General features: G+C 47.0%; 5 protein-coding genes, 4 non-coding genes and 1 pseudogene across 45 annotated transcripts; 5 read left to right on the top strand and 5 right to left on the bottom strand.

Moving 5' to 3' along the window:
* Positions 1 to 14,329: 14,329 nt before the first annotated feature.
* NDRG4 (NDRG family member 4) lies at positions 14,330 to 63,344 on the top strand. 26 transcript variants are annotated; one of them, XM_055364433.2, is made up of 18 exons: positions 14,369 to 14,475; positions 38,423 to 38,517; positions 44,775 to 44,819; positions 50,763 to 50,852; positions 53,519 to 53,678; positions 53,929 to 54,049; positions 54,134 to 54,196; positions 54,364 to 54,424; positions 56,135 to 56,221; positions 56,306 to 56,362; positions 56,660 to 56,763; positions 57,552 to 57,608; positions 57,692 to 57,743; positions 58,706 to 58,753; positions 58,898 to 58,933; positions 59,045 to 59,096; positions 60,366 to 60,404; positions 61,143 to 63,344. In XM_055364433.2, exons 2-18 carry the CDS (start codon positions 38,446 to 38,448, stop codon positions 61,295 to 61,297), a joined length of 1,299 nt encoding a protein of 432 aa, XP_055220408.2. In that variant the 5' UTR covers positions 14,369 to 14,475; positions 38,423 to 38,445; the 3' UTR covers positions 61,298 to 63,344. The 26 variants fall into 26 exon arrangements, with proteins under 26 accessions (XP_004057785.3, XP_055220411.2, XP_055220413.2 ...); XM_055364431.2 differs by lacking the exon at positions 14,369 to 14,475 and adding an exon at positions 14,848 to 15,147; XM_019011843.3 differs by lacking the exon at positions 14,369 to 14,475 and adding an exon at positions 14,848 to 15,147 and having other exon boundaries at positions 53,573 to 53,678.
* Positions 46,719 to 46,825, top strand: LOC115931189 (U6 spliceosomal RNA). Its single transcript, XR_004067730.1, has one exon. It is a non-coding gene; the product is annotated as a U6 spliceosomal RNA (small nuclear RNA).
* Positions 63,345 to 65,142: 1,798 nt separating the features above from the next.
* Positions 65,143 to 70,239, top strand: SETD6 (SET domain containing 6, protein lysine methyltransferase). 4 transcript variants are annotated; one of them, XM_031002673.3, is made up of 9 exons: positions 65,148 to 65,291; positions 65,515 to 65,604; positions 65,684 to 65,828; positions 65,938 to 66,079; positions 66,216 to 66,410; positions 66,546 to 66,666; positions 67,785 to 67,965; positions 68,135 to 68,277; positions 68,458 to 70,239. In XM_031002673.3, exons 1-9 carry the CDS (start codon positions 65,265 to 65,267, stop codon positions 68,761 to 68,763), a joined length of 1,350 nt encoding a protein of 449 aa, XP_030858533.2. In that variant the 5' UTR covers positions 65,148 to 65,264; the 3' UTR covers positions 68,764 to 70,239. The 4 variants fall into 4 exon arrangements, with proteins under 4 accessions (XP_055220418.2, XP_055220417.2, XP_030858534.2 ...); XM_031002674.3 differs by lacking the exon at positions 66,216 to 66,410 and having other exon boundaries at positions 65,147 to 65,291; XM_055364442.2 differs by lacking the exon at positions 65,684 to 65,828 and having other exon boundaries at positions 65,145 to 65,604.
* A 161-nt stretch (positions 70,240 to 70,400) lies between these two features.
* On the bottom strand, positions 70,401 to 181,444 carry CNOT1 (CCR4-NOT transcription complex subunit 1). Of its 8 annotated transcripts, none has more exons than XM_004057735.5 (49): positions 181,107 to 181,444; positions 150,679 to 150,954; positions 140,371 to 140,478; positions 139,358 to 139,456; positions 138,923 to 138,991; positions 138,779 to 138,833; positions 138,124 to 138,327; positions 135,096 to 135,264; positions 132,822 to 132,948; positions 132,561 to 132,671; positions 131,114 to 131,284; positions 130,488 to 130,615; positions 128,551 to 128,791; positions 126,308 to 126,427; positions 124,847 to 124,969; positions 124,449 to 124,600; positions 109,984 to 110,134; positions 108,246 to 108,447; positions 106,624 to 106,770; positions 105,561 to 105,685; positions 105,028 to 105,314; positions 103,558 to 103,636; positions 101,294 to 101,524; positions 100,835 to 100,975; positions 99,423 to 99,602; positions 97,276 to 97,392; positions 96,896 to 97,006; positions 96,382 to 96,459; positions 96,031 to 96,208; positions 95,072 to 95,202; positions 93,307 to 93,603; positions 92,116 to 92,256; positions 91,919 to 92,023; positions 91,188 to 91,307; positions 89,457 to 89,648; positions 88,482 to 88,624; positions 87,869 to 87,977; positions 87,602 to 87,771; positions 86,705 to 86,936; positions 83,869 to 84,117; positions 81,952 to 82,115; positions 81,678 to 81,795; positions 79,969 to 80,070; positions 78,205 to 78,378; positions 75,723 to 75,872; positions 74,913 to 75,093; positions 73,091 to 73,223; positions 70,887 to 71,021; positions 70,401 to 70,742 (listed from the first exon to the last, which is right to left on the bottom strand). In XM_004057735.5, the coding sequence occupies exons 2-49, from the start codon at positions 150,778 to 150,780 to the stop codon at positions 70,664 to 70,666; spliced, it is 7,131 nt and encodes a 2,376-aa protein (XP_004057783.1). In that variant the 5' UTR covers positions 150,781 to 150,954; positions 181,107 to 181,444; the 3' UTR covers positions 70,401 to 70,663. The 8 variants fall into 8 exon arrangements, with proteins under 8 accessions (XP_004057783.1, XP_018867405.2, XP_018867400.2 ...); XM_019011860.4 differs by having other exon boundaries at positions 106,639 to 106,770; positions 181,107 to 181,263; XM_019011855.4 differs by having other exon boundaries at positions 86,684 to 86,936; positions 181,107 to 181,263.
* On the bottom strand, positions 98,202 to 98,336 carry LOC115931132 (small nucleolar RNA SNORA46). Its single transcript, XR_004067684.1, has one exon. It is a non-coding gene; the product is annotated as a small nucleolar RNA SNORA46 (small nucleolar RNA).
* Positions 109,569 to 109,704, bottom strand: LOC115931134 (small nucleolar RNA SNORA50). The gene has a single exon (XR_004067686.1). It is a non-coding gene; the product is annotated as a small nucleolar RNA SNORA50 (small nucleolar RNA).
* On the bottom strand, positions 147,069 to 150,670 carry LOC129527386 (transmembrane protein 254-like; annotated as a pseudogene).
* LOC115931152 (small nucleolar RNA U13) lies at positions 170,065 to 170,165 on the top strand. Its single transcript, XR_004067701.1, has one exon. It is a non-coding gene; the product is annotated as a small nucleolar RNA U13 (small nucleolar RNA).
* Positions 181,445 to 228,094: 46,650 nt separating the features above from the next.
* On the bottom strand, positions 228,095 to 252,012 carry SLC38A7 (solute carrier family 38 member 7). Of its 2 annotated transcripts, XM_055366781.2 has the most exons (12): positions 251,909 to 252,012; positions 251,147 to 251,370; positions 247,050 to 247,434; positions 245,889 to 246,087; positions 245,526 to 245,667; positions 244,520 to 244,618; positions 243,479 to 243,536; positions 243,130 to 243,244; positions 239,288 to 239,435; positions 238,236 to 238,435; positions 237,298 to 237,352; positions 228,095 to 230,453 (listed from the first exon to the last, which is right to left on the bottom strand). In XM_055366781.2, the coding sequence occupies exons 3-12, from the start codon at positions 247,317 to 247,319 to the stop codon at positions 230,351 to 230,353; spliced, it is 1,389 nt and encodes a 462-aa protein (XP_055222756.1). In that variant the 5' UTR covers positions 247,320 to 247,434; positions 251,147 to 251,370; positions 251,909 to 252,012; the 3' UTR covers positions 228,095 to 230,350. The 2 variants fall into 2 exon arrangements, with proteins under 2 accessions (XP_055222756.1, XP_063556331.1); XM_063700261.1 differs by lacking the exon at positions 251,909 to 252,012 and having other exon boundaries at positions 251,147 to 251,897.
* Positions 234,168 to 234,707, top strand: LOC129527811 (large ribosomal subunit protein eL21-like). Its single transcript, XM_055366783.2, has one exon. It carries the CDS (start codon positions 234,204 to 234,206, stop codon positions 234,684 to 234,686), a length of 483 nt encoding a protein of 160 aa, XP_055222758.2. The 5' UTR covers positions 234,168 to 234,203; the 3' UTR covers positions 234,687 to 234,707.
* Positions 252,013 to 255,594: the final 3,582 nt, after the last annotated feature.

A 255,594-nucleotide genomic window follows, 5' to 3' on the forward strand; every position in this document is an offset into this window, starting at 1 on the left:
GGCATTTCTACCAATATGAAAAGGCTCTCGGCAGAGTGGTTAAAGGTGTGGGCTTAGAGATCCAGGCTCGAGTCTTTGCTCCACCACTGACCAGCTGTAAGACTGTCAGCAAGTTAAGTCTTAACTTCCTCAAGCCTTGGTTTTCTCATCTGTAAAATGGTAATAATCTAAATTCCTACTTGATGGGATTGTAGTGACAGCTATATAGAACTTTTCAGATGGATTCGCAGTCCATGGTGAGCCCTCGAGGCTTGCTGATGGTGATTGTGCTTGTTCCTATGAAGAATGAGATGGAAGAAGGGCAGGTGTGTGTTCACAAGGGGCACAGTTGATTCTGGATTAAGAGGGCATTGAATGTGGTGAAGGTCACTGAAATCATTTGAGACCTTAGACTCTTGCTGATTCACTATAGGAAAGAATTCACACAATGAGATTTAAAGCAGATGAAGCCGGCCTCCAGAATCTCTTAAGAAAAAATAAAAGGCAGCGGTGTGTGGGTAGGGGGGTGCTCCTGGTAAACCAGTTAGCTATTGCTGCAAGACTATTCTCCTCCTCTGCCTCCTATTTACCAGGCACCCACTAGCCCAACAAGGCACAGGATGCAATGACGAAATGCTGGCACTTGGGGCTTGTGGCTTCCTGGACACCGATCACACTGTTATCTAAGTTGTCTCATCGCCCTAACAGCAGACTTTTCAAGTTGTGCTCCCGAGACTGGGGAAGACTTTGATGTAGATCCAGCATCACTTACCTGTGCCTCCAGGATAAGGCATCTGCAGAACCAACGTCAATTGACCTGGATCCAAGAACAGTTATGGTGATTGGAAATTGATCAAAATACAGAGATCAACGATGCTCAATAGGAGGAAGAGAGAGACGGTGAGGTCTGGGAAAGCTCCTTCCTTTAATTCTCAGGGTCTTAGGATGGAGGAGAAGGAGCCTGGAGACAGGACTCTGGAAGTCTAGAACTCTTCCCAGGGGTATCTGGACAATCCCCAACAGAGCACTTGGTCTCTAATTTCTCACAGTGGCCACCTGCTTTGGACTCACTCAGGAAACTTATTAAGGATACAGACGCTTTGGTGCCCTTGTCCCCAACCAACCAGGGTCCCAGGGTCAGGACTCAGGGGTTTTGTGAGTCACAAGGTCTCCAGATGATTCTGAGACTTTCAACCAGGGGCTTTAAAGTAGGGAGGAGAAACCAAGATGCCTGTCCTTCGGCTTTATGTGCTAACACTTGCCAAATGCCTTCAAATCTGAGGAAATGGGAGGGAAGAGTTCAATTCAAGAAGGGAAAACTTCGGCGATGACCTGGGGTTTTCACTTTTATTTTCTAGAATTCCATAATGTTAGCCATGGCTTTAAGCAACTGCTCAATTCAGCTATTGCCCATTTTATAGACATGGAAACTGAGGTGAAGATGACCAAACTCCTGCCTAAAGCCCAACGAATTCTGCCTGTGGAACCCTGGGCTTCTCCTCTCCTCCTAGTGTTCTTTCTTCCACAAGTTTGTGATGCAAACGCATGCATCGTCAAAAGCTCATTTTCAGTGTTTGCTGTCCCTCAGGCTCTGTGCTGAATGCATTCTATGCACTCTCATTTAATCTTCATCATGATTCAATGATATAAAGAGAAGGAAAATAATGCTCAGAGAGATTCAGCAATTTGCTCAACGTCACACAGCTCCAAAGCTGTGGGATCCCAGGGTTCCCAGGGGCCCTGCTCCCAACCTTAACTCTAGATCTAAGCACCTCTTCCCACCCCCCTGGGTGACAGGGAAGAAGAAAATGACCCTTGCTGGTTACACTTTCAGTTACGAGACCCAGAAGAGGCAATGCAAATGGGTTCAACCATGAGTGCTTAAACACCCCCTCCCACGTACAACACACACACACACACCCTCCTCTCAAGACACACACGCACATGTGCACACACCATCCACACCCTCTATCACCCCTGCACATGCCAGGGTGAGGGCATGGCAAGCTTGGAATTCACCACTACCCTTGCTTTGCTCAGCAAGTCGGGAGCCTGCTGAATATGTCAGCTGGCTTGGCAAAGAGGAATCTGTGCTCACAAGGTGGTTCTGGTGGGTGGGACAGGGGACAGGCTGTGCCACACACCAGGAGTTTGCAGAGACCCAAAGAGGGAGCAGCTGGAGAGGAGAGCAGAGAGTGGGGCTGGCAGGGGGTTGGGGGCGGCACCATTGATCTTCTCCAGGGGACACTGAGGTCACAGCTCTGGCAGGCAGCATCTGGACGCCTGCAGGAGGTGAGTAATGGCCCATAAATAATGCACCAGGACAAGACGGGGGCAGCCGGTGGGAGTGGGCGACTCTGGACTTGGAGGCAGGAGACCCCAGAAGGAATCCCACCCTCATCTTGGATGGTGGATGGGTGGGTGTCTCCCTCTCTGGGCTCTGTTTCCCAAAATGTGAGCCAAGGGCACTCATCATCATAACCAGCCACTGTGAGGATGACAAGAGAAAACAGGAGAATGTGTCATAAACAGAAAGGCCTGATCCAAATGGGAGATGGTATTGTAGGGGAGGAAAAAAAGATTCCTTTTCCTTCCATCCTCCTAGATTTTCTGGCTGGGGTCCTGTAAACAAGGCTGACAAAAGACAGATTAACAAGAAAAAAAACAAGGAGAAGTTTATTAATATGTGCATCATGCATACACATGGAAATACTCAGGGATGAGTAACTCAAGGGAGTGGCTAGAACTTGGGCTTATACAGCATCTTGACAAAAGAACAATAAATTATTAGAGAAGTGACAAGACGAAGTGAAAGGATTTAGAGCTTCTAGGGAGGCAAGCTGTGGGAGGGTAAATATATGGAGAAACTAAGGGAAGATAGGGTGGGTGAGTCAGGTTTGTTTTGTAGATTCCTCTGGTGCCCTCTCCGGGCTAAAGGTCCAAAGTTGTCTATGTTGATTAACTTCTGTTCTTCCTGGCAGAGAATGAAGAAGAGCTACTTCTACAAATTTATATCCTGCTTTTAGGCAAATAGGGGGAGGCCAGAGAGTTTTTCTTGTATCTGCTTCTTCTCAGTTGACTTCAGTTCAAAATAACCAATGTGCTAAAATGGCATATTTTGGTACTATAATTATTAAATGTTTGTACTATTATACTATTACATTAACAGATATATAATTATGATATAATTATTATTCCATCTAGAGAGGCAGTAAAGCATAGTAGTTAAGAGACTCACAGCTGAGCGTGGTGGCTCAGGCCTGTAATCTCAGTACTCTTGGAGGCTGAGGTGGGAGGATCGCTTGAGCCCAGGAGGTTGAGGCTGCAATGAACCATGATTGCACCACTGCACTCCAGCATGGGTGACAGTAGGAGATCCTGTCTCAAAAAAAGAAAAAGAAAAAGAACAGAGACCCTGGGCCCACAGTGCCTTTGTTCAGACCCAATTACTGGCTATGCGAGTGGGCAAGTGACTTCCTTTCTAGGCCTCAGTTTCCTAATCTGTAAACTGGGGACAATGATGGGAGCCATCACATGGGGCTGTTATGAGGACTGAATGGGTTAAGGATGTGCCACTCTTGGAACAGTGTCTGGCATGGTGGAGGAGTACACGAGGACTGGCTGTTCTTTCCTCTGGCAGGCAGGCAACATCGTGTTGCCTACATAATGGGCTGTTGGGCTGATGTAGGGGGCTTAGGATCCTGTCTGGCAGAGGGTCTAGACTCAATGCATGGTGGCCCTAATGATTATGCAGGGACCCCAGGCCTGAGGCCACAGGTGGTCCCAGGATGCTGACATCTACCTGTCCAGCATCACTACTCACTCATTAGCCTGTGACTCCCTTCCCTAGAAGGCCCCTGGTGTCACTCTCTGTGATCCATCCAGCCCAACCTGCTGAGCCAATGGTTCTGTCTCAGAACCATATTCTGACCCACATTGAGACCTCCCAGTTAGACCCCAAAATATAAATGTTTTAAAAGCACTTTTTTGTTATGCATCTTTCCTGATAGTAAGTGGGTGCTTATAGCAATACTCCAATGCAATTCAACCATCATATGATAAGTGACCACTAAGGGTCAGATGTGATTCTTGACATCAGGGATAGGGCATTATATTCACTTTTTTGTGGAAGCTGTCAAAAATCACATTTGTGGGCCGGGTGTGGTGGCTCATGCCTGTAGTCCCAGCACATTGGGAGGCAGAGGCGGGTGGATCACCTGAGGTCAGGAGTTCAAGACCAGCCTGACTAACATGGTGAAACCCTGTCTCTACTAAATACAAAAAAAAATTAGCAGGGCATGGTGGTGCATGCCTGCAATCCCAGCCACTTGGGAGGCTGAGGCAGGAGAATCGCTTGATCCCAGGAGGCGGAGGTTGCAGTGAGCCAAGATTGCCCCATTGCACTCCAGCCTGGGCAATGGAGCAAAACTCCATCAAAAAAAAAAAAAAATCACATTTGTGGCTTAAAACAACACAAATATATTTGCTTACAGTTCTGGAGGTCCTCAGTCTGAAATGGGTCTCTCTGAGCTGAAATAAGATGTCGACAGGGCTGCCCTTCTTTTGGCAGCTGTAGGGGAGAATCCCCTTCCTTCCCTTTTCCAGCTTCTAGAGGCTGCATGCTTTCCTTGGCTTTGTGGCCCTTTCTCTATCTTCATATCCAGCAACACTGTCAAGCCACATCATTCTCACACTGCCATTTCTTTGGTTCCCCCTGCCTCCCTCTTCCACTTTTGATGACCCCCGTGATTACTTTGGACCCACCTAGATAATCCAGGATCATGTCCCTATTTTAAAGTCAGCTGATTAGCAACTTTCATTCCATCTGCAACCTTCCTTTCCCTCTGCCAAGTCACATAACATATCCAGAGGTTCCAGGGATTAGGATTTGGGGGGGTGGGGGTTATTCTGCCCACCACAGGTACTAATATTTGTTTGTTGTCCGTGGTCCATGGTATTCCCAGCTTGCATTGCCACTTTACAAACATTCATCTACTCATTCATTCATTCATTCATTCATTCAGCAAGGACTGGTGGAGGGCTCCCATCTACTAAGTATCTGGGGCTAAACAGTGATCAAGCTTCCTTGCCCTCAGGAAGCTCATCGTTCAGGGCACAGATGAAATTGCACACCGACAACCACTGTATGGAGTGAGGGAGGGTTGTTGAGCCACTTGCTTCACTTCTGTGTATCTGTTTCTTCATCTGTAAAATCAGAAAAATAAAGCTACAGCTAGCTCTCTAAATATTGAGTGAGTCAAAGGAGATAACATATGTAGGTAATGCCCTCTGCATTATCCCTGGCACAATAAATGGCAGATTATTATTACAACAAAGCATGGGGCTCAAAGGGGGCCCAGAGGAGGCGAGTCATGGAATTTAGGGGTTAGTTGAGGTCTAAATGGACACTCCAGAGATAAATGGGATTAGCCAGGGGAGGTGTAGAAAATGGAAGGAAGAGGTCTCCAGACAGAGAGAATGCACATGCAAAGACCCCACGGTGAACAAGCCCCTCAGTCCTCACAACCCCAAAGCCCCACCAGCTCTCTTCTTGTCATGTGCATGAGTTGTGCTCCCTCCCCAGAAGTCTTGAAGCCCCAGGACCCCCCTGACTTCTCAGCACCCAGTTCCAAGGCAGCTGGATGTGTCACAGCACCTACTGCACTCATCACAAGGATTCTCTTTGCCCCCACGCTTTGCACCTGAAACTACGTGATTCATCGTCCTCACAGCTACTAATCAATGGATTCAAACTGGGCACCAGGCCCTGGGCTGTTACCCACTCACTAATTCCTCAAAGCTTTATCATTAGACCCACTTGAGAAACAAAGAGATCTGCAAGGTTAGGTTACTTGCTCAAGGTCACCCAGGTGGTGGATGGTGGAGCCCAGGGCTGTCTGTCTCCAAGCCATGAAGCCTGCACAGGCCAGCAGCCTAGGCCTTTAATGCTCAGCTCTATGCATGGAGGATATATGGTGAGGAAAGTGGGGTGAGTTGGGACCTTAGAAAAATAGCTGTTCTGGCCAGGCACAGAGGCTCATGCCTGTAATCCCAGTACTTTGGGAGGCTGAGACAGGAGAATTGCTTGAGTCCAAGAGTTTGAGACCAGCCTGAGCAACATGCGGAAACCCTATCTCCACAAAAAATACAAGAACTAGCCAGGTATGGTGACATGCACCTGTAGTCCCAGCAACTCAGGAGGCTGAGGTGGGAAGATCGATTGAGCCTAGGAGGTTGAGGCTACCGTGAGCTATGATCACACCACTGCACTCCAGCCTGAGCAACGGAATGAGACCCTGTCTCAAAAAGAAAAAAAAAAAAAAAGAATAGCTGTTCTATCCTAGAGTCATAGAGTCAGCCTAGTAGGGACCAGAGCCTGGGGCAAGGGGCAGGGCAGAGGCCAGAGCACTTGCTAAAAAAGAACAGACTCCCTCCTTTGCCAGAATAAGTTGTAATAGTAACGAGTTCCAAGAAAAGAAAGGACAAACAGGCTTAGATGCTTAAGGGAGGAGGGTTCCACACCGTGCCCTCCCATCCTCAGCAGGGCCTGGTCCTGCCCAAGAGTAGGGACATCTGACTCAGAACCAACACAGGAGCAGAGGGAGGGCTGAGCCTCTCTGGTCATCCCTTCCTTGACTGGAGACAAAGCTGTGCAGACAAACAAGAAAAAAAGCCCATGTTGGGTTCATGGTGTACACTTGTGGCTTCTGATCCCTTCATTTTCATAGTCAGCGACATCAAGCCAACTGTTTTCTCTTGGAGAGTACAGACCTCCACCCACACTGTCATAATGTCCAAACTACATTCTTGGCATTAAATCTTTCTTTTATGAAATCATGGTGATAACAGATGATTTCTGCGTGTATTAGGTAAAATAAATGATTGGCATCTGAACAGTAAAGAGTTAGCTCAGCAGGCTGGTATTGCTCAAACCCTGCACATTCCGAAGAAGGAGCTGGCCCTTGACTCCTTCTGGGAGATAACCTCAGCCCTTGTAGCATCCTGTTTGATAACAATGTTTTTGTACGTCTGGGGCCTCCTGGCACACTGTATCAGTTTGACCAGAGTTTATGCTAACAATGTAACTTGTGATGAATGCCTGTTTTTATTTGTCTGACACCACTGTGTCAGTTTGACCTCTGGGGGCCTGGAGACTGGTGGCTAAGGTTGGTCACATGGGTGATACATACTTACATGACTGACCTCAATAAAAACCCTGGATGCTAAGGCTTGGGTGAGCTTCCCTTGTTGTTAACACCTTGCATATGTCGTCATACATTGTTGCTGGAAGAATTAGTGTGTTCCCAGGTGAATCCACTAGGAAGGGACACCTGTAAGCATGCACCTGATATCCCCGGGACTTTGTTTTTGTACCTTTTCTTTTTACTGATTTTGATCTGTATCCTTACACCACAATAAGTGATAAATACGAGTACAGTGGCTTTTCTGAGTTCTGTGAGTCCTAGCAAATCATGAAGCCTGAGGGTGATCTTGGGGACTCTCAAGCCAGCATTCTAAGTTGGCTCCCCAGTTTCTGTTATTTGGAAACTTGATTGAAACCTCTGATTCAACCCAACCCTGTTGTCATGGTGCTCAGGACACTGGGGAAACTGCAGCCCCTGAGAACGGAGAGTGCCCCTGGGTGGTGAGCCATACAGCTGAGTCTGCGCCAGGTCTGGGGAGTGGCCCATGCCCAGCTCTGTGGGTGGCTTTAGCTCAGGCCCAAGATGAGGCTGGGCCAATGACAACCCAAGAAGGATGAGCCTGCCAAAAGGGGGCCACTCTTCAGCTCTTCAGGACAGAGGTTTCTCTGGACATACGGGTTTTCCTAGGGAAAGAGAAGGCTTTGCCCAGCTCCAAAGAGCAAATCTCATCTTTTCGTCTGCTTTCTGCCAGATTCCTACCTGTCCTAGAAACTCCCTGGAGCCCACAAGGGAAACCGTGCCTCCCCCTTTTCCCCTTCGGGTTCTCCCCTCCTGCAGAGAGCAGGGTAGGTCAGCCCCTCAAGCACACATTCGGGCTGCAGGAGCACTATGATGGAGGAGAGCCTGGATGGTCACCCGCCACTCTCCATGAGGGGTGCTTTTCCCTAGACCAAGTCCCACCTTTCAAGGGAAACTGAGACACGGAAACCTTAGCTCTGGCCCACGTGACAAAGTGTAGAGTTTAAAACAGAAGCTTCTGAAACTGAGGTCAAATAGTTCATTCCCCGGCCTGCCTCAATTTTGTTGTTGTTGTTGTTTTATTTTGAAATGATTGTAGATGTACAGGAAGTTGCAAAAAAAATAGTACAGAGAGGTCCAGTGTATCCTTCACTCAATTTCCCCCAATGATAACATCTTACATAACCATAACAAAGATCAGGCTGGGCACGGTGGCTCACGCCTGTAATCCCAGCACTTTGGGAGGCCGAGGTGGGTGGACTGCTTGAGGTCAGGAGTTCATGACCAGCCTGGCCAACATGGTGAAACCTTGTATCTACTAAAAATACAAAAATTAGCTGGAGGTGGTGGTGCACATCTATAGTCCTGGCTACTCCAGAGGCTGAGGCAGGAGAATCACTTGAACCTGGGAGGCGGAGGTTGTAGTGAGCCAGAATCAAGCCGCTGCACTCCAGCGTGGGCGACAGAGGGAGACTCCATCTCAAAAACAAACAAACAAGCAATAAAAACACACACACACCATAATACAAGATCAAAACAAAACCTCAGGCTTTGAAATGAGGTGGAGGTTGTAGTGAACCAAGATTGTGTCATTGCACTCCATCCTGAGCAACAAGAGCAAAACTCCATCTAAAACAAAACAAAACAAAAAAAAACTAATACAATGTAAATGCTGTGTAAATAGTTGTTATGCTGTATTGTTTTTTATTTGCATTACTTTATAGTTACATTATTTTATTTTTTAATATTTTTGATTTGTGGTTGGTTGAATCCATGGATGTGGAACCCATGGACACAGAGGGCCACTGTATATATGTGTGTGTTTGTGTGTGTGTGTGTGTGTATATGTGTGTGTGGTGTGTGTGTGTGTGTACGTGTGTATGTATATATATATAAAGCACTGAAGATCATACCCCCAAAATGTTAACACTGCCTATTGTTAGACAGTGGAATTATTAGTGATTTTTATTTTCCCCCTGCATAAGATTTATGCATTGAATATACATAACTATTATAATTTGTAAACAATATTATCAGTTCCACCTCTTGCCTTGACTCAGCACCAACTGGGTTTCCATGAGCCTGCTAAAGTTTCCAGGGGAAGTGGAGGGACATTTGCAAATGGCACTGGAGGGGGCTCTACTGTCCTCAGGAACCGAGGAGATAGTGGGGTGTCCAGAGTTACCAGGATAGCAAGGGGCTGGCCCTGCAGGGCGAAGGGCCCTTACATATCATGGGAGAAAGGGGATTGCAATAAAACCAGTGAGTCGTCCACGGTGGCCCAGGAGCAGGGAGCAGATAATCTGGTAACTGGTGAAATTCCAGAGCCAGGCTGAGGCCGGGCACTCTTCCCCACCCGCTTCCTCGTTCCAGCTTCCTCACCATCTGCTCATGCATACCCAGGCCTCTCCACCTCAATTCAGGAGCTCCCGTTGAGGGCCAGGGCTGCAATGTGCTTAGCTCTGTGCCTCCCTGAGCTCAGCACAGGGCCTGGCTGATCCAGTGTAGGATGGATGGATGGATGGATGGATGGATGGATGGATGGATGGATGGATGGACAGATGGATGGATGGATGTTCTCTCCCTTTCGCCCGCCTCCCATCTCCATCTGCTGATCTTCCACCTCTTGGGGGCTCAGATGCCTCTTCCTCCAGGAAGCCCTTGCTGAGTCCCCTAGGCCTCCACTGCACTCTATGGTAACATCAATTACTCATCTTAGTAGAGTCGGCCTGGTACTGAGATTATGGGACTCTGAGCTGGTTTCCATCAGTGCATGAGCCTTAAAGTCAAGGTCAATGTCCTGATCAGCTCTGTTCTCCATTGAACCCCACAGCACCAAAAAGACGCTCAATCAATACTATGAAAGGAAAGAAAGGAGCCTCTCTTCTCTCCCTGAGTGTGGCTCAAGATTCTGAAGTAGGGAGTGTTACTGGGGAGGCGGAGACAGTTCCTATCTCCCCCACCCCTGCTAAGGGAAGAAGATTCATTGGCCCCAGGTTCATCATCTGCACCTCTGACTCCATCAGCTGGTTCTTTCTACTTGCTCCCAGTCATGGTCACGAGGGGATGGTGACTCAGCCCAATTCATCACCACAATGGAAAAACCCAGTCACCTGTCCTCCTGGCAGCAGGACTGGAGCTGCCTCTGTCTGTGGAAGGGCAGCAAGCCATACTGTTTTCAAGGTCCTTTTGTCTTTCACCTGCTGAAAAATCAAAAATTTAAAGAATGGAGGAGTACCACTGGTTTACATTTACAGTGTGGTATGAATCTCAACGACGAGGGATCGTTGAGATCCCTGTGTTCCCTCCACGCCAGGCTCCAAGTCAAATGTCCATGTGCATCATCTCACAACAGTTTCACAAGACCATTGTTATCTGAAGTGGTCACTGGTCACTCTTGGCCCCCAGCAGCTGACACACCCTTTCTACAATGCAGAGCCCACCTCCCACTAGAGAAACTGAAAACATCTTTCCCCAGCTTTGCTTACAGCTTTGCCAAAGTATATGACCTATGCTCCTCCAATCAGACATCCCATTCTATTTATTTATTTATTTATTTATTTATTTATTTATTTATTTACCGAGACAGAGTCTTGTTCTGTCACCCAGGTTGAAGTGCAGTGGTGCAATCTCATCTCACTGTAACCTCCGTCTCCCAGGTTCATGCAAGTCTCCTGCCTCAACCTCCTGAGTAGCTAGGACCACAGGCGTGTATCACCATGACTGGTTACTTTTTGTATTTTTTGTAGAGACGGGGTTTTGCCATGTTGCCCAGGCTGGTCTTGAACTCCTGGGCTCAAGCAATCTTCCTGCCTCAGCCTCCCAAAGGGCTGGGATTACAGGTGTGAGCCACTGCACCTGGGCATGTTCTCTTGGTTGTTAATTAGAAACTAGTGGCACGAGGAAGCCAAGACCACACAGAATCCACTGTGGTGAGGACTGGGGAAGCAGCAGCTGAGGTCCTGATGGCAGTGCCCAGTGACCACGTCCAGGGGTGGCACTGGCTGCAGCTTCTGTGGCGGGGGATGGCAGTAGTGGTTTTAACATCAGGCCAACATAGCAGTGTCAGGCCTGGCACCTGATATTCCAGGAGATGCCCACCCTCCTTTTTTTTTCTTTTTCTTTTTCTTTTTTGAGATGGAGTCTCACTCTTTTGCCCAGGCTGGAGTGCAGTGGCAGGATCTTGGCTCACTGCAACCTCTGCCTCCTGGGTTCAATCAATTCTCCTGCCTCAGCCTCCCAAGCAGCTGGGATTATAGGCGTGTGCCACCACACCTGGCTAATTTTTGTATTTTCGGTGAGGTTTCACCATGTTGGCCAGGCTGGTCTTGAACTCCTGACCTCAAGTGATCTGCCCGCCTCAGCCCCCCAAAGTGTTGGGATTACAGGGTGAGCCACCATGCCCGGCCTATCCTCCTTTTGACAAAGCCTTTTTCTGCTTCAATTAGCCAGAGTAGGTCTCTATTTCTTGCAATTAAACACCCTGACTAGATGTATCAGCCTGAGTTTACAGATGAGAAGTGAAGGCTCATTTGAGATCTTCAGAAAGGTTATCTCATCTCCAACCTGGGTGCAGGCCAGTGATCTTCTGCCCATTTTACAAGGCAGTGACTTAGGAAGCATGTTTCAAGTAATTAGGAGCAAGGCTGGGGGGACACTTTCTTAGAGGCCTCCTGTCCCAGGCAACAGCTTGGCTCTCTGCACTGTTCTGCTTTCCACTGTTAATCCAACCTGCTCCCAAACATCACGCCTCCTCCCCAGAGTGCTGAAGATGAAGAGAGCCCAGCGGCACAGGGGACCCAGAGCTTGCCCTTCTGCTGACTCAGCAGTGACTCCTCTGCCTGTCATGACTGATGTTTCCAGAAGGGTCAGAGCCTCCTCAACCTACCTCTTCCCTATGCACCTTTGTTTGATGCAATAGCCCTGGTGACTCTCACGATTACGTTTCTTCTTCATCTATTGTCTCCACTTTTATTTATTTATTTACGTATTTTTTAGACTCTATCACCCAGGCTGGAGTGCAGCAGCGTGATCTCGGCTCACTGCAACGTCCGCCTCCTGGGTTCAAGTGATTCTCCTGCCTCAGCCTCCTGAGTAGCTAGGATTACAGGTATGTGCGCCACGCCCAGTTAATTTTTGTATTTTTAGTAGAGATGGGGTTTCACCATGTTGGCCAGGCTGGTCTTGAACTCCTGACCTCAGGTGATCCACCCACCTCGGCCCCCAAAAGTGCTGGGATTACAGGCATGAACCACCGCGCCCGGCCCTATTGTCTCCACTTTTAGGAGTTCAAATCCACAACCTGACTCACTGGAATGCTCACAGGAGTTCATGAACTATCTGAGCTACATGGATAGTCTGCATGAGTTCAAGGCCATTGCAGACACCATGTCTCAGACAGGCGTGTCATAGTGTCAAAGCTCCTGTTAGGCAGCCTGCAGAACAGCCTAGGCCCCGTGAATTATGTCACTAGAACATCAACAATTAATTTTGTCCAATGACAAAGTCTGAAATGACTGAAAAGGGTAGGACTCAGGTAAGCCTGAAAGAATCTCTCATGAGATAATAACAATTTCATCATGAATAATAATAATGACCATTTATTGAACACTTAAACTTAAGTCATGCCTCTGGCACTATATTAGGCATTTTCTTTATATTCTGTTATTTAATCTTTACAGGAATCCTGAGGTCAGCATCATCCCAATTTCACAGAGTATGACATGAAGTCTCAGAGAGGGTAAGCAGCTTGCCAAACATTCCACAGCCAGGAAGCTGTAGGACCAGCCTGTGCTCCTAAGGACTGGCTCCTGGCTGCTATATATAGAACTAAGCCTGGTGGGGGTGTCAGAAATAGAGGTTCACTTCTGTCATCACCGACCTTCCTCCACACCTTTGCAAAGGAGGAAACTGAGAGGCAGGGATTTCCGCAAAGCAAGGAACCCAAATTGCTGCCTCCTGTGATTTATACACTGCACCCCAAGCTGTAGGGGTAACCCAGGGACAAAGCTGTAACCCAAGCGGGAACATACGCCCCATCTGGGGCCACCAAAATCTTACCAGCTTCCTCAGCTGGTGGATGGGTTAATTCACGGCCACAGCCCCCTGGAGCTGGGGGAAAGGAAAGCCCAGAGAGAGGTCTGCGGAAGGGCCCGGAAGCCTGCAGGCCCCTCTGCACCCCCAACCCCACCGCCATCCTGGACCTCCAAGATGACCTGGTCCAACAGAGTCCTGCATGGAAAAGACTGGAACCCAGGGAGGAGCAGAGCCCCGCCCAAGGTCACCGGCCGAGCCTGAATAGAACCCGGTTCTCCAGGAGCCCTGTCTTGAGCTGTCTTGTCCAAATAAAATTTTTCAGGCCATCAGATTTCCGTACTCCCTGGAGTGGGACTTCATCTGGGACCAAAGGAGGGCTGGTGAGGGGTGTGGCAGGAGGGAGGAGTGCCTCGGGGCCCCGAGCAGGATGAGCCTGAGGAAGACACGGGTCCCCATGTTCCCTTTCCCGCTCAGATAATGGAGGTGAATTGAGGGGAGCAGAGACCTCCCCACCTTCAGGGTGGGACCCTGAGGGCCCAGGACACCTTTGCTAGGGGATGTCCCTCCTCACTCCTGCACAAGTTCCTCAAGGACACCCTCGGGCTCCGAAAACGGGGGGAGGGGGACGACGCCCCCAAAGGCCCCTGAGCCCCTGGTTCTTCCCGACCCGAGGGCTTTTCTCCCTCGGTTCCCAGGCGGCGACGGCGGGTAGCGCGAAGCAGCAGGCGCGGGGGCGGTGGGATGGGGATGTCTCTGCAGGTCTAAGGTTCCCCTTGGGAGTCTAAACAAAGACTAGGGCAGCGCCGTCCCCTCCCTCGGGAACCCGACGCCGCGCAGCCACAGGGGGCCTGGAGGGGCGGGCAGGGCCTCCCAGCGCACCCAGCACAGTCCGCGCGGCGGAGCGGGTGAGAAGTGGGCGGGGGCACGGATCGACCGGGGTGTCCCCCAGGCTCCACGTCGCGGTCCCCGCTCGCCCTCCCGCCCGCCCACCGGGCACCCGAGCCGCGCAGGAGGCGGAAGCCACGCGCGAGGCGGAAGCCACGCGCGAGGGACCGCGGTCCGTCCGGGACTAGCCCCAGGCCCGGCACCGCCCCGCGGGCCGAGCGCCCACACCCGCCAAACCCACGCGGGCACGCCCCCGCGGCGCACCGCCCCCAGCCCGGCCTCCGCCCCTGCAGCCGCGGGCACGCGGAGGGGCACGCGGAGGGGCTCCCGGCTGCCCGCACCTGCACCCGCGCGTCGGCGGCGCCGAAGCCCCGCTCCCCGCCTGCGCGTCTGTCTCGTCCGCATCTCCGCGGTGAGTCGGCGGCGCCCTCGCCCCTGAGCCCAGGGCCAGCTTTTCTCGCCGCCGCGGCTACTGCGCGCGTCCCCGCCCAACCCAGCCCAGCCCCGAGCACGACCCCAGCCCCACGCACGACCCTAGCCCCGCGAGTCTCGCACCGACTCGCTCCAGCCACATTTCGCCTCCGCGGGGGCGGCGCCCCCTCCTCCCCGCGGCTCCCGCTCTCCTTCCTCGCCTTCCCGGCCGCGCTGGGGACCCCCAGCCGCCGTCCGCGCCCCCCCCCACCGCGACGCCCGGAGGCGGCGGGGTCTCTTTGTTCGGGCGGCGGGCACGGGGGACCGCCTCCCACGGTGTCACCGCACCCACCCCTCGCCCTTCCTCCGCCTCCTGGAGTTCACCCGGACCAGGTGGCGGCGGGTGCCTTTTTGGGGGTGCGCGGCCATGCAATTGGTGGATTTTTTTAAACCGTTTTGGAGGGGGGAGCGCGGCGTTGGGGGCGGGAGAGCGCTCCTGGCTGTGAGCTGCTCCTCCCGCTTCGCTCCGCGCTCTCCTGCCGCTCCGCTCCGGGTCTCCCGCGCTCCTCTCCCCGGCTCGGCCGAGCGGGCTGCCCCGACGCCGCCACCCAGAGCCGGGCCGCGCCGGGCGCCGAGATGAAGGTGCTGGGACACCGGCTGGAGCTGCTCACAGGTACCGCCCGCCTGCCCCGCAGCCGGCCGCCACTTTCCGAGTTGGAGCGGACTCCGGGCGCGGCGGCCGGGGACTGGGGCGGCTCGGGTCTGAGCAGGAAGGGGTGCAGACCCCAACTAAGTCCTAGTTTTGTGCTACCTGTTTGTGTGCGGAGCCCAGCCCCGGGAGAGGACTTGAGGTTGTGGCGAGTCCCTGGCGCCGGCGTCCGGGCTGCGGGAGCACTGGTCAGGGGGCGGCCCCATGGGGTCTCTGACCAGCGGAGCTCGGGTTAGGACCCTGAAAGCTAGCTCAGGGCTCCTGCCCTCCAATCAGTGTCGCTTGTCCCCTAAGAAAGGACCCGTGGGCTTCTGGCAGGACCCGCGCCATGGACCTCTTATTTCTGCCCCCTGTGACAATCTGAGCCGTCTTTCTCTGGGGGAGAAGTTTCTTGCTGGGAGTGGAGGCGAGGCCAAGTGGCCTGGCAAGTGGGTAGCCAGATTGGACCCTACTGACTGGGGACCCTCCGCCTTGGGGCCCCTCTGGAGAAGTGATCAGTTGCCCTGCTGGAAACTCACATCCAGGAGGCAGTGGCTGGAGAGCAAGAGCGAACGGTCAGGAAGAGGAGGTGGGAAAGGGAGCAGGGACGTGGGGGGAGGATTCGAGGAGTGACTTTTGTGTTCTCCCCGGTGTGGAGAGACCCAGACAGGAGGAAAGGAAAGCAGCCCGGTTTCCTCCAGCTCTGGGACTTACAGGTGCTCCATCCGTGTATGTCAGATGAGCACAGATTCCAGTAAGTGTCCTCCGACACCTGGGGGAGGGGGCTGATCACTGCCTTCGAGGACCTTAATGTCCGATGAGGGAGCAGAGCCCCGGAGCCCTGTTACAAGGCTGGAAGGGGCAGCCGTCTGTGGGTGCGGCTCAGGAAACAGGGTGGAATCCGAGTCGGGGGCAGCTTTTGAAGACCTCGAAAAACAATTTCTGTTAAGAAGGAGGTGGCATTATGGGTTCAGGATCAAGGGAATGGCCCATGCCCTGGGGTGTGAGAGAGGCTTGATCGGGGAGAGGTATGGAGGCTGAATGGCCTGGAATGTGCGTGTGTGTTGCGGGGGAGGGGGCTAGAAGGTGGGGGTGGGGTACGTTGGGTGAGGTTTTATTAAACCGGCAGTAGCAGGCCAGGCGCAGTGGCTCATGCCTGTAATCCCAGCACTTTGTGAGGCCGAGGCCAGAGGATCGCTTAAGGCCAGGAGTTCAAGACCAGCCTGGGTAACATAGCGAGACCCCATCTTTACAAATCAATCAATCAATCAATCAGCAATAGCTCGTGACAGACTTGTAGAGAAGGAAAGGTGGAAGCTGTTCCTGGGACACTGGAAACTGGCTGGGTGCTCAGAAGTTCCAGCGCTGAGCCCAGTTAGCCACGGGGCTGGCACCCCCTCCAATCCCTTGCCAACTTTTTCTTTGTGGAGCTCACTTGAGGCAAGCCCAGCTCACCCAACTTGGAAGGGAACCGCGCAGGCCACTGAACTTGTTAACCCCCTGGAGGGAAGGCTTGCTGTTCCATGGGTGTTTTGTTTGTTTGTTTTGTTTTGAGATGGATTCCCACTCTGTCGCCCAGGCTGGAGTGCAGTGGCACAGTCTCGGCTCCCTGCAGCCTCCGTCTCCCAGGATCAAGGGATTCTCGTGCCTCAGCTTCTCGAGTAGCTGGGATTACAGGCACGCGCCACCATGCATGCCTAATTTTTGTATTCTTAGTAGAGATGGGTTTCGCCATGTTGGCCAGGCTGGTCTCGAACTTCTGACCTCAAGTGATCCACCTGCCCCTGCCTCCTAAAGTGCTGGGATTACAGGCGTGAGCCACCGCACCCAGCCCCCACCGTGGGTTTTTAGAGCTCTGCATGGTGAACAGATCTCCTGGTTCCTCTCTTCCCCCACTCTTCCTGCCCCCAAAGGGCCTGGATGAGAAATGCTCACAGGAGACATGTGTGGGGGGCTCAAGCAGGGGTCTAGGCTTTGGAGACCTCATGCACTGTTCTCTCATCTCCTGGATAGAGGAGTAAGGACCCCTCTTCCCCCACCAGATGGGTTCACCAGATTCTGGCGGACTTTCTAAGTCCCTGGCCAGGGTGGATGAGGCCCCTCTCAGTTACTGTCATCAGTCACAGGCTCCGCTCCCATTGTACCTGCAACCTGGCCCTGGGAGACAACCCATCCCCTCTGTTGCTATTTTGTGGTCTTCACAGCCTTCCCTCTCTGTCCTCTTCCTTTTCTCACAGATCAGGATTCTAACTCCAACCCCATCAGTAGCCAGCTGTGTGACTTCAGACAGGTTGCTTAACCTCTCAGACTTCAGCCCTCTCATCTTAAAGATGGAACTGTTGGCCCCTGTCTCTAAGAGATGGTGTAAGGCTTGCTGAGATAGTGTAGGCGACACACGTGGTTGGGACCTAGACCCTGGTGGGCACCTCTTGGGCCCCACCTGTCCTGGCTGGTTGGCACCTAGAGCATTTGGATCTGCCCCCACCCTCCTTTATCCCTGCTCTCCTGCATCTGTGAGATTTGACCCATCTCCCCCATTGGATAACAAGCAGGTCACAGTCCGGGAGGTGGCCACTTTATTGTGGTGGCACACAGCAAATGTTCAAGGGTTGCTGACTGAGGCTAGGCTCACACAGCCTGCTCAGCATCTATGTCTCTAGGATAATTCTGTAGAGGCGTCTAACTCCCTGCCCCAACATCAGCCTTAGGAAATTTTTACTGAATTTTAAAAACTCATATTGAAGGCTGGGCACAGTGGCTCACACCTGTAATTCTAGCACTTTGGGAGGCCAAGGCGGGCAGATCACCGAGGTCAGGAGTTCAAGACCAGCCTGGCCAACATGGTGAAACCCCCATCTCTACTAAAAATACAAAATCAGCTGGGTGTGGTGGTGCACGCCTGTAGTCCCAGCTACTTGGGAGGCTGAGGCAGGAGAATCACTTGGACCTGGGAGAGGGAGGTTGCAGTGGGCCAAGATCGCACCACTGCAGTCCAGCCTACGCAACAGAGCAAGACTCTGTCTCAAAAAAAAAAAAAATATATATTGATTTAGTTCTGTATACTTTTCACATTCTCCTATTTTATTATCTTGCCTGTCTTGCCAGTGAAGTCAGTGACTTCCTCACGTTCCTATTTCTCAGAAGAGGCAGCACTGGATTCAGAACCCAGCCCTGAGCTGGAAGTTGTCCCATATGGCATTCTAAACTGCCTGGCTTTGGGACAGTCTAATAGCCGTTCCACACTTCATTTTCCTCATCTGTAAAATGGGATCGTCGTGGTGCCTACCTGGCTGGGATCTTTGGAGATTAGGTGTGTGAGTGTGTGCAAGACGTCGAGTGCAGCTTCTGGCGGGCGGACAGTTGATGACAGTCGTGGAGCTGGCGTCCTCAGGCCGCCTCCCGAGTGCACTCCATCACTGTGCTGGGGGCTCCTTCTCCTCCCACTGTGCTCCAGTTTCCAGATTCCCTCCCCACAGGGTGTTCCAGTTCCTTCGTTGGGTTCTCACAACAGTCCGGGCCTCTCTGAGCTGTGTCTCTGGGGGACCCTACTTAGGTCTCAGGTTCCTGTGAGTCAGGCATGGCCTCAGGGGGTGGGGCCCTTCCAGCCAGACACCCACAGCTCTGACATCATGGGGAAGGCCAGGTGCCCCCTCACATATGGGACTAGAAGGAGACCCATGGGTTGTCATGCCCAAATCCAGCATGTCTTTTTGTTCTGGAGAGAAGAGGAGGCTGTTGGGGTCCTTCTGGAGGCTTTGTAAATCATGAATGCTTGTCGAGGCCATTTCCAGGCCCCTCAGCGGGGTCTTGCTGCAACAGGGACAAGGAAGGCAGGGGTTTTGGAATCAGAGGATGTGAATTTCGGGGTCTCCTCTGTGTTTCTCAGCTCCTGGGCAAATTGTTACCTTCTTTCGGCCTCAGTCTTATCAGTAAAATGGGAATAATAGCCCGCATTAACAGTGTTAGGCCAGAGCAGTTGTCTCATGCCTGTAATCCCAGTACTTTGGGAGGCCCAGGTGGGTGGATCACCTGAGGTCAGGAGTTCTAGACCAGCCTGGTCAACATGGCGAAACCCCATCTCTACCAAAAATACAAAAATGAACCAGGCTTGGTGGTGCGTGCCTGTAGTCCCAGCTACTGGGGGGGCTGAGGCAGGAGAATTGCTTGAACCTGAGATTTGGAGGTTACAGTGAGCTGAGATTGCACCACTGCCCTCCAGCCTGGGCAACAGAGCGAGTCTCAAAAATATATATATTGTGGGGAGCCAAGATGATACTTGTGAGGGAGCCCAGGACACCGTCACACCTGCACACGAGCTCATTACAATTCTCAGAGGGCAGATTCCTGGTGCCTTCGGTAGCCGGATGATTTTTTTATTTTTTAGTGTGATATGTGAAAGTGGGACACTGGTCTTTTTGCAAGTAGGAAGGCAATTGTTTCTGCGCATTGGCACTCGAGCAATATGTTTCCAAAACGGTTCAGAGTCAGAGCTCTAAAATGGCAGATTTGGGCTCTGAAATGGTCCCTGGGGAGCCTCAGTAGTGGATCTTGGAAATTTTTAAAAATATACTTGATGTGTGATTACGAAACAAAAGTTTTACCAGTTGTTTAGAATTTTGGTTTCATTTGAATACATGGAATATCTAGCCCCAGTCAATTTTATAGATGATTTTAGTGTTTGTTGGCAGATGTGTTACATATGGAGGAAACTGAGGCATAGGTTTGCCCTAGGAGGCTGAAAGCAGGACCCTGAATCCTCATTTCCAGTTCATCTGCTTCTCTGCTTCACTGGGGTGCTGTGATGTTGATGTGGGGGCACCTACATGGTTTAGTAAGGAAGCGTGGTCCCTTGGAGGAGAGGAGAGACATGAGGGTCATTGGGTGTGCTCAGGGAGGGTGGGTGTGGGGAGAGGGGCGTGCTGTTCCACTGGGTAGAGAATTATAAAGGGCAAGTTGGCAATGATGTATCAATAGCTTAAAAATATGTGTGATCTCTGACTCAGCAGTTGAATTTTTAGGAACAAATAAAGATGTGTGCAAAGGTGTTTGTTCAAGGATAGTTATCCCTTCATTGTTTATAGAAGCAAAAAAGCAAAAAAAACCCAAAAAACTGGAAACAACCTAAATGCATAACAGTAGAGCAGCAGTGCATTCATACCAGAGAATCCCAGGTAGCTACGAATTATACTGCCAAAGGTTATTTATCCATCTGAACAGATATCCCCTTAAATAGTGTAATACTAATGGTGATGACAGCTCACACGTATATGGCATTTGCTGTGCGCCAGACACAGTCTTAACCACATGCTATATGTTAACTCATCATCATAACAGCCCTAGGAGGTATGTGCTATCATTTCTTCTTTTTTACAGATAGGTAAACTGAGGCACAGATAGGTTAAGTAACTTGCCAAAGAGCACACAGATGGTGAGTGGCTGGCTGGAATTTAAACCAGAATGTCTTGACTCCAGAGTCCAACAGATGTTTCAAAACATATTTTTTGTTGGTTTGTGTTAGAAACATTCTTTTTCAGTGTCTAGATGAGCATTGGAAAATGAATAAAAGGGTATACACAACACATTAACAGTGGCTTCTTCTGTTAACAGGATTGCCTGTGGTTTTTACTTTCTTCTTTTTGGTCTCCTGTTTTTCTCATTTTTCTCAGTGAATGTGTGTTACAAGAAATTCAAATTCTGTTTTTAAAAACAAAAAAATTCTCCTCTGAAGGCTAATTTTTTAAAAAAACAAAAAATTAATGCAAAGCACTAGATGCAGACAAAAACCAATCCTGTGGGAATTCTGAAGATGAGCTGGAGTCCAGTGGACAGAGAGGAAAAGGCCAGGAGGAGGAGTGGTTCAAGGTGGATGTGAAGTTGGCTTTCCTTGAAGTCTAAGGAGGAGGAACCAGCAAAGTGAAAAATAGAGGCAAAGGTGGAGCCATGGGAACCTTGGAAGGAGGCTGTGTTGGGCTGAATAATAGCCCCCAAAGATATCCTAATCACTAGAACCTGTAAATGTTACCTGATGTGGCAAAAGAGATTTTGCAGTCATGATTGAGGATCTTGAGTTGGAGCTGTTTTGCAGAATTATCCAGGTGGGCTGTAAGTGCAACCACATGTGTCTTTATAAGAGGGAAGCAGGACTGGGTGCGGTGGCTCACACCTGTAATCCCAGCACTTTGGGAGGCTGAGGCAGGTGGATCACCTGAGGTCAGGAGTTCAAGACTGGCCTGGCCAACATGGCAAAACCCCATCTCTGCTAAAAATACAAAAATTAGCCAGGCATGGTGGTGCGTGCCTGTAATCCCAGCTACTAAGGGGGCTGAGGCAGGAGGATCGCTTGAACCTGGGAGGCAGAGGTTGCAGCGAGCCGAGATTGTGCCACTGCACTCCAGCCTGAGCAACAGAGCAAGACACCATCTCAAAAAAAAAAAAAAAAAAAAAAAGAGGGAAGCAGGGGATATTCAAAAACAGAAGAACAGGCGATATGATTGCTTCAGCAAGAAGCTCTGCTGTTGGACTTGGAAGGTGGAGGAAGGGGCTACCAGCCAAGGAATGCAGCTCTGGAAGCTGGAAAAGGCAGGGGAACAGATTCTCCCCAGAACCTCCGGAGGGAGACAGCTTACCAACATGTTAATTTCAGCCCAGAGAAATTGATTTTGGACTTCTGACCTCCAGAACTATAAGAGAATGAATGTGTGTTGCTTTTTTTTTTTTTTTTTGGAGACAGGGTCTTACTCTGTTGTCCAGGCTGGAGGGCAGTGTGGCATGACCTCGGCGTGAATGTGTGCTGCTTTAAGCCACCAATTTTGTGGTGATTTATTATAGCAGCCACAGGAAACCAGCAGGGGTGTGTGCAGATGAGACTCAGGCCTCGGCCTGCACTGAGAACAGCACGGTGGGTTGGAGTCTGCAAGCCTCGTTCTGATCACTCTGGCTGTGTGACCTTGACCTGAGCCTGGCTTTGCCCCCAGGGTAGTCGCGGGATCAGCTGGGAGAACACCATGACACTGTTATATAAACTGAAGAGCATCACACAAACCTAAGTGGGATGAGCACTTCCACCCAGCCTAGCATAAACCTGGTCTCCTCACAGAGCCAGGAAAGCTCTCATCATACACCACCCCCTCCCCGCCTCTTAATCCTCAGTGCTTTAGCTTCCAAACCACAGGTGGAATGGATCCGCCAGCCAGAGTGATCAGGTGTCTTAAGCCCCATAACAAATACCCCTGGGGACCTAGATGCTGCTTCAGTTCACCTGTTGGCGGGGGTGGTCGGGCAGGTGCTGTGTGCCTGCTGATAGTTCCCACCCTAGGCAGTGAGCTGGGGAAGGTGGGACCCCAGCCTCTTTGGAGGGGACAGAGGGAATATTTCTGGGATGTCTTCTCCCAGAGTGTGTGAGTGTCTGTGTGTGAGAGAGAGCAGGGAGTGGAAGAGTCCCATAACCAAGTCCAGGGTTTGCAGTCCCTAGGATCATACTCTGTGCACCCCAAATTGTTTCCTCACAGCTCTAGGGGTGCCAGAAATGGCTTTTAACAATATTGGCCACTTGGTGTTCTGGAGGATAAATGTGCTGTTGGGGCCTGGGCTCTGGGATAGGGAGAGGGAAGCCAGCGGGCTCCCCTTTAAGTTTTTGGAAGAGCTATCGCACCAGCCTTTGCCTCATCCATAAAGGAAGTGCACTCAGCCTACTGCTCCCAAAGCCCTTACCAGCTGCAGAGTATTCACTCTGTGCTTGGCCTATGCGGACGGAGCAGAGGAGCAGTTGTCAGAGATGACCCAGAGGTCCCCTGCAACCCACAACCCAAGGTGAGCACCCAGGAGGATGACCAGGGTGGCCTGGGGGTGCTTTTCCCCATCACAGCTTAGGGTCCATCTCTGAAAGTGCCTGGGTGGGGAAAGGCTGAATTACCCTGGAGTGGAGCATGCATGGTGTTGCCATTCGAGTGTGGTGGGAAAGGCCTGCTGTCAAGCACGTAGGGCCCTCTGACCCCGCACTGGGGCCCGGCTGCCTGTGTGTGATTGCCAAAGGGAGAGGCGGGATGCTGGCTTCACCCGACCCCCTGGGACCATGCAGGAGAGAATAACTTAGAAGTTACGTTAGGTCTCTTGGGTGCAAGTGACAGAAACCGAACTCAGACTGATACAAAGAGAGGAAGATGGGGTGTCCCCGGCCAGCACAGTGGACACAGGGCCATCGGCCTCTGTTTCTCTCTTCCTCATTCCTACTAGTTTGGTTCTCTGGATTGGTTGAGCTCTAAGTCAGGCCCTTCCTCGCAAGGGCAGTGTGGTTGCTGGCTCACAGACCGTCCTCCTGAAAACCCCATTGCTGGGGAAGAGCTTCCCCTCTCCAAGGATTCCAGTAAAGGCCTTCGAGACCGGGCCCAGGGCTCAGTCCACTTGGTTTCCAGGCCACCCAACCCCTCTGTCTCCTGCCTCAGTGGCTTCTCATTGGCTTTGCTGCTTTATCCTCATTGTCTTCTTTGGGGCTCAGTGCTGGGACATCTTCTTCCCTGTCCTCATTCACTCCCTAGATGACCTCATCTAGTCTCTCTATGATGTTATCTTTGAAGTGACTCCTCCCAAGGTTCTGAAGTACAAATTGTTTTCTAAAAACTGTATTATGTATTATCCTTCCCTCCCCTCCCCTCCGTTCCTTCTCCTCCTTCCTCCCTTTCTCTTCCCTTCATTTCTTTCTTTAGAAAGACAGGGTCTTACTTTGTTGCCCAGGCTGGAGTACAGTTGCCTGATGACAGCTCACTGCAGCCTCGACCTCCTGGGCTCAAGCGATCCTCATGCCTCAGCCCCCACCCCTAAGTAGCTGAGAACACAGGCATACATCACCACACCCAGCTGACTTTTAAATTTTTGTGGAGACAGGGTCTCACTATGTTGCCCAGGCTGGTCATAAACTCCTGGGCTCAAGTAATCCTCCCACCTTGGCCTCCCAAAGTGCTGGGATTACAGGCCTGAGCCACCGTGCTAACCTGAAGCACAAACTCTTACATCCACCTGCCCATGGGGAGCTCCACCTGGCTCAGGTCTAAAACCACACCCCTCATCTTTCCCCCAAACCTTTTCTTCCCAAGGTCTTCCCTAAATCATAAATGATAACCCTATCCTTCCATAGCTCCACCAAGTCACCCTAACTTCTCTCTTCCTCTCCTGCCCATGTCTGATGGATCCGTGAGTCCCCCTAGCTTTACCTTCAGAACATACCCAGAAGCTGAGGACTTCAGCCACCTCCTGCACTCCCGCTGTGTGGCAAGCCAGCAGCACCTCAATAACTGGTCTCCCCATTTCCACCCTAACCCCCAGCTCTGTTCTGCACATTGCAGAAGGAGGGATCCTTCATGATGAAAATTGTATCACATCAGCCCCCTGCTCAAAACCCTCCAGTGCATGTTTATACTCAGAGTAAAAGCCAGTTTCCCTAACAACCTTCAGGGCTGAACGGGACCAGCACCCCAACGCTTACCACCCCTGTCCTCATGTCCTCCCCTCCTGGCTCACTCTGCTCCAGCCACCCTGGCTTTTTTACTTTTCTTTTCTTTCCCTTTTTTTTTTTTTTTTTTTTTGAGAGAGAGTCTCTCTCTGTTACCCAGGGTGGAGTCCAGTGGCGTAATCTCAGCCCACTGCAACCTCTGCCTCCCAGGTTCAAGTGATTCTCCTGCCTCAGCCTCCCAAGTAGCTGGGATTACAGGTGTGCACCACACACCACACACCCGGCTAACTTTTGTATTTTTAGTAGAGACGGGGTTTCACCATGTTGGCCAGGCTGGTCTCAAACTCCTGGCCTCAAGCCGTGCGCCTGCCTTAGCCTCCCAAAGTGCTGGGATTACAGGTGTGAGCTGGCTTCCTTTCATTTGCTTGCCTGACTGGCTTCCTTTCATTTGCTCAAACATGCAGGCACCCGCCTCCTGGCCTTTGCGCTTGCTGTTCCCCCTGCCCTGAGTGCCCTTCCCGGACGTCCCAAGGCTCGCTCCTGGATCTCCTTCAAGTCTTGCTCGCATCCCCTTCTCAGCAGGTGGCTTCTCACTCTTACCACCCTGTTTCACATCCCTCTCTCTCCCCTCCTGTGAAGCTGCTTCCTGCATTGCTTAGGTCGTCTGACACTCTGTGAATTTACTTAGGTTTGTTGATTTTTCGCCTCCCCCCCAGCACCCAGAAAGCTCCCGAAGGTAGATACGTTTGTCTGTAATGGTCAGTATTTTATCTCCAGTCCTAGAACACAGTAGGTGCCAAATCAGTATCTGGTGAATGAATAAATGACTTAGGCCTGGGCCACTCCTGGGGTATGGACATTCGGGCCCAAACCACAGGTACTGAGAATGGGGAAGGGAGGTTTCCCAAAAGGAAACCCAGTGCTGTTAGGAGAAAGGACCTTGGTGTCAGGTGGGGACCAATGCAGGTAGCCCCTTCTGCAGACATTGCATTTGAGGCAGGAAAGCTCTGGGAGTTGCTTGGAACAGAGTCCCTCTCTGCCAGATGAATGTCATTCCTCAAATGCTAATAAATTAGGCATTTCAGAGAAGTAAGGGGCTTTCCGTGACAAAAATGCCCAGTAAGAAAGATGCCCCTCGGGCTCTCTCTTTACTGGAGACTGTATTGCAGACTCCTGTGCCAGAGAAGTTTCATTGACTCAGTTTACCTGTTTGAATCTTGCACAAAGATCCAGGATATGTGTATCTGGGAAATTTGCCAGCTTGGGCAAAAATACACAGCTGAATTGAGTGAGGCACCCGTGTAAAAGGAATGCGAGAATTCGTGACAAAAAGTGCCAGTTGCTTTTAACCTTTTAATGTAGGTCATGGTTACCCGTGTCAGTACAATTATTGTGAGCTTGTGAGGTGTGGGTTAGGAGGGGCTGGCTCACTGGTTTAAACTGCCAAAGAGAATGGCATCATGGATTGTGCTGCCTGCTGGAGAGAGGAAGTTGCAGGTTTGCTCTAGCATTTCCCTGTTTTTCTCTGGGAAAGCCCCACCCTTTCCTTTTTCCTTGACTTCCTTTAGCACGATAGGGTGGGTCTCCAAGAAAAATATCCCAAGTTCAGATTAGCTTCAGCTGTGTGTAACAGAAAACCCATGGTAATAATAAGCAAGATAAAAGTAATTTTTTCTCTCTCATAACCAGGATCTCAAAATAGAGGATTCCCAAATCATGGCTTCATGATTCTCAGGTATCTTGACTCTTTATTTCTATATCACTACTTTGCCACCTTTAGAATCCTGCCTTTGAGCCTAAAATGGCTGTTCAAGCTCCTGCCATCACATCTGTATTCCAGCCAGGAGGCAGGAGGAAGAGTCAAAGAATGGCATGTCTCCCCCCTTTTTTTTTCAGACAGAGTCTCACTCTGTTGCCCAGGCTGGAGTGCAGTGGCACAATCTTGGCACACTGCAACTTCTGCCTCCCAGGTTCAAGTGATTCTCCTGCCTCAGCCTCCCAAATAGCTGGGGTTACAGGTGCTGGCCACCACACCTGGCTAATTTTTGTATTTTTAACAGAGATGGGGTTTTGCCGTGTTGGCCAGGCTGGTCTTGAACTCCTGACCTCAAGTGATCCACCTGCCTCGGCCTCCCCAAGTGCTGGGATTACAGGCATGAGCCACTGCGCCCAGCCATGTCTCCCCTTTTAAGAACACTGCCTGAAAGTTACATGCTTCCATTTACCTCTCACTGGCAGAACATCACGTCATCATAAACAAACTTTATTCCCATCATCCACCTACTCATCTAAAATATGGGGATTATTATTAAGGAAGAAGGGGAGAACAGATATGGGGGGATAATTAGCAGTCTCTGCTGCAGTAGGACTCTTTCACTGGTTCCTTATAGAAGCTGCCTAAATGGAATGTGTTATTGGAATTCTAGTTCCATCTGGCCTTGCCCTTGGTCTTAGAATGAGAGGCCTGTTGTGTCTATTGTAATGTCTGTGCTTAACACCTGGAGCCATGTTGTGTAGAGAAACAGAGTTTACAAGTTGGTGCTGTACATCACCTTCTTACTTCATGAAAGAGCTGTGTTATGTCCTTTCTAAGATGCACCTTTTTTTTCGTACTTTAACATCTCTAAGATTGGGATGCATCATACAGTCTCTGTTGGCAAGGGGGGCCTCATGCTGTTACTGCCATCACATGAACATCAGAATTTGCGAGTGGATGTCAGCAGCTCAGAAGGAAATCCCAGAGATAGTAGTAGAGCATCCTTGATGCTGGAGAAGCCCAGGCTGTGTGGAATAGCACAGCATCAAAAACTCCATGATAGAGAGATTAAGAGACATTGGACTCGAAATGTGAAAAGGAATACCTTAAACAATCTATTTCAATTATATTTTCCTTTTTAAAAATTTACAAAAGTGATAGATGCTTTTTTAAAATCTGGATCTAATATATTCTAAAAGAGTTCTTTCAGTAAGTACAAAAAAACCCCTGAATGACAGGAACTCATCATAGGGGTAGCAGTTCTGACACTACTTTGTATGTATCCCAGGAATGAACAAATAAGCAAAAATATTATGGATGAGAGCCAGGTTTCTCACCACTGGAGAAAAACAATTGCAATCAAACGGGGGAAGCTAGAATGCACTCTGTGGTGTTGAATTAGAGTTAAAGGGATCAGTATAAATTCCAGATTCCATATATATGATATATATGTGATATATATATGTGTGTGATATATATATATGTGATATATATATATGTATGTATGTGTGTGTGTTAGTATCTTGCATACATTTCATAGCTCTGCCTGCTAAGAGGGCCTAGACCGATGACACCCCAGTAGCAATGAGCACACCTGGTGTCCAGATCTTGATTTCTAAACATCATTCTCCAATAAAGGGAACTAGGGCTCCTTGGAGAAATGGTTGATTTCATGGTTGAGGCAGAGAAAGTACAAGATGAGTTTAGAACATGTAATGAGGCTAGAATATTTGAAACTCAAAAAATAATGGGTACATGTTGAAAGCACAAAAGAGCCACCTTAAGGGAACTCCCAATGGCCAAGCCTGGCCCAGTTTGAACAAGGAAACAAATAATGATAGCAATGGCTTTTAACCCACAGGGTAAAATAAATATCCATGAGTCCATATTGATATAAATAAGTAATTGAATAAAGGAGGAGAAAGGACAACTCTTTCTTACAGGATAATTCCAATAAGTGTAGAAGAGATTATGGAAATAGAAAATTATCTTCTTCCTTTTCCTCAGCAGGAAAAAAAAAAGAAAATTATCATTAGGCAACCACCAAAGTAATAATTGCTCTAGGCAAGAATCAATAGTTGTTAAAATTAGCAGGGGTAAGGGGGGTGGAGGGGGTGGGGAAGTATGATGAGACATAGGATGTTTACATAGTGTCAAAGTATCTTCCCACACTGCTTACAAAGGGAAAAATAGTAACATTTCAGTGGAGAAACCTGGCAGAGAGCTCCTTATCGAGGGATCAAGGTTAACGTCCTCTGTAATAAGACAGATTGACATCATGTGCCTGCTGATACAAACTGAGAAGGGCACCTCATTCTGTCCTATTCTTGCCAAAAATGTATAACCTCAGTCTAATCATGAGAAAACAACAGACAAACCCAAAGCGAGGACATTCTACTGACTAACTGGCCAGTACTCTTCAAAAGTGTCAAGGTTGGCCGGGTGCAGTGGCTCATGCCTGTAATCCCAGCACTTTGAGAGGCCAAGGTGGATGGATCACGAGGTCAGGGGTTTGAGACCAGCCTGGCCAACACGGTGAAACCCTGTTTCTACTAAAAATTCAAAACTTAGCCAGGCATGGTGGTGGGCACCTGTAATCCCAGCTACTTGGGAGGCTGAGGCAGGAGAATCACTTGAACGTGGGAGGCAGAGGTTGCAGTGAGCTGAGATCGCGCCATTGCACTCCAGCCTGGGTGACAATACGAGACTCCATCTAAAAAAAAAAAAAAGTGTCAAGGTTATAAAAGATGGGCTGATAAACTGTCCCATTTGGAGGAGGCAAAGGAGGACATACCAACTAAATACGATGTGGCATCCTGGGTTGGGTCCTAGACCCAAAAAAGGCATTATTGGGAAAGCTGGTAAAATATATGTACGTTCTGTATATTACTTAACAGTGTGTATCAGTGTTTAATTTCCTGGTTTCTCTAATTGTATTATGGTTCTGTAGCATGATAACATTGGGGGAAGCTGAGTGAAGGGTATGTGGGAAATGTCTGTGTTTCTGTGCTTTTTTTGTTTTGTTTTGTTTTTGTAATTTTTTGTAAGTCTAAATATTTTTCAAAATAAGTTAAAAGGGGGGAAGTATTATGTCTTAATTTCACTGGCAGTGGTTTTTTTTTTCTTATTGATACATAAAAATTAGTGTCACTCGTAATCAGTGATATCTTAGATTTGATAAAATCTGGTGTATAGGATTAAAAAAAGAATCTCCCTTTTATACCCTTCTAAACCCATATCCTTCCTCAGAGAGAAGCATTGTTACAGTTTACCCTGAATCATTTGAGGATTTTTTTTTGGAAGTTGCCAATATATGTACCTGTTCAATGCATATAATTTTTACATAAATGAGATTATTATTATTATTTTGAGACAGAATCTCACTGTGTTGCCCAGGCTGGAGTGCAATGGCGCGATCTCGGCTCACTGCAATCTTCACCTCCCAAGTTCAAGCAACTCTCCTGCCTCGGCCTTCCAAAGTGCTGGGATTACAGGTGTAAGCCACTGTGCCCGGCCATAAATGGAATTATTTTTACACATTATTTGGTGACATGCCTTTTTTTCTTAATTGCATATTTTAGAATGCTTTCCCACTCTGTTTGAGTGGAGCTGCCTTGTTTATTTAATGGCTGCATGGTACTCCAGGGTGCAGATGTTCCATAATTTATTTCACCATCCTCCTGGTGCTCACTGAGGTGGTTTCCATATTGTACTCCTCCACTCGGCTCTGCAGTGAGCACCCTTGTGTACTGCCTCTTAGTGCACACGCGGATGTTTTTCTTTAGAATAAATACCTAGACACAGAATTGCAGAATTGACAGATATTTGCATTTAACAGACTACCAAGTTGTTCTCCAAATAAAGTTGAACCCACTGCCATCCAGCCAGCAGCATGAGTGTGTGCCCACTTGCCCAGAACCTCACCAGCCTTGCACATGATCAATCTTTTAGTAAGTTGTGGTCTGTGTGAAGAACGATTCATTCATTCATTTACTTACATGATTGAACAGAAATGTTGAGTGTCTGCCCTGTGCCCAGCACTGTCATAGACACAGGGAACATCCGAGCGAACAAAACAGATGTAGTTCTTGTCCCCTAGGAGTGTCTGAGAAGCAGTGGTCTGAGCAGGTCATGTTGCTCATTGTTTCACGTGCATTTCTCTGACAGCCAGTGAGGCAGAGCAGATGCTTTTCCTGTGTTGTTTCTTCTCTGAATTCCTATTCCAGACCTTCGCCCACTTTTCCATTGAGTGCATAGTATTTTCTTTCTCCTTACTGAGCCCTAGAATGGGAGTGCTACTAAGTCTATCCCCTTTAGGGCATTTCGGCAAAGCCGGTGGGGAGACTGGAGACACAGGTAGGATTTGAGAGGAAGGAGAGAGCCCAGACCAACCTGCAGGAGGTGGGGAATGTGCAGAGGCTGCATCTGCCCCTCCGATTTTTTGTTTGTTTGTTTTTGAGACGGAGTCTTGCTCTGTCACCCAGGCTGGAGTACAGTGGCACGATCTAGGCTCCCTGCAACCTCCGCCTTCCAGGTTCAAGCAATTCTCCTACCTCAGCCTTCTGAGTAGCTGGGATTACAGGTGCCTGCCACCACGCCCAGCTAATTTTTGAATTTTTAGTAGAAACAGGGTTTCACCATGTTGGCCAGGCTGGTCTCAAACTCCTGACCTCAAGTGATCTGCCTGCCTTGGCCTCCCAAAGTGCTGGGATTACAGGCGTGAGCCACCGCACCCGGCCCTGCCCCGTCCAAGTTTTGTGGCCAAACTCACTGCCCTGGAAGCCTCTTGACAGCCAGCCCTGTCAAACAGCCTTGTACCAGAGTGGCCTCACCACCTTGGTGGTGTGCATTTGAATACTGCTTTATGCCTATAACTGACATTGGAACAGTGGCATTTGAGCAACAAAAATGTTTATCCTGTGCTTTCCTATGGCTTCTGTGGGCAGGTCAGCCATGGAGATTTCTGGCCTGTCCTCCATCCATTTTACCAGTTATTAAGCCTTTGTGTGTTTGGACTCTGATAGGGTTGGACAAATGAACAAGATCAGGTCGCTGTCCTCTGGGAGATGACAGTAGGGAGATTAAACCACTCATCCATGCATCAGTGGGTTAGCAAGATGATAGAGTCCCAGCCTGGCCAACATGGTGAAACCCCATCACTGCTAAAAGTACAAAAATTAGCTGGGCGTGGTGGCAGAAGCCTGTAATCCCAGCTATGTTGGGAGGCTGAGGCACAAGAATTACTTGAACTCAGAAGGCGGAGGTTGCAATGAGCTGAGATTGTGCCACTGCATTCCAGCCTGGGCAACAGAGTGAGACTCTGTCTTAAAAAAAAAAAAAAAAAAAAAAAAGATGATAGAGTCCACACATGAGCATATGAGCTCCAGACCCGGACATTATGGGTTCAAATCCAGGTTCCATCACTTACCAGTCGTAATACCTTGGGCTGGTTATGTCACCTGTGTATGCCTCACTTCCTCAGCTACAAAATGAGGACAATAATAGTACCTACCTCCATGAGGAGTTAGGAGGACTAAATGAGCTTATACATGTAAAATGCCTGGAACATAGCATTCATTAATATTAAGGATTGTTTTTCATATTGCTCCCATTGTAGGGATATGATGGGGAAAGGCACTCCAGGCAGAGGGAACAGCATGAAGAAAGGCATGTGCTTCCCATGGGGAGGATGCGCCTACTGAGTCAGCCCGGGTCTTTAGCCAGGAGTGCCAGAATCCAAATATGGCTGCCTAAGACAGTGGGAATGTGCTGGGGGTGCGTTCGTGCGTGCGTGCGTGCGTGCGTGTGTGCGTGTGTGCGCGCCATGCAGGGTGGTGGTGTGGTTGGTGGAGGCATAGGGATTCACAGGCTCAACCCAAGGAAAAAGCAGAACTGGTCAAATTCAAGTTTGGCATAAATCAAGGAGCCCTACCTAGAGAGGGAAATGGAGCCTGGGCTGGAGAAATAATGTCCCCTGCATCCTCCTGTCCTGCCACCCACCCGGGGAGGCGGAATGCATGTAGGCAGGTGGGAACATGCACTCTGGGTCCCCTCCTGGGTTGGCCACGGGAGGACTTGCACCAGTCAGTTGCTCCTTCCTGTGCCTCTTATTTCTCATCCGTGAACTGGGAATCCTGAGGGAAGATTGAGCCCCCATCCCTGCCCCACCCTCAGTGCTGTCCCAGGCCTAGGAGATCAGGATAAGGACAGGGAGAGAAATAAGAGGGTCCAGCTCCCTGGACAGTTCCAGACCCCCTATATAGTGCAGTTGGAAGGTGATTCCCCAATTTCCGGGGTCCCAGATTTCTGGGGCTTCTTTTCCTACCAGGCACTGGTGTAGCGTCAGGTAGGGTGGTGGCCCGTGTACCACTGAGCACCAACTCTGATCCAAGCAGTAGGGATACACCAGGCCCACGGCGCCTGGGTGCAGAGGCCTGGACATGAGTCACATGCTCCCACTCGGCCACATCATTCCTTTTCCATGGTACGGACCCCTCCCCCAGGGTAGAGCTGGCCAGACCTGGGTATGGCTCATTTCATTTGCCTGTGGCATTTCTCATAATAATGGGACCTTATAACTCAGGAGTGTGGCATACTCAAGGCAGTGTGGACCGGACCTTGACCCTGACCTGTGGGTCCCCTTCACCCCTGTGGTTGAAGGAACACCAGCCATTCCACAGTTCTACCTCTTTTCTTGTTTGGTCTCTTCCTGTCCCACAGGCCTGTTTCCTCTGTCTGGCTTCTCCTGAGTCCTCTAACTTCACTCCATTTAAGTCTTGCTCTCTTCTCTTTCAGTTCTAGCGTTTCTCACTGTGCAGCTGTGGGGGGTGGAGTGGGGAGTGATCCTTCATGTGTAGCACTGTCCCCACATCGCATGACCCTTCTCACCCGTGGTCCCTGGGCACTGAATGTAGGACCCCCAGTCACTGAGACCACCCAAATTCTCCAATGGATTTTCATTTTTTTTCTCCTCTTCTCTTTTTCCTTCCCTCCTTCCTCTGTCTCTTTTCTCTTTCCCTCCCTCCCTTCCTCCCTCCCTCCCTCCCTCCCTCCCTCCCTTCCTTCCTTCCTTCTTTCCTTCCTTTTTTCCTTCCTTCTCTCTCTCTCTCTCTCTTTCTCTCTTTCTTTCTTTTGACAGAGTCTTGCTATGTCACCCAGTGGAGTGCAGCTCACTGCAACCTCCGCCTCCCGGGCTCAAGTAATTCTCCTGCCTCAGCCTCCCAAGTAGTTGGATTACAGGCACCCGCCATCACGTGAGCCCAGCTAATTTTTGAATTTTTAGTAGAGGCAGGGTTTCGCCATGTTGGCCAGGCTGGTCTCGAACTCCTGGCTTCAAGTGATCCACCTGCCTTGGCCTCCCAAAGTGCTGGGATTACAGGTGTGAGCCAGCGCGCCCAGCCCCCCAGTGTATTTTCAAACACTCCCACCATCTCCTACCACTGCTGAACTTGTTCTCCCAATTCAGCAATTGCTTTTTTCTGTAGGATGTATAACTACTGCTGATCAATTTAAGCATTTATGGGATAGTTCCAGGAATGACCACAGTCATGGCTTCTATTTTTAACCCTAGTAAATCAGGGGGTTCACCTGGCTGGGGTCTCAGCATGGAATCACAGTTACAGAAGCATAGCGGGAGAGGCCTGCCGGCTGCATGGTGGGAGCTTAGTGCTCCTGTTTGCCTTATTAAAAAAAAAAAAAAAAAGGAGAAAAAACACAAATCAGCAACCAGAAGTAATTAAACTGAAATGCAATTCCTCTTAAGGAATCCACGCCACTAACACAGCGCAGGAGCCCATTTCCACACTCCCCGGTGCTCTTTTGCCCTTGAGGGGCCTCTTACATGTCTCTGTCCCCCAGCCAAAGAGGCCATTTCCTCTCCCTCATCCCCTGTACCATCCCTCCCCTATGTACATCAGCTTAGCCCCTCATGCAGCTATGAATCTGTCCTCTAACAGAAACAAGAGGAAAAAAACAAAAAACAAAACTCCAAAGTTATCTTAAATCGGCAGGGAAAGGCAAGGAACACACTGATCACCTATGTGATTTTTGTTCCATTCAAATATGTACAAAAATCTTTCAATTAAAAGGCATTTTAGGTTGGGCATGGTGGCTCACACCAGTAATCCCAGTGCTTTGGGAGGCTGAGGTGGGAGGATTGCTTGAGCCCAGGAGTTTGAGACCAGCCTGGCCAACATAGTGAGACCCCATCTCTACAAAAAATGAAAAAAAAAATAGTGGGCATCTGGTGGCACACACCTGTGGTCCCAGCTACTTGGGAGGCTGGGGTGGGAGGATCACTTGAACCCAGGAGTTCGAGGCTGCTGTGAGCCATGATTGTGCCACTGCACTCCAGCCTGGAGTTTGCTTAGAGCAGAGCCAGGGTTTGTTTTGACCAAGACCCTGTCTTTGAACAAACAAAAAAGGTCATTTTTACACTTTGGGAGGCTAAGGCAGGTGGATCACCTGAGGTCAAGAGTTCAAGACCAACCTGACCAACATGGTAAAACCTCATTTCTACTAAAAATACAAAAAAAATTAGCCAGGCGTGGTGGCAGGTGCCTGTAATTCCAACTACTTGGGAGGATGAAGCAGGAGAATCACTTGAACCCAGGAGGCAGAGGCTGCAGTGAGCTGAGATCACGCCACCGCTCTCCAGCCTGGGCGACAGAGTAAGAATACGTCTTAAAAAAAAAAATTTATATATTTATTGTTTCTATTGTACCTCAGATTTCTCTGAGGTGGGCAACATGCTCTCATATTGCAAATAAGTGAGGCTTTGAGTGATTTGCTCAAAATAAAGCAAGCCATTGAATGATAGAGGAGAAATGCCAGCCTGGTTTCAGTGGCTCCAGGCCTTACCCCTGAGAAGTAGAAGCGTTAGGATTTATCCCAGGCCCATTTGGTGTGTACAGCTTCTGTCTGCCCAGGCCCAGGTCCCTGCATACGCGTCTCCTGGGAGAGCTCTTGTCTTTGCACCGGGAGCTGGGCAGGGCGGCTCCTGTCCCTTTAGGGAATAAGAGATCAAGAAGGGGAAAAGCATGATGGAGTGGAAAGAGCCATTGCTGGCCACTTCATAGACCCTGGCGTTTGCCCACCTCTGTGCTACTTAACTCCTTGGAGACCTTAGCCAGGCTTCATTAGTAGGACTCTCATTTTCTTATAACTTATCACACAGCTTCTTAAAAAAAATCATAACTTTCTTTTTTTTTTTTTTTTTTTTTTTGACGGAGTCTCGCTTTGTCCCCAGGCTGGAGTACAGTGGCGCAATCTTGGCTCACTGCAAGCTCTGCCTCCCAGGTTCACGCCATTCTCCTGCCTCAGCCTCCCGAGTAGCTGGGACTACAGGCGCCCACCACCATGCCCAGCTAATTTTTTTGTATTTTTAGTAGAGACGGGGTTTCACCAGGTTAGCCAGGCTGGTCTCTTAACTCCTGACCTCGTGATCCACCTGCCTTGGCCTCCCAAAGTGCTGGGATTACAGGCATGAGTCACCGCGCCCGGCCCATAACTTTCTTTAGAAGAAACTTCTCTGCCACCGTGCTGTGGAAATGTCTGCTCTGGCGTCTTTCTCGTGGAGCCCCACAACTCCAGCCAAGCCCTGGACTGTCTGTTTTTCATGGGCTGAGACATTCCCGGTTCTCTGGATGATGAGGTCTCTCTCTGCCCCCTTCCCCGCCACCACCTCCGTCACAGGCCATCTGTCCCTGCACTGCCCACTCTCAGCCCTTTTAATAGCATGGCCCTTGGGGAGGATGGTGTCCAGGGTGGTTTCATAACAGGCCGGGGAAGGGGGGCTACAGGGATACCCAGGGCTACTAAGGGGTTTAATTGAGATGGGTGTTCAGGAAGGCAGGTGGCTAAAATGTCCTGATGCGGAAGAGTTTTCCAAGGAGGGGACCCTTCTTTCAGCTCTCCCAGCCCCCACACCCTGGATGGATGGGTGAGTGTGCACACATCAGAAAGGATGGAAATGGGAGCGGGAGAGCCTCGAGGATGCCTTTCTAAAAATACAGCCCATCTGCATTGTGTTAGCTGGTTTCCTCGGAAACCACTGGGAGCCGGGACTCCAGCATGGCACGTGCGCAGGGACCCAGGCCTGCTTTTTCATTTATTGTAACAGGAATTTCCCCATTATATTAAATAATCTTTTATTATTGACACACAGTTCATCTTGTACCCTATTGATGGACATTTTTTTCCAATTTTTTTCTGTGTTATAAATGGCACTGTGGTAAGAATTCTTATAGATAAATTATTTGTTGCCATCTCTGGTTTCCTTAGGCAATTTCTCCACGGGAGAGGATTGCTGAGTCTGAGAGTATGAACCTTTTAAATAGTTTTAATTCATTTGTAAAACTGCCCTCCAGAAAGATATGTCCATTTATATACTTACAAGCCATATAAGAAGGTGCCTGTTTCAGTGCACCTTTGCTAGCGATGTAAACTTTGCCAATGCCATTGGCAAAAAAAGAAAGAGCTATCCATTCATTCATTCATTCGAGACATGGTCTTGCTCTGTCACTCAGGCTGGGGTGCAGTGGTGCAATCATAGCTCCCTGTAGCCTTGAATTCCTGGTCTCAAGTGATCCTCCCACCTCAGCCTCCTGAGTAGCTGGGACCACAGGCTCTCACCACCACACCCAGCTACTTTATTTTTTTCGTAGAGATGGGGTCTTGCTATGTTGTCCAGGTTGGTCCTGAACCTCTGGGCTCAAGCACTCCTCCAGCCTCAGCCTCCCAAAATGCTGGGATTATAGGCATGAGCCACTGTTCCTGGCCAAAAAAAAAAAAGTATCTTAATTTAAATTTCTTTGACTTCTAGTGAGCTTGAATATTTTTCCATGTATGTACTGGCCAATTTAAATTCTTTTATGAATTTCTAGATTATGTCCTTGGCTAGTTTTTCTCTTGGTGCATTCTGACCTCTGCCATCCTGAAGTTGAGGGATGGTGGTGCCATTCCTAGAGGAATTGTGGGGTCCTGGGACCCTCTGTCTTCCTTCCCCCACCACTGGCTCCTACACACACACACACACACACACACACACACACACACGCACGCCTGCATGTATGACCCATTCTTCCTCTGAGGTTCAGAAACCCCTGGGGTTTCCCAGCAATTAGGGCCCGGGCCCACCCTCTGGCAGCTGAGCAGCCCCTGTGTATCACCCCTCCCTGTTGGTGGCCTGGACTGAGACCTGCACCGCCTCTTTCAACATGACTCGGCCTGCCACACCACCAGGGCCTCTACTCCCACCCACCCCTCCCTGGCCCATCTTCACAGAGGCTTGTCCTGGGAGTCCTCTGGGGAGCTCTCAGCTCTGTTCCTCTCCAGTCTCTCTATCCTCCAGAACCCCACTGTCCCCTTCAGACACCAGAGGCCCTCGGCAGGGGACTTCTGTCTGCATCTGACCCTGTGTTTGGCCTCCCTGCACATGCCCTTCTGCTTCTCAATAAAGGCAGAATTTTACTTGTAATTGTTTTAGGAATCATGATGTTGCTTTTCTGTTTTATTTGGAAACGTTTTAATTTTTAAGAGCAAATAATAGGCCGGGCATGGTGGCTCACACCTGAAATCTCAACACTTTGGGAGACCAAGACGGGTGGATCACTTGAGGTCAGGAGTTTGAGACCAGGATGACCAACATGGTGAAACCCCGTCTTTACTAAAAAACACAAAAATTAGCAAGGTGGTGGTGCGCACCTGTAATCCCAGCTACTTGGGAGGCTGAGGAAGGAGAATCACTTGAACTCAGGAGGCGAAGATTGCAGCGAGCCAAGATTGCGCCACTGCACTCCAGCCTGGGTGACAGAGCGAGACTCCGTGTAAAAAAAAAGAAAAACGGAAAAACAAATACTATAATGGTATCCCTCAAGCCAGACAGGCGGGTCTTGCAGATGGAGGCCTGAGGGCCCTAAGTGCCTGAGTGGGCTGCGCTTGGGGGCGAGGGGGACAGTGCATCTGGTCTCCGCGCTCCCGCCCCAGCCCCGACTTGCGCTGTCCTTCTCCGCCCGGGCGTCCCCGCCGCAGCAGGCCTCAACCTCGCCCTCCCTCCCTAGGCCTCCTGCTCCACGACGTGACCATGGCCGGGCTGCAGGAGCTGCGATTCCCTGAGGAGAAGCCGCTGCTCCGGGGCCAGGACGCCACCGAGCTGGTGAGTTGGAGTCGCGCCTTTGAGGTCTTAGGGCCGAGCGCGCCACCTCGTGGCCAAGAGGGAGACCGCGTGCCTTTCCTGCAGCCGACCCTCCCCAGGGCCAGCCACCCCGAGAAGCCCTGTCCCTGCCTGTGGGGGGAGTTCCGGGAGGCCTGAGTGTCACCCAGACCCAGCCAGCCTCACGGTGGCTTCAGCCGTCTTTGAGGCTAAAGGCGCCACAGGAGAGTTATCCCGGCTTTAATGACGAGAAAACCGAGGCACAGAGAGGTGAACCCAGTTGGCCAAGCTCACACAGCTAGTGGGGAATGAGGCCATATCAACCCCTGTTTCTGGACAGCCCAGGAGCCCCAAGTGCTGGCTCCAGCAGGGCATGCTGCTCCCCCGTCTGTGCGCTCTTTTCCTTATCTGCCTCCCAAGCCTCTGCGGCACCTGGGCAAGTCTAACCAACAGTGCCACCCGGGGCAGTGGGACAGAGGCATCACAGGTTATGATTTTGTCCCAAAGACCCCTCCGTCAAGGGACAAGGCATTAGAGGCCAGAGTGACTTTCATGCCACCCTTTTTTGTTGTGACAACACCCTGTCCACCTTCCCTTTCCCTCCCTCCCAGTGCTGTCATACTGGTGACTGTGACACAAACCACTTTCAAAAAGTGTGGGTTCCCTGCTTGTTGGATTCTGAGGCATCAGGGCTGGGGTCCCTGCAAGTTATGCTGCCCAGACCCCCTTCTTTTACAGATGGGGAGGCCAGGAGCCCAGCCCCTCAAATCTGCAGGGCACTGTAGTCTGCCCTGCCCTGCCTCCCCAGCCTCCCATCACCAGGAGGGGAGCCCAGGAGCTACTGAGCAGCCAGGATTGGAACTGTGCAGCCAGCCAGGGATCCAGGGATCCAACCACATGAGGTTGCAGTCCTGCCCCCAAGAAGAGTACAGTGTTATCTTCCAGACAGAACCTTGAGTTAACTGATAAGACCTGGCTTATCCGAGGGCAGCCACGGATAAGCTGCCCTGGTGGGGTGGTGACTGCACATTTTTCAAGCCCTTTATTCTAAGTTTACTTGCTCCCTGGTCTGAGCCTCCATCAGCTGCTACCCCAGGATGCTTGCAGAAGCCTCCTTGCTGGTCTTTTTGCTTCTGCCTTTGCTCTGTACCCTTTTAAAATAAGCCATGAGCTGGGCATGGTGGCTCACACCTATAATCCCGGCACTTTGGGAGGCCGAGGTGGGCAGATCACCTGAGGTCAGCAGTTCGAGACCAGCCTGGCCAACCTGGTGAAACCCTGTCTCTACTAAAAATACAAAAATTAGCCCGGGCGTGGTGGTGGGCGCCTGTAATCCCAGCTACTCAGGAGGCAGAATCGCTTGAACCCGGGAGGTTCAACCCCAAGACTGCACTGCTGCACTCCAGCCTGGGCAACAGAGCAAGACTGTCTCAAAACATAAATAAATAAAAAATAAGCCATGTCACTTCTCTGCTTAACGAGCCATCTCAGTCAGACATGGGACCCAGGATGCAGTCTGCACCAGCTCCCCCGCCTGTCTCCCAAGCCTGTTCCCAGCTTACTTCTCTCTAGCCTCCTTGAACATGCCCATCATATTCCTAGTATATCTGCTTGGGATTTACTAGCCCAGAAATATGCGGGGCTGGCTCCACTCCTTGTTTTATTCAGGCCTCTGCTCAAATGCTCCCTCCTCAGAGAGTCCCTCTCTAACCCCTGGGTCTAATATTGAAACCCCAACACGCTCTGGCCCTGGCCGTGTCACTTAGCCTGGTGTCTGCCCCGCCCCGCAGGTTCCCAGGACAGAGATCTGCTCTGTTTTGCACCCCCAGGTCTCCCCAGTGCCTCACACAGCACACACAGCTCTCAGTAAAAACATGGGCTGGGTGGAAGCCACAGATGGTGATACAGCTCAGAAGGAAGAAGTTTCTCAGAACTTTCTAAAAAGTGCCCCCCTACTCCCCACTCCTGCCTGTGTCTTTCTTTCTGTCTTTTCCTTCTTTCTTTTTTTTTTCTTTTCTTCTGAAACAGGGTCTCACTCTGTCACCCAGGCTGGAGTGCAGTAGTGCCATCATAGCCCACTGCAGCCTCAACTTCCCGGGCTCAAGTGATCCTCCTGCCTCAGCCTCCCGAGTAGTGAGGATCTTAGGCATGTGCCACCACAACTGGCTAATTTTTCCATTTTGTAGAGATCAGTCTTGCTCTGTTGCCCAGACTGGTCTTGAACTTCTGGGTGCAAGTGATCCTCCTACCTCAGCCTTCCTAAGTGCTGGGATTACAGGCCTGAGCCTCTGTGCCTGCCTACCAGCCTGTGTTTTGAGGCATGAAAGCAGAGTTCTCCTGTGAGGTTTTGACAGGGCAGATGGTGGCCCTTGGGGACCCCTGCATCCCATCGCAAGTGCTGAAGTGTGCAGGTTGCGGGACAGCCGCACGGAGGTGCTGCCTGCTGGTATGGAGTGTGCCTCTGTGGTCCAGCAGGGCCCCCCAGTACAATGGGGAGGATTAGGGCATCTTGGCCTGGTAACTTCCATGCCTGTCTCTTCCACTGTCCCCCTCGGCTGGGCACCCTTCTCTGCCTACCCTGGCCCAGCCCTCACTGCCCCTCCCTCCCTGACTCAGTGGGCACACTCCTGCCTGCTCATGCCCTCTGGGCACCCTGGCCCTACTGCAGGTGGTGTCTCTCTGTATCTACCCATCACGACCAGAGTTTGCCACTATAACATCCTCACCCCTGCATGAGGGTCTCCGTTTCAGATCCTGTGGAGGCTTCTTCCCTCCTTCATGAGTCAGCACAGGCCCCATGCCGTGGGCCTGGGCACATCTGCTTTTTCCAAAGGCACCTCAAAAGCCCCATTCCCACCAGACATGTTGGCTCACGCCTGTAATCCCAGCACTTTGGGAGCCCAAGGTGGGCGGGTCACCTGAGATCCGGAGTTCAAGACCAGCCTGGCCAACATGGCGAAACCCCATCTCTACTAAAATTACAAAAATTAGCTGGGCATGGTGGCGCATGCCTGTAATCCCAGCTATTCGGGAGGCTGAAGCAGGAGAATCACTTGAACCTGGGAGGTGGAGGTTGCAGTGAGCCAAGATTACACCACTACACTCCAGCCTGGGCGACAGAGCAAGGCTCTGTCTCAAAAACAAAATAAAAGCCGGCCGGGCATGGTGGCTCACACCTATAATCCCAGCATTTTGGGAGGCCGAGGCGAGCGGATCACTTGAGGTCAGGAGTTCGAGACCAGCCTGACCAACATGGTGAAACCCTGTCTCTACTAAAAATACAAAATTAGCCAGATGTGGTGGTGAGCTCCTATAATCCCAGCTACTTGGGAGGCTGAGGCAGGAGAATCGCTTCAACCCGGGAGGTGGAGGTGGCAGTGAGCCCAGATCTCGCCAGTGCACTCCAGCCTGGGAGACAGAGTAAGACTCTGTCTCTAAATAAATAAATAAATAAAGCCCCACCCCACACCCGACACAGCCTCCTGGATGCTGCAGCATGGCACCCCATGCAGTCCTACCCCCTCTCTCTGTCTTCAAGAGCTAGTCTGGCTCTCTCAGGCTGTGGCTGTCACAGATGATTCTCCTTTTCCAGCTTCAGTGCTGAAAGCATCCATCCTTTTCACTTTTTTTTAAATTTTATTTAAGACAGAGTTTTGCTTTTGTTGCCCAGGCTGGAATGCAATGGCGCGATCTCAGCTCACCACAACCTCCGCCTCCCCAGTTCAAGTGATTCTCCTGCCTCAGCCTCCCGAGTAGCTGGGATTACAGGCATGAGCCACCACACCCGGCTAATTTTGTATTTTTAGTAGAGATGGAGTTTCTCCATGTTGGTCAGGCTGGCCTCAAACTCCCAACCTCAGGTGATTCGCTCGCCTCGGCCTCCCAAAGTGCTGGGATTACAGGTGTGATCCACTGTGCCCAGCCCCATCCTTTTCACTTTTTATGTATTTTTTGTTTAGAGATAAGTCTGGCTCTGGCACCCAGGCTAGAGTGCAGGGGTGTGACCATAACAGCCTCCTCCTTCTTCAGGGAGGTTAGAGAGGGCTCAAGCGATCCTCCTACTTCAGCCTCCTGAGTAGCTGGGACTACAGGCATGCACCACCATGCCTGTCTCATTTTTCTATTTTGTAGAGACAGGGGATCTTGCTATGTTGCCCAGGCTGGTCTCGAACTCCTGGCCTCAGGCATTTCTCCCACCTCAGCCTCCCAAGTAGCTGGGATTACAATCGTGAGCCACTTCACCTGGCACCCTGTTCACTTTTTAAATGTTCTGCCGTTTGCCAGATGCAAATTCTTTCAGTCCAGTGGGAAGTGAGGATTTCCACACATCTACTCACAGCCTGCCCGCCCGCTGCTGGAGCCTGGCTTTTGCCTTTGGAGACTCCAGTGCCTGGCCTGTCTGGGTTCCTCTGCGCCTGTGTCCCTCTGCGCCTGTGTCCCTATCCTGCCTCCCACACACCACTCCTCTGCCTCCCTCAGCTGGGCCCGCGCTGCCACCTGTTCTCCTCCTCGTGCTCACCCTGTTCCCACGGGACTTTAGGGGCCTCTGCATGGGCTTCTGTTCTTCCTGCATTTTCTTGGCTTTTGAGTCCTTCCCCTCCCACACCCTTCATCTCCTGGGGCCCCCAGACCCAGAGAGCATACAGCACACCCTGCCATTATCTGCTCCACCGTGTGTGTGTGTGTGTGTGTGTGTGTGTTTGTGTGTGTGTATGAGAGAGACAGACAGACAGACAGTCTCGCCCTGTCACCCAGTCTGGAGTGTAGTGCCACAATCTTAGCTCACTGCAGCCTGGACCTCCTGGGCTCAAGTGATCCTCTTGCCTCGGCCTTCCAAAGTGCTGGGATTATAGGCATGAGCCACCATGCCTGGCCAATCCATGTATTTATTCCTTAGGAGGATCTGTAGCAGGCACAGTCCAGTGCTGGGATACAAAGGGCAGAACGATGGGCAACACTGAGCTTCTCCTCTAATCCTCACAACACTGAGGCTCGGAGGCTGAGTGAGCTGCCAGGGAGTTCACAGCCTCGCAGAGCGAGGCAGAGAGGTTTCTAGGCAGACGCAGGGGAAGGCAAGGCAGAACCTGTGAGTTCTCCTTTACCTGGACGTGTGCTGGTCCCTGATTAGTTTCCCTCACCAGGCCTGAAAGTGGCCCGAGTCTGAGCTGGCCAGCTGTCTTGCTGTACAGATGGGGAGACCGGGACCCAGAGTGGGTGAGTCACACAGCCAGAGCCAGGCCCCCACAGAGTGTCTGTGGGCCCCTCGGCCTCAGGGAGAACCTGGCAACTCAGACGCGGGGTTCCAGCCCCCGCTCCTCCCCAGCCATCTGTGCAGCCTCGTAACCTGTGGGTGCATTTTGAGCCTCTCTACCCTCATTGGTGAAGCCTGATTGTTCATCCAGATCTGTTTGTGTCTGGGGAGCCCCTTCCATGCCAGCATCATACTGAGAGCACAGCTAGATGTGGTCCCGCCCTCGTGGCGCCTGCGGTCCGGTGGGTAGAACGGGCACTAGCCAGACTCAAACGGTTCACTGTGAAGTAAGCGCCAGTGATCTGAGGCACAAAGAGACCAGGTCTGGAGAGGTGGGAGCAGCTGCCACTGTAACTTTGTGTGGATTGGAAAAGGTCCCTCTTTCACCCTCACTGTGTGGGCCTCAGCTTCCCCATCCCTACAAGTGGGCATGTTAGTCACGCCCACCTCTCCCCTTCCCTCCCTTTCTTCCACCCTTGTGGCCTGATGGTCAGACCATGAAAAACATCTATGGGAGCAGAAAGGCAAAGTGACCAACAGCAAGGATTTGCAGTGGGAGATTCCAGCACTTTCTAGCCCTGTGACAGCCTCTCTGAGCCTCACCCTTGTGGCCTGTAAGATGGAATCCACACCTCCTTAATGAGGACGCTCACAGGCTCCTCCACCAAGTACTTGGTAGCCAATGCCTGGCACTTCGGTGAGCCCTCGGTCACTTTTGTTAACATTGAGACAGACTGGTGGGCTGGGTGCGGTGTTTCATGCCTGTAATCCCAGCGCTTTAGGAGGCCAAGACAGGAGGATCATTTGAACCCAGGAGTTGGAGGATACAGTGAGCTGTGATTGCACCACTGCACTCCAGCCTGGGTGATAGAGTGAGACCCTGTCTCTAAAAAAAAAAGAAAACAGAAAAGACAGACTAGGGGACAGAAATTGAGTCTGCTAAGGCCCCACGGGCTCCCCAGACCAGCCAGGGCCTAACTTGCCACCCCCTCTGTTTGCCTTCCCCTAGGAGAGCTCCGATGCCTTCCTCTTGGCTGCAGACACAGACTGGAAGGTAGGTCAAGGCTCAGACCCCCAAGATGTGGGACTGACAGCTGGCAGCCCCTCACCCCACCTGGCCAGGTCCCAGAGGAGGGTCACAGCCCTTCTGTGTGCCCCCTGCCTAACAGAGAGATGCTGGGGTGGGAGATGAACTGGCCCTGCTTCTGCGAGCAGCAGGGAAGAGATGGGGTCTCTAGGGGGACTGAGGATGGAAAAGAGAGTGAGGGATGTTGTCATCTGAATCAGCATTTTCCTCCAATGAAAGGCAGGTTGACTCTAAAATAGCTCCTGTTTCCATGACAGCTGTTGCCAGGACAACCCTGTCCTCCTTAGTTCATGCCAGGTTCTCTGTGAAAACTGAAAGCGCCCTTTGTTTTTATTCCTCCGGGTGATGATGTTGCTCACTCGGCCAGTCATTTCTCCCCTCTGAGTCCCACAGTGACCATTGATTTCCGGGTCTGGGAAAATGCCTGACAGCAGACACAAGGGAACCCTGCTGGGTTCTGGGGCCCCACTGGCCATCCCGACATGCTGAACCAATTCAGATCCTTCCTCCTAGTAAGGTGGAACCAGCTCCCGAGTCTCTGTCCTTGCCTGGGCCTGACCTGGTTTTGGGTCAGCCTCCAAGCCCCGTGACAGCACCAGCCAAGTGGTCTGGATGCAGGGGTGACACGGAGGCGGGGCTGCCCTTTGCTTGTCCCCCAGTGGGAGCAACCCGAGGATCAGTGTGAGAATCTGGGCCTGTGTGCTGGTCCCTCGGTCACGCGCCACTTCAAGGACGAGAGGGGAGACTTCAGGGCAGCCAATGTACATGTGCTCAGATCCCCCGGGGAATGCCATCTCCAAGCACAAAGGGCTCTGGAGCTGGAAGGAGAGGCTAGGGTTCCGGCAGTGGGGAGTGAATGGGAGCCCAGGAGATGGGATGGGAGGGAAGTGGTCGGGAGCCGGCCCAGGCTGGTGGGAAGGGACAGCCGGAGATCAGGGCAGGCTCACCAGGGGATTTTCTTTGTCCTCTATGCTGCAAATGAGGATGAGCTATGCAGGCAAACGGGCCCTGGAGGAGGGGGTTGGCCAAGTAAAATCCCAGAGCAGCCAGCCGGTGCCTCAACACACTGGTCCCACAGTGTGGGAGGCCGACGCCAACAGTGCTGATGCCAGCCCCAGCACACAGGCCCACGGTGTGGGGGACAGGCAGAGGGGAATCCTGGAGTCGTGGAGGAGACCCTGCCATACCTCTGGGTTCCCAACTGCTGCTGCGAAGCTGCCTCTGCCCCCTGAGCCCTCTGAGCTGCAGCCCCGGAGTTGCGGGGCCCAGGGTGTGTGGGACCCCGGTTCTCAGGATCCTCTGCTTGGTAAAAGGCAGGTTGCGTTAAAAGGCACCTTCCTGTCCACTCCTGTCACACCACACGGAGGCAGCATTTTTTTCGTTTTTTGTTTTAGAAAAGCAGCCACAAGAATGGATGGTTGTTATCTGGGCCAAGGCCTGGCAGGGATTTTATCTCCTGCTCACTATGGCAGGCGTTGTCACTGTCCCCTGCCTCCGTGTGGGCAGCCAGTGGGGGAGGTAGTGTAGCAGAGGGACTAACATGAGCCAGACAGACCTAGGTTCTGGCCCCGCCACTTCCAAGCATGTGACCTCCAGCCCAAGTCACTCCATTTGTCTACCGCATTTTCAGGGAGACGGGCAGCACGGACCTCCTGAGTGTTTCTAAGGCGATGGTGCCCATGGGCCCCTCATATGGACACTCAGCTGACCGTGACGAGTGGCCACCAGAGTGTGGAGTTGGCACCAAACTGCCTGGGTGCAGTTCCTGGCTCTGTGCCCACTAGCTGTGTGACGTTAGGCAGGTTACCAAACCTCCCTGTGCTTTATTTGCCTCATTTGTAAAGAGGGTATTAAGAGATAAAATGAGTGCTCGCCCCAGCAGCACATATACCAAAATTGGAATGATACAGAGAAGATGAGCACGACCCCTGTACAAGAATGACCCACATATTCGTGAAGCCTTCCATACTTAAAAATATTTTCCAAAAAGAGGATAAAGGCTGGGTGTGGTGACTCATACCTGTAATCGCAGCACTTTCGGAGGCTGAGGCAGGTGGATCACTTGAGGTCAGGAGTTTGAGGCCAGCCTTGCCAATATAGTGAAACCCCATCTCTACTAAAAATACAATAATTAGCCAGGTGTGGTGGCAGGCGCTGGTAGTCCCAGCTACTTGGGAGGCTGAGGCAGGAGAATGGCTTGAACCCGGGAGGCGGAGGTTGCAGTGAGCAGAGATTGCACCATTGCACTCCAGCCTGGGCAACAGAGCAAGACCATGTCTCCAAAAAAAGAAGAAGAAGAAAAAAAAAAAGAGGAATAGAGAGAATGGGTACAGCACTCAAAGAAAGCCTGGCACATGGAGGACACTTGAACATAGTGTTTGCCACTCTTGATTCTGAGACCTCAGGCCCACCCAGAGTGCTGGGGTACTAGTAGCTGCCGCTGCTTACTAGCCAAGTGAGGAAATTACCTAACCTCTCCAACTCTCAGTTTCCTCATCCCTTCTCATAGGTCCATGAGGATTATATGTATTATCCTTGCAGCTGTCTGTGCAGTAGGCACTGCTGTTTCTCCCATTTACATACGGAGGCTCAGAGAGGTTGACTGACTTCCCCAAGGTCACACAGCAAAGAAGTGGCAGAGCTATGAGTGGCACCAGGGTTTGGCTGGCAAGACCTGAGCCTGCCTTGTCTGGCCACTGTAACTGCACAACCACCAGAAAAAGGGCCAACAATTTGGAGAGGCACACAGACTGCCTCACTTCTCCCCTGCCAGGACCTGGGCAGGGGTGGGGTCAGATCTGAGTGATTTGTGCAGTTTTTTCTGATTCTCACAGCAGCTTGGTGAGAAAGGCACACAGTCCCTGCTTTACAATTAGAAGCCTGAGACACAGAGAGGTTAAAAAAAAAAAATCTTGCCCAAGGTCACCCGGCTGGTAGGGGGCCAGGAAGGACTTAAACCCACGTCTGTGGGTTTGCAGACAGTGAGCTGAGCAGTCATGGAGGCTGTGGCTTGGAGTGGGCAGTGTCGCAGGTCAGCTTGTCACCTGGGTCCAAAGGTGGGGAGAGGCCACTCAGGCGTCAGAGGTTGGAGTGGGCATAGGATTGGGTGGGGCCTTGGGGGACATGGGAGGGCTTTGTGGGCAGAGGGCAGGGCTGTGCCTCAGTTTTCCAAGCCTCTTCCCGTGCCACAGTGCCTGCAGGAATGGGGAGCATGGCCAGGAGGTGACGGGCCAGGGGGACTCCCCATTCTACTTCCTGCTGCCCTGGGGAGCACAGGGCCTGTCAGTCTTCCCTAGGCCTCCAGAGTAAGAGGTGAGAGATGGAATAGGTGCCCCCAGGCAGAGGACATGGCCAGCAGTAGTGTATATAGCAGGTGTCGACCACGTCAGCAGGTACCCAGAGATGAAGAGATGACCACTTTCTCCAAGGGCAGCCAGTCAGCATGCAGGGCCATCAGCATGGGCTGGGGTGAGTGGCGTGTTCCTTCTTCAGCAAGACAGGGAGAGGAAGCCGGATAGGAGGCAGCTACCGACGTTGACATGCCCACCTCCTGTAGACCCACCCGGCCCTTGTTCCTGGAGGCAACCAGTTTGGGGCTTGACTCTCGGGTATCTGGGGAGTAGGACACTAGGGCTGTCTCAGGCTCTGTGCCCTGACCCCACCCCTGCCCAGGCCCTGGCAGGAGAGAAATGGGGCAGTCTGTGTGCCTCTCCAAACTGTTGGCCCCTTTTCTGGCGGTTGTGCAGTTATCGTGGCCAGACAAGGCAGGGTCAGGTCTTGCCAGCCAAACCCTGATGCCACTCATAGGTCTGCCACTTCTTTGCTGTGTGACCTTGGGCAAGTCAGTCAACCTCTCTGAGCCTCCATATATAAATGGGAGAAACAGCAGTGCCTACTGCACAGGCAGTTGCAACGATAATACATATAATCTTCATAGATTTGGGAGCACAGGCACACAGCAGCCCCCTTCTCTCTGTGGCTCCTGCTCTCCCAGCCTTGGGCCCCCTCCTCTGCTTCCCTCTCTGGCCTATTTCCTCTCCTCCTGTGCACTTCTTGGCCTTTCTTCTCCTCTGCTCACTCCACCTGCAGGCCTCGAGCAAGCTCGCCACCCAGATCCTTGCTGCCCAGGAGAACAGGGCACGGAGCCTGAGATAGAACTAGTGTTCTGCTCCCCAGAGACCCGAGAGCCAAGCCCCAAACTGATTGCCTCTGGGAACGAGGGCTGGGTGGGTCTATAGGAGGTGGGCATGTCAATGTCAGCAAGCTGCCTCCTAGCCCTGCTTCCTCTCCCTGGTGGCCTGGAGCCCCTGGCAGCAGGGTGAGGGTGGGGAGGGCAGAGCTGGTGTGTGCATGACCATACCCCTGGCCCTGCTATCTGCCCAGGGCCCCTGGCCCCCAAACTCCATTTTCAGCATGTGGGGAAACCCCCTGCATCTGCGTGGGCAAGGTGGGATTTTCATCCCTGGTGGGTGGAGAAGGAGCAGCCCCTTGAAGCAGGGTGATAACCCAAGTTGCCCCAGAAAGCAGCAGCTCCCCAAGCCTCCACAAGGTTAAGCGATGGAACCTTCCTAATGGGAAGGCTGGGCGTGGGGGTCTGGTCCCCAAGATGCTGGGCTTGGGGCACTCTCGGGCCCTCCATACTCCCCAAGGTGTGGGTCAAGGGCTCTAGCTGTCTGGGCAGTGCCCATGCACTCTGCCCTGCCCCGCATTGGTAAGCTGCGCATGTCTGTGACGACCCTGTGTGTACCTGACATGGGTGAGTGTGTACGTGTGGTCTCGGCTCTTGTATTCGGAGGATCCCGTGTGAGCTGCAGCTGTTGGCGTGTGCCTGTGCGCTGGGGGCGGATGCAGGGGCTGGGGACCATCAAGGATGATGTGTGGCTGGGGTGGGAGGAGCAGTGACAGGGCTGGGGCAAGGAGGACTTCAGAAGCCAATTGGAGCCAGGCTTGTCTCCCAGCAGCCAATGTGGGAGCCGGGGCTCCTGGTAAGCGAGTGGCTGCTCAGAAACCCTGCGGGGAGGAGGGGCTAGCTAGGCTGGGCCAGGATCCCTGTATAAATGGCCCAGGAGCTGTGCCCCATCACAGAGCCGACCATCTCCCACTCGAGCTGCCCCCGCCCTCTGGACCCGAGTGACTCAGGCCTTTGTTTGTCCTTCCTGGTAGAGGCGGGTTCCCTCCCTCGGCAAGATGCCGGAGTGCTGGGATGGGGTGAGTGAGGGCGCTGCGGGCATCAAGGTGGGCCGGGAGGATGGTGCATCCTTATGACCCACCGCAGGGAGGAAATGCCCCCCTCAGCCCACATCTGGTGGCAGCCTGGCCTTCAATAGCCTCACCCTGGGGTCACTGAGACACGGCCAGAGGGCTCCAGGTTCCCTGGTGATCCTGTTTGCAGGAGTGGCTGGGGGCAGCTGCTAGTCAGAGCCCATAGCAGGGGCTGGGGGGAGCGTGTGGTTGGGGGGTGGGTGACATATCTGCAGGAAAGGGAACGTGGAAGGCACTGTCTGACTTGGCTGCATTGCCCATGTGGACCCGGGCGCTAGTGCCTGCACGTCCCTCTGACCGTGTGCCCTCTGGTGTGCGCTTGGATGGTGTCTGCCTTGGTGATGCCTGGGGCCATTAGGCCAGGGGGCGGGGGTGTCCTTGGTGAGGCCCCGAGGCTGTGTGCCCAGTGTGCGTGCAGGGGCTGCCGTCCCAGTGGGCGGCCGTCTAGCTTGTTTGGATGGCTGCGCCAGTGTGATGGGAAGGACAGGCAGCCTCTTCCTTAGGAGCCACCTCCCAGTTCCCAGGGCTCTGCTGCGCCAGCCGGGCAGAGGCGAGGAGGTCTGGGCCACACAGGAATGACAGCCTTTCAGGCAGGGGTCCCTGCTGGGGAGGAACGAGGAGGGGTTGCCTGCCTGCCTTATTTTGTAGGTGGGGGAAGGCAACGCTGGAGCCGTGAAGCTGGCAGGGCTAGGGGACCCCAGGTGGAGCCCAGGGCACCTCCTCTCGCCGGGGCATCAGGTACCCCGGCCCCATTCTTCCTCAGGAGGGAGAGGTAGGGGCAGACTCACCCCCACCCCCGGGCCCCACACGCCTGCCCTGCCGGTTCCGCAGACCATAGGTCACCCCGCACGCACGGAGGCGACGACGTCAGCACCTGCCCGCCCATGCAGACCCTGTCCCCTGAATTATTGATGAGGCTGACAGGCCGAACCACAGCACCACCAGCACCAACTCCCACACCGGCGCAAAGCCCAGCTCAAAGCCCCACTCCCCTCCAGTGCTCAAGGTCACAGGCGAGGGGAGACGGACAAACCGAGGAGCCGCCACAGCCCCCTCCCCTGCTGCCGCAGTGCTTCCCGCCTGCGCCTACCTGGAGGCGGGGCCGGCTCTGACGTCACCCAGAGCCAATGGGAGTGCTCGGCCCTGAGGGTTGGGGGCCTCAGAGTGCACCGCGCTGTGGCCCTTGTGGGGCTGCCCTTGCGCAGCCCTCCAAGGGACGGGGATGTTTGGCTTCGATCAGGCTGAACTGAGTCCTGAGCTCTCCGCAGAGGGTCAGAGAAGGCGTTAGGGAGGTTCGCAGCAGGGTTCAGCGAAGGTCACTGGACTTCGTAGGACAGGTAGCCCGGTGACGCCCAGGCCCAGCCCCAGCCCTTCCCATCCTGGGAGATGAGCCCTAGTAGAGCCTGATCACGTCACCTCAGGGGGATGGGGACAGGGGCGGCCACACCAGGGCTGGGAGAAGACAGTCGGGGCCTCCTCAGCAGCAGAGAGCAGACACCCCTCACACCCCTCAGGCTGACCCGCACGCTGCGGGTCTGGGTTTGGAAGGCACCGCCCTGGGCTCTTGACGTCTGACCCCAGGAGGATAACTGTCCTTTATGCAGCAGGAGGCGCATTGCAGTTCTTTTGCAGCCCCACCCTCCAGAGCTGAGAGAACTCACAGGTGGCTGTGAAAGGGCTGCCTGGTCAGGAGCTCCCTCGGGTGGAACCTGATCTCCTGTGAACATGCAGCCTTCAGTGCACCGCCCTGGCCCCTGAGACTGGCACCTGGCAGGGCCTGCCCTCCCTACTCTGGGATTGACCTTGGGCAAGTCATTCCCCTTTCCCAGCCTCAATTTCCTCCTCTATGGCTTGGGTCTATGTGGGAAGTAAATGAGAAAAGTGTGGGTCAGTGGTCAGTGACGGGGAAGTGTTCCTGGATTTGATGGGCCCCGAGAAAGCATAGGCCTGGGATGGGAGGGGCTGTGTGGTCTGTCCCCTCTCAGCCCTGGTGTGGCCTCCTCATCCCCTGGGTGGTGCAATCAGCCGCATGGCTCACCCTAAGGCTCATTACCTGGGCTCTCCTGGAGGACAACAGGGAAATAAAAAGGGCCTGCAAGTCAAAGAGTGTTCTCCAGGGTAGAGCCTTTGGCCACCAGATTGGTGCCAGCTTGTCACTCCACACTGGAGACACAGGCCTGGACAGTGGTCCTCTTGAGACCAGACCCACTAATGCTGGCCCCTGAGCAGCTGTCTTCTGCTGTCTAAATCTCCTTTCCCATTTGGAGGCAGGAACTCAGGTTCTTTCTAAACCAAAGTGTCCTCACCTGCAAAACACGGACTAGGGTTCCTGTCTCTTGGGTAACATACAGGAAGCCTGGCACACAGTAGGTGCTCAGTCACTTGATGTTTCTTTCATGTCCTTGACCCCAGCCCCACCTCCAACTCACTGGGCCACTCACGTGGTTCCCAGGGCTCACAATGATGCAGAGAGGATCGGTTTATTTAGCTCAGATGGCCCCTCTTGAAGTTTGCCCATCTGAGTGGCTAAGAATGCCCAGTTTGCAAAGGAACAGTGAGGAGGGCATTCTCCCAAGGCTCAGGGATGCCCTAGCATAATAGCCCCCTTTCTGGGGCTTTCTCCAAGTGCTAAATGCTCCACAAACATTGGCTTGTCTAGTTCCTGCAAAGTCCCTGTGAGGTGGTTCTGGATGGAGAGGCTGAGGCACAGCAGAGAAGTAACATGACATGCTCAGTCACAAGTAAGGGGTAGAACCAGGTCTTCCTGAGGAAGTAATGACCTTGAGCAGCAAAACCAAAGGTGTGAACTCAAGAGGATCCCAGAGCAGGCTCTGCAGAAGGCCTCTAGAGGGGATGGGGATGGGGGTCTGATCCGGGCCTGCCTGAAGGGAGCCCTTGGGGATGCTGGGCTCACACAGAAGGGCATTCAAGGTGGAAGGAACCACATGCGCAAGAGCCTTAGAGTGGGAGCCAGGGGCAGTGCGGGGGTCGGGGCTAGGCTTGGCTGGCACGGGGTGTTTTCTGAGGATTCCAGGCAGGACCACTGAGGCCGTTCCCCTGCAGCAGCAGGAAGTGCCTGAGAGTTCTGAGTGTGAGAGGGACTTGGGCTGGGGAGGCAGAGCTGTCCAGGAGGGGCTGCTGCAAGATGGAGAAAAACAGCCTCCCTGGACCCTCAAGGGCGGAGGACAGTGACAGCACAAACCAGTGGCTGGTTTGCAGAGAGGACCAGACCTTCCCCATGTAGATCAGTTCACGTTGTCTCTGTACTGAACAGCCCTGAGAAGGGGTGTTCCATCCATTCAGTCCTCTCTGGGGGCCTCTTGGGGTGATGAGAACAGGATGCCCCAAGTAGGGGCTCTACCACAGGCCTAACAGGTACCAGGCTGCGTCACCTCATTCCCCAGAGGAGCCAAGAGCGGAGGCTGCCCAGAGTGTCCAGCACGGTCTCTCCCCTTCAGGAACATGACATCGAGACACCCTACGGCCTTCTGCATGTAGTGATCCGGGGCTCCCCCAAGGGGAACCGCCCAGCCATCCTCACCTACCATGATGTGGGCCTCAACCGTAAGTGCAGCCCAGCCTCAGTCAGCCCTCCTCTCCCTCCAATCAGCCAGAGCGGTGAGGCCCCTCACCCTCCCCACAGGGCCCTGTCAACCCCACTCACACTTACCTCTGTTGCCTTCGCCCTCCGGGCCTCCATTTCCCTGATAGACCCGAGGCTGACACTTCTGCCTTGCCTGCCCTCTGGGGGCCCGGCCTTCCTTCCAGTCCCCCGGCCCCTCTGCTCAGCCATAGTGGAAGTGTGTCTTTGCAGACAAACTATGCTTCAACACCTTCTTCAACTTCGAGGACATGCAGGAGATCACCAAGCACTTTGTGGTGTGTCACGTGGATGCCCCTGGACAACAGGTGGGGGCGTCGCAGTTTCCTCAGGGGTAGGTACCCTGAGCCCCCTCTGCCTGTCTCCAGCTTTGCACCCGAGGCCACACCTGGGCCCTGACCTCCTGCTCTGCCTGCAGGTACCAGTTCCCCTCCATGGAGCAGCTGGCTGCCATGCTCCCCAGCGTGGTGCAGCATTTCGGGTGAGTCCCTGCACAGCCCCTGCGCTAGGGCCCAGGGGTGCCTACCCCAACTGCAGAGCCACCTGGCTCCAGCTGAGGGCTTCAGGCTATGGGCAGGGCCTGCTCTGGATGACATGTATGGGAAATGGCACCCCTAGCCCTAGAGTGACCAGCCTGCTCTGCACCAGGTTCAAGTATGTGATTGGCATCGGAGTGGGCGCCGGAGCCTATGTGCTGGCCAAGTTTGCAGTGAGTCTCCCCATGCCCCCATTACCCCAAACACCAGGGCAAGCCAGGGATGTCCCAGTGGTGGGGACTGGGGGGAACCCTTCAGCCTTGAGGAACTGTCCCTGCTCTTGCTTCTCCTCCTCCCACCTCCTCTTTATGTAGAAAACCTCTTTTTTCTTTTTTCCTCCAGGGAAATTAACTTTTTTAAAAAAGAGGTTCCTTTCTCCATATAGTTTTCTCAAGAGACTAGAAACTATAACTTGCTTAAACTATTATCCAAAGCCAGAACTTCTAGTAGCAACAAACTATACAACTGCTCTAGCCACTAAATAAGGATCGTCCTTCACTAATTGCCATGGTATTTCAACATGAATAATTTTTTTAGCAAAAAATTTTATTATGGTTGGGAGGTTTAAAGAAGGCACATTTCAAAAACATCATTGTCGGTGGCTCACACCTGTAATCCCAGCACTTTGGGAGGCCAAGGTGGGCAGATCACGAGGTCAGGAGATCAAGACCATCCTGGCTAACACGGTGAAACCCAGTCTCTACTAAAAATACAAAAAATTAGCCAGGCGTAGTGGCGGGCGCCTGTAGTCCCAGCTACTCGGGAGGCTGAGGCAGGAGAATGGCGTGAACCCGGGAAGCAGAGCTTGCAGTGAGCTGAGATCACGCCACTGCACTCCAGCCTGGGCAACAGAGCGAGACTCTGTCTCAAAAAAATAAAAAAATAAAAAAAATCATTGTTGGGTAGGAATTCACAAGCTTTTCATCTCTAAAAACAAGCAAAAAAAAAAAAAAAAAACCCGAAAAACTAATTTTTCACGATCGAAGACATTTACTACTTCAAAAGAAATGACCAAGAATTTTCAACTCCAGTTGCAATGTCAGCACTTAATCATTTTGTTAACTGGAGGCCATTCCCTGCCACCCTAGACAAGCTTGATGTGGTTATGCTGTTTTTCTTTAAGCACAGTCAAACAGTTGAAAAGAAAATACCTCTTTTGCAATGCCTATGGCAAAACAGACTTTGAAAAGGTTGATTTTTTTCTTAATTTATATCATGAGGGCTTCATTTTTTCTTTCTTTTTTTTTTTGAGATGGAGTCTTGCTCTGTCGTCCAGGCTGGAGTGCAGTGGCATGATCTCGGCTCACTGCAACCTCCACCTCCCTGGTTCAAGCAGTTCTCCTGCCTCAGCCTCCTAAGTAGCTGAGACTACAGGTGCATGCCACCACGCCTGGCTAATTTCTGTATTTTTATTAGAGACAGGGTTTCACCATGTTGGCTAGGCTGGTCTCGTATGCCTGACCTCAGGTGATCAGCCCGCCTTGGCCTCCCAAAGTGCTGGGATTACAGGCGTGAGCCACGGCGCCTGGCCAGGGCTTCATTCTCTATAAAAGCAAAAAAACAACATGCTTAAGATTTTAAGATGTTTAATACTCAATTTTGCACTTCAAAAATATATTAAGAGCTGATTCTGTTGAAAGAGCGTGCGTGTGTGTGTGTGTGTGTGTAGGGGTGGAAACAATGATAGAGATTCTAAACAAATCCAAGAACTGTGAAGGGTTCAGTGAGAGGAGGACAGGCGGGGCATCTGGACATGGGTGTGCATGCACAGACCCGGCTGTAGCCGGGTGGCTGATCAGCAGCACCTTGAAGACTTTACAGAGCGTTTCTGCCATCTGCACCCATCCTGGCCCCGCCCAGCCCTGTTTCCCCTCTTACTGCAGCTCATCTTCCCCGACCTGGTGGAGGGGCTGGTGCTGGTGAACATCGACCCCAATGGCAAAGGCTGGATAGACTGGGCTGCCACCAAGGTGTGTGTGGTGACCGGGGGTGGGGTGGGTGTACCTAGGGTGGGGTGAGGGGCGGCACTCACGCTGGCGCCCTGCTCCCTGCAGCTCTCCGGCCTAACTAGCACTTTACCTGACACGGTGCTCTCCCACCTCTTCAGCCAGGTAAGGGGGGGAGCTTCTGCAGATCTGGGGTGATCTGGGATTTGCCCGTCCCAGCTGGCTCGGTAGGAGGCAGGCGGGTGTATTTGGCATCTGACCTGGCTCACTCCAGATGCTAAGCCATGTGAAAGACAGACATCCCCTCCCAAGGCCCCACCTCCTACCTGCCCCCACCCTGTCTCCCCTGCCTGCTGAGTGGGGCAAGGGCCTCTGGCAGTGACATTTGCCGGCCCCCTCTAAGCCTGCGTCCCTCTGTCTGTCTGCCCCTCTGCATGCCTCCATCCATCCGCCTGGGCCTAGGAGGAGCTGGTGAACAACACAGAGTTGGTGCAGAGCTACCGGCAGCAGATTGGGAACGTGGTGAACCAGGCCAACCTGCAGCTCTTCTGGAACATGTACAACAGGTGCGGGTGGGATCAGCAGCCCTGGGACCCAGGACACCCCAGTGGGGGCGCTTGCACACTGCCCCCTGAGGGAGGCAGGCAGACAACACCCTTGCCCTGGTTTGTAGATGGGCACGATATTGGGCCTCAAAGGAGGTCATTTCCTGCACAAGGTCACACCCTGTGAGGGGCAGAGGGGAACAGGGTTTCAGACTCCGGGCCTTGGGCTCTTCCACTTTTCCTCCTCCCCTGGGGGCTTCCTGCGTGGGAATGTTGGGGGTGTTAGTGACATCCCTGACTCCAGTAACCCAGCCTTGATGTTGACGTCTGCAAAATGAGGAAGAGGTCGGATGAGCCTGTGGTTTTCAAGCTATGCTCCTTGGAGCCCCCTTTAGGGGCTGCCCTGCCCTGCAGGAAGGTGGCCAGGCCCCCTCACTCACCTGCCCTCCTTCTCATTCTTCTACAAATATTAAGCACCCGCTGTGTGCATGGTGCTAAGAAAACAATAGAGAATAGAGAGACCCAGGGCCTGCCATCCCATATGGTCTAGGAGACAGGCCAGTAGCAGAAACTCCCACAGCACAGGTGGCGGTGCGCATGGCTCTGAGGGGGATAGAGAGCAAAATTTGAGAGCCCACCTGGTATGTGCTAGGGAGTCCAAAAAGCCGTGCATAGGGAGCCTCCAGTTCATTTATGCAGAGCAGGTCCACGCCTCCCTGCTTTACCAATTGGCAGTGTTGGGCTTGGGATGCCCCTCATCCTGTCCTGGGGTGCCCACCTCTGCCTCTGCCCCTCCCCCTGCCCCACAGCCGCAGAGACCTGGACATTAACCGGCCTGGAACGGTGCCCAATGCCAAGACGCTCCGGTGAGTGGCCCCTGGCCCTCTGGCCTGCCCTGGCCTTTGCCCCCATGACCCAGCCAGACAGCCCTTTTCCTCTGTATCTGCAGCTGCCCCGTGATGCTGGTGGTTGGGGATAATGCACCCGCTGAGGACGGGGTGGTGAGTGAGGGGCTGTGGGCTCACTGGGGGTGGGAGGTAGGGGTGAGGGGCTCACTGGCCCCTGCCCAGCAGGGACAATTCTTGATCCAGCCCAGGGGAGCCTCCAGGGCCAGCAGTGGACAGTGGGCTTCTTGTCCACTTTCCCATAGTCTTGCCAAGCCTCACATCTGGCATAGCCCCCATCCTTCTGGCTGGGGAGGCCTGGAAATGGGGAGAGCTGGGGCCAGGGCTGGGCCATCAGAAGGTCCCCTCTTCCCTCCCCAGCAGCACAGCCCCAACTTGGTCCCTACCCACCTCAGGCCCAGGGCGTACGATCTTTTTTCTAAAATGTGATCAAGCCATTATAAATCATTAATGCATACAGCGGCACAGTCTCCCTTTTCCTGTCACCTGCAGCGGTTATGTTTGGGGGCCGTGTGTCACCTCTCCTGCTGGAACTCTGGGAGCAGGTGGCCTGAGGCTGGGATGCCCCATCAGCACAGAGCTGCTGGGAAGCTGTAGGGTCCAGAAGTGCCCAGAGCAGCCCCATGCGCCCTGAAAATACCAGGCTTTCCTATGCCCACTGGGAGGTCCTGGAAGAGCAGGGTGGTGGGCTGTGCCAGCCCCCTCCACCCAGTCTCTCTCAGACCCTCGGCACCCCTCGCCTCACTGCCGAGGGCACTGGGGCTTTCCCAGGCCAGTCCCACCACGGCAGCCCAGCCCTTGCCTGACTCCCACTCCTAGCAGTTGTGAGTGGGCTCCAAGGGTCCCAGGCCCTTCAGTGGGGCTGTTAAACTGGTCTCCAAGAACATGGAGAGCCCTGGGAGAAGAAAGCCTGGGAGGAGCAGCCTCTCACAGGTGCTGGGCCTCCCTCTGCCTCCCTGCACCCCCTCTCCTCCCCAAGCTTGGGGCATCAAACCTGCCTTAGCAATAGGGGTGGGGAGGGGCAGGGGCTGTTGCTGAAGCTGGCTCCTTGTCCCCAGGTGGAGTGCAACTCCAAACTGGACCCCACCACTACGACCTTCCTGAAGGTGAGGCTTTCTTCCCCAGCCCTGGGCCAGCTTCCCTAGCATGGGCCCAACCTCAGGGAGGTGTTTTCCTGGAGTCCCAGCCAGGGTGGGAGCTTGTCCTGGAGTGAGGGCCCTGCTCAGGTCACCCCACTCTCTCCCTTGCAGATGGCAGACTCTGGAGGGCTGCCCCAGGTCACACAGGTGAGACTTTTGGCCCTCCTGCCCTTACATCTATGGGGAGGGGGAAGCCTCTACCCTACCTGCTAATCCTAGGCAGCCAATAAAAGCATGTGCTTGTCCTGCCCTCCGCAGCCAGGGAAGCTGACTGAAGCCTTCAAATACTTCCTGCAAGGCATGGGCTACAGTGAGTACATTTCCACCCCACCCCACACCACCTAGAGACCGGTGGGCAGCCAGTGCTGGGGTTGGGGGTCCTGTTTGCAGGGCTGGTACGTGGTGTCAGGTGGTAGTAGGGAGCCCATAAGCATATGAGTTTTGTGTGACCTGGGCCCCGGATGCTGGGCCCCACAGATGCCACCTGAGTTGCAAGTTGGGCATCCCAGGCTGTGCCCAACTCCCCTTCGCCCTTAGGGAGGACTTGGCGCACTGTTCTGATGGCAGTGCTGGGGGTCCAGGGCCAGGGGCCGCGTCCTGCCAGGGAAGCCTGTCTGGGGGTGAGGCACACTCCCCTCACCCGCCCCAGGGCTTGGGGTCAGAGCTCGGTCTATGGCACCTGAGAAGGCCTTTTGAAACAACTCATGGCTGCACCCAGGGGTATCATAGGAGTGGGCTTGGAGTCTGGGGCCAGGGAAGGCAATTGGGGCCACCCGGCATTCAGAGAGCTGAAAGCAGCTGAACCTGGCTTGGCAGATCTGAAAATCTGGGTCTGGGGTGGAACCAGGTACACACACACAGACACACACACACACACACACACAACACACCCCTTGTGTGTCTCCTTGACTTCCCCCTTCCCTCCAAGACATACCTGTTCCTCCAGGTCCCCACTGCCAGGAGGGAAACTTCCTCTTCTCAGTTTGTTTTCAGTTTGTTTTTTGTTCCCCTCCAGACTTCAGCCTCTGGAGCTATCTCCAGGGCAAACAGGAGGGCTGCCTGTGGGAAGGCTGGGGAGGACACCCAGGAATAGAATGCTCTCTGGAGCAGGGCAGAGCCCTAGGGCCCACAGGGAGGCTCCGCAGGAGCACAGAGTCTGGAATCAGGGCACAGCAAGCATTTGCGAGGTGAACGGAAGAACATTGTCAGGCGCTGAGACGCGTTCTCAGGGTCCTGGAGAGAAACTCCACCAGGCAGCCCCAAGCTGGGAAGGGCACAGAGGGGGCAGGCCTCCCCCATTCTGTATGCAGGAGACTGAGGCCTAGCAGAATGGTGAGGGGATAAGCACCCCACCTGTCAGGGCTTCCTTGGGCCAGAGATCCTCCTGGAGGCCACTGCTGGGTGGGCAGGCAGGAGTGGGCTTCCAGAAGCCTCTGGCCCTGCCCCCAGCCTCTCTGTGCCTGTCCTTTGTCCCATCTCTCTGGCTCATCCCAATGCCCTTGCCTCAGCGGACCACGCTTTTCACTGTCTTGTGTCTCCCCTACCCCCGCCCCCTCTCCGGCTCTGTCTTCTCTCTTAGTTGCGTACTTGAAGGACCGAAGGCTGAGTGGAGGAGCAGGTAGCCCCACAGCCCTTCCCCTGATGCATGGACGCCCAGCCTCCTCCTCCCCTACTCCTTCCTCTGCGCAGTGCTGCAGCCAGGCCGCATCTTGCTGTGGTTTGGAACCTTCTTGTGTCCTGTTCAACTCAGAAACCCCACAGATTCTTGCTTTTCTGCAGACTTGGCCTCTAGGTTGGCTGGGTTGCAGAGCAGTCTTGCTTCTAGGTTGTCATGAGCTGCGTGGCTTCCAGAGCTCTGGGGATAGGAAACAGACCCTCCTTAGAGGTAGAGCCCAGGCCTGGCCCTGCCTGAGCCACAGAGGTGGCCAGGAGCGTTCAGGAGGGTAGAGTTTGCTGCTCGCAAGTCTTGCTTGTGAAACTCTGAATTAGGGAATTAGGGCACAGTCTGAATTGAGGGCAGTATGCGACCACCGCTCCGCGTCCTCCTTTACAGAAACAGTCCTACTTCTCCACTGGCATCCTCTTGAGAGAGGCACAGCTGGAAACCCAGCACCTCCCTGCACCAGCTCAGGGCTGCCTGGTCAGCTGCTGGCCGCAGCCCCCTAGGCCCACTCACTGTCGCCGGCCCTGCATGCCCCCGGCCCGACAGCTGTCGCCAGCCTCCTGACTCAGGAGGAGCCCTTTGTGCCTTCGAGGAACGGTTCGCTAGCCGCTTTGCCTGCAGCCTACTTTTCCCACCAGAGGCGCCTGGCCCTGCCCGCCAGTCCTCAGGCCCATCCTGTCTCTCTGTCCACAGTGCCCTCGGCCAGCATGACCCGCCTGGCGCGCTCCCGTACGGCATCCCTCACCAGTGCCAGCTCGGTGGATGGCAGCCGCCCACAGGCCTGCACCCACTCGGAGAGCAGCGAGGGGCTGGGCCAGGTCAACCACACCATGGAGGTGTCCTGTTGAAGCCCTTGATCCCGCTGACGACGCCCACGTTGAGGCCCCACCGCCATCCTTGCGCCGGCTCATGTTCCCTTTAGTTTATTTTTGTGAGGGCGAAGGGGAGGAAATGGGGTTCTGTTTGAAAAAAATGAGGGGATCTTAGATGCTGCAGCAGAACAGTCTCCAGGTGTTTTAAGGGGCTCAGTCCTCCTCATCCCATCTCACTCTCCGTGGTAACTTAGCCAACTTGATCCCTCTCATCCCACTTCCTGCGGCCCAGGCACAGGAGGGCAGGGCCATAGGGAGGGAGATTCGCTACGGATCCAGGCCATTCCTGGGTGAGCCCTTGGGCAGGCATGTTTGGAGATGAGAGAGGCTTCGAGAGGGTGGGTGCTGGGCCCACAGGGGTGCGGGGCCAGCTCAGGCACTGGCATGGGAGCCCTGGGAGACCCCTTCCCCCACCCTCCACCAAGCACACCTGTTTCTGTCTCATAGCACATGTGACAATCATCTGGACAACAGCCACAAGGGGGCGCTCGGACCAGGCAGCCACTTTCCTGGTGCTCTCTGGGCCCAGCTGGTGCTGTAGGGCCACGCAGGCAGGGGCGTCAAGGGGTTTCTCTGCCCAAGGAAGACAGAACATGGAGAACCATCAGGGCAGGAACCCCACAGACTGTCCCTTCCAGCCCACACTCTGCCACCTCCTGGCCCTGTCCCATTTCTGAGCCAAGGCCTCCCCGAGGCAGAAGTTGCCTGGTCCTCTGTCCCCACAGTGACCTGACTGGGGGTGAGGGAGAAGGAGGAGAGAGCCCATGTGTGGTGTGTGTGCCCCTGAGAACTTCGTGGTGACTGCCTTTGGGAGCCCGCAGGTGGCCAGAGGCAGGGGTAGCTGAGTTCCTGGAGACCCCTTTTTTGCCCCCAGGTTCCCCAGAGGGCAACGCCATCAGTAGCAGTGTGGTGTTTCAGGCAGAGCTCTGGCCAGGCTGTGCCAGTGTGTCCCGGAAGCATCACTAAGGAAGAGAGAGTTTATTTAGTCAACTGGCCCAAGGCAGCGAGGCTTCTACAAGTCCTACACCCCATAGCCGCCTGGGCTGGGGCTTACTGGGGGCTGAAGGTTCTGGACATGAACAAGGGTCAGGTAGAGGAGAAAGGCTTCCCCTACACCCCAGCCTCCTGCTGTCCCCTGAAGCCCAGGACTGCGTTGTATGCTTTCCATCCACTCACCTTACCCCATAGCCTCTTGCGGCCCAGAAGCCAGAGCCATTTGTCTCGGACCCTAAATCAATGATCACAAACCCCAAAACGGGAGAGAGCAGTGAAAACATGCAGGGCTGTGGACGGGGGAAGGGTTGTGGCGGGTGTTCTGAGGCTGAGAGGACACCTATATGCGTATTTCCTCTACACACATCACCCCCCTTCTAGAATCTTAAGCCATGACTAGCCTGGTGGCGTGTTAGTTTCTGCCCAGTTCTACCCCCTCATGTGCTTCTTCTGAATACTGAATGTGACTGTTTGAAAGCTGGTAGAATTCATCCCTCTTACTGTAGATAGCACTGCAAATCTTGGAATTTTGTTTTTTGCTGTTTCCAGATGTATCTATAAATATCTATACATTATATATGTGTGTGTGTGTGTGTGTGTGTGTGTACATCGGGTCCTCCCATGTGTGGTGTTCTTCTGGAGGTTGTCTCTTTGGTCAAGGTGAACTTTTAACGTTTATTATTTTCTTCTCCGCACAAAGTAAAGAGCCTAATTTTGTGTATTCTGGTGGCTGCTGTCATGAGATGATAAAATGTAAAACAAAACTCTAGTCAACGTAGAAAGAGTTAACTGTGCTGAAAAACTAATAAAGAACCTAAGAAGAATTCCAGTGTGGTGATGCCATGCCCATCATGGGAGGCTTTTGGAGAAACAGAATGTTTGGGCAGGGGCTGCTGGTGCTGCTTGGGTTTTGGGTTGAGGGTGCTAGGAGAGGATGGTCTCCACCCATCTTTCTATTTCCAGTACACGTCACATTATTTTACCAGTGAGATGAGAATGTGACAAACATTAAAAGCCTTATATGTGCTCATTTCTGCTTATGTGCTCATTTCTCCCCTGACTCTGTGACAAAATACAGCTCTCCTCAGCCAGGCACGGTGGCTCAAGCCTGTAATCTCAGCACTTTGGGAGGCTGAGGCGGGCAGATCACTTGAGGCCAGCAGTTCGAGACCAGCCTGGGCAACATGGTGAAACCCCATCTCTACTAAAAATACAAAAATTAGCTGAGCGTGGTGGCGCGTGCCTGTAATACCAGCTACTCGGGAGGCTGAGGCAGGAGAATCGCTTGAACCTAGGAGGCAGAGGTGGTAGTGAGCGGAGATCGTGCCACTGCACTCCAGGCCTGGGTGACAGAGCAAGACTCTGTCTCAAAATAAAACAAAAAAACAAAATACAGCTCTCCAGAAAAAAATGCCTTAAAGACAAAACAAAACACCCCTGGCCCTCCAAATCTCTTGCCTGAGTCACTACATTCCTTCAAAGATAAATGACCTACTCTTTGTCTTCTCCTAAACATACGATCATGTCTGACAGGGTTAATGATTATACTCTGCAATCTATAACCAGATATACTTATCCCTAAACTTTGATATGATTTTACACATACTAAATCTTCACCTATGTATAACCTAAACTAAAATACCGTGTTAGAGGAGCCTCACAAGATTACTCCTGGGCTACAGGCCTCAGTCTATAGTCCTCAATAAGGCTTCTAAATAAAACTAATTTTAATTATTTAAAAGCTTAATATTTTTTCTTTAGTCAACATACCAATCCTTACATTAATTCTACAGAGTAGCTATTATCTTAGTTTCGCAGGTGAGGAGACTAAGGTTCAGGAAAAAGGATTTGCCTGAGTAACAGATCAGGCCGCGCGCGGTGGCTCACGCCTGTAATCCTAGCACTCTGGGAGGCCGAGGCCGAGGCGGGGGGATTGCCTGAGCTCAGGAGTTCGAGACCAGCCTGGGCAACGCGGTGAAACCCCGACTCTACTAAAAATAAACACACAAAATTAGCTGGGCATGGCAGCGTACGCCTGTAGTCCCAGCTACTTGGGAGGCTGAGGCAGGGGAATTGCTTGAACCCGGGAGGTGGAGGTTGCAGTGAGCCGAGATCGCACCACTGCACTCCAGCCTGGGCGAGAGTCCGTCTCCCCCACGCGCCAAAAAAAAAAAAAAAAAAAAGAAAAAAAAAACAAACTGTTGAGCTGCGGCGTTGCTTGGCTTCAAAACCCATTCCTGTAACCTCTATATTCACAGCCTCGTTTTCTTAAATTTAACAGCATGCTACTTCCCCAGGTTTAACCTCCATTTGTTTTATTCATTTATTTACCCAATAGGTAGATATTGAGTCCCTACTATGTCAGCTAATAAAACCCACCACGTGCTATGCAGTAGATTAAAAACGAGGATGTACTGGCAAATAAGGGCAGAGAGGATCTATTCTAGATCCAGGAGCCCTCTAGGCCACGCCACTCCGAAACACACACGAAAACTGCTCTGAACGAATACCACCAGTAAAACGGTTCCATGGCCATCGGCAACAAGGGGTCGAGATCAGGGGGTCGCTCGCCGCCCAGTTGCGTCGCTCACCACCCGCCGGCCACCAGACCCGCGGCTTCCGATCCAGAAACCGTATTTTGTTCTTGCACCCAGACCGCAAGAAGCCTCAGCCCTCGGGGACAGACCGAAGGCCAGGGCTGTACCTGGCTCAGAACCAGGCGCCAAGCGGCACGGGACTCTCCTTCTGCACTCGCAACGCGTGAGTGCAACTGGAGATCCTGGACTCAAGATGTTTTCAGGAGGAACGATTCCAGCCCGCTATAACTCCGGCCAGTCTGCAGCGTGGACGCCAAAACAAGCACCACGTGGTTCCGGCGCCAGGGCGGGGCCAGAGACGCCGGAAGTGACCGAGCGGTGCGCCGGCCCGCGGGGAAACGCGCTCTCAGACCATGGCGACCCAGGCGAAGCGTCCACGGGTGAGTGGCGGGCGCGGGGTCCAGCCTTTTCCTCCGCGCCTCACCCCTTCGTTCGCAGAACCGTCCGCCTGCGCCCCCTCCGCTCCCTCCCGCGGGTCCCGCGCCCCTCTCCGCTCGTCCCCTCCTCCACCCAAAGCCCGTTCTGCGCTCGCGCCGCGGTCTCCTGCAGTTCCCAGCGGCCTCTCTGGGGGTCGGACCTGGTCACTGCGCGCACTTATCTCAGGTGGCGGGGCCCGTGGACGGCGGCGACCCGGATCCTGTGGCCTGCTTCCTGAGCTGGTGCCGGCGGGTGGGGCTGGAGCTGAGTCCCAAGGTGAGCGAGCGAGCGAGCCGGCGGGCGGAGGACCCGCGGCGGGGCGCGGGCTGCCCTGACCAGTCCTCCTCCTGCTCAGGTGGCGGTCAGCCGGCAGGGCACGGTGGCCGGCTACGGCATGGTGGCCCGGGAGAGCGTGCAGGCCGGAGAGCTGCTGTTCGTGGTGCCGCGGGCCGCGCTCCTGTCGCAGCACACCTGCTCCATCGGCGGCCTACTGGAGCGTGGTGGGCACGGCGGCGGGCTAGGGCCCTGGGGCGGGGCGGGGCGGGGCGGGGCGGGGCGGGCCCAGCCCGCGAGGCCGCGCCGGGGCGCTCACACCTGTGTCTTCCTCAGAGCGGGTTGCGCTGCAGAGCCAGTCGGGCTGGGTGCCACTGCTGCTGGCGCTGCTCCACGAGCTGCAGGCCCCGGCCTCACGCTGGAGGCCCTACTTTGCGCTCTGGCCCGAGCTGGGTCGCTTGGAGCACCCGATGTTCTGGTGAGAGCCTTGGGAGGGGTTGGGGAGCGCCTGCACCGTAGCCTGCTGCAAGAACAGTTTCCCCGCCCCTGCATCAGCCCTACCCAGTAAAGTGTGTGAAGGAATGAAGGGAACCTGGGTGTGGGTGTCCCTGCAGGCCAGAGGAGGAGCGCCGGTGCCTGCTCCAGGGCACAGGCGTACCTGAGGCCGTGGAGAAGGATTTGGCCAACATCCGCAGCGAGTACCAGTCCATCGTGCTGCCCTTCATGGAAGCCCACCCCGATCTCTTCAGCCTCAGGGTTCGCTCCCTAGAACTCTACCACCAGCTGGTGGCCCTTGTGATGGCCTATAGGTCAGTGGGTGGGGCCTCTGAGGACGGAACCCTTTTCTTTACAACTCTATAGAGGGACAAAAATGGAAAAACAGTGAAATCCACCCCCAGTCCCTCACCCAAGACAGGGCCTTAGCCAGGTTCTGTCAATGGCAGCTTTCAGGAACCACTGGAGGAAGAAGAGGATGAAAAGGAGCCCAACTCCCCCATGATGGTGCCTGCTGCAGACATACTAAACCACTTAGCCAATCACAACGCCAATCTAGAATACTCTGCGGTGAGTGGAGTTCCTATTGGTGCACTGATTGAGCATGATTCAAGCCATTGTGTCTTAGGCTCCATTCTCTTACTAGTGCTACAAAATGAGTAGGTGAAATCAGCTCCTCCTGTATGTCCTTTTAGTATGCATATTACTGTAGAATCATTTGAATGCGAAACATTTTAAAGTCCTCAAAGTAAGTTGTGGTTAATCCTCTGATAAACTATACTACCATCATTTATTTAGTGCTAGACATTGAGTGGTCTGCATAGCCATGTTTCATTCCTTTCTGGCTGATCACATCAGTGAGCCCAGACTGTGTGTGGCTCTGTGGATAGCAGCCTGGAACAGTGATAGTCTCTGTGTTTTGGAGGGATGCGGACATTCACAGGCCAAAGGTCTAAGGCGATCCTAGAATTGATATAAAGCTGTGTTTATACCAGCTCTATTCTATATAAAAAGTAGCCTGAAAAGATGGCACATTTATAGGATCAGAAATCAGTAAGTATGGTTATTTCTTAATCCTTGCCTCCATTTTCCTTTCCCACTTTGATCTGCGAAAGTTCCATTTCCCCCCCGCGGCGGAGTCTCGCTGTGTCGCCCAGGCTGGAGTGCAGTGGCGTGATCTCTGCTCACTGCAACTTCCGCCTCCTGGGTTCAAGCAATTCTCCCTGCCTCAGCCTCCTGAGTAGCTGGAATTACAGGCTCCTGCCACCATGCCCGGCTAATTTTTGTATTTTTTAGTAGGGACGGGGTTTCTCCGTGTTGGCCAGGCTGGTCTTGAACTCCTGATCTCAGGTGATCCACCCACTTTGGCCTCCCAAAGTGCTGGGATTACAGGTGTGAGCCACTGCGCCCGGCCGAAAATTTCGTTTTTAAAGCTAGCAACTTTTTAAGTGCTGAAGAGGACTGTGCAGAAATCCACCCAGTGAAACATGAAGCTGGCTTTTAAAGTTAGCCCAATCCTTTTTTGTTTCACAGTTTAGGGTCTAACAGGAACTAAAGGTAGAACTTTGGTAGTTAACAGCATCAGTCATGGCTGAACTACACCTGCTGAAGGCTCTTCTTAAGTGGAAATAATCTTCATGGGGCTGGCCCGTGAAAGGCATGGCCCCAGCTTCTCCCTTTCACCTCAGAATTGTCTTCGGATGGTAGCCACTCAGCCCATTCCTAAAGGCCATGAGATTTTCAACACTTACGGGCAAATGGCTAACTGGCAACTGATTCATATGTACGGTTTTGTTGAACCATATCCTGACAACACAGATGACACAGCTGACATTCAGATGGTGACAGTTCGTGAGGCAGCATTACAGGGTGAGTGTATCATTAACTCAATATTTGACACTGATGGTGTGTCTATACCCATGCCTCAGGTTAAATAGCTTTGCTAAATAGCAGTTGACTTTGTAGACTGGGTGGCAGACTAAAGAAGAAATGAACCCTTGGGTGTACTGAGACTTTCACATTGCTGTTTCATCTACAGGAACAAAAACTGAAGCTGAAAGGCTCCTAGTGTACGAGCGCTGGGATTTCCTATGCAAACTGGAGATGGTAGGGGAAGAGGGAGCCTTTGTGATAGGGAGGGAGGAGGTGCTGACTGAAGAGGAGCTGACCACCACACTAAAGGTAAACGGCTGAAAATGGCCATTTAATGCTGATAATCTAAGTATTTAAAGCAAAATAGCTAGAAGATGAGAGAGGAAATGTGGGATTTTTAATAAATGCTAAGATGGGTTTAGTCTCCTGAATCATTTCAGAAGTACAAAAGCAGTACATCTAATTAAAGAGCTCTGTGGTTGCTTCTAGGTACTGTGCATGCCTGCTGAGGAGTTCAGAGAGCTTAAAGACCAGGATGGAGAGGGAGATGATAAAAGGGAAGAGGGCAGCCTGACAATCACAAATATTCCCAAGCTCAAAGCATCGTGGAGACAGCTGCTTCAAAACAGTGTTCTACTGACTTTGCAGACCTATGCCACAGACTTAAAAACTGACCAAGGTTTACTCAGTAATAAGGAAGTCTATGCCAAACTTAGCTGGAGGGAACAGCAAGCCTTACAGGTTCGCTATGGTCAGAAGATGATCTTACATCAGTTGTTGGAACTGACAAGTTAGCAGTTTCCCTGTTCCCTGAAGGAACAGCAATAAGAACTTTATTCTAAGCTAATACTCACTGATGTTTGAAAAAGAGGAAAATTTGGATCTTTCTTTTTCTTACTAAACACCAAGAGGAAAAGTAGCAAAGGTGGTGTGCTAGGATTAACTCAGGTAAGGGTGATGTGTTTCAGGATTGAGAACAGCAGACTTGGGAATCACTGCTAATTGTTACTGAAAGCATGTTACAGCTGTTTTGTTCTCAGTTTTAACCAAATCCAGTGGAAATATGGTAGTAATAGGTCTTGTGTTTCAGCATTTAGTAATAGACTTTGGAGGTAGACCCCTGGTTTAAATCTAAGTCTAGTTTGAGGAAGTCACTTAACCTTTATTGAAAAGACTCTGGATTTAATAAGCTGTGTAACTGGCACTCGACAGTTACCCGAAGTTCAGTCTAGATGGCACAAACCACCCCTCAGGGAATAAAGCCTAAGACAACACTCAAGGAGGACTTCAATTATTTAATTTTGAACTGTTTTGTCCTCTCTGGGCGTAAAACTTGACAGTCATGAAAGGTAAGGCAAATTTTAAGTGGGTTAAGTTTTTAAATACGTATCTACTCATTTTCTTTAAAAAAAAAAAAAAAAAATACCTGGGGGTAAAGGATATTAAAACTGGGTATTTTAAACTCAGCTTAACCAGATAAACCTGCTCCAGCATTTGTCCAGTGTTGAAATAGGAAGAAAAATACAATTTCCTTAAACATGCCAGCTTAGTAGTAGGAATGACCTATCAATCATTCAGCAAGAGGTTAGTTGGTGGTTCCCCATGGCCCCAAGGTCTGCAGGGCTGGACTGTCCACTTTTCCTCCTCACCACCAGCACTGGCTGCTGCTACTGAGAAAGGCACAGTGGACTCATGTGTGTGTCATGACTTTAATGGTTAGCTACAGTATGCATACACATACAAGAAGTAGGGGAGCTGAAGCCCAGGAAAAGGCTACAAAATACAACACAGGGACCAATACATTTGCAAAACATTCAAAATCCTTATAAAAGGGGCTGTATTGGTCCTTTCAACTTTGTCATTATTCAGCTTAGCCTGTATGGCCATTCAGTGGGGTGATGGGGGAGAACAATTAATGAGATTTGGTTCCCTTTCCTATATTCCCACTGTTTTTAAGTTTCAGGAGAGGATTGTGGGGGTGAGGGTAGGGGGTGGGCTTTAGGCCTGGTCTGGTTTCCCTTTATATAAAGAGCTGACCCCCATCTCAGGCGGCTGAGGTGTATAATCCCCAAAAGAAATAAGATGGTACAAATGCAGTCAGCTTTGGAATACGTTTGGGTAGAGACAAAACAGAAACTCATGGGATTCCAATAGTGAGCCCTTCCCATGTTCCTGGACATATCCAATTCTAGCACATCCACATTTTTAATAACTTAGTGATTTTCAAGGTCCCCTGTCCACATTAAAAAAATAAGTTACATAATATTCAAACTGGCTTTTTGCTATTCTTTGGGACACCAGGAATGTCAGAAGACATGGAGCTATGCCCTCAGACAAGTGCATGGCATCAGCTGCCTCTTTATTACAAGGTACCAGTTTATGTACTTGCCTTGGACACAGCTTGCACAAAGCCAAGAAGTTCCAGACAAAGGTTTTCTCTTTCATGTATTTACACAAGTTCAAAATGATATTCACAGCATCTTCTAAATTTTGGCCAAGAGTCAAAAAAATGCATTTAAACTTTGGAACGTGCCCACATAAGACAGGAGGCTGATCCCAACAGTAGTTGGGGCAGATACCCGCAAACCAAAGGGCTGGGAAAGTCAGGAAGAGCTGAAAGGATTCTTCAGTCAGTTTATGAACTCGGTGCAGTGAGACCTCTAGACTGACACGTACAACAGAGATGCAGCTTTGTCTAACTGGCACCTGTCCCTTCCATTACTTGCTGGGCCTGCTTCTGTCCCATGCAGCACTGTGCGACCGACTGGAATAACCTGAAGGATGAAGACAGTTACAAATCTGTGATTAAAGAGTAGTCCCAACAATACCTTGCATCTCATTCAGCTGACCCAACCTAGAGACATGGTTTTCAGTCTCCAGTCTCATTCCTAGACAATTAAAAATTACTTTGAACTCACTTTTCGATTTCTGGGGCACAGTGTACAAATTCATGGTTCCAGAACTTAAATGCTGGGTTTTTAATCAGCTCAATGAAGGTAATAAGAAGACCCCAAGGATGTGGCCTATTTACAATCAACCGTTCCAAGAGAACTCTGGAAAAAGGGAGAAAGAGCTAGTTAATGTAGAGAAGCATACAAATTCATGATTATTCTTCCATTACCTTTTTTTCTAACTTCTCCCTGACTATTGAATCACATGCAAAAGTTTTCACCTTTAGTAAAGACAGGTGGATTAATATACTCCAAATAGCACAGGTTGGAATACCTGGGTTTAAACCCTGCTCTTAGCCCTAGAAGACTTAAGTATTAATATAAAGTGCAGATAATGGTATCTACCTCACAGCTGTTCAGAATAAGGGGTGATGGGGGAGAGGAAGCCACATAAAGCCCAGAGTACATGGCACACAAAGTTAGTACAAAAAGTAATTTCCAGAATGAGCTCCCAGGCCAGGCACAGTGGCTCATGCCTGTAATCCAGCACTTTGGGAGGCCGAGGCAGGTGGATCACCTGAGGTCAGGAGTTCGAGACTAGCCTGGCCAACATGGTGAAACCCCCATCTCTGCTACAAATATAAAAATTAGTCAGACATGGTGGCCACATGCCTGTAATCCCAGCAGTCGGACGCTGAGGCAGGAGAATCGCTTGAACCCAGTAGGTGGAGGTTGTGGTGAGCCGAGATCGTGCCACTGCACTCCAGCCTGGGCGACAGAGTGAGACCCTGTCTCAAATAAACAGACAAATTAAATAAATAAATAAGCAAGCTCACTCTCAATGAAAAGTAAGGAAACAGAAAATAAGAATTAAGTATTCTAACACTGCAGGCTGGGCACGGTGACTCATGCCTGTAATCCCAGCACTCTGGGAAGCCAAGACGGGTGGATCACGAGGTCAGGAGTTCAAGACCAGCCCGGCCAAGATGGTGAAACCCCGTCTCTACTAAAAATACAAAAAATTAGCCGGACGTGGTGGCGGGTGCCTGTAATCCCAGCTACTCGGGAGGCGACAAAGCGAGACTGTGTCTCAAAAAAAAAAAAAAAAAGCTAACATTGCTAGTTCACATGTAAATTGGTAAAATTTTTCCGAATGCCAGTAAGCACTGCCTTAACTTTATATCCTTTCACGTACCAACTGTACATGAAGCATAACAAAGATTACAAGTCCAAGGAGACTTACTGCAGCTTTATATAAACAAAATGGAACATCATCATCATCTAAGCATCCAATAAGATATTAAATTTTAGTACACAAATCAAAGGAATACCATATTTAGCACCATAGGTACTATTTAATTAGGCAAATGAGCAAGTTTTAAGAGTCTGGCCCAATTTTTAAAGTGTGTATGTGTGTGTGTGTGTGTATATCACAATCTCTCTAATGCTATATGTAGTCTAGGCAATCTGGCAACAGATTCCTAACTATTGTTAGGAAAATGCAAGTATGATCCTGTTACTGCTACTGCTTTCAACCCAGAGGTAATGAGGAAAAGTCCAAGTTCCTTAACATAGACTTCCTAGGCCTGCATGATTTAGGACTCGTTATCACCACCACCTCAGAGAAACTCCTGACCTTTAATCAAAATGTGCCTTGTGGTGTAAACTACTTTTCATTTAAGCCATGATTGCGATTTATAATTCCCTAACTTGTGATAAATGTCCATCAGAATGAGTATTAAGAGGGCAGGAACCATCCATTTTGCTCACAATTGTTTCCCACATTTAACACATTATTGGACATGTAAAAGATTTTCACTGAAGGCCGGGTGCGGTGGCTCACGCCTGTAATCCCAGCACTTTGGGAGGCTGAGGCGGGTGGATCACTTGAGGTCAGGAGTTCAAGATCAGCCTGGCCAACATGGTGAAACCCCCTCTCTACTAAAATACAAAAATTAGCTGGGCATGGTGGCAGGCGCCTGTAATCCCAGCTACTTGAGAGGCTAAGGCACGAGAATCGCTTGAACCTGGGAGGCGGAGGTTGCAGTGAGCCAAGATGGCGCCACTGTACTGCAGACTGAGTGACAGAGCAACACTCCGTCTCAAAAAACAGAAAAAAACCAACCAAACGGATTTTCACTGAACACTGAAAGGATAGAGAAGAGGAAAAAAAAAAAGATGAAAGGGAGGAGATCCTTTTGAAGCATTTAAAAAATAAGCTGCTCTCTTACCTTGTGATCTGTTCTTGGATGGCTTCCGTATTGGCCTCTGCAAAAAGGTACAGCATGGTGCAACTGAAGTAGTGAGTGTGGCTATTTGGGTACCGGAGCTGATTTGCAATTGCATTCAAAAAGAGATAGCGACCTAGAAATTAAGAAACCTTGACTTAGGACTTAGTCTGAAAGGCCAACATGGGAAGACAGTTCTAACTGGCTAGGGTTTGGGTTTCTGACAGAGGCTTTCCAATTAATCTTTGGTTTAAAGCAGTGGTTCTTGGGACCCCAAAGAGTTCTCATTTCTGTGTGTTTTATTTCAGTATTTTCCACATTAGAAATTAGATTTTAAAAATATTTAAAACACATTCATTTTTAAAAACATATATTCATTTTTAAAAACAGACCCACTATATGCTAATATAAGAAACATGAACTATTTTCTGGTGACACTGATCACTAAGTCTTTCTACATTTTGCAGATCTCTAAGTCTTAATAAAAGACAGCTGGATTCTCATTTCTGCTTCTGTGTTTAACTTGTTACAGTATATTTCATGTAACCTCTGAGAAATTCAACTGTACACTCATGACAGAATAGACCCAAAAATGTAAATGTTGTTTTATGATGAAAACAGTTTTGGGCCGGGCATGGTGGCTCACGCCTGTAATCCCAGCACTTTGGGAGGCTGAGGCAAGTGGATCACTTGAGGTCAGGGGTTCAAGACCAGCGTGGCCAACATGGTGAAACCCCATCTCTACTAAAAATACATAAAAATTAGCTGGGCATGGTGGCGTGTGCCTGTAATCCCAGCTCCTCGGGAGGCTGAGGCAGGAGAATCGCTTGAACCCCTGAGGCGGAAGTTATGGTGAGCCGATATTGCGCCACTGCCTTCTAGCCTGGGTGAGAGAGCAAGACTCTATCGCAAAAAAAAAAGTTTTGACTTCACAGCCCTCCTAAAAAGGTCTTGACACCCTAAGGGTACCCAGCCCACATTTTCATTAGTCTAAACTACACTGGAATAAGTATTATCTTAATTGGGTTTGGTTGGTTGCCTCTGCTTGACATTATTCGTGTTTGTGAGTCTGTCACAGTGACATGTTTCTCTAAAGGCTGCCGTCCTTTTACTGCCGAGCTCTTGGACGTGATGGTATTATTTTGTTATATCTTGAATTTAAGCTGTCTTAAATCCATCCCACATATAGGCATGCAGCATATATGCAACATCAATTCATCTCTCAAGAATCAATGGCAAAGTTAAAGAGTAGTGTCCCCCTAAAATATATGTATGCAAAACTGGACAGGACTGTACAACTAGTTAGCACCTAACTGGGGTCTCTATTATATAAGATAAATATAGAGGACCAAAAGAAATGTAGCACAAGCAGAAAAGCTGCAACCTGCAACAGGAGTTATACTGTGAGCTTTTTGCAGAACAGTAGAGTCCTATTCATTAATCTTTATAAACGAACATTTAACAAGATGCCTGCCAAACAGGCACCAATAAAAATGCTTATATAAGGCAGCCTAACAAAACAATGTAACAAGAGGCTATGTTTAAAGGGACTTTAAGTTTATTTTCACACTAAAAAACTTCAGTCACATACACCAAAACTGATACTGCACGATTCTGGATAATTCTTTCCTTTATGCTTTTTTGTATTTTCTGCACTGAGCAGATAATGTCCAATTAAAGACAAAATAATCGGCTAGAACTGTGAATAAATATACTGACAGAACATTCCTTCACTATTGTGGCTTGAAGCATTTTTACATTTTTGTGATCAGATTGTAGCAAAAAGCAGAGAACTCTACTCTGAAAACTGGCAGGCTTCACTCACCCTCAGTGTCCAAGTCCACAGCCAAATTCTGGAAGATATCCATGTGTGCTGAGTGAGTGATGGTGCTCATTGAAGGTGTGCTGCCCTTGTTGTGGATGTGCGCAATGGCCTGAGTCCCGACATAGAGCACCAGTGCATTGATGAGCTGGAGGTTGTAGCGATTCCCAGGTTCATTGGATACCTTAAAATGAGCAAAACAGAACTCCTTATGCTTACTCCTGCAGAGGACCAATTCTAGCACCAGTATTTCTAAACCCTTCTTACACCTTCATGGAAAGGCCAAACATTTATTGTGATTCACCTGCTTGAATGTGTGAGGTTATTTAACAAATACACAGATGCTCCAAAGGTGGTTGTATCAATAAGAGAAATGTGATTTCTCTCAGGAAGCCAAAGCTCAAGGCACAGCTCTAAAGTAAAGTTTATAAAATCAAAATATGCACTGTGCTAATTAAAGATTTGGAGAGAAAGTTGTAGTTGCATGGCATATACAGATTGTAAATATATAACTTTCCAAAATATCCTATAGAGAAATGTAAATCAGCATCCAGGTATTCAGAAAAATCCTAGGAGTACCAACAGCTAATGACTGTCTGTGGTCTACTCTTCTAGTGCTGTCTTGTCCAAAGCTGTAGCAAAATATCACTGATGAAATGAACTAGTAAAATACGTAAATCCAATTAATCAACCTCACCCAATTGATGGAAATGACAATAAAAGACTAACTCCCAAATGGACCACACACAGGACCATACATAGAAAGTGCTTTATATGGAAGATGTAGATGAGTTTTAAGCCAAACCAATTAACCTGTAGGTTGCTGCGCAGATCAGACAGAAAAGTGACTGGTGATCGAGTTTTAAGATAGGAATCCAAATCCTTTTTGAACTGAGGTGGCATTACTCCAGTGAAATTGGTGAGAATCCGGGGAGCAATGTTAATTTCACTCAACATGTCCACCTGCCACAGATAAAATGCAAGAATCACAAGCAGAATCATTTTTATTAGTAAATTACATCTATGCTTAAAAAGTGGTGGGACTGTTTTTCTAAAACTATATACACTATAAATGCCTTGAAGAGCACAGCTGCCACATTTTATTAATCAGTCTTTCTTTCTTTAGAAGAATCTTGGTTCAAAATGATAAAAATTTCCCACTCTATAATGTATTTCCTTCCCAGAGGCAAGATACCTTTTGGGCAAAGGTCTAATTTGCACAACTAACTGATTTTTCTTGGACTTGGTTTTCAAAATAATAATCCGGAATAAGATTCCTCACTCACCAAGAGTCTTTGAAAAGAAGCCCCAGCAAGACCAGACATCACACTTACTCCTTTAAAAAAAAAAAAAAAAAAAAAAAATTGAAGCCGGGCGCAGTGGCTCACGCCTGTAAACCCAGCACTTTGGGAGGCTGAGGCAGGCGGATCACCTGAGGTTGGGAGTTCAAGACCACCCTGACCAACATGGAGAAACCCCATCTCTACTAAAAATATAAAATTAGCTGGGTGTGGTGCCTGTAATCCCAGCTGCTCGGGAGTCTGAGGCAGGAGAATCGCTTGAACCCAGGAGGCAGAGGTTGCAGTGAGCCAGAGCTCGCGCCATTGCGCTCCAGCCTCGGCAACAAGAACGAAACTCCGTCTCAAAAAAAAAAAAAAAAAATGCATGTGTCAGAAAGAGTAGAGACTACATTTAAACTATAGCTGGGCACTTCTGGTGGTGTGCACCTCTAGTCGCAGCTACTCTGGAGGCTGAGGCAGGAGGACAGCTTGAGCACAGGAGCCTGAGGCTGAAGTGCACTATGTTCACACCTGTGAATAGTCACTGCCCTTCAGCCTGGGCAAAACAACGAGACCCCTGTCTGTTAAACAAACTATAGTAGCCATGTCAGGGTGGTGAGATTTTAAGTGGTCCTCTCTCTCCTTTATTCCAACAACTTAAAAAAATCCAGTGGGTTCTCCATACCCTTAGGTTCCATATCTAATTAACCTCAAATCGAAAATATGGGGGGTGAAGGTAGAGGTAGATGATGGCGTCAATAAAAAATAATACAACAATAAAGGCCGGGTGCAGTGGCTCATGCCTGTAATCCCAGCATTTTGGGAGGCCAAGGCAGGCAGATCGTGAGGTCAGGAGTTTGAGACCAACTGGCCAACTAGTGAAACCCCGTCACTACTAAAAATACAAAAAAAAAATTAGCCAGGCATGGTGGCGGGCACCTGTAGTACCAGCTACTTGGGAGGCTGAGGCAGGAGAATCACTGGACCCCAGGAGGCGGAAGTTGCAGTGAGCTGAGATTGCGCCACTGCACTCCAGCCTGGGTGACAGAGTGAGACTCCGTCTCAAAAATAAATAAATAAATAAATACAAATAAATAATAATACAACAATAAAAAACACAAATTTTAAAAAGTTATTAATATAGTTTAAAATAGTTATTTCCATAATAGCATTACACTACATTAGGTATCATAAGCAATACAGATGTCATTTAAGGGGATATGCAAAGGTTATATGCCACTTTACATACAGGACTTAAGCATACTTAAAATTCGGTGTCCCAGTGGGTCCTAGAACCAATCCTCCAAGAATAGCAAGGGACCAAGGAACAACTGCACAAGTGCACAGACACAAAACTGTGAAATATGGAGACTATGGCAGAGCGTGGTGGCTCACACCTGTAATCCCAGCACTTTGGGAGGCCGAAGCAGGCAGATTACTTGAGGTGAGGAGCTCAAAACCAACCTGGCTGACATGGCGAAACCCCATCTCTACTAAACACATAATTAGCCAGGTGTGGTGGCAAGTGCCTGTAATCCCAGCTACTTGGGAGGCTGAGGCGGGAGAATAGCTTGAACCAGCGAAGGGGAGGTTGCAGTAAGCCGAGACTGCACCACTGCACTCCAGCCTGGGTCACAGAGTAAGACTCTGCCTCAAAAAAAGAAAAAGATTACAAAGGTCTGTTTGTTCTGCAATTCTTTGCCATGTGGGCACACCCAGCAAATGACTGCCCCAACACCTAAGCTGTGGTTCTGTAAATAGAGCTAAATTTAATATCAAAATTAATACGAAAACTAGCAACTAGAAAAATGCTGTGAACCAATATTCACCAGCAACAGCAATAGCAACAATATCATACCTTCTATCAGGCTTAATAACATTATTTCCTTTAAAGAGTACCTTTAACTAACAGTGTGCGTGTTATGTTGGGTAGGAAAGTGCTGAACAGTCTACTTATCAGAGAAAGGACTGAAATATTAAGACATAAGTTTTCCTTTAACTAGTTGGAACCTTACCTTTAAATTAGGAGTGAACGGGTCCGGGAGCCTCATGTTTCTTGGAAAGGCACTCAGGATCAAATTTCTTAACTGGATACAATTAGGTGGGATCACATCACAGAACCCATAATGGTAATCACAAAGGAACTCTGGGAAATCATGCAAAAGAACCAGCAGCACTCTTAAAGTGCCCTATTTTTAAAAAACAAGAAAAATATTTCCACACTAAGGAAAATGGAGTAATGTTTTCCTATTATAACTTAAGCCCCCCACCCCCCCCAAAAGAATAAAGTATACTTTAGTAACATTTCTTAAAAAGTTTTAGGCTTTAATTAACATTATCACAGATGATTTATCAAATATTTCCATTTAGGTATCATGAAAAACTAGGCATCAAGAGTTTACAGGCTGAAATGAATATGCTAGAAGAGGAGACTGGACAAAAAATAAAAATACAATGATGTAAGCGTCTATCTTCAGAAGCTAAAAAAAAAAAAAGAACTAATGAAAACCAAAGAAAGTAGAGTAAAAGCATATAATAAATTTTTTAAAGTACTGAAAAGGGAGAAAATCAAGGCCCAAGTTAGTTATTAGAAAAAATAAATTGATAAACCCTAACCAAGGCTGACAGAGAAAACACAAAAATTATTAATGTCAGGAATGACATTACAGATCCTACAGTCATAAAAAATAGTTTCAGAACATTAAACGTCTTTATGCTCATAAATCTGACAATTCAGATAGGTGGAAATAGAACACCTTAGCACACTGAGACACGCAAAGATTTCCTACACAAGTCACAAAAAGCAACTTTTAATACAAGTTTAAAAATCTGCAATTTTGACTATAATAAATTTTAAAAATTCTGATCCTCAAAAGACACCTCCCCCTTCCTTTAAGGGAGTAAAAGGGCAAGCTGTGAGAGTGGGAGATGTTTGAATACATAGTAACAACAAAGGGCTTGTATTTAAAACATATAAAGAATTATTTAATAAATAAAAAAACGAACAAGAGCCAAAAGACTGGAAGAGGAGCTTCACAAAAAGGTGATATCCATGGCTGATCTACACATGAAAACCTCATTAAGAAATCATCAAGGAGGCTGGGTGCAGTGGCTCACGCCTGTAATCCCAGCACTTCAGGAGGCTGAGGCAGACTGATCACTTAAGGTCAGGAGTTTGAGACGAGCGTAGCCAATGTAATGAGATCCCCCATGTCTACTAAAAATACAAAAAATTAGCCAAGCATGGTGGCACATGCCTGTAGTCTCTGCTACTAGGGAGACTGAGGCACAAGAATCACTTGAACCTGGGAGGCGGAGGTTGCAGTAAGCTGAGATTGCGCCACTGCACTGCACTCCAGCCTGGGTTTCAGAGTGAGACTCTGTCTCAAAAAAAATAAAAAATAAAAAATAAATCACCAACAAAATTCCATCCACAATGAGATCTCACAGTACAACTGCCAAAATGGCTAAAATGAAAAACAGATAATACCAGGTATGGCAAGATGAAGATGTGGGAAAACCAGTAACTCCTCCAAGCTGTTTACAAGTATAAACTGGTACAAACGCTTTGTAAAACTGTAGTATCTTCTACAGTTGAACATATACAAACACTGTACAATTTGGGTGCTGGTTATGCAAGTACACTTGATTTTTACACTTTTCTGAATGTATATCATGCCTCAAAGGCTTAATAAAAACAAAATAAGGCCTCAGATTCCTAAAGTGTATTTTCTTAAGATCTCAGTTATTTTAATTTATAATAAATCCAAGTTAATTACCTTGTAGAGGATTTGCATAGGTTTGGTGAGTTCCACATTTCTAAGGAAAGGCGCTAAATATTTGAATAAATCAATCAGTAGCTGTGCATACATAGGCCACCCCTGAAAGAAAGAAATGTACATGAGTCATAATTATACTCAGCTGTTTTTCAGCCACTACAAGTCGCCCAAGCAGCTACACTGACTTATCTTCTTCAGGCTAATATAAGTAGAGAATACTAATGTTAAGTACTTCTACAAAAGATCGGTATTAAAGGCCAGGCACGGTGGCTGACGCCTGTAATCCCAGCACTCTGGGAGGCCAAGGCCGGTGGATCACTTGAAGTCAGGAGTTCGAGACCAGCCTGGCCAACATATTGAAATCCTGTCTCAACTAAGAATACAAAAAATTAGCCAGGCGAGGTGGCGGGCACCTATAATCCCAGCTACTCTGGAGGCTGAGGCACGAGAATTGCTTCAACCTGGGAGGCAGAGGTTGCAGTGAGCCAAGGTCATGGCACTGCACTCCAGCCTGGACAACAAGAGCAAAACTCCATCAAAAAAAAAAGAAAAGAAAAGAAAAAAGATTGGCATTAAAAAGATTAAAAACGACCAAGTTATTATGGAGATAGTGGGAAATAATATTTGAAAAAAACTGGCTCCAGAGAGTTCAAGACATAATGGTCCCTGTGTACCTGTAGCAAAATTTAAAAAGGGAGAGGAGTAAACTTCTAATAGAACACAAAACAGTCAACTGCAGAAACTCACAACTAGAAATGTGTTTTCTTAATTCCTTATTAAGTCTCAGCCATTTCCTTTCTCTCTTCCAACTCAACTCTTCGCAAATAACCTTGCTGAGTCCACGACATGAATTCTCTATTTTCAGCCAATGTCAGCCTGCTCACCCTCCCCCAACTATACCAATTATGTTCAATTAATTCTTGGATAATTGCATTTAATATGTCGTGTTCCTTCCTCCTAGAATGCCCTTCTCCACCAAACAAAACTTCATTTAAGAGCTATTTCACCTTCTTTGTCAAGTTCACTCCATTACATAGCAGTCACATTTCTTCTGATCTGAGGGGCCAAAGAATGGTACTTTCTGCAGTACTCATTTGCCAATTTAATTCCAGGATGGGAGGGAAAGAACTTATCATGTTAACTGTGTTGTATTACCAATTAGATAAAGAACTCTTAAATAGAACTTGATCATAATCCTTCAAAATAACATAGCCCAGTAGTCCTCAACCTTAGTTTGAGAGCCTTCCGCATTTAAAGTGAGAGTCTGTAAAACCAACAAGCTCCAGAGCCCTGTTACCCAGAGATTTATTCAGATATTTATGAGGGCACACATGAATTTCAACTTTAAAAACAACACCCCTACCCTTAAAAAAACCCTTAACTGACAAATATGTAAAATAAATCATTCCTGTGTATAAAGAAGCAAAACATTTTAAAAGAAAGAAAGGAAAAAACAATAAAAAAAACTTCAGAGACTGACACAGGTGGCCCACAACTGAGTTGAAGCAGCAACACCTAATCACTGAGGAATGGCTTTCAGGCAGAGGCAGTCAAGTACTTGACTTGAGTGAACACTAAATAGCATTCCCAACTAAGTCTGGAAGAAGTACAATTACTATTAAATGACTAATAGAAATCTATAGGCAATGCTAATAAATAAGCCCAGGTAGTTATAGTCTTCATCTACAGGAGATAAACTGCAGCCACACCTTCTGCTGTGGTGTATGTGCCAGCATTCTTGCAATAAATATCCGATGGGAAATCAGTTCAAGCCAGGCATATACAAAGCCAGGAGCTTTGGTAGGCCTCAAGATGTGGAATGTATTGCTGAAAGAAGAAAAACCTTAGTCAGAAGCACAGTCCAACTTAAATACAGTGAACAGCACATGAATGTAGGCTCAAAATGCTCAAGAGTGCTACTCCCAAAATTTTACTACATTAATCCAGCAAACCTTAACACAAAATCGCAAACACAATACTCACCAGAAAGCTGTAAGTGTCTGGAAATTAATGGTTTCCAACACATGCTCAGGTGCATTGAGTTCCAAGAGAAGCATGATAAAAATTCGATGGTAGGGAAGTTGCTGAAATTCACTCTGACGAACATCATGATCCTGAAGGAGAACTCCCACTACTATACCAAGGACCTATGTAAAACACAAATCAGAGCTTGTAAATCATTCAGATAATCCACTCACAACTTTGATGTCATGCTTTTTAAACTTTGCATTCTTAAACCCAACATTAAAGGAAAGCATATATACAATTTGAATACAAAATTACATGCTGGCAGCCGATAGGGCCATAAATTGGTCTGACTCCGCCTTCAGTGTTTTGTGTGTTTCTTTGCATTTCAACATCCTTGGACCACACCTGAATATTCTCCACAAATGCCCAATGGTTCTTCTTCAGCTCTAGAAATCAGCAAGGCCCCTCACATTTCACCATGTTAACACAATATAACAATCTAATTTGTCTGGTCTGACATGAAGTTGACATGTGGGAATGATTTACGCCTGTCTTGGCATTTAGTAGGCAGGGGCCAGGAAAGCTGTTAGGCTGCAGAGATCCCATTCCACTTGACTTGCCCACTGAACAGTGAGGGGCTTGAAGAACACATCTCTAATTTCCCAAATCCAAAATCACAGTCCATTTTTACAAGTATTTTTGCATTGTTTTAATATTCAAATTTCCAGGAACTCCACTGTGTAAATCAAGCCAATGACTAATATCACTCATGTACTTGAGGTGCCAATCTATCAGCAGGGGGCACGTCTAGCCACCCACTCACAGTGATTCTGTATATGGGGCAAATTCATACTACCAAGCATTAACATACTGAAATACATTATGATCTCTTTTTGTATTTCGGTTAAGGCACTATATTCTAAGACAGAGCGGGTATGTTTACATATTATTTACAAATTTAATTTCAGGACAGAAAAGAGACATTAACAAAATGTTTTGGGGAAGGGTTGGCCTCAATAGGGTTAAGAACCACTTATGTGGCCAGGCATGGTGGCTCATGCCTGTAATCCCAGCACTTTGGGAAGTCGAGGCAGGTGGGTCACTTGAGGGACCCAATAGGGTTAAGAACCACTGACGTGGCCGGGCGCTGTGGCTCACGCCTATAATCCCAGCACTTTGGGAGGCTGAGGCAGGCGGATCACAAGGTTGGGAGAGCGAGACCATCCTGGCTAACACGGTGAAACCCTGTCTCTACTAAAAATATAAAAAATTAGCCGGGCGCGGTGGCGGGTGCCTGTAGTCCCAGCTACTCGGGAGGCTGAGGCAGGAGAATGGCGTGAATCTGGGAGGCAGAGCTTGCAGTGAGCCGAGATCCCGCCACTGCACTCCAGCCTGGGTGACAGTGAGACTCCATCTCAAAACAACATAAAACAAACAAAACAAAACAAAAAATACAAGAAAAATTAGCCGGGCATGGTGGCCAAGTGCCTGTAGTCCCAGCTACTCATGAGGCTGAGGTAGAATGGTGTGAACCTAGGAGGCGGAGTTTGCAGTAAGCCGAGATTGCACCACTTCACTCCAGTCTGGGCGACAGAGCGAGACTCCGTCTCAAAAAAAAAGAAACCACTGATGTGGCCGGGCATGGTGGTTCATGCCTGTAATCCCAGCACTACAGGAAGCCAAGGCAGGTGGATCACTCGAGACCATAAGTTTGAGACCAGCTTGGGCAACATGGTAAGACTCTACTAAAAATAGAAAAGCTCCAGGAATCGTGGCTCATGCCTGTATTCCCAGCTACTTCGGAGGCACTCCAGCCTGGGTGACAGAGTGAGACTCTCTCAAAGAAACAATATTAAAAAAAAATAATAAAAAATAAATAAACACCCCACTGATGTAGATAGACCAAGACTAAGGCAAGAAAGGATTTCAGACCTTGTTCAGCAGATTAATCTTTGTGACAGTGTTGGTGGCCTCCCCTGAGTGTTTCACGAGCAGTGCAATGAGTCGAACAAAGGCATCCAGGTTGTGATAGCACTTGGCTCGGATCATGGTGGGATTGGCAGCAGGATTGTGCTGCTGCTCAGCCTGAGCACGGTAACTGATTTCAACACACATTTCAGTACACAGACGAAAGAACCTTGTTATGAGATCATCGGTCTTCAGTATTCCTTGCTGGTGCATCTACCACGGGAACAAAAAATAAAGACACAATGAGATAACACACACAAATAAACTTCATATACCTTTAATTTTCAGGCTTAAGAGATATTCTCATTTGTTCCTACTGTCATATTTCTAATTCTTACATTGTAATAAATGTATTATCAGAATTATTTTCCCATTAAGATGCCATGACAGAATTCCTCCAGTTTTAAGTTTAATGTAGAACAGGGAAGATGGAAACTGACAGACAGATTATCATGGCAATTTTGAACAGTAGGTCCCCACCAAATAATGTGAAAAATTAACCATGCAAATAAAACAAACTGTTCGTAACTGTAAGTCATGTTAAGACATTGTGGACTCCAAGGAGAAGACTAAGTTGCATATATTTTACTTTCTCACAGAATTTAAGGTAATTTACTTCTGAAGGATTTGAAGATAATTTCCTCAAACTGAATTAACCAATAACAAAGATTTTAAAACTCCAACAAGCTACCCCCAGAAAAATCAATAATTTGTACAACAGGTAAGTACCAAATGGAAATACAAATCTGATCTAGGTATTTTAATGTAATAAAATGTTACATTAAGTTAAAATAATGTGGGAAACACAAGTTTATTTAAAAGAAAGGAAAAATCAGAAACTATATGACATATGAACTAGAAGTGAAGCACAGTGGGAATGTTATTTGGCTAGTTCCCCTCAACCCTTTAAACAAACAAAAAAAGACAACAGTGAAATACACATTAAGGCTACAGAGGAAGAACAGTTCACTACTTACTAAACAAAGAAACCAAGTTCAGAAAAAAAAAACTTCAAGGTTATCTTGAAATTTTTGAAACAACTTAACTGTTCCTGATAAGCAGTAAAGACAACTGAACTGGTTGGACTACGATAATACTGTACCCTGCTGGGACAGAATGCCAGCATGGCAAAGGGACTTTTTGTCTACACTGGTATCTGTAAAACTAACAGAGAGTGAGGAATATTAGGACTGAGTACTATGGTCAAGGAGGAGCACAAGAAGGAAAGAATTTTCAAAAGGATACAAAACAGCACAGAAAAGTATAATACACTATCTTTTTCAAGAGAAAGATGAAATGAGAGCAAATAAGCCAGCAGGAAGGGCTGAGACAGGTGCCACATCCATACCCACGAAACAGCAATGATCAGAAAGACCAATGGATTCCAATTTCTTCCATTCAAATTATAAATCAGACTATAAAACATGCAGTAATAGCTTTTCAGTAGGGTATGCTTTGTAATTCCCTGGATTCTTTTAGGGGAGAAATATACTCGGTATGATTTACTGAGTAACATTCATTTTGAAAAGTAAACCTAATTTCTTTTTTTTTTTTTTTTTAATTTTTTTTTGAGACGGAGTCTCGCTCTGTCGCCCAGGCTGGAGTGCAGTGGTGCAATCTCGGCTCACTGTAAGCTCCACCTCCTGGGTTCACGCCATTCTCCTGCCTCAGCCTCCCGAGTAGCTGGGACTACAGGAACCCGCCACCACACCCAGCTAATTTTTTTGTGTCTTTAGTAGAGACAGGGTTTCACTGTGTTAGCCAGGATGGTCTCGATATCCTGACCTCGTGATCCGCCTGCCTCGGCCTCCCAAAGTGCTGGGATTACAGGCGTGAGCCACAGCGCCTGGCCGAAAAGTAAACCTAGTTTCAAATAACTTCTAGAACTGAAATCAGTTCTTCCACATTCAATTGTCATTAATTTGAAAAGAGACCTAATTTGTAATCTTTCTTTAGCAATATACCTAAAAGTTTTGGGTTCAGTTTGAAGAAATATAATGGTCAATCTGCAGAAATAAGCAGACAACTCACCCTGAAAAAAAATTACAACAGTTCTAATAAAGGAAATTCCAAGGTCAATTCAGGAAAAGTACCACTCTTGCCAAGTTATATTATAAATTAAGACACATGGACTTATTGTGTCTGATTCCTCACAGTCGCTGAAAGCAACCAGTGATAATCAAAAATGAATGCTAAATGGTACTATGGCTCAGTTCCGACATTTTTCCTGTTCATCCTATTCACAAACATTCCTGCCAAACTTGATTTTCAGTTAGGTGCTTTGTTCCTAACCCTTTTAAAGTCAAAGTCCAACTTGCATCAAATCTAATGAAAATACTGGGAAGTATTTTCCAAAGGAACATGTCACTACGTTTAGGTAGATATTTAAATTAGAAAATACAATAAAAACACTCTACCATTTCAATAAGCATTTTTGTCATTTTTTTTAAATGTGGGCTACTGTGAGAATTTTACATATTTATTAGCCCACAGTCCCATCAGTGCTAGTAAAAATACATTTGGTAGTTTTATTATTCATTATCTGACCCATTGTACTTTGTAGCTGTGACAACTGAAGTGGAATATACAGAACCAACGGTGGGAGGGAATGTTGCCTTTATTGCTTAGTGATCAACCATGAGAAAGGCTGTAATTTAACCACATAATGATGACAGTTTGGGTTTGCATGAGTATGGAGGTAACTGTCTGACCACATGTACGTAATACTGAGCTTTAATATTGGAGGCATCACACCCTACTTATGTTGAATAAAAAGCACCTTTCTTTCCAAAAGCTCTACCTGTCCAACAAATGCAGAGAAAGCTTTGGTACTGTCGCGGCCAGCTGCTGCTGAATGGTAGAGATTCACCCATTCCCTCAGAAGATACTCTGCCTTCTCCCTCAGGCCTGGAGGGTCATCATACTCTGAGGCTTGAGAGATCCCAGAATGCATCATAAAGTTTGGGCCTCCATGAGCACGATCAATCATTGCTTCATAGTTGGATCGCACTACTTCCATCAGCTGGGGCAATCTAGTACAATAAATAAAGGGTGAAAATCAGTCTCCTCGTAGTTGTGATTTTACAGACATATGGATGTATAGTTTACTTATTTAACAGCAACCACCAGAGTGGTTTACCACTTCGCTTTACCACTTCCACACTGAAACAAAACTATACTTAGTCTCTTATCCGCTTGCTCATGAGCATACAACATGCAAACAACTGCCCTCAGTTAAGCTACTTCTTGCCCAAAAAAGGTGTTCATTTAAATGAAACTGATGTTCAGAGTCGACAAATATTCACTGCTTGCCTACTATGTACCATGCTTTCTTTACGTTACTTCTCTTGATTTCCAATAGTTCTTTGAGAAATTATTTCCATTTTCTATAAAGAATAGGTTTAAGGAGGGTAAGTCAATTTGCCTAAAATCAGAAAGCTTTTAAGTGGCATGACCAGGGCTTAAACACAGGACTCTGACACTAAGTCTGGTACCGTATGTACTGCTCTGTGCCAAGAAGACTTGGCAGCCAATTAAGCTTTCATACTTCAAGTGACAATATTACCCCTTACCAAAGCTACCCACCCATATGTGGTTGGCAGTTAAAACAAGTAATGTTAGTAAGTCTGCATATTCATTCCTAAAGATATTAGGAGACTACTAAATGCACAGGGATCTCAAAGCATTTCATCCTCACCCTTCTGGAGCATTGCCTCTGGAATGAGCATTAATCCTCATGAGTGTTTCAATGGTGTGGAACAGATCTGCCTCAGTAACATGAGCAACACTCCTTTCATCCACCAGCAGGATTTTCACTAACTGCATAGCAAACGCCACAGCCATGTAGTTTAAGCCATTCTCCATTGACTGGCAACACAGAAAACACAATGTGAGAGGGAAAACACTTAAGAGCAAACATACTTCCCTGAGTCCTTTTGTCTGTGCAAGTAAATTCCTTCCATACCTGCGCTAGGTGAAGATCATACTGCTGCATATTAACCAAATGATTGCGAATTAGCAGCTCCACAGCCTCCACATTATATTTATATTCATCCCGACATTCAATTAGGCACCTAGAAAAGTTCAATATCTTTACTCATACAGGCTTAACCATACTGTAAAAGGGCCCATTTTACTCAATGGAAATTTGCTCCAAATTAAGAATGCCTTGAGATTCAACTGCAAATCAGTGTCCAAATTTAAAAACAGCCAGTAATGAAATAGAACAGATAGCCCAAGCTTTCCTTTCAAATCCTAGGATACAGAGTATTCCATTTAAGACATTAAAATACTTATACATGAATACCACTTCTGAGAAATCACTCAAACCTTTTAAAACAATGACCTACAATTTATTCCCCAAGACAAGGTACTGGTTTTCTATATCCAACATGGGGAGAAGGTAGAGACCAGATGGAAAACAACTACTTAACAATTCTCACCTCTCAGAAGTAGGAAGTCCAAGTGTCCGACCTACCTACTAGAAAAAAGGGAAACCCCTGGACATAAACAGTACTATCTATGTCAAAAGGCAGTCGCAGTCCAATACTCACTACTTTTCGAAGATGGCTACTGACCTTGTGATCTGTTTGTTGCACCATGGAGACCCATATGCCCGGCCATCCTGCAGAGCTTTTAGGACCAAGAGGTGGCATTCCCTGTAGCGCAGCAGAAGGTCAGCATCAGCACCACTTGTGGCATCTAGTAAGCCCTCTACAGCCTATGGGAGAAAGAAAGCGTTCAAAACCATGAAAAATACAGTGCTTGGCCCAACTATCACAGCCAGAAACCAAATCTCAATGCCAAGTACCAAATACCTTCCAAAGCCTCCCTGTCCTTTCCACTCTCCAAACATCCCTTTCAGTTGCCTATCACACACACTTTAAATTCTATCTGATTTAAGTTCATTCTGTGGTCTTCATTGTCATAAAAGGCTCTGCTGTAGTTAAAACCCAGGGCTCCCTACCTACCCTGATCCAAATTATTGGATCAACTTGTCCCTCAAAATCTAAAGGGCAGCTGGGCTCAGTGGCTCATGCCTATAATCCCAATGCTTTGGGAGGCTCAGGAGGGAGGGCCACTTGAGCCCAGGAGATTGAGAACGACCTGGACAACAAAGCAAGACCTGTCTCTACAAAAAAATTAAAAATTAGCTTGGCTTGGCAGTGAGCACCTGTAATAACCAGCTACTTGAGAAGGTGATGTGGGAGGTTCACTTAAGCCCATGATCACATCACTGCACTCAAGCCTGACAGAGAGAGACCCTGTCTCTTACACACACACACACACACACCCCTCTAAAGGGCTATCTTTTAGTTTCTTCAAATCACATTTCCAGAATATCTTTAAGAAAAAAAATAAAGATTTCCAAGTTTACCATTCAAAACTGCCATGACTACACTCTACGTTGGAAAAAAAAAATCACCTACTTATAGAACTTGATTTATATTATGAAATCTTAAGCATAACTGCATAAATATGTAGATGGTGGTGCAGGTCAATAAATGTTTACACACCTAGCATTTTCTAAAAGTAACAGCTTAAGAACCAACCTTTTGGAGCAATCCAAGAGCAGCTATGGCATCCCGAGAGTTTCGAGATAAAACTACAACCTCCAAGAGACTTCGAAGAGCCTGAGCTTGAGGGTTCATGGCCAAAGTTGGTGGGATGGCATGTAGATGTTGCTCCAGTTCTGTAATACACTTATCATAAATCTGAGCTACATCATCTGTTGCCCAAGCTTGCTGTTTTACAGAAGGAAACAACCAACAAGAGACAAAAGAATGTTAAGGTTTTTTATTGACACATGTATCAAATAGAGGTCTATTAGTATGTTTACTTCCTTTTTCTTATTTTTACATTCAAACATGGAGGGCCTCTTCTTTTCCTTCTTCCTGAGCTATTCAGAATTAATACCATCAAGTGGCACAGTACAAGGCAGGCATAAGGGGAGAGGTGTTTCATTTGAGAGAGGAAAACCTGGCAGACAGCAGCATAATCAAGTGATAAAAGAGAGCATTAGTAACAATGAGACAGACTGAGGGCAGCACCACTTGTACCATCTACTAAGCCCTCTATATCCTAAGAAAGTAAGTGTCTCAAACCATGAAAAATACAGTACTCAGTCCAACTGTCAAAGCCTGATAGGATAGAATAAGAATACAGCATTACTTCTGAGCTATTCCTATTTTTAAAAACACATTACCTGAACCTAGTCATGAGAATACACTGGACAAACAAATCAAGTCATTTAGAAAATAATTAGCCTATAATATTCAGAAGTGTTATGGTCATGAAAGATGAGGAAAAACTGAGTTACCTACACCAGCTAGAACTGAGGGAGACTTTGAAAATATGAGAACTGAAGAAATGTGTGATTCTAAAACAGGTCTTTTACTATACATTATTGGGATACATGGTGAAACTCAAATGAGGTCTATGAATTAGATGGAGTAAGGTTATTAGTATTCATTTCTGACCTTAATGGTTGTACCGTGGTCACACAGGAAAAGGGTTTTGTAAGAAATACAAACCAAAGGAAAAAGGTTTTGTAAGAAATACAAACCAAAGGATTCAGGAGTGATGGGGGTATCAGGTCAGCAACTTACTATCAACCGGTTAGGGGGAAAATATTTTTCCCTATATTTCCAAGTTTTCTGTAAACACCTTTGAAAATTTTAGAAAATTCTTTTATTTAAAAAATGGGAAGGCTGGGCACAATGGCTCAAGCCTGTAATCCCAGCACTTTGGGAGGCCAAGGTAGGCGATCACTTGAGGTCAGCAGTTTGAGTCTAGTCTGGGCAACATGGCAAAACCCCATCTTTACAAAAAATACAAAAATTAGCTGAGCATGGTGGCACACGCCTGTAGTCCTAGCTCCTCAGGAGGCTGAGGTAGGAGGATCGCTTGAGTCTGGGAGGTGGAGGTTGCAATGAGCTGAGATGGCGCCACTGCACTCCAGCCTGGGTGACAGAGAAAGACCCTGTCTCAAAAAAATAATAATATTTAAAAATAAAAAACCGAAAGTTATTATGTTACACCATGCCAATTCCCCTAATTAGGCCGAACATTAAAGTTAAATCACCCACACCCATGTCAATTTTTCTTTAATCCCCTGTATGCCATACTTAATTGGACACAAAGAATACCTACAACTCAAAAACTATAGGTGTTTTTTCCCCTGTAAATTATTCTCCCAGGAAGCAAGTCAAAAACATATATTAAATGTCAAAAACATTTAAATTAATTGGCAAAACACTCAATTTAATCTAAAACACATTTACCTTCATGGGCTGGGCTAAAAATCCTGTGGGCTGACTTAAGTCATTTGTAGGCAAGAAGCCAGGAACATTGCGTGCAAACTCTTCATAAACAGCCAACTGCTTTGGGTCCACACCACCAACCTTGAAAGAAGAAAACCTATTTTGACAGAATTCACTCAATAATCAAAATAAACTGTTTTGAAAGTGGAAAGTCTGCATGTGGGTAAGCTCAGGGACACAAGAGTCATTACAACATATAACAGCATGATTAAGCATGCATGCACACACAAATGCAGTTCAGAAGAGGGCTTCTCATTTCCCTGAATCCTGCCTAAGAGTCACCTCATTTATAAATTAACTGAGAGTTTCTCTTGGAAAATGCTTCACATGGGACGATGCCAGTGCAATTCTCCCTTGAAGCTGGTAAATATTATCAGATTTCTCACTGTCTCACTGGGAACAATAAGCAACCATTAATGTGAGAAGCCCAAATTGGGAAACATGAAAACTAGCAGGCACATGAACTCCTTGGAGTAGCAACACTTCAACAACTTTGGAGGAGCAAGGGAATTTAGAGCTATTTCCATACCTGCTCCACAGGCAGCCATTAAGTGAAATGCTATTAAGTTAAGATGTTTTCTCATAAACAATATTTAACCCTGCTGTCCTAATTCCAATAAGGAGTTCAATCAACAACAACATTAAAAATAAAACAAAGACGGAACGGGGAAAGACAGAGCCCCAATTCTCACTTTCAGCCTGATTTGCTCTGGCATCCGTTCAGCTTGATATGTTAAAACAACAGGATCACAGTATCTGCGTCCTTCTTGCCTAGCATGTTTTCTCAGCTCAAATTCCTGCAAACAAAAAAAGTCACTGAGGTTCTTGTTATAAGGCACTTCCCTAAATTAAAAAAGAAAATCTTAAAAGGCAAATTCTAAACACTTACAGTTGCTAATCTCTTGTCCATCTCAGGGCCTGCTTTTTCTACTGCAGTCTTCTGAATAAAACAGCAAGCCAACTCACAATTGTCCTGAGCTAATTGAGCAGCTGCCTGATCCATCATTTCTCTTTGTTGTGGGGAAGCAGTCTATTAATGGAGGTGGCGGGGGTGGGGGGAATAGAAGGAAAAACTCTTGAAAGTTGATGTGGACAGACAGGATAGTAGAAAATGCAGTGCATTTGGCAAATGCATTTTAAGTTCTGACTCTACTTATGAACAAGCTGTGATCTTGAAACAGTCTTAACAGCTTCCTCACTTTTAAGACAAAAATATCCTAGACACCTTATCAGTTTACTGTGAACATGCCTTAAAATCAGTAAAGCAGGCCAGACGCGGTGGCTCACACCTCTAATCCCAGCACTTTGGGAGGCCGAGGCAGGTAGATCACTTGAGGCCAGGAGTTCGAGACCAGCCTAGCCAACATGGTGAAGCCACTTCTCTACTAAAAAAATACATAAATCAGTCGGGCATGGTAGCACATGCCTGTAATCCCAACTACTTGGGAGGCTGAAGCACGAGAAATCAGTTGAACCTCAGAGGTGAAGGATGCAGTGAGCCAAGACTGCACCACTGCACTCTAGCCTAAGCTACAGAGTGAGACCCTGTCTCATCAAACATTAAAAAAAAAGGCAAAAAAGAACCAAAAAAAATCATTAAAGCAGTAAACAAATTATTAATCATGATACCTGAATTATTAACCATGGTTATCTGAGACTCAAAACTAGTAAGTGAATTATCTGAAAAGTGTGTGCACATGCAACATCACTTTAAGTCATTTTGTATCGGCCTTCTCAAACAGCTTTCATCCTTCCTGGTTAACAGAAATGAGATTGTTAGATATCACATTTCCTTTTTAAATATTAATTTATTTAAACCAACAAATATTTGGGTATCTACTATCTGTCAAACATTGTGTTGAGGATATAACAGCAAAAAAAAAAAAAAAAAAAAAAACACAGACATGATGCTTTGCCTCACAGAATTACAATCTAAAATGATGGAAGACATCAAACAAATATGGTGATTATTAAGAATAAGTGGTAATGCCCAGTGCCATATATAGACAAAGAAAAAAATTATTACAGACAAGCAGTAATAATACGTTTTGTACCTATACCAAGGAAATAGCCAACTTACACGAAGGGCTGAGGCAAAACTGTTTTTTAAGTTGGTAGATATGCTCATGAGCAAAGGTTCCCTGCATGTAATCATAGCCATTCCAGCTGTCAAGTTACGCATCATGTGATGAGCTGCTATTCGCATTCGAGATTCCTCCGAATCCAGGGCAAAATCCTTCCTGACTATTTGCTCACAAGTAGTCATGGCAATCTTAATTGATCGATCCACCACAGGATGGACCAGCTCCTGGACAGCCCGTTCAATTGCCTGACGCACACACTGCTTCAACTGTGGATGGGCCTGAAACAAGGGAATCTGGGGGGTTGGGGAGGACAAAGTCAACACCTTGTTTAAATAAGACAATCCAATTCCTACTGGCAATCACATTCATGATTTTGTAAATCAAGGTTAACCAAAAACTACCAGTTTCTACTTAAAGTTAACCAATGGAAAATTCGGGTAACAGAAACAGAGCTCCATACAGGGAAAAGTATTCAGTATACCCTGTGATACACAATAATAGATATATGTCTTCTTTTTTTAATCCAAGTTTAATGGACAAACTGTTCATTATAATATGCATTAACTACTTAAAGACACACTGCTGGCTTATTTAAAATTTGTGGCTCAAGTGCTCTTAAAAGAAAGCAACTTCTCCATTAGCTTGGGAAAATGTAAAAAGAATCAAGTTTATAGAAAAAAGGCTTCTTACAAAAACTATTAAAATTAATTCATCAGAATAGTGAGCATTTTACAGTGCCCACTGAAGTGTTTGGCTTCACTTGAAAGGCTGTTTCTAATCTTTTATTGCAGGTGTAAATTATGCCCCAAAACTTACTTGGTCCCTTTAACTTGTTGAATTTAAAAAAAAAAAAAAAAAACATTAAACTAGCATATAATAGTGTTCAGAACACTAAGAGTATTCTAAAGATGAATCACAATTTCTGGATCTAGGTGTCCCACTGCCTCTCACTCCGCCCCTCTAAAACTAAGTACCATGTCTATAGGAGTGGGGATGGGGGGGACAAGGATAAAATGATTTCTCTGATACCCTTTCAATTCCTTTTAATAAAAAGTTCAATGTATTAATGTTACTCCTGTATTTGTGAACATTTTCAGTTTCTAAAAAGTAAGGACAATGAAAACTCCACTCACCTGATTCTGTATTATATATTCTGTTAAGTAGAATAAAAGACTAAAGATAACGATAAAATGTCCCCTTGAATGTACAAAGCAAATACTAAGTATAGGAAAAAGGATTGATCAGAGGTCATCTTACATGACCATATTGTATCAGACCTCCTTCTGGAACCAGGCCACAACAACATAACTCAAAGTGCTAAGTCCTACTTCAAGATCTTAGCCTAGAAATTGTATACACACCCACAATCAGCTCATTTCCAGCCTTCAGCTGGAAGAAATGGCTTACTGCAGAAGGCTAAAGTGACAAGATAAAGAAAATAAAAAGCTATGGTATACATTAAGCATCTTTTACTCTGTGTAAGGAATTCCTGGAGATTGTGATTTTATTGCTAGCTAAATTTTAGTATCATGGGTTTGGATATGAGGAACCAATATAACTAACATCTAGTCACTCTATCTCTTAAGGGAAGAAGAAAAATCCCAACTGAACTACACAGCAGTTCTAGATCTCCATCCTCTCTGACAAACTCTACAACCTAGGAATCCAGAGGGAAGGACAAAGAGCTGAAGAAAAGGTGACCAAACAAAATTTACCTTATCACAAACTAGAAGCTGGGAGAATAGAGCAGTGTTTACTTACTGTTGGATTTAGAGTAATGTGTGGTGCCAAGCCCGCAAGGGAATAGACATTGATGTCGTGGTAGCTGTACTGTGGCTGTGGTGGAACCGTGGCTGTACAAGTGGTGTTGGTAGCTGGTGTAGTAGAAGTTGCTAAATGTCAAGTAATAAAAAGAGATTTAAAAAGTACATTTGTTGACTTTATTATAAAATTAGCTTAATATCATTAAGTGGTCATTATCTAATTAAACGAATTAAATTGGGAGAGGAGGGAAGGATGTAGCAGGTCCTATTTTTCCCACCCTGAAAGGGAAATTCTGTTATTATAACAGAGATATACATGAAGTATGTTAAACTATGTCAGTGGCAGTGCCCCACAGCACAGAAATCAACTGAGCAGCCATGCCATATTGTCAGGCCCAAGTCCTATAAACTTAGTCTATATTATAGATGTATGTTTTCAACCTAGCCTGTTCCTAGGTTTATCTGGGGATTCTCAGCTGCTGAGGACTGAGAAAGAAAGAAAAGCTCAATTTTTTCTAACCACAACTCCCAATCATTCAACACTCCCGTACCCTTCTCCCATCTTCTTCATGTAGATAAAACAGTCCATTCCCTTGGCAGATCTAGCAGGTCTGGCCATACCCAGATTTGAGGGGTTAACAGGCCATCATAGTATGCAGTTATTTCTGGGACTTCACACAACAAAGGAGATAACCTGGCCTAGCTGGGGTATGAGAGGCAACTGATTAAATCACATTTAGTTAATAATATGCATGAACTGTCAGGATGGAATCTAAGATGGTAACACAAGGCCTAGTCATTACTTTTGCTTGATAATTAGAAGGCTCACCAAAACGTATACAAAGTTTCACCACTACATTATGTGGGAAATTATAGTTTGCTATATACATGGACAAGTACCATTTAAGATAGTATCCTAGCTAACAGAAGCCTTCCTTGACTAATTAGCACACTTACTTGTGGTTGTGATGGGAGGGAGTTCTTCTGGCTGCTTGACATCTTTCTTTGGAGCAGAGAGTTGCTCATCTAAATTCTTCAGGCGATCTTTATCCTTTAGGAGGTTTCCAGGTTTTAGCTCATTGATGTCTAATGCAAGGTTCTTGCAGAGAACCTCGATTTCAAACTTCAAGTTTAACTGCACAGTTCCAGAGTTGGATTAGAATTTTTAAAAGAAAACTTTAGTTTTACTCATAATATACTCTACTTTCAGTTATTATAGTACTTCCCCCAAAATACCCTGCCTTCACTGTAAGTTTTAATAATGTGAAGGCAAAGAATGTTCCAGAGGACAAGAAAGCAGTAAATTACCTTTAAGTCATGCTCCTGATGTAGCTCAGCTAATACATTCATAATTGCCATTGTCCAAGGGTTTGGTGGCCTAAAAACCTAAAGAAAAGCTATTATGTTAAGCTGGCCCAAAATGTGCCCTTTAATTTGGATTATTTAAAACAATTCAATACAACATAAGGGGGTAGGGGGGAGTCAAACAAATAAAAAACAAAAAACAAGGATTAAAAAATAACCAAAAATAGTTAAACATAGTTAAACACTTATACCTCTGTAGCCATAACAAAACCCCTAGCCTTCTCACCTATATCACATTTCAAAAACAAAACAAAACAAAAAACAAAAAACCAAAGCCAACCATTACAATCTTTCCTATTTCACCCAGCCTCTCAAATTGGAAATCCAAGTGCCATAGACGAAAACAGACTTAACTAGCTTTACTTCACAAGAACTAAGAATATAATCTTTTGACCTCGTGCTAAAACAAAGCAATGCTTAGAAATTAGCCATAAATAAAATATTAAAATCTACTCACCACACTACGAATGCTAGATTCTAAGACTTTGGCAACAAAGGGCACTACATAGAGCAATTCTTGTTGTCCTTTAACATAAGCCTCTAGCAGCAATGATTTCACATCCAAGTCCTAGAATAAGAAAAATACTTTCAAAAGCGGGGAATATACCCCCCAAAATGGTATAACAAAACCAAAGAAAAGTATTTTGCCAAGCTTATCCCCAAAACAGGAATCAACATAATGTCTAGTCCTTGCCTTACAAAAAGGGGTTAACAACTCAAAACGTGGGCCAAAATCTTACAAAACCCCAATAATCATTAAATAGCTCCAAACAGCCAATACTTGTAATCATAATGTGCTGAAGATTCTCAATTTTTACACATTTAGATGAAACTCACAGTGTGTAAGATGGGTTTGTTTTTAGCTAATGTGATCATTCCTAGCCAATGTCCCAAGTTCTTCAGCAAAGAACGATCTGAGAAATTGGCTGCAGCTTTATCAGAGGTCAGAAGCACCTGAAATAGTGTAAGATAAAGAAAGATATGAGAATGAGCTTATGAAAGAAAACTAAGTATTTGAGAATTCCATTATCCTATCCTAAAGACAAGTCATCATTTCTAAGAACAGGCCCCAAAGTAGAATTACTCTGTATATCATTCTCAATATCATTTTGCTGTGTTCATGATTCAACAGTGCTATTTTTACCTTTAAGAAGTCTTTACATTTTATTTTTTCAAAATAGGTACAAACACATTGCACAAAATTCAAAAGGAACACAAAGTTATGTACCAGCTATCCTCCCCTAGAAAAGTATTTTCAACTCTGAAAACCTTAGCTAGGTTTAAAGCAGAGACCTAACTACAAAGCTATTTTGAGTGCCAAATTAATTTAAATGAGGATGATAGCCATGCTTAAGTCCTTAAAGGCAGCAAGCATACAAAGGAATATAATCAAATTAGCCTCCTATTGCAATCTTCAGTATATCCAGGTCATTAACAAATCTCTGCAGCCAACCAAGATAACTTTCTGAGATATAGTATAATACTGTTTATATACTTCCTTTCAAATTTCTAAAAAACCCAAATCATTTAACTGATTCTCCGGTTACTGTTTTTCTAAGGGGGGCAGAACTAACATAGGAGAGTGTTTTGGCTGCAGGTATGCACACATGTATATACCCATCTACTCTGTGGTACCTCTTGACTTAGGGCTATATTTAAACTTCTGTTTAAAAAACATGGTCTTGAAACTTTGCTACAGAGTATGTGGAAACTTTTATGTATCCCAACCACCCTTGCTATCAGATAATAAAAACAAAATAGAGCCATGTTCCTTAACTCTATACAGCAACAGCAGAATGGCACAAGTCAGCTGTGCAACAGAGAGCCAGGAATTCTTTTGCACTACAGCGTAACCAAGAATGGGGAATATTCCCATCCACAGGTTTAAATATAGTGCTGGTTCCTAAGCCAATGACCCAAGTTATTGAGCAAAGAATGACCACAGCTGTATACTGGTTCTAGAAGTTTTTCCTCCTAAGAAATAAATGATAGTTTCGAAATTAAAATACTTGAATTTTGTTGAATAAGCCTCAGCTCAGTAGAATTTGACCTTAAACTGCACAGACTCCTAGACAACAGCTATTCCACAAACAGATTTAGAGTCTAAAGACATCTTGCACTTGAATACCACAAGATACAAATGAAAACATTCAGGACAGTATTGTTTATAATAGTTTAAGTGATTAACAACACAAATGCCCAGCAGCAATACAAATCCATACAATGGTTTTCTACAAGACTATATTTTTCTGTCTTTTAAAAAAGAGGACTGGCCGGGCACAGTGGCTCATGCCTGTAATCCCAGAACTTTGGGAGGCCGAGGAGAGTGGATCACCTAAGGTCAGGAGTTTGGGACCAGCCTGGCCAATATGATTAAACCCCGTCTCTACTAAAAATACAAAAATTAGCTGGGCATGGTGGTACACCTATAATCCCAGCTACTCGGGAGGCTGAAGTAAGAGACTTGCTTGAACCTGGGAGGTGGAGGCTGCAGTGAGCCAAGATCGTGCCACTGCACTCCAGCCTAAGCAACAGAGTGAGACCACATCTGAAAAAAATTAAAAAAAAAAAAAAAAAGGGGCTACAGCAAAGAGCATTATCATTATCATGAATAATATCCAGGGGAGAAAAAAAAGCAAGTGAAAAAAAAATGAAAAGGATGTACAGAGGGCGACACCATACAGAATATGCTAACCAATACTATGCTGCTTATGTATAACAGTGGTAAAGTTCTAAAATCATGCATGGCATGACAAAAACAATTCATAATAGTGGTTACTTTCAAAGAAAAGGCACAGGGTATGCCTATAAATTTAAGTTCTGCATAAAATTTAGTTCCATATAAGAAACAAAATCTACAGCAATTTCCAGAGGTACCTAATATTGACAATATATATGGAAAAATAGCAAAAATCCTACCTATATAATCAAATATTTCCAAATTCAAAGCAATAATTAAAGAAAATATAAGAACCAACTCTTACTTTAATGTTTCTGTAGGTCTCATTCAGAACCATCTTGTTAAATTCAGGATTCTTCAGCGTGTCAAGGAAGTTTGAATACAGGCTATGAAAGTTTGGCTCAATACTGACTCTCTTCATAACCAGATACTGTGAAACCCAAGGCATAAATTCTTCTTTCACCGTTTCCTTTAGCTCTTCAACCTAGCCGGTCAATACGACATGGGAAGCACAGAATTACACTATGATAAAATAACACTTGGTTTATATGAACCATACTATACAGCACATGGCTCCTTGCAAAACTTAACTAGATGCTAAAGAATGACTTTCCTTCACACCAGATAGATGCTATGAAGAAAAGTATGCTCAATTCCATAGTCAATCACAACTCAACCCATACGTGATTGGGACTGAAACATCTATGGTTATTTTCAGCTTTAAAATTATAAAACATGTAGTCCCCCATCTCCACATAAATTACTAATCTATAAGCTGCCATTAACAGACCTACAGTGTAACCAAGAATGGGGAAAATTCCAGAACTATGTTTTCCTAAATTTCCATCTACAGGAATCCTTAGCTAACTGGCGTTTCCAAGTACAGTTAGTTGACCCTTGAACAAGGATTTGAACTACATAGAGTAAAATTAAATGTAGATTTTCTTCTATTAATACCTCCACTACCTCGGAGACACCAAGACCTCCTCTTCTCCTACTCAGCCTATTAAATATAAAGATAAAGACCTGTATGATAATCCATTTCCACTTAACAGATGGTAAATATATCTTTTCTTCCTTATAATTTTCCTTCATAGTTTTTCTAGTTTATTTTATTCTTTTTTCTAGTTTATTTTATTCTAAGAATACAGTATTATATGCATATAAGATAGGTGTTAATCAACTATTTGTTTTATCACAGTAAGGCTTCTGCATGGCAGAAAAAACAGTAGGCTGTTAACAGTTAAGTTCTGGGGGAGTAAAAAATTATAACAGGATTTGGCTACATACAGGATTGGCAACCCTAACGCCCATGTTGCTCAAGGGTCAACTATACTGTCTTACAATGTAATCTGAGGGGCAAGTAGCATGCATTCTTTATGCTTTTCACAAAGTCTGCCTCAGTTATTAGGTTGTAATAAATACTCTGAATAGTCTCTGGGAGAAAATGAGTTATGACTAATGACTAGTACAAATGAAACTTTCTATCACCATGAGAACATTAAGCTTATTTCAAAAAGCTTATAACTTGCTGCAAAACAAAACCTTAAAAACTGGTACTATTTAATGTCTACCACAACCACTAGTTAAATATACATATTCCCTTTGAGTTTATTACCTCTACCTTTAAAGTGAGTATGTAAAAGGGCCAACTATACATCCTTTAGTCCATTAAGGAAAAAAGAAGGCATTTATAAACTATGACAGCGTGCTCACCTTTTGTGTCATATTTGACTGTGAGAGATTATTGAAAATAAAAGCAATTTTCTCCTGGATATTTTCTGGGGGCTCCACAATTCTCTCAGTTTGATCTGTGGCCACAAGCAACGTATCTATATTTGTAGTATTAATAGAAGGCTAAAAAAAAAAAAAATAAAGTACATAAGGCAAATAAGTTGAAATGCTTCCCTGAAAAAAATCCAATAATGTATACAGATTTAGTGTTAAAAAATACACATGGTATGATTGTGTATTAGAAATGTGGGCAAGAATAGTGAACTATTAATATGTTTGCCTCTGGGAAATATAAGGATGGGAGATACAAAGGAAGAAATGTCAGTCTTTTATATCTTTTTTAGTACTCATGTGTTATGATAAAATTCTAATACATGTTCACCACTGATTATTACAATATAATCATAAATCCTGGAAGAGAAAAAAGATAGATCTACTTACTGGCACATCTTTCTTAAAGCTGACTCCAGTTGGCCTGGTGACCGTAACCGTTTTAGCAACAGTGGTGGTTGTTGAGGTGGTTACCATAGTGCTAACTTGACCAGCAAGAGGAGCTTTTGCTGGAACCTGGGCCTGAGCCTGGGCCTGAGCCAGTGCAATACTTCCAGGGGTTGTGATAGAGCCTTGCATTTTCACAGGAGGATCTCTAGACTGCTGTCCATACTCAATATACTAAAAGGGTAGGGAGAGGAAAAAGAGTTAACCTTAATTGCTAAGTCTGGATTATATGTCCCTCTTTTCTGAGAGGGTAAAAAACATGTCTGAGTGCTCTTTTGGTTCATCTAGCTCACATACTCTTTGCCCCATACCCTGGCACTAATACATAAGTAGATTCCATGAACTCCTTCAGCGATAAAATCTTAGTATTTATGAGAGAACTACAGCAAAACAACTTCTGAAGAAGCAGCCCCAGATACCTGCATATAAATGCCTTTAAACTTCTTTAAAAACGCAAACTTTAAAAGTCTTAATAATTCATACAGTAAACTCATCTCTTTTCTAATTAGGCAGCAATGAGAAACCAAAGGCCTTAAAAAACAAAACAAAAACCATGGTAGTATGAGTTATTATCACAATAAAGCTGTTATTACGAAAAAAAAAAAAAAACTCACTTTACATAGCCCATCCCCACAATTTAGAGTGATGAGATAAGGATCCGGAAGCTATTTCAACAGTCCTTACCTAGCAGAACTAAACCTACCAATTACGCATGCAACAGTTTTATTTTTAGAGGGACATTTCTGTCTACGGCCATACCACCCTGAACGCGCCCGATCTCGTCTGATCTCGGAGGGACATTTCTAAAGTAGGAAAGAGAGTCTCAGAAGAAAGTATAGCCCTTTATGCTGATAAAGTACAGAAAGTGATGATCTCTCTCTCTGTCTCTGGCTATCTTGCTACAGTGGGTGCTAGGGACTAGTTTTGAGTGATCACTCCCCTGCCATCTCACTCTTTCTCCACGTCTTTCAAGCTCCATATTCCTGTCCCTTAATTTGTCTCAATCCACTCACTTGAATGAATATACTCCACATTCCCAGAGATTAAGTCATTACAATAACCCTGCCCTCCTAATAAACCTAGAAGGATGAGGTAGAGAACACTGAACTAAATTAAAATACAGAATATCAAGTAGGTTCAAATTCTGATCTTCCTGATTCCTTAAAATAAGATCTTATAAAGTTGCCTACTGCATGTTAAAAATAAAGTCAATTAACCAACTTTCCTGTTCTATATAAACTGATGTTGACCAAAACCAAGACAAAGGTATAGATAATGCTTACCAATTAACCTAAAATCAGTCACTGAAACAATGCTTCTCAAATTTCAGTAATAATAACAATCATACAAAATGGTTTTTAAAATGTATATTCCTTAGGTCTATTTTCCCAGGGACTGACTCCTTTTAAATAAGCATCTCAGGCGGGCACGGTGGCTCACACCTGTAATCCCAGCACTTTGCAGGGCGGAGGTGGGCGGATCACCTGAGGTCAGGAGTTCAAGACCAGCCTGGCCAACATGTTGAAACCTCATCTCTACAAAAATACAAAAATTAGCCAGGCATGATGGCAGGTGCCTGTAATCGCAGCTACTCAGGAAGCTGAGGTGGGAGAATCACTTGAACCCAGGAGAACAATGTTGCAGTGAACCAAGATTGCCTCACTCTAGCCTGGGCAACAGAGCAAGATTCCATCTCCCCCCCAAAAAAAAAAGAAGAAAAAAAAAAAACACCTCAAAGGAATCTAACGAGGCGGTAAGAATCCTGTATTTTTAATAAACATGATCTAAGTCTTATGTGTAACAGTTTTGGCTCATATTAACTCAAAAATTTCAGATTTTTATAGACAAGATTCCCACTCCAATTCCCTTTTAGCATTAGGCAGGGTGTCTGTACTTTATCTAAGATAAAGATTCTCTTAGTAAAACTGTTTATTCTTCAATTGCATTATCAGGTTAAAAGAATGAGTAAAAAGTTTTTTGAAGTAAGCCTGCTACTTAGAAAAGATAATCCAAGAATGATTATTTTTTCATGTTCTCTTATAAGGCCACAAAATGAGCAACCTCAACAAAAGATATGTGTACCTATATTATGCCAATCATTAAGAAATCTTAATGCCATTACTATCAAGTCTACAAAAAAGAGCCAAAATATTAAACCCTCCAAATAATACACAGCTATTTGGGTTTTAGGTACAGAGGGCACTTACCTCCTGTAAATGATGTGGAAATTGCATAAAGTGACTGATAGAAGCCAAATGCTGACAATACTGGGGATAGTCCTTCAATCTGCCAACAAAATCATTCTACCATCATTTCATGTCAGAACAGAAGCATCACTAACAAAATGTTTTCGTCCAAATGCTAATCTATGTCATTTTTTTCATCTTACCTATGAATAACTTATTTGAAGAAAATGCCAAAGGGAAGAAAACAAAAATAGAAGGAGAAAATACTTATGATTTTCACAAGATTTACATCAGAAAATACACTACCTCTGATTTTTAAAGGCTATATTTTACTTAAAAATAGATTAAAACGAGCCACTTATCTGGAAACAATTCAAATTTTCACCAACATACGAATGGAAAAATAATTTGTAGTCAACTCACATAGTAGACTACTACACAGCTATAAAAAAAAACAGACTACTGAAACATGTAGTAACGTAAGTCTCAAAAAACTACATATTTGTATGACTCTGTGTAAATGGCATTCTAGAAAAACTTTAGAGATTATCAGAGATTGGGAGTCAGGGAAGGGGACTAACTACAAAGGGGAACAAGGAAACCTCTTGGGAGATAATGAAAATATTCTGCATCAGCCGGGCATGGTAGTTTATGCCTATAATCCCATCACTGTGGGAGGCAGGAAGATCACTTGAGGCCAGGAGTTCCAAAATATTCTGTATCTTGATTGTGGTGGTAGTTACACAACTGTATAAATTTGTCAAAATTCAAAGAACTATACACCTAAAAGGGAAGACTTCTACTGTACGAAGTATACCTCATAAATAACCAACCAAAAAACCTCTGTTCTCATTTTAGTTTTCCTACCACTTATATTAAAAAAGAGAGGCTTTGGCTGGGCCCAGTGGCTCACACCTATAATCCCAGCACTCTGGGAGGCCGAGGCGGGTGGATCACCTGAGGTCAGGAGTTCAAGACCAGCCTTGCCAACATGGTGGAACCCTGTCTCTACTAAAAATACAAAAATTAGCTGGGTGCAGTGGCACGCATCTGTAATCCCAGCTACTTGAGAGGCTGAGGCAGGAGAATCGCTTGAACTCAGGAGGCGGAAGTTGCAGTGGGCCCAGATTGCGCCACTGCACTCTAGCCTGGGGTACAGAGCAAGACTCCGTCTCAAAAAAAAAAAAAAAAAGCTTCATGCCAGGCACAGTGTGGCTCACACCGATAATCCCAGCACTTTCAGAGGCCAAGGCGGGAGTTTGAGACCATGGTGAAACCCTGTCTGTACAAAAATTACAAAAGGCTGGGAATGGTGGTATGCACCTGTGGTCCCAGCTACTCAGGAGGCTGAAGTGGGAGAATCACTTGAGCCCGCGAGGTCAAGGCTGCAGTGAGCCGAGATTGCGCCACTGCACGCCAGCCTGGGTGAGAGTTAAGACCCTGTCTGTGGGGTCAGGGAAGAGATCCTTCACAGGAAACCTATCCACTTACCTGTTTTTAAATCTATCTAGTGCAGCAATCCCGAAATAATACATTTTGGATCCAAAAGGCTTGCGTAAGGCTTCAAGAACATATCGTAGAGCCAGACCTAGTGCCATGTAAGTGACCAGTCCTTTCTCAATTATACCACCAAACAGGCAGGCTGTTATATGTAACTCTTTATCAGGATACTGGGGAAAAAAACGATATTCTTCAAACAAGTTCCTTAGCATACAGTTAAATACTTCTCGTTCCCTCTTTATAGTAGAGTCTTTAAATCTCTGCAGCATTTCTAATACCTGGAAAAGCAAGACAAAAACAACGCACACATAAAGGAAACAATTACTAAGAGCCTTTCTCAAATATGCTTGACAAAAGACTATTAAGTAGAACATTTACCAAAAGAGTCTGAGATAAATATTAAGGTTTCAAAACACAAACCGCTATATCAGGGCACTTTGAGCTGGATTTCTAAAAACATTGAAAAGGACATTTATTTAAGACTCGCCTAAACAATAAATAACTAGATCATCCTAGACACTCACCTCATCAACAGACATGGTTGGATGTGGTGGATGATTATATATTCGCTGGAAATAGCTGTTTGCTTCATCATCTATCTCTTTACTAAAGTGCTGGTTTGCCTCTGGCCACACCTGAGACAAGTCCGCTGTTGGAAACAAAAAAGGAATCAGTGGGCATTTAAGCCCTTCCTCCACTTCCCCATAAAACACAGCCAGCCAGAGACTATTATAGCTCTAACTTTAAGGGAAATATAAAAAAACTGGAAAAGGTATTAAGCGGTCAAGTTTCAGTATTAATGTGTGCTAGGGTAGACATAAAAGATCCTTAACAAAGTGCCTTCCATAATTCTACATTAGTATTATCTTCATCAGGACTTATTAACACAAAAGTTAACTTGGTTCAAACTCATAACGCACTTACCCTTAATACAACCTCATTAGGTTAACAAATCTTTATCACTTTATAATAAAAATCACATTTAACATATAAGAATTATCATGCATGTGCATGAAAGACTGATGTAAACACAAAGCATGCTACAAAACATAACATTCAGACAAGCCTTTCACACTAACGTTATCAAGTCAGCTGGAATACTTTCAACCTCGTGTCATGACTATGCAGTCCCAATGACAAGGACTTCAGTCAATTATACCTATGGATTTATAAAGATGACTTCCATGAGTTTAGTTAGCATAAAAAATTACTAAGGAGGTGAAACAAAAATTGGAAACAGAAATCTGAAATTGTCCTTGTCACTCCTGACTTGCTTTAAAAAAAACTCAACACATGTTTAGGTTAAGTTCAAGAGTTACATTCGTATATCTACCACATATTAATTTCTCTTTATCATACCTACTTCTTACTTTTAGGATAAACACCCTCAGGATGCAGCCTCTTATTAACCATGACTTTGTTCTGGGAAGGAGTGATACCTCTAACTTTTAATAATTCAAATTTGTGAATTTATTCCCATTGGTCTAGGAGGCACATCAACACATGGCCCTACTAACACAAATGAGACATACAACTAAACATTTTTATCAGTCACACTTCACAATCACAGACAACACTACCACTTACAAGGTTTCATCTTACTCTGCTGGAATGTAGGCTGATTCAGTCCAGAGGTGCCCAGTTTCCTCTGTACAAAAGGGTCGTTATTCACTGCAGGGAGTCCAAGAGCACCAGTTCCTATACCAGTCAGGCTGCCTGTGCCAAGACCACCTACTAGAGAGAACGAAGGCAGCCACAAATCCTATCATTATTCATATTCTTGATTTTATTCACATCTCAGATATATTAATAAGACTGACTTTTAAAATAAAGTCATAGTAACTCTTACTTTAAAAGTCAGAGTCTTTGTTAATTCCCTTATTACATCTATTCAATTTTACAGAGCCTATAAACTAGGCAGTAACGGATAATCCCCAAATTTCTTTAGCATTTGGAATTATTTATATTCTTGATAATGTGCAAAAAATTAATGTATACATTCTCAAAGCACATACTCCTATACCCAAGGTAGTTAAAATAAGGAGCTGGCTGGCTTTTCTCAATGATTCAGATCAAATAATTTCATGATACTATCTTCTAAAGTTACCATGAGTCTCAAAACTTCTTTATTCCTCTCAACTCTGACAAATGGAATCTTACAATAATTAGAGCTTTGCTAGGAAGGCCTTAGTAAGTTCAGTGACGTTTATTTAAATGAATTAATCAAAGCTAGAAGCATACAGTAGCAACGCTAACTAGATTAGAGTCAATGACAACATGGAAGTCCTTAGGTTTTAGTGCCCAAACTTACAGTGTCAACATAAAAGGTACAAGGGGCTAAGAAGATGTAGGTACAAACAACCACAACAACAACAAAAAAATATAGCTTTTATTTCAATGTAAAGTTACATGGAACAATATCTGGGAAAAAAACTGAAAATGTGGCCAGGCGCGGTGGCTCATGCCTGTAATCCCAGCACTTTGGGGGGCCAAGGTCGGTGGATCACCTGAGGTCAGGAATTCGAGATCAGCCTGGCCAACATGGTGAAACCCTGTCTCTACTAAAAATACAAAAAATTAGCATGGCATGGTGGCGGGCACCTGTAATCCCAGCTACTCGGGAGGCTGAGGCAGGAGAATCGCTTGAACCTGGGAGGCGGAGGTTGCAGTGAGCGAAGATCGCACCACTGCACTCCAGCCTGGGCAACAAGAGCGAAACCCCGTCCCCCACTACCCAAAAAACAAACAAAACAAAAAAAACCTTAAAATGTTTTTGGGATGTCCTATCATTTTCAAGGTTGGTGAAATGCAATAAGGCAGGCAGAACATATGCCTGAACCTGATATGTACAATAGTTTCTACCTTTATTATACCAACCTGAATTCATAAAGCTGTGAGTTTTTGATCTAAGCCCTTTAGAATGTGATGCACATACATGTTACCACTTATACTATCATTTGTTAATAAAAAATCCTTACTAAATAATTCAACTAACTTTACAACTACAAATATCCTAATTCTTTCCTCCAATTAGACTGAATTGAATATAATCTGTTTTTCTTTTCCTAACTTTGGATACTGAAGTAGCTTTCACAATTTCATTTAAGCAGCTTTCCTTATCACAGTGACTCCAAACCCCTTACCAAACACTAAGGCATAATTAAGGCAAACTTATGAATAATCCATGCTCTCATTTGCCTCCCCCTTACCTGGAAGCTGTGATGAAAGTCCTCCAATACCACTGAATGCAGTGGTCTGATTGGGGGTTGAAAGGGGTGGAAATGCTTTTGCTGGTGACTGAGGGGTACTGAATGCAGAACCCAAATTTGGAGGAAAACCCTGCATACTCTGGGTGTGAGGGGCAGCTGAACCACCTATACTAAGAGATGTCATTCCAGCAAGAGGGTCAATCTAAAGAAAAACATTATAAAAATGTATTAAACATACTTCGAGGAAAGGCAGACACATGTAAAGCAATCTTTAACAACAGCTCTACATACTCTTAAAAAGCAAACTATTACACCCACTCAATCATGATGATACTTAAATCCCAGTTATCAAGTCAAGTGTGTCAGTCACTTTTCTTACTGTGTCACATACAGAATAGGTTTAAAGAGTTTGCCTTTGACAAAGTACAGGTTGAGTATCCCTTATTGAAAATACTTGGGACCAGAAAAGTTTTCAATTTTGGATTTTAGAATATTTGCGTATACATAACCAGATATCGTAACAATCCCATTATGGGGATGGGACCCATGTCAAAACATGAAATTCACTTGTTTCACATATACCTATATACACATAACCAGAATGTAATTTTATACAATTTTTTTTAAAGAATTTTTTGCATGAAACAAAATTATGACTATGTTTTGACTCAACACGTAGCATCAGATCAGGTATGGAATTTTCTACTTGTGGCATGTCATGTCAGTGCTCCAAAAGTTTGATTTTGGAGCATTTTGGATTTACAGATTAAGGATGCTCAACCTATAACAGAGCCATAAAAAGGGCTACAAAATCTAATGAACAACACTTAAGATGAACTGCCCTAAACATTTAGTAGTGACGTGGGACAGTTATTATATTAATAAATCCTCACAAATTCCAATAAGCCACTTTAAAACAATCAAGCTAAATTTAAGTAAGTTTCAACATAAATAAAAGTATTAGAAATTAGAAACGAATCTCCCAGTCAAAATAAATTTAGTCGCAATTTGGGGATTTTTGAGGTGGGGGAAGATCAGCTCCAATTTTGAAAACAAAAACAAGGTATGCTATTCACCAAAATATGTATTTTTAAAATATCTAATAACTGCACTTCCAGGCTTAAGTGTGTGGCACTACTTCATACTTTCATGGCTATAGAAAATGACAAGCAAATGCCTTTTATAGGGAAGTAGCCACTGAATCACTAACTTTTAGCCTCTTTCTTTCCTTAAAACCCAATCTGCCATTCAATGCATCTGAAAATAGAAGCGCAATATGTTGCTCCCAGAGAGAAGGGGGTGGTTGATGTCAGGGAGTAACTTAAATGTACCTTGTTTTTAAAAGAGCAGTTCAGTTGAGAGCTGAAGAGCCCCAGTTATAACAAGTCGTTATGCTCTAGCACTGTTGCTTGGCCCGTGAAGCTACAAACAAGACACATCAGGTTCAAAGGCAGTGCTTATGTCTCAAGAGTCTATGTAATTCATATTTTAAAAAGAAACCCTCTTCATTTACCTAAATAAATTGTCTGTATATTCCCTCTTAGAGTCACGTTCTATTTGATGATAAATCTATTCTTAACTACAATGCCTATTTACATATCTCCTTTAAAATAAGTGGATGCTAGACATGCAGTTATCTAAAATGTAATAAATTCAGACAATTTATTAATGACATAGGAGCTTATTCTATTCCAAATCTATGGCAGATGAAGATGTATCAAATGTAGCACTCGTTTACCTGAACAGGAGAAATGGCATCTAAGCTGCTAGCACTAGGAGGACGTCCTTTTGGCATAACTCCAGGTGGTGGTTGTCTGGCCTTATTCATAACATTACTGCAATTGGCTACCATGGTGAGGATAGTTTCCGATAGCTCCTGAGAAACACTCCTAAAATAGAGGGGAAAAGGTAAAAAATATCAGTTCCTATTCTCTAGCACATGTAAGTAAACCAACCGATCTGATTTCTTTTTTTTTTTTAAGATGGAGTCTCACTCTGTCACCCAGACTGGAGTGCAGTGGCACGGTATCAATTCACTGCAACCTCTGCCCCCCGGGTTCAAGCGATTCTTCTGCCTCAGCCTCCCGAGTACCAATCCGATTTTCTAATAAAGAAACTTTGTTGAGGCTGGGCACGGTGGCTCATACCTGTAGTCTCACTGCTTTGAAAGGCTGAGGCGGAAGGATTGCTTGAGCCAGGAGTTTGAGGCCAACCTGGGCAAGATAGCAAGACCCCATGTCTACAAATATTAAATAAGTATTAAAAAGTCGAGGCTGGGCGTAGTGGTTCATGCCTGTAATCCCAGCACTTTGGGAGGCCAAGGCGGGGGTATTGCCTGAGGTCAGGAGTTCGAGACCAGCCTGGCTAACATGGTGAAACCCCGTCTCTACTAAAAACACAAAAATTAGCCAGGCATGGTGGTGCATGCCTGTAGTCCCAGCTACTCGGGAGGCTGAGGCAGGAGAATCACTCGAATCTGGGAGGCAGAGGTTGCAGTGAGCCGAGATCGCGCCACTGCACTCCAGTCTGGGTGACAGAGTAAGACTCCGTCTCCAAAAAAAAAGTTAGCTGGATGTCATGGCATGTGCCTGTAATCCCAGTTACTTGGGAGGCTGAGGTGGGAGGACTGATAGAGCCCAGGAGTTCGAGGCTGCAATGAGCTATAATCGCACCACAGCACTTCGGCCTGGGTAAGAGATGAGAAGTAAAGGGAAAGGGGAAAGAAAACTTGCTGGAACATGTAGCTAAATTTCTGCCACATCCCATCCCTCTGCATCTGTCACTCATCACTAGAATTTTCTGAGTACTGGCTTTCTCTTGAAACTAATTTGCTCCTCTGAAATGAACTAGTATACAGTACAACCAAAATATATTAAAATTTTCTAGAAAACATTCCACAGCTTCAACCACTTTGTCAAAAATTATGCCCAAACCCAGACATATCAAAGCAAACAGGCATGCAATTTTTATACTAGTATATCACAGTCTAAGATAATACATGTACTTATAGACAAAAACACCATGCATAGTAATTACCTTTAACAAGCACATGAAGCAGTGACTGACCTCTAAAACAAATGTCAAGTAGGGTAAATGTTTACTTGACAATTAAACCAATTTTCCTATCTTAGGTTGCTATTACAGGTTGAGCATCCCAAATCTGAAAATCTGAATCCCAAATGCTACAAAATCTAAAACTTTTTGAATGCCAATGTTTAAAGGAAATGCTCATTGTAGCATTTCGGAGTTTGGATTTTGGAATTTGAGGTGTATATTAAGCAAGTAAATATAATGCAAATGGTTTTTAAAAAATTTTTTAAACCAAAACCCTAAATACTTCTGACCCCAAGCATTTCAAAGAAGGGATACTCAATCTGTATTGCCTCATACAACTATGGGGTCCTTTGTATTCAGAAGCTCTACTCGGGCCAGGTGCGGTGGCTCATGCCTATAATCCTAGCACTCTGGGAGGCTGAGGCAGGCAGATCACCTGAAGTCAAAAACTCAGGTCAGCAGCTGAGGTCAGAAGCTCGAGACCAGCCTGGCCAACATGGTGAAACCCCATCTCTACTAAAAATACAAAAATTAGCCGGGCATGTGGCGGGCACCTCTAATCCCAGCTACTCAGGAGGCTGAGGCAAGAGAATTGCTTGAACCTAGGAGCCAAGATTGCACTACTGTACTCCAGCCTGGGCAACAGAATGTGAGACTCCGTATCAAAAAAAAAAAAAAAAAGAGGCTCTACATGGTAGCTGGGAGGTGGAGGTGGCTTACACCTGTAATCCCAGCACTTTGGGAGGGAGGCAGTGGTGGGAGGATCGCTTGAGGAAGGAGTTTCGAGACCAGCCTGTGAACACAGCAAGACTTCATCTCTACAAAAAATTTTAAAAATTAGCCAGGCGTGGTGGCACATGCCTGTAGTCCTAACTACTTGGGAGGCTGAGGCAGGAGGAGTGCTTGAGCCCAGGATTTCAAGGCTGTAGTGAGCTATGATCACATCAATGCACTCCAGTCTTAGAGAAAGAACAAGACCCTGTCTCTAAAAAAAAATAAATTAAAAAAAAAAGCAGGGTGGGGGCGGCCAGGCACGGTGGCTCACACCTGTAATCCCAGCACTTCGGGAGACAGAGGCAAGCGGATCACAAGGTCAGGAGTTTGAGACCAGCCTGGCCAACACAGTGAAATCCCGTCTCTACTAAAAATACAAAAAATTAGCCGGGTGTGTTGGCAGGTGCCTGTAATCCCAGCTACTCGGGAGGCTGAGGCAGGAGAATCGCTTGAACCCGGGAGGCAGAGGTTGCAATGACCTGAGATCGCGCCACTGCACTCCAGCCTGGGTGACAATGCGAGACTCCATCTTAAACAACAAAAAAAAGCAATAGCAGCTGTACATGAACTTAGTCTTTAAATCTTCCCACCTAAATTCAGAATGTTACTACTGGCATTAAGAAGTAAAAGTGATCACTCAGAAAAGAAAGCTGTTTCACATTTGGGGGGGGGAGGAAAATAAGACTAGGGTGCTAACAGTACTGAATAAGCCTATATTACATTAAATCAATAGAGAAAAATCTATGAAAATTTTTACTTGTGCCAATAGCAAAATAACAATAGTCTGAACATAGACAACAAATGAAATAAACGAGTTGTTTTATGTCCACTGAAGCCAGGAAGAAAAATACAGTCCCGTACCACATAATGACATTTCAGTCAACAAAATGGTATATGGGACCACATATACAATGGTTGTCCCACATATTATAATGTATTTTGCTGTACCTTTTCTGTTTAAATATATAAATACCATTGTGTTATAATTGCCTTCAGTATATTCAGTACAGTAACATCACTGTATGGGTTGGTAGCTTAGGAGTAATAGGCCATACCACATAGGCAAACTGTATACAGTACATTATACCATCTAGGTTTGTTACAGTATACTCTATAATGCTCAAAGATAAAATTGCCTGATGACACATATCTCAGAAATGCATTCCTATTGTTACGCGATGCAGACCACAAAAAAGAAAAGGGAGCCTTATACTCCTAAAGGTATTGGTCTACTTATTTACTTTAAAAACAAGTAGAACATTAGTTTCCACAAAAATGCTCAAAATAATTAAAAGTATTTCAAATTTAAGGAAACAAGAGGTCCTCTGAAGCTTCATTTACAAATGTATCTGCATTCCAAATACTCCACAACAATTAAAACTTCATAGAGATACCGTATCTCCATGTTGTCCCATATCTCACCATAATAACGGGCACATACTATATTAGCAAGGCTGTGGGGAAATAGATGCAATAACACTGCTGGTTTTACAAAATAGAAAAATCCCTATGGAGGAAAATTTTGCGATACCTAACACAATCGCAGATGACTTTACCTATTATTCTGACACATCCACTTCTAGTAGTCCAATTGTACATTGGTAAAAATGATGGATGCAAAACACTGCTCACTGCAACACTGTATGTGATACAAAAGCGAAAACAATGCAAATTTCCACCAGTAGGAGACTGGTTGACTACAGTACAGAACAGCCATTCAATGGAGTATTATGCAGCAAGTAAAAGAAATAAGGAAGCTCTCTAATTGTATGGAGTGAACTCTAGGATATAAGATCAAGAAGCAAGTTGTATATTATCTCTTCTACAGTGAAGGATAGGGATAAATATACGAATAAGTATGTATTTGTTTTTAATATAAGATAACCCAAAAATATTAATGATAGTGGCTAACTACAGGAGAAAAGGAGAACAAGGTAGAGGTATCAGAGTTCAAAGGAAGATTTCTCCAAATGTATCTTGCTTTAGAGTTTTGACTTTAAAACCACACCTATATTTTACCAATCACAAAAACAAAAGCAAACAAACAAACCACTAAATTAAAAAGAAACTGTTCCAAAAAGACCAGTGCCATGGGTTAGAAAAACAGGGTACCAAGCAGTAGATGGTAATTATATTATACTGCATTGAATCCAAAATGCCTTCAATTGTGTAAGCCACACTAATATTTTATGTCCTATGCAAAAACAAAAAAAGTAATTCCACCAATTGTAATATAAGACATATCACCAATGAGACACATCATTTCAGAAATGTTAAAGTAGGAAGAAAAATAAAATGGGCACTTTAGAATAAAATATAGTAAATTAAAATATTCACCTTTACTATTTAGGGATAAATTCTTATTTCTGACACAGTTTCAAACTTAGAAGTGGCAAGAATTGGCCGGGTGTGGAAGATCACCTGTGGTCAGGAGTTCGAGACCAGCCTGGCCAACATGATGAAACCCCATCTCTACTAAAAATGCAAAAAATTAATTAGCTGGGCAGTGGTGGCGCGCACCTGTAATCCCAACTACTCGGGAGGCTGAGGCAGGAGAATCGCTTGAACCTGGGAGGTAGATGTTGCAGTGAGCGAAGATCGCGCCATTGCACCCCAGCCTGGGTAACAAGAGAAAAACTCCGTCTCAAAAAAATAAATAAATAAATAATAAATAAATAAAAGAAGTGGCAAGAATATTACAATTAACTCCCACAAATGCTTCTCACGCCAATGGTATACATTTGCCCTATTAACTTAACCATTATTTCTATACTTTTCGCCCTGAAGCATTGGTTTGGATATACCATGAATTTATCGCTAAATGCTTCACTACATGTTTTCTTCTTTTTTTGAGACAGGGTCTCACTGTCGCCCGGGCAGGAATGCAGTGGTACAATTATGGCTCTGCCTCTGCCTCCTGAGTTCAGATGATCCTCCAACCTCAGCCTCCCCAGCTGCTGGGACTCCACGCATACAGACCATGCCCAGCTAATTTTTAAATGTTTTTTTTCAGAGACGGGGTTTCGCGACGTTGCCCAGGCTGGTCTCAAACTCCTAAGCTCAAGCAATTTGCCCACCTCAGCCTCCTAAAGTGCTGGAGTTACAAGTGTAAGCCACCATGCTCAGCCTTCACTATATATTTTCTATGAACAAAAACATTTTCCTACATAGCCATGTAAAATCAAACATCAGAAGCTTAACAATGATAAAATAAATAGGCCATGTTCACATTATACCAATTATTCCCACAATGCTCTTCAAAGCTATTTTTCCCATTGCATTAAGTTGTCACCTCTCCTCAAGTCATTTAATCTGAAAGATTTTCTTAGCCTTTACGTGTTCTTCTTGACTTTATTCTTTTAAGTACAACTCAGGGCCAAGTGCAATGGCTCATACCTGTCATCCCAGCACTCTGGAAGGCAGAGGTGGGCAGATCACTTGAGGTCAGGAGTTCAAGAGCAGCCTGGCCAACATGGCAAAACCCCGTCTCTACCAAAAATACAAAAAATTAGCCAGGTGTGGTAGTGTGCGCCTGTAGTCCCAGCTACTCAGGAGGCTGAGGGAACTGCTTGAACCCAGGAAGCAGGGGTTGCAGTGAGCCGAGTTCGCACCACTGCATTCCAGCCTGGGCAAGAGAGCAAGACCCTGCCTCAAAAAAAAAGTACAAGTCAGTTGTTTTGTAGAATGTCCCTTGATTTGAGTTTGTCTGATATTCTAAATTCAAATTAGGTATTATAACCTTACAGCATAAATTACCTTGTATTCTTCTCAGTGCATTTTATGAAACACATGATGTAGGTTTCAGATGGTGATCACTTTTGACCAGTAGACTAACATGGTATCTGACAGGTTTCTCCACTGAAGTTGTTTCCCCCTTTGTAATTACAATGTAATTTGTGGAGAGATATTTTCAAACTACATAATTATCCTGCTCTTCAAACATATATCCATTACTATTAACACACATTAAAGATTACAACTCCATCGTAATTCTTCTATATTTATTAGTTGAAATAACTTTCCTTCTCTGGCATTTATTATCATCAGTATGAACTCAAAATACTTTGGATACATTATCTTATTAAATTTTTCAACAAGTACTGCTAATAGATCAATTAAAGAAATTAATTGAAACCTGGAAGTTAGGTAAACTGCCTTCTTACAATAAAAACATTTTGCGCAATTTTAACAGGCAATTAACTTTCCAGAATATTCCACTGCAGATGGATTAAAATGTATAAATGTAAAAGGTTACACTTTAGAACTTGAAACTGTGGAACATTTAGAGCTTATAGAGCAGAGTGCTTTGGAATGGATAATTATTTGTTGTACAAGGCAGTCTTGTGCACTGTGGAATGTTTAACCAGTATGATTGGTTTCTTTTTTTTTATTTTTGAGACGGAGTTTCACTCTTGTTGCCCAGGCAGAGTGCAATGGCAAGATCTTGGCTCACTCCAACCTCTGCCTCCCGAGTAGCTGGGATTATAGGCATGTGCCACCACGCCTAGCTAATTTTTCTATTTTTAGTAGCGATGGGGTCTCTCCATGTTGATCAGGCTGGTCTTGAGCTCCCAACCTCAGGTGACCCACCCTTGGCCTCCCAAAGTGCTGGGATTACAGCTGTGAGCCACCGCGCCCAGCCTAGTATCATTGGTTTCTACACTACTAGGTATTAGAGGCACGTTTCTCTCTAATTATAACGGCCAAAAAGACCATCAGGCCAAGCATGGTGGCATGCGTCTATAGGACCACCTACTCACAAGGCTCAGGCAGGAAGACAGAGCCAGGAGTTCAAGGTTGCATTGAGCTATGATTGTGCCTGTGAACATGCACTGTACTTCAGACTGTACAACAACACAGTAAGACCTCATGGGAAAAAAAGAAAGAAAGAAAAAAAAAAACGCTGAGCATAGGTGGCTTATGCCTATAACCCCAGTGCTTTAGGATGCAGAGAGGACTGCTTGAGCCCACGAGTGAGCCATGATCACATTACTACACTCTAGTCTGGGTAATAGAGCGAGACTATTCAAACAACAACAAAAAGAAATAATGCTGGCCGGGCATGGTGGCTCATACCTGTAATCCCAGCACTTTCGGAAGCCAAGGCAGGAGGAGTGCCTCAGCTCAGGAGTTTGAGACCATCCTGGGCAACATGGTGAAGCCCCATTTCCACAAAAAATTAAAAATAAAAATAAATTTAAAAAATAGGCATGCATGATGGCATGTGCCTGTAATCCCAGGTAATTGGAGGCAAGACATCATCTCAAAAAAAAAAAAAAAAAAAATTCTCATAAAGCAAAATGACAGGGTATGGGCTGACTTCCTCCCCTTCATAAAAGCAACTAGAAAAGTGTCTGAATCAACTTTTTCAGAACTTTGGAAGTTAACCAAAGGCTTATAACAAGTGAGAAATTTTTATTCAAGAGACTATCAAGCTTTCTAGCATATTAATTTGCCCTATTATTCCCATCTCCAGCTCCACAGCCAGCTTAGAAGCTGACAGCCCTCAATCACAATGAAAACCAGAAGGCTGAGAGGTGAATCAAAACAGGGTTAAAACATCTTCAAAGCCTCCTTCTCAGTGAATTCTCATTATTTCATCTGTATAGGGAGTCTCTGTGAGAACACAATGACAAGGTTGGATTTATTTGACCTGAAAACTGACCCAAACAAAAACCTTTTCTGCATGAGGTGTTTGCAAAAAACATTTGAAAGTAATTGTTTTAAACTTACTGCCTATCTGAGGTGGAAGACTACTACAGTTGGAGCAAACTACAGGCTAACTAAAAATCTATAAAGAAGGCCGGGCACGGTGGCTCACGCCTGTAATCTCAGTACTTTGGGAGGCGGGCGAATCACCTGAGGTCGGGAGTTCGAGACCAGCCTGCCCAACATGAGAAACCCTATCTCTACTAAAGAAAATACAAAATTAGCTGGGCGTAATGGTGCATGCCTGTAATCCTAGCTACTCGGGAGGCTGAGGCATTAGAATCACTTGAACGCAGGAGGTGGAGGTTGCAGTGAGCTGAGATTGTGCCACTGCACTCCAGGCTGGGCAACAAGAGCGAAACTCCGTCTCGAGGAAAAAAAAAAATCTGTAAAGAAAAACTTTGAGCCGGGTGCGGTGGCTCAAGCCTGTCATCCCAGCACTTTGGGAGGCCAAGGCAGGCAGATCACGAGGTCAAGAGATCGAGACCATCCTGGCCAACATGGTGAAACCCCGTCTCTACTAAAAATACAAAAATTAGCCAGGCGTGGTGGCATGCTCCTGTAATCCCAGCTACTCAGGAGGCTGAGGCAGGAGAATCACTTGAACCCGGGAGGTGGAGGTTGTAGTGAGCCGAGATCGTGCCACTGCACTCCTCGACAGAGCGAGACTCCGTCTCGATTTAAAAAAAAAAAAAGAGAGAGAGAGGAAAAAAAAAAAAACTTTGGAAGTAAAGACTAAGGTGGCTGTGAATTGCCTGGCTTAGTGCTGAATTGATTCCCAAGATTAGGTTTAAGAAAATCTCTGTCAATCTTAGCTGACAACAAGGCTAACCAAGCAGGAACTTCAGTAGCCAACTATTATAAAGAACAGAATTAGTTCCGGAAAGTCACTAAATAAAAAAAGGGCAATAACGAACAATGTGCTCTGCTGAAGAAGGAAGATCTGATTTCAGGAAATGCCATATTATTTAAAGTTGTCTGTTTTCAACAAAAAAATTACAAGACTTGTAAAGAAACAAAAGGGTGTCCCACGCAAAGGGCTGGAAAGCTATGTGGAAATGATCCTTGAGGAAACACTGCTGTTGGACTTACTAGACAAGGAATTCAAATCAGTTACCTTAAATAGGTTCCGAGAACACATTTATTTTCATTTTATTTTGGTTTTTGAGACAGAGTCTTACTCTGCTGCCCAGGTTGGAGTGCAGTGGCACAAACTTGGCTCAGTGCACCCTCCATCTCCTGGATTCAAGCAATTCTCTTGCCTCAGCCTCCCAAGTAGCTGGGACTATAGTCGCCCGTCACTATGCCTGGCTAATTTTTGTATTTTTAGTGGATACGGAGTTTTGCCATGTTGGCCAGGCTGGTCTCAAACTCCTGATCTCAAGTGATCCACCCACCTTGGCCTCCCAAAGTGCTGCTGGGATTATAAGGCTGAAGCCATGACACCCAGCCACTACGGAACACATTTAAAGGAAAATATATCAAAAGAACTGAAGGAAAACATATGAATACTATCTCAGAAAGCATGTCCATAGAAATTAGCAAAAACAAAAACAAACAAAAAAAACAAAAAAACAGAAATTCGTTTTTTCCCGTCAGACACTACACTCTACAACATACCAAACAGAAAAAGCACAGTAACTGTAACAAAGTTTCACTAACCACATGTCCCACCACACATTCAAGCAGAAAAAAGAGTTCATTTGAAGATAGATCAATTAAAATTATCCAGCCTGAGAAAATGAAAAAAAAGGGGGGTGGGGGGGTGGGGGTTGAGAACTCAAGGACATGTGGAGCACTACTGAGTGTGCCACCACAAACATAATGGGAATACAAGGAGAGAAGAAAAAGGTACGGAAAGATTTGTAGAAATAATGACTGAAAACCCGATAAATTTTATTAAAAACATTAATCTAGACATCCAAGAAATTCAATAAATTCTAAGTAGAATAAACTCAAAGAGATTCATACCTAGAATAACATAATCAAGCTGATGAAAGAAAAAAGACAAGGAGAGTATCTTACCAGCAGCAAGATAGAAGCAACTCATCACATACAATACTCAATAAATTAACAGCTGATGTCTCATCAGAAACCATGGAGGACAGAAAGCAGTGGGGGAGCATATTCAAAATGTTCAAAGAAAAGGAATGCCAACCAGGAATCCTTCATCTGGCAAAGCTATCCCCAAAGATACAGGAGGAATTAGGATATTCCCTAGATAACAAAAAGAGGTAATTCATTGCTAGCAGTCCTGCTGAAACAAGAAAAATTCAAGAATCCTGGCTGAAATGAAAAGACACTGAACACTGACCTGAATCCATATGAAAAACTACTGGCAAAGATACACAGGTAAATACGAAGGACAGTATAAATCTCCTAATTAAAGAACAACTAGGCTGGGTGCAGTGGCTCATTTCTGTAATCCCAACACTTTGGGAAGCTAAAACGGGAGATCAGTTTGAGCCCAGAGGTTCGACACCAGACTGGGCAACACACTAAGACCTCAACTTTACAAAAAATAAAAAAATTTATCAGGTGTGGTGGCACATGTTTGTGGTCCCAGCTACCTGGGAGGACTGCTTTGAGTCTGGAGGGTTGACGCTGCACTGAGCTGTGATCGTGTCCTGCGTGGGCAACAGAATGAAACCCTGTCTCAAAAAAATAACTGCATGAAGCAAGAATTATAAACCTTTTGGTGATCACATAATGTATAAAGGTATAATTTGCATGACAATAATGGCAAAAATCAAGGGGAAGGGGACAAAGCCATACTAAACGAAATTTTTGGATCCTACCAAACTAAAAGATTGGAGTAAGTTAAAATGTTAGTTTTAATACCAAGGCAACCACTAAGAAACAAAACAAAAAATAAAGTCAAAGAAACATAGGAGTTAAGATGGTACACTACAAAATATCTATTTAACAGTAAGACAGGCAGTAATGGAAGAACAGAGGAACAAAAGTGACAAGAGATAGAAGCATTAACAGCAAAAGAGCCCTATATTAGCAATAAATACATTAAATGCAAGACAGGCAGAATGTAGTAAACACAAACACAAATTCACAAACACGCTCCAACCATACCTTCTCTAAAAGAGACCTACTTCAAATTAAGACACATATAGCTTGAGAAAAACAAACAAAATAAAACAAAAAACAAAACAAAAATATACCAAGCAAACCACCGTAAGAGAACTATAATGGTTATACTAGTATCAAACAAAACAAATGTTTAAGAAAAAAACTGTTAATAGAGACAAAGACATTTTACAATAAGGGTCAATCCATCAGAAATATGTAACCATTAAGGCCGGGCACAGTGGCTCATGACTATAATCCCAGCACTTTGGGAGGCCAAGGTGGGTAGATCACCTGAGGTCAGGGGTTCACGGCCAGCCTGGGGAACATGGTGAAACCCCATCTGTACTAAAAGTACAAAAAAAAAAAATTAGCTGGAAATGGTGGCGCACGCCTGTAGTTCCAGCTACTCCAGAGGCTAAGGCAGGAAAATCAATGAAACGTGGGAGGAGGAGGTTGCAGTGAGACAAGACAGTGCCACCACACTCCAGCCTGGGTGACACAGCGAGACACAAGACTCCATCTCAAAAACAATAATAAAATAAAGAAGTATGTAACAATTATAAAAACACATGTACTTAAAAACAAAGCCCCAAACACATGAAGGAAAAACTGACAAAACTGAAGAGAGAAAAAGACAGTTAAAAAAATAATAGGAGGCCGGGCATAGTGGCTCACGCCTGTGATCCCAGCACTTTGGGAGGCTGAGGCGAGTGGATCACTTGAGGTCAGGAGTTTGAGACCAGCCAGGCCAACGTGGTGAAATCCCATCTCTACTAAAAATTTAAAAATCATCTGGGTGTGGTGGTGAGCACCTGTAATCCCAGCTACTGAGGCACAAGAATCGCTTAAACCTAGGAGGCGGAGGTTGCTGTGAACCAAGATCACACCACTGCACTCCAGCCTGGGGGACAGAGGCAGACTCTGTCTCAGAAAAATAAAAAATTAAAAATAAAAAAAATTGGGCTGGGCGTGGTGGCTCACACCTGTAATCTCAGCACTTTGGGACGCCAAGGCAGGCGGATCACCTGAGGTCAGGAGTTCGAGACCTGCCCGACCAACATGGAAAAACCCCATCTCTACTAAATATACAAAATTAGCTAGGTGTGGTGGCGCATGCCTGTAATCCCAGCTACTTGGAAGGCTGAGGCAGGAGAATCACTTGAACCCAGGAGGCGGAGGGTTGCGGTGAGCCGAGATCATGCCACTGCACTCTAGCCTGGGCAACAAGAGCAAAACTCCATCTCAAAAAAAAAAAAAAAAAATTGAATACTTCTGTACTCCACTTTCAATAATAGATAGATCTACAAAGATAGGCCAGGTGCAGTAGCTCATGCCTGTAATCAATTGCAGCACTTCTGGAGGCCAAAGTGGTAGGATGCCTTGAGCCCAGGAGTTCAACACTAGCCTGGGCAAGACAGTGAAATCCTGTCTCTACAAAATATAAAAAATTAGCTGGGCATGGTGGTGCATACCTGTAATGCCAGCTACTTCAGAGTTTGAGGGGGGAGGTGGAGGCTGCAGTGAGCCATGATCATGCCACTGTACTCCAGCCTGGGTGACATACACACACACACAAAAATTAAGTTAATGCCAGGCTTGGTGGCTCATGCCTGTAATCCCAGCACTTTGGGAGGCCAAGGCAGGCAGATCACTTGAGGTCAGGAGTTCGAGACCAGCCTGCCCAACATGGTGAAACCCCATCTCTACTAAAAATACAAAAATTAGTTGGGAGGGGTGTCATGTCTCTATAGTCCAAGCTACTTGGGAGGCTGAGGCAGGAGAATCACTTGAGCCTGCGTGGCAGAGGTTGTAGTGAGCCAAGATCGCGCCACTGCACTCCAGCCTGGGCAATAGAGCAAGACTCTGTCTCAAAAAAAAAAAAAAGAAAAAAAAATTAAGTTAAATAAATAAAATAATTAATAAATTTAACAAAATCAGTACAAGATGTACACTGAAAATGAAAAAATATCACTGAAAAAAATTAAAGAGGCCAGGCATAGTGGCTCACACATGTAAGCCCAGCACTTTGGGAGGCTGAGGTGGCAGATCACCTGAGGTCAGGAGTTTGAGACCGGCCTGGCCAACATGGCAAAACCCCATCTCAACTAAAAACACAAAAATTAGTGGGGCATGGTGGTGCACACTTGTAATCCCAGCTACTCGGCAGGCTGAGGCAGAAGAACCACTTGAACCCGGGAGGCAGAAGTTGCAGTGAGCCGAGATCATGCCAATGCACGCCAGCCTGGGCGACAAGAGTGAAACTCCATCTCAAAAAAAAAAAAAAAAAAAAGAAAGAAAGAAAAAAAGAAAAAAATTAAAGACCTAAATAAGTAGAAAAACATCCCAGATTCATGGATTAAAAAGACAATGTTATTAAGATGGCAGTACTCCCCCAAATGAGCTAAAAATTCAACATAATCCTCTCAACATTCCCAGTAGGCTGTTTTGCAATTTTTTTTTTTTTTTTTTTTTGAGATGGAGTCTCGCTCTGTCGCCCAGGCTGGAGTGCAGTAGCGAGATCTCGGCTCACTACAAGCTCTGCCTCCTGGGTTCACACTATTCTCCTGCCTCAGCCTCCTGAGTAGCTGGGACTACAGGCGCCCGCCACCACGCCTAGCTAATTTTTTTTGTATTTTTAGTAGAGACAGGGTTTCACCGTGTTAGTCAGGATGGTCTTGATCTCCTGAACTCATGATTCGCCTGCCTCGGCCTCCCAAAGTGCTGGGATTACAGGCATGAGCCACCGCACCCAGCCTTAACTAGCTGATCTTAAACTTTTTAGGAAAATTCAAGGAACCGAGAAGAGCTGCAACAATTTTAAAAAAGAACAAAGCTGGGAAATTCATAATCCCCAATTTCAAAACTCACTGAAAACCTATTGTGATCAAGACTGTGGAACTGGCCTTTGAGACACAGATCAACAGAATTAAGAAACCAAAAATAGCCCGGGTATGGTGACTCACACCTGTAATCCCAGCACTTTGGGAGGCTGAGGCAGGAGGATCACTTGAGCCCAGGAGTTTGAGATCAGCTCGGGCAACATACTGAAACCTCATCTCTACAAAAAGAAAAAAAAGAAGAAGAAGAAGAAGAAAATTTAACCAGCTGAGAGTGGGTGGCACGTGCCTGTGGTCCCAGGTACTTGGGAGGTTGAGGTGAGAGGATCACTTAATACAGGAGTTTGAGGTTGCAGTGAGCTATGATTGCACCACTGTACTCCAGCCTAGTCGACAGCAAGACCTTGCCACTTAAAAGAGAGAGACCACAAACTAACCCATGCACTATGGGCAATTGCTTTTTTTGAGATAATTCAAAAGGCAAAGTAGTGGTCTCAACAAATGCTGCTGGAACAACTGGATATTCACATGCAAAAGATGAATTTGGACCTCTGTCTCACACCAGATACAAAACCTTAACTCAAATGGATCTAGTATGTATCATAAATAGTATAGGACTTTGGACTTAAAACCATTGGACCATTTTAAACTGCTGTCACTTTCACTGAACCTCTTCTTCTGCAAGTCTACAATTATTCGTATAATCCAATTCAAAAAAAGTCATATTCATGTATGTACTTCTTACCCTGCACAAGCTTGCAGACAGGCCAACATTGTTGCCAAAGTTTCTGGAGGAAGTTGAGCACTTTTGGGCTGGTCTTTTTCTGGGGCAAGTCCGCCCAAAATAGAAGGACACCGTCTCTTTAAAAAAGTCATACACGCCTGGATAAAAGGCTCCTGAAGAACAGAAAACTCTCTCAGTGTATTTAAAATTGATCTTAAATGTTTTTGAATTAAAGATAACTACTAAGCACTGTAACTAAAATCCAAAATAAATAACATCTTCATTGCCATTTAAAAAAGTTGTTTCTTTTAAATTTTTCTTTAGTTTATTACTGCTGCACAAATTTTAAAAGTTGTACTTGATAGCCATTTTAGCCACCAAAATTTAAGAGCAAAAATAAATGAACAAATCCTGCTTACCCCATGCTCTCGAATTTTATCTGTGAGCCACTTATCAAGTTTGAGGTATTCACGACGTGAAGCAAGTGCAGCAAGGTCAATAACAAAGGCAAATGGAGTACCATTTAGCAGCATTGACAAGGCCTAAAGGACAAAGCATATTAGATAATGCAAGTGGAGCAATTAAGTAACTATCTCTGTCCCATATTCTGTTTTTCGCTTTCCACAAACAAGTTCAAATAAAACACACTGCTAATAGTTCCTTGGTCACAATTTAAACAGCTTAGCACAATTCAGGGGTAACATTAGTCATTATTTTCTAAAATAATGATCACATTTTAAAGGTGAATACATGACACTACCTTCCAAACAAACTTTACCGTGCTCTTTAAAATAACTAAACCTAGAGCAGAACAAGACTCAAAGCATGAATAATTATCCCTACCCATTTTTCAAAATCTAAACACAGGCTTAAGCACAACTATATCACCAGTACATTAATGCACCTACTGATTAGTAATATAGAGTCTAGGCTGTACGTGGTGGCTCACGACTGTAATCCCAGCACTTTGGGAGGCCAAGGTGGGTGGATCACCTAAAGTCAGGGGTTCAAGACCAGCCTGGCCAACATGGTGAAACCCTGTCTCTACTAAAAATAAAAAAATTAGCCAGGTACGTTGGCAGGCGCCTGTAGTCCCAGCTACTTGGGAGGCTGAGGCAGGAGAATCACTTGAACCCGGGAGGTAGAGATTGCAGTGAGCCAAGAGGCGCCACTACACTCCAGCCTGGGTGACAGAGTAAGATTCTGTCTCCAAAAAAAAAGATATAGAGTAATTCGTCAAAAGATCCTGTTGATTCTCACAGAGTTGCTTAAGGGAAGAAACATGCCTAGTTTCCCCAAAAACTGTATCTAACATAACTTATGAGAAAAGCTAACTTTTCACTATAAAACAGCTTTACAATATACGGAAGACCAATCAAAAATAAAAACACTTTTATCTACCTAAAGCCACTCTCCTTCCTATCCTTTTTAAGAAACCTCTAAATCTCATCTCATTCTAGGAGCTAGTCACATGTGAATTATTCCTAGAGCATCTTTGTTACATAAGCATTTACTTTTTTTCCTTTTTTTTTCTTTTTTTTTGAGATGGAGTCTCACTCTGTCGCCCAGGCTGGAGTGCAGTGGCACAATCTTGGCTCACCACAACCTCCGCCTGCCAGGTTCAAGCAATTCTCCTGCCTCAGCCTCCCGAGTAGCTGGGATTACAGGCACGCACACCACGCCCGGCTAATTTTTCTATTTTTAGTAGAGATGGTGTTTCACCATGTTTTGTTTGGTCAGGCTGGTCTCGAATTCCTGACCTTGTGGATCCGCCCACCTCAGCCTCCCAAAGTGCTGGGATTACAGGCATGAGCCACCGCGCCCGGCCTTTTTTTCTCATTAGTAAATAAACTGGTGTCAGTCTGTCCCTCCGAACTCACCTTCAAGTCCTGGGCCACATCAAGTATTCGAGACAATTTGGCCTGATCATACTGCTCCCCTCTCATGTACCATTCTGCCATTGCATGCATGATAAGTTGGCGAATTGAGGGAGACTGTCCCTAAAAAGGGGAAGAAAGATTAAATAGCAATACTGCTAAACACTGTGATAGATATTATCACAAATGCCCAGTTAATTTTACTAGAACTTGTATAAAAATCAGGTATACCTGTGCTGACATTAAGTTCAGGCCTCAAACTATGCAATTACCATGACGTTCTTTACAGGAAAGCCAAGTTACCTCCACATATTCCAAATAAAGCCTGTTCCTAAACTTGGGTCATATAGTCATTCAACAAACTTATTTGTCCTATTTTAAGTCTGCCTATCATTTTCAGAAACACAATGTGAACTAGATTATGTGAACATGAAGATACATCAAGTTTATATAATTACTTTAAATGCAAATTACTGGTATATAAATAAAAACAAAACAATTTAAGGTAACTATTTCTGATGTTGCACAGTATAGTGTTGGATGTATCACTACTTCTGGGAGTGACGCCTGTACGCACATTCTAAATCTTATTTCCACAAACAAGAATCTTTGATTTTTTTTATTCCATTTCTTTTTTTTTTTTTTTTTACTGGCAGGTAGCCTGGTTTTCAGAAACAACGATGAATGATGCAAATATCTGGAACGCAGTGAGTATTTATCATAGAAGCAACAGCAAGACCACTACTATTGCTATATCCAAGTAATATCCCAGTTAATTGACCTAGAGTGGCAGATGGTCTGCTAGAACAAGTATTCAATCACAAGTGAGGAGATGCAGCTCGTTTACCAGCCCTTTCTACCTCACAGCTATGGTGAGAAAGGAATGAAGACCATCTGGACTGCAAATGCTTGGTTAAATGTTTATCATGCATTTTGTAAACTGTTAAAGTCTACAATGTTAATTGAGTCTCTAGGAAAGGAGAGGAAACTAACTGAATGACCTAGAACTAAGGCTAACATTTTTCACTTATAATAAAGACCCTTATTTCACTAATTTGTAAAAAGCACTTGTATATAATATAAACTACTCCAAGAATGGGTAAAGGATAAAAAGTAGCTAAAAAGGGCACTCGGGGTAAAGGGGAAGAAAGTTTTTTTTCTGCATGTATCATATAATGTAGGATATTAGCTTGGGAAACAGGGCAAGACTCTGTCTCTATAAAAATTCAAAAAATTAACCGGGTATGGTGGCATGTGCCTGTGGTCCCATCTACTTAGGATGGCTGAGGCAGAATGACTGACTGAGCCTGGGAGGTTGAGGCTGCAGTGAGACATGTTTGCATCACTACACTCCAGCCTAGGTGACAGGGCAAGCAAGATCCTCCCTCAAAAAAAAAAAAAAAAAAAGTAGGAGAGGGAAAAAAATCAGTGGACAAAAGAATACTTACTTGCCAAATACATTCTACAAAATTAGAGGTAAAAAGCACAGGGGCTTGAAAGGCATTTCAGCACAAACTGAAATAAAATGTAAATGTTGGATTTAGATAAATTACAAAAGAGTGCTAATTAAAAATTGATCTGTGATCTCTCATTTCTTGTGAAAATATGACATCAGTACCTTCTGCCTCCATGATAGATGTTTAAGCTCCTTCGCATAAAAAGGAAAGTGATGCCCTAGCAATACAGACCTTTCTTAATATTGAAATTATTAAATATTGGCCGGGTGTGGTGGCTCACACCTGTAATCCCAGAACTTTGGGAGGCCGAGGTGGGTGGATCATTTGAGGTCAGGAGTTTGAGACTATCCTGGCCAACACAGTGAAATCCCACTTCTACTAAGAATACAAAAATTAGCCGGGCATGGTGACGCATGCCTGTAATCCCAGCTCCACAGGAGGCTGAGGAAGGAGAATCACTTGAACCCAGGAGACGGAGGTTGCAGTGAGAAAGACTGCACCATTGCACTCCAGCCTGGGCGACAGAGCAAGACACCATCTCAAAAAAAAAAAAAAAAAAGGAAAGAAAATAAAATTATTAAATATTATTTTGCCTCCGTGCTTTTGGGATCTTGTATTTTATTGCTCACATGATTCTAAAAGATAAAACAAGTTTTATGACAGTATGACTTTTGAAGTCATAATAATTCAGAGATGTAAAAAAAAATTTCTCTGGTTGAGCTTCCTCAACACTCCAAAGAAGGTCAATTATTCAGATGAAAAAATGGTAAGCACACGGTCACATCTTACCTGCCCATGCCATGCATAGTGCAAAATAATAGCTGAGTTAGGATGGTTTCCAAGGAAAATTGGCATCAGAGTGGAGATAAGTTCATGGCGCAAGGTATGCCAAGAGGTGTTAATTTGTAGTAAGGCCAATACCAGCATGTCTGGGCAGTGTTTGATAGGGAAGCTGAAGAGCTGTTTGACTTGCTCATACTGCCCAACCTCTGCAAGCCTCAGCAGAGATTCAATCAAATCCAAGCTCTTCCTAACAAGAAAGGAAGAAACATGCTTTATCAATGAAAATCCAAGTATACAGATTAATTTTCAAAATAAGTGATACCAGCTTGTAAGCACAAAACCAAGTTGGTGTCATGTTTTAATATTAGAAGTTTGAAGTCCACAGCACTCTCTTAAGAATTATTTTTGCCCCAAGAGGTTGAAACTGGTTGACTTTAACTGAGCCTGAAGATCTAACTCTATCCTCAGCCCATGAAAAACATGGGGATAGAGAATGAAGTAAACACCACGAGAAAACAGGTTAAGAAAATAACATGGGGTAGACTAGAGAACAAATGCTGTATTTCTCTACCAAATCAATGGCAAAAAATAAATTTAAAAGAGAGAACAAAGACAGATTTACAGAATAAAAGAAACTATGGACTGTGTCTGGATTCTCAATCACAGAAATTTTTAAAAGACATTTTTGAGCCAATTGGGGAACTTAAATGTAAATAACTAGCTATATTAAGGAACTGTTATTTGTTAATGTGATAATGGTATTTAAGCTTTATAAAAATGGAAAGAGCCCTTTATCTGTTCAAATAAAATGAAGAAGAAACACTACTATATACATTAGACTCATAAGGAAAAAAATAAGCAAGTTTACAAATCTAACGTTGGCTACCACCTAAGAAAAGGACACACCACCACCAAAAAAGGTAAAGACAATTATTTGATCAATAACAGAAATGTGTTCTGGGAGGGTATAGATAGAAAAAAATTGAAGATACATTATGAACTAGATCCCTTTGGGGAACAATTCAGGCCGCGCTCTCTCCCGGTAGCCCTGCGTACTTCAAAAATGATGAAAGTACTTGTACCATTCTTTCTTCACACATTCACAGAGAGGAATGACGGGACAGAGTTCCAAGAGAAACCTGATATACACACCAGGCCGGACTAAGATTCTACCTCGAAAATTTGAAACTGGAACTCAGAGAAACTAGATACTTTAGCTGAAAAGCATTAGATTTGGCCAGGTGCTGTAGCTCACACCTGCAATCCCAGCACTTTGAGAGACCGAGGCGGATGGATCACTTGAGGTCAGGAGTTTAAGACCAGCCTGGCCAACATGGTAAAACCCCACCTCTACTAAAAATATAAAACTTAGCCCAGGACGGTGGTGAGCACTTGTAATCCAGCTACTCGGGAGGCTGAGGCAGGAGAATCGCTTAAACCGGGGAGGCAGAGGTTGCAGTGAGCTGAGATTGTGCCACCGCACTCCTGAGATTGTGCCACTGCACTCCAGCCTGGGCAACAGAGCGAGACTCCATCCCAAAAATATAAATAAGAAAAGAAAAGAAAACTATTAGATTTGACAGGTTGGCCACCTTGAGCAACTTACAAATCAAAAAAAAAAAAAAAAAAAGGCATAAGCTCTACACAGAAGAAATCTCAATACTAAGGGAGAAAGGAGGAAGTACACATCTCTTTCCAACATTTGATACTTTCAGATTTGATGCTTTTAAAAGAACACCTAAAGACAGACCTTACAAGATATAACTAACGATAGAGACTGAAAAAGAATTTATCTACCAACCCCCTCTATAAATACTTAAGTAAGGTCACTAAAACTACTGCTTCATTTAAACCTGTTAACTATGTACTTGGTTTACTATTAACTTTATATTTCACAAAATAAGAAGTAATCTTTTAAATGAAAGATGAATCAAAGTGTTTACCATGTGGCAATTTCTCGATTGTCATCCTCTGGTGGTGCTTTCAGAATATCAGTGGCAACAGTATGACAGGGATAGTCAGCAAAACAGAAGATCTCTGGATTTATAAGGGAATGTTGAATGAAGGAGAGCTGCAATGAAAGAAAATGCTTACCACCATAAATGACTGTGAATGCTATAAAAATCTGAAATGTTTTCATTAGGCTATTGTCAATCTTAACATTATTAGCATGGCAGTTTCCCGTTTAAAATCTTAATTATTTGCCCTTTGAAAACCACACATAATTCAGACACATTAAAGGTGCATAATGAAACCCTGTCTGGATTATCAATCATAACAACTGTTAAAAAGACATTTCTGAGCCAATTAGGGAAACTTAACGTTGCCTTGGAAATGAACATCATTAAACTATTGGGAAAACACCTTGACAGTTACACCTTAAAGGAGTCTGCCTAATACTAAAACTATGATAATATTCCTTCAATACTTATGGACAGTCCTTGCTTTTCTGTGCTATGTATAACAAATTCTACTTTACAAGAATATTTCGATCAATGGGTAGATGGCACTACATAAAGAATAAGTCATGTTTTATTCCCCCATCTATAGCTAAATACCACTCACTCACCTGACCTTCAGCATGTTTCCAAGGTCTATATATGAGGTCTACTGGGAACACTTCCATACCCAAACCCCTCTGAATGCCATAAACCACATTATGAAGTCCTTTACTGTCACGAATTTGAAATCCAGGATGGTCCAGTTCATAAGTTACTTCCTTGAAATTCAAACTTGGATTCTAAAAAAGACCAAAGCAGTTTAAAATGTAATGAATGTGTGTATATTTTGATACATTATCCAAAAGGCCAAATTAAATCTGAAATTCAATTTAGATGTTCTACTTACAAAATTTTTAATGTGAATTTTAAGAAACCCATTCTTTTTTTTTTTCTTTTTTTTTTTTTGTAAGACAGAGTCTCACTCCGTTGCTCAGGCTGCAGTGCAGTGGCATGATCTCGGCTCACTACAACCTCTGCCTCTTCAGTTCAAGAGATTCTCGTGCCTCAGCCTCCCAAGTATCTGGGATTACAGAAGTACACCAACATGCCCAGGTAATTTTTTAAAATTTTAGTAGAGGCAGGTTTTCGCCATGCTGGCCAGGATGGTATCAAACTCCTGGCCTCATGTGATCCACCTGCCTCGGCCTCCCAAAGTGCTGGGATTACAGGAGTGAGCCTCCACAACCGGCTTATCACACTACCTTTTAATATCTAAAAGTTCCATTCTAGGGCCAGGCGCAGTGGCTTACGCCTATAATCACAGCACTTTGGAAGGAGGGCGGATTGCCTGAGGTCAGGAGTTTGAGACCAGCCTGGCCAACATGATGAAACCCTGTCTCTACTAAAAATACAAAAAAAAAGAAAAAAAATTAGCCAGGCATGGTGGCACATGCCTGTAGACCGAGCTACTTGGTAGGCTGAGGCAGGAGAACTGCTTGAACCCAGGAGCCAGAGGGTGCAGTGAGCTGTGATCGTGCCACTGCACTTCAGCCTGGCCAACAGAGTGAGACTCCATCTAAAAAAAACAAAAACAAAAGTTCCATTCTAGGCCAGGTACAATGGCTCACACTTGTAATCCCAACGCTTTGCTCCCAAAGGTGGGAGGATCACTAACTAGAGCCCAGGAGTTAAAGTCCAATATGGGCAACATAGCAAAAGGAGAAATAAATAGAGCTCAATTCCTTTATGTCTTATTTAAGCCCTTCAATATTTTAGTAGAGGTACTTTATTTTTTATTCAGTTTGCAACCGAAGTAGAAGTGGCAAGATAAATATGATTTTCATTGTTCTTATCCACCATAAACAAGAGTAACTTAGAAGTAGCACCCCAAATTACAAGGTAACAACCCTAATGAAAAAATTTAAATTTGATTACGTACTGCCTGCAGTACACAATTAACTTGGATGCTTTATTACTTTTTGAGTTAACGAAGGTGGAAAATTCTTTAAAATTTGCTTTCTTTGGACTATATCATCCAAATACCACAAATCAAAAATCATCATCACATATACTCACCAGTTCTTTAAGAACGTCAATCAAGACTTCTACATTCCACGTGTGTGCCTGTGCTCCATCACTTTTATCTTTCCCATCACTCCAGATCCCACTGCCCGGAGCAGAAATACTCTGTAGAAGTAAAACTTGAATTAAACAAACCCAACTACTCCATGTGTTCACTTCTGGTCGATAGAACAATCAATCATACTGTAATTTAATAAAAAAAATAAAGAGGACAGGACATTAACTCACTTGGTAAAATAGCTGAATTCAACACACCTGTAATGGAATGCCATCTGTTAATCCTGAATGAGTTCGAGCCATCATTCCCAAAACCCTTGCAACCTGGGCAGCTGTGACCTCCCGAACACCAAACTGCACGATTATATTGCGACATTCTTCAATACTGAAACAGAAATGTAACTTCAGAAAAATGCTACCAGCCTCAACACCAAGATTGAGAAATTCTGGCATTAAATGAACCTTGTTTGAAAGCCTTAGTTTTACTAAATAAAACAGGCAGAGCAGTAAGTGTTATTTCTTGTTATATTTATACAGCTAGGAATGTAACAACCATCTACTTCAGTAAGAAAATGGCAAAAGTCATTATTCTAAGTAACTCAGGAATGGAAAACCAAATATTGTATGTTCTCACTTGTTAGATGGGAGATAAGCTATGAGGATGCAAACGCATAAGAATGACACAATGCAGTGGGCTCCCAAACCCCCTGCCATGGACTGTTATCAGTCTGTGACCTGTTAGAAACCATCCACACAGCAGGAGGTGAGCAAGTATTTCCACTTGGGCTCCACTTCTTGTGGAGTACAAGAGTACTGGAGTACAATGGCACAATCTTGGCTCACTGCAACCTCTGCCTCAGCCTCCCAAATAGCTGGGATTACAAGCATGCACCACCACGCATGGCTAATTTTTGTATTTTTAGTGGAGACGGGGTTTCACCACATTGGCCAGGCTGATCTCAAACTCCTGGCCTCAAGTGATCCACCCGCCTCAGCCTCCCAAAGTGCTGGGATTACAGGCGTGAGCCACAATGCCCAGCCTGAAAATTTTTTTAAAAAAGGCAAACAATTTTAAAAAATCAGTGTAAGAGCTGGGTGTGGTGGCTCACGCCTGTAATCCCAGCACTTTGGGAGTCTGAGGCGGGTGGATCACAAGGTCAGGAGATCAAGACCATCCTGGCTAGCACAGTGAAACCCCATCTCTACTAAAAATACAAAAAATTATCTAGGCATGGTGGCGCTCACCTGTAGTCCCAGCTGCTTAGGAGGCTGAGGCAGGAAAATCACTTGAACCTGGGAGGTGGAGGTTGCAGTGAGCTAAGATTGTGCCACTGCACTCCAGCCTGGGCAACAGAGCAACACTCCGTCTCAAAAAAAATCAGTGGAAGAAAATAAGACTCATGAGTAATGCGCTCTTTCACAATAACAAAATTATCTTCCGTCTTCTTTAAGATTTTAACATGCAAAGTGAGTTTTATTATTCTGATATGTACACAGCCTTGAAAATCCATCCTAACTTTTTTTTTGTTAGTCTCGCTTTTTTTTGACGAAGTCTCGCTTTGTTGCCCAGGCTGGAGTGCAGTGGCATGATCTTGGCTCACTGCAATCTCCACCTCCTGGGTTCAAGTGATTCTCCTGCCTCAGCCTCCTGAGTAGCTGGGATTATAGGCACGTGCCACCACACCTAGCTAATTTTTGTATTTTTAGTATAGACAGGGTCTTCACGATGTTGGTCAAGCTGGTCTTGAACTCCTGACATCAGGTGATCCACCCACCTCGGCCTCCCAAAGTGCTGGGATTACAGGTATGAGCCACCGTGCCCAGCCTGCATCCTAACTTTTCACTATGCATCTTATTCAGTTTGATTAACAAAAATTATATGCCAGGCACAAGTACAACACTCACAAATGCACTATTTCAAACCTAAGTGAGAATGTGATTTGTCTCAGAGTTTTTAAAACATAAGGATTTTTAAGTCAAAGCAAAGCACATTAATGCCCTTAATAATTTGCTTTTAGAAAAATATTAATAATCCAGTGTATCACAGTCTTAAGTGCTACTAACAGTGTGAAACAATATCCTTTGGTGCCCTAAGCAAGTGAGAAAAATACACAAGAGGCAGAAAAGGAAGGAAGCCACAGAAGAAGGCAGAATGAAGAAATTAGAGGGGTGGGGGTCAGAGAGGAGAAAATTAGTCACATTAAGTGTAAAGCGATACAAGTTCCATAAACACTAACTTGCTTCAATGCTCTCTCTTCCTTCCAAAAGCCAAAATATGCCTATTGTGGCAACTAGCCTGGAAACCTCTGGCTCCTAATTTTGAGAAACTGGTGAGGGGAAGGAGATAAACATTTAACACCCAGGATGTTTACAGCTGTCACACACACTAGTTCGTGTAAGATTAAAATTTAGAAGCATGCCTCTTGAGAAGAAAAGATGATTAACTTTAAGGAATTTTAGAGACTTTTTTTAAAGAATTACATCATGTTTGGCACAAGAATAATCAGAAGCTTAACACATTTTACTACCAACCTTGCACAAAAGCCATAGCCTACTTCTTGCATGAAATCAGCCAAAGAGCTCTCCATCATGGTTTTAGCTACCCCTCCGGAATCAGGCAGGATCCTATCCATTAGAATGTCCCGTTTTTCAGGGTATAAAAGTGGTGCGAGCACCACGGGACAGCGTTCTTGGGGAAAATCTGAGAAAGGAAAAAGGTTACAACTGCTATACTAATTAAAAACAAACAATCCTCTTTTGCTCTATCCAAAATCCCCTCAAACCCAATTCTCTCACAAGTTCATATTCAAAGCCAAGCTTATTTCATTTTTCCAGCCTACTAGCCCAAGTTATGATTTTAACATCAATTCCAAAATTTGCATACTTTTACATCACAAAAAATGCTCATCAGTGTACCTTTAACATTTGACAATGGCATTCCATCTACTGACCAATTCATACCCTAAATATTACTTTAAATTTGCACAATAGGGCTATCACTTCCCATACAAAGAAAGCATCAAAAACAAACAATGAGAATATCAGTCTATTTATTTCACTGGCAAGTGGAAAGTTTCCCATTAGTGAGAATGTTAATGTACATTAAAATTAAACTCTATAAACATTAAGAAGTAAATAAAAATAACCATGAGAATGGATGTTAATCCACTATCAGATGTGTTGTGAAAAGAATTCTTATCTTTCTCAAACATGAAAGCTCAGAGGCAACAAAATAACTAGAATTTATCTTAACTTTACAATGCCGATATCCAAGGAGGTGAAGTGAGCATATCAAAAGTGACCGATTTTTTAAGCTAAAAATAGCATGTAAGGCTAGGTATGGTGTCATGCTCGCCTGATCTTCCCAAAGTGCTGGGATTATTGGCCTGAGCCACTGTGCCCAGCTGATGTCTCTTCTTTAAAAAGAGAAAGAGGCAGAGGGGAGGGGAGGGGAGGGGAGGGGATGGGAGGGGGAGGGGAGGAGAGGGGGAGGGAAGGGGAATGGGAGGAGATGGGAAGGGGAGGGGAGGGGAGGGGGAAGGGAGGGGAGGGGCAGGGCAGGGGAGGGAGAGGGGAAGGGAAGGGGAGGGGAAGGGGAAGGGGAGGGGAGGGGAAGGGGAAGGGGAGGGGAGGGGAGGGGAAGGGGAGGGGAAGGGGAAGGGGAGGGGAGGGGAAGGGGAGGGGAAGGGAAGGGGAGGGGAGGGGAAGGGGAGGGGAGGGGAAGGGGAAGGGGAGGGGAAGGGGAGGGGAAGGGGAGGGGAGGGGAGGGGAAGGGGAAGGGGAAGGGGAGGGGAAGGGGAAGGGGAGGGGGAGGGGAAGGGGAAGGGGAGGGGGAGGGGAGGGGGAGGGGGAGGGGAAGGGGAGGGGGAGGGGAAGGGGAGGGGGAGGGGAAGGGGAGGGGAGGGGAAGGGGAAGGGGAAGGGGAGGGGAGGGGAAGGGGGAGGGGGAGGGGGGGGAGGGGGAGGGGAGGGGAAGGGGGAGGGGAGGGGGAGGGGAGGGGAGGGGAAGGGGGAGGGGAAGGGGGAGGGGAGGGGAGGGGAAGGGGGGGGAGGGGAGGGGAAGGGGGAGGGGAAGGGGGAGGGGAGGGGAGGGGGAGGGGAAGGGGGAGGGGAGGGGGGAGGGGAGGGGAAGGGGGAGGGGAGGGGAAGGGGGAGGGGAGGGGAAGGGGAGGGGAAGGGGGAGGGGAGGGGAAGGGGGAGGGGAGGGGAAGGGAAGGGGAGGGGGAGGGGGAGGGGGAGGGGAGGGGGAGGGGGAGGGGGAGGGGAGGGGGAGGGGGAGGGGGAGGGGAGGGGGAGGGGAGGGGGAGGGGAAGGGGAAGGGGAGGGGAAGGGAAAGGGGAAGGGGAGGGGAGGGGAAGGGGAGGAGAGGGAGAGGGGAAGGGGAGGAGGGGTAGAGGGGGAGGGGAGGTGGAGAGGGGAGGGGGGAGGTGGAGAGGGGAGGGGGGAGGTGGAGAGGGGGAGGGGGAGGGGGAGGGGAGGGGAAGGGGGAGGGGAGGAGCGGGAGAGGGGGAGGGGAGGGGAAGGGGGAGGGGAGGGGAGGGGGAGGGGAAGGGGGAGGGGAGGGGAGGGGAAGGGGGAGGGGAGGGGGGAGGGGAGGGGAAGGGGGAGGGGAGGGGAAGGGGGAGGGGAGGGGAAGGGGAGGGGAGGGGAAGGGGAGGGGAAGGGGAAGGGGAAGGGGAGGGGAGGGGAGGGGGAGGGGAGGGGAGGGGAGGGGGAGGGGGAGGGGGAGGGGGAGGGGGAGGGGGAGGGGGAGGGGAGGGGAAGGGGAGGAGAGGGAGAGGGGGAGGGGAGGAGGGGAAGGGGGAGGGGAGGGGAGGGGGAGGGGAAGGGGGAGGGGAGGGGGGAGGGGAGGGGGAGGGGGAGGGGAGGGGGAGGGGGAGGGGAGGGGGAGGGGGAGGGGAGGGGAAGGGGGAGGGGAGGGGAAGGGGGAGGGGAGGGGAAGGGGGAGGGGAGGGGAAGGGGGAGGGGAGGGGAGGGGGGAGGGGAGGGGAAGGGGGAGGGGAGGGGAAGGGGGAGGGGAGGGGAAGGGGGAGGGGAGGGGAAGGGGGAGGGGAGGGGAAGGGGAGGGGGAGGGGGAGGGGGAGGGGGAGGGGAGGGGAAGGGGAGGGGGAGGGGGAGGGGGAGGGGGAGGGGGAGGGGAGGAGAGGGGGAGGGGAGGGGGAGGGGGAGGGGGAGGGGGAGGGGGAGAGGGGAAGGGGAGGGAGAGGGGAAGGGGAAGGGGAGGGGGAGGGGAAGGGGAAGGGGAAGGGGAGGGGAGGGGAAGGGAAAGGGGAAGGGGAGGGGAGGGGAAGGGGAGGAGAGGGAGAGGGGAAGGGGAGGAGGGGTAGAGGGGGAGGGGAGGTGGAGAGGGGAGGGGGGAGGTGGAGAGGGGGAGGGGGAGGGGGAGGGGAGGGGAAGGGGGAGGGGAGGAGCGGGAGAGGGGGAGGGGAGGGGAAGGGGAGGGGAGAGGGGGAGGGGAGGGGAGGGCAGGGGGGAGGGGAGGGGAGGGGGAGAATGCTTTTGTGATGTGTCTGTGGTCATCCAAGAAAACCACCCACTGTAGGCTACAAAGACTCCCTTACCTCTGCGCAGCGTCTTAAGAAAAGCGTCTATCTGTTCTTGTCCAACACCAAAGGCTCCCTTCTGCCCAAAGAGGAGATGGGAGAGGAGGAGGTGTAGGACCTCTATTGCTATATCTTGGAAGCCACCTTCTTGATTTCCACTGACGTCTGCGTCAACGTAAGAACGCAGAAGATCTGGAAGCTTCTGTTTGATAAACTGGGCAGCTAGAAGTCAGGTAAACCAAAAACCGCAACTTATTTTTGCACCACAATGGGTTAAAAAGTCACATACCATCAAAATGCAGATAATCACCCTTCGCATTCACCAGTTCACCCATCTCTCTATGCTTTCTCTAGCTGACAGGTATAAAGAAACCAATGGCCAGGGACTGGCAGTGGGGAGGGGAAAATGGAGAGTTGTTGATGGGCATAGTTCTGTTTGGCAAAATAAAGTTCTAGAGAGATGTTACACAACCTGAATACAATTATCACTATGGAACTGTACACTTAAAGTGGTTATGAGGGTAACATTTATATTACATGTTTTTTACCACAGATAAAGAGAAATTAATTTCAGATTATCTTACTCTCTAAGTCTAAATCACAGAGCCTCATGATTAAAAACCCATGTATTTTAAAGTCTCACTTCGTGATATTTTTGGAAAAAGTAACTCACCGAAACCTCTAAGATCTGAGCTGGAAGAATTCAACAGGGCAAGGCCAAAAATTACCTGAAACAAGAAGGATTAGATTAACCGAAGAGCCAAATGGCTGTTTTTAATTCTAGTTTTGTCTACATCTCTTTTCATAAATCACTCACCTCTTGTACTTTGCTTAATTTGAGCACTTTACTCAGCTGGGCAAATAAGTGGGGTGCAGGCTTTAAACTCTGAAACAAACCAAATTTTAGTTTAAAATAAGAACTTGCTTTTTCAAGAAGTTTTTAACAACCTATCTGTTTGCCCAAGGATGGCACTACATAGGAGTTGCTTAATTCTGTAGTGTTGCTAGAAACATTACACTATGTCCTAAAACTGTGAAATGACAAACTTAAGCCTTCACATGATCTGGTTTTAGTAAGATTCTATTTATTATTAAAGGAACTGCCTTGATTTTGTTACAAACTATAAAAGACACCCCAAAATAACAACCTGAAATTTTTATATTAAGACATCACATTATGAGATCAAGGCTTAGGGCCTTTTCAGAAAGCCTAAGAAGAGATCACACTCTTAAAGATAATAGTAATACCAACCTTCTGATAGTGCAATGGATTATCAATGGCATAGGACAGCGTCGAGATAAAATTTGGCTTTGTAATCAGCAACGCACACTCCTGAATCAGAAACTGAGTCTTTAAAAATAAAAAATGATTTTCATTAGCACTAATCATCATCTAAGAACAAACAGAAGCTGAGGTACTCAGAACATTAAAATGTGATCTAACACTATATACTGTTATATATTATCAAAATCAGCTCTTTAAAAATCTCGCCAGGTGCGGTGGTTGACAACCGTAATCCCAGCACTTTGAGAGGCCAAGGCAGGTGGATCACCTGAGGCCAGGAGTTCAACACCTGCCTGGCCAACATGGTAAAACCCTCTCTCTACTAAAAATACAAAAATTAGCCAGGCCTGGTGCCAGATGCCTATAATCTCAGCTACTTGGGAGGCTGAGGCAGGAGAATCGCTTGAACCCAGGAGGCAGAGGTTACAGTGAGCCACCACACTCTAGCCTGGGGACGAGAGAGAGACTCTGTCTCAAAAACACCCAAGGTAAAAGGAACCAGGAAATAAAAAAAGATGTAAAGAAAGTTATAGAGTTTTTAAAAAAAAAAAACTCATTACACTACTCAAAGTCTATTAGCAGCAAAACTTCCAGAAAATAAGAGCTCATTGATACGATTACGGTAAGAAACAGTATTATGACAAACTCTTGCCAGATGGGGAATAAAGCTAGAGATTCAATCCAGGACATGAGATCTCCTCTGCCTTACTAACTTTTCAGGCAGGGAACCCTCACATTCCTGCTTCCTTCAGGCAGGTCTGATCCCTACCTCTCTAAACCTGAACTAGGTAGCTGTTATAGTCTACAGCCAGGCAGAAGGGACGCACAGAAAAAAAAGGAAAAATCTAACAACTTTTCACCATCCAGCTACAATCACTTCTGGATGCTATTTTGTACGTGTCATATGCTACATACGCTATGCCCAAAATTCATTTAACAATTACAGCTAAGTGGACATGAACTCTGTAAGCCCCAAATACCTGATGGAAATCTTTGCCACTGCTTTTACCATCGCCACTGAAATCCACATGCGAAAATAGGCAGCGTAATAAATGCCTGTCTGCCTCAGGACCGTGCCGATTCACAATCTAAAATGACCAAAAATAACATGTTTAATAAGAGAAGATAAAACAAAAAAAAAAAAGTAAGGTTTCAAAAAAGAAAATCAACCTCCAAGGCAAAATTCCAATTTACATTAATTACTCATTTTTGAATTAAAGTTAAAGGAATTATTGATGGAAGTGCCCATAATTTATAACTCAATTTTTTTTAGAGAGGGTCCATATTGCCCAGGCTGATCTCAAACTCCTGGACTCACAGCGTCTTCTCGCCTCATCCTTCTGAGTAGCTAAGATCACAGGCATACACCACTGCTTCCAGATGTAATTCAATATTATAAAAATGTTTCCTGGGCCGGGTGCGGTGGCTCACGCCTGTAATCCCGCACTTTGGGAGGCTGAGGCTGATGGATCACCTGAGGTCAGGAGTTCAAGACCAGCCTGGTCAACATGGTGAAACCCCGCCTCTACTAAATATACAAAAATTAGCCAAGCATGGTGGTGGGTGCCTGTAACCCCAGCTACTCGTGAGGCTGAGGCAGGAAATCACTTGAACCCGGGAGGCAGAGGTTGCAGTGAGCCGAGATCGTGCCATTGTGGTCCAGCCTGGCCAACAAGAGTGAAACGTCATCTCAAAAAAAGAAAAAAAAAATGTTTCCTATAGTCAGTCACTGGCAGGAAAAAGAGAAGAAAAACTACAGTAATTTTACTGTGCAACTCTGTACTTTGCTCAACATCTACACCAAAAACACCACATGGCATGATCAAATGTGTAACAAAAAGTTTTTTTTTTAAGGCAACAATTTTACCTAACTCAAATTCTCTCTGCTAACACAGCTGTAATGCTACATGGCACAGCCTTAAATGAAACTGCCACAAGATCCGACTTCAGTGATTTAGATGCTGCCCTTGAGCTCAGTTTCCTGCCCTTCCTCAAATTTACCCATGTTTGTTTCTATTTGTTATTCTTTCTAAATGAAAAACTCCAGATGGCTATACATGGTTTGTTCTTTCACTTCATTTAGGTTTCTACTCTAAAGCCACCTTATCAGTGAGGTCTTATTACCATTCCTAAAATAGAAATATGACCTGCCCCAGCATCACTCCTTATTCTGCTTTACTTTTTCTCCATAGCATTTACCACTACCTGCTAATTTGTTTATTGAAATTTTGTATAGCTGTGTTCACTTCTGCACATCTAGTCTAAAAAATACTTGAGCACAGTATATGTGCAGAGTAATCACGTTTGCTAAGAGCCACATACTACCTACACGTTGGGCTAGATATTGCACTGAGCTTTCCTGGCTTAATCTTCAAAAACTGCTAAAATTTACCACCGTCTATCCCCACGGATAAGGGGTTGACATAGTTAAAACAGACTCCTTGAGCCTAAAATCCAAGTCTATGAGTTGAAGAATCTGGATTTATAGTCCAACTTCAAAGCCTATGATCTTCCCACTATATCATGGTAACAACATGAAAGCTGTCTAAGTTCTTAGCTTATTTCAGTTTCCCTTCTCTTCATTCAGAAACTATGGAAGAAAGACCATCTCTACCAAAAAAAATAGCTAGGCATGGTGATATACACCTATAATTTCCAGCTACTTGAGAGGCTGATGTACGAGAATCGCTTGAACCCAGGAGGCGGAGGTTGCAGTGAGCAGAGATTGCACCACTGCACTCCAGCCTGGATGAGGGAGTGAGACTCTGTCTCCAAAAAAAAAAAAAAAAAAAAAAAAAAATAGAAGAGTCTGGGTGCAGTGGCTTACACCTGTAATCCAAACACCTTGGGAGGCTGAGGCAGGAGGATCACATGAGCCCAGGAGTTCAAGGTTACAGTGAGCTATGATGGTGCCACTGCACTCCCACCTTGTGGGGACAAAGCAGCACCCTGTCTCAATAAAAAATAAAACAAAAAAGAACAGAATTAACTGTGATCCAATTAACGAGATCTCTCACCTTTGAAAAAATACGATAATCTGGTTCAACCTACATTTGCTGAGTATATGCTACGTACTAGTCTAGGTGTAAACACAGCAGCAGAGGAGACTAATAGGTTCCAAATTCTCACAAAGTCAATTTTTGTGGGACAAGTACAGGCAAAGAATTTCTGACAACATTATCTGTTAACAAAAAGAAAATAAAACAGAGCTTGCTAACATTGATGCAGGGGGTTACCTCAGAGAAGCCTTCTAAGGTGAGACCTGTGAGCTGAGACAACCATAGATACAGGTGAAGAAAGAACAATCCAGGGAGAAGGAAAAACCTAGAGTGCAAAAGCACAGAGACAGAAAAGAACTCTGAAGATCAGAAAAAAGGTCAGAGGGAATCAGAGGGCCAGATCATGGTTAATGAATACACTGACTTATCTGAGACTGTGTTATCAACTTAAAAAATAGAAGGCACATTTCATCACAGTTAATGGCCAAAGAATAAAAAAGTTTCAAGTTTTTGTTTCACTAGGATCAGCAAAGATTTACTAAAATCCCGTTATCCTTACATTTGTTTCTGTAACTCTTGCTTAATTTTTTTCCCATGCAGATTATACAATAAAAACCTGGAAAGAATATTTTTAAGAGGCAGAATATGTTTTCAAATTTAACTATGCGCCGGGCTCGGTGGCTCAAGCCTGTAATCCCAGCAGTCTGTGGGGCTGAACTGGGCAGATCACCTGAGGTCAGGAGTTCGAGACCAGCCTGACCAACATGGTGAAACCCCATCTCTACTAAAAATACAAAAATTAGCCGGACGTGGCGGCATGCTCCTGTAATCCCAGCTACTCAGGAGGCTGAGGCTGGAGAATTGCTTGAACCCAGGAGGCAGAGGTTGCAGTAAGCCAAGATCGTACCATTGCACTCCAGCCTGGGCGACAAGAGCAAAACTCCGTCTCGGAAAAAAAAAAAAAAAGTTAAGTATGGGATACTCCATTATTTGTGTGGCACATAGGTTTGATACACTCTAAGTCTTAATCCTCCCTCATATGTCTTCTTTAGGTCAAATAGTGCCTACCATTCCATATGATTTTTTTTCAACCATTCCATATAATTTTCGAAATCTCTGACATCATAGACTTATTTGCTAATGTCCCTCTTAATATGTGGCTCCTAGATCACAATGTTTTACTACAGCCATAAATCGAAACATTATAGAAATATTGCCAAAAGCCTTTGATATACTTAAGTTTTCATATAGCCTAAGATTTTGCTACCAGATTTTAAGCTGTTTAATACAATTTTTTAATTATTTTACTCATCTCCCCTTCCCAACTGGTAGAATGGTTTCTATTTTAAGCAAAAACGTGTAGTGTGCTTAATTTTAGAGGATAAAGATAATCTTACTTTAACATCTTTGTAACCCAAGATTTTGTTTATAAAATAGTTTTAGAAGAAACAGTTGCTCCTGGTGAGGAGCAGACAGCATGGCAGCGTAGAAGAAACATCCCATTCACAGCCATAAAATGTTTGTCTTTAAGTACTGCAACACTGACTTAAAAAAAAAAAATCTTCCCTATTAACATGGTATTAAAAATACTGAGTGGCTGTACAAGCAATTGTTAAATTAGAAAGTTATTATATAAACAAGCTGGGTGTGGTGGAGCACAGCTATAGTCCTAACTACTGGGGAGGGTGAGGCAGGATGATCACTTGAGACCAGGAGCTGGAGGTTGCAGCGCGCCATGAATGTGTCTGTGAACAGCCACTGCATTCCAGGCTGATCAACACACCAAGACTCCACCTCCCTAAAACAAACAAAGTAGTCCAGAGAGGTCCTTCTTACCACCTCTAAAAATGGGCCAAATTCAGATTTCTCTTTGAAACTGATAAATTCAGAAATTAAAATGTTTAGGACCGACAAACGCCCCAAAACATACAAATATCCTCTGTTCAAGTGATGAATCTGCAACACCAATGAGCCATGAAAGAAAAAAAGTTGTCCATTTAGAGACCCACATCAGCCCACAGAAATAGCAGAATGGTCAAGAGTATAGAGCTGAGGGAAGAATCAAGATCAAGATATCATTTAAATATCTGTGATTAACCATCTAGCCAAAGGAGTGTGCCGGAAAAGCAGAATGCAGAAGAGGAGGCAGCAACCATTACCAAAGCTGAAAACAGAAAAGGGAGACTATCCCCAACATACTCCTCACCCTCAAGCATGCCCAAGATTGTTGATGTGAATAAATAATTGGGTCAATTCAAAAGTAAAAACACAAAGAATCAGCATGGAACCTATTTTAAGAAACTGTAAAACAAACAGCAAAAACAAAACACAGGTTAACAATACACATTACGGCCAGGCGCAGTGGCTGATGCCTGTAATCCCAACACTTTGAGAGGCTGAGGAGGGCGGGATCTCTTGAGGTTAGGATTTTGAGACCAGCCTGGCCAACATGGTGAAACCCAGTCCCTACTAAAAATACAAAAAATTGGCCGGGCGCAGCGGCTCACACCTGTAATCCCAGCACTTTGGGAGGCCAAGGCAGGCGGATCACCTGAGGTCGGGAGTTCCAGACTGGCCTGACCAACATGGAGAAACCTCGCCTCTACTAAAAATACAGTATTAGCCAGGCATAGTGGCACATGCCTGTAATCCCAGCTACTTGGGAGGCTGAGACAGGAGAATCGCTTGAATCCGGGAGGTGGAGGTTGCAGTGAGCGGAGATCGTACCATTGTACTTACTCCAACCTGGGCAACAAGAGCGAAACTCCGTCTCAAGGGAAAAAAAAAAAAAAAAAGTTAGCCAGGCATGGTAGCACATGCCTGTAGTCCTAACTACTCAGGAGACTGAGGCAGAAGAACTGCTTTAGCCCAGGAGTTTGAGGAGATGATGATCTTGCCACTGCATTCCAACCTAGGCAACAGAGTGAGACTCTGTCTCAAAAAATAAGTGAGGAAAAGTTAAATTAAACAAATGTTGATAGCAACCATATTCACAGAAGCCAAAGAAAGCAGAAGCAAAACTAAATATCCATCAACTGATGATACAGATACACAAAATATGAAATATCTATATAGTGGAATATTATTTAGCCATAAAAAGAAATGAAGTACTGATACATGCTACAATACAGATGAATCTTACTTGAAAACATTATATTAAATGAAAAAATGCAAGGCCGGGCATGGTGGCTCACGCCTGTAATCCCAGCACTTTGGGAGGCCAAGGCGGGCAGATCACCTGAGGTCGGGAGTTCAAAACCAGCCTGACCAATATGGAGAAACCCCGTCTCTACTAAAAATACAAAATTAGCTGGGCGTGGTGGCGCAGGCCTGTAATCCCAGCTACTCAGGAGGCTGAGGCAGGAGAATCGCTTGAACCCGGGAGGCGGAGGTTGCAGTGAGTGGAGATCACGCCACTGTACTCCAGCCTGGGCAACAAGAGCGAAACTCCGTCTCAAAACAAAAAAACAAAAACAAAAAACAAAAAAAGAAAGCCAGACACAGAAGGCCACATACAGTACGATTCCATTAAATACGCAAATGCACCAAGGCAGAAATAGAATAGTGGTCACTAAGGGCTAGACAGAGAAGGAAAAGGAAAGTGACCGCAAATGAACCCAGGTATTTCTTCTGGAGGTAATGAAAATGTTCTGAAATTAGATAGTGGTTATGGCTGCACAACTTTGTGAATCTGAAAAACTACCAAATTATATATTTTAAAAGGGTGAATCTGGCCAGGCGTGGGGGCTCATGTCTGTAATCCCAGAATTTTGGGAGGCTGAGGCGGGTAGATCACATGAGGCCAGAAGTTTGAGACCAACCTGACCTACATGGTGAAACCCCACCTCTGTTGAAAACACAAATAAGCCAGATGTGGTGGTGTACGCCTATAATCCCAGCTACTGGGGAGGGAGAGGCTTGGAAATCACTTGAACCCGGGAGGCGCGGATTGCAGTCAGCTGATATTATGCCACTGCACTCCAGCCTGGGAAACAGACCAATACTGTCTCATTAAAAAAAAAAAAAAAAAAAAAAGAAAAAGAAAAAGAAAAAAAGGCTAGGCACAGTGGCTCACGCCTGTAATCCCAGCACTTTGGGAGGCTAAGGCAGGTGGATCATGAGGTAAGGAGTTCAAGACCGGCCTGGCCAAGATGGTGAAACCGTCTCTACTAAAAATACAAAAAAATTACCCGGGCATGGTGGCAGGCACCTGCAATCTCAGCTACTTGGGAGGCTGAGGCAGAGAATTGCTTGAACCCAGGAGGCGGAGTTTACAGTGAGCCGAGATCACGCCACTGCACTCTAGCCTGGGTGACAGAGTGAGACTCTGTAAAAAAAAAAAAAAAAAAAAAAAAAAAAAAAGTGAATTTTACAACCTATGGATATTTCATTTTTTTTAATGTGAAAAATAAAGGAACCAAAAAAGAAAAAAAAGAGGAACCAGACCAAAACAAGTCAGATCATATTTTATAATTTTAGAGACAAGTCACAGCATTTTATTCAAGTTAATCCATTTCATTCAATAATCTACCATATTGTTCCCCGCACCACTATTACTGTCACTATTTCTCTTTGGAGATGACCAGGTTTTTAAAAATCTGGCTTGAATTTCCATAATGCCTAACTCTATGATCAAAACTATTTTTCCATCTCAAAAAAAAAAAAAAAAAAAACCTCCATCTAAAAAACAAAACAAAACAATTCCTTACCAAAAAGCAACCCCTTAATCACAAGACAGATAGAGGGAAAGATTAAGATATATTTGCATACATTTATCTTCACTAGAAACAATTCATAGTCCACAACCATTCAGGGTTGTGTTTACTTGGGGACTTTATTTTGGGGAGTGGGTTCTCATAAATGTTTGCTTAATAAAAATAATCTGCCCCACTGTATCATGGAAGGGAAATGAGGACTAGTCCCCAGAGAAAAAGCAGGCCGTCCTCCAGGGAAGGGGCCCTAATGACTCCTAGGGGAGACAGAGTCAGTGATCCTGCCTCTCTAACCCATCACCAGTAATAAAGTATAACCAGGTGAATGGGAGAGGCAGTAACTAGCCAGATAACCCATGGGCCAGAATTTCTAAAACAGGAATGCTTTTGTGTTTAAGTCAGAGGTGGAAAGATACTTTTGACGAAAGTTATGGAGAACAGAAAAGTGTGAAAAGGATAAAGGTTTTTCACCAGGGAATCCACAGAAAGGTATCAAAGGCAGTCTGGTGCTTTTCTTTTGGGATGAAGGTACCCCAAATGGGTTGTACAATTTTCACATAAAAACTGGAATGATACTGAACAAGTGAAATTGAAATCAGTTTCCCTCCTTTGTTCAATAAACACTGACAGAGCACCTGTGTGCAAGGCAGTCGGACAAGTGCTGAAGGGAAAAGTAAAGCTGTCTAAGATGTGGCCCTGAGCTGAAGGAGCAATCTAGCAGTGCCATCAGACCCCTGCACACTACAGAGCATGGTGTCAGGGGCCAAATGGAGGGAAGGACCACTTTCTGGCTGCAGCATCCAGGAAGGCACTCTGCAGTCCTTCCCTCTAGGTTCTCGGCATATGCTCCATGCCTGTGTGACTGCTCAGCCTGCCCTGTTCCGAACACTTGCTCATCTTCCTTATCTTTCTCTGTAGCATGAGAAATGTAAGTTTGAAAGGACAAAATTCTGCCTCACAGGTACCTAACAGAAGTGTCTGGAATTGATGTACGATGGAGTGTCACTTTATCTTGTTCCAGCAAGGTAGGAAAAAAAATTGGGAAAAGACAGGTAAACAGTGGTGGTGAGGGCAAGGTGTTTTCATCAGAAGGTGGGGGCAAAGGTATACATACTAAAAAGTCAATTTACCGCTGGGCACAGTGGCTTACGCCTGTAATCCCAGCACTTTGAGAGGCCAAGGCGGGTAGATCACAAGGTCAGGAGATTGAGACCATCCTGGCTAACACGGTGAAACCCCGTCTCTACTAAAAATACAAAAAAATTAGCCGGGTGTGGTGGCGAGCGACTGTAGTCCCAGCTACTCGGGAGGCTGCGGCAGGAGAATGGCATGAACCTGGGAGGCGGAGCTTGCAGTGAGCCAAGATCGCGCCACTGCACTCCAGCCTGGGCGACAAAGTGAGACTCCGTCTCAAAAAAAAAAAAAAAAAAAGTCAATTTAATATGTGGCTTACCCCAGAGGACACAAGGGTCCTGGCAGTCAAGGACCATAGGAAGGTAGCTGGAAGTCCTCTTGCCAAACGGACTGAACAGCTAAAATCTTTTTCTATTTCTTTTTTATCAACTGGTCTATTCAAGCTCAACCAGGGCATTTAAAAAGAAAAAAAAAAAAGGACTAACTAGCTTAAATAGCTTTGAAGGACAATTTCTAGAAAGGAGAAAGATCAGCCAGGCGTGATGGCTCGTGCCTGTAATCACAGCACTTTGGGAAGCCGAGGCGGGCACATGGCCTGAGATCAGGAGTTCGAGACCAGCGTGGCCAACGTGGTGAAACTCCATCTCTACTAAAAATACAAAAAATTAGCTGGGTGTGGTGGTGGAAGCCTGTAATCCCAGCTACTCGGGAGGCTGAGATAGGAAGATTGCTTGAACCCAGGAAAAGGAGGTTGCAGTGAGCTGAGATCGCGCCACGGTATGCCAGCCTGAGTGACAGAGTGAAACTCTGTCTCAAAAAAAAAAAAAAAAAGAAAGAAAGTAGGAAGATCACTGAATAAACACTGTACCACCCTCCTCAACACAAAAAAAAGTTGAGAATGAATGTAAAAGTGTAAAGAAAACTTTCAACTATCTTCAGGTTTGTGTTTGGCACTTTGATCTGTAAGCAATCAACATGGAGAGATGCTATCCCAAAGAGGAAAGTCTGCAGGAACCATACAAGGACTCTCCCACATGACTCAGCCAGGCAAGCCAATACCCACTGCACAGGAGGGTGTGATGGTGGCCCACCAAGTACTGAGTGAAGGAGTCCAGGGGCCCAAGGCTCTGATAAAGGATACTCCAAGGCCAAAAGACAACCCATGTGAAGCAGTCCAGCCCCAGGACCGTGACCAGCAAGGGCAAGGGTCTGGCTGGACAGAAGTAGGTGGCAGCTGCACTGCTGGCTTCCAACTTCACTATCATGAAAAACCCAGACATGAAGTTCGTTGGGGAGCCATCCCCAACCCTGTTTAAGAAAAGCCTGGGAGCTAGGCGCGAGAGCTCACGCCTATAATCCCAGCACCTTGGGAGGCCAAGGCGGGCAGATCACCTGAGGTTAGGAGTTCAAGACCAGCCTGGCCAACATGGTAAAACCTCATCTCTACTAAAATACAAAAATTAGCCGAGCATGATGGTGTGTGCCTACAGTCCCAGCTACTCGGAAGGTTAAGGCAGGAGAATCGCTTGAACCTGGGAGATGTTGGTTGCAGTGAGCTGAGATTGTGCCACTGCACTCCAGCCTGGGCAGCTGAGCAAGACTCCATCTCAAAAAAAAAAAAAAAAATTAGCTGGGTGTGGTGGTGGGTGCCTGTAGTCCCAGCTATTGGGGAGGCTGAGGCACGAGAATCACTTGAACCCAGGAGAAGGAGGTTGCAGTGAGCTGAGATCGCGTCACTGCACTCCAGCCTGAGCGACAGAGCTCAGGCTCCTCCAGGAGGCGGAGGTTGCAGTAAGACAAAATTGCACCACTGCACACTAGCCTGGGCGACTCTGTCTCGAATAAAAAAAAAAAGTAAAGAAAGGAAAATCTTAGCTAGCAGGTTTCTCAAGGCCCTGAGCACCAGCCCAAAGCCAGGTCAGACCTATTTTATAATTTCTATGGAAAATAAAAAGCTGTGAAAAATCTTTTTAAAAAAAAGATTGGGCTGGGCGTGGTGGCTCACACCTGTAATCCCAGAACTCTTCGATGCCAAGGCGGATCACTTGAGGTTGGGAGTTTGAGACCAGACTGACCAACATGGTGAAACCCCGTCTCTACTAAAAATACAGCCGGGCATGGTGGCACATGCCTGTAATCCCAGCTACTCGGGAGGCTGAGGCAGGAGAACTGCTTGAAACCGGGAGGCAGAGGATGCAGTGAGCCGAGATCATGCCACTGCACTCCAGCCCGGACGACAGAGTAAGACTCTGTCAAAAAAAAAAAAAAAAAAAAAAAAAATTGGGCTAAGAACTCTTTTACAGATGATGATGACAGAAATCACTTGAAATAAGGGGCGAAAGTTAGTTACCTTTCATGCAACATGCCCACATAAATGTGTGGTTTTCTTTCCACTGTCTACTCATTCCTTTAATGGCACTTGTTTTCTGGCTAGTTTACTTACATGCTGTATTTCCTGCTGGCTGGCTCGGTAATTTTTCTTGGTTAAATTGTCCACCAGGTAGCTGATTTGAGACAAGGCCAGCGAGAGCGAGTCAAGATTCATTGCTGGTTGGGGCGGAAGCAGGCGGCCGAGCCCGGCGCAAAATCACCATTATTCCCCTTTAGTCACCTCAGAGGCAGGTTAATGCTTTCTTTGTAATTAGGCTATATCTGGTATCTGTATAATATCTTCAGTTCTTCTTTACCAGGGGTCTTACTCTGTTCTGAAACATGGCACCTGTTTAAAAAAACACACACACACAAATCCAGATTTTTAAATTAAAGGAAAAAGGAGGCTGGTCCAGGCGCAGTGGTGTTTACAACTAATTGATCACAACTAGTTGCAAATTAATAATTAGAAGAGAATAGGGTTAAACTACCATCGTCTCTGTGTTAGTACCTAAAATGTTACTAATGACTCTAAAACGATAGTAAGGTAGCTCAACCACTGTTGATAAGAAATGCCAAGTTTCTCAATTATGCAGGGCAAGTATAAAAAGAAAATACGTGGCTGGGTGTGACAGCTCACACCTGTAACCCCAGCACTTTGCGAGGCCGAGGCAGGCAGATCACAAGGGCAGGAGTTCGAGACCAGCCCGGCCAACATGGTGAAACCCGTCTCTACTGAAAATACAAAAATTAGCCAGGCATGGTGGTGCACGCCTGTAATCCCAGCTACCCAGAAGGCTGAGGCAGGAGGATTGCTTGAACCTAGGAGGCAGAGGGTGCAGTCAGCTGAGATCGCGCCATTGCACTCCAGCTCTGGGCAACAGAGCAAGACTCCATCTTGGGGGGAAAAAAAATATGCCTGTAATCCCAGCACTTTGGGAGACCAAGGCGGGTGTATTGTCTGAGATCAGGAGTTCGTGACCAGTCTGGCCAACATGGTGAAACCCCGTCTCTACTAAGAATACAAAAAAATTTGGCCAGGCATGATGGCGAGCGCCTGTAATCCTAACTACTCGGGAGGCTGAGGCAGGGGAATTGCTTGAACCAGGGATGTGGAGGTTGCGGTGAGCCGAGATCATGCCACTGCATTCCAGCCTGGGTGAGAAAGCGGTACTCCATCTCAAAAAAAGAAAATACTCATCCAAAGAGTTTCATTTTAGTAAGACAACTTGTAACACTTAAGATTTCTATTTTACCTATTTCAAAATAATTTCTACTATACCCTTTGGAAGCAGCAAGTGGAAACTTACTTAAAATTAAGGTTTGTGGAAGGAACATTCATCTCTCATTTTCAGACTCTCTTTCCACGGTATCTGTGACCTATTTATAAGACCCTATGTATTCACTTTATTCTTTATGTTACTGCTTCAGAATCAGGTAGTTTGGTCTTATACCTTGGGATGTATGTTTTAGGTATCTGAATGGCTGTACAAGTAAGGAAGTCCAGAAGCCAAATTGCTTCCTGCATTGCTGAAACCGTTCCCTGGGAGAATTCAGAAAGGGAAGCCCAAAGCAGCAGTACAGCTAAAATGAAAGGATTATTATCAGTTTAACTCCAACCACCTGCTGAGTGAGAACTATTCTGTATAGAAAAGACAAATGTGGCTGTGCAGTGGCTCATGCCAAAGTGTTGTAATCCCAACACTTTGGGAGGATGAGGTGGGAGATGGGAGGATTGCTTGAGGCCAGGAGTCTGAGAAAAGCCTAAGCAACATAGTGAGATCCCATCTCTATTCTGTTGTTGTTGTTGCTGTTGTTGTTTTTGAGACAGTTTCACTCTTGTTGCCGAGGCTGGAGTTTAATGGCGCGGTCTCAGTTCACTGCAACCTCAGCCACCTGGGTTCAACTGATCCTCCTGTCTCAGCCTCCCACCTAGCTGGAATTACAGGCAACAGTCACCATGCCCAGCTAATTTGTTGTGTTTTTAGTAAAGAAGGGGTTTCGCCATGTTGGCCTGGCTGGTCTTGAACTCCTGACCTCAGACGATCCACCTGCTTCGGCCTTCCAAAATGCTGGGATTACAAGCATGAGCCATGGAGCCCACATCCCGGCTAGTTTTTGTATTTTTAGTAGAGACAGGGTTTTGCCATGATGGCCAGGCTGGTCTTTCAACTCCTGACCTCGTGATCCGCCCACCTCGGCCTCCCAGAGTGCTGGGATTACAGGCGTGAGCCACTGCGTCCAGCCACAACACCCATTTTTTAAGGAATTCACCAAGAACCACTGAAACACAAAAATCTCTGAAGGAAAGGAGCTGAGCTTATCCACAGCTTCCTGTTCTGAAGTCTGCTTGTAATTTCATTACAATCAAAACTCACCATGTAAGATGCAGGAAGCTCAGGAAGATTAAAACCCCTTTAAAAGGCCATTTAAAACCTTTATCTCTAACAGTTTCTTAATGTATAAAGGTTACATACTTTTATCAAGACAAAGCAAAGTTAACAGCTTCTTAATGTATAAAGGATACATAGTTTTATCTAGACAAATCAAAGGTTCTACATATGCTAGTGCTCCATACCCACCTTAAAAAAAAAAAAAAAAGAGCCTGTGCACAGTGGCAAACACCTGTAATCCCAGCACTTTGGGAGGCTGAGGCAGGAGGATCGCTTGAACCCAGGAGTTTGAGACCAGCCTGAGCAATATGGCAAGACCCTGTCTATTGAAAAAAAAAAAAAAAGTAAAATATTTTTAAGTAAATAATAAAAAGATGATGGATACACTTATTTTGTTCCTAATATGGCATTTTACTGGTCTCTCTAGTCTACTCTGATGACTTTTGGCTTCACAATATTGGAGTCCTTGAACTTTTCTTCTCTAGATTCACTTTCTTAGTAATCTACTTCAGTCTTTTTTTTTTTTATTTTTTATTTTTTTGAGACAGAGTTTCGCTCTTGTTTCCCAGGCTGGAGCGAAATGGCACAGTCTTGGCTCACTGCAACCTCCACCTCCCAGGTTCGCACGATTCTCCTGCCTCAGCCTCCCAGGTAGCTGGGATTACTGGCATGTGCCACCACGACTGGCTAATTTTGTATTTTTTCTAGTAGAGGTGGGGTTTCTCCATGATGGTGAGGCTGGTCTCGAACTCCTGACCTCAGGTGATCCACCCGCCTCAGCCTCCCAAAGTGTTGGGATTATAGGAGTGAGCCACCGCATCTGGCCTACTAACAGTCTCATGGCTTAAAAAATCATCTGTAGGCCGGGTGTGGTGGTGCACACCTATAATCCCAGCTACTTGGGAGGCCGAGACAGGAGAATTGCCTAAACCTGGGAGGCGGAGGTTGCAGTGAGCCAAGATCACACCACTGCACTCCGGCCTGGGCAACAGAGCAAGACTCTGTCTCAAAAAGAAAAAAAAAAAAACCATCTATAAATTAGCCAGGTGTAAATCTGTAATCCCAGCTACCCAGGAGGTTGAGGCAGGAGAATTACTTAAACCCAGGAGGTGGAGGTTGTAGTGAGCTGAGATCATGCCACCTCACTCCAGCCTGGGCAACAGAGTGAGACTCTGTCTCAAAAAAATAAAATAAAATAATAAAAAAATTTTTTTTAAAAGAAAAAACCATCTATACCAATAACTCTCTCAAAAGTTCTATCTTCAGCCCAAACCTCTCTCATAGTGTCCAAATTTGTATAATATCTCTACTTCATATCTCAAATATATCATATTCAAAAAAAAGCTCCTTGTCTTCCCCCTACTTAATGATGTCACACCCTGCAAAGCACTCCCCATCTCAGTTGATGCTAATTTCATCCTTAAACTTACTCAGGCCAAAATCTTGGAGCCAATACCTATAGCCAAAACCTATAGCCAATCTGACAGGAAATTATTTTGGCTCTGCCTATAAAATATAACCAGAATCCAACCATTTCTCACAATATCCAAGCTATGATAAGGATCATCATATCTCTCACCTGGATTACTATGCTAGCCCTCTAACTTGATCTCCCTGCTACACTTGCTTCCTATGGTCTATTCTCAACATAATGTCCAGAGAAAAATAATTTTCAATCATAAAAAACTCAAAACCCAGGCATGGTGGCTCACACTTGCAGTCCCAGCTACTTGTGACTGCTTGAATGCGGGAGTTCAACACTGCAGTTAGCTATGATCACACCACTTGCATTCCAGCCTGGGATAACATACCTAGACCCTATCTCTACAATTTAAAAGTGTGTGTGTGTGTGTGTGTGTGTGTAACATATCTAGACCCTATCTCTACAATTTAAAAGTGTGTGTGTGTGTGTGTGTGTCTGAAACTCAGATATGTCACCCTGTTCTCAAAACCCGCCACTGACTCAAAGAGTAGAAAGAAGCCGAAGTCTTTACAATGTCCAATAAACACACAATGGTTAGGTTAAGGGACCTAACCACTGATACTCTTCCAGCTTCCTCTTATACTCTTCTTCCCCTACTCAGTTCTCTCTGGCCACAGTGGCCTCCTTGTTGCTTCTCAGGTACACTCTCACCTTAATGCCTCTGCACCAAACTGATACCTTGGTCTGGAATGCCCTTCTTGTGGACAGCAATATGGCTAACTACCTCTCTTTAAGTCTTTACTCAAACATCACCTTCTCAGTGAAGACACTCTGACTATCCTATGCAAAACTGTAATCCCCACACCCCTGCCCCATGCATTTTTCCACATCATATAAACTAACACGTATCATACTTATATTTTTAGTCTCCTCGTATTAGGATGTAAGTTACATAACAAACAAGTAATTGTTTACTCTGCACCAATTTATTATACATACTTCATGTCCCATAGTAAGAACTCACTAAATATTTGCTCAATGAATAAGATATAAATTGAAGCCTAGGATTTTGTAACCTGTATTTTCACTCTACCAAAAAAACACGAAAATCCACTGAAATACTGCTAGTCATATACAACAATTACATGAGAATAGACAATAAGTGATTTAGCCTTAGTAGTGTATACTACACAAAGCTGTAAACAGCCTTCCAATAAACCTCTAGCGCTACAATGTGTATACAGAGTTTGGGTCACCATGTCATTATTTATAGGCCATTTTTAAATACTGTAACACAAAGCTATAGTCACTTTCGAACAAGTTCATCACAAAAATATTTATTTAGAGAGTTAATTATTTTAAGATCATTAAAGTTGAGATTCCAAGATATTCATTCACTATAAGGGATTTGTAGCGCTGGATCATTCTATTTGTATACGCGTTATCTACTATTGGCTCTTTACATGCCAGGGACTCAGACAGTTTTAATGATTAACTTCATATCCAGGCCAAAACCTTAAAAAAACACTGCAAAAGGCTGGGCGCGGTGGCTCACGCCTGTAATCCCAGCACTTTGGGAGGCCAAGGCGGGTGGATCACCTGAGGTCGGGAGTTGGAGACCAGCCTGACCAACATGGAGAAACCCCATCTCTGCTAAAAAAAAAAAAAAAAAAAATACAAAATTAGCCAGGCTTGGTGGCGCCTGCCTGTAATCCCAGCTACTTGGGAGGCTGAGGCAGAAAAACTGCTTGAACCCGGAGGCAGAGGTTGCGGTGGGCCAAGATCGTGCCACTGCACTCCAGCCTGGGCAATAAGAGCGAAACTCCATCTAAAAAAAAAACAAAAAACAAAACAAAACAAACAAAAAAAACCACACCAAAGCCAGGCGCGGTGGCTCATGAGGTCAGGAAATCGAGACCATCCTGCCTAACACGGTGAAACCCCATCTCTACTAAAAATACAAAAAAGTAGCTGGGCGTGGTGCTGGGCGCCTGTAGTCCCAGCTGCTCGGGAGGCTGAGGCAGGAGAATGGCATGAACCTGGGAGGCGGAGGTTGCAGTGAGCTGAGATCGCACCACTGCACTCCAGCCTGGGTGACAGAGCAAGACTCCGTCTCAAAACAAAAACAAAAACAAAAACAAACACACCAAAAATGGCTACCATTTCAACAAATCTCCCAATCTTCATTATTAAAAACACATATTGCTGGGTGTGGTGGCTCCCACCTGTAATCCCAGCACTTTGGGAGGCTGAGGCGGGGGGATAACCTGAGGTCAGGAGTTCAAGACCAGCCTGGCCAACATGGTGAAACCCTACCTCTACTAAAAATACAAAAATTGGCCAGGTGTGGTGGTGCACACCTGTAATCCCAGCTACTCAGGAGGCTGAGGCAGGAGAATCACTTGAACCCAGGAGGTGGAGGCTGAAGTGAGCTGAGATTACGCCATCACGGCACTCCAGCCTAGGCGACAGAGCAAGACTCTGTCTCAAAATAAAATAAAATAAAATAAAAACACATAAATACATCCCTCCAAAACTCCAGAGGACTTGTCATTATCATGCCACTGATATTTCAACATGGGAAACAACTATAATTCTAAGGAAAAAGAAGCAATCATACAATAAAAATGCTAAATCCTTTCCAAGCAATAAATTACCTCTTTATTTTCCTTTTGAGACAGGGTCTCTGTCACCCAGGCTGGAGGGCAGTGGCACAATCACGGCTTACCGCAGCCTCCCTGACTCGGATGATCCTCCTACCTCAGCTTCCTGAGTAGCTAGGACTACAAGCACCCGCTACCACACGGCTAATTTTTGTATTTTTTGTAGAGATGGGGTTTTGCCATGTTTCCCAGGCTGGTCTCAAACTCTGGGGCTCAGCGATCCCTCTGCCTAGGCCTCCCCAAGTGCTAGGATTATAGGCATGAGCCACGGTACCCAGCCAAATTACCTTGTTTCCCTAGTCTTCTCACAGCACTTCTCAATTAAACGATGTACAGTGCAAATGAAAGGTCACTGACATTTGACAATAATATACTACAAGTCAACTGTTACCTGAACAATGATATCAAAAAATTTACCAACAATATGGTTATGATAATATAAAGTAGCCAAGCATGGTGGTTCACACCTGTAATCCTAGCACTTTGGGAGGCCAAGGCAGGAAGATCACTTAAACTCCAGAGTTCAAGACCAGACTGAGCAACATAGTGAGACAGTGTCTCTATAATTAAAATATAAGAAATAAAAAGTAAAATAATGGCTGGGTGAGGTGGCACGCACTGGTAGTCCCTGCTACTCAGGAAGCTCAGGTAAAAAGATGACCTGAGCCCAGGAGTTTGAGGCCAGCCTGGGCAATATAGTGAGACCCCGTCCCCTAAAAAACAAAAAATAAGTAAAACAGCAACTGAGGGGAACAAAGATTGTACAAGGCCATTCTCAGTACTCTTCCTAATACTAAAATACTATAAATCACCCAAAAATAAATGAGTGTAAAGATTATCTTCAGGCCAGGCGCACCGGCTCACGCCTGTAATCCCAGCACTTTAGGAGGCCGAGACGGGAGGATCACCTGAGGTCAGGAGTTCAAGGTCAGCCTGGCCAACATGGCAAAACCCTGTCTCTACTAAATATACAAAAACTAGCCAGGCGTGGTGGCGGGCACCTGTAATCCCAGCTACTAGGGAGGCTGAGGCAGGGAGAATCACTTGAACATGGGAGACGGAGGTTGCAGTGAGCTGAGATCAAACCACTGCACTCTAGCCTGGGCAACAGAGCAAGACACCGTCTCAAAAAAAAGAAAAAAAAAGATTATCTTCATACATGCAATATGACACCCACCCAATATGCTTAATGTCCAATTAAAATATAGTTTTGCCATACATAAACCACTACCTACTGCAGAGCTGGGGGGAAAGGATTATAAAATGGCATTCGCATTTTCACTAGAGAACACTATACAATATTACTAATTGTCTATTGAACATCCAATCTAAACAGAACCAAGAGCAGCTGTGGTATATAGTTTGTTAAATGTCAACAAAAGTATACTCATGACACTAAGTCACTAAGTGAAAAGCTGCAGAACTCCTGAATAGCATGATCCCAAATAAGGTCTCGATCAATAGCAGTTACATAGGAGCTTTCACTTAAAATTCCACTAAAAGAGTCCAGAAATCTACACACCTCCAAAAGTGTAACATATGGATAGTATTATTTACCGCAGCAGTATTTGTCAGAGCACGAAAGATGGTTGGCCAGGACTAGGTGATTGGTGAATAAACATCCTGGACCGTGTATATAGTCATCTGTCTTTTGTTTAAGCACTTGTATATATACTGTCTTTTGTTTGTATATATGCACACATATATATAGTTGCTTTTTTGTGAAAATACTCACAATAAACAAGCCAATGAAAATGGCTATCTAGGCTGGGCAAGGTGGCCATGGCTGTAATCCCAGCACTTTGGGAGGCCAAGGCAGGCATTCACCTGAGGTCAGAAGTTCGAGACCAGCCTGGCCAACATGGAGAAACCCCATCACTACTAAAAATACAAAATTAGCTGGACCTAGTGGCACATGCTTGTAATCCCAGCTACTTAGGAGGCTGAGGCAGGAAAATCGCTTGAATCCAGGAGGCGGAGGGTTGCAGTGAGCGGAGATCATGCTATTGTACTCCAGCCTGGGCAACAACAGCAAAACTCAAAAAAAAAAGAAAGAAAGAAAGAAAAGGGCTATCTAAATGGGTGAGAAAAAAGGAGAAGAGATAGAAGTCAGAACAAAAATTCACTGATTACATCTTTTATTTTTGGTTTTGATTTCTGAGCCATGTAAATATACTGCATGATTGAAAATTTTAAGAAAAGGCCAGGTGTGGTGACTCACGCCTGTAATCCCAGCACTTTGGGAGGGTGAGGCGGGCAGATCACCTGAGGCCAGGAGTTTGAGACCAGCTTGGCCAACATAGTGAAACCCTGTCTCTACTAAAAAATACAGAAAAAATTAGCCAGGTGTGGTAGCTAGTACCTGTAGTCCCACCTACTCAGGAGGATAAGGCATGAGAATCGCTTGAACTCAGGCCGTGGAGGTTGCAATGAGCCAAGATTATGCCATTTCAGTCCAGCCAGGGTGACAGAGCTAGACTCTTGTCTCAATTAAAAAAAAAAAAAGAAAAAGAAAGAAAAAGAACATTTTAAGAAAAATAAACTAAAACACAAACAAACCTGAATGTCCAATTTGTATTACAAAACACAGTGAAACCAGGCCAGGCACAGTGGCTCACAACGTAATCCCAGTACTATGAGAGACCAAAGAAGGCAGATAATTTGAGGTCATGAGTTCGAGACACCCTGGCCAACACAGTGAAACCCTGCCTCTACTAAAAATACAAAAAATTAGCCAGGCATAGTGGCACGTGCCTGTAATACCAGCTACTCGGGAGGCTGAGGCAGGAGAATTGTTGAGCCTGGGAGGCTGAGGCTGCAGCGAGCTGAGATCACATCACTGCACTCCAGCCTGGGTGACGTAGTGAGACTCTGTCTCAAAAAAAAAAAAAAAAAAAAAGAACTAAAAGTAGAACTATCATTTGATCCAGCAATCCCACCTACTGGGTATCTGTCCAGAAGAAAAGAAATTATTATACAAAAAAGATATTTGCACACGTTTACAGCAGTACAATTCGCAATTGCAAAACATGGAACCAATCCAAATGCCCATCTATCAACGAGTGGATAAACAAACTGTGGTACATATATACACAACGGAATAGTACTCAGCCATAAAAAGGAATGAATTAATGGCATTTGCAGTGACCTGGATGAGACTGGAGACTATTATTCTAAGCAAAGTCACTCAGGAATGGAAAACCAAACATCATATGTTCTCACTCGTAAGTGGGAGCTAAGCTATGATGATGCAAAGGCATAAGAATGACACAATAGACCTTGGGGATTCAGGGGGAAAGTGTGGGAAGGGGATGAGGAATAAAAGACTACAAAGTGGGTACAGTGTATACTGCTCAGGTGATGGGTTCACCAAATTCTCACAGATCACCACTAAAGAACTTACTCGCCGGGTGCAGTGGCTCATCCCTGTAATCCCAGCACTTGGGGAGGCCGAGGCAAGTGGATCACGAGGTCAGGAGTTCGAGACCAGCCTGACCAACATAGTGAAACTCCACCTCTACTAAAAATACAAAAATTAGCCGGGTGTGGTGGCACACAACTATAACCCCAGCTACTTGGGAGGCTGAGGCAGGAGAATCGCTTGAACCTGGGAGGTGGAGGTTGCAGTGAGCCAAGCTCTTGCCATTGCACTCCAGCCTAGGTGACAGAGGGAGACTCTGTCTCAAAAAAAAAAAAAACACAACAAAATACAAACAAACAAAAAAACAAAACTTACTCATGTAACCCACACCACCTGTCCCCCAATAACCTATAGAAATAAAAATTTTGTAGGGGTGGGAGAGACAGTTTCGAGCTTGTCACCCAGACTGGAGTGCAATGGCATATTCATGGCTCATGCAGCCTTGATCTCTTAGGCTCAAGTGATCCTCCCGCCTTAGCCTCCCAAGTAGCTGGGACTACAGACACATGCCACCATGCCTGGCTACTTATTTTATTTTTTGTAGACACCGGGTCTCACTTTGTTGCCCAAGCTGGTCTGGAACTCCTGAGCTCAAGTAATCCTCCCACCTCAGCCACCCAAGGTGTTGAGATTATAGCCATGAACTATTTGGCCAGAAAACATCTTTAATTGGAAAATTTTACTATTCCCATTCCTTCTTTTATCATGAAGGAATATCCTTCTGGGATCACTTAGGGTGATATATATATATCTCATATTACATATAATAATACATTAACATACATAATAATACATTAACATGTTACTAACATATACATTATCTACTAAAGTTGGCATTCCTATCAACTCAAACATCTGAGCCCTAACTATACACCATGTACTCACTTTAGGTATTATAGAAAACACAAAAGGAAACATTGACCAAGAGGCTTAATGTAATAAATACAGACTTTACTATAACGCTATGCAACTAAGGCAGCTGTGTGTAAGAATTGGAAAGGGGAGAGAGGGCTATTTAAAATGCTGATTCCTGGCTGGGCAAGGCGGCTCACGCCTATAATCCCAACACTTCAGGAGGCTGAGGCGGGTGAATCACTTGAAGCCAGGAGTTCAAAACCAGCCCTGCCAACATGGCAAAACCCCATCTCTACTAAAAATACAAAAAACTAGCCAGGCATGGTGGTAGACACCTGTAATCCCAGCTACTCAGAGAATCGCTTAAACGCAGGAGGTGGAGGGTTGCAGTGAGCTGAGATCGCACCAATGCACGCCAGTCTGGGCAACAGAGCAAGACTCTGCCTCAATAAGAAATAAATAGGCCAGGCGCGGTAGCTCATGCCTGTAATCCCAGCACTTTGGGAGGCCGAGGCAGGTGGATCACTTGAGGTCGGGAGATCGAAATCATCCTCACTAACATGGTGAAATTCCATCTCTACTAAAAATACAAAAAATTAAAAGGCGGGGCGCTGTAATCCCAGCAATTTGGGAGGCCAAGGAGGGCGGATCACGAGGTCAGGAGATCGAAACCATCCTGGCTAACACAGTGAAACCCTGTCTCTACAAAAATACAAAAAAATTACCCGGGCGTGGTGGCAGGCGCCCGTAGTCCCAGCTATTCGGGAGGCTGAGGCAGGAGAATGGCGTGAACCTGGGAGGTGGAGCTTGCAGTGAGCCGAGATCGCACCACTGCACTCCAGCCTGGGCAACAGAGTGAGACTCCGTCTCAAAAAAACATAAAACAAACAAAACAAAACAAAAAATACAAAAAAATCAGCCGGGCGTGGTGGCAGGCACCTGTAGCCCCAGCTACTCGGGAGGCTGAGGCAGGAGAATCGCTTAAACCCAGGAGGTGGAGGTTGCAGTGAGCCGAGAGCACACCACTGCGCTCCAGCCTGGGTGACCGAGCTAGACTTGGTCTCTAAATAAATAAATTTAAAAAATGCTGATTCCTAAGCACCACCCAAGACCAAGAGAGTCAACACTGCTAGAGAAAAGGAGTACAGGCTATTTTAAACTCCCCAGTCAGGCTGAGCGAGGTGGCTCACGCCTGTAATCCTACCACTTTGGGAGGCTGAGGCGGGTGGACTGCCTGAGCTCAGGAGTTCAAGACCAGCCTGGGCAATACGGTGAAACCCTGTCTCTGCTAAAATACAAAAAATTAGCCGGGCGTGACAGTGTGCACCTGTAGTCCCAGATACTTGGGAGGCTGAGTCAGGGGAATTGCTTGAACCCGGGAGGCAGAGGTTACAGGGAGCCGAGATCACGCCACTGTACTCCAGTCTGAGCGACAGAGCGAGACTCCATCTCCAAAAAAAATAAATAAAATAAATAAACTCCCCAGTCAATTCCTGAGAACCACTGACCTAAGGAGCAGTGTCAGGTTATTCCTTGCTAACAGGTATTAGAAATATTTAAGAAGCCGGGCACGGTGGCTCACGCCTGTAATCCCAGCACTTTGGGAGGCCAAGGAAGGAGGATCACCTAAGGTCAGAAGTTCGAGACCAGCCTGGCCAACATGGTGAAACCTTGTCTCTACTAAAAATACAAAAATTAGCTGGGTGTGGTGGCAGGCATCTGCAGTCCCAGCTACTCAGGAGGCTGAGGCAGGAGAATGGCATGAACCCGTGAAGCAGAGCTTGCAGTGAGCCGAGATCACGCCACTGCACTCCAGCCTGGAAGACAGAACGAGACTCCGTCTCAAAAAAAAAAAAAAAAAAAAGAGAAATATTTAAGAAAAGGATACTGTACTTTGATGCAATCTCTTCTTTGAGGACAAGGAATGCCCCTCACACCTACTCCTTTTTCTCCCCTTAACTCCTTCCAACTGGACCAAAGACATGTTTGCTCGTTTTTTTCCTTTAACAGAAGGGGTCTTGCTCTGTTATCCAGGCTGGAGTCTAGTGGTGTGACCACACCTCGCTGCCAACCTCAAACACTCCTGGACTCAAGTGATCCTCCCACCCGAGCCTCCCAAGTAGCTGGACCTACAAGAATGTGCCACATGCCAGGCTGCAAAGACATCAATCTAAAGGCAGTTTGGTTTCCCACAGCACTGATGCCAGCAATGTTCTACCACCTACCTTGCTCTAAATTTAAATATCAGGCACCTTAAGAAGACAAGTAGGCAAGACCCAAGGCTATCAGTTTATTGAACTGCCAACTTCCAATACTAAAAAAATACTAAATACTAAATACAGGATACTTACACCAACTGATAACCAAGTTTGACCTTGAAAATTATTTACTTCCCAAGTAGCATTCTGACCTAAAAGAGGTCAATCTGAGCCTTGTCTTTTTTTCACTCTCTTTCTGCAATTATGAAAATGTTCTACATCAGACTGGCGCCGTGGCTCACACCTGTAATCCCAGCACTCTGGGAGGCCAAGGTATGTGGATCACCTGAGGTCAGGAGTTCAAGACCAGCCTGGTCAATATGGCAAAACCCCATCTCTACTAAAAGTACAAAAATTGGCCAGGAATGGTGGCATGCACCTGTAATCCCAGCTACTCAGGAGGCTGAGGCAGGAGAATAGCTTGAACCCAGGAGGTGGAGGTTGCAGTGAGCCGAGATCCTGCCACTGCACTCCAGCCTGGGCGACAAGAGCAAAACTTATATGGAAGGCTGATTATACACTTACTAATATTAACTACTTCTCCAAGACGCAAAGATTCTAGATTTATGGGGCAGTTCCAAAAGGTTGGTTCACTTATTAAAATCTTAGTTATAACTATTGTGTACATAATAGAATAACTTATGCAAGTATAATAAACACTAAGTAGAATTGGTCTAAGCACTTTACATGTTTCTTTAATCCTCACAACTCAAGGGTGATATTATTACCCCAACTTTACAGATAAGGAATAGTTTAACTTTCAGATAGTAAGTAGCATAATTTTGAAGATACTGAGCAGTAGAGGTTTTTTGTTTGTTTTTCAGACTCGCTCTGTCACCCAGGCTGGAGTGCAGTGGCATGACCTTGGCTCACTGCAACCTCCCCCTCCCAGGTTCAAGCGATTCTCCTGCCTCGGGATCCTAAGTAGCTGGGATTACAGGCATGCGCCAACACGCCCGGCTAATTTTTTTTTTATTTTTAGTAGAGATGGGGTTTCATCATGTTGGCCAGGCTGGTCTTGAACTCCTGACCTCGTGATCTGCCCACCTCAGGCTCCCAAAGTGCTGGGATTACAGGCTTGAGTCACCACGCCTGGCTTAGAGGTAAGTCTAAAACAAGCAAAACTCCTTTCAAAATCGATTTGTACAAGTCTAAATAGTTGTTTTAATACCAATTCTTGGTATCAATAAGCATCTCCACTCTCACAGAAGAGTTTTAGGCCCCTAAACCATCTGCATTATACCTCTGCACTGAATAGTTAGGAGTCACCTTTTAATTCATTACTTTTTCTCCAGGCAATGACCAATTCTTTAAAAACTATCAACTGAAAGCCTAAACATCCATCAAAAGGGCACTGATTAAGTAAATCATAAAGTGGCAAACCATGTAATAACTAAAAAAAGGGACCCATAAATAATAGAAATTATCTATTGAGGGGAAAAAAACAGTTACGTAACAGTGGTCTATTTAGATTATGTTCTTATATATACAAAGTATCTAATAAGAATAACTTTTGAAGTTACATAAAATAGTTGAGAAAGGAACTGAAGTTTTTTTTCAAAGTAGAAAATTGGTCGCCGTGGTGGCTCACGCCTGTAATCCCAGCACTTTGGGAGGCCGAGGCGGGTGGATCACGAGGTCAGGAGATAGGGAACATCCTGGCTAACATGGTGAAACCCCGTCTCTACTAAAAATACAAAAAAGAAATTAGCCGGGCGTGGTGGCGGGCACCTGTAGTCCCAGCTACTCAGGAGGCTGAGGCAGGAGAATGGCGTGAACCCGGGAGGCGGAGCTTGCAGTGAACCAAGATCGCGCCACTGCACTCCAGCCTGGGCAACAGGGCGAGACACCGTCTCAAAAAAAAAAAAAAAAAAGGAAATTACTCTCAAAACCAAAAAATATTATGCCAGTAGCTTTGCATATTCCAAGACTCTATGCAAAATCCCAACCTATGGAAGCCATTCACCTCACTCACTGTAGAAAAGAGATAACATAGATGGCCCGAGCCTGCTGTCCTTAGAAAGGCTTGCACAGTTGGCCCTTGGCTGGTCTCTGATAACTTTCAGAAGAGTTCTCACCATCCCTAGGGCTACTAAGAGTGACTCACTCTGCATAAACTGCACAAACCAAATGTGGTTTATGATGAACACTGGCTTTCTATCTAGATGAATACCAGCTTTCTGTCTAGGAGCCTAAAATTTTAATATGTGGTAGGCAGAGGGTGCCTACACGAACAGGCCCCACCAATAATAACAATAGGCACTGAGTTTCTAACAAAAGCTTCCCTGCTAGGCAACATTTCACATACGTGTGCTGTTGCAACTCCATGCTGGAGGAATTGTGTCCTGTGTCACTCCACTGGGAGAGGACACTTGGGAGCATGAGCCTGGTTTCCTCCCGGATTCACCCCATTCACCATCTCCCCTTGCTGATTTTGCTTTGTATACTTTGCTATAGAAAAACACTTTTTATTGTATTTTATTTTTTTGAGACGGGGTCTCACTCTGTCGCCCAGGATGGAGTGCAGTGGCCTGAGCTGGGCTCACTGCAGCCTCTACCTCCCAGGCTCAAGCGATCCTCCTGCCTCAGCTTCCGGAGTAGCTGGGACCACAGGCATATGCCACTCCGTCTAATTTTTTGTATTTTTATTAGAGACAGGGTTTCACCATGTTGGCCAGGCTGGTCTTGGAACGCCTGGCCTCAACTGATCTGCCTGCCACGGTCTCCTGACGTGCTGGGATTACAGGCATCAGCCACAGCACTGGGCCTGTATCCTTTGCTATTTAAAAAAAAAAAAAAAAAAAATCAGCCCTGGGCTCTTCTCCTAGTGAATTACTGAACCTGCAGGTGGACTTGGGGACTGTCCCCAACACGCTCGCCCAGCAGAGATGAAATACCTTCTAGAGGTAAATGGGACCCAAATTGTGGATTTCCTGTCTTAGCACATGGAGAATCCATTTCAGAATTTTGAATCTTATCACAAAGATGATCTGGGAAGCTATTTTGATTGGTTTGGGTCTGTTTTAGTAAACAGGGAGATGCAGAGATGGGCTAGATGCTCACCAAACTGTTTCCTCTTCCCAGCTAAAGAATTAGAATACATTTCTCAGCTTCCCTTGCATTGGTTTGGCTGTAAGACTTAGTTCCTAACCCACAAAGTATACAGCAAATATGGTATGTGGCACTTTCAGACCTAGCTCATAAAACCTCACTCATGATTCTCTGTTTTTCCACTATCTGCCCGATGAATAAACCCCCAAGACCTAGAGGAGGAGGATGTCATGAGATGACAGATGAAGGCAGACTTCTTGAATTATTGCACAGGATCCTCAATGAAACATCCTCAATGAAAATTATTTGAGGAAGAAATACATCTTTACTCTGTTAAGCTGCTATTATCTTGGATTTGTTTTAGGCCTGTTTTGCCTAATAACAGACAAAATGATCAAATGAACATTTTTAGAAGTTACTCTTGATGATGGGAAATACCAAGAAAGGAAAGATAAGGTCACAGGAAAGCCATGAACATGTAAGGAAAAGAGAAGCGAATGTACTCAAGAAACAGCAGGCCAGACACAGTAGCTCGTACCTCTAATCCCAGCACTTTGGGAGGCCAAGGGAGGATGGCTTGGGGCCAGGAGTTCAAGACCAGCCTAGGCAACATAGAATAACCCCATCTCTACTTTTTTTTTTTTTTTTTTAATTAGCAAAGTGCAGTGGCAAATGCCTTTAGCCCTAGCTACTAGAGAGGCTGAAGGGGGAGGACTGTTTGAGCCCAAGTGAGCTATGATCAGGCCATCGTCCTGCAGCCTGGATGACAGGGCAAGACACTGTACCAAAAAAATAAAATAAAATAAGAAATTGCAATAACTCTTTTTGTTAGTTTTTTCAGACGGAGTCTCACTTTGTTGCCCAGGCTGGAGTGCAGTGGCATGATCTTGGCTCACTGCAACCTCCGCCTCCCGGGTTCAAGCAATTCTCTGCCTCAGCCTCCCAAGTAGCTGGGATTATAGGCGCCTGCCACCACGCCCGGCTAATTTTTATATTTTTAGTGGAAACAGGGTTTCACCATCTTGGCCAGGCTGGTCTTGAACTACTGACCTCAGGTGATCCACCTGCCTCGGCCTCCCAAAGTGCTGGGATTACAGGCGTGAGCCACCACGCCCGGCCTACAAGGACTTTGTTTTTATTTTTTATTTTTAGTACAGATGGGGTCTTGCTATATTGCCCAGGCTGGTCTCAAACTCCTGAGCTCAAGCAATCCTCCCACCTCAGCCTCCCAAAGTGCTGGGATTACAGTTGTGAGCCACAGCATCCGGCTGGTTTTTTCGTTTTTTGTTTTTAAAGGAAAACAAGATACAGTCAAAGTTTGGGAAATTCCTTCTGCCTTCACTACCCATCATAGTGCTTATTTTCCATAATCTTATTTCAGGTTGGTTTGCTTTCATGAGAATGACATGATTATTTTATATATTACTACTAGATTATTTGGCAGCATTTTTTTCAATAATACAGTGTACGCCAATTTTAGAGATTTTAAAGTATGGAAATTTTGTTTTAGAATCAGTGAAATACGGTATTTCCTTTCCCTCATGTAGTCTTCTGTTACATGTGCCATTGTAAAACTAAAATAATTTTAAGGGTCTTGTGATTTATACCAAGAATAAGTAAATCTAAAGTGAACAAAATAAACCTAATGAGAAATCTGAACCTCAAGAAGGCATCTATGGAAAAAAAAAAACTGAAGAGCAGTAGTATCTCCAAAAGCATTTTGAAATGTTTAGGTGTCAGAAGAGTTACTGGCATTCAGTAAGAATTAAGGATGAAATTAAACATCTTGCAAGAGGCCAGGTGCAGGGCTCACGCCTGTAATGCCAGCATTTTGGGAGGCTGAGGCAGGAGGATCACTTGAACCTGGAGTTTGAGACCCATCTGGGGAACAGTGAGACCATCTCAACAAATAAATACATAAACAAGCAAGCAGGGCATGGTGGCATGCACCTGTAGCCCTGGCTACTTGGAAGGCTGAGGTAAGAGGATCACTTAAGCCTAAGAGGTTGAGGCTACAGTGAGCCATGATTGCACCACTGCACTCCAACCTGGGCAACAGAGCAAGACTGTCTCAAAAAAAATTTTTTAATTAAAAAAATAATAATAACAAACCACATCTTACAAGGGGACAATACAGGCTGAGAATCCCAAATTTGAAAATCCAAAGTTCGAAAGACTCCAAAATCCAAAACGTTTTGAGCACAAACACAACACTCAAAAGAATACTCATTGGCGCATATTGGTAAGTATGACAATTTTCCAAAATCTGAAATGAGAAACATGTCTAGTCTCAAGCATTTAAGACAAGCGATATTCAACCTGTATCACCAACAAAGAACTACGCTGCCCAAATGCCAATAGTGCCTTTGTTGAGAAAATGGCTGATATATCCACCTTCTATAGGATGGGCCCTCAATGTAAACACCTCAAAATTAACTTCTGGCTGGTGCAGTGGCTCATGCTGGAATCTCAGGACTTTGGGAGGCTGAGTCAGGAGGACCACTTGAAACCAGGAGCTCAAGACCAGCTTGGGCAACATAGCAAGACCCTGTCTCTACAACCACAACAATAAAAATTAGCTGGGTGTGGCACTGTGTGCCTATAGTCTTAGCTATTTGGTGGGCTGCTGTGGGAGGATGGCTTGAGCCCAGGAGTCTGTGATTTTAATGAGCTATCACAGCACCACTGCACTAGAGCATGGGTGACAGAGCAAGACCCTGCCTCTATAAAATTAAAGAAAAAATTGACTTTCCACATTAACACAAAGCCAAGCACAGCTTAAATCCAGAAGATGGTAAGAAATGGTATGCAGCTTACATAAAGTGGCTAACACAAGTTATTAGAAAAACAGTTTATGCATAACTATTTTGTGGTGGATTGTGTACTTGCACCTGCAATCCCAGCCAGCTACTCAGGAGGGTGAGGTGGGAAGACTGACTGAGCCCAGGAGTTCAAGGCTGCATTGAGCTATGGTCGCACTACTTTGTCTCTAAAAAAAAAAAAATTAATTAAAAAGAGTTTGGCCGGGCACGGCAGCTCACGCCTGTAATCCCAGTACTTTGGGAGGCTGAGGTGGATGGATCACGAGGTCAGGAGTTCGAGACTAGCCTGGCCAACATGGTAAAGCCCGTGTCTACTAAAGATACAAAAAATTAGCAGGACATGGTGGCGCACATCTGTAATCCCAGCTACTTGGGAGGCTGAGGCAGGAGAATCAGCTTGAACCCAGGAGGCAGATGTTGCAGCGAGCTAAGATCGCACCATTGCACTCCAGGCTGGGCGACAGGGCGAGACTCCATCTCAAAGAAAAAAATTAGCAGGGCGTGGTGGCGCACACTCCAGCCTGGGCGACACAGAGAAACCCTGTCTCAAAAAAAAAAAAGGAAAACGAGTTGACCCTTCCGTAGTTCATAAGCATGATGACTGGGTGTTCACATGCATGCGTGAGATATGGCAACCTCAAACCTTGTTACATCGGCACGTTACCTGTCTGACATGAAAAAAAGAGTTGACTTGCTTTTTATATACACATATTAATCAAGCAATTTATTTCACTCAATGCTACAGTGTCTTCAATAACTTGTAACATTTAACAGCCTTGTGCATGTGCCTTAAATATTTTACAAGAATTAATCTAATCCACGCCAGGCATGGTGGCTCCCGCCTGTAATCCCAGCACTTTGGGAGGCTAAGGTGGGAGGATTTTTTGAGGCTGGGAGTGCAAGGCCAGGCTGAGCAACATAGTGAGACCCCCATCACTATAAAAAAACTTTTTTTAATTAGCTGGACGTAGTGGTGCACACCTGTAGTCCCAGCCACTGACTGGGGAGACTGAGGTGGGAGGATGGCTTGAACTCAGGAGGTCAAGGCTGCAGTGAGCCATGATTGTGCCACTGCACTCCAGCCTGGGCAACAGAGACCCTATCTCAAAAAACAAAATAACAGAGAGTAGCCTTCTTGAAGCTATTTTATTTTAAAAAGAACTACACCAAGAGAAAACTCTCAAATCTCAGAATTCAATTTACGATGCTAAAGAACTTGTTAAAACTCAAGTCCCTCCATCTTTAGGCAGTCTCAGCAGAACTGCAAATTTATTATTATTACACTGACCATTAATTGTAAAAGAGCATCTTTTGGTCACACTAGAGTTTTGCATTTTCTTTCTTTCTTTCTTTTTCTTTTTTTTTGAGACAGAATCTCGCTCTGTCACCCAGGCTGAAGTGCAGTGGCGCGATCTCAGCTCACTGCAACCTCTGCCTCCCGGGTTCAAGCAATTCTCCTGCCTCAGCCTCCCGAGTAGCTGGGACTAGCCGCCCGCCACCACGCCTGGCTAATTTTTGTATTTTTAGTAGAGACAGGGTTTCACCATATTGACCAGGCTGGTCTCGAACTCCTGACCTTGTGATCCGCCTGCCTCGGCCTCCCAAAGTGCTGGGATTACAGGCGTGAGCCACCGCGCGTAGCCAAGTTTTGCATTTTCATAGTGAGGAAATGAAACATTCAAATCTTGCTTCTAGTCCTCCAAAAAACTGCTGGGAAAAAAACCTTATTTGCTTTGGTCACAACTAAGAAAACTCTATCCAAATAAAAGGTTGGGGGTAAAGAAAGATCTCCCTAATTAATTCAAGAAATTGCCAAGATGTAAATAGTTTAACTCTGTAGATTACTAGAGATAGTCATGATATTCTAAAATCCAATGCACAAATGAAACTAAAATCCTGACCTACATAATGAACCACCAACGATAGATCTTTTCCTCTGAAATGTTACTTGCTCATTCAAGCAGTATGAAAAAAAGAAAAACCAAAGAGTATCGATTTCCAAGAATGCTATATTCTATCAATTTACCCAACTGTAATAAATGAAGCACTATTCAATTACAGTTCAACTGTATACATGCACTGGGGAAAGAGAGACTCCTTACTCACTATGGGACAGAAAACTTAAAAGGCATTGTAGGGTGCACTTAAGTGAAACTGGCCAAGGATGGCAAAAAATCAATTTTGCTTAAGGAAATTAGGGATTTATAGACAGTACATCTGAGTTTGGACTAGAATGATAAAGTTTTGGTAGAGATGACATTCCAGATGTAAAAAGACGAAGAGGCTGGGTGCGGTGGCTCACACCTGTAATCCCAACACTTTGGGAGGCCGAGGTGGGCAGATCACCTGAGGTCAGGGGTTCAGGACCAGCCTGGCCAACATGAGGAAACCCCGTCTCTACTAAAAATGCAAAAATTAGCCGGGCATGGTGTGGCAGGCGCCTGTAATCCCAGCAACTCGGCGGGGATAAGGCAGGAGAATCGCTTGAACCCGAAAGGAGGTGGTTGTATTGCAGTGAGCCAAGATCGTGACACTACATTCCAGCCTGGGTGACACAGCGAAGACTCTGTCTCATTTAAAAAAACAAAAGAGGACAAAGATATATTTGGGTACCACTGCTTAACAGTCTTTTGACTATAACACAACACAATAGTACCACAGGGAAGGAGGAATCAACACTTATAATTCCAGATGAAGGTATCAGAATGACTTCTGAACAAAGAAAGGATATTTCCAAAGCAATGATTTAAGTGGCATTTTGGCAGAAATATAAAAAATTAACTGCAGTCCTAGAATCTTTTACAATCACAATATCCACATATTATTTGTGAAATAAACCCAAAAACCAATGATAAAGAAACTATAATGGAGATTAGTCAGAAAGTTATTTCAAAAAAGACTAAGAGCCTGAAACTAGACAAAAAGATAACTTTTTTTTTTCTTTTTTTTGAGACAGAGTCTGTCACCCAGGCTGCAGTGCAATGATCACAGCCCACTGCAGCCTCGACCTCCCCAGGCTCAGGTGATCCTCCCACCTCAAGTTTTGTATTTTTAGCAGAGATGGGGTTTCACCATATTGCCCAGGGTGGTCTGAAACTCCCGGGCTTAAGTGATTTGTACACCTCTGCCTCCCAAAAGCGTTAGGATTGCAGGCGTAAGCCACTGCGCTGGCCCAGCTAACTATTCTTTCTTTTTCTTTTTTTTTTTTTGAGACAGAATTTTGCTCTTGTTGCCTAGGCTGGAGTGCAATGGCGCAATCTCGGCTCACCGCAACCTCCACCCCCCAGGGTCCAGCAATTCTCCTGCCTCAGCCTCCCAAGAAGCTGAGATTACAGGCACACGCCACCACACCCAACTAATTTTGTATTTTTAGTGGATACGGGGTTTCTCCATGTTGGTCAAGCTGGTCTCAAACTCCCGACCTCAGGTGATCCGCTCGCCTTGGCCTCCCAAAGTGCTAGGATTACAGGCATGAGCCACCACGCCTGGCAACTATTCTTGTTAGCAAAACCAGGCCTTATATTTTGTCCAAATCCACAGAATATACACCACCATGGCCGGGCATGGTGGCTCACACCTGTAATCCCAGCACTTTGGGAGGCCGAGGCGGGCAGATCACGAGGTCAGGAGATCGAGACCATCCTGGCTAACATGGTGAAACCCCATCTCTACTAAAAAATACAAAAAACAAATTAGCCGGGTGCCTGTAGTCCCAGCTATTCAGGAGGCTGAGGCAGGAGAATGGCATGAACCTGGGAGGCGGAGCTTGCAGTGAGCCAAGATCGCACCACTGCACTCCAGCCTGGGTGACGGAAAGAGACTCCGTCTCAAAAAAAAAAGAAGAAGATACACCACCAAGAGTGAATTCTAATGTAAACTAGAGAATTTGGATGATGATGATCTATCAGTGTAGGTTCATCAATTGTAAGAAATGTACAGGCTGGGCTCGGTGGCTCACGCCTGTAATCCCAGCACTTTGGGAGGCCGAGGCAGGTGGCTCACGAGGTCAGGAGATCGAGACCATCCTGGCTAACACGGTGAAACCCCGTCTCTACTAAAAAACTACAAAAAATTAGCCAGGCGTGGTGTTGGGCGCCTATAGTCCCAGTTACCAGGGATGCTGAGGCAGGAGAATGGCGTGAACCCGGGAAGCGCAGCTTGCAGTGAGCCGAGATGGCGCCACTGCACTCCAGCCTGGGTGACAGAGCGAGACTGTATCTCAAAAAATGTACCACTCTAGTGGGGGGGGCGGGCGTTGATAATGGGCAAGGCAAAGCACGTATTGGGGCAGGAGATAATACAGGAAACCTCTGTACTTTCTCATCAATTTTACTGTGATCCCAAAACTGCTCTAAAAAATAAAATCAATTAAGAAAAAAACGCAAAATCTAGAAGCTATAAATCTAAGGGAACAAATGTTTAATTATCTGACGCGGAAACTGCTGAGTTCTGAATATAAAGCTTAAGAATATTATAGGCTCACGCCTATAATCCCAACACTTTGGGAGGCTGAGGTGGGTGGATCACCTGAGGTCAGGAGTTTGAGACCAGCCTGGCGAACATGGTGAAACCTCGTCTCTACTAAAAATACAAAAATTAGCCAGATGTGGTGGTGGGCACCTATAATCCCACCTACTCGGGAGGCTGAGGCAGGATCATCTCTTGAAACCTGGAGGCAGAGGTTGCAGTGAGCTGAGATCGCACCACTGCACTCTAGCCCGGGCGCCAAGACTGAAACTCTTGACTCAAAAAAAAAAAAGAAAGAAAGAAAAAGAAAAAAGAATGTTAGATAGCGTCTTTGAAAATCCTTTTGGCTGGGCGCAATGGCTCACGCCTGTAATCCCAGCACTTAGGGAGGCCGAGGCAGGCAGATCACCTGAGGTCAGGAGTTCGAGACCAGCCTGACCAATATGGCAAAACCCCGTCTCTACTAAAAATACAAAAATTAGCCAAGTGTGGTGGCAGGCACCTGTAATCCCAGCTACTCAGGAGGCTGAGGCAGGAGAATCGCTCGAACCCAGGAAGGAGAGGTTGCAGTGAGCCGCTCCAGCCTGGGGGATACAGCGAGACTCTGCCTCCAAAAAAAAAAAAAAAGAAAATACTTCCATCCCACTTTTATATGTCAAATAATTACTTCAACATTACTGTAATATTTATTGTGAGATATACATTTGGTCTTCATCCCATTTCCTGGCATACAACTTCTAAGAGCCTTAGAATAATAAGTTTCTTTTTGTATGCTGAGTTGACTGATAGCTTGGCAACTTCTAGGTAGTTTCTGCATGGGTGCTGGTCACCTGAAAGACCAAGGCAAGATGAGACGGTTAGGCCTTTTAGCCCCACCTCCTCCAAACTCCACGGAGGGAAAAGGTGCTAAGGGTTAAGGTGACCACCAAAGGTCAATGATTTAACCAACTGTGCCTCTGTGATGAAGCCTCCATAAAAGCCCATAAATGACTGGGTTCAGAGAGCTTCCAGATAGCTGAGGCACAGTGTAGCCAGGGGAGGGCATGGAAGCTCCGCGGCCCTTACTTCTCCTACACACCTCCTCATCCATATCCTTTATAATAAACTCTTAAACCTAAGTGTTGGCCGGGTACAGTGGCTCATGCCTGTCTGTAATCCCAGCACTTTGGGAGGCTGAGGTGGGTCGATCACTTGAAGTCAAGAATTCGACACCAGCCTGGCCAACATGATGAAACCCCGTCTCTACCAAAAATATAAAAAATTAGCCAGGTGTGGTGGTGCATGCCTATAATCCCAGCTACTTGGGAGGCCGAGGCAGAAGAATCGCTTGAACCAGAGCGACAGAGGTTGCAGCAAGCCTAGATCGTGCCACTGCACTCCAGCCTGGGTGACAGAGCCAAGACTCCGGCTCCAAAAAAAAAAAAAACCTAAGTATTTCCGAGAGTTCTATATAAGCCACTCTAGCAAGTTAACTGAACAAAAGAAGGGGGTATTAGGAACTCAATTTATAGTCAGTTGGTCAGAAACACAGGTAAAACCACCTGGGACTTGAGATTAGCATTGGAAGTGGGGGACTGTCTATGGGACTTGAGCTTTCAACGTGTGGGATCTGATGCTACCTTCAGGTACACCGTGTCAGAATAATACTGAATTAGAGGATACCCATGTGGTGTCCACTGCTGAATAGCTTGCTTGATGTGCAGGAGAAAACCCCACACATCTGGTGGTGTGAGAATATACCGGAAGAAAGTTTATGTCCTCAGAATCAACAAAAAACTGTCCTACATGGTTGCATCGTATTCAACATTTCAGGAATTTCCCTGTAACAACTGTAACACAGTTAAGCAACAGGTATCCTGGAGGTTAGTTAATGCTGTGTTTTCCAGAATTAAAGATATAAATGCATTTCTTAAATATATACACTACATTCCTTTAAATCACTGTGGGTGCGACGGCTTACGCCTATAATCCCAGCACTTTGGGAGGCTGAGGTGAGTGGATCACAAGGTCAGGAGTTCAAGACCAGCCTGACCAACATGGTGAACCAGATCTCTACTAAAAAGACAAAAATTACCCGGCCGTGGTGGCACGCGCCTGTAATCCCAGGTACTCGGGAGGCTGAGGGAGGAGAATCACTTGAACCTGGGAGGCGGAGGTTGCAGTGAGCCGAGATCCCACCACTGCTCTCCAGCCTGGGCAACAGAGCAAGACTCCATCTTAAAAAACAAACAAACAAACGAAAAAACTCAACAAATGGCTTCATATTAAGTCTACACCTCTAATTACTGCCTTCTCAAACTATGCTCTCCAGTGAACAATGCTTTATTTGGTTTGCTACATTCTTGCAAATTTGAGTGAAAAGTACACTTAAAAAAAAAAGTATCATAGGCCAGTATGGTGGCTCACATCTGCAATCACAGCACTCTGGGAGGTCTTGGTGGACAGATCGCTTGAGCCCAGGAGTTCCAGACCAGCCTGGGAAACACAGTGAAACCTCACCTCTACCAAAAAAAATACAAAAATTAGGCCAGGCGCAGTGGCTCACACCTGTAATCCCAGAACTTTGGGAAGCTGAGGCAGGTAGATCACTTGAGGTCAGGAGTTCAAGACCAGATGGCCAACATGGTAAAACCCCATCTCTACTAAAAATACAGGCCTGGGCAGTGGCTCACGCCTGTAATCTCAGCACTTTGGGAGGCCAAGGCAGGTGGATCACCTGAGGTCAGGAGTTCGAGGCCAGCCTGACTAACGTGGTGAAACCCTGCCTCTACTAAATACAAAAAATTAGCTGGGCATGGCGGCGTGCGCCTGTAATCCCAGCTATTCAGGAGGCTGAGGCAGGAGAATCACTTGAACCCAGGAGCCAGAGGCTGCACTGAGCAGAGATCGTACTATTGCACTCCAGCCTGGGCAACAAGAGCAAAACCCTGTTTTAAAAAAACATATATATATAAAATTAGCCAGGCATGATGGCGCACACCTGTAATCCCAGCTACTTGGGAAGCTGAGGCAGGAGAATCACTTGAACCCGGGAGGCAGAAGTTGCAGCAAGCCAAGATCATACCACTGCACTCCAGCCTGAGGGAGAAGAGCAAAACTCTCTCAAAAAAAAAAGAAAAAAAACAATTTTTGACACGTGTGGTTAGCATGCAGCTGTAGTCCCAGCTACTCAGAGGCTGAGGTGAGAGACTCACCTGAGACCAGAATATCAAGGCTGCAGTGAGCAGTGATTGTACCGCTGCACTCCAGCCTAGGCATTGAAGTGAAACCCTGTCTCAAAAAAAAAAAAAAAACGATTGTATACACTGGGGGGCAGAAGGTGTTGAGCCCCTTTTAACTTTCAAAGATTCATCTTTAAAACTGTGAGCAAACAGAAAAGGAATTGCTAGATTCTTCTATATATAGAGTCACTCAATGGGATGCCATTTTGAAACTTCACAGCAGGAAGTTTTAGTTTGGTCAGAGGGTCATTAAAGAAATGCCTCAGTTAATATATATGACTTGAAAGTCTTCTCTTTTATAAAAGTATATACCAAGTTCAGGCCGGGCGCTATGGCTCACACCTGTAATCCCAGCACTTTGGGAGACTGAGGCAGGCAGATCACCTGAGGTCAGGAATTCGAGACCAGCCTCGCCAATACGTTGAAACCTCTTCTCTACTAAAAATACAAAAACTAGCTGGCCATGGTGGCAGGCGCCTGTAATCCAGCTACTCAGAAGGCCAAGGCAGGAGAATCGCTTGAACCTGCGAGGCGGGGGTTGCAGTGAGCCAAGATTCCACCATTGCACTCCAGCCTGGGCAACAGAGCGAGACTGCGTCTCAAAAAAAAAAAAAAAAAAAAAAGATATACCAAGTTCATAAAATACAGCATTTCAAAATGGCAGACTACTAGGCTGGGCACAGTCACTCATGCCTGTAATCCCAGCACTTTGGGAGGCCGACGCGGGCGGATCACGAGGTCAAGAGTTCGAGACCAGCCTGACCAACATAGTGAAACCCCGTCTCTACCAAAAATACAAAAATTAGCTGGGTGTAGTGGTGCGCGCCTGTAATCCCAGCTACTTGGGAGGCTGGGGCAGGAGAATCGCTTGAACCCAGGAGGCGGAGGTTGTAGTGAGCCGAGATCGCACCACTGCATTCCAGCCTGGGCAACGGGGTGAGACTCCGTCTCAAAAAAAAAAAAAAAAATGGCAGACTACTATTGTTGTTAATGTGGGACAAAATACTCTTAACAAATATTTTGCAAAATTTTTTTTTAATTTAATTTTCTTCTTTGTAAAGACAGGGTCTCACCATGTTGCCCAGGCTGGTCTCTAACTCCTAGTCTCAAGCATCCTCCTCCCTCATCCTCCCAAAAAGCTAGGATACAGGCTTGAGCCACTTGCCTGGGCTAAAAAAATTAGTCCCAAAATATGACAGCACTCAATTAGAATTATTGTGGACAAATTCCATTCTCTGGTATTGGGTACCAAAGACGTGTTTGTTATTACACAGAAAGAAATAATCAAGTTCACAAATTCAAACTGGTTAAAAAGAAAGCTTCTCAGCTGGGCACCGTGGCTCACGTCTGTAATCCCAGCACTTTGGGAGGGTGAGGCGGGTGGATCATGAAGTTAAGAGTTCGAGACCATCCTGGCCAACATGGTGAAACCCTGTCTCTATTAAAATACAAAAATTAGCTGGGTGTGGTGGCGGGCACCTGTAGTCCCAGCTACTCGGGGGGCTGAGGCAGAATTGCTTGAACCCTGGAGGCAAAGGTTGCAGAACCGAGATCGTGTGCCACTGCACTCCAGCCTGGTGACAGAGCGAGACTCCATCTCAAAAAAAAAAAAAAAAGTTTCTCATAACCAGATCAGAATCTATCCTAAAACATACTCAGAAAAAGTAACATGCAAGGTAATTTGAAATCAGACTTTAAAGCATGTTTTGAAAAGATTGCAAGCATTTCCATTTGTTTTCATAGTTTTTTTTTAATGACTTGACTCCAAATAAGAAGGATGTCTTATTATTTAGCTTGACAACATCTATGTTAAAAAGACTAGGATCTAAACCCCCAAGAGAAATTCAGAAACTAGAAAAAAAGAAAATGAACCCGGGGTGGTAAGCTGGGAACCAAAAAGAGCACATTTCAATTCTTTTCCACTGTAATGCCACAAAACCGTACCTTAAAACTTCTAAGATTACAATCTTAGGTAAGAAAAGGAAATATTTTCAGTTACAAATAGACATGTCTTTGCGCCTTCATTCTAGACTTTTTTTTTTTTTTTTTTTTTGAGAAGGAGTCTCCCTGTCCCCCAGGCTGGAGTGCAGTAGCTCTATCTCGGCTCACTGCAACCTCCGTCTCCCGGGTTCAAGCAATTCTCCTGCCTCAGCCTCCCAAGTAGCTGGGATTACAGGCACCTGCCACCACGCCCGGCTAATTTTTGTATTTTTAGTAGAGACGCGGTTTTGACATGTTGGCCAGGCTGGTCTCGAACTCCTGACCTCTGGTGATTCACCTACCTTGGCCTCCCTAAGTGCTGGCATTACAGGCGTGAGCCACCGCGCCCAGTCGATTCTAGACTTGTTTCCACTAAGACTTGGGGAACCCACACTTGTTGAAAAGGAACTAACTCTCCAAACTAGTTTTATCAACATGCTATCATTTCAGTCAAAGCACAGCTAGCCACCTAAAACCATGTATCATCAATGCATATTGTCCTTAGACAAGGTAACAATTTGCAGTGTCCTAAAACATAATTATTTAAACTGTTACCACATGTCTTAATAGCTAAAATACTCTGCTGCCAATCTTTAAAAGGGTAGGAATACCAACCTGGACCACAGATCACTTAAGTATTAAACCCAAGTACCTATAGAAAAAAACTGTTCTTAATCTGTTTGACCTTCTTCCTAATATTTTACTTGCCTTCCCTCATTTTTTTAATCCATGTATTCCCTATTCCTATCAAAGGGGCTGTCATAAGGAAAACGTTCGGCATTGTTTCAAACAGTATAATTATATTCATTCAATCACTGACTTAAAAAAAAAAAACCCAAGTAGTCACAGGCTATCGAATTGTAGAGAAATCGGCAGGGTAGGTTAAGCATTGTTACTCAGTTTTCAGGAAGAACACAGACTTTATTAGAGTCCTAAGAAATGTGACATTTGATTAACTTCATGGGAAAAGTTTGTCATAAAGTTTATTTTAAATACAACATTTTCAAACGCACAGATGTCAAGCATTCTTTTTTAATCTACAAAGCTTACTCCTCGTGGAGTTAGTATCTGTGAGCCCTCTTGGGTGAATTCTGCAAAAGAGGTGGTACTGAAAAAGTATTATTTGTGTTTGGCCTTAAGTACCTCTACAAGACCTGCCGTGGATCTTATCAGCCTTGAGGCCTACAAGTGCTCAGCTCACTAGCGGGACACTTGTCCTGGGTGAGCAGGACCGCCACTACTGCAGACACCGGACCGAGTAGGTGGGGGCCAACTTCAAAGAAAGTGTGAGCGCCCAGGCGCGCGAGTGGAACAAAACCTGTAGCAAGTAATAAGGAAGTGCTTGCTCCCGCCCGCCCTTCCCATCCGGGGACACCCGAAACCTGGGGGGCTTTGACAACGTGCTGGGGGCGTAAGACGGGGAGAGTGGCAGCTCCGAGTACACGGAGAAGAACTGGAAACACGCAAAAACTCCAAACACGGTCCCCCCCGCCAGAAGCCCTAGGCCTCGGGAGCCGATGCCCACTGCAACCATCAGGGAGCAGAGACAGAAAGAGTAGTTAAGGAGCTCGTGGAGGTCTCAGAGGGGTGCAACCCGCGCGAAGCCAGGCCCAGCGACACGAACTGCCGCCGCTGCCGCCCCCTGAGCCTCCAGGCCCGGGACAGAGACCACCATGGGTCTCACCCCGCGCTCTACCCTCCGCTTCCTGGAGCCTTCTCGCTGGCCTCTAATCTTCAGAGCGCGAAGCCTCCGAGAGCCGTGTGGAGAAGAGTCCGCCCTCTCCCGCCTCGTCCCACTTCCCCGTCCCGGCTGCCTCTCACTCCCTAGAGCTCCGGGAAACGCTTCCAGTGGCCCCAGGTCCACCCCTGTTCCTCCTCCCACCGGCTCTCGCGTTCCCAAGCTGACACCGCCACCCTACCCTAGCCCCTGACGCCAACCCGCCTCACCTCAGGCGGCTCCGGCAGCGCTGGACACAGCAAACTCCTGGGTCTCCGACTCCGGCTCTCCTCGACCCCCTCTTCGGTTAACTCCGCTTGTTTCTCTACAAAATGGCGCCGGAGGTCGCGCGCTCACGTCGCGGCCTTTCCCCTCCCCGTTCCCATTTCATCATTCGCTGCCCGCCCGAGGAGGGATGGCCCCAGAGCCAGCCAATGGCCGCGCCCCGCCTGTGGTTTCTACCCAATCACCGACAGGTGCCCGCGGATTTAAACCAATCACACTCTATCACTTGCAGAAGTCGAGGAAGAAACCAGGCTCCTGCTAGCAACTACCAATCCGGCCTCCTACTTCGCGGACTTTGGCCAATTGCCGCTCACCAGGCCCAGGGGACCGGAGTCAGAGCCCTCGCGCCTGCGCTCGAGGCGAGGGCCAATAGGGAGATGCTGATAACTTCGATTTGGGGCTTCACGTACTTCCCACCTGCCCTCGAGGGCTGCGACCAGTGGGGCTTGGCATTGCCTTTGAGGAACAATAAATTATGGAAGGGGCCCATAACTCCTCGCCACCCTGCGCGGGAACTACTTTGAATTACAGTGGAACAGCTTTCCTCCACTTTCCTTCCTCTTTCGAAATGTCACGGTCCAGTAGACTTCGGGGATTCCCAACCGAAACAATCCCCTCCCCTAGTGTCCCTTTGGCGGGGAACGCCAGCCAGAAAGCAAGCCAGGTTGTGACTAGAGTTGGGGCGCTTTGCATCCTGGGATGTGTAGTCGCGCTCCTCTACCCCGTTCCCATCGCAGAAGTAAAGCGTCTTCGTTCGTCACCGGCTGCGACCTAGAAGGAGCAGTGCATGCTGGGGGTTGTAGTCACCCAGGTGGCCACCGTGTCCTCGCTTGCTTCGCTTTGGTCAAGGGAACTTTCTGTTTTAGTTCTGCCTATTGAAGAAGGGACACCTTCCAGAGACGCCTTCCAGAGACGTAGGAGACGCAAGTTCTCTTCCTGGCTTAAGTCCTAGAAGCCGTCTAAGAAAGGATACCCATGTCCTTTGCTCTCAAGAGAAAAAGCATAGAAACATATTTTGCTATGGTTTGTTTGTTAACTATGATAGTTGGTGAGATTTTATACTCACCTGTACCCAAAAGAGAAAGGATTGGGAAGGAAGTGTTGACTGGTTAGCTCTATTACCTTTTGAAATTAAGGCCGGGCGCGGTGGCTCATGCTTGTAATCCCAGCACTTTGGGAGGCTAAGGCGGGTGGATCACGACGTCAGGTGATCGAGACCATCCTGGCTAACACGGTGAAACCCCATCTCTACTAAGATACAAAAAATTAGCCGGGCGTGGTGGCGCACACCTGTAATACCAGCTACTTAGGAGGCTGAGGCAGGAGAATCGCTTGAACCTGGGAGGCGTGGGTTGCAGTGAGCAGAGATCGCGCCACTGCACTCCAGCCTGAGCAACAGAGCAAAACTCTGTCTCAAAAAAAAAAAAAAAAAAAAAAAAAAAAAAAAAAAAGGCCGGGCGCGGTGGATCACACCTGCAATCCCAGCACTTTGGGAGGCCGAGGCGGGCGGATCACGAGGTCAGGAGATCGAGACCATTCCGGCTAACACGGTGAAACCCCGTCTCTACTAAAAATACAGAAAAATTAACCGGGCATAGTGGCGGGCGCCTGTAGTCCCAGCTACTCGGGAGGCTGAGGCAGGAGAATGGCGTGAACCCGGGAGGCAGAGGTTGCAGTGAGCCGAGATCGCGCCACTTGACTCCAGCCTGGGCGACTGAGCGAGACTCCGTCTCCAAAAAAAAAAAAAGAAAAGAAAAAGAAATTCAAACCTATCCCTGTGCTCACCCCTGTCCTCAGGCTAGGCTCAGTAGGTGGTCTTCTGGCCATCTCTCTCATATTACCTCTCGTGCCCAAAAAAATACTTAAAAAAAATTATGGTAAGAAACACATGAAATTTACCATCTTAATCATTTTTAAGTGTAGAATACAGTAGTGTTAACTATATGCATATTGTTGTACAACAGATCTCTAGAACTTTTTCATCTTGCAAAACTGAAACTACATCTGTTGTTTAACACCTTCCATTTCCCCCTCCCCCTAGTCCCTGACAATCACCATTCTTCTTTATGTTCCTGAGTTTGATTACTTTAGATACCTCATATAAGTGGAATCATGCAGTATTTGTCTTTTTGTGACTGGCCTATTTAACTGAGCATATGTCCTAAAAACACATCTTTTTTTTTTTTTTTGAGACGGAGTTTTGCTCTTGTTGCCCAGGCTGGAGTGCAATGGTGTGATCTCAGCTCACTGCAACCTCCGGCCTCCCCAGTTCAAGCAAGACTCCTGCCTCAGCCTCCCAGGTACCTGAGATTGCAGGCACGTGCCACCACACCCAGCTAATTTTTGTATTTTTAGTAGACACAGGGTTTCACCATGTTGGTCAGGCTGGTATTGAACTCCTGACCTCAGGTAATCCACCCGCCTCAGCCTCCCAAAGTGCTGGGATTACAGGCATGAGCCACCAAGCCCAGCCTAAAAATACTTTTCGACACCTACCTTTCCTTAGTTGGAGGCCAGGTCTTTCAGCCTACATTTACTGAGTCCCTTGTGTTTTCAAGCAACTGTGCAAGAGCCAGAACTGTGCAAGAGCCAGGGACCCCACATATAGTAAGAAGAAGGATCACTTCAGTCTTGTTCACAGCTGTATTCTCAGCACCTAGTATTGTGTCTGGCACATGGTAGGCATATGTGCAAATAAGCCCTGCAGGGTACTAAAGGGAGAAATCAACTTACAACATTGTAATCTTAGAAGTAAAAGGCCCCCTAAACAGAACAAGGATGAGGAATAAGGCCCTTCCCTGCACTGTTGCTAGTAAAAGTTACCAAAACCCCTATGTATAGCAGCATTTTGGCCGAGTTTATCAAAAGTGAAAATGCCGACCCCACTGACCCAGTAATTCCATGTCTAAGAATTTACTCCACAGATGAACATTGCAAATGTGTGCAGAGTGCATACAGATATACATGGAAGCGTTGTTTATGGGGACCCAAAAGATTGGAAACAATAATAAAATGTATGGTACTTTGGGCCAGACCCCATCTCTACTAAAAATACAAAAATTAGCCAGGTGTGGTGGCAGGCGCCTGTAATCCCAGCTATTCGGGAGGCTGAGGCAAGAGAATCCCTTGAACCCGGGAGACAGAAGTTGCAGTGAGCGGAGATCGCACCACACAGAAGTTGCAGTGAGCGGAGATCGCACCACTACAGTCAAGCCTGGGTGACAGAGTGAGACTGTGACTCAAAAATAAATACATAAATAAATAAATATCGTACTTTTTAATGAAATATTATGAATTTTTTTTTAGACGGAGTCTCGCTCTGTCGCCCAGGCTGGAGTGCAGTGGCATGATCTCGGCTCACTGCAAGCTCTGCCTGCCGGGTTCGTGCCATTCTCCTGCCTCAGCCTCCCAAGTAGCTGGGATTACAGGTGCCCGCCACCACGCCTGGCTAATTTTTTGTATTTTTAGTAGAGACGGGGTTTCTCCGTGTTAGCCAGAATGGTCTCAATCTCCTGACCTCGTGATCCGCCCACCTCGGCCTCCCAAAGTGATGGGATTACAGGCATCAGCCACCATGCCCAGCCTCTTTTTTTTTTTTTTTTAAATGAGGTAAGTCGGCCGGGCACAGTGGCTCACACTTGTAATCCCAGCACTTTGGGAGGCCGAAGCGGGTGGATCGCCTGAGATCTGGAGTTCGAGACCAGCCTGGCCAGCATGGTGAAACCCTGTCTCTAATAAAAATACAAAAATACAAAAATCAGTCTAAAAAAATAATAATAATTTAAAAATGAGGTAAGTCTATATTTGCTTATATGGAATGGTTGTAAGATTTATTGCTAAATTAGAAAGTTAGATGAAGGAAAGAAAAAATATATAATCATTATGTTACCGTTTGTGTGGAAGAAAATATATCTATATTTATATATAACTAAATGCATCAAAACATTTGAAAAGATATACTTCTCCCCCCCAACTAACACCAATGTTTGTCTGTAGGGAGAGGAGTGGGAATGAGGAAGGGTAAAAGGAAACTTGGGCTTTTTATTCTATAGACTACTTTTTTTTCTCTTTTTTTCTTTTTTTTTTTCTTTTCTTTTTTTGCCTAAGCTGGAGTACAATGGCATGGTCTTGACTCACTACAACCTCTGCCTGCCAGTTACAAGCGATTCTCCTGCCTCAGCCACCTGAGCAGCTGGGATTACAGGTACCTGCCACCATGCCCAGCTACTTTTTTGTATTTTTAGTAGAGACAGGGTTTTACCATGTTGGCCAGGCTGGTCTTGAACTCCTGACCTCAGGCGATCCACCTGCCTCGGCCTCCCAAAGTGCTGGGATTACAGGCGTGAGCCACTGCACCTGCCCACTATTTGAACTTTTTACAAAGAGTATGTATTTATGTTTTATTTGTATAATTTTAAATACTTTTTTAAATGAATTAAAAACTATTTTCGTAGAGATGAGATCTCACTCAGTCTGGTCTCCAACTCCTGGCCTCAAGTGATTCCCCACACCTAGGCATCCCAAAGTGCTGGGGTTACAGGTGTGAACCACCACACCCCACCTTAAGATTTTTTTTTTTTTTAAAGACAGTAGGTGATACCCACAGAGGTCAGCTATCTAAGGTCAACTCTGTAATTCTACAGCTAGTTCTGGTCTCAGACATAGATCTCCAAAAATAAAGATAAGGTAAAATAAAGCCGAACTGCCTTTTTCTACTTCCACCTGTCTTTGCCAGGAAAATGGTTTGCTGCTTTCAACTGAGACTGCTCCAGGAGACCCTTGTGCCCACTGCCAACCCCTCCCCTGGAGTTACAACACCACTTCTAGGATTTGACTTGTCATGGAGCCTGAGCTAAGTACCTGCAAGATTTGCACAATGGCCTAGAGATCAAAGTCCTTCAACCGTCTGTCAGAATCCTAGGTGGCTTCTATCCTTACTAAAAAGCTGAAAGACTCACAGGAAATTTACAAACTGGAAGGGGTACTGTAGATCACTTGATACACATTTGAATTTTTATCAAAAGACATAATTGGAAATCCAGCCCAGACAAACTATTTTACTAGACACCTTCACAAAGGATTAACTGAATCACCTTATAACTCAGCAACCCACTGTATTTAGAAACAGGATATTTTAGCTAGCTGTTAATTACTTTCCTGGCCTCTTTCCTTAGCCTTCTTCCGGTCTTTCACTTCTCCCCAATTAACTGCATCCCAGGCTCTGGAAGAATTTTACAAAACTCTCGGCTGGGCGCAGTGGCTCATGCCTATAATCCCAGCACTTTGGGATGCCGGGGTAGGCAGATCACAAGGTCAGGAGATCGAGACCATCCTGGCCAACATGGTGAAACCCCTGTCCCTACTAAAATACAAAAACTTAGCCGGGCATGGTGGCGCACGCCTGTGGTCCCAGCTACTCGGGAGGCTGAGGCGGGGGAATTGGCTTGAACCCGGAAGGCAGAGTTGCAGTGAGCCGAGATCGCGCCACTGCACTCCAGCCTGGCTAGAGAGCGAGACTCTGATTTTACAAAACTCTTTTCACTGTTTCCCAAAATAGCCCAGAGAGGGAAATGTAAGTACTGGAAACAAAAGCCTTATTTAATCAGGTTAGGGAGGGGAACAAAAAATACTTAGAAGACAAAGAATTTTGAGGCTTTGAGATCTGTGCAAACTATATTATAATATATTTCAAAGTGCTCAGAAGAAAGGTGAATGGAAATACAAGGCCTTTGGGCCTGGTGGCTCATGCCTGTAATCCCAGCACTTTGGGAGGCCGAGGTGGGAGGACTGCTTGAGCCCAGGAGTTAAAGACCAGCCTGGGAAACGCAGCAAGATTCTACAAAAAAGAAAAAGAAAAATTAGCCAGGCATGGTGCTGCATACCTGTAGTTGCAGCTACTTAGGAGGCTGAGATGGGAGGATCCCCTGAGGCCAGAAGGTCAAGGCTGCAGTGAGCCGTGATTGCACCAGTGCACTCCAGTCTGGGCAACAGACTGAGACCTTGTCTCAAAAAATAAAGAAATACATAAAAAAGAATGCAAGAAATACAAAGCCTTATTATTTCATGTTCCTGTTTCTCAGTCTCATTTTTCAAGTTAGTCAGTAACTTCAATTTACAGTAGTTTTAACTACCTTAGGATTCTCTGTCTTATCCAGAGCTGCCCATTGACAGCCTAACTCTAAATCCAGCCCATTACCACTGCCCTGCCCCAATCCCTCTGATTCCCTGGGCACTCAAGCTCTAGTAGGACATTGGTAGCTCTACCCTGGGAGGATGTCCGGGGAGGCACACTGCAAAAAGCCCACTGAGAAATTCAGAAACCTGCAGCCATAAAAAGTAAATGAGATCATGTCCTTTGCAGGGACCTGGATGAAGCTGGAAGCCATCATCCTCAGCAAACTAACACAGGAACAGAAAACCGAACCCCACATGTTCTCACTCATAAGCAGGAGTTGAACAATGAGAACACATGGGCACAGGGAGGGGAACATCACACACTGGGGCCTGTCGGGGGTGGGGGCAAGGGGAGGGAGAGCATTAGGACAAATAGCTAATACATGCAGGGCTTAAAACTGAGATGACGGGTTGATAGGTGCAGCAAACCACCATGGCACACTTATACCCGTGTAACAAACCTACACATTCTGCTCTTGTATCCCAGCACTTAAAGTACAATAAAAAATATAATATATATATTTTAAAAATTAAAAACCTGGCTGGGCGTGGAGTAGGAGTTACAGAGGAAGAGTGGTGGAGAGGGGGTTACATTCCAGCAAACAGCTAGGCCTCCCAGAGATGATATTGCATCTTTGGGCATCTGTGAGGAGCTGAAAGACCAAGAAGGCTGGAACCCAGAGAGGTAGCCAGAAGCCCATCTAGGGCTGCTGTGGTCAGCCCGTTATCCTAAGAGCTCTGGGAAGCCTTTGAAGGGTTGGGTGGAGCAGCTGACAGGCTTATATTTGCATTTTTTTTTAAGGTCACGCTGGCTGTGATGTGGAGGAAGGGCTGGGAAACTAACCAGGAAACTACTGTAAGAGTCCAGGGGAGATAGTACGGTGGGAATGGGGAGAACTGGGACCACAAGAGATGTGGGAAGTGAAATTGTCGGGCTTTGGTAATTGATAGTGTGAAAGATAAGAGAAAAGAAATGAAGGGGCTGGGCACAGTGGCTCATGCCTGTAATCCCAGCACTTTGGGAGGCTGAGGTGGGCAGATCACCTGAGGTCAGGAGTTCGAGACCAGCCTGGCCAACATGATGAAACCCCATCTCTTCAAAAATACAAAAATTAACCAGGCATGGTGGCGCGTGCCTGTAGTCCCAGCTACTAGGGAGGCTGAGGCGGGAGGATCGCTTAAATCCGGGAGATGGAGGTTGCAGTGACCCGAGATCACGCCACTGCACACTGCACTCCAGCGTGGGCGACAGAGCGAGACTCTGTCTCAAAAAAAAAAAAAAAGAATTGTCTGCTACTGGGTGCCTTTCTCCCTATGAGACAAGGAGACTGGGGAAGTTTGGGAGAAGAGATGGTGAGTTTAGTGCAGGTGTTGGAGGTAGTTGTGATTCACCCAGGTGGAGACGTCCAGTGACCCCCCAAGGAGCTAACACCCAGGAAGACTCTGGAAACAGGGGATGCAGTTACTGACAGGCCAGGCTGGTAGAGCTGCTGCCCAGTGGGAGTTTGCTGAAAGCAGAAGCCAGGGCCTGAAAAGAATCCTGCTGGAGCTCAAGGTTAAGTGTGGAAGAGCCTCCCGCAAAGAAGGCGTGGAAGAGCATCCCAGCCCAAGAGGCCTGAGGGCTACTGGAGGCCAAGAGAACTGAGAGGCTCAGTGTTTTTGAGCAGTCAAGCAAGGAGGGGATTGATAAGGTCCTCAGGCTGTGTGACAGCTCAGCTCGGCTATGGTGACCTTAGGGAGAGTCCTTTCTGTGGAATGAGGGGAGGCCAAAGTCAGATGGAAGTGGCCTGTGAGTCTGGGAAAGGTGGGGAGAGCTATAGCTGGAGGACAGAGTTCTATTTGTTTTTTTTTTTTTTAAAGATGAAGAGATTGGCACACATTTAAACGCTAATGAAGCTCTTTTGGAAATAAGTTATCCCTTGTCTGTGATCTGGGTGGAGCCCAGCTTTACACAGTTGAAGGGACAAGGTCTTCTTTCGGATACCAATGAAAACGAAGAAATGCTTGAACTTTGATCATCTTCCCAGTCCTCCTCCACTTGATTCTTCCCTGAGACAGAATGCTTCCAGGATGGCCACCTTTTGGAGCAGCACTAGGACTCTTCCCCAGGCTGCCAACTTCTGGAAGAATGAAGGGCTACAGTACTCCACCTCCACCCCAATCCCCACCAAAAACCCCCCAGAATCCACTCTTCCCCTCCTCTGGGGCACAGGGTCTCCACAAACCTCTCCCCAGCCAGATGAGCTTTGCATTGCTACACGGGACGTGGAGGTTGTGCTGCAGCAGCTTCCGGTAGAAAGGGGACATGTCTGCATAGTACTGCCTCTGCTACTGACGGCTAACTTGGAGGCTGCAGGGAGAAGCAGCTGAGGATGACCATGTCTACTCTTGGTCTCAGGGAAACTGGGAACTGGGATTTCCGGGGTCCCTTTTCGACCCCGCCTCTCAACCAGCACAAAGTTGCTGCTAGACATGGGCATACCCACTCCTCCCAGGATCACAACTCTTTTCCACACCCTCTTCCTGGACCCTAGGACTCCCTCCACCTTCACCTCTGAATCCTCTCCAACTGCCACATTTGCCTCTCGCTTGTTAACCCAAAACTATCTAAGACAGGTCTCAATCAATTTAGAAAGTTTATTTTGCCAAGGTTAAGGACGCACCCATGACACAGCCTCAGGAGACCCTAAGAACATGTGCCCAAGGTGGTTGGGGCGCAGCTTGGTTTTATACATTTTAGGGAGACATAAGGCATCAATCAATATGTGTAAGATGTATTTTGGTTCCATCTGGAAAGGTGGGACAGCTCAAAGTGGGGGCTTCCGGGTCAGGGTCATCCACAGATAAGAGACAAAAGGTTGCATTTCTTTGAGTCTCAGATTAGCATTTTACGGAACATATAATTTACACGTGAGAGGGGGGTAGAGGAATAGTCACTTATGCCTTAGTCCGGCTCAGTGAATCTGCATTTTTACATAAACAACAGGGGAGAGGAAGCAATCAGATATGGATTTGTCTCAGGTGAGCAGAGGGATGACTTTGAGTTCTGTCCTTTGTCCCTCACCTGTGAAGATAAGCTATCAATTTACATTGCCAGGGTGAAATTCAACGGGGTAAAGATCTTGAGGACCACAAGGAATTTCCATGTTGGTGCATATCTGTAGTCCCAGCTACTCAGGAGGCTGAGGTGGGAGGATGACTTGAGCCTAGGCAGTCGAGGCTGCAGGGGGCACATCTTTGTAGCTATCTTATTGAGGAATAGAATGGAAGGCAGGTTTGCCTGACACAGTGCCCAGCTTGACTTTTCCCTTTGGCTTAGTGATTTGAGGATTTTGAGATTTTATTTTCCCTTCACACCCTCATTGATTTCTTCTTTGAACAAATAACTGAGTGCTTACATGCCCTAGCTCTCCCTCAAGAAAGCCCTTCAATCCTTTGAGGCCACAGCCCAGCTGTCATGCCTCCATCATTGACTGACCAGATCTTAGACTCAACTGCACAGTTCCCAGGCAGGGAGGGAGTTGGGGAGGTAGAGAGCATTTCAGCCACATCCCTGACATCCTTATGGCAGTGGTATTAATGCATTCAGGTACCCCAGGGATGGGATATTAGGAGACTGGAGGAAGAGAGTACAGTAGGGGTTTATAGAATTCAAAGCCAGAGATACATTATCCCTCCATCCCATTATTCCATGCCCAGGCCCCCCAGGTTTGGTGAATCCCATGAAGATGCTCTTTTGGAATCCTGCAAACCCTTTCCAAGTTCTATACCCCTGCTCTGTTTCTGTACTTTTGAAACTGCCTTTGCAAAGATTGTGACAGTGAGAGAAGTCTAACATGGCTGACTCCATCTTGCTTCTAGCCTCACAGGCTGGCTTTCTTCCACTCATTCCTGGGCATAGGCCAAGCTAATCATGGGAGGAATTTAGTTGATAGTTTAATTTTTTAAAAAAATAGAGATGAGGTCTCAGCTGGGTGTGGTGGTTCACGCCTGTAATCCCAGCACTTTGGGAGGCTGAGGTGGGCGGGTCACCTGAGGTCAGGAGTTCAAGACCAGCCTGGCCAACATGGTGAAACCCTGGCTCCACTAAAAATACAAAAATTAGCCGGGCGTAGTGGCACACGTCTGTAATCCCAGGTACTCGGGAGGCTGAGGAAGGAGAATCACTTGAACCAGGGAGGCAGAGGTTGCAGTGAGCCGAGATTGCACGACTGCACTCCAGCCTGGGCAACAGAACAAGACTCTGACTCAAAATAAATAAATAAATAAATAAATAAATTAAAAATAAAGAGATGAGGTCTCACTACGTTGACCAGGCTGGTCTCGAACTTCTGGCCTCAAGCGATCCTCCCAACTTGGCCTCTCAAAGTGTTAGGATTACAGGTGTGAGCCACCATGCCCTGATATTAATAGTTTAATTTGAAAGCAAGGATGATAATTGTCCTTCCTTAAAACTAACCCCCTCTAGGCTGTGCATGGTGGCTCACACCTGTAATCCCAGCACTTCAGGAGGCTGAGGTGGGTGGATCACCTGAGGTCAGAAAGTTGAGACCAGCCTGGCCAACATGGTGAAACCTTGTCTCCACTAAAAATACAAAAATGAGCTGGGCATAGTGGTGCCTGCCTGTAACCCCAGCTACTTGGGAGGCAGGGGTTGCAGTGAGCAGAGATCACGCCACTGCACTCCAACCTGGGTGACAGAGTGAAACTCCATCTCAAAAAAAAAAAAAAAAAGAAAGAAATTTTTTAAATAAAAAATTAGCCATATGTGGTGGTGCACACCTGTAGTCCCAGCTACTTGGGAGGCTGAGGTGGGAAGATGGTTTGAGGCCGTGAGCTGTGATTATGCCATTGTACTTCAGCCTAGATGACACAGCAGAACTTTGTCTCAAAAAAACACATAAAAAAACACAAAAAGCAAAAAATGACTAATGAAAGGCCACAAGATTAGGAGTATGGGATGGGCCAGAATTCTGCTAAATGTCAGCATAGTTTCTATAATCCCTTATGCTCAGCAGTCATGTGGCCAGAGGCCACAGGATTTGTGACTTCCTCTTGCTCCTATAGATAACATTACTTGTAAAATTTAAGATTTGTCTTTTGAGATTTTTTTTTTTGGAGATGGAGTCTCCCTCTGTCGCCCAGGCTAGAGTGCAGTGGCGCGATCTCGGCTCACTGCAGCCTCCACCTCCCGGGTTCAAGAGATTCTCCTGCCTCAGCCTCCTGAGTAGCTGGGATTACAAGAGTGTAAGAGTGTGCCACCATGCCTGGCTAATTTTTGTATTTTTAGTAGAGACAGGGTTTCTCCATGTTGGTCAGGCTGTTCTCAAACTCCTGACCTCGTGATCCCCCCGCCTCAGCCTCCCAAAGTCCTGGGTTACAGGCATGAGCCTGTAACTGATTTTTTTTTTTCCAGATTTTCTGGCAACTGGCTGATCCTGCCCCAACCTGTGACTCATGCCTCAACCAGTCCTGTGGCCCCATCTGGAGGCCGACTCAGTGTAGGAGGACCATTTTCCACACCTCTATGATACCATCTCCAACCCTTTCCCTGCCCCCTGCCCACCAACTTGTTCATAAAAAGCCTAGCCTCGGACTTCTCAGAGACACTGATTTGAGTAATAACTCCAACTACTGCATGGTCAGCCTTGAGTTAATAAAACTCTCTCCTGCAATATCACAGTCTCAGTGAACTGATTTTGTTTGTGCAACAGGCAGGAAGAACCCACAATGAGGCAATTACACCTTTGCTCATGCCCTTCCCATATAGAGTAAGTGTTTCTTCCTCTCTAGGTCTCAGAATCTTTCTGTAAAACAGAAGAATTGGCTAGGATGATCTCTAAGTCCTTTCCACTTGGAACTGTTCTGAGTCACAGCAGCCCCTGGTCCACACTGTACTCCAAATGAGGGTTCTCAGGGACAGTAACCCAGGAAAGGTGAGGTGGAAAGAGGAAAGACAGCCAGGCCCTTCTGCATGCCTTCCTCTCTGCCTCCATTGCCATCCAATATTCCTAACAGGTAGGGCCCAGGGTGTACCTGCCCTGGATAGGGGATGCTGGAGAAGTGCTGCCTGTCCCTCATTTTCACCACCTGAGCATCCACCCCACCTTGATCCCTTTCGGGTTCAAGACTGTGCTGTCCCCAGTCCAAGACTGCCTCAGCACAGAAAGCACCCAGCAGACCACTGGCCCCAAGGATGCTTCCAGGGAGGACAGAATGAGGTACGTTGAGTACTACAGTCTGAGCTCAGGAGTCAGACTTCTAATTAGCTGGGCATAGTAGTGTATGCCTGTAGTCCCAGCAACTCGGGAGGCTGGGGCAGGAGGATCCCTTGAGCCCACGAGTTTTGAGGCTGCAGTGAGCTATGATGGCACCGCTGCACTCCAACCTGGGCAACAGAGTGAGACCCTCCCTCTTAAAAAAAAAAAAAAAAAGAGGCTGGGTGCAGTGTGCAGTGGGTCATGTCTGTAATCCCAGCACCCAGCACTTTGGGAGGCTGCGGCAGGAAGATTGCTTGAGCTCAGGAATTCCAGACCAGCCCGGACAACATAGCGAGACCCCAGCTTTAAAAAAAATTCAAAATAAATTAATAAATAATAAAGGAGTCAGCCTCCTGAGGTTCATATTCCAGCTCTACCCTAGGTAACCATGCACTAGGACACCGCCTCTCTGAGCTTCAGGTCCTTCATCTGTGAAATGGGATGACAGCAGTGCATAGGGTAGAGGATCTTCATGAGGGTTAAATGAGACAAAGTATGTAAAATACTCAATGTCTAGTGTAAAGGAAGATTTTGTTGTTGTTGTTTTGAGACAAAGTCTCACTCTGGCACCCAGTCTGGGGTGCAGTGGCGTGATCTCAGGTCACTGCAACCTCCGCCTCCCGGGTTCAAGTGATTCTTCCATCTCAGTCTCACGAGTAGCTGGGATTACAGGTATGCACCACCACGCCTGGCTAATTTTTGTATTTTTGGTAGAGAAGGGGTTTCACCATGTTGGCCAGGCTGGTCTCAAATTCCTGACCTCAGATGATCTGCTGGTCTTGGCCTCCCAAAGTGTTGAGATTACAGGTGTGAGCCACCGTGCCTGGCCCATAGAGGAAGTTTATGTATTGAGTCATTCATTCAACGAAAAGGTGTTAAGTGCCTCCTATGTGCCAAGTATTGGGAATTACAGCAACAAAACTGAGTTCATTGATCTTGCATTTAAACAAGGTGGTGGAGGGGGGAGGTGGAATAAACAAGAATAAATAAATAATGCCAGGCAGTAAAATTGCTACAAAAACATGATGCAGGAGAATAGGTGCTGGAGTAACAGAAAGAAGTGAAAGGGCAGGGGAGGTAGGCAGCAGACCCCTCTGATAGAGGAGTTCAGCAGAGACCTAAAGGAAGTGAGAAAAGAAGCCATGTAGATATCTGGTGGCAGGGGGTTTCAAGCAGGGGACCAGAAAGTGCCAAGGCCCCGAGGTTGAGGTTTGGCAAGTCTGCAGGTGAGGCTGAAGCAGGACAGTGATAGCAACGAGGAGGAGGGGGTGGAATATGTAGTCAGAGAGGAGCTAGAACATGTGGGGCCCTGTAGGCCATGAGAACATAGGCTTCTATGGCTCCTCAACATGGTGAAACCCCGTCTCTACCAAAAATACAAAAATTAGCCCGGTGTGGTGGCGCACACCTGTAATCCCAGCTACTTAGGAGGCTGAGATAGGAGAATCACTTGAACTCAGGAGGCGGAGGTTGCAGTGAGCCAAGATCGTGCCACTGCACTCCAGCCTGGGAGACACAGTGAGACTATGTCTCAGAAAAAAAAAATTAGAAATAAAGAAATAATAAAGGCTGCTGCAAGAGGAAAAGACTATAGGAGAACAAGGGTGGAATCAGGAATCTCCAAATTAGAGGTAGATTGTAATGGTCCAGGCGAGAGATGATGGTGGACTGGACTAGCTGCAAAAGTAGAGAGAAGCATTATCTATAATACTTATCGCAGCCTTCAGCATCCCACATCCCACCTCACCAACCACTTACCCAGGTGGCCACGTTGAACTGGTATCTTCGGAAGAGGTTGCTCATGTCAGCAGTGTAATGCCCCTGGTAGCCACATGCCTCCCACCAGGGTGAGTAGCGGTGGTAAATGTTGAGGCCAATGCCCTGAATCATGCCATAAGCTTCTAGGACCTGCAGAGAAGAATCAGTCCAAAGTCCTTCCGGGGTTGAGGGTGAAACACAACTTGCTATACTTCCTGGCCAACACCAATTGACACCAAGGTCCCAATTCCTCTGACGTCCCACATGATAGAAGCTGCTAGCAGAGCATATGGGACCTGAGCTTGTGTCCTGTGGCTTCCTAGAGGGAAGGGCAGTCTTGGAGCTGACTCCAGGAGACACATCCATGCCATACCACAGGGAGCTGGGAGACACTGCAGCCCTCCCCCACCCAGGAGAGAGCTACTAAGTATCAACTAGCATCACCAAGGCAGTGGGCTGGATTATGCTGTACGGGCCAGGGCTCACAATTTTTCTTTCTTTCTTTTTTTTTCTTTTTTTAGAGACTGGGTCTCACTCTGTTGCCCAGGCTGGAGTACAGTGGCACAGTCATAGCTTACTGCCACCTCAAACTCCTGGGCTCAATCGATCCTCCTGCCTCAGCCTCCAAAGCAACTAGGACTACAGACATGGGCCAACATGCCCAGCCAATTAAAAAAAAAATTTTTTTTTTTGGCCGGGCACGGTGTCTCACGCCTGTAATCCCAGCACTTTGGGAGGCTGAGGCGGGTGGATCATGAGGTTAGGAGATTGAGACCATCCTAGCTAACACGGTGAAACCCTATCTCTACTAAAAATACAAAAAATTAGCCGGGCGTGGTGGTGGGTGCCTGAAGACCCAGCTACTCTGGAGGCTGAGGCAGGAGAAGAATGGCATGAACCCTAGAGGTGGAGCTTGCAGTGAGCCAAGATCGTGCCACTGCACTCCAGCCTGGGCGACAGAGCCAGACTCCACCTCAAAAAATAAATAAATAAATAAATAAATAAATAAATAAATAAATAAATAAATTTTTTTTAGAGATAGGGTCTTGCTTTGTTGCCCAGGCTGGTCTCAAATCCTGGGCTCAAGCGATCCTCCTGCTAGGCCAATGTGCCTGGCCCCACAATTCTATTTAATTGGCTTATTTAGGTAGGGCCAAAGACTCTATGGTCCTGTCATCTCACCCAATGTCACTCTTAATAGTAGTAAAACTGTCTCCACTTGGGCATACACGGCAGAAAGTTTGCAAGGCTACATGGCAGCCAAACTTCTTGGCAGAAATCTGACAGTGCCCAGTAAACACTCCTTAAATGCTAATTCTTATTTGAAAACCAAATTTTGGTGGCCTGTAATGACTCCCCATGCACAATAATCTTTTGTCAAGGGTCAAATGGAAATCCAAGGCACGTGGAATATTTGGATTCCAGCAATGGATAATTAGAACTTGAGGGCCCAGCAGCAGGCAGGGAGCAGAGTTGAAATCACCGCTCTAGGGCAGTCTCCTCTAAATTGCCACCATTCCTTGTGAGACCTCCTGCTGCTTTTTTTTTTAAAATTTTTTGTTTTTGTTTTTGTTTTTGAGACAGTCTTGCTCTGTCGCCCAGGCTGGAGTGCAATGGCACAATCTTGGCTCACTGCAAACTCTGCCTCTGGGGTTCAAGCGATTCTCCTGCCTTAGCCTCCCAAGTAGCTGGGATTACAGGCGCCTGCCACTGAGCCTGGCTAATTTTTGTATTTTTAGTAGAGACGGGGTTTCACCATGTTGGCCAGGCTGGTCTTGAATTCCTGGCCTCAGGTAATCCACCTGCCTTAGCCTCCCAAAGTGCTGGGATTACAGGTGTGAGCCACTGCTCTGGCCTACTTATTTTTTAATTAATTTTTTTTTTTTTGAGACAGTCTGGCTCTGTTGCCCAGTCTGGAGTGCAGTGGCGTGATCTCTGCTCACTGCAACCTCTGCCTCCCGGGTGCCGGTTCAAGCAATTCTCTTGCCTCAGCCTCCAGAGTAGCTGGGATTACAGGCACGTGCCACCATGCCCAGCTAATTTTTTTTTTTTTTTGTATTTTTAGTAGAGACAGGATTTCACCATGTTGGTCAGGCTGGTCTTGAACTCCTGACCTCGTGATCCACCTGCCTTGGCCTCCCCAAGTGCTGGGATTACAGGTGTGAGCCACGGTGCCTGGCCTATATTTAATTTTTTATAGAGACAGAGCCTCACTATGTTGACCAGGCAGGCTGGTCCCACCTCGGCCTCCTGAACTTTTGGGATTACAGGCATGAGCCACCATGCCTGGCCAGTAATACAATTTTTTTTTTTTTTTATGGATTTTTGTTATCATCCAGGCTGGAGTGCAATGGCGTGTTCTCGGCTCACTGTAACCTCTGCATCCCTGGTTCAAGCAATTAACCTGCCTTAGCCTCCTGAGTAATTGGGATTACAGGCACATGCCACCACGCCCAACTAATTTTTGTATTATTAGTAGAGACGGGGTTGCAACATGTTGGCCAGGCTGGTCTTGAACTCCTGACCTCAGGTGATCCACCCGCCTTGGCCTCCCAAAGTGCTGGTGTTACAGGCATGAACCACCGTGCCCAGCCCAGAAATATAATTTTTTTTTTTTGAGATGGAGTTTCACTCTTGTTGTCCAGGCTGGAGTGCAATTGTGCAATCTTGACTCACCACAACCTCCACCTCCTGGGTTCAAGCAATTGTCCTGCCTCAGTCTCCCGAGTAGCTGGGATTACAGGTGTGTGCCATCACGCACGGCTAATTTTGTAATTTTAGTAGAGACAGGGTTTCACCATGTTGTCCAGGCTGGTTTTGAACTCTTGACCTCAGGTGATTCGCCTGCCTTGGCCTCACAAAGTGCTGGGATTACAGGCGTGAGCCACTGGGCCTGGCCTAGGAACATGATTTTTTTTTTGTTCTTGTTCTTTTTTTTTTTTTTTGAGACGGAGTCTTGCTCTGTCACCCAGGCTGGAGTGCAGTGGCACGATCTTAGCTCACTGCAAGCTCTGCCTCCCAGGTTCATGCCATTCTCCTGCATCAGCCTCCCGAGCAGCTGGGACTAGAGATGCCCACCACCATGCCCGGCTAATTTTTTTTTGTATTTTTAGTAGAGACAGGGTTTCACTGTGTTAGCCAGGATGGTCTCGATCTCCTGACTTCGTGATCTGCCTGCCTCGGACTCCCAAAGTGCTAGGATTACAGGCATCAGCCACCACGCCTGGCCGGAACACGATTTTTTAAAACAACACTGTGGGCCCAAACAATCTGCCTGCTTCACAGTGTTGCTGTGTGGTGCAAAGGAGGAAATGTCATGCTTTGTAAACTATGAATTGGAAGAGTGTGTGTGTATTTGTGTGTGTGTGTGCGTGTGTGTGCGTGTGTGTGTGCGTGTGTGTGTGTGTGTGTGTGTGTACAGCACTATGCACTGGGGTTCTGAGCTCCTCTTTTTCTTTTGCTCTTCTGACACCTGAGCAGCAAAGAGACACCCTGGCCAGGTGCAATAGTTCATGCCTGTAGTCCCAGCACTGTGGGAGGCCAAAGTGGGAGGATTGCTTGAGCCCAGCAGTTCCAGACCAGCCTGGGCAACATAGCGGAGACCCTGTCTCATTTTAATTTTTTTTTTTTTTGAGATGGAGTTTCACTCATGTTGCCCAGGCTAGAGTGCAATGGCGCAATCTTGGCTTACCGCAACCTCCACCTCACGGGTTCAAGCAATTCACCCGCCTTAGCCTCCTGAGAAGCTGGAATTACAGGCATACACCACCACACCTGGCTAATTTTGTATTTTTAGTAGAGATGGGGTTTCTCCATGTTGGCCAGGCTGGTCTTGAACTCCTGACCTCAGGTGACCCGCCCGCCTCAGTCCCCCAAAGTGCTGAGATTACAGGTGTGAGCCACTGCTCCCGGCCGAGACTCCCTCATTCTAACCTTCCTGTGACTCTGAGGAGAGGGGGTGACTCACCGCTCTCAGGCAGTGGTTCTCTGTGTTGCTGAAGTTGCAGGTGCCCTCAGAGCAGCAGTAGATGTGAAGAATGGCCAGAGGCTATGAACAAAGGTCTGGAAAGTCAGACAGTGACAGCAGGGGGCCACTGGACCCACCTCCATTCCCATGGAAGTCACCCCATTTCCTGCCATTTCTAAATTGGCCTGCATGGTGGCATCACCTGTCTCTGACTTAAGGATGGCAGAGAGCCACCTGCCTTACAGGTAGATGTACCACAAGGTGCCAAACATAAGGACTGGAAGGAGACAGAACTTATTCTTTGCCAATGAGGCCATTGTAACCAAATTCCATCAGTGTCATTGGCCTAAAACCAGGAGGGACAAGTAAATGCCTCTACTTGATCATGACAGTGATAATGACTCACCTTGACTGAGTGCTCGCTGTGTGCCACACTCTACCTTGAGTCCTTTATTTTAATTGTCTTCTTTATTTACTGTAACCCTGTGAAGCAGGTACTACTCTGTGCATTCCCATTTTTTTTTTTTTTTTTGAGACAGAGCCTCACTCCATTGCCTAGGCTGGAGTACAGTGACACGATCTCGGTTCACTGCAACCTCCGCCTCCCAGGTTTAAGTGAGTCTCCTGCCTCAGCATCCCAAGTAGCTGGGATTACAGACATGCATCACCATGACTGGCTAAGTTTTGTATTTTTAGTAGAGACAGGGTTTCACCATGCTGGCCAGGCTGGTCTCAAACTCCTGGACTCAGGTGATCCACCTGCCTCAGCCTCCCAAAGTGCTGGGATTACAGGCATGAACCACCCTGCCCGGCCTGTCATTCCCATTTTGCAGACAAGGAAATTGAGGTAAACGGATGGTAAAGAGCTTGCTCAAGGCCACAGTCAGTCAGAGGCAGTGCCAGGATTCAAACCCAGGTTGGTGTGATGTCCAGACCTAACACTTGTAGCCATTTGGCTGTATTGCCTCCTGCAGGGTTAACACAGAGCCATACTCAGAACCTCAGAGCAGCTGACACCTTTCAGATTGCAGTAGAGGGGGATGAGGATCAAGGTCAGAGATTGATCACTATCCTCTGAATATATCCCCACTCTTCCCATTGATCTCTGTCTCCCTTGTTCTCATTCTCTAGTCCATGTGTTGCTGTCATCTCTGCCTGGACCACAGCAGGCCCTGCCTGGTCTCCATCTCTGTACTCTGCCCTGCTCCTCCATAAACTATCCTCCTGCTAAAATCCTTCTAATGGCTCCCTATAGAGTCTTTGCATGGCTTACAAGGCCCCCACCTGCCACAAGAGCCTCTTCCTTACTGTCCATCCCCAACTTGAGGTGGGTCTCATTCTGTCACCCAGGCTGGAGTGCAGTGGCACGATCACCACTCACTGCAGCCTTCACCTCCCCAGGCTCAGGTAATCCTCCCCTTCAGCCTCCTGAGTAGCTGGGACTACAGGTGTGCACCACCACACCCGGCTAATATTTGTATTTTTTGTATTTTTTTATTTTTTGAGACTGAGTCTCACTCTGTCACCAAGCTGGAGTGCAGTGGCGGGATCTTGGCTCACTGCAACCTCCAACTCCCTGGTTCAAGCAATTCTCCTGCCTCACCCTCCCAAGTAGCTGAGATTACAGCCACGCGCCACCACGCCCAGCTAATTTTTGTATTTTTAGTAGAGATGGGGTTTCACCATGTTGGCCAGGATGGTCTCGATCTCCTTACTTAGTGATCCACCCACCTCGACCTCCCAAAGTGCTGGGATTACAGGCATGAGCCACCATGCTCAGCCAATTTTTTGGGGTTTTTTTTTTGGCAGAGTTTTGCTGTGTTGCCCAGGCTGGAGTGCAGTGTTGTGATCTTGGCTCACTGCAACCTCTGCCCCCCCAGGTTCAAGTGATTCTCCTGCCTCAGCCTCTTTAGTAGCTGGGATTATAGGTGCCCGCCACCACACCTGGGTATTTTTTTTTTTTGTATTTTTAGTAAAGACGGGGTTTTGCCATATTGGCGAGGCTGGTCTCGAACTCCTGACCTCAGGTGATCCACCTGCCTTGGCCTCCCAAAGTGCTAGGATTACAGGCATGAGCCACCACGCCCGGCTAACTTTTTGTATTTTTAGTAGAGACGGAGTCTCACTTTGTTGCGCAGACTGGTCTCTAACTCCTGGCCTCGAGCAATCTGCCCACCATGGCCTCTCAAAGTGCTGGGATTACAGGCATGAGCCACCATGCCCAGACACACTCCTTTTCTCTCCTCCTGGACCAATCTACTCTCAGCTGTTCCTCATCCTTCAACTCACTTGTTTCCTTCAGGAAGGCTTCCCAAGGATGCTGTCTAAGGTGGCCCTTCACTGACATTAGTGTTCTAAACGGCCTTGTTTGGATGTGCGTGTTCATGTTCACTGTCTATTTCCTCCCACCTAGAAGGCAGAGACTGTGTCTGTCTCGGTCACTGCCATATTCCCAGTGCCAGTGCCCAGTTCCTGGCACAGATGGGGTGCTCAATCCATATTTGTAGGACAGAGGAAGCCTTGAAGAAAAGGATAAGGAATTCAAGGTTTTGCTGGTGTTAATTCCTGCTCAGCTGAGGCTTGAGGCTTACTTTGAAGTTGATGGAAAACAGACCCTTGACAATTTGCACACTTAGGGAGGGTACACACACACCCCTGTCACTTTTTCCAAAAACAGCAGTCATGGCTGGCAAAAGTGGAGAACTTTTCAAAGAAGCTCGCCAGTGCTTGGTAGTTGTCAGCAGCCACCTGCACAGAGAGGAAGCAGAGTCCCAGCGGTTGCTCACGATGGGAAAGACTCTCAAACAGGCTTCCGTGCTCCAGGCAAGGGATGAGACAGGTCATCTACTCATCTGCATATTTCACTGGTCTCAGTAAGTTGATCATGGCAGTCTGGGCTTCATACCCTTCAAGAGCTTCCTATTCTCTTTAACCCTGCTGGGGCTTGAACGACCCTCCATAATTGGATCCTACAGAGCTTGCCAGCCTCAGTTCCTGTCTCTTAAACATAATGCCCCAGCCTTTGCTGCATCAACTTTTTTTTTTTTTTTTTTTTGAGACAGAGTCTCGCTCTGTCACTCAGGCTGGAGTACAGCGGCACAATCTCGGCTCACTACAACCTCTGCCTCCCAGGTTCAAGCAATTGTCCTGCCTCAGCCTCCTGAGTAGCTGGCACTACAGGTGCCTGCCACCACGGCTGGCTCATTTTTGTATTTTTACTAGAGACAGGGTCTCACCATGTTAGACAAGCTGGCCTTGAACTCCTGACTTCGGGTGATCCATCCATCTCGGCCTCCCAAAGTGCTGGGATTATAGGCGTGAACCACTGCACCTGGCCTGCAGCATCTTTTTTGTTTGTTTGTTTGTTTGAGACAGAGTCTCACGCTGTTGCCCAGGCTGGAGTGCAGTGGTGCAATCTTGGCTCACTGCAACCTCCGCCTCCTGGGTTCAAGCGATTCTCCTGCCTCAGCCTCCCGAGTAGCTGGGATTACAGGTGTGTGTCACCATGCCCAGCTAATTTTTGTATTTTTAGTAGAGACGGGGTTTTGCCATTTTGGCCAGGCTGGTTTCAAACTCCTGACCTCAGGTGATCCGCCCGCCTGGGCCTCCCAAAGTGCAGGGATTACAGGCGTGAGCCACCTTGCCTGGCCTGCATCAACTTGTATTATCCCCATGCATCTGCTCACTGCTCCCTCTGCCTGGAATGCCCTTTTCTCTGCACTCAGTGCGCTTCTCTCCCTGTGGCCCCAGGTGATGCACATCTCCTTGCTTGGTGATCCCATGGTCCCCTGGACCTTTCTTTTTGTCATACTCTTCACACTTGTCATGATTTGTTTATTAAGTATTTATTTGAGAGACAGGGTCTTATGTAATCATAGCTCACTGCAGCCTCAAACTCCTGGGCTCAAGGGATCCTCCTCTCTCTGCCTCTTGAGTAGCTGGGACTACAGGTGCAGGCTGCCACTCCTGGCTGTTTTTTAATTTTTTTTTGTAGAGACAGGGTCTCGCTATGTTGACCAGGCTGGTTTTAAACTCCTGGCCTCAAGCAATCCTCCTGCCTTGACTTCCCTAAGTGCTGGGGTTACAGGTGTGAGCCACCGTGCCCAGCCTATTATTTTTTTAAAAAAGCAAGCTGACAAGTTTTATTAAAGACAAATTTTGCATGGTTTACTTTTCACTGGTCTGTTCCAGCATGCTTCTAATATGAGAATCACCTGGATCAATGACAGTCAGTGTGTACACTCTGTAGTATTTTCCACATGCTGTGCCTAAGTCAATATTATTGCCACTGTAGTAATGGACACCAGTTTTGGCCAACATGATACAGTGCTCTATTTCAGACTTCCTCAAAGCTGGGCAGTTGTTGGCAAGGATGATCAATTTCACTTTGCCTTGTATGATCATCTTCAGAGTCCGCTGTACCCCAGCAGATACTTTCCACTTTTCTTTTTTTTTTTTTGAGATGGAGTCTCTCTCTGTCGCCCAGGCTGGAGTGCAGTGGCGTGATCTCTGCTCACTGCAAGCTCCGCCTCCCGGGTTCATGCCATTCTCCTGCCTCAGCCTCCCGAGTAGCTGGGACTACAGGCGCCCGCCACTGTGCCCAGCTAATTTTTTGTATTTTTAGTAGAGATGGGGTTTCTCCGTGTTAGCCAGGATGGTCTTGATCTCCTGACCTTGTGATCCGCCCGCCTCGGCCTCCCAAAGTGCTGGTATTACAGGCGTGAGCCACCATGCCTGGGCAACTTTCCACTTTTTTTTTTTGTTTTGAGACAGAATCTGGCTCTGTCTCCCAGGCTGGAGTGCAGTGGTGTGATCTCGGCTCACTGCAACCTCCGCCTCCCGGGTTCAAGTGATTATCCTGCCTCAGCCTCCAGAGTAGCTGGGATTACAGGTGCCCACCACCACGGCTGGCTAACTTTTGTATTTTAGTAAAGATGGGGTTTCACCATGTTGGCCAGGATGTTCTTGAACTCCTGACCTCAAGTGATCTGCCCACCTCGGCCTCCCAAAGTGCTAGGATTACAGGCATGAGCCACGGCGCCCAGCTGACCAAACTTCCACTTTTCGTAATGAGTCGGAGCCTAGAGTTGAAAAACTCCAGAGATTTTTTCCATCTTCTTTGTGGCCACCGTCTTCCCGCCATAGGTGCGGGATGGCCCCGACCAAGAACAGCTACCAAGATGGCTGGGGAGTGAGAAAGGAAGTCACAACTTGTTTAGTGTCCATTGGCAGGCTCTGAGGCTGCCTCCTTCACCAGTTTCCCCTATTGGTAGCCTATACCTGGCACATGGTCAAGTACTCATGGCTGGGTACAGTGGCTGGTACCTGTAATCCAGCACTTTGAGAGGCCAAGGCAGGAGGATTGCTTGATCCCAGGAATTCAAAACCAACCTGGACAACATAGTGACACCTTGTCTCTACAAAAACATTTGAAAAATAGTCAGGAGTGGTGGCACTCACCTGTAGTCCCAGCTACTCAGGAGGCTGAGGCAGGAGGATTGCTTGAACCCAGGAGTTTGAGTTTGCAATGAGCCATGATCATCCCACCACTACACTCTAGCCTGGGTGACAGAGTGAGACCCCATCTCTATAAAAGAAAAAGATTGTCACATTTAATTTCAGATTAGAAAACGAAGATCTGTTTGGGTGCCGCGACTCACACCTGTAATCCCAGCACTTTAGGGGGCTGAGGCAGGCAGATCACCTGAGGTCAGGAGTTCGAGACCTGCCTGGCCAACATGGTGAAACCCCGGCTCTATTAAAAATACAAAAATTAGCCAGGCATGTTGGTGCGCCTGTAGTCCCAGCTACTCGGGAGGCTGAGGCAGGAGAATCGCTTGAACCCAGGAGGTGGAAGTTGCAGTGAGAAAGCCTTTGCACTCCAGCCTGGATAACAGGTGAGACTCCATCTCAAAAAAAAAAAAAAAAAAAAAAAAAAAAGAAAGAAAGAAAGAAAATGAAGATTCAAGCCTGGGCAGCAAAGTAAGATCCTGTCTCTGCAAAAAATGAAAAATGGCCGGGCATGGTGGCTCACGCCTGTAATCTCAACACTTTGGGAGGCCGAGGCTGGTGGATCATGAGGTCAGGAGTTCGAGATCAGTCTGGCCCATGTGGTGAAACCCTGTCTACTAAAAATACAAAAATTAGCTGGGCATGGTGGTACGCGCCTGTAGTCCCAGCTGTTCGGGAGGCTGAGGCAGGAGAATCACTTGAACCCGGGAGGCAGAGGTTGCAGTGAGCAGAGATCACACCACTGCACTCCAGCCTGGGAAACAGAGCAAGACTCCGTCTCAAAAAAAAAAAAAAAAAAAAAAAAAAGAAGAAGAAGAGAGGAAAAAAAGAAAAACAAAAAATTAGCCAAGCATGTGGCACCTGCCTGTGGTCCCAGCTACTTGGGGGTTGAGTTGGGAGGATCACTTCAGCCCAGAAGTCAAGGCTGCAGTGAGCTATGAATGTACCACTGCACTCCAGCCTGAGTGACAGAGTGAGACTTTGTCTCAAAAAAAAAAAAAAAAAAAGAAAGAAAAAGAAAAAAGGAAGATCCAGAGATCATTTTGTCAGTCTCTTTAATTTCATCGGCCAGGTGAGGTGGCTCACACCTGTAATCCCAGCACTTTGGGAGGCTGAGGTGGGTGGATAACCTGAGGTCAGGAGTTCGAGACCAGTCTGGCCAATATGATGAAATTCTCTACTAAAAATACAAAATTAGCCAGGCATGGTGGCACATGCCTGTAATGCCAGCTACTCAGGAGGCTGAGGCAGGAGAATCTCTTGAACCCAAGAGGTGGAGGTTGCAGTGAGCCACGATCCTTCCACCAGCCTGGGTGGCAAGAGAAAAACTCCATCTTAAAAAAAAAAAAACAACAGTTTCACAAATAGGTTAACTCAGGTTCAGAGAGGGTAAGTGACCTGGTCAAGGTCACATTGGGAGTACTGCAGTAAGCTGCCCCTGATCTCCGGGCTACACAGAGTGTCTCCTCTTACACAGTCTGATCTCTGTGACAGCTTCAGGAAGGATGACAATGACAGCTGACACGGAATGCTTTCTATAGTCTAGTGATTTCTATTTATTAACTTCTTTTTTTTTTTTTTTTTTTTTGAGGCAGAGTTTTTGCTCTTGTTGCCCAGGCTGGAGTGCAATGGCGTCATCTCAGCTCACCACAACCTCTGCCTCCTGGGTTCAAGCAATTCTCCTGCCTCAGCCTCCCGAGTAGCTGGGATTACAAGCATGTGCCACCACGTCGGCTAAATTTTTGTATTTTTTGTAGAGATAGGGTTTCTCTATGTTGGTCAGGCTGGTCTCGAACTCCTGACCTTAGGTGATCCGCCCACCTTGGCCTCCCAAAGTGCTGGGATTAAAGGCTTGAGCCACCATGCCCAGCCTATTTATTAACTTCTTTAATCCTCAGCACAACCCTATGAGGTAGGTAGTATTATTAGCATGCTATGTGAAAGATGAGGAAACTGAGGCACAGAGAAGTTAAAGGAACTTGTCCAAGGTCATATAACTGGGAAATGGCACAACTGGGATTTGAACCCAGCCATCAGATTCTTTTTCTTTTTTTCTATAGGGATTGATCCTTTTTTTTTTTTTTTTTTTTTTTTTTTTGAGATAGGGTCTCACTCACTCTGTCACTAGGTGGGAATGAAGTGGTGTTATCACGGCTCATTGCAGTCTCCATCTCCTGGGCTCAACCATTCTCCCACCTCATTTTTAAAAACTTTTTTGCAGAGATGAGGTCTCACTGTGTTGCCCAGGCTGGTCTCAAACTCCTGGGCTCAAGTGATCCTCCTGCCTCATCCTCCCAAAGTGCTGGGATTACAGGGGTGAACCACTGCACCTGGCCTGAGATTGATCCTTCTGAAACAGCTGTTGGATTCTTAACTGCTACTCTATATTGCTTGCCTAATATACAGGAGAGAGACATTATTATCATTTATCTGTCAGTCCCAGAATAGGGTTTAGGGTTTCTTTGAGTCTAACGTAGGGGCCACAAACCTAATGCCTGTAGGAACCAGGCAGAGGACATGAACAGGTGAAGCACACAGGTGTAAGGCAACAGGGCATGGTGGGGCCAGTGATAAACTGGAGAGCATGTGGCTTTTTTTTTTTTTGAGACGGAATTTCACTCTTGTTGCCCAGGCTGGAGTGCAATGACACGATCTGGGCTCACCACAACCTCCGCCTCCTGGGTTCAAGCGATTCTCCTGCCTCAGCTTCTGAAGTAGCTGGGATTACAGGCATGTGCCACCACGCCTGGCTAATTTTGTATTTTTAGCGGAGACAGGGTTTCTCCATTTTGGTCAGGCTGGTCTCAAACTCCCAAACTCAGGTGATCCACCTGCATCGGCCTCCCAAAGTGCTGAGATTACAGGTGTGAGCCACCGCGCCCGGCCGCATGTGGCCTTTTAAAGCCACCCGGCTCCAGAGGGGTATTGCTAGTGGGAAATGCAAACTCAGAGACAACTTTCCAACAGAAGCCACTAATCTGAATTTTTAAAAATTATTATACAAATCTGAACTTTTAAGTGTAATCTCTCAATTGTATAAATGATGGCAACTAAACTTCAAGTTTTCTTTTCCCTAAGCAATGTACAGGCCAAAGAAAAGATATAGCTAAATAAATGCAGCTCACAGGCCACCAGTTTGCAGCCTCTAGTCTAAGACGTAAAGCATTTCCTTTCTTCTTCCAGCTCCCCTACTCTCTTGTCCTCCCACTGCCTCATCTCTCTTTCCTCAAACTTTTTTTTTTTTTTTTTTGAGACGGAGTCTTGCTCTGTTGCCCAGGCTGGAGTACAGTGGTACGATCTCAGCTCACTGCAACCTCCGCCTCCTGGGTTCAAGCAATTCTCCTGCCTTAGCCTCCCGAGTAGCTGGGATTACAGGCACGTGCCACCACGCCTGGCTAATTTTTTTCATTTTTAGTAGAGATGTGGTTTCACCAAGTTGGCCAGGCTGACCTCGAGTGGTCCACCCGCCTCGTCCTCCCAAAATGCTGGGATTACAGGCGTGAGCCCCCATGCCAGGCCTCATCTCTCTTTCTTACTCTTATTCCCTCTGCCCCCTCCCTTTCTTTCTACCTGTTCCCGCCTTGAGTGTCCCAACCACCCACCTTCTGGTCATCAGTCTGGTAGTTTTGGCTGAGAGAGTGGGAGTAATCCAAATAACCCACACCAGTAGGGGACTCCAGGTACAGGACTCTGGCCACCAGGTTCCAGCAATGGGGATTCATGTGGAGCAACCTGTTGGTATCATTTGCAGGAGGAGGCAGATGTGCAGGTGCCCTTTGGCTGCAAGGACCAAAGGCACCCATGAGGCTGATTGCAGTGTCTGTAGGGGCTCTTGCCAGTGCCTCTTAACAAGATGTTGGCCAGGGAGGAGCAGAGGTGAGTGCTGTCATCAGGGAACAGATGTCTAGGCAAGTCCCATTCCCCTTCCTTCCTTCCTTCCTTCCTTCACTCCTTCCCTCCTTCCTTCCTTCACTCCTTCTCTCCCTCCTTTTTTTGAGACAGAACCTTGCTCTGTTGCCCAGGCTGGCATGCAGTGGTGAGATCATGGCTCACTGCAGCCTTTGCCTCCTGGGCTCAAGTGAAACTCCGGCCTCAGGCTCCTGAGTAGCTGGGACTACACGTGTGCACCACCCCACTAAGGTAACTTTAAAATTTTTTTATAGACATGAGGGTCTCACTATGTTGCTCAGTCTGGTCTTGAACTCTTGGCCTCAAGTGATCCTCCCATCACAGGCTCCTAAAGTGTTGTAATTACAGGCGTGAGCTACCACACCCAGCCACAAGTCCTTTTTCTTCCAGTTTCTTCAAACCTTCTCTAGAGAGAACACTTCCACTGCTTGAGCAAAAGAGGGTATTCCCATTTAAAGTCAAACTTTACAATGAAGCTTCTTCCTGAACCTCACCTCCAAGCTTCTCCTTATTGGTTACATTCTTTCTAGGCTCCTGGGAGTGAGGGATTGCAGAGAGATAACTCTTGCCTGCCAGGTACTGTGCTAAATACTCTATGAGAATTACTGCCTTGCTGTTTTTTTGAGATGGAGTCTCACTCTGTCTTGCCCAGGCTGGAGTGCAGTGGCACAATCTCGGCTCACTGCAGTCTCTGCCTCCTAGGTTCCAGTGATTCTCTTGTCTCCGCCTTCCAAGTAGCTGGGACTACAGGCGTGCACCACCACACCTGGATAATTTTGTATTTTTAGTAGAGACGGGGTTTCACCATGTTGGCCAGGCTGGTCTCAAACTCCTGACCTCAGGTGATCTACCCGCCTCAGCCTCCCAAAGTGCTGGGATTACAGGCATGAGCAACCCCACCTGTGGCTCACCTTGCTTTTCTTTCTTTTTTTTGAGATGAAGTCTCATTCCATCCACCCAGGCTGGAGTGCAGTGGTGCCATCTCAGCTCACTGCAACCTCTGCCTCCTGGGTTCAAGCAATTCTCCTGTCTCAGCCTCCCGAATAGCTGAGACTACAGGAGGCTTTCACCACACCCGGCTAATTTTTGTATTTTTAGTAGAGATGGAGTTTCATCTTGTTAGTCAGGCTGGTCTCGAACTCCTGACCTCAGGTGATCCACCTGCCTCGGCCTCCCAAAGTGTTGAGATTACAGGTGTGAGCCACTGCGCCTGGCCCTTGCCTTGCTTTTCATAGCAACCTTGGAGGTAAGTCCTCATTATTATTCTTATTTCTCAGATGAGGAAACTGAAGCTCAGACAGGTTTGTTTGCTCAAGGTCACATAGCTATATGTGACCATATATATGCTATATGCCACCATATATATGCTATATGCCATATGCTAGATGGGCTCTGCTATATGTCAGAGCCCAAGTTTGAACTAATCAGTCTGTTTCCGGGGCACATATTATGCTAAACTTCTTTCCCTACATGATGTAAATCCTCACAACACTAAGTTTATTGTTGCCCATTTCATAGATGAGGAAACTAAGGCCTGCAGAGGTTAAGGAACAGCTGGGAGGTGTTGGAGATGAGACTTGTATGGCCTCTGGCTCATCCAGGCGTGTGAACTGACTGCAGCTTTTAGTATGCTCAGGATGGTTTCCTTTCCATGGGATTTTACTCATATGATCTGAAATTAAGGTCCACGAGGCAATGGATTGGTGAAAACACTGGGACCCAGAGATGGGGAGTGACTGGCCAAGGTGATATCAACTAAGACCCAGCTCTGTCACCTAGGCTGGAATGCAGCGGCACGATCTCGGCTCACTGCAACCTCCTCCTCCCGGGTTCAAGCAATTCTCCTGCCTCAGCCTCCTGAGTAGCTGGGATTACAGGCGCACGCCACCTCGCCCGGCTAATTTTTATATTTTTTGTAGAGACGGGGTTTCACCATGGGCATTTTTTTTTTAAAGAGACAGGGGCCTGGCTATGTTGCCTACGCTAGTCTTCAAGTGGTCTTCCCGCCTCGGCACCCCAAAGTGCCGGGACTACAGGCACGAGCCACCATATCTGGCCCAGGCTTTAGTTTTTTTCTTAATTTTTTACAAACTTGCCCTACTCTCTCTTCATTTTAAAGGGAACTTATGCTCCTGTTTGGCTGGGCTGGGCTGCTTTGATTAAATCTCATGCAGGGCTGCTCCCAGAAAGCAGAGATCCTCTCTAACAGGAGCTAAACCTAACTTCACATGATTTAGTTAAGATGAGAGGAGCCTTAGCCAGGCACAGTGGCTCATACCTGTAATCCCAGCACTTTGGGAGGCTGAGGCAGGAGGATCACTTGAGGTCAGGAGTTCGAGACCAACCTGGCCAACATGACGAAACCCTGTCTCTACTAAAAATACAAAAATTAGCTGAGCGCAGTGGTGGGCCCCTGTAATCCTAGCTACTCGGGAGGCTGAGGCAGGAGAATCACTTGAACCCAGGAGGCGCAGGTTGCAGTGACCCGAGATCGTGCCACTGCACTCCAGCCTGGACGACAGAGCGAGACTGTCTCAAAACCAAACAAACAAACAAAAAACAGATGAGAGAAGTCTTCCAAGGCCCAGCCCAGTGCTAAATGAACCCTCCTTCTTTTCACTGCTGGTCTGCCCTCAGCAGGATGTAGGCCATAAAGAAAGAACCACTTTTTTAAGCCTAAACATCTTCTTGCTGTGTAACTTCACAACACTCGGCTTCCCTCTCTGGGTCTCAGGTTACCTTTTTCTGTAGTGGGAGGGTTGCAGCCAATGACTGCTGAGGTCTTTCTGACTAGGAAATCCTATGGCTGCAGTTGAAGCTTGCCACTAATGATCCTGCAGACACCACCATCCATAGCTGCCACCCCAACCCATATGGCTGGCGGGGCTGAAGGCAGGCCAGGAACCAGCTGCAAGATCTGGGGCAGCATGAGTCCTCAGCGAGGACCCCAGAAAACAAAGGGAAGCCAATGTTCTCTTGCCAACACAGGGCCGCCTCCCAAGAGGCCCACTTCCAGGCAGCTGGGCAGCTTCCTGGCCACAGGACTGGCTACATAATGTGCAGGGCCCTTGTTTAAGAGTTAGGAAGAATTTAGGCTGGGCTCGGTGGCTCATGCCTGTAATCCCAACACTTTGGGAGGCCGAGGCGGGCGGATCACTTGAGGTCAAGAGTTCGAGGCCAGCCTGGCCAACATGGTGAAACCTCATCTCTACTAAAAATACAAAAATTAACTGGGTGTGGTGGCTGGCGCCTATAATTCCAGCTACTCGGGAGGCTGAGGCAGGAGAATCGCTTGAACTCGGGAGGCCAGGGTTGCTATGAGCCAAGATTGGGTCAGTGCACTGTAGCCTGGGCGACAGAGCAAGACTCTGTCTCAAAAAAAAAAAAAAAAAAAAAAATTCAAGAGCATTAAACCAAGAGCAGGGACCTTCTAAACAGAGGTCCCTGAGTGACTGCGTGGGTCACATACCCATGACATTTACCCTGCCTGGCCACCCTAAGACACAGTACCAAAGGATCACTTTCTTTCACTTTCACAGGTTTTTTGTTTGTTTGTTTGTTTTGTGACGGAGTCTCGCTCTGTCGCCCAGGCTGGAGTGCAGTGGTGCGATCTCGGCTCACTGCAAGCTCCACCTCCCGGGTTCATGCCATTCTCCCGCCTCAGCCTCCCGAGTAGCTGGGACTACAGGCGTCCGCTACCACGCCCGACTAATTTTTTGTATTTTTAGTAGAGACGGGGTTTCACCGTGTTAGCCAGGATGGTCTCGATCTCCTGACCTTGTGATTTGCCCGCCTCAGCCTCCCAAAGTGCTGGGATTACAGGCTTGAGCCACTGCGCCCAGCCGATCACTTTCACAGGTTTTTACAGTCCCGAGGGACTCTTCATTAAAGCCTCGGTGCTCTGGCTGAGTGGTGGTCCTGGCTGCAGCTCCACAGAGGAGGGAGAGAATTCTGGCTGGGAAATGGCCCTACTGGGTGAGGCAGGGTCTTCTTCTCAGGGATGAAGGTCATCTGGCCTACTTTTTCCTTCATACAAGCCACAGCTATGCTGAAGGTCCCAAAGGAGCTCCGATTGACCTAGTGCCAGGCTGTAAAGGCTGCGGGCAAGGCAGACTCAGGACTCCAGAGCCAGAAACTCTGGAGGACGTTAGAAGAGCAAGCAGCTCAGTGTGGCAGAATGAGCCCAGCCCAGCCAAACAGGAGCATAAATTCCCTTTAAAATGAAGAAAGGGTGGGGCAAGATTGTAAACAATTAAGAAAAAAACTAAAACCTGGTCCAGGCATGGTGGCTAATGCCTTGCCTGTAGTCCTGGCAGTTTGGGATACCGAGGTGGGAGGATCACTTGAGCTCAGGAGTTCAAGACCAGCCTGGGCAACATAACCAGACCCCTGTCTCTCTTTTTTTTTTTTTTTTTGAGACGGAGTCTCACTCTGTCGCCCAGGATGGAGTGCAGTGGCGCCATCTCAGCTCACTGCAAGCTCCGCCTCCTCTGTTCACACCATTCTCTTGCCTCAGCCTCCTGAGTAGCTGGGACTACAGGCGCCTGCCACCACGCCCAGCTAATTTTTTGTGTATTTAGTAGAGACGGGGTTTCACCATGTTAGCCAGGATGGTCTTGATCTTTTGACCTCGTGATCCGCCCACCTCGGCCTCCCAAAGTGCTGGGATTACAGGCGTGAGCCACCGCGCCCGGCCTAGACCCCTGTCTCTTAAAAAAAAAAAAAAAATTGGCCAGACGCGGTGGCTCACACTTATAATCTCAGCACTTTGGGAGGCTGAGGCAGGCAGATCACGAGGCCAGGAGTTTGAGACCAGCCTGACCAACATGGTGAAACCCCATCTCTACAAAAAATACAAAAATTAGCCAGGCGTGGTGGCATGCACCTGTAATTCCAGCTACTCAGGAGCTATTCTCTTGAGGCAGGAGAATCACTTGAACCCGGGAGGTGGAGGTTGCAGTGAGCCAAGATCATGCCACTGCACTCCAGACTAGGCAACAGAGTGAGACTCTGTCTCAAAAAAAAAAAAAAAAAAAAAAAAAAAGGCCAGGCGGGTGGCTCACGCTTGTAATCCCAGCATTTTGGGAGGCTGAGGCGGGCGGATCACCTGAGGTTATGAGTTCAAGACCAGCCTGACCAACATGGAGAAACCCCATCTCTACTAAAAATACAAAAAAATTAGCCGGGCATGGTGGCCCATGCTTGTAATCCCAGCTACTCAGGAGGCTGAGGCAGGAGAATCGCTTGAACCCAGGAGGTGGAGGTTGCAGTGAGCGGAGATTGCACCATTGCACTCCAGCCTGGGCAACAAGAGCGAAACTCCATCTCAAAAAAAAAACCAAAAAAAAAAAATCAACAACCAAAACCTGATTACCCAGCAGAGCACCCTGGCAGGATGCACTTGATAGAGTGGTGTGTTCTGTGTTCTGGTGGCCACACCTGCAGTGCACACACCCTAGGCCAGCCCAAATGCTGAGGACGTTCCAACACTGAGCTCACTTAATTCACCCAACAAACCTGTCCAATGTTTATTTTTGTTTTCACCATGTAGAAGTAGAAATTTGGACTCAGAGAGGTAAAGTGTCTTTCCTGAGGTTTTTTATACAATGTGTTTAGAGCTCACTGATCAAATTATAATGCACAGGAAGTGTTATACACAGTGCTAAGTGCATACATAGTAAATGCTTGAGAAAGGTTAGTTATATAAGATCCTACTGACTGGAAATGGTAAAACCAGGATTCAAATTCAGACTTATCCAATTCCAACCAACTCTGCTCTATTTCAAATATCAAGACTGTCCCAGTGCCCAAGCCCTGTTTGGTTAAACCTCAGTTAATTTGAACTCAGCTGTCTGGAGCTCACAATTATCTTGATTTTTTTTCCCCCATGGGCTTTCAATCCTTAGGAGAAAAAAAAAACAAATCCTCAAGACACAAACTAGTATTCAGTACAAGCCAGAGCTTGTACTGAAGTGAAGGTCCCCAAGGAGCTCTAATCGACCTAGAGCCAGGAAGTTAGGGTTGGAAGCAAGGCATTCAAACTAGAATTAGTCTATAGGCTGGGCGTGGTGGCTGAAGCCTGTAAGCCCAGCACTTTGGGAGACTCAGATGACTTGAGGTCAGGAGTTCGAGACCAGCCTGGCCAACATGCTGAAATCCCGTCTTTACTAAAAATACAAAAATTAGCCAGACATGGTGATGTGTACCTGTAATCCCAGCTACTCAGGAGGCTGAGGCATGAGAATTGCTTGGACCCAGGAGGCAGAGGTTGCAGTGAGTCGAGCTCACACACTGCATTCCAGCCTGGGAGACAGAGCAAGACTTTGTCTCAAAATAAAAACAAACACAAACTAGAATTAGTCTATGAAGGCAACTTCTCAGGAATGTTCTGTGGTTAGTACTCACTCTGGCCCATTGCCTGCACCTTCTCGGTTCTCGAGCCTAGACAGGGGTGACACGTCATAGGTGCTCAAAAACAACTTTTGCAGGAAAGGAAGCTCTTTTCCAGACCTTAAATCAGCCAAGAAAGATTTGGTTTTATTCATGAGGTTTGTTCAAGAAGAAAAGATTTATTTCTTTTTTTAGAGATGGGTCTCACTGTGTTGTCCAGATTGGCCTCAAACTCCTGGGCTCAAGGGATCCTCCCGCCTCAGCCTCCTAAGTAGCTAGGATTACAGGTGCATGCCACCACACCTGGTTAGAAGAAAGGATTTCTAACACATGTTAAGATTATTTATTTTAAACATCAAGGAATATACAGGTTAGAAGACTAAACCCGTATCAATCAGGAATTCAGTTACATACAGTGGTCATTAGGCTCTGGTTATTTGAGGTCCAGCTGTATTAGCGCAGAACCCAGAAGCCTCCCTTATACTAATACTCATGGTGCCAGCTTCCCTTATACCAATATCTTGGGTGTGGCTGAAGAGAAGGTAGAGTCAGCTTCTCCCTGGGCTTCTGTTAACCATGAGCAGCCAGACAAGTAAGGAGGATGTTGGGATTTGTGAACTGCTAAAGTTTGTGGTGAAGCTGAGAGGCTGCATCTGTCTCACCTCACTCCCTGCACAGCCCTTGGCTAGTGTTCCTGGTCAGTCCCATTCCCTTTGTCAGCCTGAGCTTCTGAGTAGAGGCTGATCGGGCAGCTGGCTCTGACGCAAACCTCTGCTCAGCTACTGGCATTTCAGTGCCCCAGGGTGAACGCTAGGTTGCAGGGAAGCAAAGGGGTGGGCTGGAATTGGCTGATTTGGTTCAAGGTCAATTGCAGCTCTTTAAAACCCAGATGTTCCCCGGGGGCAGGTAGGGCACATGAAAAAAGCTGCCAGGTTGGAACGGTAGTGAACTTGAGGGCAGGGGTCCATCCAACTCTAGCTCATGGTTTTTAAGCAGGAATGAGGACCAGGGTTGCTGGAAATTCCAATTTCTCAGAGAAGCCAGACATTCAGATACTTTTTTTTTTTTTTTTTGAGACAGTCTTATTCTGTTGCCCAGGCTGGAGCACAGTGGCGTGATCTCGGCTCACTGCAACCTCTGCCTCCCAGGCTCAAGAAATTTTTGTACCTCAGCCTCTTGAGTAGCTGAAATTATAGGCACGTGTCACTATGCCTGGCTAATTTTTGTATTTTTAGTAGAGATGGGGTTTCACCATGTTGGCCAGGCTGGTCTTGAACTCCTGGCCTCAAGTGATCCACCTGCCTTGGCCTCCCAAAGTGCTGGGATTACAGGCGTGAGCTACCACACCCAGCCTGGCTTAGTTTTGCTCTTTTGTTTTTTTTGTCTTTTCCTTTTTTTGTTTTTTTTTGGGGGGAGGGGGGACAGAGTTTCACTCTTGTGCCCAGGCTGGAGTGCAGTGGCACAATCTTGGCTCACTGCAACCTCCACCTCCCACGTTCAAGTGATTCTCCTGCCTCAGCCTCCTGAGTAGCTGGGATTACAGGCATGTGCCATCATGCCTGGCTCATTTTGTATTTTTAGTAGAGATGGGGTTTCACCATGTTGGCCAGGCTAGTCTTGAACTCCTGACCTCAGCTGATCCACCTGCTTTGGCCTCCCAAAGTGCTGGGATTACAGTCGTGAGCCACCGTGCCCAGTCCCGCTCTTAGTTTTGTTTTGTTTTTTTAGACGGAGCCTCGCTCTGTCGCCTGGGCTAGAGTGCAGTGGCGCGATTTCGGCTCACTGCAAGCTCTGCCTCCTGGGTTCACGCCATTCTCCTGCCCCAGTCTCCTGACTAGCTGGGACTACAGGTGCCTGCCACCACGCCCGGCTAATTGTTTTTGCATTTTTAGTAGAGACGGGGTTTCACTGTGTTAGCCAGGATGGTCTCGATCTCCTGACCTCGTGATCTGCCCGCCTCAGCCTCCCAAAGTGCTGGGATTACAGTCATGAGCCGCCGTGCCCGGTCCCGCTCTTAGTTTTTAAATGCTTCTTCTTCTTTTCCCCTTTCCCTACCTTCCTCTTCTTCCTCTTCTTTCTTTCTCCCTTCTTTCTTTTTTCTTAGTCTTACTTCTCTTCCAGTTTATTTTTTTTTCCCAAAACATCAGCACACAACAGCTTCTATTTACAACCTCTGGGGAGGAGAAGGCTGAGGACAATTTAATCAGCCAGAGCTGGAAGGAACCACAGAATCTCACCATCTCACAAATGTGGGACCAGTGCAGAGGGGCCTGCCCAAGGTCAGGTAGTGGTGAGTGCTGGAGCTAGCACTGGAAGCCAGGGCCCAGGCTCCATCCAAAAGGAGGATTTCAGTCCCTGAGGCTGAATTAGAGGGGAGAGGTTTGCCGCAGAGAGACTGGAGTTAGTTGTAAAGAACTTCCCAGCAGCGAAGATGGGGGAACTGAGAGGCAGCGGGAAAAGCCGTGCTCTCCCTCAGGCCAGGCTGGTGCTTTATTTCACGGAGATTGCACCAGCCCCGCAGACTTGGTCACTTGTCTGGTCTGCTGTCTGTCTTCCCATCTGCTGTGTGCAGCATCTGCCTCATTTCTTAGAGTGTGCCTTGTACACACTGAGCATTTGCTTTGGGGGATCTTGCCCTTTTACTATTTTTAAAGTTTGCCCCCGTTTGGCCCTGTTCCCAGTGCAAAGAGCCCTGATAGGAGCTACAGAAAGCGAGTGCCTTTGTTCTATGGTGAATGGCTGTGTCTCAGCTAAGAAGATGAAAGGAAATAATCATTTGTCTATAAATGCTGGGAGCTGGGGTCCTCACAGAATGCAGTGTTTTCCTCTCACCTTAGCTTCTTTGGCTGCAGAGGGCCTCTAAGCTAAGATTCCATTCCAGGTAGGTCCCACCACAGTCTCTCCTGGCAGCTCCTCCTTGAGTCCTTTTCCCATGACCACAGCCCTACCTGCGGGGAGAGAGCTGGGGGAATAGAGGAGGAGTAGATACTGCAGACTCTACCCATGGGCAGCTAGCTGCCGTTTTGTGCTTTTTCTGAAATAGGTCACTGCTGAGTCTGTTCTTTTGAGGAAAAAGGACAGAGAAGGATCTCAGGGCTTTCACCTCATATCCACATCTTTCCATTTCCTGGATTGAGCATCAAGGACATAGGCAGAGACAGAGGCTCAGCCAGCTAAATATTAACCATTAGACTAGGAGGCTGGAGGCCTGGCTTCCAGGCTGCAATTAACTGCTGGTGACCTTGATAAGCCACCTTCCCTCACTGGGCCTCAGTTTTCTTCTCATTTTAATAAGAATGTTGGATTAGGGGCCGGGCACGGTGGCTCACGCCTGTAATCCCAGCGCTTTGGAAGCCAAGGCGGGTGGATCACCTGAGGTCAGGAGTTTGAGACCAGCCTGGCCATCATGATGAAATCCCATCTCTACTAATAACACAAAAATTGGCTGGCAGTGGTTGCAGGTGCCTGTAATCCCAGCTACTAGGGAGGCTGAGGCAGGAGAACTGCTTGAACCTGGGAGGTGGAGGTTACAGTGAGCCAAGATTGTGCCATTGCACTCCAGCCTGGGCAACAAGAGTGAAACTCCGTCTCCAAAAAAAAAAAAAAAATGTTGGATTAAATTCCCAGATTTGAGGCTTTCATGGATAAATAAAATCTCTATCCCCGTCAAAAAAAGAAAAGGTTGAGATTTATTTATTTATTTTTTCTGAGACGGAGTTTTGCTCCGTTGCCCAGGCTGGAGTGCAATGGCGCAATCTCAGTTCACTGCAGCCTCCTCCTCCCGGGTTCAAGCCACTCTCCTGCCTCAGTCTCCCGAATATCTGGGATTACAGGCATGTGCCACCACACCCAGATAATTTTTTACATTTTTCTTAGAGACAGGGATTCACCATGTTGGCCAGGCTGGTCTCCAACTCCTGACCTCAAGTGATCCGTCTGCCTCAGTCTCCCAAAGTGTTGAAATTACAGGTGTGAGCCACGGTGCCTGGCCATAATCAAAACTCTTGAATCAAAACTAGGACTAGGCCGGGCGTGATGGCTCATGCCTGTAATCCCAGCACTTTGGGAGGCCGAGGTGGGTGGATCACTTGAGGTCAGGAGTTCGAGCCAGCCTGGCTAACATGGTGAAACCCCACCTCTAATAAAAATACAAAAAATAGTGAGGTGTAGTGGTGCATGCCTGTAATCCCAGCTGCTTGGGAGGCTGAGGCAGGAGAATCCCTTGAACCAGGGAGGCAATGGTTGCAGTGAGCCAAGATGGTGCCACTGTACTCCAGCCTGGGCAACAGAGCAAGACTCCATCTCAAAAAAAAAAAAAAAAAAGGCCTGGCACAGTGGCTCACGCCTGTAATCCTAGCATTTTGGGAGGCCGAGTTGGGCGGATCACGAGTTCAGGAGTTCAAGACTAGCCTGGTCAACATGGTGAAACCCCATCTCTACTAAAAATACAAAAATTAGCCGGACATGGTGGCACACCTGTTAATCCCAACTACTCGGGAGGTTGAGACAGGAGAATAGCTTGAACCAGGGAGGGAGAGGTTTCAGTCAGCCGAGAGTGAACCGAGATTGTGCCACTGCACTCCAGCCTGGGGCACAGAGCAAGACTCCGTCTTGGGGTGGGGTGGGGGGCAGGAAATAAAGAAAGATACATGGATGAATGGATGAAGGACAGATGGATACATGAATGGATGCATGGATACATATGTGCATGAACTGGCTGAATGGAATCCAGGGTGACCTGGGAAGAGAAAAGTCAAGAGCTGGCGATAGGATCACCAACCCAAAGCACAGCCCATGAAATCTCATAATGGGAATGCTGAAAGGTTGGAGAAGCTCCCGGCTTTCAGAGGAGGAGACTGTAGGACTTGCTCCTGGCTCAGAGGTCATTCATGAGGGAGCTAGGAAGGAGTTCAGAGTCCTCTGGCGTTCCTTATCTTTTTTATTGACAGAGTGTAATTCTATGCTCCTTCTTTGCCCTTATATCACCTTTTTTTTTTTTTTTTTTTTTTAAGACAGGGCCTCACTCTGGTCACCCAGGCTGGAGTGCAGTGGTGCAATCTTGGCCCGCTGCAGCCTTGACTTCCCAAGCTCAGGTGATCTTTCTACCTCAGACTCCCAAGTAGCTGGGACTACAGGCATGTGCCACCATACCCAGCTAATTGTTTGTATTTTTAGTAGAGATGAGGTTTCGCCATGTTGCCCAGGTTAGTCTTGAACTCTTGGACTCAAGTGACTCACCTACCTTGGCCTCCCAAAATGCTGGGATTACAGGTGTGAGCTGCTGTGCCAGGCCCTCTTGTATCATCTTAGTCATTTTATTTTAAACAAATGAATCCCCTTCCCTGTCTCCCATAATAAAATGTGGTTTATCGAGGATGAGGCTATGACTTGAAAACTTTTTTTTTTTTTTTTTTTTTGAGATGGAGTCTTGCTCTGTCACCCAGGCTGGAGTGCAATGGTGCAATCTCAGGTCACTGCAACTGCTGCCTCCCGGATTCAAACGACTCTCATGCCTTGGCCTCCTGAGTAGCTGGGATTACAGACGCGTGCCACCATGCCCAGCTGATTTTTGTATTTTTAGTAGAAATGGGGTTTCACCATGTTGCCCAGGCTGGTCTCGAACTCTGGCCTCAAGTGATCCACCCATCTAGGCCTCCCAAAGTGTTAGGATTACAGGCATGAGCCACTGCGCCCCACCCCATTCTCATTTTTGACCAACAACCAAAGCCCAAGGGATGTCATTCAGTTTTAGCTGGTGGCTGGGAATCAGGTTCCTGGTCCAACCACTGACCCTCCAGGAGGTGGAACTAGTCACATCCCCAGCAAGACCCTCTTTCTCCAAGTTGGGCCTTCAGAAGAGACCTCACTGAGTGTGCAGGGTGCAGCTGTAGTTAGAGGGATGTCAGTGAAATGACACATGACCCAGGTCCTCTTTTCCAGGAACTAGGGAAGCTTGCTATTTAGAGTGATGTGAGATGAATCCTCTTATGTGAAGAATTCCATCCTGATTTACTTAAGGTACTCTTTGATGCCAAATGTAACCTGTTAAAAGAATAACAACAGTCAATGGTTTATTTATTTATTTTTTCATTTATTTCTTCTATCATCCCTCATTATGGGCAAGGTACTTTCTACGAATTCCATATAATTCTTGCAAAAACCCTTTGATCCAAGTATTTGTGTGTATTTTCCAGATTATGTGCTAGACAAAATAGCCACAAGTTCTTTGTCACTTCTCTCTTGAAGAGATGGGGTCTAGCTCCCCTCCACTTGAATCTTGCTGGGCTCTGTGACTCACTTGCCTGAGAGAATGCTACGCAAGTGGCATTCTGAGATTCCTGTAGCTGAAGATGCTTCTCTCTGGGCCTCTTGAAATGCTCACTATTGGGCTGGGCATGGTGGCTCACACCTGTAACCCCAGCACTTTGGGAGACCCAGGTGGGCAGATTGCTTTGCGCTCAGGAATCCAAGATCAGCCTGGGCAACATGGCGAGACCCCATCAAGAAAATACAAAAGAACCCTACAAAAAAAATACAAAAAATTAGCTGGGTGTGGTGGCATGCCCCTGTAGTCCCAGCTACTCGGGAGGCTGGGGTGGGAGGATCAGGGAAGCAGAGGTTGCAGTGAGCCCAGATCACACCACTGTTGGGACTCTCCCAAGAATGCAGCCACCACACTATGAGAAGTTGAAGCCACATGGAGAGATCATGTGCAGATGCTCCAGATAACAGCTCAGGCGAGTTCCCAGCCAGCAGTCAGCAAGTGAGTGTGCCATCTTGGACACTGTGCCCCAAGTAAGCCTCCACATGGCTGCAGCTCTAGCTCTAACTAACACTACACAGAAGAGAAGAACCACCCAGCTGGTCCTGGTCAACCCACAGGATTGTTACGAAAGTAAACTTGTGTTTAAAGCCTCTAAGTTTTGGGGTGGTTTATTATGCAACAGTAGAGAACTGGAGAGATGAGAAAGCTAAACATCAGATTACTCCTGTTTTTGCAGCTGATGAAATTAAGATCCAGGGAAGTTAAATAACTTACTTGAGGTCACATAGCTAACGAGCCAATGGAGGAATTAGTTGGCAGTCAGACTTTGATCTTTCGGTCTCCAAAGCCCAAGTTTTATGCATTCTGCTCAGCGGGCTTTTCTCCATATCTGACTCCCACACCAAGTGCTTACAAGTATGTGGGACATTAGGATAGGGATGTCATTTTTTGTTGTTGTTGTTGTTTAAATAATTTTCTTTTCTTTTCTTTTTTTTGAGACGGAGTCTCGCTCTGTCGCCCAGGCTGGAGTGCAGTGGCACGATCTTGGCTCACTGCAAGCTCCACCTCCCGGGTTTACGCGATTCTCCTGCCTCAGCCTCCCCAGCAGCTGGGACCACAGGCGCCCGCCACTACGCCCGGCTGATTTTTGTGTTTTTAGTAGAGATGGGGTTTCAGCGTGTTAGCCAGGATGGTCTCCATCTCCTGACCTTGTGATCCCCCTGCCTTGGCCTCCCAGAGTGCTGGGATTACAGGCGTGAGCCACCATACCCAGCTTTTTTTTTTTTTTTTTTTTTTTTTTTGAGATGGAGTCTCACTCTGTCTCCAGGCTGGAGTGCAGTGGTGCGATCTCGGCTTACTGCTCTGCCTCCCAGTTTCGAGCAATTCTCCTGCCTCAGCCTCCCAAGTAGCTGGGACTACAGGCATGTGCCACCATGTCCAGCTAATTTTTGTATTTTTAGTAGAGAAGGGGTTTCACAATGTTGGCCAGGATAGTCTTGATCTCTTCACCTCGTGATCTGCCCGTCTCGGCATCCCAAAGTGCTGGGATTACAGGCGTGAGCCACCGCGTCCGGCAATTTGTATTATTTTCAACCACCCACCTGCTAGCCCCAAGCCTCATCCTTGTCTTCCATGTGCCTGAGCAGGGCCACCTGCATTGGACTGTGACGTCAGTGAGATATGAACGTTTATGGTGTTAAGCCACTGGGATTTTAGGATTTATCTGTAGCATCTCTTAACTAATGCATCTTTTTTTTTTTTTACGCACAGTCTTGCTCTGTCGCCCAGGCTGGTGTGCAGTCGGGCGATCTTGACTCACTGCAACCTCTGCCTCCCAGGTTCAAGCGATTTTTGTGCCTCAGTCTCCAGAGTAGCTGGGACTACAGGTATGTACCACCACGCTGGGCTGATTTTTTCTTTTTTTTGGAGATGGAATCTTGCACTCGACCAGGTTGGAGTGCAGTGGTGCCGTCTCGACTCACTGCAACCTCCGCCTTCCAGATTCAAGCGATTTTCCTGCCTCAGCCTCCCGAGTAGCTGGGACTACAGGCACACGCCACTACGCCTGGCTGATTTATTTTGTATTTTTAGTAGAGATGGTGTTTCGCCATGTTGGCCAGGCTGGTCTCGATCTCCTGGCCTCAAGTGATCTGCCCACCTCGGCCTCTCAAAGTGCTGGGATTAAAGGTGTGAGCCACTGCACCCAGCCCAGTTTTTTTTTTTTTTTTTTTTTTTTTTGAGACGGAGTCTCACTTTATTGCCCGGGCTGGAGTGCAGTGGCACAGTCTTGGCTCACTGCAACCTCTGCCTCCCGGGTTCAAGCGATTCTCCTGCCTCAGCCTCCCAAGTAGGTGGGACTACAGGCATGTGCCATCAAGCCCAGCTAAGTTTTTGTATTTTTAGTAGAGACGGGGTTTCACCATGTTGGCCAGGATGGTCTTGATCTATTGACCTCGTGATCCATCCGCCTCGGCCTCCCAAAGTCCTGGGATTACAGGCGTGAGCCACTGCGCCCAGCCCCCAATTTTGTTTTTAATGGGAGAAGGATCAAATGAATGAATCTTGTGTCTGTTTCCCTTAGGAAACTTGACAAGTTTGGAGGACAGGGCGTCTACCTTCTTCCTGTCTGCAAAGTCTCTGGCCTTCCTCCACATCTACTGACATTTTAAAAATTGTATCATACCTAACATTCTTACCAAATTATTTCAGTACCAAATCTGGGTTTGTAATATCTGTATCTATATCTAGTGCATGTACCTATACAGTTAGCATCTGTGATTATTCAATTGGTCTGATTCCCCCATCAGGCTCTGGGCCGTGACTGAGAGTGGCCTTGCCTTAGTATACGGGTGTCACTCAGATGGACCAAGCAGCAGCCAAGTCTCCAGGAGCTCCAGTGACTCAGAGGCCTGGAGTCTCTTCTGTGGCTACAGGGTTCCCACTTTCATGAGCAGAGATTATGCAAAGGTGACCTATACTGACCAAAGGAAGAAACGGACGTTATACATTCCCTGTTCCTTCTAGTTCAGCAAAATGACTGACAATAGTCACTGCTGTTGGCCAGGCACTTGACATGTATTATTATGCCATCGTTCTTGCATTTGTAATGTCTACATCTACAAAGTCGGCATCATCACCCCGCTTTATAGATGAGGAAATGGAAGTTCAGGGAAGTGAAGTAACTCCCTGAGTTCTCACAGTGTTAAGAGGCATCGCTAGGATTCAAGCCAGGTCTGTCTGATGCCAACGACTCTGCGCTGTCCACGAGGCACCTGCCACTCAAAAGTGTGGCTCAGGGATTACCAGAGCGTTGGCATCTTTGGGATTGTTAGCGATGCAGACCTCAGGCCCCACTCCAGACCTAGTGAATCAGAATTTATAGCCCAAGGAGAGCCACCAGGGGATTTGTGATAATTGTGTGCACTTGTATGCATGTTAAAGTCTTAGAAACAGGCTGGCCTCGGTGGCTCACGCCTGTAATCCCAGCACTTTGGGAGCCCAAGGTGGGCGGATCATGAGGTCAAGAGATCGAAACCATTCTGGCCAACATGGTGAAACCGTCTCTACTAAAAATATAAAAATCAGCTGGGCGTGGTGGCGTGTGCCTGTAGTCCCAGCTACTCAGGAGGCTGAGGCAGGAGAATCGCTTGAACCCGGAGACGGAGGTTGCAGTGAGCCAAGATCGCGCCACTGCACTCCAGCCTGGGCAACAGAGTGAGACTCCAACTGAAAAAAAAAAACATCTTAGAAACACCCTGACTCCCAGGAGGTGGCAGGGAAACCCCAACATGGGGCCTCTTGGGAAGAAGTTGAATTTGTACATTTCTTTTCTTTTTTGTTTTTTGAGACAGGATCTTGCAGTGTCATCCAGGCTGGAGTGCAGTGGCACAATCACAGCTCACTGTAACCTTAAAACTCCTAGGCTCAAGTGATTCTCCTGCCTCAGCCTCCTGAGTAGCTAGGACTACAGGTAAGGACTATATATATATGTTTTTGTTTTTTTTGAGGCTGAGTCTTGCTGTTGCTGAAGCTGGAGTGCAGTAGCACAATCTTGGCTCACTGCAACCTCTGCCTCCTGGGTTCAAGTGATTCTCCTGCCTTAGCCTCCTGAGTAGCTGGGATTACAGGCGCCCGCCACCACGCCTGACTAATTTTTGTATTTTTAGTAGGGACGGGGTTTCACCATGTTGGCCAGGCTGGTCTTGAACTCCTGACCTCAAGTGATCTGCCCGCCTCAGCCTCCCAAAGTGCTGGGATTATAGGTGTGAGCCACTGTGCCAGGCTTTTTTCATATATATATATATTTTTTTTTGCAGAGATGGGTCTTACTATGTTGCCCAGCCTGGCCTTGAACTCCTGGCCTTATGCAATCCACCTCCCAAAGCGCTGCAATTACAGACCTGAACCACTGCACCTGGCCTGCTCACTTGTCTATTTATGCAAGTTAAAAGCACTGTCTGCCTCCAGTCTTACAACCTGTGGGACCGTGGGCAAAATATTTAACTTCTCTTAGCTTTTGCTTCTTCATAGAAATGTAAAGACCACGATTGTGCAAGTAAAGTGTCAGCACAATATAAGAACTCAACAAACGCTGCTATTCATTCATTCATTCTTTCAGTAACTACTGAGCGCTTGTGCCAGGCACCGGGTGGAGGCGCCTGGTGGGTAAAGAAGACATAAGCCTGCTCTCATAGAGCTTACAATCTAATGGGAGAGATGGACATTAACCAAGTGCTTACAAGTATTTGGGACATTAGGATGGGGATGTCTTTTTTCAAAAATCTGTAGGCTGGGCACAGTGGCTCACACGTGTAATCCCAGCATTTTGGGAGGCCGAGGCAGGTGGATCACCTGAAGTCAGGAGTTTGAGACCAGCCTGACCAACATGGTGAAACCCCATCTCTACTAAAAATACAAAAATTAGCCGGGCATGGTGGTGGGTGCCTGTAATCCCAGCTATCTGGGAGGCTGAGGTAGGAGAATCGCTTGAACCCAGGAGGTGGAGGTTGCAGTGAGCTGAGATCGCGCCATTGCACTCCAGCCTGGGCAATAAGACCACTCCAGCATGGGTGACAAGAGGGAAACTCTGTCTCAAAAAAAAAAAAAAAATTGTATACATTTTAGGGGTACACATACCATTTTGTTACGTGGCTATATTGCATATGGTGAAGTCTGGGATTTTAGTGTATCCATCACTGAAATAATGTACATTGTATCCATTAAGTAATTTCTCATTATCCACCCGTCACACCAGGATGAGGATGTCTTGAGTGAAGTGTATGAATGGATGAACTTGGCTGTTTGCACTGGAGTATGCCTGTGGCATAGACGCATCCTTTCCTTCCTTCTGTTGAGAGAAGGTGAAACTCAACCTCGTTATTCGCTCCCTAGTCAGGCCCAAAGCCCAAAGCCCAAAGCCAACCTACCCTTTGAGCCTTTCTGAAGTATTTTTTCCTTGCAGGGTCAGTCCCCCACTTTTACTAGGAGTTGGAGCCTGACCTTCACTTGAGTGTGGCTGGAGCGGGGAGGGGAAGTATGGTGAGAGATGAGTTGGTTAGACTTGACCCTAAAGGCAAGGGGGAGTCATTTAAGACCCTCCCAACACACAGTCAATGTCTGGCTACCTTGGCCACTTTTCAGTTCCTGAAGTCATGTTCCTCCCAGCTCAAGGCCTTTGCACATGCAGTTTCCATTGCTTGGCAAAGTCTCCCCACCTCTCTTTACTAATTCCTACTCATCAGTCACAGGCCAGCTCAAACATCACTTCCTCCAGGAAGTCTTCCTTGACTCCCCAGACAACTTTCCAGCCCCCAGACTAACACACTGTATTTTCCTTCCTTGGCACTTAACCACAGTTTGGAAGTGTATTATTTGTGTCATTGCTTGCTTAGCATCAGTCTTCCCACAACTAGGCTGAGAGCAGTACTGGAGTCTGTTTTGCTGGTTCTTTTTTTTTTTTTTTTTTTTTTGAGATAGAATTTCACTCTTGTTGCCCAGGCTGGAGTGCAATGGCGTGATCTCGGCTCACTGTAACCTCTGCCTCCTGGGTTCAAGCGATTATCCTGTCTTAGTCTCCCAAGTAGCTAGGATTACAGGCATGCGCCGCCATGCCCAGCTAATTTTTGTATTTTTAGTAGAGACAGGGTTTCAGCATGTTGGCCAGACTGGTCTCGAACTTCTGACCTCAGGTGATCTGCCCACCCTGTTCTCCCAAAGTGCTGGGATTACAGACGTGAGCCACTACACCCGGCCTTTGCTGGTTTTCTTGCCAGCACTGAGCGTGGTGACTGGTGGCTCTATAACCAAGACAGCTGGGACCTGCTCAACACTCGCCTCTGAAAAGATGGGGGTGGATACTCAGGAGTTTAAAGCTCTTGCCAAGATCTGAAGTCAGGGGGACAGTCTGAGACCACAAAGGCACAGGAAAGACAGTGAGGGCTTGAGTGAAGGCAGAGGTCGCAGGATTGGAGACTGCGATACATTCCTAAGTCACTGGAGAAGGACAGGTAGAATGTGGAAGAAAGCAGGGGTGGCAAGAGCCACTTGCAGGTCCCTGCTTGGTAGAGGGAGCATGGCGGTGCCATTCTGGAGATAGGGGTCAGAGACAGCGACATGCCATCTACACCTCCTACCCCAGCCCTTCTTCCTCCTGGCAGTGGCCCGGACTCTGTCCCCAGGACCAGACACAGGGGACACAGCTCAGCAGCACAAATCCCTTTTATTAACCATCTTCCCTTTCCCGGTATACACAAGTAGAAAAGAAACAGTGAAGTACCCCGATAGGGAGGGTGGGGAGAGGATGGGAGGGGCTCCTGAGGTTAGGACAAGAGGCCAGATTCCAGCTCCTTCTCCTGACTGGTCTGTCTCTGTGCAATGACTCCACTTACATCCCTTGACCCCCGAAACATGGCACTGGGGGACTGCAGCCCTGCTGACCAGGCTGTCCTCCTAGCCCTGTCAGGGACTGGTGCTGGCAGAGCTTGGTGCTGTGCCACAGACTGACAGAAAACAGCACAGTGGGTCTGGCCCCAGGGGCAGAGAAGATCAGGCACCAAGAGGGGATGTGAGAAAAGGCAGTTTATCCATCTGGGGACTGGACAGAAGCCCAGCCAGCCTCCAACCAGCTTCTGCTTCTTAGATCAGACTGCCTTGAGTGGTGGGCGGCTGGGCAGGGGGTCCCTCTCATACCCTGTACAGAGGTTTTGGGGAAGAGGGGACAAGGAAATGCTAGGGGCTCCAGGTGGAGGAGGAAGTCTGATTGGTGCCTGGGACTGGCCAAAGTGAGAGGGGGCAGCTGAGGGGCTGAGGTGGTCAAAATGGGAATATAGTGGGGAGTGGGGTGGGAGGTGGGGACATAGCCTATCTCTTTGCCCTGTCTGGGGTAACAATTCCAGTGTGACATCAATGTGGCTGGCCACTGAGGCCAGGCCTGATGGACGTGCGTTGCTGAGGAGGCTGGTAAGAGAGCCCCCACTGTCCCCAATTATGTGCGTGGGAGAGACTGAGCTACACAGTGAAATGGGATGGGAGGTGAAGAGGTAACGGGGTGAGGGGGAAGGAAGGAGCAGACAAAATCCAGACTGGAAGGGAAACTTCCAGGCCAGTGTGGCAGGCTCAAATGCTGCCCATCTGTGACAACCCAGCTGCCTTTTTGTTTGTTTTTGTTTTTTTGAGATGAAGTTTCTCTCTTGGTGCCCAAGCTGGAGTGCAATGGCACAATCTCAGCTCATTGCAGTCTCTGCCTCCTGGGTTTAAGCAGTTCTGCTGCCTCAGCCTCCCAAGTAGCTGGGACTACAGGTGCCCGCCACCATGCCCGGTTAATTTTTTGTATTTTTAGTAGAGATGGGGTTTCGCTGTGTTGGCCAGGCTGGTCTCGAACTCCTCAAGTCATCTGCCCACCTTGGCCTCCCAAAGTGCTGGGATTACAGGCGTGAGCCACTGCGCCCAGCCCTGCCTTTTTTTTTGTCTCTGGGTAGTCACGCTAGGGCTGGCGGGGGAGGAGGCAGAGGAAAGGCAGGGAGAAGAGAAAACATCACTGAAAAAGAAGGTGTCGGGGAGGTACACCCTGATTCTGACCAGCCCAGCCCACACAGAGGGTCTGAAAGGTTCTCAGCCTTCTCCATCACCCACCCTGCGGCCTCTGAAAAGAGGGGCCCGTCTCAGACACAAAAGCAGATACCCCCAACCTTATGGGGAAAGCTAACGGAGGAATACTCACAGCACCGTGGCACGGGATGGCCCTTGGCTTCAGAGCCGGGCTGGCACCGTTTGTAAACATTAGACCTGGTGATGTCTGGGGATGGAGGAGGAGAGGGATGCCCAGCCTGGACCATCAGGTTTGATGAAAGAGACAGGGTGGGGCCCCTCAAGGCCTGGGAAATGTCCATTAGCTATGGGAAAGAGGCTGACAGGTTCATGGTGGGGGTTGCCCAGGAAGGTGTAGACAAGGTCTGAATCTACCTGACTGTGCATTTGCATGACTTCAGTGCTACCTTTGGAAGTGGCCAGGCTCCTGAGGAAGCTACCACTGGCCTGGGGTAATGAGCACAACCCCTACTCAGGACAGGGTGCTCTGTGGAGGATGGTGGCCTTCTGTCCATAGTTATTCTCCAGAGGGAAGTCAGACTGGATTCTTTCTTATGAGATCTACCGACTCTCTTCACCCATGGATTCCAGGCATGGAGAAGTTGAGAACTGGGAGAGGAGGAAGGGTCCTCTATGATGTGAGACTTCCTGCCGCCATCCACGGCACTGCCAGGACTGGGGAGCAGGAAGGGGACTGGATTTGAGCTGTCCAGAGGTGTGGGTCCTGAGTTTGCCCCAGTCCCTGGAAGAGGATGTCCGGATGTCATCCCACCAGCTGGAATGATCGTGGACTAAGAATGGCCCCATAGCTCTAAGAGATGGGTTCCTGCGACCAATGGCAAAGGCCTTGTGTTCCCTGGGAGGCAGTGGTTATGCCAAGAGATCCACAAAGATGGCGTTGGCTGTGGTCTGGCCGAAGATGAAGGCTCCCAGGGTGACCAAGAGGACTCCGTAGCTGACCAGCACCCACCAGCTGTAGAACAGAGGGTGAGAGAGGTCTGATCAGTCATCCCATCCCATGACTGCAGACTTCAATATATATAACTGTTAATTACTGTAATTATCGCACTTCTCCTGTTGGTAGAGCACTTCCTACTTCCCAAAGACTTCAATAGGAAGGTAATGTGGGGCCAGGTGTATTGTCCCTAGTCCATAGGTAAGAAGACCAAGATCTAATGGGAGTAACTGATTGTTCACATCATGCCACGATTCAAATGTAGGCATCCTGATGGAAAGATATTCAGAAAAAAGCACATCACATGGAATGTGGTCTATTTCATTAAAAAAAGGAAAAAAAAGCACACATCTGCAAATGTATGTACCAATTAACAGCAACAGGGATAAAACGGAATTGAAATAAAGGGTGATTTCCGGCCGGGTGTGGTGGCTCACGCCTGTAATCCCAGCACTTTGGGAGGCCAAGGCGGGCAGATCACCTGAGGTCAGGAGTTCGAGACCAGCCTGGGCAAGATGGCGAAACTCCATCTCTACTAAAAATAGAAAAATTAGGCTGGGTGTGGTGGCTCATGTCTATAATCCCAGCACTTTGGGAGGCCAAGGCAGGTGGATCACCTGAGGTCAGGAGTTTGAGACCAGCCTGGCCAATGTGGTGAAACCCCGTCTCTACTAAAAAAATACAAAAAATGGCTGGGTATGGTGGCTCACGCCTGTAATCCCAGAACTTTGGGAGGCCAAGGTGGGCGGATCACCTGAGGTCAGGAGATCGAGATCAGCCTAGCCAACATGGTGAAACCCCGTCTCTACCAAAAATACAAAAATTAGCCGGGCATGGTGGTGCGCACCTGTAATCCCAGATACCCTGGAGGTTGAGGCACAAGAATCGTTTGATCCCGGGAGGTTGCAGTGAGCCGAGATCATGCCACTGCACTCCAGCCTGGGTGACAGAGCGAGATTCCATCTCAAAACAACAACAACAAACCCAAAAAATTAGCTGGGTGTGGTGGTGGGTGCCTGTAATCCCAGCTACTCAGGAGGCTGAGGCAGGAGAATCGCTTGAACCTGGGAGGCGGAGGTTGTTGCAGTGAGCAGAGATCGCGCCATTGCACTTCAGCCTGGGCAACAAGTGAAACTCCATCTCAAAAAAAAAAAAAAAAAAAAAAAGACAAAAAAAAGAAATAAAGGGTGTTTTTTTTATTCTTCTTCTTTTTCTTTTTTTGAGACGGAGTTTTGCTGTCACCCAGGCTGGAGTGCAGTGGTGCGATCTCCACTTACTGCAACCTCTGCCTCCGGGGTTCAAACAATTCTCCTGCCTCAGCCTCCCGAGCTAGGACTACAGGCATGCGCCACCACAACCAGGTAATTTTTGTATTTTTAGTAAAGACGGGGTTTTGCCATGTTGGCCAGGCTGGTCTTGAACTCCTGACCTGAGGTGATCTGCCTTTCTTGGCCTCCCAAAGTGCTGGGATTACAGGCGTGAGTCACTGTGCCTGGCCGATTTTTTTTCTTTCTTAGACATGTTTGTATGACTTTTTTTTTTTTTTTTTTTTTTTTTTGAGACAGAGTTTCCCTCTTGTTGCCCAGGCTGGAGTGTAATGGTGTGATCTCGGCTCACTGCAACCTCCGCCTCCTGGGTTCAAGCAATTCTTCTGCCTCAGTCTCCCAAGTAGCTGGGATTACAGGCAGGTGCCACCATGCCTGGCTAATTTTGTATTTTTAGTAGAGATGGGGTTTCACCATGTTGGTCAGGCTGGTTTCGAACTCCTGACCTCGGGTGATCTGCCCATCTTGGCCTCCCAAAGTGCTGGGGTTACAGGCGTGAGCCACTGTGCCCAGCCGACATGTTTGTATTTTTAACGTTTTTTATAATGAACAAGTATTGTTATGTAATAAGTTTTTGTTGTTGTTGAGACGGAGTCTCGCTGTGTTACCCAGGCTAGAGTGCAGTGGTGCAATCTCGGCTTACTGCAATGTCCACCTCCTGGGTTCAAGTGATTCTCCTGCCTCAGCCTCCCGAGTAGCTGGGATTACAGGCGTGAGCCACCACACCCGGCCGGAAATCACCCTTTATTTCAATTCCGTTTTATCCCTGTTGCTGTTAATTGGTACATACATTTGCAGATGTCTGCTTTTTGTTTCCTTTTTTTAATGAAATAGACCACATTCCATGTGACGTGCTTTTTTCATTCCATGTGACGTGCCAGGCACCACGCCTGGCTAATTTTTGTATTTTTAGTAGAGACATGGTTTCTTCATGTCGGCCAGGCTGGTCTCGAACTCCTGACCTCATGTGACCTGCCCGCTGAGATTACAGGCGTGAGCAACCATGCCTGGCCCTTTTATGTAACAAGTTTATAAAAGCAGGCACCTGTTCTCAAGCTTTCTACTATTCAGGGAAATGTGTACATGAAAACAATGTGTTTTTCATCCATCTGTCTAGCAAAACTTAGAAAGCCTGTAATATCCAGTGCAGGCAGGGGTGTGAGGAAAAGGGGACTCCCATTCACTGCTGCTGGGACTCTTAACTAGCACTGCCTTTTTGGAGGATGATATGAACCCATGTGCCAAAGTAAAATGAACACGGCTTGTGACTTCACAGTTTCCATCTAAGAACTGATCCTACCCAAATCCTTGAACATGTGTGCCAAGAAGTATAAGAATATCACATTCAGGACAGTTTCATACAAGAGAATATTCTGCAGCCATTTAAAAAATGAAAAAGCATGGCCAGGTGTGGTGGCTCACACCTGTAATTTCAGCACTTTGGGAGGCTGATGCAGGAGATCGCATGAGGCCAAGGAGTTCAAGACGGGCCTGGGCAACAAAGTAAAACACTGTCCTGGCTGGGCTCGGTGGCTCACGCCTGTAATCCCAGCACTCTGGGAGGCCGAGGCGGGCAGATCACTTCAGGTCAGAAGTTCGAGACTAGCCTGGCCAACATGGTGAAACCCTGTATCTACTAAAAATACAAAAAATTAGCCAGGCGTGGTGGTGGGCGCCTGTAATCCCAGCAACCCAGGAGGCTGAGGCAGAAGAATTGCTTGAGCCCGGGAGCCAGAGGTTGCAGTGAGCCGAGATCGCGCCACTGCACTCCAGCACTCCAGCCTGAGCAACAAAGCAAGACTCCATCTCAAAAACAAAACAAAACAAAACAAAAAAGAACGCTGCCTCTACAAAAAATAAAATAAGTAGCTGGGTATAGTGGTGCATGCCTACAGTCGCAGCTACTTGGGAGGCTGAGGTGGGAGGATCATTGAGCCCAGGGGTTGAGGCTGCAGTGAGCTATGACTGCACCACTGCACTCCAGCCTGGGTGACAGAGCAAGACCCTGTCTCTAAAAGCTTTTTTTTTTTTTTTTTGAGACGGAGTTTCACTCTTGTCATCCAGGCTGGAGTGCAATGGCATGACCTCAGCTCACTGCAACCTCCGCCTCCTGGGTTCAAGTGATTCTCCTGCCTCAGCCTCCCAAGTAGCAGGGATTGCAGGCATGTACCACCATGCATGGCTAATTTTGTAATTTTAGTAGAGACGTGGTTTCACCATGTTGGTCAGGCTGGTTTTGAACTCCTGACCTCAAGTGATCCACCCGCCTCGGCCTCCCAGCGTGCTGGGATTACAGGTGCGAGCCACAGGGCCTGGACAAATTTTTTTTTTTTTATTTTTAATTTTTTTGTCTTCCAAGACTCCGTCATTCAATCTTTTTCTTAAAAAAATAAATAAATAGTTCCTTTCGGCCGGAACCACCATCTTCCAGTAATTCGCCAAAATGACGAACACAAAGGGAAAGAGGAGAGGCACCCAATATATGTTCTCTAGGCCTTTTAGAAAACACGGAGTTGTTCCTTTGGCCACATATATGCGAATCTATAAGAAAGGTGATATTGTAGACATCAAGGGAATGGGTACTGTTCAAAAAGGAATGCCCCACAAGTGTTACCATGGTAAAACTGGAAGAGTCTACAATGTTACCCAGCATGCTGTTGGCATTGTTGTAAACAAACAAGTTAAGGGCAAGATTCTTGCCAAGACAATTAATGTGCGTATTGAGCACATTAAGCACTGTAAGAGCGGAGATAGCTTCCTGAAACGTGTGAAGGAAAATGATCAGAAAAAGAAAGAAGCCAAAGAGAAAGGTACCTGGGTTCAACTAAAGCGCCAGCCTGCTCCACCCAGAGAAGCACACTTTGTGAGAACCAATGGGAAGGAGCCTGAGCTGCTGGAACCTATTCCCTATGAATTCATGGCATAATAGGTGTTAAAAAAAAAATAAAATAAAATAAAGGACCTCTGGGCTACAAAAAAAAAAAATAAATAAATAAATATAAATAAATAAATAAATAAATAAAAATTTTAAAAAAGCAGCAGATCTTATGCTGATGTTAAGTGAAAAAAAGCAAGTGGCAGACCAGATGCTGTGGCTCAGGCTTGTAATCCCAGCACTTTGGGAGGCTGAGGCAGGAGGATCGCTTGAGTTCAGGAGTGCAAGGCCAGCCTGGGCAACACAGTGAGACCCCGTCTTGTAAAGAAAAAGTGTTGGGGGGAACTCAGTCCTTGTTTTTGCATATGGCCTTTGAAGATCAAAACAAATCTTTTTTTTTTTTTTTTCTGGACTTCGAGCTGTCCAGAGGTTTTAAAAAAACTATCTGAACAAAATAAACAAATGGGACCTGAGATCTGTCTTCAAATGATTTTGGGGGGCGATACTCCTCCTAAGGCCTTTAAATATTTTTGATGGTAAAAACGAACGTCAGTGGCCAGGTGTGGTGGCTCACATCTGTAATATCAGCACTTTGGGAGGCTGAGGCAGGTGGATCACCTGAGGTCAGGAGTTCAAGACCAGCCCGGCCAACATGGTGAAACCCCATCTCTACTAAAAATACAAAATTAAGCTGGGCATGGTGGCTCACATCTGAAATCCCAGCACCTTGGGAGGCCAAGGCAGGCGGATCATGAGGTTAGGAGTTCAAGACCAGCTGACCAATATGGTGAAACCCCGTGTCTACTAAAAATACAAAAAAAAAATTAGCTGGGCGTGGTGGCGCATGCCTGTAGTTCCAGGTACTCAGGAGGCTGAGGAAGGAGAATCACTTGAACCTGGGAGGCCGAGGTTGCAGTGAGCCAAGATCATGCCACTGCATTCCAGCCTGGGCGACAGGGCAAGACTCCATCTCAAAATTAAAAATAAAAATAAAAGTAAAAATACAAAATTAGCCAAGCGTGGTGGCGTGTGCCTGTAATCTCAGCTACTCAGGAGTCCAAGGCAGGAAAATCACTTGAACCTAGGAGGCAGAGGTTGGTGAGCCGAGATCGCACCATTGCACTCCAGCCTGGGCAAAAAGAGCAAAACTCCGAACTCCGTCTCAAAAAAAAAAAAAAAAAAAAGCATGTCAGTTACTTCAATTAGTAACTACTGTTCCACTACTAGACTGGGGGTTGGGGGGCTCCCTGAGCTCACCACCTAGACAAGAGGGAAAAAAAGAAAGCATTGGGAAGGCAAGAGAATTAACTGCTGTCTATACAATACTAATTTTAAGTCCAGAAAATGCAGATTGCTGTGGACTGACATTGGTCAGTGGAGAGATATGGAAGAGGAGGCTGGAAAAAGCTGATAGCCAGAAAGGGCTGAGAGGAGCCCAGGAGCCAGGTCCTGCTGAAGAGCAGGGGATCATTACAGAGAGTGTGGGACAAATCATAGAAGCTGAGGAGGCAGGGTCTGGGTCTGAGGCAGTGGGGGTGTAGGCTGAGAAAGGTGGGGTAAGAGCTTTAAGAAAAGCTGTTTGAACGTGACATGGGACTGTAAGGGGTGGAGACCTCACTAGAAACTGGAACAAGGGGACTAGACCAGGAAAGCTAAACCTGAACCTAAAGCCATTTTTTTTTTTTTGAGATAGAGTTTCGCTCCATGGCCAGGCTAGAGTGCAATGGTGCGATCTCGGCTCACTGCAACCTCCGCCTCCCAGGTTCAAGCGATTCTCCTGCCTCAGCCTCCCAAGTAGCTGGGATTACAGGTGGCCACCACCATGCCCAGGTAATTTTTTGTATTTTTAGTAGAGACGGGGTTTTACCACATTGGCCACCCTGGTCTCAAACTCCTGACCTCAGGTGATCCACCTGCCTTGGCCTCCCAGAGTGCTGGGATTACAGGCGTGAGCCAATGCACCTGGCTGAAACCACTTTTCACAAAACAAAACAAGAGCCCTGCATCTGTGCATACATCTGCATAGCTATGTGTACACAGACACGCACACATGTACAGAAGTGGTTGAGGACACAGACCATACTGGTAACATGGAGCTATCTCAGAAAGGATGTGGGGGCGAGTGGGCTGTGGGGGAAGAGGGACTTCCATCTTTTTCTATTAAGCCCTTTATTAATGTTTAAATTGTTAACAACTAGCACACTACCCAATTTTTAAAAGTATTAAAAAAAAAAAAAAAACAACCTGGCTGGGTGTGGTGGCTCACACCTGTAATGCCAGCACTTTGGGAGGCCAAAGAAGGAGGATCACCTAAGGTCAGGAGTTTGAGACTGGCCTGGCCAACATGGTGAAACCTCGTCTCTACTAAAAATACAAAAATTAGCTGGGTGTGGTGGCAGGCATCTGTAGTCCTAGCTACTCAGGAGGCTGAGGCAGGAGAATGGTGTGAACCCAGGAGGCAGAGCTTGCAGTGAGCTGAGATCGTGCCACTGCACTCTAGGCTGGGCGACACAGCGAGACTCTGTCTCAAAAAAAAACAAAACAAAAACCCATGATTTCTAAGTACACAAGCCTCTGACTCCTATCTGTTTTAAGGCCCCCACAAAGCCACGTTCCAATCCACCACCTCCCTGAGAGGATCAAGGGCTGGGCCCTGCTTTACCTGGCTGGTTTGACCTCTTCCATCTCAGAGAGTTTGGCTTGAATGAGGCACAGCCCTGAAAGAGAAGAAGTGGCCCTGAGCATTTGTGAGGGGAGAGGGCTCCCTCCCTCCTAGCCACCCCCTTTCCCAAGAAGCAGTGCTGGATGGAGAAAGGCCCATGTTTACTCTTCTAGAAATTCCATCTCTGCCCCCACGCCACATCCTGCTGGGGTCGTCTGGCATCTGCTCTCCCATGACAGGCTGGCATCTGACAAGACCCCTTGGGCAGCATGCTAGACTCATAGCTAAAGGGACAGCACTCAATGGTGACTCAGTGGTGGCCCAACCCCAGGGGTCTTCCTAGTACACTTTCGAGCAGTTCTGGCTCCCCTGCTCCAAGCAAAGTAGCTGGGGCTTTGAGGGTGGCTTCCTGGATAGAGACGAGCTGGAAAAGGGTGGAACTCATGGCTGGGCAGACAGGACAGTTCTCCAGGGATCTGGCGGTAGATCTGTGTCTGGAACCCAGGTTCCCTGATGTCTGTGTCAGGGTGCCACCCCAGACCCCACTGCCCTCTGGGCTGTAATGGGCTGAACCAGCCAGATAGATCCCTCATAGTCAAGGAGCAGCAGACACCTGAATGAATGGTTAAAAGAATAGACTCTGGACCCAGACAGCGTGGGATGGAAAAGGTTTGTTACTAGTTGAGTTTGTTAAGCTCTAGGCAAGTCTGTGACCCTTTCTGAGCCCCACGTGCCATCAGTAAACTGGAGATCACAACTATACCTTCTTTCCAGGAGGTAATGCTTGGATAGGGGCTAGTACAGAGGCGAGGCAGGTGATCAATTAGTGCTGGCGGTTACTCTCTCCTGCATGTTTTGAGCAAGTAGGGAGCTGAGGCTAGGCAGGCCCTGGGAGTCTGTGCTGTGGGGCTGTGAGATGGGGCGCCAGGGGTCCGCACCTGGGAAGACGAAGATGAAGCAGGCGGCCAGGCCTCCAATGACTGAGATCACCTTGCCGATGTCAGGGATGAAGAGCGCCAGCAGCAGGGTGAGCAGGAACCAGACCAGCGTCTGCAGCACTCGCCGCCGCCGCTCCCGCCCCACGTCCTCCTCCACTGGCATCCCCTGGTAGCGCAGCCACAGGCCTTCCACCACCGCCCTGCCCACATGGAGAAGGGCTTAGAGGTGCCCCTGCCGCTAGCAGCTCCCCACCTCTAGCTCACAGGAGCCAGACCCCTAACTGGGTAGACTGCGGGGAAAGCCCCATTCCTGAGCCTCAGTTTCCTCTTCTGTAAAATGGGCCACCAGCACTCTGTTTACCACAGGGACTAGAGACGGTGAATGTGGAGAGCTTAGCACTTTGCTTTACATCACATGGAAACTGATATTGTTTTTTCCTTAAAAGGAACTGTCTGGGGCATCCAAAGGGGAGGGTGTCCATGTGAAAGCTCAGGAAAGGATCTGGATAGAGATTCTTTTGTTTTTTTTTTTTTTTGAGACAGGGTCTGGCTCTCTCACCCAGGCTGGAGTGCAGTGGTGCAATCTTGGCTCACTGCAGCCTTGAACTCCTGGGCTCCAGCCATCCTTCTGCCTCAGCCTCCCAAGTGGCTGAGTAGCTGGGACCACAGGTGCATCCCACCACACCTGGCTATTTATTTTATTTTGTGTAGAGACGGGGTCTCACTAGGTTGCCCAGGTGGTCTTGAACTCCCAGGCTCAAGCGATCCTTCTGCCTCAGCCTCCCAAAGTGCTGGGTTTAGAGACGTGAGCCACCGTGCCATGCCATGGATAGAGATTCTTACAGGACTCACGGAATGTTCTGGTGACCCCAGGACAAAGGGCGCTTCTGAGACCTGGCCTGGGATATGTAGGGACCCATCCTAGGCACTGACTCTTTTCTACAGGCTTCAGTTTCTCCTTCTACAGGACGGGGTCCACACAAGGCCAAAGGACCATGTTGGAAGCGCTCACAGGGGCTAGGAGGGGCCCTGGGGAGTGGAAGGGGGCTCACCGCCCACAGAAGTGCAGGATAGGGTAGGAGGTGAGCACGCTCAGGATGATGAAGGCTCGGGCAACGGCCACAGCCATGTCCTCCGAGGGATAGGACAGGAGCACGTCAGGATCCACAGCAGCTCCAAAGGTCAGGAAGCCACAGATGCCTGTGGGCAGGGACAACTGGGTCAGGGCAACCCTGGGAGGGTAGTGGGGTGGACTGTCCACTCCTCCTAGGAGCAACATCAGCCTGGAGGCTGCAGCAGCAGCTCTGGACACTTAGACTGAGGCTCAGAGTGGGAGATGGGGCTCCGATCAGATGCCTCCCTCCCTGACTTCTCAGATCCCCCATTGCTGGAAGCCCTCCAGCCCCCAGCTTTCTGAGCCTGAACTTGCCCAGCACATTCCCACCTCAGTGCCTTGGCACTGACTGTTCTGTCTGGCAGACCTTCAGATGCCATCTCCTTATCATTCGGGTCTCAGTTTAGATGTCCTTCCTCAGAGAATGCTTCCTGCCAGTCCATCTACAATGACCCCCACCCCAGGCACTCTCTCACATCACGCTGTCTTATTTTTCTTTTCTTTTTTGAGACAGAGTCTTGCTCTGTTACCCAGACTAGAGAGCAGTAGTGTGATCATGGCTCACTGCAGCCTTGACCTCCTCGGCTCAAGCGATTCTCCCACCTGAGCCTCCCAGGTAGCTAGGACTACAGGCAGATGCCACCACACCCAGCTAATTTTCTTGTAGAGATGGGGTCTTGCTATGTTTCCCAGTCTGGTCTTGAACTCCTGGGCTCAAGTAATCCTCCTACCTCACCCTCCCAGAGTGTGAGCCACTACACCCAGCCTTCTTCTTTTTTATTTTTTTGAGATGGAGTTTCACTCTTGTTGCCCAGGCTGGCACGCAGTGGCACGATCTCAGCTCAGTGCAGCCTCCACTTCCCAGGTTCAAGTGATTCTCCTGCCTCAGCCTCCTGAGTAGCTGGGATTACACCATGCCCGGCTAATTTTTTTTTTTTTTTTTTTTTTTTTTGAGATGGAGTCGCGCTCTGTCATGCCCAGGCTGGAGTACAATGGCATGATCTTGGTCTCCTGGGTTCTCATGCCTCAGCCTCCTAAGCAGCTGGGATTACAGTCACCTGCCGCCACACCTGGCTAATTTTTTTTTTTTTTTGAGATGGAGTTTTGCTCTTTCACCCAGGCTGGAATGCAGTGGTGCGATTTCAGCTTACTGCCACCTCTGCCTTCTGGTTTTAAGTGATTCTCCTGCCACAGGCTCCCGAGTAGCTGGCATTACAGGCGCCGGCCACCACGCCTGACTAATTTTTGTATTTTTAGTAGAAACGAGATTTCACTATGTTGGCCAGGCTGGTCTCGAACTCCTGACCTCGTGATCCGCCTGCCTCGGGAAGTACTGGGATTACAGGTGTGAGCCACCATGCCCAGCCCTAATTTTTGTATTTTTAGTAAGATGGGGTTTCGCCATGTTGGTTGGGCTGGTCTCGAACTCCTGACCTCATGTGATCTGCCTGCCTGGGCCTCCCAAAGTGCTGGGATCACAGGCGTGAGCCACGGTGCCTGGCCGTTTTTGTTTTTTTTTTTAAAGACAGGATCTTGCTGTGTCACTCGGGCTGGAGTGAAGTGGTACAATCACAGTTCCACTGTAGTCTTGAATTCTTAGACTCAAGTTCCTCCTGACTTGGCCTCCCAAGTCGCTGGGACTACAGGCACATGCCACCATGCCTGGCTAATTTTTTTTTTTGAAGACAGAGTCTCACTCTCTCCCCCAGGCTGGAGTACAGCGGCGCGATCTTGGCTCACTGCAACCTCGGCCTCCCAGGTTCAAGCGATTCTCATGCCTTAGCCTCCCGAGTAGCTGGGATTACAGGCGCCACCACCACACCCGGCTAATTTTTGTAATTTTGATAGAGACAGGGTTTTGCCATGTTGGCCAGGCTGGTCTCGAACTCCTGGCCTCAAGTGATTCACCCACCTTGGCCTCTCAAAGTGCTGGGATTATAGGCATGAGCCACCATGCCTGGCCGATGCCCGGCTAATTCTTTAATTTTTGTAGAGATGAGTCTCACTATGTTGCCGAGGCTGGTCTTGAACTCCTGGCCTCAAGCGGTTCTCCCATCTCAGCTTTTCAAAGTGTTGGGATTACAGGCATGATCCACTGTGCCTGTCCCCTAACACTCATTTCCCTCTTTTTTAGAGACAGGGTCTCACTCTGTTGCCCAGTTTGGAGTGTAACGGCATGATCATGGGTCTCTACAGCCTTGATCTCACAGGCCAAGCGATCCTCCCACCTCAGCCTCCCAAGTAGCTGGGTCCACAGGTGCATGTTACCATAACCTGGCTAATTTTTTAATTTTTTGTAGAGATGGAGTTTCACCATGTTGCCCAGCCTGTCTTGAACTCCTGGGCTCAAGAGAACCTCCCACCTTGGCCTCCCATAGCTGAGATTATAGGTGTGAGCCACTGTGACTGGCCTCATCGCTTTCTAATTTTTTTTTAACTGTACTATCACACTGGTCTTTAAGTAAACAATAATAAAAATAAAAATAATAACAATAATAATAATAATAATTAATTTTTACAGGCTTATTTTCTGTCTCCCCAGCCAGAACATGAGCCCCAGGAGAATAGGGATTTGGCTGTTTGCCTCTCTTGTTCCTGGCTGTGTATTCAGAGGCTAGAACAGTATTGGCCCAGGCAGCTCCTATGGTCTATCCGTGGAAAGAACTCAGGGGATCCTTCTTCCAGGGTCTCCTAGACTTGCTCCCTCACCCCAACCACTCTCCACACTGCAGGCAGAGCCACCTTTCCCCGAACCACCCCCCTGCTTAAAACACTTCCTCTCTGACTCCCAGCAGCCCTCGAGGCCCAACAGGATCTGGCTGCCTGTGCCTGTCTGGCCTCACTGCCTTCACCTGCCCCCATCACACACCACTCCAGCCACACAGACTTTCTTCCTGGCCCTGCCTCAGTGATTTGGTGTTTTGTGGTTCCTCTGCCTAGAACCCTTCTTCCCCAGCTCCTCCTCTTCTGGCTCTTTCTCATCATTTGGGCCTCCTCTGAGAAGAACCTTCTGTGAACCACTCCCAAAGCCACCCATCCAGTCCCATTCATACCTTCCCCATTTTAGGCTGGGTTGGTGGCTCAAGCCTGTAACCCCAGCACTTTGGGAGGCCGAGGCAGGAGAATTGCTTGAGCCCAGGAATTCAAGACCAGGCTAGGCAACATAGTGAGACCTTGTCTCTGCCAGAAAAAAAAAAAAAAAAAAAAATTAGCTGGGAACAATGGCACATGGCTGTAGTCCCAGCTACTCTGGAGGCTGAGGCAGGAGGATCACTTGACCTCAGCAGGTTGAGGTTGCAGTGAGCTATCATCATGCCACTGCACTCCAGCCTGGGCAACAGTTTCTGAGACCCTTTCTCAAAACAAAATAAAATAGAATAAAACAAAACACACCTTCCCTATTTCACTGTCATCAGGATGCTCGCCACCATCTGGAATTCCTTACTGATTCCCCAGTTACTCCTGCATGACTGTCTCTCCAACAAGAATGTCAACTCCATGAGGGCAAGACCAGCTCTGTCTCTCTCCATGGCATCCCCCATGCTGAGAACCGTTCCTGGCACTTCCTAGGCACCAACTTAGAACTGGTGAATGAATGGATGAATACACCACTCTCATCTTGGCAGGAGGAGGCTCCAGGCAGGCCAAGTTCAAGCCAATGCCTGTACAAGTCATGCTGGGAATGCAGGGCTGTCCCCAGGAAAGCTAGGCCCCAGGACCTAGGGACTCCTGTGGAAATGAGAGCACTCTAGTCCCAGGTCTTGGGTGGGGAGCACTCACCTGTCCCCATGTAGACAGCGAGGGCTATGACCATGGCAGCTGTCACCACTCCACCCCAGGTCTTCACTTCAGGCTGCTGCATGCTGTTGAAGACGGGCACACTGCTGACGTGGCACTGTCCAGGTGAAGGGCACGGTCATGGTGGGGAAATGACCTCAACCCCAGTTTCCAGAGGAAGGTACCTTGGGAACAAAGACCCCAGGGACATGGGGCAAGTCCTGAGGCCCCTGTTCCATCCTTCCCCCCAGGATTTCCTCCATTCTGCCTGGGTTCCTCCTCCTTCCTGGGTTCCATCCCAGGGTGGGGTGATCTAAGGGGACAGCAGGGACCTTGCAACTGGCACTGGCACCTGAAATCCGAAGCAGATGGTGGGCATGGCATTGAACACAGCCATCCAGGAAGCCGGCCTGTGAACAAACACACATGGTGCTGCCACCTGGGAACCCCTCAGAGCCACCAACCCACCCCACGCCCTCACTCTCCGGTCAGCCCACCATGGTCTCCAGCAACTGGCATTCTATAGCTTCAACCCACAGAAGTCTGGGAACAGGGAGAAGAGGCATCCTTATGTCCCAGGGCCCTCTGGGATGGGCCTGGAGGTTCAGAAAAGCCCCCCTGGGGCCAAAATCCAGAATTCCTGGCTCCGGGACTGGGGCTTTTGCTTTACTGGTTTGTTCCTTTCAAAAGAAGGAAATTGTTTTCTTTGTTTTGTTTTGTTTTGTATTTTATTGAGATGGAGTCTTGCTCTGTCACCCAGGCTGGAGTGCAGTGGCGCGATCTCAGCTCACTGCAACTTCTGCCTCCCAGGTTCGTGCCATTCTCCTGCCTCAGCCTCCCGAGTAGCTGCTACTACAGGCACCTGCCACCACACCCAGCTAATTTTTTTGTATTTTTAAAGTAGAGACGGGGTTTCACCGTGTTAGCCAGGATGGTCTCGATCTCCTGACCTTGTGATCTGCCTGCCTCAGCCTCCCAAAGTGCTGGGATTACAGGCGTGAGCCATTGCGTCTGCCCCCCCCCCCCCTTTTTTTTTTAATAATAAATTCACCCTCAAAGATACAGAAATTACAGATAAGCAGATGCTGGAAACACAGGCAATTCCACCCTGGGATTCCACCCTCAGGTTCCTCCACAACCCAAGGCCTAGCCTCACACTGGCTCATCTGTTGGATGTAGGTGGCAAAGTGCCTCCTGTCTCTGATTCTTGCTCTTCCTTCCAGTAACATCAGATCAGGGGCTCTTTCCTCCTTCCTACAATGACCAAGTCAGCCCTGATGAGCTCATGAGCCTTGAGAAGAGCACCTGTGTGGCCTTCTGGTTCCTGACCCAGCACCTGCTGGGGCCCAAGTGGTGGCTTCTTCCCCATGTCTCCTAGGGCCCTCACCCTCACCTGGTCAGGATGTTCCCTGGGGTCATCTCTTTATCTGGCCAGATGTACTTGATGATAACGATGGCTGTGACGTACCAGGTACCCACGACGCTCAGGAAGCTGCCGGGAAGGAGAGACTAAGTGTCCTCATCCCCAGCTGCCTCTTATCTGATTCCACCCCTAGGGACATCCACCTTCAGCTCTAGCAACCACAAGTGTCCACTGAATGAACCGTGGACTATGCCAAGCAGACTCAGGAAATGCCTGAGAAGTAGTTTCAGAGAAACCTGCCACAGCTAGGAAGGAGCTGGACAGCCAACAGGGGACCCGATCAGCATCCCTGGCCATCGGGAAGTGCTGGTTCAGCTCCGTGGCTCAGAGATGATGCAGAAAGCAGAGCTCCAAAGCACACCTGGGACTTGAATCAGAGCAGCCCAGCCTGGGCAGGGGCTGTGGGAGACCATCCTCTGAGCCTGGCCTTTGAGAACTAAGAGATGCCAGAGGTAAGAGGGTTGAGAGTACAGACACTTTTGTGTCAACATTTATGGGAGCCTTGGAGAGAGCGGAGCATGGCCCCTGCACTTACAGACGGGGAAGCCTAGAATCCCACAGCCTTTCAGACACTGAGACAGGAAACCAGTCTCCTTCCTTCATGCCAAGCTGCAGGTAAGATGCTGGTAGGCTGACAGTCTCAAAGACCCAAATTCCTCCCAGGGAAAGCCAGGAGGCTGCCTTCACCACCCAGATACCACCTGTTCCTTCTTTGACAAGGACACTTAGAACTGAACTACTCATGGATGCAAAAGGACATTTAGAACTGAATCTCTCACGGATGCATCTTTTTCTATGAGAGAGACAGAAAAGGATGGTCTTATCTGAAACCCTGCAAGCCCCGGTCTGCCCTGCCTTGCCTACTCTTGCTCCCCAAGGTGAGGTGGCATGGAGGAGCAGGGTTCCCCAGGAGCCCTTGGGTCTACAGCTGCCCAGGATCATAGCTTCTGTCTGACCCAGGCTGGGGCCTCCAAACCTGGCATATTTCTGGAAACCAATCTCCCTGGGGATGGAGAGGGGCAGGATGAAGAGGAAGGCAGTGAGGCTGATGGTGAACTTGCGGTCTGTGTACCAAGGGCCGCTGGCCCCCTCCGGCTCTTTCGCCATCACAGCTATAACTGCACAGGGAGGAAGGAGGGAATGTCAAGCCAGGCCATCATGGGGTGTGGCCCTCCTGCTCTGCTGGGCCCCAGGACCTCCCTCTGCCTGGAGGGAGGATTCCCAGATGAATGCTGGGCCCAGGTAAGTCCTGGAGAGGTGTTCAGTGCCTTTTCCCTCCACCCCACGATCCCTGGGGCTGATAAGAAGAGATGGGGTAGAGACTGAGGGAGAAGCTCACTCTTGTCCTGCTGGTCGCCAATGATGATTAGGAAGGCAATGCAGGTGCCAAAGGTGTAGACAGCGATGGCCACCTCACATAGCACACCTGTCAGCTTGCCACACACAGCCCATACCACCTCCTGGTAGGTCCTCTCATTGCTGGCCTGGGAGCAGTAGGCCAGGATGACAAGGCCACTGATGATGAAAACCAGCATACCCTGCAGGCAGAGGCAGAACAAGAGCTTGTGGGAAAGGCCTGGCAGCAGAGGGCACCCTGGGCTCGCCTAGCATTTACTGGGCCAGTGCCCAAAGCAAGCTTGGCAAATCTCACAAAGGCAACTTTAAGAGACTGCTAGAGGATGCCGAGTTGAGATTTTCTTTAAAAACAAAAAGTTTTTTGAAAAATTGCAAACATACAAAAGTAAAGAGAATAGGCTGGATGCGATGGCTCATGCCTGTAATCCCAGCACTTTGGGAGGCTGAGGCAGGAGGATCACTTGAAGTCAGGAGTTTGAGACCAGCCTGGCCAACATGGTAAAACCCCGTCTCTACTAAAAATACAAAAATTAGCTGGGCATGGTGGTGGGTGCCTGTAATGCCAGCGACTTGGGAGGCTGAGGCAGGAGAATCACTTGAAACTGGGAGGCAGAGGCTGCAGTAAGCCGAGATCGGGCCACTGCACTCCAGCCTGGGTGACAAAGCAAGACTCCATCTCAAAAAAAAAAGTAAAGAGAATAGTAAAAAGAACTGACATGTATCCATCACTCAGCTTCAAAAATGATCAATGCATGGCCAACTTGTTTCATCATTCCCCTTCCCTCCCACTCCGCATTTACTGTGAAGCCAATATAAGCTATCATACCATTTCATCAATAAATATTTCACTATGTAGTTCTAAAAGATAAGGGCCCTCTTTTTAAACATACCACAAAATCAATGTTACACCTAAAAAATTAGAGATGTAATTGATGTTCAAATTTCTCTGATTGTTGGAAGGCTTCTGAAGCCTCATTTGGGTCAGAGGAAAGAATACTAGAATAGATTAGTCATGTCTGCCATGTGTGAGGGAGGGGAGAGCAGTGCGTGTATCACTTACTGGCCATCCCTGACCCGAAGCCTCCCTTTTGAGGCAAAGTGCCCAGCTGAACTGCACCTCTGCCCTCCCGGCCAGTGCACTCACCATCTGCAGTGCGATGCCTGCTGCCACGCCCCCTGCAGTGCTGAAGGCTGCTGGGAAGTTGAGTAACCCTGCACCCAGGCACGCGTTGACGACGATGAAGATGGCCCCAAGTGTGGAAGTGGTGCCTCTGTCCGGACCCCCAGGAGAGGCTTCCCACTCACTCTTGGGGGCTGTGTCCACACAGGGACTCTGCAGCAGCCGAGCCCGCTCCCCGGCATCCGTGCTCAAGTCCCACTCGCTGTAGTCATTGTTGATGCTGACCTGGGCCATGGCCCCAAGAGCCTTCTTCCTGCAAGGTCTGTGGGTTCTGCCTTACAACCACATGCCCCAGGGAGCTGAGCAACACCCACCTGTTTGGGGCTGTTAGCTTAGGACTCTTCTCAACCTAGATGGGACAAAGGCAGGCACTACTGTTATCCTAAGATGGGGGAACTGGGGAACAAAAAGGTGTAATAACTTTCCCAAGATCACATGGGTAGGGTCCAAACCCAGGTATGCCTCTGTGCAGACAGTGCACTGGGTGCCAGAGTATGGGGAGACAGACACAGAAACAGATCAGGTGCAAATCATGCTTGCTTCAGGCATACAGACTCATTGGACCAGTTCGATGTCAACATAAAATGGGTACTAACACATCAGCACTAGATAGAGGCCCCGCATCGGGCAGGTGTGTCATGGATATACTTTATCTCATTCAATCCTTAGGACGGTCTTGTGGTCAAAAGGTTCGGAGAGATCCCATCACTGACCCAGGGTCATATATTAGCAAGTTGCATAGCAGGATTTGGATCCAGATCTGTCTGGCTTCCCAGCCTGTTTCCACCCCACAGGGTCCCAAAAGGACCCCTCACCAAGAACTGAGATTCAACATATTACAGTCCAGCACGCCTCCCGGTGGCCCGGAGTCTGAATTCTGTGGCTTTCGAGGCCCTTCGAAATTCAGGCCAATTCTCGACTCTTCTCTCATGTGACAAGCCCCCATGCCTGTCATGTTTGCGTCTTCAGGAAAACAATGATTCATCCCATGCTTGGAATGCTCCCAACTCCTTTGCCGCCACCCTTTTAGGTCCTATTTCTTCCCCATTTCCTGGGTCACTCACTGAGCTCTTCTTGGAGCCATGTAGGGGCCCAGAACCACTCTAGCTGGTTTCTTCTCAGTACTCTCTCATGTGCTAGCATCTCACTGGCCACTAGGCTTGCTTTCCTGGGCTAGATTACAATGATCAGTGCCAAACATGCAGTGCTGTTTGTCACTATAAACCACTATTGCTGCAGCTACGGAATGCTTTCTCATTCAATCCTCAATGCAGCCCTAAAAGGTAGACATGACAGTCACCATTTTACCAAAGAGGAAGCTGAATCCCAGAGGGGATAACCACTCTCCCCTCAGTCATACGGCGGTCAGTGGTGGAGCTGGGATTCAAACCCAGGCCTGTCTGACCACAGGGCATCCATCTGTTTGTATCTGCCCCACTCCTGGGTCCAAGATGGTACCTTGGGTATGGCAGAACTCAGATAACAGGCTTATCACCTGACTGATTCTCTTTGCTCTCTGGATAAACACAGTTGAGATGCAGTTTTTTTTTCTTCCAAGAATCTCGAGAGGCTCTGAGGAGCCCAGCCCTGAAAAAGGACCTTCAGTGTTCTCAAGGTTCAGCTCGTAGCCTGAGACCCGCAGAGAAATGATGGTCCTAAAGCATCAAGTCCACCCCAAGATAAAGAGCAGCCCTGGATAGGGCTGTGATCTGGGTCTCCGAGTAGGTTCTGCCATCAGAATGCTGACTCCTCCGCTGCCTATCTGTGTGACCCCGGGCAAGTCACTTCGCCCCTTTAGGCCTTTACATCATATGTTCCTGTGGGTCGTGTGTTAATATCAGTAAGGGTTTAAGACTCAATAAATGGTCACTGCTGCTGTTATTTCTGCAGATGCCCCTTCCCATGTTGCCCACCACCACCATGCCTGAGACTCTCCAGCCCTAAGCAAGCAGAGAGCAGAACACTGATCAAAACCAGAGCCTGGGCCGGGTGTGGTGGCTCACATCTGTAATTCCAGCACTTTGAGAGGTCGAGGTGGGCAGATCACCTGGGGTCAGGAGTTTGAGACCAGCCTGGCCAACATGGTGAAACCCCATCTCTACTAAAAATACAAAAATTAGCCAGGTGTGGTGGCGCACCCCTGTAATCCCAGCTGTGCAGGAGGCTGAGGCAGGAGAATCGCCCGAAATCAGGAGACAGAGGTTGCAGTGAGCCCAGATCACGCCACTGCACTCCAGTCTGGGCGACAGAGTGAGACTCTGTCTCAAAACAAACAAACAAACAAAACTCAAACCACAGCCTGGTGCTATTGGCCAGGTAACAATGGGCACAGAGGCCGTGGGATAGCTAATGGGAGAAAGAGCAGGAAGAAGGCCAGATTTCAAGGGCAGGAACTAAGGGGGCAGGGAGGAGCCAGGGCAGTCTTCCCCAGAGGCTGCTATTAGCTGGTTACCACCCAGGCTGGCGAAATCCGCCAAAGACTCCTGCTCCTAGAGTCTCCTCATTCCTGAGTCCCGATTTCACGGTACTCATACAAAACTCCATTTTAATCTCTACTCCCTCCCTGGTTTAGTCTTTATTTATTTAGAGACAGGGTATCACTCTGTTGCCCAGGCTGGAGTGCAGTGGCGCAATCAGAGCTCACTGCAGCCTCAATCTACCAGGCTCAAGCAATCCTCCCACCTCAACTTCCCGAGTACCTGGGACTACAGGTGTGTGCCACCACAGCCAGCTAACTTTTTAATTTTTTTTTTTTTTTTTGAGACGGAGTCTTGCTTTGTCACCCAGGCTGGAGTGCAATGGCACGATCTCAGCTCACTGCAACCTCTGCCTCCTGGGTTCAAGAGATTTTCCTGCCTCAGCCTCCCGAGTAGCTGGGATTACAGGTGCCCGCCACCATGCCTGGCTAATTTTTCTATTTTTAGTAGAGATGGGGTTTTGCCATGTTGGCCAGGCTGGTCTTGAACTCCTGACCTTGTGATCCCCCTTGGCCTCCCAAAGTGCTAGGATTACAGGCGTGAGCCACCAAGCCTGGCCAATTTTTTAAATTTTTTGTTCCTGTGGGGAACAAAATTGGCCTTTCAAAATTCAGGCCAATTCTCAACTCTCCTCCCATGTGACTTCTCCCACGTGGCAAGCCCCCTACGCCTGTCGTGTTTAACTTTTTTGTAGAGATGAGGAGGTCTCACTATGTTGCCCAGGCTGGTCTTGAACTCCTGGCCTCAAGCAATCCTGCTGCCTTGGCCTCCCAAAGTGCTGGGATTACAGGCGTGAGCCACAGCCCCCGGCCAGGTTCAGTCTTTATAGCCCAGAGGGAAAAAAAGGGAACTGAGCATATTCAGCCATAATGACTGCCCTAACCATTGGGCCACCCTCTCTGATGCCTTCAGCCCACTGGGGGTTTAAAATGACTAACAAGACCCCTTGGGCTACTTCCCATCACTCCTCCTGATGATGGACAAAGCTGGGGACCATCCACTCATGAGAGGGAAAGGGTGAAAGTTCATGTGCTCTCAGCCATCTGTCATCAAGCATGGAACCAAGGGACATGGCACCAGAGGAAACATTTCTCTGCTGGCTCGAAACCCAGAAAGATCTGTCAGATGTCACAGGGCTTACACATCCTCTTACACATCCTGTCACCCAACCAGCAACTCAGCAAAATCAAAGCAGTGAGCAGCGAAGGCAGAGTCTTGGGACTCCCAGGCTTCCAGTGTAGCTAGAGAAAGAACCCTGCAAAGTGACCACTGCCAGAGCTGTGACCATCTCCTCCCCGCTGCTCACGTCACAGAGACAGAGGTCTACAGAGTGATTCGTCCAAGGTCACAAGGCTTGGTGTGGCTTCCTGACTCTCCAACCAAAATGTTTCCCTTGGGCACCCCTGCCCGAGTCCTGCACTATCTTCCAGACTCTCCTGCCACCCACATGAGAGTGCAGGCTGGGGTCCTCATGGAACTCAGAAGCTGAGGGTCCCACCTCTTGCAGATTCTCTGCCTTGGTTAAGATCTCTCGGCACCCCCACTGCTCACTGGCAAATTACTCAGCTCATTGTTGCACCTTACCTGCTCTTTCTCCCTGATGGGCTGTGCCAGAGGCGGTTGCTCCTTCTCCCCAAAGGTCTGGGATCTGATTCTCCTCACTTCCCTTTCTGGACCCAATTTCTTCTTTCTCAAGACTTTGCCTAAAATTTGCTGTCAGCAGAGGGAAGAGTTTGGGCTACTTCTGTGCTGGCTTCAGCAGAGCTGGAGGAAACTGAGCGGCTCTCACGCTTACTCATGGAATGGAGCTTCAGGACAGATAGGAAAACAGGCCCAGGAGGGAGAGGTTAGACTAAGGTCACAGTGGGTAGCTGGCAGAGCCAGAATAGAAGCCTGATGCCCACACGCTCAGGCCAGCGATGTAGGCCCCTCAGATCCCAACTGGAGTGTGCTCCCAGTCCAGCCTGGGGTTGGAGCCCTGAGATAGAAAGGGTGGGCTGCTCTGTGAGGTGAGGCTTTGTGAGGTGAGCCAGGGCGCACCCGGGCCAGGAGGCCGGGGCGGGGCGACTCCCAGGCCTGAAGCGAGAAGGGTGGGCTACTGTGGGGTAAACTGGGGAGGAGCTCCGGGACCCGATCCCGGCCTAGGACTGGGTGGAGACCCTCTGGCTGGGTAAAGGCGCGGCAGAGCTGGCGCAACAGAGGGACGGGCGTGGGGCGAGGACAACGGGATCTGGACGCCTGCAGGGAAAGGGTCTGAGCTCTTCCGCGGTGGCGGGGACTGAGGGGCTCCACAGACCTCGGGGATCTAACACTTCCACCCTCCAGAGCCTGTCTCCGGCCACCTACCTTGGGGGATTCTTTCCCGAGCCGGCTGCGGAGACACGTGAGCATGCATCACATGACGCCCGCTCGGGCGGCCGCGGGACACGCTGGGAGTTGTAGTTCCCGCAAATGTGAAGCTTGGACAACACCAGCTGCCTGAATCCTCAGCCCGGCAGCACTGCCCTGAGCCAGCCTCGCGTCCAGCCAGCTCGTGTTTATCCTCTTACTTTTAGTCTTGGCCTCTTGACCAAATCAAACACTGCTCCTTCCTCCAAGGAAGAGCATTAGGAGGTCTGGCCTCTTTGCCAGTCCCAGTGGCGGTGGGCCAAAGCTATTTGGCCTCATTATCCTCCCGGTCTCTGTCCTTGCCTTCACGCCCATGGCCAGAGCACTGGAGTTTTTTTAAATCAGTAATGTGGGGGACGTGGAGCCACGGTCTTTCCTGCCAGAGAGTGAGCTGGGGGCATGGTTACGACCCCATCGGCTTAGACTCTAGAACAGTTTTTGAGGGATTGTAGGTGCTCAGTAAATATTTGTTGAATGAAGAAATGGGCATCCAGTCCCGGTTCTGTTCTTGGCTGTGTGTCACTCATAAATTGTCACGTAATCTCCAGCATCCCAATAGCCTCATCTCTGTTTTGTGGATATGCTCTCCACTGCACCTACCTCTCCATGCATCAGAGGTCCTCACCGATGAGGACACACTGGGAATCCTTAGAAACCCAAATCACACCTTTTTTTTTTTTTTGAGACAGAGTCTCACTCTGTTTCCCCGGCTGGGGTGCAGTGGCACGAACTTTGCTCACTGCAACCTCCGCCTCCCGGGTTCAAGTGATTCTCCTGCCTCAGCCTCCCGAGTACCTGGGATTACAGGCATGCACCACCACTCCCAGCTAATTTTTGTGTTTTTAGTAGAGATGGGGTTTTGCCATGTTGGCCAGGTTGGTCTCGAACTCCTGACCTCAAGTGATCCACCCACCTCGGCCTCCCAAAGTGCTGGGATTACAGGCATGAGCCACCGTGCCTGGCCTCCAAAAAGTTTATATAAATTGAATCATACTGGTTGAGTGCGGTGGCTCACACCTGTAATCCCAGGACTTTGGGAGGCCAAGGCGGGCTGATCACTTGAGGTCAGGAGTTCAAGACCAGCCTGGCCAACATGGCGAAGTCCTGTCTCTATTAAAAATACAAAAATTAGCTGGGCATGGTGGTGCATGCCAGTAGTCCCAGCTACTCGGGAGCCTGAGGCAGGAGAATCGCTTGAACCCGGGAGGTGGAGGTTGCGGTGAGCAGAGATCGTGCCACTGCACTCCAGCCTGGGAGACAGAGTGAGACTCTGTCTCAAAAAAAAAAAAAAATAGAATCACACTGTCTTAATCAGTTCAGGCCGCTATAAGAGAATATCGTAGACTGGGTGGTTTCAACAACAGAGATTTATTTTTCACCGTCCTGGAAGCTGCCAAGACTCAGGTCAGAATGCCAGCAGAGTCAAGTTCTGGGGAGGACCATCTTCATAATTTTCAGATGGCCATCTTCCTGCTGTGTCCTCACATTGTGGAAAGCAGAGAGGGAAAGTAAACTCTCTCTTATTTTTATTTATTTTATCATTATTATTATTATTTTTAGAGACACGGTCTCTGTTGCCCAGGCTGGAGGGCAGTGACGCAATCACAGCTCACTGCAGTCGCCATCTCCCAGGCTCCAGTAGTCCTCCCGCTTCAGCCTCCCAAATAGTTGAGACTACAGGCACGCGTGCCATCATGCCTAGCTAACTTTTTATTTTTTATAGAGACAAGGTCTTCCTATGTTGCCAAGGATGGCCTCAAACTCCTGGACTCAAGTGAACCTCCTGTCTCAGTCTCCCCAAGTGCTTGGATTACAGGCATGAGCCACCATGCCTGGCCTTGTTTCTTCTTATAAGTGAACTAATCCTGCGGCTGGGTGTGGTGGCTCACGCCTGTAATTCCAGCACTTTGGGAGGCCGAGGCAGGTAGATCATGAGGTCAGGAGTTCAAGACCAGCCTGACCAACATGGTGAAACCCCATCTCTACTAAAAATACAAAACAAATTAGCTGGGTGTGGTGGCATGCGCCTGTAATCCAGCTACTCAGGAGGCTGAGGCAGGAGAATTGCTTGAACCCAGGAGGCAGAGGTTTCAGTGAGCCGAGATCGTGCCACTGCATTCCAGCCTGGGTGACAGAGTAAGACTCTGTCTCAAAAAAAAAAAAAAAATAGTACTAATCCCATCACGAGGGCTTTAATTACCTAATTACCTCCCAAAGGCACATCTCCAAATACTATCACGTTGGGGATTAGGGTTTCCACATATCAGTTTGGGATGAACACAAACATTCAGTTCATAGACCACACAGTCTGTAATTTTCTAAGATTGCCTTTTTTTTTTTTAACTCAGTAAAATTCCCTAGAAGAGATTCATCTAAGCTACATATGTCAACACAGACAGGTTTTATTGCTGAGTAGTATTCGATGGTATGTATGTACCACAGTTTACTTACCCCATCACTCTTTGAAGGACATTTGAATTGTCTGCCATTTTTTTTTTTTAACATAGCTTTATTGAAGCCAGGCGTGGTGGCTCATGCCTGTAATCCCAGTACTTTGGGAGGCTGAGGCAGGCAGATCATTTGAGGTCAGGAGTTCAAGACCAGTCTGGCCAACATGGTGAAACTCTTGTCTCTACTAAAAATACAAAAATTAGCTGGGTGTGGTGGTGCATGTCTGTAATCCCTGTTACTCAGGAGGCTGAGTCACGAGAATCACTTGAACCTGGGAGGTGGAGGCTGCCGTGAGCCGAGATTGCACCACTGCACTCCAACTTGGGCGACAGAGTGAGACTCTGTCTTGGAAAAAAAAAAATTAAAAAAATAAGAATAGTTTTGTTGAGATATTCGTATGCCATAAAATCCACCCTTTGAAAGCGTCCAATAAGGTGCATTTTAGTTTCTTCAGAGTTGTGCAGTGATGACCACTATCTAATTTCAGAATATTGTGATCACCCTCCCCTACTAAAATCCTGAACCCATTAGCAGTCACTTCCCATCTCCCCCTCCACCAAGCCCCTGGCAACTCTGAGTCTACTCTTTGCTTCTGTGGGTTCGCCTATTCTTGACCTTTCATATAAATTGAGTCACACAATATGTGACCTGTTCGGTCTGCTTCTTTCACTGAGCATACTGTTTTCAGTGCTCATCCTAGTTGGAACGTGAATCAGTATTTCATTCATTTTTATTGCTGAATAATGTTCTGTTGTATGGCTATACCACATGTAGTGTGGCAGGTCTCCCATCAGGTTACTTGGAGGTGTATGTCCACTGCTTGAATCCTGAATGCTGGGTGGTGAGCCAAGGCCATGGTGCCCAGCCTAGGAGCAGATATTCCTGAGAACTCAAACATCCTGGAGAGAATCTCAGAATCTACCAAGGAAAACAGTCCCACTGCATACACGCAGTAGGCAAAGAGCTAGAAAATTAGCTTAAAAACGGCTGAGAGATGGGAGGTGGCGCGGATCTCTAGCACTGTCCTGCCGCTGTCCAGGAGTGTCCCGTATGTAAGTCCTCAAACTCATCTACTCGCCAAGCTGGACTTGCCTGAGTCATTCTCTGGTCTCTCAACTGCCTCCAAGTTTGGGGGAAGGTTTTTCATACAATTCAGTGTTTTTCTCGTTACACCACATTTTTAAAATCTGTTC

Source organism: Gorilla gorilla, chromosome 18 (genome assembly GCF_029281585.2).
Source record: "Gorilla gorilla gorilla isolate KB3781 chromosome 18, NHGRI_mGorGor1-v2.1_pri, whole genome shotgun sequence".
NCBI classification, from domain to species: Eukaryota; Metazoa; Chordata; class Mammalia; order Primates; family Hominidae; genus Gorilla; species Gorilla gorilla.

Bases quoted from the DNA above. Each gene is read 5' to 3' on its own strand.
- NDRG4 (XM_055364431.2), top strand. From the start codon at position 15,111: ATGAAGGTGCTGGGACACCGGCTGGAGCTGCTCACAG. The intron at 38,518-44,774 runs GTGAGTTGGAGT...GCCTTCCCCTAG, and splicing joins GCCAGGACGCCACCGAGCTG to GAGAGCTCCGATGCCTTCCT. The intron at 53,679-53,928 runs GTAAGTGCAGCC...GTGTCTTTGCAG, and splicing joins CCATGATGTGGGCCTCAACC to ACAAACTATGCTTCAACACC.
- CNOT1 (XM_019011855.4), bottom strand. From the start codon at position 150,780: ATGAATCTTGACTCGCTCTCGCTGGCCTTGTCTCAAATCAGCTACCTG. The intron at 108,448-109,983 runs GTAAACGAGTGC...GTTTTTCTTTAG, and splicing joins ATGCCATTTCTCCTGTTCAG to ATTGACCCTCTTGCTGGAAT. The intron at 92,024-92,115 runs GTAAGTGTTTAG...TTTTGTTTGCAG, and splicing joins TGGACAAGAGATTAGCAACT to GAATTTGAGCTGAGAAAACA.
- LOC129527811 (XM_055366783.2), top strand. From the start codon at position 234,204: ATGACGAACACAAAGGGAAAGAGGAGAGGCACCCAATATATGTTCTCT.
- SETD6 (XM_055364442.2), top strand. From the start codon at position 65,265: ATGGCGACCCAGGCGAAGCGTCCACGGGTGAGTGGCGGGCGCGGGGTC. The intron at 66,667-67,784 runs GTGAGTGGAGTT...CTTTCACCTCAG, and splicing joins CCAATCTAGAATACTCTGCG to AATTGTCTTCGGATGGTAGC. The intron at 68,278-68,457 runs GTAAACGGCTGA...GGTTGCTTCTAG, and splicing joins AGCTGACCACCACACTAAAG to GTACTGTGCATGCCTGCTGA.
- SLC38A7 (XM_055366781.2), bottom strand. From the start codon at position 247,319: ATGGCCCAGGTCAGCATCAACAATGACTACAGCGAGTGGGACTTGAGC. The intron at 245,668-245,888 runs GTGAGCTTCTCC...CTCCCTGTGCAG, and splicing joins TGGCGACCAGCAGGACAAGA to TTATAGCTGTGATGGCGAAA. The intron at 239,436-243,129 runs GTGAGTGCTCCC...CCCTGCCCACAG, and splicing joins CGCTGTCTACATGGGGACAG to GCATCTGTGGCTTCCTGACC.